Source organism: Sorex fumeus, unplaced genomic scaffold (genome assembly GCF_029834395.1).
Source record: "Sorex fumeus unplaced genomic scaffold, SorFum_2.1 ptg000014l, whole genome shotgun sequence".
Taxonomy (NCBI): Eukaryota; Metazoa; Chordata; class Mammalia; order Eulipotyphla; family Soricidae; genus Sorex; species Sorex fumeus.
The window spans coordinates 6,087,119-6,375,476 of NW_026606071.1; the positions used below are offsets into that span (position 1 = coordinate 6,087,119).

The 288,358-nt window shown below is 35.8% G+C and overlaps 2 protein-coding genes across 2 annotated transcripts; one reads left to right on the plus strand and one right to left on the minus strand.

Moving 5' to 3' along the window:
• The first annotated feature begins 11,895 nt into the window (after positions 1 to 11,895).
• On the plus strand, positions 11,896 to 51,945 carry COL3A1 (collagen type III alpha 1 chain). The gene is made up of 51 exons (XM_056111888.1): positions 11,896 to 12,069; positions 22,458 to 22,660; positions 23,407 to 23,457; positions 23,907 to 24,020; positions 24,745 to 24,819; positions 26,058 to 26,111; positions 26,555 to 26,608; positions 27,296 to 27,349; positions 28,146 to 28,199; positions 28,353 to 28,406; positions 29,003 to 29,056; positions 29,673 to 29,717; positions 29,853 to 29,906; positions 30,485 to 30,529; positions 31,146 to 31,199; positions 31,628 to 31,726; positions 32,274 to 32,318; positions 32,467 to 32,565; positions 32,758 to 32,811; positions 32,940 to 33,047; positions 33,818 to 33,871; positions 34,639 to 34,737; positions 35,035 to 35,088; positions 35,256 to 35,354; positions 35,679 to 35,732; positions 35,844 to 35,897; positions 36,528 to 36,581; positions 37,156 to 37,209; positions 37,513 to 37,557; positions 37,889 to 37,987; positions 38,072 to 38,179; positions 38,387 to 38,440; positions 40,018 to 40,071; positions 40,166 to 40,219; positions 40,881 to 40,934; positions 41,453 to 41,560; positions 41,793 to 41,846; positions 42,336 to 42,389; positions 42,581 to 42,742; positions 42,883 to 42,990; positions 44,230 to 44,337; positions 45,230 to 45,283; positions 45,369 to 45,476; positions 45,761 to 45,814; positions 46,206 to 46,313; positions 46,579 to 46,632; positions 46,742 to 46,849; positions 47,821 to 48,112; positions 49,335 to 49,519; positions 49,852 to 50,094; positions 50,829 to 51,945. Exons 1-51 carry the CDS (start codon positions 11,985 to 11,987, stop codon positions 50,973 to 50,975), a joined length of 4,392 nt encoding a protein of 1,463 aa, XP_055967863.1. The 5' UTR covers positions 11,896 to 11,984; the 3' UTR covers positions 50,976 to 51,945.
• Positions 51,946 to 67,503: 15,558 nt separating this feature from the next.
• On the minus strand, positions 67,504 to 212,827 carry COL5A2 (collagen type V alpha 2 chain). The gene is made up of 55 exons (XM_056111963.1): positions 212,618 to 212,827; positions 212,398 to 212,500; positions 146,430 to 146,654; positions 142,877 to 142,890; positions 140,699 to 140,731; positions 140,157 to 140,189; positions 138,617 to 138,670; positions 130,268 to 130,378; positions 128,686 to 128,763; positions 127,911 to 127,955; positions 126,759 to 126,812; positions 126,306 to 126,359; positions 124,508 to 124,561; positions 122,025 to 122,078; positions 120,574 to 120,627; positions 119,554 to 119,598; positions 118,344 to 118,397; positions 114,868 to 114,912; positions 111,638 to 111,691; positions 109,187 to 109,285; positions 108,881 to 108,925; positions 108,689 to 108,787; positions 106,971 to 107,024; positions 106,247 to 106,354; positions 104,980 to 105,033; positions 104,036 to 104,134; positions 102,707 to 102,760; positions 101,242 to 101,340; positions 101,072 to 101,125; positions 100,919 to 100,972; positions 99,757 to 99,810; positions 98,309 to 98,362; positions 96,399 to 96,443; positions 96,000 to 96,098; positions 94,712 to 94,819; positions 94,307 to 94,360; positions 91,196 to 91,249; positions 90,555 to 90,608; positions 89,777 to 89,830; positions 89,294 to 89,401; positions 88,779 to 88,832; positions 87,640 to 87,693; positions 86,605 to 86,766; positions 85,829 to 85,936; positions 84,695 to 84,802; positions 83,475 to 83,528; positions 80,255 to 80,362; positions 79,661 to 79,714; positions 77,832 to 77,939; positions 77,422 to 77,475; positions 76,943 to 77,050; positions 74,914 to 75,205; positions 72,185 to 72,372; positions 69,949 to 70,188; positions 67,504 to 69,173 (listed from the first exon to the last, which is right to left on the minus strand). The coding sequence occupies exons 1-55, from the start codon at positions 212,825 to 212,827 to the stop codon at positions 69,027 to 69,029; spliced, it is 4,716 nt and encodes a 1,571-aa protein (XP_055967938.1). The 3' UTR covers positions 67,504 to 69,026.
• Positions 212,828 to 288,358: the final 75,531 nt, after the last annotated feature.

The following is a 288,358-nucleotide window of genomic DNA, read 5'->3' on the forward strand; positions in this document are numbered from 1 at the left end:
TTATATTCTTGTTTCTGTCTTTGATTTAGCTTAAGGCTATTGCTAAATATTGGTTTAGATAGTTTAAAAATGTGAGTCTACTTTTAATGGATATACTAAAGGACATATTTTAAATAATATGTGTCAAACAAATACACAACAGTAAATAATAATATAACTAAAAATAATTACCAGAATTTCTTGGTAAAAACCAAAAAATATTTATGTAAGGCTTCTGATCTGCTTAACTATATTAAATTGTAATTAAATTCATCATGTTAAACTATTGTAGCACTGTAGTACTGTCCTCCTGTTGTTCATCGATTTACTCGAGCAGGCACGAGTAACGTCTCTATTGTGAGACTTGTTACTGCTTTTGGCATATCAAATACATCATGGGTAGCTTGCCAGGCTTTTTTGTGTGGGGTGATACTCTCGGTAGCTTGCTGGGCTCTTCAAGAGGGGTGGAGGAATCGAACCCGGGTCAGCCCGGGTCATCTGCATGCAAAGCAAACGCCCTACCCTCTGTGCTATCACTCCAGCCCAAATTAAATTATTAAACATATTAAAAAATAATAAATACTAAATAAAATAGTAAACAAATGAAATTAAACTATTAAATTCAACATAATAAATGAGTGCTAAATAATACTGTCTTTGGAGAAAGTATAGAAGCTAAGGTGATTACTTCACATGCAGCACCCCTAATTAGATCCCTGGTAACATTTGTAGTCCCTGAGTAATATACAAGTTTTCACTTAACACAGAATGAGAAATAACCCCTGAGCACCACCATGTCTTTCCCCCACAAACTTAAGTAAAAATGAAAATATATTTTGGAACTAAACTTTCAATATTTCAATCTTGGTTCTGCCATTTACTGATTATGTGATCTTTAACAACTCCTTTTATACATTTGTAAAGTATAAATTAGTACATTCTCATAAATATGTGTGGAGTATTAAATGAAGCATGCATATAATTATATATCAAATTCATATATATTTAAAAACATTAAATAATGTAATGTAGCTTAAATAATGAGCATATTGACAGCATAGGTTTTACAACATTATATAGCAATAATTTTATTATTGCTATTGTTTTTGATGATTAAAAATATTTTGGGGCTGGAGGATAGCGCAACGGGTAGGGCATTTGCCTTGCACATGGCCAGCCTGGGTTCAGTTTCCAGCATCCCATATGGTCCCCTGAACACCACCAGAAGTAATTCATGAGTGCAAAGTCAGGAGTAACCCCTGTGCATTGCCGAGTGTGATCCAAAAAGAAAAAAAATTTTGATTGCTTTGATGATGGACAGCCATCAGCAACTCTTTTTTCCATAGCAATACATTTGTCCTACTAATAAAATAAAAACATGCAAACATACTTCATAATTTATTTATAATCAAATTTTTACTGAGCAAGTTATGAACTAGGAGTTGCATCAGCCATTAGATATTTATTGTTTTTCAGATTTTATTTTGAGATCATTGAAGATCTCAACATAACATGTTTTTGAAATAAGTGCTTAAATAGCACCAGCAAAAACAATTTCTGAGAATATTTAAATTGCAGGATACTCTCTTCCATTTCCTCACTCAACCCCTTCCTTGCTTTTATCTATGCAAACCAACACTTACAATCCAAGCTTTTTTTAAAATAAGCTTAAAAATATATATCTCCTTGGAAAGAGATCCAAAGTAAACAGTTCAAATAAGATATGCTTTGGGAAAATGTTAATAAACTTGCCTTTGGCAAATTGCGTTTCCTTGTATTTCTTTCACTTGGCAGAAATCTTATTTGGGAGATTGAAAAAAAGAAGAACAAAGAAAATGTCACAATATTTTACAGATGAATACCTTTACTCTAAAACTAAAAAAAATTATTATTTTTTTGTAAAACAGCTCCGCAGGGCTGAGATTTAACTTAGAGTTAAATTAGATAAATTTAATTAGAAAGACAATGTAATATACAGAAAATCTAGGATCATTGATAGAAGATTAAAATTTCAGCATCTGATTATCATCTCCTAACTGGTCTTTAGGGTTGCGTGCTAGATACCAGAGAAACAGATGATCAGAAAAGGCACAGCCCTTTCCCCAGGGGGTTCATAGTTTTGCAGGAAATATGAAATAGCAAAATGGGAATTAAGTTTTCAAGGGAAGTAAATAATGAGCAGAAAATACATTAAATACATTAGGAATATATAGTCATTCAATACATTTTGATCCACTTTTTCAATATTTAGAATGCCTGTGTTTTGAGACTGCTTTACCTTCAAATCTTGATGACTATTCCCCTAAACTGGTGCAAAGGAAATGAAAAATGTTCTTTGTCATTATTTAGTCAATGGCCAATGGTGGGGCTAGGGTAGGAATGAGGGGTGAAGTGAAGTAGGGAGTGTTTGGTGCGGGTGGGGGAAGAAATACTGCAATAGCTCTGGAAAGAGGGAAAGAAAACTACCAATGCTATGGCTATGATGAGGCTCATAGGGACATGGGGGTGTTGATTGACTTTTATTATGCTATTTCCTCTCGTTTACTTGCTACAGTATGCCTTATTAACAACCATGCAGGGTTTTGCTAACTACTGGCGGTAATCATTAAAAATTGGTGAAATTCCAAAATCAACAACATCTAGAAATTTTCCTGGATCACCTACTTGGAGAAACACTGAAAACAACTTAACAACACACTAAATCAGAAAGGTTGGCCTGGAAAACCGTTTATGTAATTTCTCTGCTTTTGTTTCAGGGAATCTTCCAAAAGAATTGCCTAGAGAATCAGATATAATTTTTGAGCAGGGTATGCTAACGTGGCTTCAACAATAATTTTTTTTTTGTAATTTTGCACTCAACATCATTTTTTCCAATGATGTGTCATGCTGTCTCAATTGACAGTCTGGCCATAGTTAGCTGTTGTGTTTGCTAGAGTAAAAGTGTGGATGCATAAAATTACCTTCTCGACTATGCTAATTTCAGTGAAAGTTCCCCAGATTTTCATCTCCGCTATTCTCTAAATCTACATTATTTTAAAGCATCCATCACTCTTAGTTATATTTTGAAGAGAAAGTCTTTGTGATTGCCCATTAATATAAGAAACTTATTTTCATCACTAATTTACCTTTAGCTAATATTGTTCTTCCCTTCCCCAAATAATAAAAGTTTATAGTATCTACTACTTTAAGATTGGAAATGGGGGAGGACAGACTCAGGGAGGACACAGTCCTACCCAGTTTGGTCATATACAGCCTCCAATTACTGATCATCAGCTATTGGCCTACTACTCCCAGTTTTACCATACCTGGAATTTTAGTCCAGTTGATTACGACTCACATTAACCAGCAACCAAAAGTGCAACCTTAATGCAAAGTTTAAATCAATGCAACTGCCTATTTTACAGTTAAACTTGCCCCCACATCAACAATAGAGATTATAATTCCTGCACACACAAATATTCTTGCAAATAACACAACCTAATGTCCATAGATTATTTTGCATGTTCAGGTAAACAAACTGAGTTTTCATTGTATTCCATGGAATTTAAACCAATAAATCAAGCAATATAATGCAAAACTTTAAAAATTGTATAACATTTTATATAAAGGTATACTTATATTTGTGGAAGAAAGGAAAATTTCAGTTTTTTGACTTGCCATTTTATCTTTTTATTTCTTTTTAAAAAATTAAGTAGAAAAAAATTGAATCTAGTGAAGTAAAACAATTCAAATAAAAAGTGTAAGGACTGGGGCTGGAGTGATAGCACAGCAGGTAGGGCGTTTGCCTTGCACACAGCCAAGATGGCCGATACAGGTTCGATTCCCAGCATCCCATATGATCCCCCGAGCACCGCCAGGAGTGATTCCTGAGTGCATGAGCCAGGAGTAACCCCTGAGCATCGCCGGGTGTGACCCAAAAAAAGCAAAAAAAAAAAAAGTGTAAGGACTCCTGTTGAAGCATTTTGTCCTTGTGATACTCATCTGTGTGACATTTTTAATTTCCACCACCAAAATAAAACATTAAAGTAATGATGCACTTCTTGTTCAATTATTTAAATTCATCTTGAAATTAATTTTTGACTTTTCTGTCATTCTCTCCTATAATTCTTGGCAAATCAAGTGTATTTCTTTCTATTTTACAAATTATTTTTTTCTTAGTGGTATTTTATTTATGATACTTGTGGTAAACAGAGTTTTACTGCTTTCAATTTGTTTGCTAAATAGTTCTATTGTTTATTTTTTTCTATTTTAGAAATAAATTCATAACATCTGGAAGTTTTAAACTCCATTGTAAATCCAAAGACTGTGCTGGAAAGAGTGACCTTATTTTATTTTTTTTCTGAATGATGGAAATACTGGGAATAATTAACTTTTTAGAACTCATCTAATTTTCAATAAGAATAAAAGGGAATAAATTCCTTCACATCTACTTTTCTAGATTAAGTGCCTTATTTTTACATTGTATGCCTTTTGATATTGATGAACTGCCTTTCATACAAAGGCCCTATAGTATCTACAAAGGTATAAAATAACAAATTAACCCAAATGGATCCTTGGAGCAGCTTTTGGTCTACTGAGAAACAGAATAAATTATAAAACAAACTAAGAACCATCAGAATGATATGGGATATTATGGGATAAGAGTTAATGATGACGATCGGAGAGATTGTAATCTTTGAGTTGAGTTGTGAAAAATGAGTCGGATTTAAGCATACAGAGATGAGGAAAGATCAGAGACAATGGTGACATATTTCTTGGAAATAAATAGATACCTTGAAAAAAAGGATAAAACTACTTATTAAGTGAATAGTATCTAAATCTGATAAATATCCAAAACATTCTAAAAGAATACTGAATCTCTTCTCAGGGTAAAAGTGAAAACAGTGACTAAACATAAAAATATAGAAATAGGAATTGGAGCCATAGTCCAGCAGTAGGGTGCTTGCCTTGTACATGGCCTTCCCTTTTTGATCTCCGTGCTACTCATCTGCTCACCCCAGCATCTAAGGAGTAATTCCTGAGTGCAGAGACAGGAGTAACCCCCGGCACATAGCTAGGTATACCCCCTAAACAAAACAAACAAACAAAAAAGAAATAAAGTAAAATTATTCTACTGCATGTCATTTGGCACAGCTATAACTTTTCTGGGAGAAGGAATCACAGCTACTGGTCCTCAGAGTTTACTCTTGATTATGTAAAGGATCACTCTTAGCTATGCCTGAGAGTATCATTGGTATCACTGTTCTTCCGTTGTTCCTCGATTTGCTCTAGTGGGCCCAGTAACATTGTGAGACTTGCTACTGTGTTTGGCATTTCAAATACGTCATGGGTAGCTTGCCAGGCTTTGTCGTGCGGGTGAGATACTCTCGGTAGCTTGCCGGGCTCTCCAAGAGGGGTGGCGGAATCAAACTTGGGTGGGCCATGTTGGCTGTGTGCAAGGCAAACTCCCTACCACTGTGCTATCGCTCCAGCCCATGCCTGAGAGTAAATTCATTAACCAAGATCAAATCCCAATCCAAAGTATACTAGGCAAGTACTATTGCACTATATCTTAGTCCCCAAATTTTTATATGGAAAATCTCTAGTTGGAGAGGTTTATTTGCATTTGTCAGACATTTTGACTTAATTGCTTCAAGGAATATATCTAGCATCTGAAAATAAAATAGTGAAATATTGAAACAGAATTCTGGTTTGGGTCCAGAATTTTTTTAATGATTCTATTATTAAATACCTAATTTATTTCTACACTTTTATTGACCAACTTTTTAGTACGTTTGAACCCTTGAGACCTAAATCTCCACTTGTCTAACGCTCCCAATAACCTTGTCAGGAAGATTGTTTAGGTATTTGATATAAAACATGCCACTGAGTCCAGGGGTGTGAGTTGTCATTTTCCAGGTGACTTGGTTCCTGTTTGGTTAACTATGAAAAGTGGCATTGCTCTTTTCTTGACTATGTAAGCATGCCCCCAAAGAGCTCAGTTTTAATTAAGACATGATTATTTTTAAATTTAGTAAGTTCAAGTGCCTCCTCTTATTCAGAGACACCACAAAAGTCAGCAACAAAAACAACAAAAGTCCTAGAACTTCCAGATGTGACTGCATGGAGAAGCCCTGGTCCCAGCAGACTTCCATAGACCCCAGATCACTGAAGGATAATATCTAAGATTTAAGTATTCAATTTCAATCAAGCCATACTTTTAAAATATTTCTTGCTACCTACTGTGTACAGAGAATTGATCTTCCTGCTGTCATCTATTTTCAAGGAAATTAAGGATAAAAATCAGAATGATCTAAAAGCACTAAGGAAAAAAACACTTGCAAAGATACCAAAGGACCCCATTTATCACCTCTCCTTCCTTAGAAAATCTAACAGGGTATTATTCCATAAACCAAAATTTATCTAAATATAAAAAATCCTCAGAAAGCCTATAATGTATAGACAGATATGAGATCTAAGAGAAGGGGTAAATTTTTATTTATTTATTTATTTGGTCCACACCTTGCTTTGCTCAGGGTTTTCTCCTGGATTTGTGCTCAGTGGTCATTCTTGGTAGGACATAAGGGACCATATGGGATGACAGAGATTGAACCGGAGTCAGTCAGATACAAGACAAGTACCCTACCCATTGTACTATCTCTCTTGCCCCCAGGAGAAAATTTTTCACAGAATCAGTAGTGTTGATTGACCTGAACAGGGATTAATTATGTATAGATGTAATAAGCTATGCAGAAACAATCCATATTCATTTCCATCTAAGAAAAGAAAGGCAGTGGGATCTACATAAAATTGTAATGTTTTTAAAAAATATTTGGATTGAAAACACTAAATCTGGACGCCCATTAAATATATGAGTATGAAAAATGTTCATAGGGATTAAAATGGCTCTCATTAGAATCATGCAAATCCAATGTAGTTGGCTTTGGACTATCTTATGCTTCTATCAGAAGATCGTAATTTCAGTCTTCTTTTTATCTTCATACAGAATTGGCTGCATTTGAAAGCTCTTGCAGCTGTGTTGGATACTGCTGAAAAATTCCTAAGTATGAATCAGATGACAAATTATATTTGATAGAGTCTAGAGGGATTTTCAGAATGGACCGTCAATCCTGAGAATGATTAAATTGACTAAATTCCCAAGAGGGACTTCCTGAACTTCTACAAGATGTTGCATGCGCTACCTTCATGGTAATATTTTTAAAGTAGTTGCATTTTTCTGGGAAGAATTGGTAAGTTAGTTAATGAGCTGAGTTCCACTTTTCCTTGAATTTTCAAGTGTAATTATAAGTAAGGTGGTAAACAAACCATTATTGAAACATAAGCACATAACTATAGTATTCAGAATCTTTCACATATCCACCAGCTGGTCATAAGCTTTTCCTTATCTGATGAAAAGTCTGAGAAGCAAATGAAAGTAAAAGATTTAAGTCAACAGGCTTATATGCGCATAAGAGAAAATTAATAGATGGTTTGGGCTGGAGCGATAGCACAGTGGGTAGGGCGTTTGCCTGGCAAGCTACCTGCCAAACACAGTAACAAGTCTCACAATGTTACTGGGCCTGCTAGAGCAAATCGATGAACAGGAGGACAGTGATACAGTGAATAGATGGTTTATTTATTCACTTAGTGAAGAAACTTGGTGTAATAAATACAAGTTAATTTATTTGCACATTAACGCAGTCTTCAGTTTTCTTCCCAAAATGCTTTCAACCTTTAAACATATTTGTGTACATATTTTGTGTGCATGATTATATATTACATTAGTATTATATGAATCACATTAATACATTACCATGACAAAAAATTAATTTTTTAAATGCCCTAAGATCTTAAACTGGAATCCATAGTTCACCATTCATGAGAATTTAAACACACTTTAAAATTTCTAATAAATTATAATTGACAAATCAGCAATGAAAGCATTTTGCTCTTTAAAAATTGGGCATTAACTGTACAATTTTATGCTATCACTTCTTTTAATCCTTTAAGCCCCTATTTAAAACTATGCAAATTTAAAATACCAAATTTGTATTTACTCAGTTCCTAAATTGCATAAAAATATCATTACCACAATCAGTGACTAATTCAAGTGGAAAGTATGGTTAAAAAAAACAGAAAGTGTGCCATTCGATTTCAGTGACTAATTTTGAGAATTATGTAACCTCTTTGAAATTTTTGTTGAATCTTGGTGCAATTTTCAGCTGAAAATATACACATAAAATAGAGCCTCAAATTTAACCACAAATAATACAATAATAACAAAAGAATATACATATTAACTGTAGAGTGAGTATTATAATTCTTTTTAATAAATCTTAAGGAAACATGAGCCTTGTACAAAGAAACAGTTATCAATATAGTCCTGTTGGAGTATGAATAACCCTCTTTTGGAACTAAGAGGAACTTAAGGAAAAGGCTCTTTGAGTGATTACGTGATTAATACTTCAAAAGCTCTTTCTGTCTTGTCTTACTACCAATGCCTACACCTTATTATATGTATCTATGATTATGTATATATATGTGCATATATATTCATGTTTCTGTCATACTATGACATTAGTCTACATGTATATACACACAGACAGTAGTTTTGGGGGCAAACTTTAGTGATGGCCAGTAGTTACTCTCTAATTAGTGCTCAAGAATCATTCTTGGTGGTACTTAGGGTAACATATAGTACTAGGAGAATGGAACACAGGGCTCCACATATGTGAGGCTGTACTCTACAACTGAACCACAACTCTGACCCCTAACAGTCATATTTTCAACAATACTATCAATCCTAGTTTTTGTTCAAATTATCTTTTTTAAAATATATAAATCTCCAATGTTGTTTTCCCTGTGTAAACTAAGTGAACAAATATACTTCACTAGAAACAGCAAAGAAAATGTACACTGTAGTTTATAATTGCATAGTATGTTGTCCTATTTTAGGCTGCAATTATGCTATGGACTCAGTATAAATTTCTTACTTAATTTTGTCATGAATGCACTTTAAAGGTTCAGACAATGATTTGGAAAAATATAGAAAATGTCCATAAATAATACATTCCTTTAGTTTAATAAAGAAAATTCTACATAAAGCAGATCAGCTGAGGAAAAGACTTTACTGCCATGTGTTTTTCATGATGGAGATAATTGATTTTCTTATTGCTATTGTAGAGAACACTGCTGACATTTACTGGCCTACTGAGCTCATCACAGCTGGGTTTATCAATCTCTCTCATGCTCCATTTTCCACTGAAATGGAAAAGATTTGCATTTTTTTACTTGATAATCAGCCACGCCCTTACTTTGCTTCACCTTCCTAGCACTCTCTTTGTTAACCAGAAAGCAAAATGACATGTCTTTGTGAGCTGGTTAATATCAGCTAAATCAGGAATGTTCAAAAAGAAATGTCTTTAGAATACCATGAGGACATCAGTTCTTAGATTGCATAATATAATTTACCAGTGTGTGCATTCCATGCAGAGATGATGCCATTGCCAACTCCTACTCATTTAAAATTGTTCTAAAATTCTAACCTGAAAAAAAAAAAATCTAGGACTCAAAATGCAAAGAATCCTGATACAAGACTGACAAATATTTTTAAAGCAATGAAGAACACTAAGTGAGAAAATGTGCAACATGAGATTGCTGAACTCTGGATCACTTATGGAAATGTTAAAATAGATCATGTTTTTATTGAAAATATAACCACTACCTTTATTTTATTTATTTATTTATTTATTTTGCTTTTTGGGTCACACCTGGTGATGCACAGGGGTTACTGCTTGCTCTGCACTCAGGAGTCACTCCTGGCGGTGCTCAGGGGACCATATGGGATGCTGGGAATTGAACCCGGGTCGGCCACATGCAAGGCAAATGCCCTACCCGCTGTGCTATCTCTCCAGCCCCCCCACTACCTTTTTTAAATGAATGAACCAAGTATGCTGTTTTTCTAATAAGTATAAAACTTAATTGTACTTATAATGTTGAAGTATAAAAATATTTTCTAAATTATGTAGCTAATTTTTCACACTAAAAATTTTTAATGAAGTAAATTAATAAACTACAATTATTTTGATCACCTAAAAGAGAAAGGTAAGTCAATTTAATAAATAGATTTTGGTTGTGTGTGTGTATGTGTGTGTGCATGTGTGTGTATGTGTGTGTGTGTGCGATTGCACACAAGGACTAAAGGCATTAGGAGGAAAAATAATCTTATTTCTGAATTGATTTGAGCACAAGGAAATTTTTATTGAAGCATTTTGATGCTTAGGACAAAGATTATTGGAAGACAGTAAGCTATATATAACATTCTTCTTTCCAAACATCATAATCTTTTTCCTCAACATTTTTCCTACGGTTCAGTAGAAGAGCTTGTACTTGTTGCCATTCAATAAAGTTTTTACCCTCAGTACTCAGAAGATGCACAAATATTGGCTCAACTAGTTCTATTTTCCTTCCATCAGGTGATATCATCTATGCTGGAACATCTTTGTGAACTAATAAGTAGATCTGTAGGGCAGCAAGATGATCATACTTATAGATTACATGTATACCTGAGGATATACATATAGCATAGGTACGATATTAATTGAGTAAAAATTGGGCACCATGAGTTTGGAGAAAGAGAAAAGTGAAAACAAGTGTAAAGAAAGTAATATTTGAGTTGAATCATAGAAAAGTGACTTCAATATACTGGTGTAAGATAGAGAGAAATTTGTGTACATAAGTATGGATCTGGGTATGGTTAAATTAATGTGGAAAAAAATAAACTATATGTAGGTTACCTAAATTAATATCAAAAATTCACTTAAATAATATAAAGAAAAAAATCTATGGGATTATTATAGGGAGTGAAAAATGATCTTGATTACTGTGCACAAATATATTTTTCTTGCAAAAATTTATCAAAGACCTAAAAAATAGTATTATGTCTCCTCTTCAGGTTTGACCTGGAAATAACCCCCTAGTTCCAGAAACATATTGAAAAGTAATCTCGACGTAGTCTAGAAACTGTACATATGAAAGTCTAAATTTAGGAGTGTTTAAACTAGTATTATACCAATTCAGATAAAGTGAGGAGGTCTTCTTGTACTTTTGTGATCATTCATCTGATAAATTCCTTCTCGTCATGTCTCTTGCAAAGTAAAACATAAAAAGTCTAAAATTTTCTCTAGAAAACTCCGTTTCAGCTTTCACAATCAACCAAAGATTGGAAAACTCAGAAGAAATCACTTTGGCTGACTAACTAAATTTGGGTGGAATTAAAACAGTTACAGATAATCATCTAATTTTTAATAAACCATTCAAGAGATAGTTCAGATACTTAGTCTTTTGACATTTGCCTGAAATTGAACTTCCAGAACACAGAGGGGTGGATGAGTGGAAGGAACAAATAGAAACTTTTCTTTCAGTTTATCTTTCGCAGTTCCCTATTTGAATTGAGTTAGGGTGGATTCTGGCAAAATCTCAATATTCAAAAAAAAAAAACACATAGGAAGATAAGGTTTGCAATTTAGCTTTACCCAGGAAAAGTGAACCAAATAATTTTTCAAAATTATACAGTCATTAAGTGTTATAAAAGGGAATTTTAAAAAGACATGCATTTAATTCTTATATTAAAACCCAAGGCAAAATAATTTTGATACATATTCTTAAATTACACAAGCATATATATGACTAAAATATGCACTAAACTTATATATAGACAGATGCACACAAGCTCCAGATGTGCTCTTTTTTTCCCTTTGCTAGTTGCATCTTCTATAAGGGAAAAAGAAATATTAATCATTTCTTTTACTGCTAAGGGGATGGGTGCTGTTCTCATATTTCAGAAAGGGGCTGGAAAGTGAGGGAAGCCAAACTTTTTCCTATTTAAGGCCAAAGCAAAGGAATCTTAGTGGCTGAGTTTTATGACGGGCCCGGTGCTGAAGGGCAGGGAACAACTGATGGTGCTACTTTGAACTGCTTTCCTTTTCTCCTTCTTGCACAAAGAGTCTCATGTCTGATGTTTAGACATGATGAGCTTTGTGCAAAAGGGGACCTGGTTACTTCTTGCTCTGCTTCACCCCACTCTTATTTTGGCACAACAGACCCACGAAGGTGAGTAGGTACTGATTTCAAGAAACTTTATGGGGCTTTTGTCTTAACTTTTCCTTACAAATAGGTATACAGGGAAAATGAGTTTCCTAAAAGATAATTTCTTCCATAAGCTTCCACTTGTGATTCGTAGAATTGACCACAAGCCTGACGGTGCCTGTCACATCTGTTTAAAAACAATATTGTCATTTTTGTATTTCTATTTCTTCCTTTTGTTTAAGATAAAGATGTTCTTGAACTACCTTGTTTTTACATTAACGGCACTGGGAACTTTTAAAATGCCTTTATAAAACTCCTCTCCTGGATTGTTAACATCTTGGAATGTTTCCCTAGGCAGTCTGGAAGTTATTGGTTTCTTGTAATACTTTGAATGTTCTCTTTTTGTACGCAGGAATCTTTGTAAAGATATAATGCTGAATGTTGTTTTCCCAATAAGATCATGCTTTTTAAAATGTTATGCACTGAGAACAGTCTTGGGAAAATACTATACATTATTAGAATTGCAAAACAGAAAGATATTATCTTAAATGTTTTCTACATATGGTCAAAATGTTAAAAACATTTTATAATTTCTGTTTCTGTTGTTTTAAGCACTCACATGGTTGTATAATAAATGTTTTCTAATAACTTAAGTGTTTTTCTTCATGTTTTACAGTTAAAAAGCATTAATAAGAAAATATTTTTAAAATATATTTCCATTAAGAAATTTTTAATTTTCGGTAAACAAGGTAAAGATACTAGCAGTTCCACTTGACTTTAAAAGTTTGGTTAGTTGTATTTTCTAATAAATACAATCATTTTTGTGCTCTAATTTCGCTAAAAACGTTTGTCTCATTATTTGAGTTAAAATATTTAATTCATGTTTCTCATCATCATGAAATAATTGAAAAAGTTAAATGCCAAAATTGAAGATGTTAGAAGTAATTGCATAGTTATCTCTACTTGAACATTAAAAACTGATTACATATAAAGCTATTGCTTGTGTAAAACTGATTATCTGAAAGTAGTTTGGGTTTAAATATCTGTATGATATTATTTGATGTTCTCACAAGTCATATATGGAAGCAGGGGGACATCAGTAAACTTTCTTTAGATATATTCAGCCTGTACCACAAAGGAAAAGAAACACCCAAATTCCTTCTTTCCTCACTCCCCTTCCTCCTCCCACCTCTTCTCTCTTCCTTTCTCTGCTGCCTTATCACTCCGCCCCTTTGGCTTCTCAGGACCTCCTCCTCTGCCTTCTCACACTCACTCATCGCCCCACCCTTTCAGAGGCAAGTCCCTCTCTTTTCATTTCTCTTAACTGATCTCTCCTTCCCTCACCCACAGGAGGCCTCCCCTTGCCTCTAGGACTTTTCTTTCCTGTTTCCTTTGGCCTCCCTCCCTTTCTTTCCCTAGATCTCTAAACCCTCCTTCCTCTCTTATGCCTCTCCTTTTGCTTCCCATCAGTGCCTCCCAGAAGATGTTCCAATTCAGTCCCGGACTTGTCTGCCAAATGATGACCACATCAGTCCCACATCATAAATTCTCCTGATTTCTGAAAAATTACCAGAGTTCCTATTTATCAGAAAGTCTACAAACCTTTGCTTTCAGCTCCAGAGTTGGCAAAATACAAGCAATTGCTCAGTAGTTAGAATTTTTCCAAGTATTGTGGTTATTTTCTTCTCTTTAAGAAAAGCCCATGTTTTGATACTTTTACTGTCTTTCCTTCATATAAGTCTCATTTAATATTGTTTTCATTTTCTGTTTCGCTGTAGAAAAAAATAAATCCTATGAAACTTTTCAGACACATTTTTATGCTCTTAAGTTTAAATAAGCAAAGGGAATTTTTGTTTGACTCTTCTTTATCTAAAAACTTATTTTTATCCCAGAAAAAAACAAGGTTAAGTATTTTAAGACAATATATCTTATTTTTCCTATAAGTTTTGCAAGAAATGTCTGCTGGTAAATTAGTGCTTGGGAGGTAGCTGAGTATATAGAACAATGAGGACAGTAATATATAGTTCTGGGGTACAGTTTCTTTTACCTACCTTGAGAATAACAAAGAGAAATAGTACAACTCTAATGACTAAAGTCAGGTTTACTCCAAAATTTTCCAGAGCAAAAATCATGTTCTCACAAAGAATTCTGGTCATTTTACAAATCTGTAAAAGTTTTATTTTATGCTTGTATTCCATTTCACCAAAGTAGAAATGTGATCTGTTTTATATTTCCTGTATTTATAAACATGCCAAAATTTAAGCACAAAGACTTGCCACCTAGCGTTCAACTGAGAAATGCCAACATAAAAGTTACACAGCTGTACTTCATAGTTCGTAAGTATATATAGAAATATCACATGTGTAGATTTTAAATATTAGGTAATGTTTCCCTAAGAACAGTTTACGCAATTTTCCTAAGCAAATGAGTATATTACTGATAAAATATTGCTAAAGATTCACACACATAGTGATAATGGTAAGTGTTCAGTGATTATAAATAAACTCGAATATTATGGCAGATAAAAAATTCTATGTATCGTTACCTTTAGAAAACTTTTCAATTCTCTGTTATAGACCTATGGTATATATGCTTTTATCACTGAAGATTTAATAGCTATCTTTAATAGCTAACAATTTTACTAATATTGTTTTATGAGAAATGAAAGATAAACTTCATTATAAATAAAAGTATTCTAGTGTTTGAGTTTATACTTTTATACCCAATAATTCCAACATGGTTATGAAATACATACTTTTTGCTATTTTATAATTAGGTAGCTCCAAATGGATTCTGAAAACCAGTTCGTCAAACATGTTATAAGTCTATTTTCCTTTATACTTAAAAAGTCATAACTAATCAAAAAATATTCAAAATTTCTTATTTGTGCTATTCCTCACATTAAACATGAAGAATATAATGAAAAACATGTAGCATGAAAATACTAGTAATGAGTAATTTTTTAGAAGAATATGCATGCTATTCATATATTTTAGTGCTCTTAGTTAAGATCTTATACCTAAGAAATGAGAGCTAAGACTAGAAACAAAATTCTGTCAACCTAGAGAATACAAAGCACACATTAAATCCCAATATCTGAATTTTATTTTTATAGCTCTTTGTACTTGAAAGAGAATAAAAAAATTGGAAGCTATTCTAGGAAGTATATGAGATAACATATATATCAGAAATGAAAAATGATAGACTCAACTTTGAATTGATAAATATTTTTTAAACAAGAGACTCATGTTACCATAAGTTCTGTAATAACATATATTCTAAGTAAAGTATCAATGAAAAATGTGTTTTTCATTCATGATAACTTGCATTTCTTCTGTGTACCTGGAGTATTCAATATCACATGATGTAAGAACATATGTACAAAAGGATATTCTGATTAAATTTGGGGATTAAATAGTACTGTAGAAGAAAAAACAAAGCACAAATAATTCTGGGGAAGAAGAAAAGGAAGTGATTATGTGACATTTAACAAGTGTAGATTTCAGAGTTGTGGTCATGATCTATAGGCTGGTTGGGAGTTTTTTAGGAGTGGAGTTTTGATATAATACCTCAGAAAAGCCCCTTTCACTTTTACTGAAGCACAAATCAGATTTTGAGTTGTCACTCAGAGAGAAGAGTGCCATCTACTGAAGGACCGTGGATCCCACACTGACAGATTTTGGTGTAGACATCCAAAATTTCTGTAGCCCAGTTCTTTCATTTTATAACATCAAATGATATCACCACCTTGAAGTGATTACAGTGGATTTCTTAAAAGCTAACGTTTTAGAGATGAAAGATATTATTGCCTTTGCTGGATATGAAGAACATTACAAAGCGTCCAGATCTACAATAACTTTCTGGAAACGTCTCAGTGAACTGTTTCTTGTAAAACAGTTTGCCCTGGAAAAATAAGGCTTAGCCCTATTGGCTTCCATACTCAAAAAAGAAAGAAAGTAAAGAAAGAAAAGGAAAGAAAGAGAATTAGGAGGGGAGTTGTAGGATATAAAAAATATCTAGCGTTTTCAAAGGGGAAATTTTGCCTGTTTTATGTCAAGATGGCAATGGAAAAAATGAGATAGCTTTTCTTACACAAACCATTTGCTAACTACAATTTGGGACTTATATTAACCACTAAAATTTCTGTCTGTGCTTAATGAAAACACAGCAGAAGTGGATTCCTTTCGGATTAGCTAATAAAACTCTTGTATTTTCCAGGACTGAGGTCAAGAACTGCCATTTAAAGCACAATCTTATTAAATTAAATGAAAAGTTCAAAGTAAGGGACAAAACCTTAGGTGCTTAAAAGATGTAAAAACCAAAGATAAAAGAATCCAAACAGGGATTGTTGATTTGATTGATTTTTAGCTGGGTGGGGGAGGGGAACAATGTGGTTGACCAAATTCTCTGTGCTCAAGGCTAACAGCAGGCTCTGCACTGGAGAATCATTATTGGCCATGCTCAGGGGGCCATATGTGGTCGACCACATGCAAGGCAAGGACCTTAACCTCTGTACTACTTCTTTGACACCTAGAGCACTAACAGTGAATTTTTTAAAAAAAAATTAGCATTGAAATGTATTTATTCAGAGTAATGTCATTTATTTTAATGAAAATTTAGTTTTTGCAGTATTTAGTTTGGAAGATGGCAAACAGGGACTGTATTCCTCAAGCTAATTAAAATTAAAAAAATCTCTTCAGAGATGCAAAATAAGTTCATAATGTCCAAATTTAGAAGGGAAACTTCTAATGAAATAAAAGGAATATTGATCGATTCATTTAGTAATTTAGCAATTTTTTGCAAATAAGTGTGTTACTGAGCTTTTCTAGATAGGTTTTTGTATTAACTACAGAATCCTAAACATTATTTTAATTGTTGCTGTAGTTGTTTGCCCTGCTTCTCTGTATATGGTAAAATATGTACTGGAATTCTTCATTGCACCTTTAATCCTGATGATGGTCTGGATGTCATTTGAGTGGCCTTGAGGCTGTAACTCTTCTCCATAGGGGCAGGAGAAAAGAAACAGCAGGATTCAACTACAGATACTATCTTTCTGTTTTGAAGCCAGTTAGAACTGACATGATAGAGAACAGTTATCCATCCACTCCCATTTAAAAAATATCTGCTTTTCAGGCTGGTTTTAAAATTACAGGGTTTCAAAATCATTCTGGAAAAAAGCTTTGAAGTTGACTTCTTTGAATCTAACCTACTCAGGAGATTGCAGAAAGGGTATAGAATGTAGCATTAAAAGTACTTTATAAATATCAATATCAGAGATAGCTTTGTTAGATTCAAATTTTCACTTCAACTCTTATCACATGAGCTTGGAGAAATTACTTAATGTCTCTGTGTGTCAGATTTCTAATCTGTAAAAATGAGAGTTAGGGCTGTCTTCATGCATAGGACATGTGGTACAACTAAGTCAAACAATGTGAAGCACTCAGAACCACATTTATGATATAGGAGACATACAAATTGTGTCATTATTAGTTCTAATATACTAACAATAAAACTACTGCAATGAATAAATTAGTAATTTAATGATGAGAGTTCATGTGTAAAATTGTCAGATGTAAAAGGTAAAGGTAAAGGCCCTCCCGTTGATCATCGATTTGCTCGAGCGGGCCCAGTAACGTCTCCATTGGAGACTTTGTTGTTACTGTGTCTGGCATATCGAATACTCTCGGTAGCTTGCCGGGCTCTCCAAGAGGGGCGGAGGAATCGAACTCGGGTCGGCCATGTTAACCATAATAAAGATCTCCAATATTACTATAATTTGACACCAATCAGATTACGTTATGTAAAAAAAAGATTATTACATATGCAACAGTTTTAATTTTATAAGTCTCTATAATTATTTTTAGGATGATATATTAATCATAATATTTACCTTTACAGAAACTTCTTATTGGTGACTTAAAAATAATAATAATGATGATTGATAACACTTTCTGGTTCTCATGCTTGGTTTTAGTGGAGAAAGGGGTTAAAAAGAGTCTATCTTGCTCATGAAAAGAGAATTTTTTTAATGAAAATTATCCTTTCATATAGGTTAAAAATTTCCTGCAAAGTCCCCTTTTAAAACTCATGTATCATTATTTTAAAGATATTCTGATAGATATATGATGTGTCATCCTTATACACTAAGGATGACAATTAAGTTACCATCCTTAATCCCCACTAGGGTTAAAACCAGAGCACATTGGGTGTGGCCCCTCAAAAAGATATGTTACATGATAGCTTCATTTTTCTTTATAAGTTAGGTCTTAATAAGGCAACATTTTAGTCTAATGTATTAGAAATAAATAAATAAATATATGTATTTATAAACTTATTTCAGAATTATATTATGAAATAAAGAGAAACAAGTGACATAAGAGACAGAATTGAAAATTAATTAAAAATTAGAGCAGGGAATTTTATTTTAAGCAACAGCAATAAAAATCTGCTGAGTCTATTACTAATCTATTAATAAAATTATATTATTTGCCTTTTATTTAACATTGCAAAAATAATTAATATTTTAATTAAGCTTCTCTAAGTTAATATACAAAGGAATAAAGACTAAAATGAAGTTATTAAATATTTATGAACCAAATTTTCTTTTCTATTTCTAAATGCTTAAACTATCTAAGCATTTTGTAGTAGTTCATCTTATCATGGGGATTTGTTTCAACCCCCTAGTGGAAGCCTGAAATCACACATATCACCGAACCACAGAAGTACTCTATTTAGCACTGTAGACATATCTATGATGATCAATTTTAACAAGACACATTAATATATAAATAATGATGACTTGGCTGGAGATAGTACAGAGAAGGTTGCTTGCCTTGCACATGGCTAACCTGGGTCCGATCCCGAGCATCCCGTATAGTCCCCTAAGCCCACAAGGAGAAATTCCTGAGTGCAGAACCAGAAGTAATTCCTAAGCATCACTTGGTGTGGCACACACACAAAAAAAATTAACAATGACTAATAATAGTTACAAAAATGCACTGTAGTAAAACCTATGAAGATGCACCCTCTCAAAATATCATATTGTACTGTGCTCATCCTTCTCTTATATGAGAATGATACAGTTCATGCAATGAATATATGTTTGCATGTATAGTTTTTGAATTAGTGGTTTTGTTTTTTACTCAATAAAGTTTAAACATGGAACCATTTTTAAGATTTATGTTAATTTTAGCTACATTAAAAACTTAAGAAGAGATTGTATTATAATATGAGATATTTAACTTAGGTTTAACTATTAACTTCATTTGTATATAATATACATAATTCAACAGTTAATTTTTATAACAGATTGTATTTGTTGAAAGCCATTATTTGTTAAAAGAAACACCTATAAAAACAATTATGATAAACCCTTATTATTTTTTCTTATTGTCCATTTTAGTCAAATATAATTAAAACAGTACATAAATAGTGCAACACAATAATTTGACAAATACATTGTAAAATAGTTATAATTTTATCAAAGTTCAAATACGTAATACAATGTTCAAATATGTTAACTACCATGTTGTACACTAATAATATTCTGTGAACACCTGAAAGTCTGAAGTCAGTGTTACTAATGAAAAAATCTTGAGCTAAAACTAATCTTTTGGATTATTTCATATAAAGTAAATTTAAGGTTTTTAGATGATTCATACCAAAACTACAGCACAAAAATAAATTGAATAATTAATTTGAAGAAAAGAAGTCAATGCAAAAATGAAGGACTACATTTCATAAAATTTTATTAAATGATCATCGATCTCTTTAAAACATTCAAACCTATATTTACAATTGGTGAACTTCTTAAATCCAAGATGTAAGTTCCATTTAGAGGACAGAGAGTTTATGCCCAGACCCTTAGGTTATTACTTTTCTTAGTTATAAGAAAAAGATAGTTTATCCACACAAAGTGTACATGCTACCATTTAAATAGGTCCACTTTATTTATATTGGTAAACATTTTGGCACTCAGTTTTCTTGTTCACTAATCATGAAAGAATGTTCCTTTAACGATTCAGGACTGGAGAGATAGTGCAGATATTAAGATACTTGCCTTGCAAGCAGCTGACCCTGGTTCAATCCCTGGTATCATATGTGGTCCTAAGCACCACCAGGAGTGATCCTTCAGTACAGAATCAAAAGTAATCAAATTTAGGTGTGGTCCCAAAACCAAAAAAAAAACCCTAATTAATTAATTATATTTAAGCACTATTTTTCTTCATTTAAATTGAAGTACCATAATTTAAAATAGTATTGAAATCATTATCGTATAGCTTCAGAGTGACATAGACACAGCAGTCTCTCCACCAGAGTTTCAAAATCTCTTCATTTTCTCATGGTCCCATCCCCCATTGCCTTGAGTTCCCTGTTTTATTACAATCAATCTGTCTTTTTAATATTCTTGTAGATCTGTATCAAACATGGTAGAAGAATGTAATAACTTTTGTAAATAAACACATTCTCATGTCCTAACAACTTGAATAATGATACCTTTTTTTATTAGCTATTGATCTTGTTGGGGAATTTTAACACAAAATAAGAATGAGCTTTAGACTTCTTGTCTCATTAATGTTGTTGCACAAGATCACTAAAGTTATCTGCACATGCATAAACAGAAATGAACAAAAGAGGCAATTTCTGTAGAATATAGAAGTTCTGAAATTTTACTTTCTCTGTGATTTTTTCTTTAAACCACTTAACAGCTTAAACCCAAAACATTTAGCATAGACATAAATGATTTTAAATAATTTATGGACAAATATAGTTATGGAATCTTAAAACAGTGATTTCCATTGTGTTTATAGACTCCAGGGAGAGAAAAATCTCAAGATCCACTCAAAGGTCTCTTCACCACAAGCAACAGAAAGGATACTTGTTCACAATTTACCTCCACCCAAGCAGGTCTCTTTCAGAGACATTTTAAAAATCTTGGCTATGAGAAAATTTGCTATTTCACAAAAATAGAAACACTGAACAGTACATTTTTTGTTTTTCGCAAAAATTTCACAGATGCTTAGAAACTTATTTATTTACTTAATCACATGCCAAACTATCTTGAGTAATCCTCAAGAACTATAGTTCTATTTAAACACAAATCATAGCTAGTGCTTTAGCTATGAGTCCCAGTTTTATTTTGAGGAATTATAAATTGATTCATGGTTAATTGTTCCTGAAATTTCAGCACCTAAGATATAACAAAAGCCAAGTTTGATTTTGGTTGAAGCAAATTTTTGACCATTTTAGGCCACAGATACACATGATCATATTTCATGTTTTCCCCCACTTTTTACTTATTTCTTGCCAGTATTTTCTTTTAAATGCCATTACTTTCAGTAAATTGGAAACCTCTTTGCTTCAATATAGGATAGATAATGTAATGTGTCACATATGTGGATCTACTATTGCTCATCCGAGTTAGCACTGATTTTCAATCCACGTAAATTTTGTTAAAGTGTCCCGGTATCTGGAAGAGTTTTATGGTCTCAAGGCTTGCTGAGTTAATTCCTGAATTTCTCAAGTGGGTTAACAATATAGGAAAGTTTTCATTGATAAGGACAAATCCTCTTTCTAGTTGAATGCCCCATCTACTGTTAAATTGAAGATTAACAACATGTCAGAAAAGTGTATTTTGAGGGGCTGGAACAGTGAAGGAGGGACAAAGAGGTTCTAGGTCTGAGGGCCATTCTCTGACATATTTGTCACAGAGGTACACGCCTAACAGTGTCCTTCCTGGGACCACCATGCCTGGCAGAGGCTGGGCTCGGTGTTGGCCTTCAGTAACCAGATCTAACACAGGTATAACGTGGCTGTTTCTTCAAATGCTATCTCCTGCCCAAGAAAGCCTCTTTTATCTACGTAAGCATTTTTGGGATCACAAAAGGCAATGCTCAGGGACTACTCCAGCTCAGTGTTTGGGGTGGGGTGGTGGTTGCTTCTAGTGGTATTAGGAATGCCATGAGTTGCCAGAAATCAAACTTTGACCTTCATATAAAGTATTTGCTTTAGTCTTTGGTGCTAGCCCATTATGCCTCTAGCAATCTCCCTCTCAAAAACTTTTTAAGTGCACAATTAATATTTACCTTAGGTGGTTATATGAGGTTCTTTGGTATTAAATTCATAACCTAGATAAAGTTAGAATATATATTGGCCTTAAGAAAAATTCACTGTAGTGTATAAATATGATGCTAAACAGATCTAGTATTTAAGCAGTTTCTTAATACTCAGCCAATCAGATAATAATATATTCTTTTTCATGATGGATTTTTATTTTAACATGCCTATTAAGACATTCTCACAAATTTGTACAATGGAGAAATGATTCACTTCAAACTGTTTCCACCTTGGTTGTTAGAAAGTATCCTGACATGAACAAAACTCACATTTCAACCCTCTAACTTATTTTCTAGCTATTGACGGAGGATGCTCCCATCTTGGTCAGTCCTATGCGGATAGAGATGTCTGGAAGCCAGAACCATGCCAAATATGTGTCTGTGACTCAGGATCTGTTCTCTGCGATGACATAATATGTGACGATCAAGAACTAGATTGCCCTAACCCAGAAATCCCATTTGGAGAATGTTGTGCAGTATGCCCACAGCCTCCAACAGTTGTAAGTTTAAAGAAAAAGCCATAGTACATCTAGAGTCAGACTAAAGAGCATGAAGAGCTCCTATATCATAGGAGCTTAAAATGATATGAAAGATATATCTATCAAATAATTGTTTTGAATTATAAGTAAAATAATGTACATTCCATTTTGAAACTAGAGAATGGATGCAATTTAAAATAAAAAGTTTGTAACAAAATAGGAAACTAACACCCAAGTATGGCAGAGATTAGTACCAGGAATTTTACTCAATGACCCGGAGGACAACCACACATGTTAGGGGAAGGGGGAGCTCAGAAAGAGAAGGGAACACCAAATAAAGGGTGTTGGGAGGATCCGCCCATGATGGGAGAGCATGCTGAGGGTAGACTGTCGACCAGCATGATTGCCACTCAATGCCTCTTTTGCAGACCATGGCACTCAAAAAGAGAGAGAGGGAAATGCCCTGCCACAGAGGCAGGGTGGGATGGGGGCTGGGGGGGGAGGGGATGCTGGGATCCGTGGTGGTGGGAAATGCGCATTGGTGGAGGGATGGGTGTTTGATCATTGTATAATCGAAACCCAAGCACAAAAATGTGTAAGTCTACAACTGTACCTCATGGTGCCTCACTATTAAAAAATAAATAAATATAATTTAAAAAAATAAAAAATAAAATAAAATAAAAAGTTCATATGCAAATTGAAATACACCTAATGGGAAAATCCATCCTTTTTTTTCTTATTTAATCTCTGTATTTTCCATTCATTAGCCTACTCGAGCTCCTAATGGATATGGACCTCAAGGCCCTAAGGGAGATCCAGTAAGTAAATGTTCTTCAGTGGAAGGAATTAAGGTTAATGATAGTTTCTGGGATAATCTGATTTATAAATTTTTCCTTTTGAAAAACCTTTCATAATTTAACTTTTATCACCCTTAGATTTCCTATAAACCCCCTATATTTAAATGACATAAAAAAATAGAAAACATAGTTAGATATGAAAATATTCTAATTTTAATTTATTTATTACTACTGTCAGGTTGAAGTATATGTAGGTCAATATGCAAAAGAATAAATTATATTGAAATTATTTATAATATTTAAATAGCAAATTTGTGAGTTCCCACAAAAATTATCACTTGTGTTGATTCCTCATAATATAAAGCAGAGAAGCTATAACTTGGTAATAATTAGAGTAATAATAAAGTTTATAACAATAATTATAGTTTATATTGAATAACTGATTCTTTCTGCTTTTTTTAAAATTTTAGGGTCCTCCTGGCATCCCTGGGAGAAATGGTGATCCTGGTGCCCCAGGACAACCCGGATCCCCTGGTTCTCCTGGCCTTCCTGGAATCTGTGAATCATGCCCTACTGGTGGTCAGGTAATGTCCCAAAAATAGAATGAAATTTCTACTTATGAAGGTTTGAAAAATTCTAAAATACACATTCTGAGGTTAAAAAGTGTTTTTCAAATATTAGTTGAACAGGAAGCAAAGGATATCATCAAATAACATTCTTATTGTTGTAACCAAACAGGTCTATTGGTTGGTCTATAATTCATCCAAAGAAATGCAATAGCAATACGTACCTACATCTTTCCATTATTCTGTGATTATTTTCCTTAGGATATTTATTTGGTGATAAATATGTTTGGATATGTTAGCTATAAGTCAGGAGATGAGTTTTTAATTTATTCATTACTCAAAGAATGTGTTGTCCTCTCCAATTTTCTGTTAAAAATCAGAAGGTAAAATTCTATAATATCAAGACTCAGTATCAAAATGTCTGTGATTTATATTTTTAGAGCTGTGAATATTGCTTAAAAATAATAATTTAAGTAAAGGTATATTGGAGTAAAATATTTGGGAGTTAGATGAAAGATTTTCATATTGCAGAAGGAAGTATTTCTGTAGCATATCCAATATCTTAAGCTACAGGTAGATAGCTATGTTACACAAGATAATTAAATAATATATAACACCCTCCGTCTTGTAGAGTTTTTTTTTCTATCAGTGAATAATAGATGTTGCATGCACTATTTCTCAATGTTTTTGTAAAGAATTATCTATTTATAAAAATAATATCTATCATTTTTCTTTGTTATAGAACTACTCTCCCCAGTTTGATTCATATGATGTCAAGGCTGGAGGAGGAGGTGGAGGAGGCTTTCCTGGGCCAGCTGTATGTACAAAAGTTTCTCAGAATTTTAAAACATTGTTTAGCTTACCAGTTTGTTAAGTCTTGAATGTTTATTCTTCTGATAATAGAGTATTATGGAATTGTACAAAAAAGATGAAAGTCTCTTACATCTGGGAAAATAGTCATACTTTCATGATCATTCTCTCCTAATTCATTTATTTCCATATTGCCTTTCATTTTATGTTCTCATTTTATTTATTTTATGCTTTACTTTTCATACAACCAGTGGCTATATGCGGGGTCCACTTACCTTCATGATTAGGCCCCCACACTCATATATTCTGTAATTTTAGTAAAAAGAATATGCTATCTTTCCTATGCATTTTCAAAAATTTTCAAAAATTTTTTATAAATAACCATTGTTGCAGAATCAGGAGGAACAATATTAGGAAAAGTTCTCATTATACTGTCAGTAACAGGTACATAAATATAATTGAAATATTGCACTGGATTCTCTGGGACTATAGAAAATTACTATCCATACCATTGGGTCACATATTTATGACTCCAAAAATCATAAAAGTCAAAATTTTAGTCGACAGATCCAAATGATCAACCTAATTCAGCCACCTAAAATTGGTATAGATAATATAATTTAATAAATTTATAATTTTGGAGGATAGTGTATTGTTGTATCATTCTTTACCAGAAGAAAAACATTAACATTTAATATTATCCATCTACATTCACAAATAACAGTGAAATTTTTGGGATCAGATATAAAAATTTTGATTAATCTAAAAATCAACTATCATTAACATTCCAGAAAAGGGTTTACAAGAAATAATTCAGTCTATTGATTTAAAATTTTAAGATTTGTATTTAAAAATAGAATGGCGCAACACTAAAAGTTTTTTTAGTTTAATCTATATTCTTAATGACAATGAATCCTATTACCATTTAAATATATATTTATTACATGTGTAGTTTTCAAATGCATATGTAAACTTTATGCTAGCATAACTATGTTATACAGTACCTTACACTCCTCTGTACTATGTGGTCCCGAAAATTTCTCTTAGTATAATTTCTTACTGAGATGGTCATTATAGGTCTCAAAAAAGCAAACATTTTCATGAATAGTTATTACATAATTAGATGCAGTTGTCCTTATTTTTAAACATGTCCCTATCATTCCCAAATAAAGACTTCTTTTTAGTGTGAGAATCTGTATTTCAGATTAATTTAATTTATAAAAATCATTCTAATTTATATTCTAGGGTCCTCCTGGTCCTCCCGGTCCCCCTGGTACATCTGGTCATCCTGGATCTCCTGTAAGTATAGTTTGGTAGTATTTTTTATTTATATATTTTTAAGTATACATGTTAGCACATATATTACTGTAATTTTTCTATCCTTGCATGTATTGTTCTTATTTCATATAGAAATCCAACTGAGATTAATTATTCCTTCAAAGATGTTGGAATTTCATATATAATTGCTCCCCACACACAGATATTCATAGTTGAAACCTTGGTGAAAAATTACATTTCTTTATAAGTAATATGGTTAAATGTTTGGAATAGTTCTGTTTCTAAGGAATGAAGTAAAGGAAATAGAATAATCAAACTTCATGGTCATTTGAAAATGGTTTCAATATTAAAAACTGGAATGAAAACTTATTTCATTTACAAGTCAAATTTTTATTGGCTAGCATATAACTAAATCATTTGAAGATTAAATTATAAAAATATTCATGTATTATTCTATTCTTTAGGGTTCTCCAGGATACCAAGGTCCCCCTGGTGAACCTGGGCAAGCTGGTCCTTCAGTAAGTAACAGATATTATCTACATTTAATAAGTTGACATTTCTATATTAAACAATCACATTATAAAGTGTAACCATGGATTCCTACGAAGCACCAATTAAAATTGTGCTATTTAATAGTCTTAAATAGAACTTTTATAACAGACTGATTTTCAAATTCTTTTTTGACTCTTTCAATGATATAGATAACTTACAAGAAATTCCTTGGTTTGTCCATTTTCTACATAAATTCACTTCCTAGTAAATAAATTCACTACAAAATTGTTAATTTTCATTAAATGTTTCTGCTTCCTCGGTTAATCTTCATATCTAATATTCTAATTCATACTTTAGCTTAATTTAGCTTAAATAAAAATAATCTAATAGTCCTTCAAGATAACATGACTGTGTAAAAAAACAAGAAATGTGATATTAAATGAATTGAATTTTTCAAAACACTTATGTTCTTTGGTTGCATAAAAAATGCATAAGTAATATGAAACATAGATGCATAATATTTTAATTTTTTCATCAAGTTAAATTAATAGTAAAATTAAGATATAATTTAGTTTTAATGTTAATTTATTTCTCTTTTAATGAAATTTGAAGATATTTTCTAAAAAGAAGTTCCCCCAGGAATAAAAATAATATATATGACTATATTAAAAGAAAAATTTGTAAACAATTTTTCTTCTATTTCTTTTTTTTAGGGTCCTCCAGGACCTCCTGGTGCTATAGGTCCATCTGGCCCTGCTGGAAAAGATGTAAGTTTTTAAGAATGGAATGAGTGGTGATACAGAAAAAAATTAACAAGACTTTCTAAATAGCATATATTTTCTGTAAGAATTTCAAAGAAGAGTAAGCCTTATTCAAAGAATAGGTTATGTCGCTTTAAAATTATAAAAGTTTTGTTTGCTTAGGGAGTTGGGTTTTTTGTTTGTTGTTGATGTTGTTTTGCCTAAAGGAACTTCTCAGGGGCCCCCAGGACACTCCTGGCATTGCCTTACCTTGCCAGCTGGATGTTGGGAGCTTTAACTGACACAGAGCTGCTAGGACTCTAGATATTGGAGTCAATTGAGCCATACCTGGTGGGGCTTGGGGTGCCATGTGTTGCCAGTAACAGAAATTGGGGCCTTGAGCATGCAAAGCATGTGTTGCAACTTCTGAGTTAATTAACTGGCCCCCAAATAGGTGATACTTTAAGGACATTTTAGGTCATATTAATTGTTGAACCTGCAGAGCTATATATTTTTATTTTGAAATTCAAGCTAGGAAAACCCTCAAATATTGTTTGGACTGTTAAGAAGATTCATTTTACATTAAATCACTTTCTCGTTTAATTTCTTGTGGAATATTTTTATGATATTTTTGTGATGAATCACCTGAGTTATTCAGAGCTTATATCTATGTGGAAGAAAGCCAAGTCTCACAATCATAGTCTTAGTCCAAGAATTTTTATCAATCCTTTGTGAGAAGAATTCAAAGAAATTTGTTCCTTAATTGACTGTCACATATTTTTCCTTCCAAAAGCACATATCTATTCTTATTTTCTTCATTTAGGGGGAATCAGGAAGACCAGGACGACCTGGAGACAGAGGACTCCCTGGACCCCCTGTAAGTCCTAGAATTCAATGCACTTATTGAAATAATCAGAGCCATGAAAATTATTATATAATTCAGTTGAATTACACTAACAAAGACATTTGTCTACCGAATTGTGATCATATTTGCACTTTCTCTAATATCTTTTCAATTTATTGTTTCTAGGGTATCAAAGGCCCTGCTGGTATGCCTGGCTTCCCTGGTATGAAAGGACACAGAGTAAGTCATTTTATAATGGACTTTATCAGGCTTTACTTGTCAATTTTATGACACAATGGAATTTGTGTCAACCTGGTTCATTCTTCAAACTAGTTATATTTTTCTACTAACTTCATTAGTTTTCATAAATTCATTGGCTTTATGGAAAAAAAAACAGAAAATGATCATTTATCTTCTTATCTTCACTACCAGGTAAAAAAAATTGAAAATGTTACTGAGAACCAAGTCCAAAATTTTTCAACTTAATAGAAATAAAAACTACAAACTAATATTTTTTGCTCTCCAGTTACAGCATCTTTCCAAGTGCATAAAACATACATTTCAATTAGGTTGGATAATTTTTACTATAAAATCAATTAAAAAGTTTTTAATATATGTGAAATTGCTTTAAATTGTTTGGATGAATGTTCAACACAGTGTTATGTGCTACCACACATAATACATTGAGTGCCTCTGGGCCCCAACAGTGTTGTAGAGACCCCCATCCTAATAGTGTAATGTGAAAAAGCTAGCTATAAAAAGATTAGTGTAAAGATTTCAATAATTATGGACTATTAGTCAATTTTAGTAACCTATAATTTTTTTATATTTCATAGGGTTTTGATGGACGAAATGGAGAAAAGGGAGAAACTGGTGCTCCTGGATTAAAGGTGAATCAAAAAATCCTAATTACATAAGGAAATTAATTGAAATACTAAATACTAATGCAATGTAAGATTTCTATTTGGAGCTTTGACTTTTTCTAAAATTTGGATTAAATTTTCTATTTCAGAAAGTAATTTTCTATTTCAGAAAGTGACTAATTGTTATACTTTTAATATTAAGGCTTTGATGAAAGTAGCTTGAACTATCTAGATTAGAAATCAATGAGAATCCTTAAATCATTATTTCTGTTTCTTCTTTGATTTCTCAAAACACAGAATTTGGCATTTATGATAAATAAAGAAAGGCTAACAAAAATTTTTATTTTTGTAGAATGTGTATCTTTTCTGTGGGTTCCAGAAATTGCCTTGAAAAACTTTTAAAACTACTAGTTTAGGAGCTGGAGAGATAGCACAGTGGGTAGGGCATTTGCCTTGCACGTGGCCAACACGGGTTCAATTCCCAGCATCCCATATGGTCCCCTGAGCACCGCCAGGAGTAATTCCTGAGTGCAGATCCAAGAGTAACCCCTGTGCATCACCAGGTGTGGTGCAAAAAAAAAAAAAAACCCTACTAGTTTATGCTCTTGTCAGACAAAGTGGTTAATGTGTCATATGTTCCTAGGGTGAAAATGGTCTTCCTGGTGAAAATGGAGCTCCTGGACCTATGGTAATTCTATTTCTACAATGTAATTTTCAGTTTTGCTGTTAATCATCTAGCACAAAGATTGCTTTGTTGCCTCTTCAACTGTTCTTATGCATGTCAAGTTTAAAGTAAAACCATGCCTTTCATCTGTTTCTGTAGGGTCCAAGAGGGTCTCCTGGTGAGAGAGGACGACCAGGACTTCCTGGGGCCGCTGTGAGTATTGTTCCTGACACCATAAATTCTGTTCAGAATTAGAGGGAAGGCATTGGGAACCTTAAGGGAGAGATATGGGCATACTGTGATGGGTATGGTGTTGGACTATGAACAAGAGAAGCCATCATTAACAATATGTAAAAAGCAAAAGAAAAATTCATTTCCTAGAAAATGTCTTTCAAATTTAGCTCCCTAAATTTTTGGCCATGGTTTCAGAGAAATAAATGTCTTAAGAGTTATTATATTTTAGAGGTTTGGTTTGCATGTGTTTTGATAGGTGTTGACTATCATTAGAGTCATTAAAGTCTCATTCATTTTAGTAAAACACAGAATCACGCTCATCTGCAGTACAAAGTTGCTGTATGAATGAGATTTTTTACATTTTGACTCCAGTGTCATATATAATATGACAGACAGTGTTAAGCATATTATATAATATATGTTAGAGCCAAAATATGCTTAAGGAAAAGTCAAATGGATTCAGAATATTAGCCAAATATTATTTTTAGAAGTTATTAATAGTGAACAATATTTCAGAATTAAAAAATATTTAATAAAGATAATTATCTCTTTTTTAGGGAGCTCGAGGTAATGATGGTGCTCGAGGAAGTGATGGACAGCCAGTAAGTCTAAGTTACTTTTTAATCTAACCAGATTTGGTTAGGACAATAGAAAGATTATAGACTGTTAAATATACAGCACATGTATACTAACATATAACATTTATATATAAATATGAAGATATAAGAATATATTATGATCTCCTTAATGTTAACAAAATATTATTCTAATAGACTCCAAATTCAACCTTGTTCATAAGTAACCGATTAAAAATTCCACTAAGTAAACAAAATCACTATTGCACTCCTTATATTTGACCCATTGCTATTACCTGTATGGTGCTTAAAATGTAAGTGAATATCCGGTGTGCCTGTGTAGGCTATGACAACTAACAGATCATTAAAGAAAATAAACTATGTTGCTCTTTTTTATAATGAAAATTCAGAATTAAATCATTTGTAGGAAAAAATGTGTATGTCTAGTAATGGGTAATAAAATGTTTCTAACTTTAGGTTTTATTCTCCTTTTGTTTTGCCACATTTTTCCATATTATATGCATTCATTAGCAATAAATTTTATTGTTATCTGCATATCTGTCCTTGTACTAGCTTATTTACAAGTGTTAGCTATTATTAGTTCCTTGATCAGAAGTTTTGAAATTGTATTTTATTTTGTCAGGGTCCACCTGGTCCCCCTGGAACTGCAGGATTCCCTGGTTCTCCTGGTGCTAAGGTAAACATGTATTTCTGTAATTATAAAATATATTGGAGACAATAGAATAATTGAATTGCTTCATGAAAGCAATTACTTTTTACCATTCAAGTGCATACCTTTTAGTCTATGCAAACAGATTTTTATAGTTCTATTCTTAATTCCAAAAGAGGTATATTGTTCCTGGCATTCAATTAGCCTGATAGCTCTTCTTTATTTTTGTTTTTTTCTTTCTGTTCTCTTTTCAGATGCTAAGTCTCTCTGCAAAATAGAGATAGCTTAGACATATACACAGTGACCTCTTTTCTCCACTTTCATCATCAATGATTCTTTCCTTTAAATACAGTACGCTAATCCAGACATCAGGAATCATGTTTTAAACATTAAAGTAAACAGGATGGTTAGTTATAAGTTACTGAGAAGCTGATCTTTAGGATTCCATCCATTAGGGTGAAGTGGGACCTGCGGGATCTCCTGGTTCGAGTGGTTCTCCAGGGCAAAGAGGTGAACCTGGACCCCAGGGACATGCTGGCTCTCCAGGTCCTCCTGTAAGTAGGAATATAACTGTGAGAAGGTGTTGCTATATTTATTTCATGAAAGTGTATGTTTTAATGTTGTTATAAATTTAAGATCATCTTTTTATTAAAAAAAAGTGCTTGGTGTTCTGCAGTGACTCTACTGTGATAAATACTGGTTTTATTAATATTAAAAATAGTTTTTGAGGTATATACTCTTTCTGAATCTATAATTTTATGTTCACATAACAACAGAGTGAAGCAGAGGATGCATAGTTGAAGTACCTCAAACAAATCATAATAAGAAAAATGAAGAGACAACACAAGAGCTGAAACATATACCTACTATTAATAACTTAGGGCAACTTTCCATTATCTCAATTTATTCAAATAATAATTCTGTATTTATATTTATGTATTATGCTCTAGCTAGAGGCACTGTCTGATCTCTATAAATCATAATATCCATCAACAGTTTTTATAAATATTTACAAATACATAAATAATTTAAACAATTTTGTACAATTTACGTTTTGTTACTATTAACATATTATTACTATTGTTACTCTGTGTCCTCTAGGGTCCTCCTGGGAATAATGGCAGTCCTGGTGGTAAAGGTGAAATGGTAAGATACTCCCACATCTTCTTCTCATCTCAGTTACACACACATCTTTGGTTTCTTTTGCATTTTGCATTACAATATATCTGTAATGTCCAAGCTAATAAGAACATACAGGTTTAGTTAAAGTTCATATTCTTTGGTGCATTTTCAGGGTCCTGCTGGCATTCCTGGAGCTCCTGGACTTTTAGGACCCCGTGGTCCCCCAGGACCACCTGGTACCAATGGCGCTCCTGGACAACGAGGTGGTGCAGTAAGTTATTTTTATTTTATCACCTCAAAAGTGTGATTTAATTCTCATATGAAAAATGTAATAGCAATTATTTCTTCTTGTTTAGTTCATGCCAATTTCATTCTGTTTTTTTTTATAATTTAATTATCTATTACTGGTAGTGGTTTTGTTAGTATATTGATTTTAAATCAATATTATTATTATTTCATCTAGGGTGAACCTGGTAAGAATGGTGCCAAAGGGGAGCCAGGACCACGTGGTGAACGTGTAAGTATGACCCTATCATCTGGGCATTTCTTAGAAAAAATTAAATAAGTAAATATAATAAAATAAAGGGGTAGAAATTCACAGCCAAATCTAGTCATTATTGCTTTATTTTTGATACCATTTCTTAGGGTGAAGCTGGTACTCCGGGTACTCCAGGACCTAAAGGTGAAGATGGCAAAGATGGTTCACCCGGAGAACCTGGTGCTAATGGACTCCCAGGCACTGCAGGAGAACGGGTGTGTTTTCCTTGTGCATTCCAGAAATGCAACACTACTATTACACACATCAAATTTTATTTTCAGGATGTGACAACCACATCTTCCTTGGGTATCCCCTTCCAAGTATTGTTTTTAGATATTCTATAACATGAGAAGATCTCTATTGTCACTGACCAAGTATTAAAAATGAGTCTGCAATGATGGGGCACGTGGGGTCTCATGGGATAGGAGGTGGAATCAGCCCTGCTCCCTGCCATGGCAATACCCCGGGTTGCCACCCTCCAATGCCTCCTCTGGCTTCTGAACAGCCATGATCCCAGAGTCACATAAATCAATCTCAGAACCCAAGGCCTTTTATCAGTAATCCCTCTAGACTTATTACTAAAATATCAGAAATCCAAATTCGCGTGGCCATGCAAATCATATGCTCTTCATAATCAGTAACAGAAAACAAATTATCTAATGATGTCTTTTTGGCAGGTCTGAACGGTGGGGAAAATTCCAAATAATAATGTTGGGTATTTTGTGGTAATATTGAATGTGATCAACATAGAGAGAGAGAGAGAGTAAAGTGGAAATTTGCCACACAGGTGGGGTGTGGATGGGAGGGGACGTATTACTGGTGTTGGTGGTGGAAAATGTGCGCCAGTGAAGGGACGGTGTTTGATCATTACATGACCCACCAAGACTTAATTAAACTGAAAGACTTTGTGACTGTTCTCATGGTGATTAAATAAAAAAAATCATTTAATGCATTAGGCATAAATACTGACTTTCACTATTTCCAGGGTGCACCTGGATTCCGAGGACCTGCTGGACCCAATGGCCTTCCAGGAGAAAAGGTAAATAATTGTAGTTTCTAGTCTCATAAGTGGGCTGGAACGATAGCACAGCAGGTAGGGTGTCTGCCTTGCACGTGGCCGACCCGGGTTAGATTCCTCCGCCACTCTCGGAGAGACTGGCTAGCTACCCGTGACATACTCAATATGTGAAAAACGGTAACAACAGGTCTCACAATTTTTTGTGAGACGTTACTGGTGCTCACTCGAGCAAATCGATGAACAACGCGAGGACAGTGACAGTGAGTCTCATAAGCACTAGTCCTACAGATAGCTAGAATCTTTTCAACAATTTCTTATCAACTAAAACATTGAAAAAAATTGGAATTATAGAAATAGCTCCCAAGGTAAAACAGTGATTCTAATCCAACCTCTATAAACCATTTCCTATCTGTGTAACTAAAACAAGTTCATTCATATCTATGAATTTTGTATCAATTGAAAATTAGCCATACAAATAGATAAACCAAATTCAATACTAATAGATAAACCAAAATACTTACAACTTATTTGAAAATTCTGTGGTATTTTTAAATATTATTTTACATCTTCAAATCTGTTTAATTTAATAAGCTCCGAATATTGGTAAATATTGCTACAATATGCACTAAGTATTTCTTTGCAATATGACAATCTGCACCGATAGATTACTGTGATTCAATACAGTGTGTGAAAAACACACTAAGCAGTTTTCTAGCTGTAACCAAGTGCTATCAATGTCTTGTTCAAAGAAGAATCTTTACATATTGTCAATTTATTTCTTCTCTTAGGGTCCTGCTGGAGAGCGTGGTGGTCCTGGTCCTGCAGGGCCTAGAGGAGTTGCTGGAGAACCTGGTCGAGATGGTCTCCCTGGAGCTCAGGGGATGAGGGTATGAAAAACATTGTTTTAAATGATACTGTCATTGGCTATGAAGAAAGGCAAGTGAAGAATCAAAGAAAACTTAATTCATACTAAACCTGTCATCATTTGAAGACAAAACTACATCCTAGTAAAATGTGAGTTTAGATTGAAGAACATAAAATAGAATACTTAACTAAGACATTTTATAGACAGAAATACAATGTTTACAGCAATGGGACTACATATGTAGTGGAAATTTCAATCATACAATGCATTATTTTAACTACTAGCTTTTCGGTAACTTAAATGTCTGACTTTGATTTAGGGTATGCCCGGAAGCCCAGGAGGACCAGGCAATGATGGGAAACCAGGACCTCCTGTACGTACCTTCTTATGTATCTATTATAATAGTTCAGGAATAATGGAATATGTAATTTGGCCTTTTTTGATATATTTCACAACTTTGATATGTAAACATACATATTGCTTATTTTTGTCAGATTTTTGTCAAACCTCTATTAATGTGTTTTATTTATCTCTCATTAGGGCAATCAAGGAGAAAGTGGTCGACCAGGACCTCCAGGTCCATCTGGTCCCCGAGGGCAGCCCGGTGTCATGGGTTTCCCTGGTCCAAAAGGAAATGATGTGAGTTGACTCATGTATCTCTTTAATATATATTTGACAGAGATTTCTTGTCCAAATGGGTGTGTAGAGATGGACAAATCATGATCTCTACTTCAAAGCACAGAAGAATATTTGATAATAAAATGCTAAGTTAGAAGAGTGCTAATATGCAGATATTTATTTTTAGCATTCTGGGGAAAGGGTGGGAGCATGAAAACATAGTATGTGGACCTAGTCCTAGAAGGTGGTTTTTATTGTGGTTGTAAATATGTGCATGTAATATAAAATTAGAGGGAAATAATATATCACTTTTGAGAATTAATAATTTCCTGGCTATCTCTTTAGGGTGCTCCTGGCAAAAATGGAGAACGAGGTGGGCCTGGTGGGCCTGGACCACAGGTATGGAGAATTTGTTTGTTTCCAGCTTTCTACTGTGAGAAATTTGTCTCTAATGCTATGACTTCTCTATGTCCCTTTTGTTAACTCTGCTTTCCTAACTGCAATTTTTAGGGCCCTGCTGGGAAGAATGGTGAAACTGGACCTCAGGGGCCCCCTGGACCTACTGTAAGTTTATTCCTATAACTTGAAGTTTGAAATGTGTAGAAGTGGAATAGAATTTAGAATTTAGGAATTATAAAATCTCTGGCACTGAATCAGAGTTTGGCATAGCATTGTAAAGTATTGTAAAGCTAATTAATAGCTCAATAAATGATTAACTGAGTTAGATTTATTTTAAATTTTCCATGTCTCTCTTGAGCCATTTCCACAGGTCCAACTATGTCTTCTTAATACCATTAGGATTTAAGTTAAGCCATGAGACTACTAAAGAAACATGAACTCTGCACAAAAAGATGTTTCACAGTGAAAGATTCTCTCTCTCTCTCTCTCTCTCTCTCCTCTATATATATATATATATATATATATATATATATATATTATAGAGCGATAGCACAGCGGTAGGGTGTTTGCCTTGCACACAGCCAACATGGCCGACCCGAGTTCGATTCCTCCGCCCCTCTCGGAGAGCCCGGCAAGCTACCGAGAGTATCTCGCCCGCACGGCAGAGCCTGGCAAGCTCACCGTGACGTATTCGATAGATATGCCAAACACAGTAACAACAAAGTCTCCAATGGAGACGTTACTGGGCCTGCTCGAGTATATGTATATAACATTTATAAAATTTTTTTTGCACAGGGGCCAGCTGGTGACAAAGGAGAATCAGGAGCCCCTGGGCTACCAGGGCCACAAGTAAGAATTTATTATTTAAATGTCATTGGTCCCTTGCTTTTATCAGTACTATTGTTTACTTTATTTTCTTTGACAATATAATTTGTTAACTAACAGTTCAAGTTTTATCTAAGACTCTGGCATATTTCAGAATACAAGTTCAAGTCTGTGACTTTGTCTTCACCCTTGAAAGGCATATTTCCATGCTTTTCCACAATTTGTATAGTATTAAAAATAGTTAAATTGTATAGTTCCATATATTTTAAGTAAACTTATTGTTATGTTATATATAAACTATATATTATGTTACATATGATATGCATATAAATTATGTACTTTATATATTTTTTAAGTTTATATAGCTAAATTCATTATCATAAATTTGCTTTATATACAGCAAAAGTAAATGTAGAAAAAGATAAATATGTTTACAAGATACAGTGATCACCTGTCATTGAATTTTGAAAGCCACAAATTATCTGCCCCTATCAAGAATAATAAAACTGTTTGAACAATTTTCAGAAATGTATGTATGAGAATATTTTTATAGGTAATGTTTGAAATTATCATACAATACAAATATTATTCTTTCTAGGGATTGCCTGGAACCAATGGTCCTCCAGGAGAAAATGGGAAACCTGGTGAACCAGTAAGTTACATACCATCTTTTCAAAAGTAAAAGAACAAATACTAATTATTTTCCAATTATTAACTTATGCATTTTTTCATTTTATGGCATCTTAGTTGCAACATTTAGTCTTCAAATATTGATATAAAAAACTAAGAAAAATTATTGAAATATCACAAATATATGGAAAGTTTGCAGTTTTACCACAAAGGAAGTAGATACCAAAATGAGTAAAAATTATAAATATAATTAATGATGTTTTTGCTTTTATTTATGTAATAGACAATCTGATTGAGATCTAATCAGCTAATGTTAATCGCCTAGGGTCCCAAGGGTGAAGCTGGTGGACCTGGAGTTCCAGGAGGCAAAGTAAATATTGCAAATTATTTTATACTTTCTTCTGCATGTTTTAGAGAAATTTATTAGTAACATATTTCTATTATTTCAAATCAAAATACTAATTTCTAACGGCATTTCAAATGTTCAGTGAATATACTTAGTGCAACTCAAAGTATGTCTTATGTGGGAAAGTGAATTCTGACATGTCCCAGAATTAAGTAGGAGAATTTAATTTCAAAAGAAAAATTCTTTTAGTTCCAAAATATTATATAGAGACCTTTGGGTGGAGTGCAGCAATTGAGACATTTTGTCTATTCTTGGCAGTAGAATTTTTAACAGGGTTGTTGTGTTCCTACACCAGGGTGATGCTGGTTCCCCTGGTGAACGTGGACCTCCTGGAGCAGCTGGTCCTATGGGACCTAGAGGCGCAGCTGGCCCTCCTGGTCCAGAAGGAGGAAAGGTAACTCTACTCCATTCACTTCATTTAGATATTACAAAAATATGTTTCTTTTCTGTGTGTGAGTAATTATGTTTTTCATTCCAGGGCCCTGCTGGTCCCCCTGGAACACCTGGTAATGCTGGCCCTCCTGGTCTGCAAGGGATGCCTGGAGAAAGAGGAGGTCCTGGAGGTCCCGGACCAAAGGGTGACAAGGTACTGACTTTTGTTGACATTGTTAAATACATATAGCACTGGTTAAAGAAGAAACTCATTCACTGTAAAAGTCAATGGTATCACTTTATAGTACTTGATATATCAGAGTACCTTTAATACATAATAATGAACCTTGAAAATTATTATGATTGGGAAATTTTTACTCATAATACTTCTAATTTGATGACATTGATTTTTATTTGACAGGGTGAACCAGGTGGTCCAGGTACTGATGGTGTTCCTGGGAAAGATGGGCCAAGGGTGAGTCCTTACTTGTACTGGAGAGAAACAAGTCTAACATTTATATGATAATAAATACTTAGTCTAGCTGCTCAACTTCTAAATATTTTCCAAATGCTCATTGTGTTCATTTTAGTTTATACTTTGCAATCTACTAGATGTTAGTAAGACTCCAGGGATTTTATTATTAAAATACCTTGTTGGGACCAGAATGATAGTACAGTGGATATTGTACTTGCCTTGCATGCAACAGACCTTGGCACCACATATTGTCCTCTGTCTCCATAATTAATATTGCTTTAGAACGGAGTCAGAGTAAAGCCTGAGTGCTGCCAAGTATGGTCCAAAAGCAAAACAAACAATATTCTAGTTTATACTCATATTAACTGATAATTCTAAGAATAGTTATCTGAGAATTGTAACAATGTGTGGTCAAAATGAGAAGGGAGAGTCATATTAATTCACTAAAATATAAGATAATACTGTTCATAAAAATATTAAATCTAAAAATTGATTAAAAATTTATAATTCTCTGGTGCACTTATGTAACTGAATACTCATTAGCAAGAACACACTATCAAGAGATGAAATATCTTATATAGTCCTTAAGATATCATGAAGAACAAAAAAGGCAAGAATATGAAACATGTGATTCAACTTGAGACTAAAAATTGTTATAGTAGTCTTATATTATTGTATATATGTATTCATTGTGCTGATGGTCATACGAGACTGCTGATAATAAATACAGAGTCACACACAAAACTCAGTGTATGTATAAGTGGTATAATTGAGATAAGTGCTATTGATTGTGCCAATTTTGGCTTTGATGTTATATTATTTTGGTGTTATTATCAACAATAAGAGGGTTTAGGGGAAGTATCAACAGTGTTTCCTTGTATATTTCTTTGAAAGTTTTTGTGAATCTATACCATTTCAACTAAAGGTTTAAAACAAACTAAACAGGAAAATCAAAAGCAATTCTTTTCAATTAGTAAACATCTTATAGATGTGACAATATCAAATAATAGGGTTTAATAGAATCTTATTCTATTACAGGTTTGTACATACATTTAAATGATATTTGCACATATATCATATTCACTAGATTTAATTTAGATATTAATAAGTACTTCAACTTTGAGAGATTAGTGAAACATTATCCTTTTCAAATATAGTTATTTTAATATGAATTATATTAAGCAAAACTTTAATTTTTGAAACTATGAAATTGAAAATATTAATATGAGTAGTGCTACTATGAATAATGGAATGAAGCCTTTTAAATTACAGTCAGCTGAATAAGGCAATGTTCTTTTATTTTAAAAGACATTACTCTAGGATCTTTATAAAACATCTGATTTATCTACAGCAATAGAAAAACAAGTAAACTAATTTCCACTAAATCTTACAGTCTTTAGGGGCCATGTTCATATCATCTTTGCAATATCTACATACTAATTGAGTAGCACATATCTCAAGCCACAAATAATGTCTAATTTGTTAAATGAAAGATAAAACTATATATTATCAGTTTACATTTTTCATAAAAGAGCTATTTATTTTCCAAATTAAAAATGTACTTATATTATCCTTAGGGTCCTACTGGTCCAATTGGCCCTCCTGGCCCAGCTGGCCCGGCTGGAGATAAGGTAATGCTTAATTCTAAAATACTATTTACCACCAAAAATAAATTGCCTTTGACTGTTGGGATGGAGGAAAGTCATTTTCTCTCTCTTTTTTCAGGGTGAAGGTGGTGCCCCTGGACTTCCTGGTGTTGCTGGTCCTCGTGGTGGTCCTGTAAGTATTAAAGACATTTTAAATATGCTTTCTTAAAACCTTATTGAGGCAGCAGTTATTTATGCTTCCTTAGGGAATTTTTTTCCTTGTGGCAATTTTGTGGCATTTTTCGCCACAAGGTCCTTGAGTCTCAATAGTGGGAATTATTTTTTAGAATCATGATATTAAGGGAAGCTGGTGTTCTTAAATCAAATTCACTTGAGACTAATTTTAGTCATACCTTATTTCCTACAGCATGCATATTGAAAAAGTATTAAAATTTTATCAATATATGCTTTTGAATAAATAAACATTTCTAAAATGTACAGGATCTTTACATGAGGTTCCTTGTAGAGTCAAGATCATCTATCTTTAGGTTTACATTGCATAACAAATGTATGGTAATCTCTTCATTCATTTCCCAACTAACTCTTAATAATTTAATGTGCTAATACTTCAACAATTTTAATTATTTTTTCTTGCAAATAAATTGAGAGAGACTGGTATTTAGTAGTAAATTCCTAATATTGTTAAGCTGGAAAGTCTTCAGAGTATGTACTAGAGCTGGGCAGTTTTGCAAACTTCCTGTCTAAAGCATGATTAGGATAAGATGTTGAAAAATGTTTACTATCCATGGAATGATGACTTATCATGACTAATAAGGATTTTACTAATATTTCAGGGGGAGAGAGGTGAACATGGGCCTCCAGGACCAGCTGGCTTCCCTGGTGCTCCAGTAAGTATAAACTTTACAATGTATATGTCTCATCTCCTAGGCTCACTCATTTTCTGAAAAATTACTAAGCAATAGCAGTAGCAACTCCAGATTAAGCCACTGTTTAAACAAGTTGCTTTAGCCACTGTTTTATTCTTTAACCCCATTTTTAATCTTTAAAGATAAATACACAAACATGATTTGCCTTTATGTCTGGCTGATGAGGCTCACATGCTATCTGGAATAATTGGCATTCAGAAAATTGTAAAAGCTCTTCCACTATAAGACCATCCTAAATTAAATGAACTTTAATTTTCTTAGATGAATTTACTGGTGTTCATATTCCAATTCTCAGTCCTTGGACAAATATTTTCTTAATGTGAAGATTCTTGATCATGGCAGGTCGTTAGATGGTCTTCTTTTCTTATCTTATTTCGACATCTGTCCTTCAAAGAATTCTATGTTTTGAAGAAAATTAACAAGTCAAATCAATGCATTGTGAAGGTTTTCTGCTCATACTCTGCTGTGCCTGAATGCAGGGGCAGAATGGTGAGCCTGGTGCTAAAGGAGAACGAGGCGCCCCTGGTGAGAAAGGTGAAGGAGGTCCTCCTGGTGTCGCGGGACCCACTGGTGGTGCTGGGCCAGCTGTAAGTGTTCTTTATTTGTTAAGTCTAGTGAAAAACACATAGGTTTATGAATAATTTGATATTTCATATTGAGAGAACCTGTCAGGATTGGTAGGGCCTTTATATAAACAATCTTCTCAAAACCTCTATGAAGTAACTCAAAAGTCTGTTTGGGGTTTGGGAGATAATGACCCGAATTTTGATTTTGGTGCCATTTTGATAAAAGTACACTTTCGAACTTTATTTCCTATAGGGTCCCCCTGGTCCTCAAGGTGTCAAAGGAGAACGGGGAAGTCCTGGTGGTCCTGTAAGTGCTGAACTTCATAACTTCTAAACTTTATTGAAAAAAAGATTAATTAACATGAAACTATACTAAAAACTCCTCTGCAAGAACAATATCCCAAGAGAGAATAAAATTATGATAGATTACTCATCTCTGAGTTAATGTGAAGAAAAACTAAGCCATGAATAACTCCAATGTGAAATTCATAGCTATCATATTTCTCAGAATATCAACTTGTCTCTTGTCATCCCATTGCTCATCGATTTGCTCAAGTGGGCGCCATTATAGTCTCCATTTGTCCCTGTTGTGTGCTAGTATATATATATATATAAATATATATGTATATATATTTTAAGAAATCTGATAGAATATATATAAATTTCTTGTAATATATATATTCTTTTTTATTCTAAGAAATAAATAGATATTATATTCTAAGAAAAAAATATATATATTGAGTGACCATTTATTTGTTCTACTTTTAAACTTCAAAAATGTTTTTCTGTTTCACAGGGTGCTGCTGGCTTTCCTGGTGCTCGTGGTCTTCCTGGTCCTCCTGGTAGTAATGTAAATATTTTTAAAGTACTTTTTATCTTATACTCCTTGAGGAATAATTCATCTCTGCATCATGATATGAAGATCATTGTCATTATTACTTTATTTTCAATCTCATGTAAAGTTATTTCAATGCATTTGCAATGTGGGAAAGAAGACTTCTACTTAAAAAAATAAAAATTTCAAACACTTTTTTTTTGTAGGGCAACCCAGGCCCCCCTGGCTCTAGTGGTGCTCCAGGCAAGGATGGGCCCCCAGGTCCACCCGGTAGCAGTGGGGCTCCTGGCAACCCTGGTGTGTCAGGACCAAAAGGTGATGCTGGCCCACCAGGAGAGAAGGGATCTCCAGGAAGCCAGGGACCTCCAGTAAGCAGCTTTATTGTTCTATTCATTGATAATATTGTTTCATTCTTAATCTCATGTTCAGTGCAGTAAAATAACCACATAAGAAAGAACTAAAACATCCACATAAGAAAGAACTGAAACATCACTCTGTCTCACAACAGGGAGCTCCAGGCCCACTTGGACTTGCAGGAATTACAGGAGCACGAGGTCTTGCAGGACCACCAGGGATGCCAGGTCCTAGGGGAAGCCCTGGGCCACAGGGTGTCAAGGTGAGTATGAGTAAAAGCATCTTTCCATGGTTTCTTGCTCCCTACCATAGACTGTGGACACTGATGGATTCTTAGAAGAGTAGTATGAACAACTTTCCCTTAATAGAAATAAATGATTAATGCTTTCTGAATTGGAGAACTCTGAATGTTTTTTAAAGGATCCAGAACACAGAAATACAATGCAGATAGTAGGCCAGCCTTGAATGTAAGCAAGTAAATTGATAACACAGAATTGTTTTTTTACCTTCTCATATATTTCTTTTAGGAAATTTGAGAACATTCTTTAGTTTGTTGACTATCAATCAGTCTTTTAGGAGAAAATAAGGAGAGATTTATGAAAGCCATTTATTAATAACAACCTTCCATCGATTCATTCACTTTGTACTTCTGAGTTTCTTTTAGTAATATGATAATATTCTAGTGTTTACTATTCAACTGGACTGGAGCAATAGCACAGCAGGTAGGGTGTTTGCGTTGCAGGCGGCCAACCTTCACCGACCAGAGTTCAGTTCCTCTGCCCCTTCTCATAGAGCCTGGCAAGCTACCAAGAGTATCTTGCCCACACGGCAAAGCCTGGCAATCTACCTGTGACATACACAGTAACAACACAGTTCTATGTGCCAAACACAGTAACAACAAGTCTCATGATGGAGATGTTACTGGGCCTGCTCAAGCAAATTGGTGAACAACAGGAGGACAGTGCAGTGCTACTATTCAACTATCCATTTAGCTAACAGTGCAATGAAGTTGTTTTGTTTTGCTCAGATTTTGACTCCTCGAGCAGTTTTTTAAGCAAAATGTCATATAGTACAATAAAATTAAAATATGGATTTTATATAAATTCAAATGATATGAAATGAAGTATACATGCAATGTTAGGTAAAGTCAAATAGCCAATGTAATCTAATTCTTGTTAGTTTATTATGGCAAATAATTATTTTTTTCTTGCCATACTCTTATACATATATCATATTGGATATATTTTGATAAAGATAATTTAACCATTCAACTCTTTTCTATCAAGAGTCACTTGTCTATATTTCAAAATGATAGAATAAAATAAGTTATCCTAACCTTTGTCTCACTGGTTGGGATGTTGGGATCATTTTCAAAATAAATCAAAATTAAATAATGCAAGGCATTCTCTTAGAAAATAAAGGCACCTGATAACACAATGTTAATTGACATCCAAAGTTAATGCAAGCTGAAAGCTGATGTTTTTCATTCTTTTCTACATAGGGTGAAAGTGGAAAACCAGGACCTAGTGGTCTCAGTGGAGAACGTGGTCCACCTGGTCCGCAAGGTCTTCCTGGTTTGGCCGGTACAGCTGGTGAACCTGGAAGAGATGTAAGTACTGGTTTTTAGGATATATCCAATTATAGTTGCTGACAATTGATTTATGCGATGGTAAGTCAAATTATATCTTAATGTCTAAATGAGTTTGCTAAAAAGTTATTCATTCTCAGACTAGAGTGATAGTATAGGGACTAAAGGCAGAAATTAACTCTTGTTTTATCTCCTGTACTATATGATTCCCCAGCATCATTGGCTATAGTCTTGGAGCTCACTGGGCAGTTTTGGATTGGTAGTGCACACTAGGGCCTAAGCATCAGGAGTTCTCATGACTTAGCCTTGAAGTGCCAATCTAGTTAAGAGTCACAGAAAGGGCGTGGGCCTCCTTGAGAATTATTTGGGAGCAACCCCCCAAAAGAAGGATAATTACTCTCTATTATTAGATATCTTTTCTGCTACAGCTTACAAAAATTTTTATTCATTAAGATCCATTAATGCTTAATCAAAATGAATGATTATTAATGGTTTCTGACTAATAAAGAAACAAACTGGTGTGAGGCGAATTTCCCAATTTGCAACATTCCTTCCTGATGAATATATTCTGGTGCTTCTCTGATTAGTCTTAATTATATATTTTAGTTGTTAGTTTCCGTTAATATTTATCAAGTTCATATCATGCAGGATACGTCTTACACATTGTTTTTCTCCTAATCACATTGCTCTCTCACCCCACTAAATTACAATACTGGATAGATACTCCACGTCTAATTTGGATGTTTTTATCCTATAAAGATTCATTCTCATTGCAATATCTAAGAATTTTTACTCCCAAGGACAAATTTTTTACCTTTTTAGGGTAAGATTTCTCCCAGTGGTAATGCATGCATGTATAGTATCTAAACAGCTGAAAATTACTTGATCTCTTATTTCTCTTTTAAAACCTCAGGGTAACCCTGGATCAGATGGTCTTCCAGGCCGAGATGGTTCTCCTGGTGGCAAGGTATATAGACAAGTACAATAAATCTATATCATTAAAATAAGAGCTACTGCTCATATTTATTTTGGATCTATGAATCTTTCTATAGGGTGATCGTGGTGAAAATGGCTCTCCTGGTGCCCCAGGTGCTCCTGGTCATCCAGGACCCCCTGGTCCTGTTGGTCCCTCTGGGAAGAGTGGTGATAGAGGAGAAACTGTGAGTTTTAGTTTATATCATCTCTCCTGTGTCTATTTTCCTCAATTTCCAAGTGATTAAATAGGGACTTTCTTAGTTTTCTTATTTATATGACCCCTTCTACTGCCCCATGAAGTTATAAATTGGGAATGGATTTAGAAGAAGAAAATAATCCAATCTTTCAAAAATAGTGTGAATGCTATTTATCTATCACAGTGAAATAATTAAATCTTAAATAGACTGAAAGTATACTATTAAATAATTTCTTGTGTGCTTACTATTTTATAAAAAAAATTTCATTTTAGGGCCCAGCTGGTCCTGCTGGAGCTCCAGGTCCTGCTGGCTCCCGTGGTGCTCCTGTAAGTCTTTTTGTTTCTTTTTAACTCACTACAGAATGTAAGAAAATTATATTTTCTGGCACATCCAGGAAAAGGGAATGATTGAACATGTAACTGTGGAAGAAAATTGAAAGTTTTCTTCAAGATACATAAAGAAGTAAATTCAGAATCTAAGATTTTCATAGAAAAGAATAGTAAACAATCAGTTATTGGTATCTCATTCAATTATATCCCTAAATCAAATAACTGCAAAATCAATCTTTATTGCTCATGAATCTCTTTAGTTTTGAGTTTATTATTGGAGATTTATAGCTAATAGATTAGCATAAAATGGACATGAGTCACAAAAGTTGGTTTTTTTTTTCAATGTGAATGTGTGCTTATGACCTTCATTTGAAATGTATTTGTGAAGGGTCCCCAAGGTCCACGCGGTGACAAAGGTGAAACAGGTGAACGCGGATCTAATGGCATCAAAGGACATCGAGGATTCCCTGGTAATCCAGGCTCCCCTGGTGCTCCAGTAAGTGCATTCATTTTGTTGGAACATCCCAGTCAATGTATGTAAACCAGTAATTTAAGAAAATCTCAGTTTGATGGTAGAAAACTTCCTATGTTTAAGAAAACATGCTAAAAAAGGTCAGAAATGGATTTGAGGTTTTAGTTAAATAGTTTAGCACAAGACAATGGAAAGATGAAAGGAAATCATGTCTTAACAAGATGCCCATGTTTCTTGTTCCAAATCTCCTTAAAGTCATTCCTCATACTGGCTTTTCTTTTCCTTTAAGGGCCCTGCTGGCCACCAAGGTGCAGTGGGTAGTCCAGGACCTGCAGGTCCCAGAGTAAGTATCAAAAGAGGACATTGAAAGGTCCATGTTTTTAAATGTGTGCATGTGCACTGCAGAGATTGATATATTCTAGGATTATGATAATATCCTGATCATTTCTTAGGGACCGGTTGGGCCTGGTGGACCTCCTGGCAAAGATGGAACAAGTGGGCATCCAGGTCCTATTGGACCACCTGGGCCTCGGGGTAACAGAGGAGAAAGAGGATCTGAGGTAAGACATCACTTTAGAATATGTATGTTTAATTTGACACCATATTCAGTTTTTCAGAAAATTCAACTTGAATAAGAAAATGAAAAATGACAGTGATTCTCCACACTGGAACTTTGGGCTGGAGCGATAGCACAGCGGGTAGGGCGTTCGCCTTACAAGCAGCCAACATGGCCGACCCGAGTTCGATTCCTCCGCCCCTCTCGGAGAGCCCGACAAGCACAGTAACAACAAAAAGTCTCCAATGGAGACGTTACTGGGCCCGCTCGAGCAAATCGACGATCAACGGGAGGGCCTTTACCTTTCTCGGAGAGCCCGGCAAGCTACCGAGAGTATTCGATATGCCAGACACAGTGCTAACTGAAGAGGGAAAATCCTACTTTCTTGTTTGATCAGAAAAGTCATATCAGAATAATTAGATATGTCCATGAACTCTACCAGTGTTGATATCATGTCAGATATCTTACAATTATGATCCCCATAGTGATTTTCAAGTTTGTAAATAGGTTTTGCTTCTCAAACACCTACTGTTGTCAACAATCCTCATGCCTCTACAGTCCACAACTGTAGTACAAATATGATCAAAACACTTATCCCCACATTGTGACACATTAAGGCACAAGTCAAATGATCAGTACAAAGACACAAATCTAATGACAAATGTGGTATAGTAATTCAGGTTTCCTGCTCTCACCCCTTCGGTCGTGTCTGCATTAGGATTATTTACATAGTTTATATGGAAGGAATCATCTTAGCATAGATTGTTTTGCTCTAACACGGTGATTCTTACACAGTGGAATTGAAAAACATTTTGTGGTAGTGAATGATAGTCACTGTAAGTTATTGTTCTCATTTGGTAACAAAACAAATCTTTATTAAAGTAATTGCAGAGTTATAGCACATTGAATATTTTTGAGGAATCAGTGGACAGCAAACAGGTATAATTCAATGTTGCCTACTCTTACCTTTTTTAGGGTTCTCCAGGTCACCCAGGACTACCTGGCCCTCCTGGACCCCCAGGTGCTCCTGGTCCATGCTGTGGTGGGGCTGCTGCTATCTCTGGTGGTGGAGGTGAAAAAGCTGGTGGGTTTGCTCCATATTATGGAGATGAACCTTTAGAATTAAAAATCAACACGGAAGAGATCATGACCTCACTCAAATCGATCAGTGGACAACTTGAAAACCACATTAGTCCTGATGGTTCTCGTAAACATCCTGCCCGGAACTGCCGAGATCTGAAGTTCTGCCATCCGGAACTCCAGAGTGGTAAGTTGAACATCTTTCATAGTTGCAGAATGGATTGCAGCTTCTATTAAAATCTAGGGGAAATAGCTTACCATTAACAGGGTGTTTTCTAATAGTTCTTAAAGTCAGTTGAATTCTAACTGAGGGAGGACCATGGGCACTTTGAGAGAAGAAGGCTCAATAGCTATATGCCAATACCATAAACTATCAATAAATAAAATATTACTTATTTATGTTGTTTATTCATTAATATGATTTATCAAAAATAAGCTTAAGATATAAATGTTGGGTGCAAAGTTATAAAAGAAATGTAAAACAATGATTCCAAATATTCCAAATGTGGACCAGGAGATAGTTCAAAAGTCTAGGGTACAAACTTTGCAGAGACCCTGGTTCAGTCTCTGGAATTGCCACATGCCCAAACACCACATGGAATGATTTTGAGCACTAAGGCAGGAGTAGCTTCTGAGCACTGCCAGGTATGGCCCAGAACTAAAACATCAATAAATAAGTGTGAAAAAATTAAGAATTTTGTCTTAATAAATTTGAATTATTTATATAAGTCTTTTCTCTGGACAAAATGTATGCAATGTAACAGTTTTCAACTTAAAACAATTTATTGCAATTTATTTCTAATGAAATTTAACTTTGTGATAAATTGAAGCACCAAATTTTAAATTAAAAAGAAAGCAATTGGATAACATTAAAGAATATTGTATGAAATGTAATTAAATATTGCAATAATATAAAGCTTTTTAATATATAGGGATATCTTTATATGAATGAAAAAAATTATTTCAGGTTTTTAGTACCTTGACATGAAACATTGATTTTGTTAAAAATAATTTCTAGAAATTAGAGGATAACTATTAATATGGGGAAGTAGTAGATATATTCTAATCAGGACATTAATCCGATCAGAACATTAGCTTGTATTATTAAGCAAACCCACATTAAACAGTCATCCTTTTAAGAGACCGATTTCAGTAAGTACAATAATCCAATTGAAATGACTTGAATCTATTTTCAAGACACTTCTTGTATATGGCACTTTCCAATTTTTATAGCTATTTTAGCTCAATCATTTCCTATAGTTTTTCTCCATTATGCTATATTACAAAATAAAAGCATATAGACAGTCAACATAATAAACGTATTATCAGGTAAACAAATTTATTCTGGTCCAAAACGCATTTTAGAATATTATAACCAGTTATCATTACTGTTTTTTGTGACTCTTCAGGAGAATATTGGGTTGATCCTAATCAAGGTTGCAAGATGGATGCTATTAAGGTATTCTGTAATATGGAGACTGGAGAAACATGTATAAATGCCAGTCCTTCAAGTGTTCCACGTAAGAACTGGTGGAAAGATTCTGGTGCTAAGAAACATGTTTGGTTTGGAGAAACCATGGATGGTGGATTTCAGGTAAGAAAAAATATACCAATTATTATTTAGCTAAACCTTACCTACTTTTTCCAGCTTTATTTGGATCCATTTTAATAAATAAAGGAGACCAAGTGATTCACTTGATTGATTATAGCTAGACTATATTTGCATGAAACTATCTTTTAGTTCTTAAATTCCTCTCAACTCCAACAGTTTTTTATATATGCAATAATATATTATTAATGTATGAAATATTCATGCATAAAATGTAAGAACAAACTTCATTATGATGACGGTACTACACTGCATTGCTGCCTTACAGACAGTTGTAACTGAAATATTTCATTAGTTTTATTTTTTACCTATCACAGTTTAACTACGGCAATCCTGATCTTCCTGAAGATGTCCTTGATGTCCAGCTGGCTTTCCTCAGACTTCTTTCTAGCCGGGCCTCCCAGAACATCACATATCACTGTAAGAATAGTATTGCCTACATGGATCATGCCAGTGGGAATGTAAAGAAAGCGCTGAAACTAATGGGATCAAATGATGGAGAATTCAAGGCTGAAGGAAACAGTAAATTCACATACACAGTTCTGGAGGACGGTTGCACTGTAAGTAACATTTTAATAAGTGTGGGTCTTAATGAGTTCAGCATTTCCAATTTGATCACACAATTTTGAAAAGAAGAAATAAAAATAATGAAGGTAAATGAAAGCATTTGGTATGACTTATATGGATTCTACTGATTTTTTTCAAGCAATGCTAAATACCACAAATACCACTTTTCTCAACATCCAGGTTAAACCAGTAGATAGAAATTGAAATTTAAATCTGTAAAATAAATTTTAATGATATATTCTAGATAATTACAAGAGTTTGTGTTTGATTGCTTTGCTAGTATATAAACTTTTAATATATAAAATCTATGATTTTTCTTGGAATTTTAGACTTTATCACCAAACCCTTATTATAGTTTATGAAAAGAGTGAAAATTAATTTATCATTTATCAGATTCCATTTTGAGAGATCTGGTTACTTCTTATTTAACTAATTCTGTATCTAAGGAATAACCAAAAACAGACCACCTGAGAATAAACTGTCTACAACAACCTTCCTACTGAGTTTACCCTAAAATATAATGAGACTCTCAGTTGTTAATATAAGATTTAGCTACTTTGAGGATTATAACTTTAAAGTAGAGCAGGTCTCATATAAATGAAAAATAAAAGGACAAGTTGACAACTTTCTTCAAACAAAAATTGTTTCTTTTAAATTTGTTAGTCTAAATATATAATATCTAACTTAGTATTATGATCATTAATTTGTTTTTCTCTTTTATTTGCAGAAACACACTGGGGAATGGGGCAAGACCGTCTTTGAATATAGAACACGCAAGGCTATGAGACTACCTATTATAGATTTTGCACCCTATGATATTGGTGGTCCTGATCAAGAATTTGGTGTGGACATTGGCCCTGTTTGCTTTTTGTAAACCAAACTCTATCTGAAACCCCAGCAAACAATTTCACACTCCATATGTGTTCTTCTTGTTCTAATCTTGTCAACCAGTACAAGTGCCCAACTAAATTGCGGTTATTTATTTCCAAAAGTTTTGGAAACAGTATAATTTGGCCAAGAAAACAAAAAAAAGGGATACTTTGTTTTGCTGTTACAACAAATACAGTTCAAATCCTTTCTGTTCTATTTTTTTACCAATTCCAATTTCAAAATGTCTCAATGGTGCTATAATAAATAAACTTCAACACTCTTACAATAACACGGCGTTACATTCTTTGAATCCTAGCCCATTTGCTAAGCAATGACTTTGCTTACCACTAAAAGATAACCTTTCTTTTTGAAAGAATCAAACATAAAATTAGAAAAGACTTTCCTGTTTCAACTACCTCAACCTGGTCATAAACACATGAATTTTATAAGTCCAGAAGATGAAAAACAAAGTTGTATAAATTGGCAAAATTGGTGACTTTAATTGGTTAATTTGTTTAAATAGTGGCCAAAAATGTAGAGTGTAATGCAAGAATTTAAAGAAATATTTTTAAAGCCACTATTTTAATTCTGAATATCCACTATGTTTAAAGGTGCTTTTTTTCCTTTGTGGGTCATTGCTGGTCAAAATTACCAATATTTGGGAAGGTTTTAAAGACAGATGTTATGGTGCTAACATACTTTAAAAACTAAGATCAGAATTATTTCCTTGCATTCAAAACATAAATAAAATCCATTTGTATGTGTCTCCTGCCAAAAAAGATTTATTGGCTTGTCATTTCAGGGGACTTTCCTCTCCCTTTGTCCTGTAAAAGTCAACAACAACAACAACAAAACAAATTATGAGGCTGCTTTGTCATAATAACACAGAGAATGTGTTGAATTTTAACTTGTAAGCTTGTATGTGGTTGTTGATCTTTTTTTCTTACAGACACCCATAATAAAATATCATGATAAAAACATCCTTGTATTTGTCACTTTTTATAGATGTTGCAAATTCTTGTCTATGCTCAGGAACTCTGGAGAATTTTCTCTAAAAAGCTTATTTTAACTCTAATAATATAATATTAACAAGTATATGTATGTATGTATGCATACATATGGATATAGCATGAATATAGTATATGAACATAACAAATATATCTACATATAATATCAATAATATAACTGATGTTCAAATTAGAAATAAAGCTCACTAGGGGAATCTTCCACATTTATATCATACTTGTAAAAATTTGGAAGCATATTAACAGCTAAAAAGTATTGTATTTGAGTCATTTTCTGGAGATAGTAACAATAAATTAAGGTGTTTCCAAGGTGGAGTAATCAGGAAGAAATATACTGATAATTTATTAGGAAATAAGTAAAGTCTGATGACACTGATATTGCTATTAGGAGTAATGGTAAATTTATTCTCTTATGACACACACATTCCTCTTGAATCAGTCCCTTTTATACTATCATACTTTTACTCTTTCTGTTACCTGAAATGAAAATGATATAATCTTTCACATTTAATTATACAATTTGAAATTTGATCAGTCTCTATTAGCTATAAAAATACTTTCCAAAATATCATCAATTTTTCAAACCATTAGTTCTTTTATTCTCCATACTACAGGCAACCACTGTTAAATTTCTTGGGCACCTTTACAGAAAAATATATTGTGTAAACTCAAAAAAGACAGCAGCGGCGGTGGCTCTGTCTCTCCTGCCACCCTTATTCGGTAGTCTCACACTGCTTCCCCACCCCGGTGAGGTCGATGGTGATGGGCATGAGAAAGAAGGAAACGAGGGCCAGGCTGGTCGGTCTTGGTTGCCCTAAGACCATCCTCTCTCTCCACTCCTGTCTCTGTCCTCTGCCTTCTCTCCTGCTTCTTCCTCCCCCATGTTACTTCATTCTCCTTCTCAATCTCCCTTCATCCTCCTTCTTTGGAGTCTCGATTCTAATTTTGATTCCCCAGCCCACTCTTACAGTACTGTTAAATCCCAAAGCATGAAGGGTTGGGGTAATAATTACTCATAGGTGTGGTCACAATCAATAGGGGTAGAATTCTTTCCCTTGGGGAAAGCTGCTTCTAGGACAGATACTCTCTCAGCAGGACGACCCACCCTGGAGCGGAACCCCTGGGTATGTTCCTCCTCTCTTTGTCCAACAAACATATAGGCATATATAATATAAATCATTTTGTATGGATACAGTAAGAAAGACCTTAAACTTATAGAATTGCCCTCCTAGGGCCATCTCGATCTCAGACTATAGTGCTCAGGCCAGATAGTCTTTCCTACCCCTAGCAGGGTCCTACTCTCATCATTACTTTTGGATAATGACAGCATTTGTCTATGATAAAGCTCTTAAATTATAGTTAAGAATTATGGCACTTTGGCCTGGCCCATTTCGATGCCAGGGTAGCTCACCGCTTGCTCTGGGTCCATTCAGTCCCTCATTGGCACCCTGAGTTTGGGGTGTTAGGAACTAAGGGCAACTGAGGCTTAAGTCGAGAAAGCAGATGTCTGGGAGTGAATAATATTCAAAGCAATTAAATCCTAAGTTACAAAAGCATAATATCAACTGTCTCTCTGTATCTATACAAAAAGGACATTGCAATAAACTATTCAAAAGACATAAGGAGAGGAGAAAGGCAATATTTCACTCATACATATAAAATCATAGATTTCTGAGGAATCTAACCTTACAAGTTAACAGAATCTGGTTAGGTAAAAGCTGATTAACTGGATGGGGAGGAGAGCATAGAGAAGTGGTTACAGATAAACGAAGGAATGGGAGTGATTCGGGAGCACTGTGATGGGTGTAACCTAATAAACCTAAGTTCCTTGTGGAGAAAGGGAGAAAGGACAAAGCAATGTCATGCTACAATATATAATATATAGTATAGATACATCATCCTTTGTGTGCACAAGCAAAATAAAAATTCATTTCTTGACCTTTATTTTAGACACTTCCAAGTCAGAAATATTTGACTAAGTAATTGCATCACTCTGACACTGACTGCCCTACCTCCCTCTTTCATGAATAAGGGCCATTATGATTACTGCACTGGGCTCAGGTGCATAATTCATTACACTCTTCCTAGCTCAAGGATGGTTAATTAAAGAACTTAATTTAAGCTATGATTTTAGTTCTGTCTTACCTTTCCACATAACATAACATATATTTACAGTCTCTATGGGTTAGTATGTGGGCATACTTAGTGGTCCTGGTTCTGCACTAAGGAATTATTACTAGTGTTGCTCAAGGCACAAGGAACCAAATAGGGTTCTGGAGATGAAAACTGAGTAAATCAGTGGTGCACAAAGCAAATGTGCTACTTGTGGTACTATCACTCCATCCCTAATTTTGCCTTTCTTGAGATATTAAGTACCTATAAGAAAAGACCAGCTCTCCTAAACCTCACTCTTTCACAGCTTATTATAACTAGTTTTGTAACTAGAATCAGAGTTGAGAATACTCAGTGAAGGATGAATAATTAAATTATTGATCTCAGAAAGAAAAATAAAGTGAAAGTGCAGATTTAATTAATTTATGTTGCCCAAAATCTAAGCAATCAGTGTGATATTGAATGCTATGTCACTGGTGAACGAGAACTGCTCAGTTCAAGTAAGGAAAAATTTATCAATATATTGTAGAAAGGTTATAATGCTAACATTATTTATTTTGCAAGGTTAGGGATATGGTTGAGTAGTACAGAACCTATCTTATATGTGTGAGTCCATGGGTTTGACTCCCAGCACCAAAAGTACAAAAAACAAAGATCAAACAAACAAAAGAACTATGATCGCTTAACAAAATTAGATCCCACAGAGAGCCCCCCAAAAATGAATTTGAAAAAATTTACCAGCTTTTTGGGAAATGGAGATGGTCTCAAAAAACTTAAGATATAGAAAAGGTCATCATATTTAATACACCATCAAATTTTAAAACTATATTCTCAAGATGAGTCACCAAAGTCTTGAAAAAATACAGTGAGATATTTGTCAACACCTTTTGAAACTTTATATTTTTTTTAATCTGGTGATGAAATGAGACCCCTCAACGTAAAAAAAAAAGCTAAAATAACTTTTTTTTTCTTAGTGTTGCTGTTCCAGGTCAAAGGGCATCTTGATTACCATAAATAAAGTTAGAATAACTGCAACAGAGAGCAAGAATAACAGGGTTTGGCAACAACAACAAAATAATCCTCCCAGAAATGTCTTTAATACTGGCTTGTGGCAAATGTACAGTAGGCCTATCAGATGCCTTCTCAATCCTTTTGGCTTCTTATAAAGAATAATGGTCAAGCATTTTAATACAGGTTTGAAGAGAACTTACCTGAAAATCACATAGACTCTTTGTCTTACAGATTTCAGACTGTTGGTACACAGAGCTAACACTAATCACTCTAACAGATTGCAAATTGGAAGAAATAGAGCAGAAACAAAACTAATGACCATGAAGAAAGCAGTCTGGGCCACTTTAGATATATCAATTAATGCATTGTTACCTTCTTATAAAATATTGTATTTTTATTTTACTAAAAATATATGAAGAATGAGCACGCAAATCTACATAGGTAGGAAAAAGGAAGACTAATATTTTTGCTCTCTAATATTTTTAAGCTAATATTTTAGCTCTTTAACAGCCTCATATTAGGACTAGGGATGTAACTCAGTCATAAGCTAATACCTTACATTCTTGAAGACTAGAGTTCAATCCCTTGTATTTCAGAAGCCAGACAAAACAAAGCAAAACAAAACAAGAAAAAACAAACTAGAAGAAAAAAGAATTAACAACTTTTCTTCTGGGCTGAAGAGATAGTCACGACCACCCTGTTGTTCGTCGATTGCCTCAAGCAGGCCCCAGTAAGGTCTCCTTCGTCCTAGTACTGAGATTTTAAAAAGTGCCATATTCAAGGCTTTTTTCAGGGTTAGGAGAATGAGACCCATAAATGTTACTGGTATTTGGCATATTGGGTACGCCACGGGGAGTTTGCCAGACTCTGCTGTATGGGCAGGTAAAATTTGGTAACCTGCCAGGTTGTCCAAACTAAGAATAAGATGTCCCGCGGCCACATTCGTGGCCTGTGCTTCTGGGAGCTGGATTTTATAGTCTCTGGGTCTTGGCTGTTGATGGGAGCTGGGGGTCAGATGGTGGGTGTGACCCCTGCCTACTGAAAGATAGAGGATCTGGGTTGAGGATGCCTAGCCCAGACCCGAGCAGGCCTGGGGATCTCAGCCCCGGACCCACATGCCTTTGCTCCTCTGCCGGTACCTTCATGCCTGTGGAGAGTGGTCTCAGGATGGTGGTGGCTGGTTCTGGAAGTCTTTGGCTGCAGGAGCTCTGTTCGGGGCGGGGAGGGAAACTCAACCCGCCCCCCTCCAAGGGGCGCCCCCGGCAAGAACAGCCAGGCGCGGGGGCAGATAGTACAGGGATTAAAGCACTGCCTTGCATGCCTTGATCCTAGTTTGATCCCAAGCACTACATAAGCTCTTGAGTATCACCACGGGAGAATCCTGAGACTGACACCAGGAGTAGCAACAACTTCTGGGTGTGGCTCCAAAACACAAAACAAATAAGCAATCTGATGTTAGAGCTAATTCTCTAGACTAGGACAGTAAGCATTCAGTATTTACTATAATTTCTCTAAGAATGAGTCAAAGGTACCATATTAGTGTTTTACTCGTAAAATAAAACTTTATATTTTGTAGGGATTATGAGGAAAAATTATAAATGGTAATAAATTTCTAGGAACTCAGATTATCTAAATGGTAGTTTTGATCATACTTTTAGGATTATTTTGGTTAATTAATACACCAAAATGAAAGCAGGATACATTTATTTAGTAACTCATAATGTCATAAGACGTTTATGGAGTTTTTAATATGCACCAAACACCAGGAATTTAAGTTATTCTGCTAATTTCCTCACTTTTCTGGAAAGTTCCTTTCCTGATGTTTTCCTCTATCCAGTCATTAGAATGGCCTTTGTTATGCTAGTATCTCTAACTGATAATCCCATCTATTTTAGCAACTTCAGTACCATTTTAACTCACAAATTTACATTTACATTTTGTGGAACTTTAGCTTTTTTCCCTCCTTCCCTCCTTTTCTCTCTCCTTTCCTTCCTTCCTCTCTTCCTTCCTTCCTTCCTTCCTTCCTTCCTTCCTTCCTTCCTTCCTTCCTTCCTTCCATTTCTTCTTTCTTTTGTTCTTTCTTCTACTCTTCTTTTTTTCTTTTCCTACACCTGGTGATTCAGGGGGTGCTCAGGACTTACTCCTATTTCAGCATTAGGGAATTACTCCTGATGGGAATTGAGAGACCATATAAAGTCCTGGGGATTGAACCAATTGGTCATGTGCAAGGCAAATGTCTTATACAATGCACTATATTATTCTGACTCTGCTCAAGTATCTTTCTTAAAACAAATATATGAACTTCTAAAAGGTGTCATTTCAGGTAAAGAGAACAGCAAGTGTTTTAAATGAAGGAACACAATATACTCTTGGTATTCTTAATGAATAAAAAAGGTTAGAGTTCACACTTGGGAGAGTGGTAGTTGAGAAGAGCAAATAAATAGAGGCTTCAGATTGCACGGAATAAGAAGGATAACCATAGGTTAGCCTGAGATACCCACAGCCTAGTATATTTTTTTTTGTAATATACATTTAGCATTTTTAAATTTTCAAAGTATTTTGATTAGAGGACATATGATCATCTTCTTATTGTCGATATTATTTGTCCATAGTGAGTTTTTTACCTTTGCTGTGGGTAATTAGAATAAACTACTCAACAGATGCATGACATGTTTCAGTTTACAGCTGTATAGACATGAATCTCTGAAATATATTAGCAGTACATGGTAATTCTATAGGCGATTACAAGAGTGGAAGGAACAAGCTGTAGGTGAATTCTATATCTATCTTCACTACAGAAATAGCAATAAATGCTAGTAGTTCAGTGTGGAAAAAAAGTTTGTTAAAAAGAAATGTAGGAGCGTAAATTCAAAGTTTTGGTGTGAGTCAGTCACAGTCACAGTTCTCCCCTTGTTCATCGATTTGCTCGAGCGGTCCCAGTAACATTGTGAGAGACTTGTTGATCTGAGTAACTGAAAGAATAATAGAATGTCAATAGTTGAGATGAAGAAACCATAAAATAAAAATATCTGGGAACCCAATTTCAAATTGAGCACAATAATATTTATTTTGCTTGGGGGCACACCTGGGGGGTGCTCAGGACTTACTCCTGGTTAGTTTTAGGGGGACATTTATAATGCTTGGGTTAGAACCAGGTCAGCCCCTTCCAAGGAAGGCACTTTACCTGCTATTCTATCACCGCAGTCTGGTCATATTAACATTTTAATGCCGAGTAACCTTGATAGGATGTTTGCATATTGGTATTTCAATAAAAATATACAGGCCATAGAAATCAAATTTAGAGCAATAAATTTAGGCATTTGATCATTGTATGCTTTGGCGTAATAGTTGGATTTTGAGGCCACACCCAGCTATCCTCAGGGCTGACTCCTGGCTTAATGCTCAGAGATCCCTCCTGGAGAAGCTTGTGGGCCCACTTTGGTGTCAGGGACTGAACAAGAGTTGTGCCTGTACAGTGCAATCCAATTTCCTTTACTCCTGTCTTTACGATCACTATCATACACATCATCCTGTATATGGTTTTTAAATCCACTGAAGTTTATCACTGACATAAAAAAGTATAAAAATAATTTTTGCAGTGTTTAGGAAAAGCATAGAGAAAGGTAACTTTTAAAAGCAATGACTCCAAAGTTAGAAATCACATTACATGACCTTACAGTTATCTAGTTTATGTTAAAGTTTTACTTGTCTGGATTCTATCTTAGAGGAATGTGCTTATTTTTCAAAGTGAGTCATACTCTGTGAAAAATATTTTCCTTCCAGACATAACTCTTCATTGAGTCATAACTCACACAGTGAACATGGTACAATAATGTTGAAAAGATTCCATATGACAGAATATACAAAAAAAAGCTTTCTCCAAATCTTCTTCAGATTTTACCACATCTGAGGTTTAACTTGTTGAGTTAATGTCATAAAGATTAAGAAAAAAAGGCCATCAGCCATAGTCAGTAGTTTTCAAACAATGTTCTAGAGGTATTTTATTCTTCCATTTTCTTCTCATTCCTTTAAAGATTGCTTAAAAGTATATTTACTCATAAATTCTAAATACTTTCTCAAAAATTAACAGAATTTTAAAATTCTATATTACATAATTCCTATACACATAAAATTCCGTGTTCTTTAATAAAAATTATATCAAGGGATTCGTATTTTTAACTAAATTATTAGTGATATGGAAGCAGTGATATGCTTCATAGCAATTTTGGAAATGAGACATTTCATAATTAAAAACTTGAGAGAAAAATAAAATGAATTCTGTCTATACTTCACCTAGAAACAGATGCTTAGAGGGGACCTTAGTGCAGATTTCTTGAAAAGTCCCTTGGGATACAGAAAGACCAGTTTGGATAGAAGGAGAATCTGGCCCTTATGCAGTGACACTGAGGTTTTTTTTTAAATTTTTTAATATTTTTTAATTTTTATTAGTAAGACACCATGAGGTACAGTTGTAGACTTACAAATTTTTGTGCTTGGGTTTCAATTATACAATGATGAAATACCCATCCCTCCAACAGTGCCCATTTCCCAACACCACGGATTCCAGTATCCCTCTCACCCCCCATCCCCCCCATCCCCCCCATCCCACACTGCCTCTGTGGCAGGGCATTCCCTTTGGTTCCCTCTCTCCTATTGGGTGTTGTGGTTTGCAAAAGAGGTAATGGGTGGCAATCATTTGGTCTATAGTCTACTTTCAGCATGCTCCTCCAATCCTGGGAGGATCCTCCCAACACCCTTTATTTGGTGCTCCCTTCTCTATCTGAGCTCCCTTTTCCCCTACCATATGTGGCTGACCTCCAAGCCATGGAGTAAAATTCCTGGTACTAATCTCGGCCATTCTTGGGACACTGAGGTTTGAGGAAACTTTTCCTGAAGCTCTGGAACTGAGAAAATTTTGTAGAATTATGGTTCATGTAAGAGGAATGATTCTGTAGATCTCTGACTTAGAATCTCCTTGTCTATGGAATGAGTTTGAAAGGGGTCAGGACTTACCTACATTAAGCCCCATCAATGACTGAGCACTTCTTAACAAGGGATATGGTGGTCAACTCTCACTCACATATATTCTCATTGGATGAAGTACTAGTGATTTATTTTTGAGGAAAGCATATAAGTGAAGCATCATATTACTATAAGCTACTACTGGATTTTCAGAATTTTGCTAAACACTTGAGGTAAATAGAACATGCTACTGTTACACTTTAGAAATAAAGAGAAAAGTTAGACATAACAAATGGTCCCAAAACTTTCAGGGTAACTAATAATTTGTGTTGAGTTAACAACAAGGAATATAGGTAGCATATTATAAAAGAATTGGTATGTGGTGATTATATTGTCAGACCAGTCTTAATGAAGATAAAACATGAGTTGTGCAAAAGAGAAGGAATATTATTTGGGCAAATGGAAAAAAAGAAAACCACTTTAGATTAAGAAACCAAGAATGGAGAACAAAGAAGCAGGAGTGTTTATCCCATGTTTGTGGAACTTTGAAAAATTCAGACTACCTTAAAACATTCTTGTTATTGTTGTTGTTTTTGTTGTTGTTGTTGTTGTTGTTGTTGTTGTATTGGACGGGGGAGCGGGGTGATCTCCAAGCATTAGTAATGGAACCTAAGGATTACTCCCAGAGAGTCTCAACCACCTGGGTGTGCAAAGCATTTGAATACTAGGACCTGAGAATTAGTGCTGCTGCTCAAACTCCAAGTGATGCTGGGAAGTGGGACATGTGCTGCTGGAGACTGAACTAGAAACCCTTGTACTATCTCCTCAGAATCTTAAATCTATTCTTTTTTAAAGTAAGCAACATTGTTAAGTAATTATTAAATACAAATTTCAAAATACAGTGAGCAAGGAGCTTTAATAAGAATGAGGTCAAAATTTAACAAATAAAATATTGCAAAACTTGATGTAGCAAGATGTATTAATGAGATACAAGGTATTGGAAAATCACAAGGAAGAAAAATTCACATCCTCCTCGATGTCATTGAGAACAGTTAGATGGGGAGCATAATAAGTAAAGGTAAAGGTCCTCCTGTTGATCATCGATTTGCTCGAGCGGGCCCAGTAACGTCTCCATTGGAGATTTTGTTGTTACTGTGTTTGGCATTATCGAATACATCACGGGTAGCTTGCCAGGCTCTGCCGTGCGGGCGAGATACTCTCGGTAGCTTGCCAGGCTCTCCGAGAGGGGCGGAGGAATCAAACTCGGGTCGGCCATGTTGACTGCATGCAAGGCAAACACCTTTAAGAACTAAAATATTTTTATGGATAGAGAAAATGCTGTAAGGAAAGAGATGTAGAGTTGTAAGGTATATATGGCATTTTTAATTATTCCAGTTTTGTATGGAGCATTATTACAATTTTATATAGACAAGGTTAGAGTTTGGAGCTGAGAAGTTAGATTGTCGAGATAATTCATTTTTATTTAACCTGCTTTTCAATGGAGAATTACATAATAATTTGAACTAGAAAACTCTTGCTAAGGAAAGTACAAGCTGAAAAAATGTGGAGAGACTGGACTGAATTTACAGGTAATGTCAGAGATAATTATTTCAGAAGACTTTAGGAATAACTCATTTTTGAGAAGAGAACTAGACTAAGAATCTTAACCAGGAATTGGCCCCTTTCTCCCCAGGAGAGAGTAACGATATTCAAAGTGTCCACATCTTTGCTGGGAAAACTGGGTTAAGAGGGGGGAAACAGGGACAGCAAAAGGAGGACATCAACTGTCCGGCAACAGACATTCTTGTTTAAAAAGGAAGGTCTAAGTGGAAAGTTACACAACTCTAGTCTTACTCATAGCTCTCTACGTGGCAGTTGAATAAGACAGTGTTGCATTTGGAAGGGTGGTTGAACATGATAAAATGTGTGGCTGATTGAGAATACTAGGTCAAGGGCAGCTCAGTATATTTGGAAATCATTCTTTTACAGATGGTCGATGAAATCATCTGGCTCCAGAATGAAATCATTAGGGATGAAAACTTCCAAATGAAAGGGGAAAAGGACAACATATGTGTGTGTGGTGGGGAGAGGATGTAGAGAAAGCATCTAGAGTCTGATTTGGCATCCTTTCAGTGGTTTAAGAAAGGGAGGATTTAATTTTGAGGACCAAGGTTGTGATTAATTCAAGAGTTATGAGAACACAGGAAACTGAACAGAAGAAGGTATCATTAGGACTATTGATTAAATGATGTGGGTCTGATTTTCAAATTTCATCTTCAATTGAAACCACCTGGAGACTGTCGACAGCAGAGTCAGCAAGAATACAGATTTGAGGGCGTGGAGGCAAGCATTGCCTGCGAGAGTCCAGGGAGCACAGTATTAGGCAAGAAAAAAGTCAGATGTTTCAGGAAGGGATTTGGACTGCAGAATCTTTCTGAATCTTTGAGGCTTACATTTTGACTGCAGATGTCTTCAATTTGCTTTGCATTTTTCTCATTAAAGTTTTAACAATTGCAATCATTTTGATCTCCAGCTGTCTTTTATTACAAGATCTAGGTCCAACAGCATTGAGTTAGAAAAAGTTGTTCTCAATTATATTGTACTCTTATCTTCCCCCAGTTATTACCACTTAAGTTCGCATTGTCTATTATATACATATATATACATATTATCTGCAGACCAATTTCTCATGAAATTGATGGTATTTAACCTTATTGATTTATATCTATCTTATTTTTTTGGTCTGCAAACCTTACATCATGATGAATCATATTATCTGATAAAAATAAGTTGAGTCTTTGGAACCACATTTTCTAAAATTTTAATTATCTCATGATAATGCATTATTATGAATTAGAAACCATTTGAGATTCTTACTGAAGGCAAAAAGTAAGTGTATCAGGAATTACAAGTAATATTATTCTAAATTACCACAATTTAATCTCGAGGTCATTCCAATGATCACATTCTCAATTGGTACCTTTACCTAGATTGATTTTCAACCAAATTTTTTTTCTTTCTTTATATTACTTCAATTAGTTTCATTAAATTTAGTTATAGACTTGTAAGATGAGAGGGGAAAGCCTCATCATTGCATCAGAGGTGACTTTTAGCTCGTTACCAAAGTTTATGGCTTCCTTTAAAAATCTATGTTGAGATTTCTAAGAGGTATCTGCAAATTCGTCTCTTGCTCCATCCTCAGTGGCATTTATTTTTCATCGCCTGTTTCTTTTTCTCCAACACAGTTCCAACTAATCACTGTTCTCTATCTCATTCACTTTAAAATTTCCTGAAGTTTGAAACATGCCAAGGTTATGTTTCTAATATACAAATCCCATAAATTTCCCTTGTGTAAAATGCTTCAATATTTTTCAGGGAAAGTTTTATTGATGTTTCAGGTGCTTAAGTCTTTGTATTATTGGCTTCCAAGAAATTTTTCAATATCATTGATCCATCCAAATAATGCGTAAAATATTCTCCAATGTTTATGATAATCACAAACACCCCCTCACATATTTCAAAGGTTCCTCTAGAAGGATTTGATTATACTCCTGATAATTGAACACAATTTTGATAAAAGATTCTTTTAAAATATTTATTTATCTCTATCTTTAAATATAAGTTTTATATGATACTACTTCTTTATTCCTTATCCAATTTTTATGTGTAAACTGCAATATCAGTCTACTAGGGGTTTCCCAAATAAGTCATATATTTTGCAAATTCCATATTACTGTTTGTGCCTGGTATGACTCTCTTATTATTCAAGGCATTGTTCTTTAATCCCTCAAAACTCATTAAGAAAAACATATTTCAGAAAGTCTTTCTTGCTTTTCCACTTTTCCAATTCCCAGAATAATTCCTTCCTTCCTTCCATCCTTCCTTCCTTCCTTCCTTCCTTCCTTCCTTCCTTCCTTCCTTCCTTCCTTCCTTCCTCCCTCCCCTTTCTGCCCTCCCTTTCCTTCCTTTCCTTCCTTCTTTTTTTGGTTATTAGGTCAAACCCATTGATGCTTATGGGTTACTTCTGACTTTGCACCCAGGAATTATTCATGGAGGTGCTCAGAGGACCATATGAGATGCTGGAGACAAAACCCTAGTAGGACACTTACAAGGCAAAAACCCTACCTGCTGTGCTACTGCTTTGGCCCCACCTAGTCTAGTTTAAAAGCCTAGGTCCTCTGGTTCCACTGGGTGTACTTTATTAATGTGTTATCGCCACTGTATATTCAATTCAGTCTGTATGAAATTCTGCTTTATTCAGTAAATTGTCAAAACAGCATACATTGACTTCAGTAATAACTACTGGATAATCATCTTATATTCTAAAATAAAATTATTAATGCCATTACCCAAAACACATGCATAAATTATTCTTTCACCATTTTCTGAAAATTTTAAGTTCTATTCTGTTACATATCTACATTTGTCTCTTTTACGAAAGATATTTAAGTTACAGGTCATCAGGTAAAATTAATGGTACTGGAAGACATTCCCATGTATCCTATTTTTTCTCCTACTACAGCTCACTTCTGGTCTCACATCACCTTACATTTACAGAAATTCTGTATAAGCCAATCTGAGGAGATGATGGATTATACTGCCGACATGTAGTGGGAGAAACAGATAAGTACATGTAAATGTTTTCTACATTTTTTCTAACATTTTTTTCTCCAAAACTCATTAGACCTACCATGTTTTTTTTTTTAGAAAAAAAAAATTATCAGTGTCCCTATGCCCCAGATTTCTGCCTTCTTTAAGTAAACCAACAAAAGGCTCTCCTAACACATGGGAGAAAACTTCACTCCCTTAGAAGATGCAGTGGGTGGAATAGAATGGATGGGCGGGAAGGTATGGCCACTTTGGAAAACACTAAACACAATCAGGCATTTTATTTTATTATTTTTAAAATTCTGATAGAATGTAATCATTGTTTGTGCTTCAATGTTTAACTTCTCTGCATCTAAATATCATCCGCATGTTGATAGATGTTTATATTATAGGCTTGGGACATTATCAGCACAGAATTTCCTGTATATTAGATTTTTATTACTAATTTCTAAGAACTTTTGCTTTGCTTTGCTTTGTTTTCATGATACACCCAGTAATGCTCAGAAGTTCATCCTACCTCTGCATTCAGTAATCACTCTTGGTAGTATTGGGGGATCATATGGTATATTGGGTATCTAGTACAAGTTGGCCGCATGTACATGTCGTAACTTTTGTACCATCTCTCTAGCCCCAGTTCTAAGGACATTTTTGCAAATCAAGTATTAAGGAATTTCTGTAATATTTGTTGTTTTCTAGTTTGAACATGTTTTTAAGAACACCTAAGCAGTTTATTTAAAATGCAGTTTAATTCTTTCAATATTTCAGGATTTCTGATTTTCTGAAATTTTCATAATTTTAGGAAAAAAATGAACTTGAAATGATCTTTGTTCTCAGTGGGATAGAGACCTTGATTGATATTCACAATCTTTTTGTTATTTTAGCATATTTATAGCCTTGTTTTCTACCAAATATCAGTTTTTTAAAAATAGAAATATTATTTTATTGATTCTTTTCAATTTAAAAAAAATTATAATGTGTCTGATCACAATTTGATAAGATATGTTTATGAGTTTAGGATTTTCTTATAATTGCATGTGCTTCATTTACTATTATATTCATTTATGTTAATTTGGGGATTTTATATATGCCACCTTTCCTAGATCAAACTTTTCCTTCTTAGAGATTTTGAAACACTAGTAATCTAAGTGCCTATAAAACTAAATTTTCATAAGAAATTTGAAATATTTTGAATAGTCTGAAGTAGCCTTTTATTTGCAATGTACCGGAGTTTCAAATAAAAACTTATATTTTTATTATTGAAAATTGTTAGCATCTTTTTTCTTAAGAGAACTTATTTATATGAATTTAAATAAGCTATATTTAAAGAAGCTTTAATTCAAGCAAAATTCATAGGTCTCTTTTTAAGAATATACTTGGCCAAATGGGATTGTAGTTCAATGCCAGGGCTCAATGTGTCAATGAGATGGTCCTGTTAGATCCTGTGATATTGGGTATAACCATCATGGCCACCTCAGTGGTGCTTTGGGGCTCCAGAATATATATTCAGAATATATGTGTGTGTATATATATATATATATATATATATATATATATATATATATATATTCCCGGGTCCTGTTGAGTCCTGGACCTGGAACAGAGATCCTCTGCCTGCTTCCCCCAGTCTCCAGTGACTCAGGGATCATACTCATAAGCCACACCCTCTCATCGGCCACCTCCAGAACTCACAGATGCTCCTCCATGATGGAATTATAAAATGAGGTTCCCCGAACCACACCACTGGACTCTGCACCAAGCTGTGGGGTGGGTGAGAGCCTTCCCCAGCCCAAGGGACTCAGCCCCGGGAGGCGACCTCCACTACCCAACCACCGCCATGTTTCAGGCCACTTTCTGGACTGGCTGCACGACACATTATAAGACACTTTCTACCCATTTTCCACAATTATAACACCATATCTGATGCAGTTCAGATAATAGGTAACAAATCATAGAGAGAAATGTATAAGTATGTGCCTCTCAGAGAGCCTGGAAAGCTACCAAGAGTATCCCGCATGCATGGGCAGAGCCTGGAAAGGTCTCCGTGGCATATTCGATATGCCAAATACAGTAATGACAACAGGTCTTATTTTCCCTAACCCTGAAAGAGCCTCCAATCATTGGGAAAAGATGAGTAAGAAGAACTGCTAAAATCTCAGGGCTGGGAGGACTAGAGATATTACTGGCACCCACTCGAGTAATTCAACAATCAACAGGATGACAGTGACAATGATATATAATTTGTGATATTACCCTGATATTTATAAGGATATAGATAGTAATGATGGATCCCACTGCCTTTGTGAGTAACACTGCAAGGTGATTTTCTATTTTAAGTCTACATTATAAATGATGGGAAAAAGTATTTGTAGCTTTAATCTTTTCAGGGAGGTGGTATGAGAGCCTCAGAAGAGGGTCTCAAGAGTACTAGAGGTCCTGACTGGTTATTCTCTGCCAACCTGCATGATGGTTCAAAGGGAGGGCACATGGATGTGTAGCTACCCAGGCCCTGTGGTACTGAGGATTACCCAAACAATCCAGGCTGTTCTTGGGGTTTTCAAGGCTGTGCCCAGTGATAGTGCGGGCTCTGTTGTCAGGGATCAAACCTGGATGGGTGGCATATATGTAAGACTTTCACCTTAAACCCTGAACTATCTCTCTGGCCCTAACTTTTAAACAAATATCAAAACAAAACAAAACAAACAAAACAAAGAAACAAACAAACATCTACTTTATATTAGTGGAAATGAAACAGCTCTAATATATATATAAAGGAATTTCACAAAACAAAAACCACTGTCATGCCAAAAAGCGTGCTTTTAATTAGATTCTTTGCAGAGATACATGACTAAAGTTGTGTGCATGATTTGTCCTTTGGGATGGTCCCAGTTGTTTATTCTTAATGAAAAATAAAAATGGAGCAAACAAATGCAATTAAGGGGGGGATTCTTTGAAATACAAAGGGGCCTACATGGTTTGAAAAAACATGTAAGAAACATGCAAGAATTACAAAAGAGTCCAAATACAGTATGACAGATGAACAGTTAAAAGGCACTGGAACAAAGCTCCTTCTTTCAGAAATCGGAAGTCTAACAGTTGTTTTCACAAGTGGTATTGATGAAACCATCACTATTTTTTAAAGAATTTTATAGAAGGAATTTTAGCACCATCATTAAAGGAAAAATAACAATACATTTTAGCTCTGCTTATCTCCAGTCTTGGAATAATAACAGAAGCATAGCACCTTTGAGTATCTAAACTATAAACAAAAATAGTAAGTCCATCCCAGCTTCTAGAGATGAGGTAGCTCATACTATGACATGTTGGGTCATTTTTCCTATAATAGTTCAAAGGCCAAATGGTCTAACTCCATTCATCACATTTCATTAGCTCCACAACCATGAGTGTTTTAGTCTTTTTTCTTCTTTATAGACTTCAGGATGATGGGTTTGTACATGTAAAAGATTCTCAACGTAGTCTTGGACATATGTTAATAAAGTTTTATGTGTGAATTAGTCTGCATTCAATGCCTTCTTAACCAGAAAGTGCAAATGTATATTCACGCAAATTCTAACTACCTTGACAGAGTTTAAAAGGAAAAGAATCTTTCACTTTAAATGAGAAAAAAGTCTAAACTTACTTCACTTTGAAAAAATTCAGAAAGTTGAAGTAATTTCAATTTGTATTCCAGAAATTCCACTGAATATATATTATTTTAAAATTTCAATTGGGACAGTGAAAAACTGATTTGTTTTTCAAGATTTTCTTGAGAGTATCTCTTTGCTATGTCAAGGCATATATGTGGGTTTTAAAGATAAGGTTAAATATTTTTATTTTGCTTTTTAATTATTTGGGAATGAAAGATCATAAAAGGGTACTTCTTTCTATTTTTCAAACTTCAGTTAAGCAAAATAAAACATGTATTATTTTGTGCTGTAGTTCTACATACCCCACTCTTTTAAGCTACCTGCCAGGAAGATTTTTTTTTTTCATAAATACTAAGCAACGTTGTCATTAGATAAAAACAAATTGAAGAACATGGAAATTTATTTATTCAAGAAGTTTACTTTTTTCAGGTGGTCATTGTGACTGATCATCTTAAAACTAGATTGCTGTATTGAAAAATATTTTAAATCAATTAAAACTTGAGGACTGTAAGTAAAATAAATATTCTGAAGGATAAGGAGGCCAGGCACTTAAGACCATATGTACAAAGCTGATGTAGGATCAGCCATTACTTCAAGAGTCTCAGGATCTGCTTCAAACAGTCAAAGTTCTAGTGAATGGTGATGCCATTGGTGGTGGGGGAGATGCTTATTGTCGATGTATCTCAGCTTGCTTTACATAAAACAAACTGGGCCGATTTCAATGCCAAATTCCTGGTCTGGGCTGCCAATATCCACAGGGGCAAGATCTATGATGGGCAAGCGTGCCACATTCTGTGTTCTATATTCAAAGATGGTTTTGCCTACATTTCCATTTCGTTTCTAGAATAAAATGGAACATTGGGTTAATAGAATATAAAAATTTTCCAAAAATATTAAACAACAACTTCAAAGACAATTTTACAATATAAAGCAATTATTTTATAGCACTACTTAAAAGCTAGAGGTACTACTATGCCAGGCAGGCATTACTTTAAAGTTTCAGGATGACTGAATGCCCTTTGTTCTTTTTGCAGTTTCCCAGATGGTTAGTAGCAATTATCAAAGATAAAACATTTTTGGTTTTCACAAACAAAATCATAATTAATCATTTAATATTTCCATTCTTTAAAATCTATATATGCAGTAAGGAAATATAAAAATCAGTGAAACATTTAAAGCATCTCAAGTCAATTATATATGTTAGAGCCAAGGATTCATAGACATGAAAATGAGATTAAAGAAATCTGGAGGAAAATCATAATGAGTTCATAGAAGAAACAGATCAGATACCAATTATCCATTTTAATGTTTTTTCTTTTTTGGTGAAGTCGGGGATTCAGGGATCTACCCCTGATACTTGGGAAGACATATGATTCTGGAATCAAACTGGGGTTGTCTGCGTGTCAGACAAAATTTTTCTGGTTTTTTTTTTTTTTTTTGCAAAAATCTTTACTGCTAGCACACATTAAAATTTACCCTACAGAGCCATGAAAAGCAACCTGTTGATGTACTTATAGATAGGCTAAATTGCTGCCATTTCCAGTATCATGATATTATATTTAACAAAAAAAATTGTCTTTCAACAAGGTCAATAGAGATTAAAAAAAATACTTACGGAGCATGTATCTTGAAGAACTATGTATCTGAATCTAACATTTCCCTCTGCCTTAATTTCCAGGTCATTTGACCCTTTGAGGACTATGGCTTTCTTGAGATTCTTAGTTTGGTCATCCATATACCCCACACTGTTTTTACAGATGTAAGTAATGTTTTGTGAAGCTTCTTTTGATAAAAGGCGCAAGAAGGTCATTTGAGTAATGGCAGCACTAGGGGACTGGTGATCTCCGTAAACAAACTAGAAAAATAAAAGCATATGTTACATGAGTAGTAAAGAGTTTCATAAAGCCATGTGCACTAAATACTACTTCCATCTTTCATATAACAAGTATATATATATATATGTGAAATGCATAAGCAACCTAAAATGTTCTATGAATTTATAAAATCCTCTGTAATAACTACCCAAATTGTAATAATAACAATAATAAAATAATAATAATTATACTTATCTCAGATGGCTAAGCATTTAAAAATATTTAAAATTTTATTTAAAAATTCTTAATTACTTGTAAAAAGTCATATATTTAAACATTGCCTTCATATTTGATTGTGTATCTAAAAAGTCTGATTTTATTTTTATGATAATAATTAGAAATTATTGACATAATTTTTTCATTCTAACGATTACATAATTTAATAGATATGATCACAAATTTTCAAATAACTGCTAAAATATTAAAAATAATTTCTTATTTTTCTACACTTTTTTATTCTTTTCCAACTTTGGAACTCAATGCTTTCATTTGAGGTTTTTACATATTATATTAACTAATAGAATTATAAGAATATTAAAAAATAAATTTCCTGATAATTTAATATAGGCCTATTCTAACATATTCTGGGTACAGGCATATGTTCTCAATCATAATTTTACTCTGAAGATGATTTCTGAGGAGACTAAAAGCATAAGTGAAAGTAAAATTTCAAGGAATCAAGTCTCCATGAGTAGATTCTGATAAAATATTCACATTATAATAAGAATTGGCAAAGCTAGATGTTGTCTACTGGACAATGACAAAAACATAAAAGGATAAACAAAAATATAGAATTCATGTCATATAAAAGTAGCTTCAATTTAAATACTACTATGAAGTTTACAAAATGATTTAATCACTAAATATACAATAGCACAGCAGGTAGGGCGTTTGCCTTGCACACAGCCGACCTAGGTTCAATTCCCAGCATCCCATATGGTCCCCCAAGCACTGCCAAGAGTAATTCCTGAGTGCATGAAACAGGTGTAACTCCTGTGCATCTCCTGGTGTGACCCCTTCCCAAAAAAAGCAAAAAGTTTTGGTGAGAAAGTAGACAAAAAAAGATCTGTATACTTTGATATGAATGTATGTTGGTGCAGTCATGAAAACAACATGGAAATTTCTCAAAAAATAATAAAGAAACAAAAATCTAAAGAATTGGCTAGAGAGGTAATTAGTACAGAGAGCAGGACTCTCTCCTTGCATGTCGCCAACCTAGGTTCTGTCCCCAGCATCCTATATGATAGCCTAAGCACCACCAAGAGTAATTCCTGAGTTAGAGCCAGGAATAATCCCTGAGAATCATCAGTTGTGCCCAAAAAACAAGAGATCAAAAATAAACAAAAACTGAAGATAAGACAACTGGATATGATTCACCTATTTATCTTCTGAGTATTTGCCAAAGATTATAAAAATATTGCTTTGAAGTGATAGATACACTATCTCCATTGCAAAATATTTCAATAGTCACCATACAGAAACAACTTAAATGCCCTGCGACAATGAACTAATATAGTTTGTGCATTTTTAGTATAGAGTATATGTGTATATATGTATATATACATATATATATATATATACATGTGCATAGATGCACCATAATACTAGCTGGTTTTAAAAGAAAGGAAGATGAAATGTTGCCTTTGTGACATATAGGTGGACCAAAGGAAATTTTGCTAAGTGAAATAAATCAGAAATAAAAACCCCACTATGTAATAATTACCCTTTCATATTTATTCCACAACTACTGTCACATGCATTAAAGAAACTATTACTTAAAATAACTATCATATGTATGGAAAAGTAATCATTCAAAGCTTTTGCAAATTTAATTTAAAGTAAAAATATTTTGTAATATAGCAATCATAACTATGATAATATATCACTTCAGAAAATATGGTAAACATAGTTATATGCCCTAAGTAAAATATGAAAATAATTAATAACAATAAGCAGATACAACGCATACTTATTTACCTGAGCTCCTCTGTTCATATCAAGACCATACCAAACAGGCTTATTGTCAGGAGACTTAGTTGCCCACCAGGTTTTACGTGGTACACTTGAAGGGTTTGCTGAAATACATGTTTCTCCTGTTTCCATGTTGCAGAAAACTTTTATTGCATCTTCAACAGAACCCTGGTTTGGATCTATCCAGTATTCACCTATTTTCAAAAATAAAAATATTTGCTAAATAGTGATCAATTCACAGATGATGATATCTCCCAAAAGTTAACAGGTTTAAAAATATGAATTCATTGAGCCTTTTATTATTACTCTTCTATAGGGCTGGAGACATTCAAAGTGACCAAGAATGCACCTTAAATGTATGAGGCTCTAGGTTTCATTCACCTCCAACTATCACTAGTTCCCTACAACAAATAACCACAAAAATCAAACAAGGAATTTTTAAGAGAGTATCTCATAAGACAAACAGAACGAAGCTATTAATTATGCTCTTGTAGCTTTTAGAAAAGCTCCAGATTTTGTCAAGTACATGTACTTAAAACCCAAAACATTCATGTGAAGAAAATGTTATTTTGCCCATTTTATAGAAGAGAAAATTATACCCTGAAGAGATAATCTACAGAGATCATATGGTTTTGCCAAAATGAGTGTGTTCCTATTAATATCACTGTCCCGGTCCTCCCGTTGCTCATCAATTTGCTCAAGCAGGCCCAGTAACATCTCCATTGTGAGACTTGTTGTTACTGTGTTTGGCATATTGAATACACCACCAGTAGCTTGCCAGGCTTTGCCGCGCGGCGAGATACTTTCGGTAGCTTGCTGGGCTCTCCGAGAGCGGAGGAGGAATAGAACCTGGCTCGGCCCAGCCAGCTGCATGCAAGGCAAATGCGTACTCGCTGTGCTATCGCTCCAGCCCATAGGAAATATTAATATTCAATAAATAATCCAAGTACTAATCCAAGTTAGTACTTGGATTATTTATTGAATATTAATATTTCCTATGGGCTGGAGCGATAGCACAGTGGTAGGGCATTCACCTTACATGCGGCCAACATGGCCGACCCGAATTCAATTCCTCCGCCCCTCTTGGAGAGCCCGGCAAGCTACCGAGAGTATTCGATATGCCAAACACAGTAACAACAAAGTCTCCAATGGAGACGTTATTGGGCCTGCTCGAGCAAATCAACGATCAACGGGAGGGCATTTACCTTTTTACCTTACCTTAATAAATAATAGGGTTGTTTCCATTGTATCATAAGTTCAAATTTTATCTCCATGCAGATTTCAATAAAAAAGATATAATTAAAATTTGGGATAAGTTCTTACTCTCAGTTTTGTCCTTTTATTATATTACCATACTAAGATATTAGGACATTTAAAAAAAATAGCTTATAGATTTCCTGAAGAATTACAGTTAATACTGGTGGCTTTCTTGTTCAGTATACAAAATAGAAATCTTTTGTTCTGTCAGAGAGCTCAAAATGTAAGAACCACAACAAGCTCTATGTTCTGCGTTTCTTTTTCCTCTTGGGTGCAGTGAACTCTGTTTCACTAAAATTTTCATTCTCTTTCTCTTCTGTAATGCTGTAGTGATAATACAGTGGGTAGGGCATTTGCCTTGCACGCAGCCGACCCGAGTTTGATTCCCAGCATCCCATACGGTCCCCTGAGCACTGCCAGGAGTAATTCCTGAGTGCAAAGCCAGGAGTAACACTTATGCATCGCCAGGTGTGACCCAAAAAGAAAAAAAAATCCTCATTAGAGTAGGCACAAAGAATTATGTCCCATTAATACATAAAGCTAAAATTTTAAAAAGAAGCTACCGAGAATGCTCCCGGTCCCGAAGAGAGCTGAGATCACCGGGAAGTCCCAGATGAGGTCTGTGCCACATCCCACCTCCTCCAGAGGGAACCTCGGTGACCATAAGCCTCTACAAGCATAGCTAGCTTATGCAGGAACCAGGACTCTCACTGCAAACTGAGCGGCCGCATAAGCGGCCGCGTGACATCTTTTTATATATGAAGTGGTCAATGGAAAGTAAATTCTCCAACGTTTTTCCCTGAAAACCAGGCTTAACTCTTTTACAAACCACAACACCGAATAGGAAAGAGAGAACAAAAGGAAATGCCCTGCCACAGAGGCAGGGTGGGATGGGGATAGAATGGAGGGTGGGAGGGTTACTGGGATCCATGGTGGTGGGAAATGGTTACTGGTGGAGGGATGGGTATTCAAAATAAATAAATTCAATTTAAAAAAATTTAAAAAGAAAAATTAGAGCCCAGAGCTATAATACCATGGACAGGATTTGCCTTGCATGCAGCCAAGTGGGGTTTGATCCCCAGTAACAGTCCCTTCAGGAGTGATCCTGAGTGCAGAACCTGGAATAAGCCCTGAGCCCAGATTCCAATAAAAGAATTTAGAATTTCCAATAATATAATCTATTATTTTCTACATTTATTTATCCACAGGAATTACCTTAAGATTTCTCAATTAAAAGGAAAATACCACCATGAGCTGGGTCATTAATAGAATATGTACTTCTTTATAGTGTTTATCATCTGTCTGTCTAAATTTCATATTATTCACTGTCCCATCACTGAACCATAAACTCTCTGGCATATTTACCATTTTACTTCATCTCAACAGTAGTAGAGATCAGCAACATACTCAATAATGCAACTGAGAATAATACAACCATCGGCAATAGATGTTGCTTCAATGTGCTTCAATATACTTACCACTTTGTTTTGTTGAATGGCACAGCTTTAAGTCGTCACATGTCCTGGCTGGGTTCTTTTTAGAGCCATCAGGGCTGCGCATTGTTTCAATCTGACTGCTGAGTGACTTCAGGGTAGCATGGACTCCAGGGTCAGTTTTGTTCTTATCATCAGGAAATGCCTGATCTTCAGTAAATTCTGGAAGTGGGTCTGACAAGCTATCATCATAATGTCCCATGATGTCCCCAAGAGCAGCTGTAAGGTGACCAGGTGGCCCTGGTGGACCAGGTGGACCAGGCTCCCCAGGAGGACCCTGATTTAAAAAAATGAAGAGGCAGATAACATATTTTTTAGTGCTTCTATGGGACAAAAATGTATTGATGGAACTTGTTGCATAAGTAGTTACAGTGAAACATCCTGTCTTGAAAGTACTAAGAACTCTGACTCATGCATTAGCTCACCAGATGTTTTGTCTTCTCAACCTATTCCAAAGTTGAGACATAATACATGTCTACTTTTGCAAGTGTGCTTATCTTAGACAATAAAGATCACAGCACAAAGTATTTGCTCTGATATTTACTTGGGAAATTAATATATTTTGCTAACAATGACAGATATGGACAGTATCTTCAGGTTATGTATGGTAAGATACAACTAAAATGTTTTCAAAGGATTCGCTGACTTATATTGAATGGGATTGATTATATAGAGGATTTGTGGGTTATCGTTTATAAACCTACACTAATACTAAGGAAATAACCACAAGGAACCACAGGGAAATTTCTTCTCTATTTCAAAATATATTCTTTAGTGTTTAGATCAAAATTCTCTCTAGTGAAAAAATGTTTATAAGTATCTTTTGCATTTTTATTAAGAGGTCTCTTAATCTCATTGCCATACAAGAACTATTAGTGTTAAGAAGATGGGCATAAAAATGTTGCAGAGGCTACAAGTGAATCCTCCCTAGTAAGAGTCCTTCTCCATTTTTCTAAGGAAGAACTCAACAACTTGAATCAATTTGAGAGATAAGTAGCCCAGATTTCATGTGGTGCACAGTCCTTGAATTAAGAAAACTGCAATTTAAATATCAATAGTCACATGTTATGTGACTCTAAAGAAGATGTTTTAACTTCCATTGCCAACATCTCCTCATTTAAAAAGGCTATTCAACTTGTTTATTTTATTTTTTTACTAAGGTCACATAAATATCTCAATAATTCTTTAAGCTAATATTATGGGAAGAGAGTTTAGTTTTCTAAAAAGCAGCAATGAACTATGGAAAAAGTCAACCAAGGGCAACCTAAGTCAAAAGTATTTCAATTCAATAGCTGTTTCCATTCACAGAGAAATAAATGTGATTATTTATTTTTATCAATAAATTAAAAGACTATCTAATCTATAACTAAATAATAAATACTGGTTAAATGCACTGTCAAAAAATGACAGAGATAAAATAAAGAGGGAAAGATGGGACCAAAGAAAAATAAACACCAGAAAGGAAAGCATAAATGCACACATAGGGCATTTATATATATGAAGACTTCCAAATTCCTGAGAAGCAAGACTCTAATTTCATTTATTTACAACTTTATATAATTCTGAAGCATATATTAGATTTTTATGAAAAGTCTTAATTAAAGTCTATCCCAAATGTAATTTTCAATAGAGAAAAATTTTCATTTTATACACTTCACCTACCACCATTTTAATAAATGAATACATCCATCAAGTGTCACAGACATTTTTAATAAGTTTTCATCTAATGTAAAGCTACATAATTTTAACTATATATACAATTTTGGTTGCTGTTTACTCCAATTAGTATCACATACCACATGAAGAAAAAGCTGAAGTAGTTTAGAGTCAAAAAGCTATTTACTCTGAATTGCCTCTATTAAAATATTCCCAAAAGTTACAGATAAAGTCAAGTTCTGGCATAACCTTTAAGTATGTCCTAAATTTCTATCCATCAGGCTAGACAGACATTCCTGGCAGAATCCAGGTTATGGGAATCAAGAGCATCCTTAAATACAAACTCCTGTAACTTTACCTCAGGACCTGCTTCTCCAACACTGCCCCGCACACCAGGAGGTCCAATAGGCCCAAGTGGCCCAGGGTTTCCTTCTTTACCAGAAGGACCAACTGGTCCTGGAGGACCCTGCAAAAAACAAACAGTCCATCAGATTTCATGTACAAACAAGAATAAGCTTTTCTCTAATCAAAGAACTGCTTTTCTTATAGAATGTCGCACAATTCCTCAATTCATTTTCCTTTTGAGTACTGACTGCATCATAAACACATATGCTCTGTCAAGCGTAGGCACTTGATGTAAACCAGTATTCAAAGATTTGATAGAGTAGTCATATAGTTTTATTAGTAGAAGCTGTTTCATCAAATCTCTTGTAAATTTAATTAGAAATTCCATTGAATAGGAGTAAATGAGAGAAACTGGGGAGTTTGATAGAAGTGAAATTTATATATTTAGATCCCAGAACCTAATATTCTAGAAACTTAAATCATGTTACTTACTCTTGGGCCAAATGGTCCAGGAATCCCAGCACTGCCTTGTTCGCCATTTGGACCCTAAGTAAGAATATGTTTCAAAAATATTTACACACTGTATTTCTCAACTTTGAATGTACTATCACCAACATGAACAGCATACACTACTTTAATAAAGTCATAAATTACTACCATGTTTACATGAACTGACCAAAGCTTAAGACAATCATAAGACAAGTATATATAACATTTATTTTTCTCTAAAATGTTAGAGCTAATAAATGGGGTGATTATATTGAGCAATCGTTTGTTGTAGATCAAGATATATTTTGAAATGATAATGAAGTTTTAAAAAACTCACCCACTTTATAAACAAAGATTAAATACTCATGCGTATTTTCACAAAGGGCAAAATAATAGTTAAAAGTGTAACTTACAGGGGGTCCAGGAAGACCCTGAAGTCCGGTAAATCCTCTGTGACCCTTCTGGCCTCGGTCACCTCGGTCTCCATGATCACCTTTGTCACCACGAGGACCTTGAGGTCCCTTGAGATAGAGTCAGGACAATGACATAAAGTATAATTTCACATGTGACAATTGTATATCCTACAGTTTTGACTACTGCATTTTAAATGGGTCAAAAAAATTTAATGGTCTGAAAAAGAATTAGACTGCCTGAAACTCAATCATAAATATCTTTATAACTTTTTTATTCACAGTGATTTAATTAAAATAAAACAAAACAAAAAAGAATTAGAGCTCAGGTTTTTGGTCTATTTTTATCAAGGCATGGCAAAAACTTGTTTGAGCAAATTTAAATAGAGATCTCAGCATTAAAATTACTTTAGTCTTAGAAAACAAACAAAATCTGTTTTTATATCTGTAATATCTGTACTCAAATAAACAATACTGAACCTGAGAAATTAAAAAAGCAATCAGAAAATGTATTGTGATTAAAGAGCAGAGGTGAAAATGGTCTGATCAATCAACTCAGTCTCAGACTGTCTTTTAAGAAGTGGGAAACAAAAATAGCCTCAGGGTGATTCACAGCAAACAGACAAGTGGCATAAGGTCATGATCTCAGGGTCAGCATCTGAAGTCTAAGAGTTTTCTTAAAATCCTCTCAATCTGACTCAGGAGGAGCAGAAATAACATCAAACCAAATGGCTTTCAGGCTAACTTCTGCCTCCTAAATTTTTTATTCTTGCACCCATGACCCAGATTCCTAGTCCCCAGCCTGGCCTCTTGACAGGCAACCTTTAAGTTTGGTTATAAAAGTTTAGTTCTTTCTTAATTTGAATATACTAATTGACAAACTAAATCTTTGCATAATAAAAATAAGACCTCAGTAGCTTTTGTATATTCATATAGCAATAAAAGTTAAATATTAAAACAGTTCAAATATATATGAGAGGTTTATTTTATTTTATATATAGCCCCAAATTTTATAATTAAAACAAAAGGAAACCAAAAAGCACCTATTTAACTAAGGACAATTAATTCATGAAAAAAAAAAACACGTTGTCTTTTGTAGTTGGCTAGAAAATCATTCACTCGACATATTCACTATGTATTTACGAGGCAATCACCAATCAAGTCCTAATCAAATCTGGGAACTGTTTCTAATGATAAACCATGATTTATAGAATATAATTATTCTACACAAATACAGATTTTGATTATGAATCGAACTTAAAGGAACATGACCTTTCACGATGCCCATAATAAGATAATTTATTCATGGTGAGACATTTTATAACAATTACTAACAGTAAAATAATTATTAATAAAAAGATTAGAAAATGAGCAAAGGATTCTGATTTAAAATATAACATATTTAAATAGTATTTTTGAACTGTATAATGAACTACCAAAAATATTTCCTATGTTATTTTTGGATATTTTCTGGGAGGAGGGAGTCATTATTTCTTCTATTTAGTGAAAAAAAAGTAACTCTAAAAATCTTCATTATTATTGAAAGAATTGATAATTTCAAAAGAGTTATCTTAAAAGGATTAAAGTATAAACTACTAAGCATTATTTTAAGTTAATACTTATGTACAAAACTTGAAAAATTTGATAATTTGATAATTATCTGTGAATCTCAAATTGCATTTCTTTTTATTTGTGGTGTCAAGACTGAATCCACTTCTTCTGCATTGCAAGGCATGTGCTATACCACTGAGCTTCATCCTAGCCCCTCTACTTAATTTTTTGTAGGTATATTTTATGTAATAAAGCATTTTAAAAGAAAACAGATAACTTACTGGCAAGCCACGTTTCCCAGCTCGACCAGGTGGTCCCATGGGACCACGAGAGCCCTAAAATAAATATACACAAAAACTGTAAAAATTATATTTATATGCTCATAGTGATAGATATAGATATAGATACAAAACTTGCTTTTCATTGGTGTTTATGTATGTAAATATGCAAAACATGCCAAATATATAGAAATCTATCCATGTATATCATTTTATGGTTATAGCCCTAATGCAAGGATATGATCATTATATGTAACTTCAGTAATACTTGTATGATGAATTTTATTAATTGGTTATATTGAGTGAAGATCACATTAGTAATCATAGTAAAACTGTACTTGTTTAAATTCAGCACAATGCATACTTATTACGTTTTAAACAAATAAAAGTGTTAAATTATTAGGGATAGCAAGAGAATTATTGAATATAGATTCAAATTCAGTATTTTCCTTCAGATTAAAATTAATTCGTAATTAGCTGTTTATCTTTCTTTTAAGTTTTGAAGTTTTCAGAATGACTGCAAGCACACATAAACTCGGTGACATTCTATCACATTGATATTTATAACAGCAAATGAGAAATCAGTTTTCTCCTTACAGGATCTCCTCGTTGTCCAGCATCTCCTGGAGCACCAACAGGTCCTGGGGTTCCAGGGCCCCCCTGAGAACCAGGAAGACCCGCAGGTCCAGGGTCTCCACGATCACCCTAAAGAAAATAACCATTATGTCCCTTTTGAATGTGCTCAAAAGCAACAACATTCTATCTGTTTAAATGATTCATAAGAAAAACTTTTCACAATGCTTATTTTCAGTTATTTTTAACTAGGGTCACACAGTGCCATTGGCTAGCAGAGCCACTTTTGGGGATATTTAGGGGGTCATGCAGTGCCAGGAACAGAATGTGCTAGACGTATATGCTTAACCACTTGAGACATCTCCTCGGACCCTCATTTATGTCATTTATATTTTGCTTAAAATTTTATTTACTAATAGACCAAACTTAAAGAATAAGATTATTTCTTTCCAATGTCAGCTCTCAGCCTTCCCCTCATGTCTGATCCATTATCCCCCACATTAGAATTTACTGGAGAATTCTCAAACCATTCATTTTCAAAATGGACTATTTCATAGAGTTGCAATAAGCAAAACTTTTACAAAAAGAGAGAAATCAGGGAAAACATTGGGGAAGCTACTTGCCAATTTTTTAAACTCCATATGTCTTCTTTCAGGAAATAAAAAAAAGAATTTTTTCACTCTCTGTCCTCTCTTGCTTAGTTTTCACCTTTTCTCATTTTAAGCCAGGGGCAAAGGAAGACGTACAATCTGCAATCTTATTAGTGTACAATGTTCTAAAAAGCAAACATCTCTGGCCAGCAAACTAAGGAAATTTTTTTAAATGTTCACTTCATAATAAAGTAATAAGGGATTTTGAAAGAAAGAAATTGTTTTATGTAGCTGACCCAATTTTGGCAATTCTCCTGAGAATTATTATGGTTTTTGGAGATGACTTTTATATGAACATGTGTTGACATAGTAATTTGTCTTAAAAACTGAAGGCAAGATTTTTATCTGGTAGAGTGATAGCACAATGGGTAGGGCGTTTGCCTTGCAAGCGGCCAACATGGCCGACCCAAGTTCGATTCCTCCACCCCTCTTGGAGAGCCCGGCAAGCTACCGAGAGTATCTTGCACGCATGGCAAGCTACCTGTGACGTATTCAATATGCCAAACACAGTAACAATTGTCACAATGGAGACGTTACTGGGCCCGCTTGAGCAATTGATGAACAACGGGAGGACAGTGACAGTGACAGAAATAATCTTGACTTACTAGTTTGGCAATCAGAATAAATTTTGGGAAGTAGATTAGAGAACAAACAAATAATAATGGATAACAAAAATAATAATTAATTACAAATATTAATTTGGGAAAATATATTGAAATACATTAAGAATTTGTCAAAACTTAACTCCTATGTAACAATTTACTCTTATGAGTAAAATAAAAAGGAACGGCAACTTAAAATATGTATAAAAATACATTACATTTAAAAATTATTTTTGAATGGCCTCACTTTATAATTTTATATTTTTAGTTTTTATTAAGACACCATTATTTGCAAAGTTGTTCACAATAGAGCCATTTCTGGCATACAATGTTCCAACACCAACACCACGATCAATGTCCCCTACCCTCCACCAATGTTCCCAGGTTCCTTCCCACCCCACCCCCAGCCTTCCCCCTTGACAGGAATATAACAAATTAATTTCACATTAATTTAATTTAATGGAAAACTTACTTAATTTAATTTAATTTAAAACTTAAATTAATAGCAAATGGAATTATCAGAAAATAAATCAATAAAAGTCAATGTGTGATGGTTGATTATTATGTGTCTTTAACCATATGTGCCATACTTAGTGCTACATGTTGGGAAGATTTTCAAAATTATATTCAGTGAGCAGTACATCAGCAAAATCCTTTAAAGCAATTATATTAAACAATACATAAGGAAACAAAGAAAGATGCATATGCAAACAAATTGCATTCTCTGATTTTACTGTGAATAGCAATGGATTGGGGAAAAGAATTTATTTCAATATTCTTCTAAACTTTCTTCCCCTTTTTATAGTTTTAAAAACTATAAAACCCAGCTCCCGGAAGCACATTCGTGGCCGCGCAACATTTTATCATCTCATTCCTACTTTGGACAAACTGGCAGGCTACCGAATGTAACCTGCCCACATGGCAGAGTCTGGCAAACTCCCCGTGGTGTACCCAATATGCCAAATACCAGTAACAATGATGGGTCTCATTCTCCTAACTCTGAAAGAGCCTTGAATATGGCACTTTTTTTAAAGGTCTCAGGACTAGGACGAAGGAGACGTTACTGGGGCCTGTTCGAGGCAATTGACGAATAACAGGATGGTTGTGATTGTGATTGTTTCTGCCCCTTGCTTTTAATGTCTACCAGATACCTTAAATATATATATGTATAGATATGTGTGTATATATATATGCATATATACAGTGTGTGTGTGTGTTTGCTTTTTGGGTCACACCCGGTGATGCACAGGAATTTCTTCTGGTTCATGCACTCATGAATTACCCCAGGTGGTGCTCAGGGGACCGTATGGGATGCTGGTATCGAACCTGGGTCAGTTGCATGCAAGGCAAACGCCCGACCCACTGTACTATCGCTCCAGCCCCATTATATATATTTTTAAATACACAAATGACCCACAGTATGAGTTAATTAGTTTTTAAATATTTGAAAACTGAGATTCAGAAATTTTTTAAGATCATATTACCAGATATTTAACAAACCAAAATTTTAATTCAAGTCTGTCAGGTTTCAAAATCCATTCTGTTCCCTGCTCTCAGAATGTTAAGAGATGACTGCCTGATAATAGGTGTTAGTTAGGGCAGGGACTATTCTTGCCATTCATGAAACTAATAAATAGGTTGTTTGAGAAAAAAACAGAGTAACTGCCTAAAGAGACTGGACTTTCAGGGAAAGTCAGACACATTCTCTGTTCAATGCATAGCTACTCTAAAGACACATTTAATTTATGAAATTTATAAAATTACACTTTTCCACGTGTCATTCACTTTAAGGAGTAACAGAAAAATGTTGTCATATTACACAATTTCTTCTTCTCTACCTTTGTAAATGAGTTTAAAATTTAGACCACTTCATGCATATCCTCATCCAAAACCAAATATGCACAAAGTACCATTTTTCACACTTTAGTAGACTAGAGATTTTTATGTAGGTATATAACATCTGAAAATTTCACCAATAAAAAGTGCTCTTACGCGTTCTCCAACAGCACCATCCCGTCCTGGGGTACCATCGTTACCAGCTGGGCCCTATAAAGGATCAAATTTGAAAATTAATAGACTGTGCTAAGAAATAAATCACTGATTGCCAAATTACAGATTTTTTTGTAAACTATAAATTAGCACGTATAAATCTCAGATGAAAGACCTCTGCAATTTTTTTCTATTTAAATTGCTTGTATATTTAACAAGAATATATGTAAACTGTTTTATTTCTAATTTTAAAAAAATCAATTTTTAAATCTTTTGATTTAAGAAACTCACTATTGGTACTTTTTCATTAACAGTGAATTGTTTCTCATTTACTTCTTGAACTCTTCTAAATAATATTTAACATTTTGAAATTAATAATTTAGAGAATACTAAACTTCCTTTAAAATTAATTGTTCTGTCCTATTTTTACTTAGATGGTTTTTAGAATTGTGTTTTTCTCATTTCTCTTTTGTTTGCTTTTTGGGCCACACCTGGTTGTGCTCAGGGCTTATTCCTAGCTCTTTTCTCAGGGATCATATAGGGTGCTGGGGATCAAACCCAGGTCTGTCATATGCAAGGCAAGCACCCTACCCACTGTAGAATCTCTCAATTTTTTATGTTTTTATCATTTTAAAAAAGGTTCTGGGGGTACTAATTTTAAAATATACGACTTCATAACTAATCTGTGACTTGTTACAGTTTTGAACAAAGAGCATTAACCTATAAATCTCAAAGCCCTTTCTTAAACTGATTCCCCCTCAAAAGAGCTTATAACAACATGATTTACTTTATATATGTTTTAATGGCATTGACTTCCTTAGTCCCCTTTTCAAGTTGAAATACTTATATTAATGCTATCCCTATAAAACTTGGAGAATTTAACAAATATTACAAAATAAAGTAGTAACATGAGGAAAGACGAATGGACATGTCCTTTGACCATCATAAAATTTAGCAATAAATGTGAAAGAAAATACTTAGTTCCAGACTAGATAAAGGTCAGTGAAAAAACACCAATCTAGTTACCATTTCTTTTCATTATCATATAGTCAACTTTCTAGAGATGTAAAACATTTTGAACAATAGCAACAAAGAAACTTCCTTCAGGTCAAATGTATAACTAATAGATATCTCAATTTAAAAAACATTGTCCCTCCTGAAAAAAGAAATTGTCTGCAAAGCATTCAGATCAAGAGGGGTGAGTAGTTCACTGTAGTACTCACTTCAGGGCCAGGTTCCCCTACAGGGCCGTTAGAGCCTGGGGGTCCTACAGGTCCAGGAGGACCTTTATCTCCTGTTGCTCCAGTTGGTCCTACTTTTCCTGGTGTGCCCTAAAACGAAAAGTACAAAGGTCAATACTTGCAGTACTCTGGACAAAGTTTAAGAATGTCAGTTCAATAAAAGCTCTAGTTATTCATATGGCACTTTAGCTCCCCATGCGATAGTAGTAATAGCAGCAATGTCACTGCATGAAAACTTAACACAGTCATCCTGATATAGCTAAAGCATCCTATGCCACTAACTCAGTGCTTGTCTAATGTGGTGAAACATGGAACTCTGCTGGATCCTGCTCTGTATCACTAAGATGTCTCTTTAATTCCATCTGTTTTGACTGCTCACTTTTTTTCCCTATGTTCAGGCATTTTATTTTCATTATTGGAGTATTTTGCTTCCAGGTCCTTGTCCACTTCTGATAACAGTTAAGACAGTTAAGTTAATTCCTGCTTTCATATCTCTATCCATATGTGGTTGGGTTTTAAAGTCTCAGCAGCAGATTATTCCATCTAAATCCCATATAAAAAGACCATTTTTTTTCCTGAAGCATGTAAACTTTCAGCTGTAAAATTCACTCTCCAAAGCTAATAAGAAATCAAACTTTCATCTGTGCTCCTGGGAATATGAGATTCTAAAACACACTCCAGGGAACAGGAGATTATTTTCAAAATATTTCCCACTTTCAATCACATCATTCTAGTTTAACCACTCTTTCCCTTTGATAGTTTATGAAAACTTACTCTTTGAACTAAGGAATGCAGATGTTTTTGCTAAGCATCTTATTAAAAAGAGAGCATCCCCCTTTTCTCTAGCTCCATGGACACAAAGAATCTTTGAAGAAATATGTAAGTCATCCAAATCCTTTACTTTCTATGTATACTTTGCTGGCACGAGGACTACATGTATAGACATTTTCAAAGACTTTATAAGGGTGTTTAAAGGAAGAATTTCAATATATTATTAGAAGATTCTTAAGATACTCAAAATTTCTCTCTAAAACTATTCAATGCAGTAAGGAAAAATACCATGATAAATTATATTGCATATAGCCAGACAAAATATAGACCAGTGCAGTAACTCACCGCAGGGCCTGGCAGGCCAGGCATTCCTCGCTCTCCACGCTGCCCAGGCATACCTACAATTCCTCTCTGCCCAGTAGTTCCAGCTGGGCCAGGCGGGCCATCTGGACCCTAATTTTAAGGATAAACTGTGGTTAGAAATGTTCCAGATTAAAACTGTATGAGAGTGATTTATAGTACATGGTAGATATACATGTTTCAGCATAAGAAAATGTTTTCTATTTGTAAAAATGCTCTATAATTATAATTTGTAATCCACATGAAACTTCCAATATTTTAAAAGGTGAAAATAGTTCATTAGTTAGAAAAGAACTCCAAGATTAAAGTGAATATCACCTGGTACAATTATAAGAAATAATTTTCTTCTATTAAAGACAAAGTATTTTTAAAAATAAATAATAGAAATAGTGATATCCCTACACATAGTAATGTTTAAAAGAATTTGGTTATGAACTAACATTATGCAGTAAAAGTAAAGTAAAGTAACATTATGCACTTTAAAATTATTTCTCCATGCAGTGAATGTGTTTAATAAATACTTTTTAAAATTTATGTTTGAATACCGTTCATATTACTGTGATACATTTCACATCTATACACCTTATTTTTTTCACTCTGGCAGAGAATTATAAATTACAAACTAGTAGAGCATAATATACTGAAAGAACTTATGAAAGAACCTTATCTAGATTATAAACAGATGATTTGTTGTGGTGATTATTATGGATTTCTATTTGTATCTCAGTAGAGGTAGCTTGGAACAGAAATGTCAGACTTACAGGTTGTCCATCTTCTCCTGGGTCTCCTTTGTCTCCTGGGCCTCCAGGAGGGCCAGCTGGTCCTCTATCTCCCACTCGTCCATGAGAGCCAGGGTCCCCATGAAGACCTGGAGGTCCCTCCTTCCCAGGTTCGCCTAAAGGGCCTGCTGGTCCTGGAGCTCCCTAGTATGTGCGTGTATATATATATACAAAATTATTTATATAAATAAATACATCTAAAGAAATATATATATATATATATATATATATATATATATATATATAAAGAAACCAGAAGGCAAAAATAGAAGCTGAATCAGAGGACTTGATGTGATGACAAACTTTGCCTGAAAGGCTGATGCCCCCAGGCCTGGCAGATTTAGCTCTTCTGTTAGTAATCATTCAGTAGATATAACAATTCTAAATAAGTCATAGCTTGTTTAGAATTCATTCCTTAAGAGAAAATATAATTTTCCACAAAATAATCTAAGACTGTTTATTTTAAATATGGTGAAAATAACTTATTCTCTGAGTCATAATAATTGGTCCTTGTGATTATATGACATTTAATTTGCTCTTTCCTGATAGTATAATGAAGTAATAAAAATATTAATAGTTTAGAAACTAATTCCCACCTTAATAGAATGTTGGTTAAGATGCAATAATTTTAATAGTTATCAGTCAAATGGGAAAAAAGTCAAGTATTTGCACTAAAAAAGTGCTTGAAATAAACTCTAAGAAACTTTGATTTATCAAAGATGATTAGGCACAAACCACTATACATTATTGGGCTAAAAGTTAACATAGAAAAAAAATTAACATAGAGAGAAGGGTGAATAGTTCACTATGGTACTCACTTCAGGGCCAGGTTCCCCTACAGGGCCATTAGAGCCTGGGGGGGTCCCACAAAACATTACGGGATAAAGTGTAAGGATAAATAATAGCTAAATTAAATGCACACATAGATATATGTAATATTTGTATGCATGTGTTTGTGTATATTTCATGTATGTATATAAATTACTATCAATAATGTGAATAACTGAACTGACTTACAGTAGGGCCTGGAGGTCCAACTCTGCCAGCAGATCCTGGAAATCCTGTAGCACCCTAGAGATAATAATCAATTTAAAAACAGTAATTAGGGGTTAGAGAGATAGTACAGTGGGTTAGGCGCTGGCCTTGAAGGTGGCTAGTTCAATCCCTGGCATCCCATATGGTATCCTAAACACTACCAGGAGTGATCCCTGAGTGCTGAGCCAGAAGTAAGCCCTGAGCAACACTGGGTATGGCCCCCAAAACAAGCAAACAAAAAAATTTTAAAAACCCACAAATACTTGTGCTTTCTTGAACACATATCTCACTTAGCTTATGTCCATGTTTCTTTGCCTATATCCACTCTGGAGAAACCTGTGTTCTCTCTTGAACATGTACTTCCCCCCTTTCTCTCACTGAACATCTTCCTACGTAACTTTCAATAAAAACTTTCTTTCTCAAAACAAATAAATGAAAACATGTATAGTAATTAGATATATTGATATCTGTTTCTTTCAATTCAGTCTTTAAGATTTCTTTCTAAGTTGTAATTAATGCCTATTTCTTAATCTGATGATTTTTAGAATTGACTTGTATTAACTCATAAGAAGGAAATTTTTTTTCTCTCTCTTTTAGTTTCTATTCTTAAAAAAATTGTATTTGGTCACAGTGCAAATACAAAGTTATTTGTGATTTGATGAGGCAAAAAATGTTTCAACAATGATCCCTTTACCAGTGTCCATTTCCCTCACCAATGCATCCCTACACATGGCTATTTGCTTCCAATTCAATAGTCTGGGGAGTTTTTTTCTTTTCACTCCAATTTATCTGGAACATACACAAGTATGTTCAGTCTAGAGCCAAAATCACGCACACACACACACACACACACACACACACACACACACACATACATATACAATATTATATAACATAAATACACAAAGTATCTCCAATTTTTTCATTTATCCTCTAGATAAGTAATGCATTATTCATGTGACATGAGGTAAGTCTCCAAGATCATCTAATTTCAACCTAGATCTCAACATTTTCCACCATGATATAGTTGATACATTTATAAGATTAACTTTAAAATGGTCCAGAAATATTAGAATTCTGTGACTAGCTTGTATAATTCCCACAGTTTCAAATCAACTTACGGGTGGACCTTGAGTACCTCGTCCACCTTTTAATCCAGGAACACCATTAGGACCCTAAAAAAAGAAAGAGACAAAAGATCACTATAGAAAAGTAAAATGAACCCAGCAGCTTTTAAATAGGAGACACAACAGTAGCCTCAGAGGATGACACTGAGTCTCCTAAAGAGACTTACAGAGACTTTCTACAAAAACCTAGCATTATCTTCAGGGACAAATTAGACCATGGTGAACAAACCACTGGACACAAAGCAGATGATATCTCTTTCTTTTTTATTGAATATCCTGCTATCATTTTCTGTGAATGTGGTCAAGTAGAGTTGGGTTGTTGTTATTGGACTATTTTTTCCCTTCGTGGGGTGGAGAAGGACTAAAGATCTAGATATAAGATGTACATACTATTTTTCTTTTATTTTCCAAGGAGAGTTGAACTCTTTTTTATAACAAATGTAAATGGTGGAAAATGGAAAAAAAAACGAGCCGAACAAAATATCTTTATGTACTTTTGTGGAACTTACATGTGGCCCTGGAGATCCTGCTAGACCTTGTGGTCCAGGTGAACCAGCATCTCCCTTCTGTCCTGGTTCTCCTGGTTCACCTTTTACTCCAGGCTGTCCATCAGGACCCTGCATTAATCAAGTAAGGACATGATTATAGACAAGTTATTTCACAGAAAATCATCATTAATACATAATTTAATCACATGTTGAAAAAGTGTTTTTAATTGTATTAAAACACAACAGAAATAAAATGCCCTAATAAAATATTTGATAACAGTCTAAAAAATAAGTTATCTTAGTATATTTTATTATAAAAAACAAGTGGATAACATAAAAAATGGATAACTTCCATTTTTTGTCATAAAAACTACACTGAAAACTGAAAATGCTATTCAGAATTTTAAATCTATCTTTAAAACATATAAAATTACAATTAACTAAATTCATTACAATGAAAAGAGGGTTTTTCATTAATAAATTAGGGATATTTGGAAGTTATACCTGAGGTCCAGCAAAACCAACAGCTCCAGTTGGGCCATTCTCACCACGGGAACCCTAGAATAACAAAGATTATTGTAGTTTTTATACTATTATAAACAGTAATGGTGTTTAAAAGTAAAATTATGTAAACTGTACCGTCAACATGGATAAAGAAACAAACAAGACATACCTCCTAAGAAAACTTAAAAATTATGCTCAAGTCTTATCCATGTTATAATATTCATTTCCATGGCACTGTAGCATTTTATCATAGGAACATCCAACAATATTCATTCTAAATTTTATAAACATATTTTTTATTTAAAAAAATTTATACTTATAGTATTACTATGAACATTGTTTTTTATTTGCCATGTTTACTGAGGTACAGTGGTTTACAGCAGTCTTAATGATAGTTTGATGTTGCCGTATACAAAAATACATTAATGCAAGAATTATTCTAATGTGTGGAATACAGTGTATGTGTGAAAACTCATGAAAAAGTTTCCATTCTAGTGTTCTTTTTTCTTCGGGACATAAATACAATATTGTCTTTAATCATTAACAAAAAGTAAAATGGGGATAAAGGTTAAAGGCCAAATTCTCAGAGTTTTTTTTTTTTAATTTAAAAAGTGAACTGCTTCTTAGACTTAATAGAAATAATTCACTGATAATTTAAGTTTAATGATCAAAGTCAAAGTCAGGAACATATGAATAGCTTAAACCAACACAAAGACAAACGATGTATTGCTTTACCATTAAATCTCATACCAAACAACATCAAAATATTGTCACTTACCGGATTGCCACGAGAGCCAGGTGGACCAACCAATCCACGGGGACCAGGTTCACCCTAGAGAGCAGATTTAATGTGGTAAAACATGTAAACTGAAGGTTGGGTACTGGGTAAAGAGGTACATAATAGAGAAGACACTGTATGGCCAAGGACCCAAGGGAGCACTTCTTGCCCCTCAAAAGTATTCAGAAGAACATGCAATGCTAAGGATCAAACCCAGGGATCCTGTAGGCAAAGAATGTGCTCCAGTCTTTTAAGATATATCCCTGCCCTATATCATCTCAAATATTTATGGAGAATATGAAATAAAGGAGAGTAAAATAAGGTGAATTGATTTCTAAAATCTTTCAGCAAAGCAAACTCCCCTCAATTCCAGATCCCCCTTTCCCACCACAAGCACAATATACCCACCTGTATAACCCACCCACCTCAGAGGCACTTAAACAAATGGATGTTGGAACCAACTTTTTAAAATAACAGTTTCAAGTGGTTCAGTTCTTTTTCCAGAATTTGTCTAGCAGACATTAACAGAAGACATGACCTCTACCAGATTCATGGAAAAGTTTAAGTATAATTAATAAATTAAAAAATAAAAAAAGACCTCACGATTCCAAAAGCACAAAAGAAAATCTTAATGATGTTACCTTTTCTCCAGTGGGACCTGCAGGGCCTGGAGGACCCAACGGCCCTGGAAGACCCTGTCAATTAGCAGAATGGAGACATTTTGAGAAGCATACACAGAAATCTTCCGGACTAAGCATCTAATATTGTACACTTTCTTAATGGTTGTTTTTTCAAACATTATAAAAAATAATATAATCTGTATACAGAAAGTCTTTCAATCTAATCTAAAAAAATTTCACTTAATTTTCTCCAGAAAGTGTTCTAATTACTTTCATCTAAATCAATTCAGGATACGTAATACTGTTTTCAAACACAAGTTCTAAACTAATACTTTTCTTCACAATGTTTCTTTCTTAGACTATTTAAACATGCCAACACGTATTTAAAATTTGAGCATACAGTAAAAGTCTTCATTTATATTCTTAAATGATAGGAGCACTGTAGCATTGTAGTACTGTCCTCCCGTTTGTTCATCAATTTGCTCAAGGGGGCACCGGTAACATCTCCACTGTGGGACTTGTTGTTACTGTTTTTGGCATATCAAATACACCTCGGGGAGCCTGCCAGGCTCTGCCGTGTGGGCAGGATACTCTAGGTAGCTTGCTGGTCTCTCTGAGAGTGACGAAGGAATTGAACCCGGGTCAGCCACGTGCAAGGGAAATGCCCTACCTACTATGCCATTTTTTATTTTATTGTTTTGCTTTTGTGCCACACCCTATGATGCTCAAGAATTACTCCTGGTTTTTCACTCAGAAATTACTCTTGCATTGCTCAGAGGACCATAGAAGATGCTGAGGGTAGAATCTGGGGTTGGATGCATACAAAGCAAACACCTTATCTGCTGTGCTTTCTCATAAGACCAGAACTATCTTAGTTTTAAAGGAGAAATTGTGTTGAAGTTTGTTGACGTTTTTTACATTCTTCTGACATGGAAAAGAGTGTGACAACCCAAAGACACTGAGGTTGATGTCACACTCAGAGGATGGGGAACTATCACATAGGTTGACAAAATTCAATCTTTTGATAGAGACAAACTGGCAGTCTACCGAATGTAGGTTGCCCACATGGCAGAGTCTGGCAAACTCCCCGTGGCGTACCCAATATGCCAAATACCAGTAACAATGATGGGTCTCATTCTCCTAAAGAGCCTTGAATATAATCTCAGGGCTAGGATGAAGGAGACGTTACTGGGGCCTGCTCGAGGCAATCGATGAATAACAGGATGATTTGTGATTTGATTTGTGATCTGATAGAGAGATTTTATAATTCCTGGGCTTTCTTATAGGTCTTTCTAAAATTTATTTTATATGTGACATATGTTCATTGCCTCTTCATTTTCAGTCCATCTCTCCTATTGTCATTTAATTTATGTATCATTGAAGGCAGTTAAAGAATAAAAAAGCATTTTGGTTTTTTATATTTTTGAACATCACATGAGAAAACCATGGTATTCTCTGAATCTACAATGAAACAATATTCTTTCAACAAGTATCCTAACATACTTCCTTAAAGAAGTCAATTAAATACAAGATAATTCTATTAAATTCACATAACAAATTTTTCTACAGATAAAACTTTATTTTTCACCTTTGCCACAAACTTAGCATAGATTCCATCTGGTTCCTCCCTAAAATAATGTATTGCTCTTACTAAAATAAAATCAATCATTTGTTTAAAACCCGATCCTTTTATACTACATTTTCTAAGTATAAAAGGAGCCATAGACAAGTATTTCAGATTTCCATTAAAAAAAATCTTCTAAAGAATAATCACTCCTTTAAAAATTAACAAACCATTCATAACATAAAATGTAAGCAATATACCTACCTAGAACATTTTTATATACCAAATCAAATATTAGATGTAATTAAAAGGCAATCTAATGCTCCAGTTAAGAATTTACTAAACTGTTTAAATGATTTTTTTGCTTTGTTTTGTTTGGTTTGAGAATCACTCCTGACTCACTCCTGACTCTACTCAGGCATTACTTCTGGCCGTGCTCAGAGGACCATGTTTGTGTCAGGGATTGAAATGTGCTGACTGTGTGCAAGGCAAATGCCTTCACCCCTGTGCTAATCTCTCTGGTCCATATTTCACTCTCATTTTTTAGAAAATAAAAAGTATAATTACCATAAAGTGTGGTAATTATTTCTAAAACATAATTTTTTTCAAATTTATATTTCTTAAATAAAACTCCCACATGGCAGAAACTGGCAAGCTACCTGTGGCATATTCGATATGCCAAAAACAGTAACAAGTCTCACAATGGAGACGTTACTGGCGCCCGCTTGAGAAAATTGATGAACAATGGGAGGACAGTGCTACAGTGCTAAATAAAACTAACATAATCATTGTGTTTACTATGGCTTCATGTGCAGAACCGATATAAACATATAAACATATTTTCCAACAAGTATCAGTTTCTGATATTTAGCTAATATCAGGAACTACTCCAGGAAATGTTGAAAGTCAGAAACTATAACTAACTGCTCTTAGATGAGAGAATCATTTATGCCCTCAAAACTTTTTTTAAGTCTAGTTATCTAGTTGTACTTAAAGTTACAAATGCATCCTATATGGGACTTCTAAACCATGATATAAAATGCTCTCGGATAACCATATTTCATTACATTCCACTTATTAGACTTCTTTTTGATGAGAAGATTAATGATCATTCACTATGCAGCAATTTTCTTAACCCTAAAATATGGTTTATTGATATATATTTATGACCATTTTGGCTACTCTATCGCACTTTGCTTGACTACACTAAAATAAGTTCTATAGATACACTTATTACATCAGTTATTTCATGTAAATAAATACCACAAATGAAATAAAAAGATGATAAAGATAATGTGTCCCATTGCTTAAAACACTTACCTCATATGAACAATAAATATGTGCTTTATTTCATTCTCTCAACAGCTACTTTGCTTTTGGTTTGCTCTAATTCAAGGTAAACAAAATAAGTATCTATGGCTAATCAAAATTGAATACCAAATGTCATAGATTCCAAATTGTGACCACAGCAGAAAACTCATAAAGTTTTTTGGAAAGTTCAGACAAATTCACAAGACACAGATAATAATTATTTTTAGCCAAATGAATAAAGAAAGAATTTCACTTACCCTTGCTCCATCATTTCCAGCTGTGCCTTCAGAGCCTTTCTCTCCTAGACCACCCTGGGAAAACACAAAAAATACAATTTTTCACAGAAGTAACTTTCTTCAAATCACATAGACACACCAAGATCTATAACCCCCTGGAGCTATAATGAAATTAGGCTTTCTGTATTTTTCCTCATTAAAGTCATGGGAAAACTGAGTACCTGCTCAAGGAAAAATATAGGCTTGACAGTTTTATTCTTCTTATTTTTCCCACATCATAAGGAATTTAATAAAATTACAGAACATTTGGAGAGTATTTTAAGAAAAAGGCCATAAATAGCATGTCATTTTTAGAAGTGATCATGTATTCAAGAGACTGTTGTTAGTAGAAAGTCCAAATAAACGAAGTGAAAATAGCAGACTTACTCTGTCACCCTTGGGACCAGGAGTCCCTGCAATTCCTCTTTCTCCTGGCATACCTTGAAGACCTGGAGGGCCAGTATCTCCAGGGGTTCCAGTTGGTCCTGGATTGCCCTAAAATGTATCAATAAGTGACTTTACTTGTAAATTAATGTTAAACTACATGTTTTTTTTCTTTTTTCATATGTTACAAATACTGAATCTCAGTTTTTTTGTTTTTGTTGTTCAACTAGTGATTACATATTTGTTGTTTGGAAAAATTATCTCAATTTCATTTTTTTAATGAAAAAAATCAGAACATGCATATTTTGTTATTAGTTTATGTTTCCAACCTTTCTCTGTGAAAATTTAACACCCACTCTAGAAAAAAATTGTAAGTTAGACTGCTTTATTTTCATTATTTTTCCCACATCATAAGGAGTTTAGTAATTAAAATTATAGAACATTTGGAAATTATTTCATTTTCTCTAAGGATATGATAGAAAGCTGATAAATCATGTTCATTCAGTGAATAAACGAAATAGATCTTATATAATCACTCTGGACCTTGGTAAGGGGATAAGGAATATAATGTTATATGCCAAAACATTCAATTTTTGGTACTGAAGTTGACTACATTGTCTTCTATAAATCTTATAATAGCACTGAAGGGAAAACAGTGCAAGTTTTTGATTTATAATATACCATGTTATCAGATTTCAAAAACTACATATTTATATATATTTAACCAGTAGAGCAATTGAAGCTGAGACAAGAAAGATACAGCAAATGATTTTGAAATACCTACTAATAAATCATGTGAGTTTCTGTGTCTTGCCTCTGATTGTTACTGGAAGTCATCAATAAAATTCACATAAATAGATATCAGAGATGGGTTTATATATAAGAATACATCACAGGGCTGGAGCAATAGCACAGCAGGTAGGGCATTTCCCTTGCATGCGACCAAACCAGGTTTGATTCCCAGCATCCCATATGGTCCCCTGAGCACCGTCAGGAGAAATTCCTGAGTGTAGAGCCAGGAGTAACCCCTGTGCATAGCCATGTGTGATTCAAAAAGCAAAAAATATATAACATATATCACTTTATATCCTAGTCCATAAATACCAATGCAGAAGACATTCTTTTCACTGAACTCTAGTGCCAATGAAGAAAATCAATTGGTCCTCAATAAATATTTATTGAAAAAAAATTATATAGTATAATTATCTTGAAAAATACACTCTATTACCATCAAATGTTCTTTAATAAGAAATTTTACATCTGAAAACATAAAGTTCCCTACAATACTTACTTTAGGACCATCAGGACCATGTCCTCCAGCCATTCCCTTCTCACCAGGGAGTCCAGTTATTCCTGGTTCTCCTCTTTCTCCTGGATTTCCTCTTTCTCCCTAGTGTAGTAAAATATTAAATAATCTCAGCATTTTATTTAAAATATGGGTTTAAGATGTTTCTGAAAACTGTAAAATAACTTCTTATCTAAACTAACAAGGAAATGAGCATATATTAAGTTAGCATCTCAAAATGTGCTAGAAAAAAAATACTAGTTTCATTGCACAAAATATCTCTCAAAGATTGAATTTTATCAAGCAGAAGAATTTTAATGCTTAAAGCCCAATTTAGACTTAAAAATGCTTTGTTTTCACTTGAAACTTATGTAAAATGATTTGTATGAAGAAGGAGATACTTACTCTAGGTCCTAATGGGCCAACTGCCCCAGGATCTCCAGGAACCCCCTATAAAATATTTTTAAATAAAAGAAAAAGTTTTGAGTTAAATTTTACTTACTTTATTAAATCATTTATTATAAATATCTCAATATCATAAATTAATCATAATGTACTAGATTGGATAAAATAGTTTTCCCCCCAAATATGATATACCCAAGTGCTTGATTTTTGGCAAAGAGAACGTGAAAAATATTCTCTAATAATGACAGTAAATTACATTCTTTAAAGGCAAGAAACTGTATGCCCAGTGTTTTTTATTTCCTAATAGAAGCACAAATACAGGAGAGTAAAATAAAACCAATAAAAATTGATAAATTAGTAAAACCAGTTCAATTCATCTTAGCAAGTGTTTCAACAACATATTACCCAAAAAGAAATTATGAGTTATAACAAGATCACATTATTCTTTAATAAAAGAAATTTATTCTTTTAAAACTTCTCCATTTGATTAAGATAATAATAACAATATCAAGTAGTCCTGCAGTCTTATTTCTTTGAATTTATTGTCTTTATTGTACCACAATTCTATTAAAAACTAGTACTAATAGTATCACTCTCTTCTAGCTTCCCATTTCTCTAAAAATAAGAATTAGACTGGATAAAATTCACATCATTCACTAATATTTTTCTTCTACAAATTTATACTCCATATTGCTGAATTACCAATCTAGGTGACACTACTTTCATTTTCAGCAAGATTCAATTATCAGCAAGATTTGTGTCTGCTATTTTAGTTCCTGGAATATTTTCTTACTCTCTTTTCTTCTATTTGCCATCATTTGTCCTTCAAATCTCATAAGAGATGTTACTTTGTCCAGGAAAATTTTCCTAAATGTTCAATTCTTAATTAACTATTACATTCTCATACATACAATGTGACACCCACAATAACATTTAAGACATACTATTATTTTAATGGTCTTCCTACACTATTTTCTATTACAAAAGAGCAAAGTCTATTTCTAACTTGATCAAGTAGTTAAGATTAAAGCTTAGTTAAGTTAAGCACTGAGCATTCATCAGTATTCTTTCATAGGAGAGGGAGGAAGATTGGGATTGTTCAGGGCCTTACTACTGGTGTTACTGGGCTACCATAGGCAGTCAGGATTCAAACACAGACCAGCAGTGTTTAATCTGTGTATTATCTCTCCAGTCTCTGAATGGTTAAATTAATAAATAAAATTACTTAGAGAAAATTTATCTAATCAAACCTATATACTAGTAGAATGAGAGAAGTTTAATGAAACATAATATTTATTCACAACTACATAATAAAACCTAGTAAAACTCTATAATTACGGTAAATATGTAAATGATTAAGAATACAAACTTGTGAAGCAATGACCAGGATTCAAATCATATAAGCTATTTGACTTAGGAAAAAATGCCTAACACCTGTATTCCTCACTTTCCTTATCTATAAAAGGCATACTAACAGCACCAAGAACAAAGGGTTGTTATGGGGCTTAAAGCTATATACATATTTATAGATGAATACATATATTTGCTTATTTAAAGATACTGATATCTACATTTATATTACATAGTCTCACTATAACAAGTGATGATATGAATCAGTAACTTTTAATATTGCTATTCTTAATAAATCAATCCCTCTCGGAGAGCCCAGCAAGCTACCGAGAGTATCTCACCTGCAGGGCAGAGCCTGGCAAGCTACCTGTGGCATATTCTATATGTCAAAAACAGTAACAAATGATGGTCCTCATTTCCCTGATCCTGAAAGAGCTCTCAATATGCCATCGGACTACACTAGCACGCAACAGGGATGAATGGAGGTGTTACTGGCACCTGCTCCAGCAAATCGATGAACAACAGGATGACAGTGATACAGTGATTAAATCAAAACTTACTTGATCACCTGGTTTTCCTCCTTCCCCTGGAGGCCCTGGAGGACCAGGAAGTCCCTTCAAACAAAAGTAAGAAAATTAATTTGCATGTAAGTATGTGAAAGGTTAATAGACCACCAGTGTTAACAGTTGACTTTAGATAATTCATGAAGTATCTGTGTCTTTGAAACAGAAGAGGTTTTCTAAAACAAAACAAAACAAACAAAAAAAGAATGTAAAATGAACAACTACCATAACTACTAAACTTGTTGGCTAAGATTTTAATTTTCATAACGTTTAGCAGCAAATATAAAGATACAACTGATTTTTCATAGATACAACAAATTTTTACAACCTAGATTCTTGATATTTCTAATTTTTATGACTGTAAGAGAAATATTTTGGTCTGCTAGAATATTATTGAAAAACAGTCCTCAAAGGCATTTTTGGCCAGATTATGATTATATTGTTAAATAATTTGCCACATAAAATGCTTAATAAATCATAAAATGTGCAACAAAAATATTTAGATAAATGCCAGTAAGACCCTCCCAGGGTGGGAGAAGCATGCTAAAAGTAGTCTATAGACCAAACATGATTGCCACTCAAAGCCTCTCTTGCAAAACACAGTACCCAAAAGAAGAGAGAGAGAACACGGGGGAATACCCTGCCACAGAGGCAGGATGGGACGGGGGGGGGGATGGGGGTTGGGGGGGGATGCTGGGACCGTGGTGATGGATGACAGGCACTGGTGGAGGGATGGGCACTTGATCATTGTATAACTGAAACCCAAGCACAAAATTTGTAAGCCTATAACTGTACCTCATGGTGTTTCACTAATAAAAAAAGAAAAAAAAACTAAACAAGCTTTAAAATAGTTTAACAAATTTTAATAGGATATCAAGAACATATTCTACTCCTTAATTTGTTAATAATGATAGTTTTTGACCAGTGGAGTGAGGCACACACAGTACCCAGTTCCACATTCAGGAGCTATTTCTGTGGACCTGGTAGGCCATGCAGTGTGGCAGTGCGAAACCAGAGGCTCTCAAATGCTGAGCATGCACTACAGCCCTTTGGGCCATGTCTCCAGCCCTGATTAGTATTTTAAGGGAAAGTGTCTTTTCTCTTTGAATAACACCATGTAATTTACCCATGTATCTATCCTCTAAAAATGCTTTTCCAAAATTGAAGTATTTCATATCACTTGACCATATTTTCTAATTAAAAGAATTTTTATTTTGACTTCTGAGCCACACTTGGAGGTGCTCATGGCTTACTTCTGGCTCTGCACTTATAGATCACTCCTGGTAGGACTCTAGAGGATCGCCTCGGGTGTTTGAGATGAAACCCGGGTCAGCCAAAAGCAAGGCAAGCAGCCTATCTAATGCACTAACTCTCCACGCCTTCTATATCTTTTAATGGCATTTTAGTTCATGGAAGAAGAAATGTAAAACAGAATCATTTCATACCTGAAAGCCAGTTGGGCCTGGAGGTCCTTGTTCTCCTCTCTCCCCAGCAAGACCCTAGATCATGAAGGAAAGAAAATCATGTCTAGAAGCTGATCTTTCCATCGACTGTTGTATTATGTGACTCACTAGAATAGTATTCTTTGTATTTCTTACAATTACATATTTTCCTTCATCCAGATTTTTTTTAAAAAAAACTAATATTAAAAGTTATCAAATGATATTGTTTAAAGTTCCTTTCGGTGAGATAATTTTCTAAAGCCAGTGGAGAAACTGATGATGTATGTTTATATTATGATTTCAACCACAGAATTCTAAAGTCAACCATAAAATGATGGCTATGCTGGATAACTTGGACACAGAAAAATTGTTAATTTTTACAGACCTAATCTAAAAGCGATAGCACAGCGGGTAGGGGGTTCGCCTTACAAGCGGCCAACATGGCCGACCCGAGTTCGATTCCTCCGCCCCTCTCGGAGAGCCCGGCAAGCTACCGAGAGTATTTGATATGCCAGACACAGTAACAACAAAGTCTCCAATGGAGACGTTACTGGGCCCGCTCGAGCAAATCGACGATCAACGGGAGGGCCTAATCTAAAAGTATTATTTTTCTCACAGCAATTTAGTTTGTCATAAAAATTGTTAATCAAGTTCCCAAACTAGGAAGAACAGAGATAACATTTTAGAAGGATATTTAAATTCCCATATAACAAAATAAATAACAAATTAAAAAATTCTAATATATACTGATTTAAAAATGCTAATATAGGTAAATGTTATTTATTTGAATCAAAAATACCAGCTTAGACATATTTTTATAGAATACATCATTGGAAGCAAGCATAATTCAGGTTTATATATTAAATATAGTCTAAGGTACTTTACAAACACTATTTCCTTCATTTGACATACTCTTCAAAAATTACACATAAAACTGATGAAGTAGCTCTTGTCATCAACATTTAAAAGAGGTTGAAATTTAAGACCAGCATTCTATTTTTTTTAAAAGAACAGCACAAGAATTAAAAGAAAAAAATACATAACTAAAACTCTTTAATCCTGCACTTTCTTATTTGTTTCCCCTGAAAGGGATTCATAAGTAAAACCCTGAGTAAACATCATGGAAAAATGTGATGTGACATATTCTCCCTAAATTATCACATACCGGGGGACCCACAGGACCAGAGGGACCGACTTCACCATCTTTTCCAGGAGCTCCCTAGAATCACACAGAGATAATTGATGGGATGAGATCATAAGAATTTGGATAAATTCAGATTATTTCTTTTTTATTTTTAAAAGATAATGATATGATTACCCTTTGCCCAGGAACACCAGCATTTCCTGCTTCTCCAGGTTTTCCAGGATCACCCTAAGAAGTAAACAGAAACGAGATAAAAATTTCAATTCTAAGAATGTTCATTCTCCAAGTAAGGATTAAAATAAATTGGAAAATAAGTATAAATAAATTATAAACACTGTACTCACATTGCTGCCTTTGGGGCCTGGAAGACCCATACTACCAGGCTGCCCTCTGATTCCGATGGAGCCTGGAGGACCTGGCCGTCCATCCTCCCCTGGAGCACCCTACAAAATTACAGAATTATAGACACAAAACAAATTTTATGCAAGTTCTCTCAAATCCCTGCATTTGCATAAATTGTTGCTTGTTTTTGCTTCTGATAAAAAGCATATGATTTTCAAATAGTTTCATACTTTTATGTTAGTAAACCAAAATATTTGAGCATTAAAAATACTATCTGGGCATTTCAAGTATTTGGAAGATAGATCATATTTTATATTCAACTCTTATCTTCATGTTCCTCGATGCTCTCATTTTAATAGGGGAAACACTTCTCCCTCCTTTGATTTAGCTTGCTTTGTGTTAATTAAAACTCAATTTTATATTAATAAAATATAAAACTGAGTTTTAATTTTACAGTTTTATATTACAGTTTCAATATAAAATAAAGGTCTAGAATATTTAAGTTGTAAAATTCATACCATTTTTATTCACTTACAATATAAAGTTTAAATCCAGACATAAAAAATAATATTACTAGCAAGCAAATGTTGCCAATTTGGATAGACTACATCATCTCAACTTTTTCACTGTTACAAGGAAAGCAGTTTTCATCTCAATTATTTATTTATTTAATTTTGAATATCCATCCCTCCACCAGTGACCATTTCCCACCACCATGGATCCCAGTATCCCTCCGTGGTGGTGGCAAATGGTCACTGGTGGAAGGATGGGTATTCAAAATAACTAAATAAATAAATAAATTTAAAAAATCAAACATTTAAACTCAATTAAATGTTATTGATATTCGTGAGGGCCTGGAGCGATAGCACAGCCAGAGGGCGTTTGTCTTGTGTGCTGCCGGCCAGGCCTAGCTGGGTTCAATTCCTCTGCCCCTCTCGGAGAGCCCGGCAAGCTACCGAGAGTATGTTGCCCAAACGGCAAAGCCTGCCAAGCTACCTATGGCATATTCGATATGCCAAACATAGTAACCACAAGTCTCACGATGGAGACATTACTGGGCCCGCTCAAGCAAATTGATGAACAACAGGAAGACAGTGACAGTGACAGTGATGGTGAATCTAAAAATAGGAAGATTCTAAAAATTGGCTTCAGGAGATTTTTTTTTCTTTTTGGGTTACAGTCAGTGATGCACAGGGGTTACTCCTGGCTCTGCACTCAGGAATTGCCCCTGGCAGTTCTCAGGGGACAATATGGGATGCTGGAAAACGAACTTGTGTTGGCCATGTTAGCTGCATGCAAGGCAAACGCCCTACCCACTGTACTACTGCTACAGCCCCTTCAGTAGTATTTTTAAAATGTTAATATGATCAGCATCCACATGATCAAAAACATCAACATTTTAAGAAGAATTTATCAATTAGTTGCATACTGATTGAGAAATTTGCAAATTTTATTTAAATAACTTACCAAAGGTCCAAGTTTTCCTTCTGGACCTTGAATACCAGGATTTCCTGTCAGACCCTGAAAATCAAAGGCAACTATCAGTCTGTTCCTGATCTAAAATTGAAGAGTTTTAAAGAGTTAAAAAATAGCATGCATTAAAGAAATCCATTGCAACTTTGCAAAGAACAATCTAAGTGATTTGGCTCCATAGACAGACCCACAGGACCAATATGGGCCTCATCCATCCTGGCATTACATCAGACTAAACAACTGCCACCAAGGAGCATCAAGGGACCCATTTACTGGGGGAAATATCAGCACAGCTACTAAGCAGCAGCCTCTAAGCCTTTCATAATGAACAAGCCACATATGAAAGAAAATGTCTAGTAATATATGAACCACAATAGCTTAGAAACCCTTCAACATCAATACTCCTACTTGCACCTGAGACACACATTCATATGGATATGGATTCCAGCTATTGAAGCTGAATTATTACATATGCAAGTCACTCTAAATTCAGAAAACCCAGAGCTAAGCTTCCCACCATGTTTTCATGCAGGTATGGTTCTCCGAACCCACATGCAGCTTATTTTCTGGGGTCACTTTCACTTTGGGCAATGCCAATTAGTCAAGTAGCTGGAATTTTGCTTTTATCAAATGTCTAAAGAAGTACATCTAGTAAGTTTCTCATGTGGAAGAATGATAATGACAGTCTTTTACTCGTATATTTAATAATGAATCCAAAATAAAGAACCTTCATGGGTATAAAATGTATCTTTCCAGCCAACATTCATTTCATTTCTCTTTAGGAAACAATGTTGACATCAGAATAAGGGTAACTCCACAATTCAAATAAATTTTCAAGGGGCATTTTATTAGAGTGATTTTCAAGGGGCATTTTATTTTATTGTAACGTCTCTCCAACAAAGTCAAACAAGTTATTCACAAATCTAAGAAATTATAAAAACGTATTTCATCTCGATATTATTTGGGAAAATGTATTTATATATATTTCTTTGAGAAAGGGATAGTTGAAGATAGGTGTTTTTCATGTCTGATTAAAATAATAAGTATTTAGAAAATAATGACTGCAGTCAAAATCATAAAAATCCAGATGATCTAAGTTAAGCTAAATTTTAAAAATATATATCCAATGTACATATTTATTTCTCAGTAGAATTTTTTTCTGGACTAATACAGTGTCTAAATCATTGTATTCATATCTTTTAGCAGGGAGCAGTAAGGTGCCAGCCATCAAATACGAGCCAGGATCTCATAAATGCTCTATCATGGTAAATGCTCTGTCATGGAGCACTTCCCTCACCCCAGCTATAAGCACTGTGTTCTTACCCGAGCACCGGGAAGTCCAGGTTCCCCTGGGCGTCCTGGATCACCCTGGCCTCCTTTAGGTCCTGAAGAACCTACAGGACCCCTCTCTCCTTGAGCCCCCTGTTTCAAAGCAAAGTAGAAAATGTCAAAAAGAAAAATATATCTTCTACTGAAAACAAAAACAAGCAAACAGATATAATTTATCTTTTTGTTTTACAAAGGTGTTAGTAGTACTTGAATTATATATGTGTATTTTTTCAAAATAGTTTCCAGGATTCTTTTGCCAAGAATGTCACCATGTTGTCTAGTTAGGATTCCTTGGGAAAAGTGGATTTTCTTCATTAACAAATGAAAGTCACGTCATACCTCTGTAGAACAATTTTGAAAGGGAACAGACAGGGAGGGGAGGGATCAGGAGGGAAGAGAAGGAAAAGGAAGGGAAGGGAGAGGAGAGGAGGGGAGGACAAGGGAAGGGAAGGGAATGGAAAAGGAGGTGAGGGGAGAGGAGGTACTGGGGGGGGGTGAGAGGAGGGGGGAAGGAGAATGAGGGAGGGAGGAAAAGATAGGTGAAGGGAAAGAAAGGAGATATCAGTTTCCAAATAGTAGAAAGGGAAGGAAAAGAGAAAGGAAATGGGCGGGGAAGGGAAGGAAAGGAAAAGAGAAAGGAGAAAAGAATGGGGGAAGGAGAGGGAATGAAAGCAAAGGGAAAGGTCTCTGAACTTTTCTTAGGGATGTCCATAAAGTTTGAAAACAAATTTCATACATATCCAGCCTTTATACTTCTCCCCAAGACTGCTCTCTATATAAACCCATATTGCACAATAGAGACTTGGTTTTAGGTCTGTCATCTATGTTTATCTTTGTTCTAGGCAAGAACCTGTGTGAGCCAGAGCGGACACCATACTGAACAGTGATATCTTTTAGATCACCCCTAAACACTGTGAACATTGATGGGATAATCTCACCTTTGGTCCAGGTAAACCATCTGAACCTGGAAATCCACGATTGCCAGGAGAACCCTAAAAATAACCAAAATGGGAGCTTTAATTATTGTTGAATTTTCAATGATGTATACTTTCAATTTTTCAATCATATGTTTATGATCTGTGATCACATCCATAATGCAATTGATATGTATAAGAAAAATGGACAAGTTGTACAGAAGAAAACTGAAGACTACATTCTAAGACAAACTATTTTTAAAATCAAAACTATGCTAAAAATTCAGTGTAAAGATAAACTGAGAGAAACTGTTATCTATAGAGCAAAAAAAAACCCCTCAATACCATCAACAATGCAGGGGTTAGTGACCTTTTTTTCTGCCAAGGGCCACTTTCTATTTCTATTTCTATCACTTGCAGGCAATAAAATACAGGCACACAGGCAAAAAGGTCACAGATTGTCCAGAAGTATACCTATCTGTTCCATCATTTACCAGGGTCTGGCCACATGAGTTTTCTCAGGCCTTATTTGGCCTGCAAGCCAAACATTATTTACCCCCAATTAAAAGCAACCAAACTATGAACAATGAAGTGCAGAAGCACTAAATTGTGTGTGAACGTACATACCTCTGGTCTTAATGGTGTCTCTTTCACACCAGTTTTATTATTTCCCACCTTTATACATAACCACCTCTTCTGATCTTGAAAATCACCAGTCCCTTACTAGCTTGCTGTCTTCATACTTGCTGTTTACTCTGCTGAAAGTGTTCTTTTTTCCAAGTAATCTTTCTGACTCATCCTCATCTTCAGGACTCATGTAATGTCAAGTTTTTCAAAGAATCCTACTTCCTAGTCACTTAAATGCCATACCACTGTCATATACTCAATTTTTCCACAATAAAATGCTTAATAAGTGAATGTGACATGTGTTAAACTACTTAACTACACATTTATCTGCTGTCCTGATAATTTCTTCACTCCCAAACACAATAAATGGTTGTTTACAAGTCCTCGCATGAAGGTTGGTTTCACAGCATTTCTTGTTTAGAGAGGTATCTCAAACCTCAATGTATCAGACTTGCATCAAGTCAGTGTTTAGTCAATATCAGGTGAAAGAACAAAAGTAGTGTAATTAGAAAACTGGCTCCTTTAATTCACCATTAAGTATACTCAACTGTGCAATGCACCTGTCAGCATTTCTTTTAAAAGTTCTAGTTTTCCTTATTACTCTGAAGATTACTCACATACACACCTACAACCTTAATAACTTATTTTATTATTCAAACTTTACCCGTTCTCCCACTGGGCCTGGAGGGCCAACTGTTCCAGGATCACCACGGGGACCTCTTTTGCCTTCTTCACCAGGTGGGCCTATTGGACCCTGAGTACCATGTGGTCCCTATTGTAAAAAAGAAAATTAGCTTCTAGAAAGAGCTCATTCATAAGTAAATTATAGTAAATAGACATTTAATAAGGACAATTCCAAGTTGGGGTGGGAGTTGGGTCACACCCATTGATTCTAAGGGCTTACCCTTAGCTCTGTGCTCAGGAATCACTCTTGATGTTGCTTGAGGGACCATACATGGTGTTAAAGATCAAATGAGTAGGGTTAACCATGTGCAAAGCAAGTGCTTTCATCCTTATGCAAGTGCTTTAACCCTTGTAATTTCTCTTTGACTTGACAATCACAAATGTTAAGTACTGTTAAATTGTTTCCATTGAAAGGTGCTCAAATTTTCCTTGGTAGTATTTTAAACCATTACATATTTTGACTTAAAACTTTATCTTATGGTAATAATGCTCTCTTATTGTTTCAAAATAAAGGAGTTCAGAGCTATAGTACAGCAGGTAGGTGACTGCCTTGCACATCACTGATATGGATTCAATCCCTTGCACCCCATCTGCGTCCATCCAAGTTCTATCAGAAGTGATCCCTGAGTGCAGAGCCAGGAATAAGCCCTGAGCACAGCCTGGGTTAGCCCCAAAACAAAACAAGAACAAAAGTGAATTCTTACTGGTTCCCCTTTTGGGCCAGCTTCTCCTTTGAAACCTGGAACTCCTGGATCACCCTAAAATAAAAATGTCAATCACTGTAAGAATCAAGACATTTAATCAGTCTAACTTGCTTTAATTAATTACAGTTTGATGAATTCCTACAACTGAAAAGGCTGTATATAATTTGTACTATGTAGCGATGTAGTACTGTCCTCCCTTTGTTCATTGATTTGCTCGAGCGGGCACCAGTATCGTCTCCATTGTGAGACTTGTTGTTACCATTTTGGCATATCAAATATGTCACAGGTAGCTTGCCAGGCTTTGCTGTGTGGATGAAGTACTCTGGAAAGCTTGCCAGGCTCTTCGAGAGAGGCAGAGGAATCGAAACTGGGTCGTCCGCCTTGCCCACTATGCTATCGGTCTGACTCTTATACTATGTATAGAATAATAATACATATTTTAATTTTTTAATAGTTTAGAAAACAAGTATTTTATGAAATAAGTATTTTCATTAGCTTCATGAAATTTATTTTTAGATAAATTTTTTCTTGAATACTAACAAACAAAACACAGCCCTTCTGTTGTTCATCAATTTGCTTGAGCGGGGCCTGTAATGTCTCCATTTTAAGACTTGTTGATACTGTGTTTGGCATATTGCATACGTCACGGGTAGCTTGCCAGGCTTTGTCGTGCAGGCGAGATACTCTCGGTAGCTTGCCAAGCTCTCCGAGAGGGGTGGAGTAATCAAACCAGGCCCGGCCGGGCTGGCTGCGCGCAAGGCAAACGCCCTACCCGCTGTGCTATCGCTCCAGCCCACCTGAATACTAAAATATTTATAATTATTTCAATTTTATTTTAAAATTACAATTAACTGTAACAACTTCTACAAATGAATCTCCAAGGTTAATTTTAGGAAATAGATGAATTTACTTAGGACTAAAATCATTTTATATTGGTTTTATTTTTCAACAAACTAAAATTTAACACATCTTTCTCTATGGAGCAATATAAGATTCTAAGATTTCATGTATGTATCTTTAAATACCAATTATAGTATAAGTTGTGGTAATCACTATATCTAAACTGAGAGCAAAATGAAAACAGATGTGAAATACCAGTAGCACTCATGTTTTACAAATTCTGTCACCATAATTTTAAAGGCCTTATCAGTATAACAAATCAATTTGAAAAATAATTCAATATATCTGTTTCAAGTAGTACTTGGGAAGAAATATTTAATATTTAAATATCAAGCTAAAAGAGTACATCTTTTTTATTTTTGTTTCTTATAGATTCATTATGTTTTTCTATATATTATTTTTATGAAACATGAAACTCTGAAAATGAATAACATGTTGGAATCACTTGATGATTATTTCTAAAGAAATTATTTCTAAAGAACCCACATTAAGTCAAATAATCATTATAAATCCCTATTAAAATTCCACATTTCCCCCAAATATGTTGGAAGGTATTTCCATAATGCTTATCATTCAACTGATCAGAAAATTCTATGAGATAAACTGTATAGCAATGATCTTATTTTAAACTAAAATTCTAATTGTTTAACATGATAATGTCCTACTTTTAAATGTCCAAATTATACATTTGGCTATCTTTACTCACTTTAATCAGGTGAGTAACATTATCTGTGTTCCATGTATCTTGCAACATACTATTTCTGTTGGAAGTCTTATTTACTTTATATTTATGGATGAGTTATTCTATATCATATTACCGGTTGCCCTCGAATTCCTGGAGGTCCAGTACTACCCTGAGGTCCTGGAGATCCAGGAGGTCCTGACAAACCTGGTGGACCAGAGGTACCTGGAGAGCCCTGCCAGACAAAGAGAGTGACATTTGAGCAGAGACCTACATAGCAGTCTATGGTTAATGTTCAACGGATCCATTAATGTAATTAGTTACTCACTGTGGGGCCTTTAGCACCAGGAGTTCCATCAGTTCCCACTGTACCCTAAAACATACGTGAAAAGTTTATGGCACATTAATCTATGTATAAAGTAGTGTAGGATTGAAATAAAAACCCAACTCTCATTAAAATCAGTCTTAGGACTCTTTTCCATAAAATAGATAACACTTAAAGAATAAATGAAATATGAGCAATAACTTAGAGGTAAAGAGACTGTATTAAAATAAGTTTCCTTTGTTCTGATGTTACAAAGCATATCCAAGCATATCCTTCTTTACTTGGTTTCTAAATATGCTCAGAACTTACAGGAAGACCTTGAGAACCAACTGGACCTGGTGGCCCAGTTTCTCCCCTTTGGCCCTGGGGACCTTCAGGGCCTCGTGCTCCAGTAGGACCTGCTTCTCCCTAAAAGAATATAAAGAAGAAGGTTAACTTAAGATAAATCTAAATGCAGTTTGGTTCAGAGTTGGTTGCTTATTTGAAGGTTTGTATATTAGACCCAAACACTTAAATGGGTCAAGAACAACAATGGTTTTATACTCCACAAATGGTGGGGAATGTGCATTGGTGGAGGGATGGGTGTTTGATCATTGTGTGATTGTAATCCAAACATGAAAGCTTGTAACTATATCATGATGATTCAATAAAATTTAAAAAAAAGAACAACAATGGTTTACCACTTCTTTGCTTCTATTCCCAAAACACACAAAAATTAATCTTAAAGAATATATTCATACCTATGCTCACTGCTACAGTTAGTATAATGGTCAAGATACAAAAACGAGTCAAGTGGCCAAATAGAAGTGAAGAAATCAATAAATTGTGACACATACATATACACATGTATATGTACACACATATATACGTATATATACATACATATATATGCGATGGAATACTCTAAGAAATGAATGAAATAATGCAAATTACAGCAACATGGAACTGAAGAACAGCAAGCTGAATGAAGTCAGTTAAAAAGAAAAGGACAGATACAGAATGACCTTTCTCAGATGTGGTAGATAAAGATACAGAGCAAGTTAGCAACAAAGTTGCAAAAGCAACACAATCAGAGAACTGATCAATATAACTGAGTTGGCGGGGGACGTTTTTATTGGGAAGGAGGGCCTTTGGGGCCTTTGGGGGAGGGAGGTAAGTACATTGATGATGGGTGTTGTGTTGTAATTATGTGAGAAATCATTAAAGTATTATAAATCACAGACTCTCAATCAATAAAATTAATTTTTTAAAGAATGTTAAGATACAAAAAAAAGGTATGCTAGCATGCTTAAGAGGGGATTCTCCCCACCGCCACCACCACTACCACCAGTGTCACTTTTTTCAGTAGTATGATGCCCACAACACTAAATAGCCAAGATAACCTGATAACTACTATTAGTTCAACCAGTTAAGTGGCGATAGAATTAGGATTTCAAGCAACAGGTAATTTATAAAGGGAAGCACAAGAGATCTTTCACACTTTACTTCACTCTAAGTTCTCAGAGAAAGAAAGGTGGAGGGTCTGGTGAATTAATTTAGGATATCATTTTGGTAGCCTCACCACTGTGGCAGCTTAAAGACAGCATTAGTGAACCTGAAGAATAATTGCCTAAATGACTCACATTTAAAAAAGTATTTTAAATGTTCATTATAGAACTTAATGTTTTCCTATCGGATTATGTGTTTGTTTGTCTTGAAGTCCAGACCCAAATGAAAATAACATTACTATTTAGGGACAAATCAGGAACTATGATTTATAAAGTTAAATCAGAAAAAAATTATGTAGATTCTATGATTTAATATTCTATGAGAAAAAAAGATTTATATCAAGATAACTTCTCATGACCACAGTCACTTTTTACCAGCAGAGTCTCATGAGCAAATGTTTCAGGTTGAAGAAAAATTTTTTCCAAAGATAAACATTGTATGTGGGAAAATTAAATACACTGATATTTAAAATGGTTACACAATGTATGTGTTGTTTAAAATTTGGAACTAGTGTTCTAAATTTATTAAGTTAAGATAGTTTTTATAACTTCCTACTATAATCCCTGAATTTATTATCTAAAGTATTGGACAAAAAAACAAATTGTGAATCACTATAAAAGCAAATAATCCCAGCAGAATACTTTAATCCATTCCCACATGGCTAGCCAAGTAGCTTTTTTGTCCTCCCTTTAATGGTCATATAATTTGGGGTGGGAGCAAGAATCAGGGCCAAGAATGAAGGCCAGCATTGTGTGAGAAAACAGTCATGTGACATCCTCTGATTTATTTTAACCACCTATTGTTTAGAACATTCTGCTCTTTATTACTGACAGGCACTGAATGAGAATACTGAGTTGCAACATAGATTAAGCTCATATTCCTTGCAGCTGTTATGACTGCATGTTTACAGAGTTTTATTGTAACATATTTTTTGATATTACAACTATTTTAAGTACTATTCACAACTATGTTATGTAATAATTTTATGTATTCATTTTCTTTGTTTTTTTTCTCTAAAGTAAGAGAGAATAAAAATATAGATCCTTTCGTTAGAGAAACTTCTAAAATTAGTTTTCCTTTGACATTCATTGTACTTTTCTATAAAATTTTAGTAGATCATTGTACCATATGAAAAATGGAGTTAAGGTATAGAAGTAAGTGAAATATACATAAGTAAAACCCGTCTTTTCAGTTAAAAAATATTAGCCATATATTTAATTATGTAATAAGCAGAGTTGTGCATACATATGTGTGTATGTATTAACATTTTACCTTCATCCCAGGATTTCCTGGAAAGCCAGCAGAGCCAGGTATACCGAGAGGCCCCTATTAAAAGAAACCAGCAAAATTGTCAGACCTGTGCTTAATTATATCTAACTAAGCAACCCCTTGTCTTTAATAAAACTGTGTATTTTGTACAATTATAAAATGTACAGTAAGTCACCACTTACCTCAAAAAATCACAAAATAATGGTACAAATTTACTATAAAAACCTTTCAACATAGTGATAAAAGGTATGTACTTTTGTGTAAAACATGAAGTTTTTTTGTTGAAACATAATATTTAGTCAATTACATCCACAATTTCTTGAAACAACTCTTTCTTTAGTGATATACTTTTTTGTGTGTTAGCCAAGCTATAAAGAATAAAATCTGAATAATACAAAGCAATTTTTCAGCCTTACAAAAACTGAATATTCACAACTGTGTTCACAACAACCAATAAAAATAACATTCTATTCAATAACAAACATAAAGAAAAAGTGGTAAACACAGACACACACAATGAAAGAACACTAAGCTAACAAGAAAGAGAAAGTCTTGATTTGGGGGGGCCAGAGCATTAATATATTTAGTAGAGTGCTTGCCTTACATGGCCAGCCAAGTTCTTTCTCCAGCACCCCTTAGTGTCCCTAGAGACCTGCTAGGAATGACCTCATGAGCACAGAGCTAGAAGTAAGCTTTAAGCACTGCAAGACTTGATATTAAAACAAAACATGGAAAAATAGAGACATATGAGTGTCTCTTACTGGGGTTATACAGAGTAAAATGAATCAAGAGAAAGACAAGAGTATATGATTCCACTATGTTATAGATATAAAAACAAATTGATTAACAAACAAATCAAAAATAAACCCTCTTAGACAGAATAACAGATGGCGGTCACCAGAGATGATGGAGTAGGTCGAGGAGCCACAGTGGACTGTTTGGTAATGGATGGTGATCCTGCATTTAGTGAGGCATATGGTGTGATAGGTGGCAGTTGGTGAGGTGAGAACTATCACCTGGTATTTATATAGCATTGTAAACAAAGTTTATCTTAAGTTTACAAATGGGTATTTGCTACTATCCTAAATTTTATTCATAGAATATGAATGCATAGAATGTAAAACACAAATTTTAAGGAAATAAGTGTAAGAATTCCATTCTATATTAGCTTGTTTGTTATATGAAGAGTAAATTATCCCATGACTTTGGCATTAATTGAATCCCTCTCAAAATTTACTTTCTTTTCCCTAAATTTTACTCTTTTTTAATGAGTAAAAATGTAGACAAAAATCTGTGGGTAAATAAATTGAATCACTATCACTGTATTCTAGTTTGGGCATTTAAAAGAACTGAAAAAAATTACACACAAGTCACATGTATATTGCATGTTGGCTATGGATATGACTCTATATAAAACTTTCTTTATGCAGCTGATGAGATATTACAGGGTTTAAGGGCTTAGTGTGTGTGGCCAATCCAGTTCTATGCCCAGAACCACATGAGTCCTCAAGTATTGTAAGGGACAGATCTGGAAGTCCCCATGAACTGTTGTTTTGGCATGGGAAATTTTCAGCTTTGTCTGAGGAACCTATGTAGCATCTCATCCTCTGGCTTTAGCATTAAATCCCTAGTATGACTAGCTCTGACTCATCATGGATGGCCCCCAGGACCCCTGGACACTGCTTGGGGAGATACCCCCACCAAAGAAAAGATTTTCTCTACTTGATGCTGTATTATTATCATTTGTCTTGTGAAGCCTTATCAAACTTCTGTTTAGAAGGTTACACAGCTCCATCAACTTTTTAGTTAATATCTACACTAACAGTTTTGTGCTCAATTATTAAATTTTCTTATAAAAATATGACTATAAAGGATGACCAGAGCAATAGTACGGCAATAGGGCATATCCGTTACATGCAGTTGACCCAGGTTTGATTCCCATCACCCCATATGGTTCACCAAGCACCATAAGGACTAATTTCTGAGTGCAAAGCCAGGAGTGACCCCTGAGCAGAGCTGCATGTGACCCAAAAACAAAACAAACAAAAAAACAGACATGGTTATGGAAAATACTCACAAAAACATTTACCTTGTAAACCCTGCTATTTTATTTTGTACAATAGTTAACAAACTTGGTGTCCAATGAGCCATAAGGAGAATTTTAAAAAATAGTGATTTCTGAGTAATCTGGTGATTATGTTTAATTGGTCTGGACATTAATAGTTTTCAAAGAGCCCCAGGAGCAATCAAAAATAAGAATCACTCAGCCCTTTTGGAAAACACCATGAACGATTCTCAAAAAATTAGAAATTGAGCTCCTACTTGATCCAGCAATACCACTCCTGGGAATATATCCTGGAGAGGCAAAAAAGTATAGTAGAAATGATATTTTCAATTGTATGTTCATCGCTGCACTGTTTACAATAGCCAAAATCTGGAAAAAAACCTGAGCGTCCAAGAACAGACTACTGGTTAAAGAAACTTTGGTACATCTACACAATGGAATACTATGCAGCAGTTGAAAAGATGAAGTCATGAAATTTGCATATAAGTGGATTAACATGGAAAGTATCATGTTAAGTGAAATGAGTCAGAAAGAGAGGGACAGGCATAGAAAGATTGCACTCATCTATGGAATATAAAGTAACAAAATGGGAGATTAACACCCAAGAGTAGAAAAGATAAGAACCAGGAGGTCTGCTCCACAGCTTGGAAATAGGCCTTATATGCTGACTGAAAAGGCAGTTTAGATAGAGAAGGGAACACCAAGTAAAGGATATTGGGAGGACCCATTCGGGTTGAAAGATTTGTGCTGAAAGTAGACTATAGACCGGACATGATGACTGCTCAATATTTCTATTGCAAACCACAACACCCAAAAGGAAAGAGAATAAAAGGAAATGCACTGCTGCTGAGACGGGGTAGGGTGGTGGGGGATGAGGTGGGGTGGTGGGAGGGATTCTGGGAATATTGGTGGGGGAGAATGAGCACTAGTGGAGGGATGGGTAAATGATCATTGTATGACTTTAATGCAAACATGAAAGTTAGTAAGTCTAGAACTGTAGCCCACGGTGATTCACTAATAAAAAAAATGATAAGAACCATTGTCTTAATGAGTAACAACAGTTCATTACTATTGAATATACTATTATGAATAGTCATGAATACATAAATAGAGAATAAGTGGAGAATAAGTACATAAATGAATATGGATGAATATCCAATATACTCACCATTGGCCCAGGTTTTCCAGGCATACCATGTGCACCTCGTTGTCCCTAATCAGGAGAAAAAGGGACAAGATAGGATAGAAATTCATTAACTATGGTTGGTTATAATGTATTTTCTTTATTAAAAATTTCAGGCCAAAAATTAAAGAGTAAATATTAAGGTGAACTGACAACACTCATAACAAGGTTATCAGTCATATACTCATATATTATATCAACAAAAAATAAAAATAAATTATTCTTTTTTTCTTTAATGTAATACATGCTACCATATAAGACAAAACAGATTTGGCAAATAGTACTAATAGTCAACTTTACTCAGTGTAAGGGGCTAGAGCGATAGCACAGCGGTAGGGCGGTTGCCTTGCACGCAGCCAACATGGCCGATCCAAGTTCGATTCCTCCACCCCTCTCGGTGAGCCCAGCAAGCTACTGAGAGTATCTCGCCTGCATGGCAGAGCCTGGCAAACTACCCGTGATGTATTCAATATGCCAAACACAGTAACAACAAAGTCTCCAATGGAGACGTTACTGGGCCCGCTCTAGCAAAATCGATGAACAACGGGAGGACAGGACTCAGCGTAAGATGGCCTTACTCATAAGTAAAATAAAAAAATAATTCATATATACACATTTAAATTATAGTGGATGATATGGCTGTCACCCTGATGCCCTCAATCTTCTGGTGACAAAAGTAGAGCAAGGTGAAAACTCCGCTGAGACCTGTTCCACAAACTTCCCTCAGTTAGATGAAGTTAACTCTCCCATGTTTATGTCCATTCTGTGGCCAATGCAATAGGACAAAAAGTTAATCCCATTTCAAGTTAAGTCTGAAGAATCAGCAGAACTCGATAGAACCCATGGAATTGAGCAAGGTACCCACTGCAATTAAACATATTTTAATTTATGCCTCTGATAAATCCTGTTTCTTTTATTCATTTTTTCATAAGCATAGTTTTAAAAATCACTCCCAATAAATCTCTTGAACACAAACTTGGCTTTGATGTGTTTCCTAGAAAAACTGACCTAAGATCATACTACCCTTTGTGCCAGAAGTAGTAATATAAGTAGCATTTAAAATAAAATTTTTGGCACATACTCCCTTTGGAGATCCAACCACATCTCAACCTGAGATGTACAACTCCTTTCTTTTACTTTATGGTTCATTTACTGTCTTGGTTTTTCACCCCCATTTCCACCTGAAATGTATGCTCCCCACTTTTCCTCTGCTAGAACACTTTTCCTCTGCTCTCACTCCTTATCAATTTTATATATAAAGTATAGATATTCAAATACTTTACCTAAAAAAAACTACTTTACTTCAAAAAAAAAGAACGCAATATTTTTCTTATTTGGCCTTATTTGAGTCACGCCCAGTGATTCTCAGGAGTTACTCCTGGCTCTGCACTCAGGAATCACTCCTGACTGTATTCAAGGGGCCATATGGAATGCCAGGAATCAAACTCAGGTTGACCAGATGCAAAGCAACGGCCCTCCCCACTGGACTATCACTCCAGCCCCAAGAATGGAATTGTTAAGGTGGAGTCCTCTCTTAGTAGAAAAAGTATATTGTAAGTCATTTCTTCCATGCTCTAGCAGTGTAACAGTAAATATGGTCTTCTGTGTTGAACTGAGATACAACAAGAATATAAGTGAATGGGCTATAGATGTAACAGACCAGACAGTAAGAGATTTGGGAAGATACAATATAATGTTGAATTTAATTGCATGGGCCTTGTATTAATACATTAAAAAGATAGTATTATCACTCTATAAGCAGAAGGAAGAAAATGCTAAAGTGTTGGGGTCTCTGTAGCCTGCCTGAGACTTTGACCAAATCCCCTGCCCCTGAAAGAAAGAGCCGGCCCTGTTTACAGGGGTCCAGGGGCTTGCTTCAGCACTCCACACACATAGGCACTTTGGTTGAGGATGAGTGATGCAATAGTAACCATCTGCCAGAGCTAATACACCTGGCCCTGAGAGCAGGAGACATAAATCATTAACTAACATCTGTACTGAACCTGATGAGGTAAATGTGATACACATGGATTGCCCCTAAAATAGATGTATAAGACCCCCTGGGTGAAAACTAATAAAGGGATTGCTGATTGACCACCGACTTTCCCCCTTCCGCATGGTTCTTTCTCGGTGGTGGTGGGAGTCTGCGAGAGCTCGGAGATCCAGGGCAGAGGCTTCTCCCCATCCCACTCCCTCTCCTATAGGGAGTAAATGTGGCAACCGGGGGATAGTACTCCAGTGTAATGGGGTTGACTGGCCAGGATCCCGACACTAAAGATATGACTTAAAACATAAAGATTAAGATTCAAGAGTTTCTGGGAAAGTTAATATGTTAAAACCTGAAAAGTCTCTCATGCCATGGGAAGTACTCTATATGAAGGAACAGGAGTTTGAAATTCACATGAAAACATCTGGGCTGATAAACATGATAGCTTAAAAGGAAACAAAAAACTTTGAAGTATCTAATTTGAATTCTAGAGAGTTTAATAAACTCCCCAATCTAACTGAGATTTAAAATAAGCAACAATTTTATAAAAGAATTTGAAGGTTTGAAAAACTTTCAATTCTTTAATCTCAGGTTACCTGAAACCTATGGGTCTATAGAAATGGTCCATTCTGACAAGTAGTCAAGAGAGAAGAATCAGCAAGTATTAGAAAAAATGTAAAAAGAAAGGAAATGGTTGTAATAAATATAGTTATTGTACCCATGATATAAAGTAGCGTGAATATTCCTCAAAATATTAAAAATAAGATTTTATATGATCTACTTATCCCACTTCTGTAAAAATATAAAAATCCTAAACTGAAGAGATATATGCATCCCCATATTTGTTGCTTTTTTTTATAATAGCCAAGAACTGAAAATAACTTAAAGCCGATGAATTAACCAATGGATCAAAATATGTGATTTATATATATGAAGAAATATCAACTATTTTTTTATAAAAGATGAAATCCTGTAATTTGAGTGAATAAATGTTTTAACTATGATACTTGGGGAAATATGCCAGATAAAGACAGCACTGTACATACATGTGATATATAAAGAAAACAAGCAGATAAACAAAACTCAACAAATATGAAGTTTTAGATTAGAATAGCAATTAGTGGTTACCAGAAGGGGAGAAGGAAGGAGAATGAGAAAATTTGGACCAAAAGGTTATGTCCAGTATGTTACATGACAGACCTGGACTTTTAGTAATGAGTTTAGTCTTGTATATACATACTTTGTTCAATTTCTTATTGAAGTTAGTAGGCAACTAAGTTGCTGTGTTTATGTAAACTGTTAGCATTAATAGAAGGCAGGTGAAGGGTACAAAGATAACTCTATATAAATCTAAATTTATTTCAAAAGAAAAAATTTTAAAAAATGTAAACCTTAGGTGAACCAGTCCTGATATTCTCATTTAAAGTCCATTAAACTGCACAGTGAATATAAGAGTTGAAATACACATACTTACAGGAGCTCCCTGTGGACCAAGTCTCCCTCTCTCTCCAGGCATTCCCCTTGGGCCCTAAATAAGAAAAGAAAGAAAAAGATAAACCATATTTTGAAGCCATGTCTTTGAATTCTATGATAGTTTGACAAACTATTCAATTCAACTGAGACTCAATATATTTGGTCACCAAGCATTAGTCCTTCAAAAGGCTGGGCTAGAAAAGGAAAGAAAAAGGAAGGAAGGAAGGAAGGAAGGAAGGAAGGAAGGAAGGAAGGAAGGAAGGAAGGGAGGGAGGGAGAGAAAGAGAAAGAGAGAGAAAGGGAGAGAAAGAGAGAGAGAGAAAGAGAGAAAGAAAAGGAAAGAAAGAAAGAAAGAAAGAAAGAAAGAAAGAAAGAAAGAAAGAAAGAAAGAAAGAAAACTTTTTGCACTGTAGCACTGTAGCACTGTCCTCCCGTTGTTCATCAATTTGCTCAAGTGGGCACCAGTAGCGCCTCCATTGTGAGACTTGTTACTGTTTTTAGCATATCAAATATGCCATGGGAGCTTGCCAGGCTCTGCCATCTGGGCAGGATACTCTCGGTACTTTGCCGGGCTCTCCGAGAGGGACGAGGGACGGAGGAATCCAACCTGGATCGGTCTCGTGCAAGGCAAACGCCCTACCTGCTGTTCTATCGCTCCAGCCCACAGAAGGATAGAGTAATGTGACTGAAATGGGAGTCGAATCTCATTAGTTATTCTGAAAAGACTCTTAATAAAAAGTGGTGAATTTGGGGCTGGAGCAATAGCACAATGGGTAGGGTGTTTGCCTTGCATGTGGCCAACTCGGGTTCGATTCCCAATATCCCATATGGCTCCCAGAGCACCATAAGGAGTATTTCCTGAGTGCATGAACCAGGAGTAACCCTGACCTAAATAGATTTAACCAAGCCTAACCTTAGAGACTGGATCTACAATATTGGATTGAACACTGGATATAGAAATGCAATAAAGAAAAACAGTCAATGGGCCAAGGAGCTGTGCACTATTTAGGCATCCCTCAAAAAATGCAGAAAGCCTTTTCCATTTGAGGAATGGACTCTTCTTTGTATGTTTATCTGTAAACTGGTGATTTACATTATTCTATCAGCTAACTCCATCTCCATGAATTAAAAGAAAATAAATTAAACAGTCTCTAATGTAAGTTAAAAAGCAAAGAAATAACGAAAAAGAAATTTATGTACTTAATACTTACCATTGGACCCATTGCACCCATTGGACCAGTAGGGCCAGCTTCACCCTAAAGCAAAATTGAGATAACATTCCAGTCTGAGACACAACTCATATTCACTTTGTTCTATGTGTATATTATTTTCAAAGCACATCTTAAAACTAGGCATTTGGAAATCACACTTGTAATGAAATCTCTCAAAAATATGCTACATTATCTTTTCTCAAAGTGTAATTTATCTTTCATATATATGAAACAAAAATAAAAATTATAACAAAATTGATGTAATTATACAGTTTTTTGGCACTGTCTGCACTGTCCTCCAATTGTTCATTGATTTGCTCGAGTGGGCCCAGTAACGTTTCCATTGTGAGACTTGTTACTGTGTTTGGCATATCAAATACACCACAGGTAGATTGCCAGGTTTTGCTGTGTGGGTGAGATACTCTCGGTAGCTTGCCCGGCTCTCCGAGGGTTTTTCGAATTAGTGTAAAATTAGAAATTAAATGTCTGTGATTGGTAATATTTTAGCTCAAGTAAAACAAGCAAAGCAAAATTTATTGCAATACTAAAAATATATGACATGAAGGTTAGGGAAAATGTATAAATACTGGTGTTTCCAACAAAAAGCCCTCTTCATTTTCTTTAAAAATCATAAATTTGTAGAAATGATGGCCCGAAAGCAATGGAATCAAAATGGTTTTAATGGTAGGGCTAAGGAAGTCTCTCACTTAAACCTCTACAAGATTTTGTAAGAAAAAAATTAAACTGCCTTTAGACAATAGATTCATTGCAGCATCTTAATATAAAGACAACATGCATCTTAAACTTCAGAAATACTTAGCCTTGATGGCAATGTTAGAGGATCTCTTGTTTTGTAGTAAGTTTATTATCATTTTTCTATGAAAATTACATTTACCTAATTATTCCATTTTGATAGTATACACTTCAGAATTTTTTGACATGATTCTAAAACACCAGTAGGCATTTGAAGAACTGTAATGCTACAGTGAGTTTATAATGAGATAATAAGTAATTACTTACCTTGGAACCAGTTGCTCCAACTTCACCTTTAGGGCCTTCGAGACCTTTAGTTCCCTGTGATGAAAAATACAAATTTTCATTTTGCTGCTTTCCTGGTCTCAAAAAATTTGTATCTCAAATTTAAACTACTCAGAATGTTTTAAATCTTTATGTAAAGCCTAGTTAATGAAAAGTAAAGTAATTAAATTTTTAACTTGCAAAGTTCTCACCATTCAAGTTTTTTAACTTCACCAAATTATAATGTTTAGTTATAAATTTAAAAATTATATAAAAATATATTTTATATAATTATAGATGATAGATTGTATTCATATGTGATATTAAGAACAATAACTAAACTATCCCGATCAAAAGCTCAATAATTCAAAACAGAGGCCATTGTAAAGTATACTGATTAAAACCACACATTCAGATAGATTCTATGTTTATATGTGTACATAGAATACAAAATATAATATTTTGAGTTATAAAGAGAGATCCATTCAATGCTTTTCTAAGTTTGGGTTGACAGGGCTTGTGATTTACTTCACTTTCTAATGCTATGTCACTTATTCCACAAACTTCTAATTTTATGTTTTCTCAATTGTATTCCTACTCAGCTACAAGCTAAAGGTCATGAATGTTTCCTGTTGATAATAATGTCTTGTTTGAACATAATATTGAGGATATAGTGAGAAATCAAAATATATCTTTAAAGGGGCTGGAGCAATAGCACAACGGATAGGGTGTTTGCCTTGCACGCGGCCAACCCGGGTTCGATTTCCAGCATCCCATATGGTCCCCTGAGCACCACCAGGGGTAATTCCTGAGCGTAGAGCCAGGAGGAACCTCTGTGCATTGCTGGGTGTGACCCAAAAAGAATCAAGTCAAGTTCAAAGAAAATGTATGTAAAGGAGCATTATTATTTTTATGAATAATGCAACTCCAGTCACATAAGACAGATGGTGAATTGAAAATATTTTTGTCTTTAATAATTGGCATTATTATTGTATTTGAGGTAGTGTCTTTACAATAGTGTTAATATTTCTGGTATTGATATAGAGTTTCTATACCTTATCACCACCAAAGTGCCCAAGACCCTCCACCAATGTCCCTATGTTATTTCTAGTCTATCTCTTCTTCTCTCTCCCTCCCCTTTCCATCTCCCCACTTGGAATTTTAGTTTTAGAGTTCAGGGGCAAAGGTTGGTCATCAGTCTTTACTATCTACTCACTTCTTTTGTTGCTTTTCATACCAAAGATGAATGAAATCATCAGGTATTTAAACTTTTCCCTCTACCTTATTTCACTTAACATGATATCCTCCAGTTCTCTCCACCTTGCAATGAACTGAAATTTTTCATCCTGTTTTTACAATTGCTTAGTTTTCCATTGTGTATATACAGAAGATTGCATTCCACAGCCTTTCTCAATAAAGCACTATATCTGAAAGTATTAATCACTTGAACTTACTCGGTGACCCTTCAGGCCCGGAAGACCAGGAGCTCCAGGAAATCCTCGAGCTCCCTGTGGAGGAAAAAGCAAAATTTATTTTAGTCACCAATAAAAATAGGAAATTGACTCATATATTCTACCACTCCTTTCCCACACCCCAAATTTTCCCCCAACATACCAAAAAAGAGAAAGAATAGCATATATATATATGTGTGTGTGTGTGTGTGTGTGTGTGTGTGTGTGTGTGTGTGCCTGTATAGTATATACATATTCTAGGTGATCAAAAATTACCAAGAATGTCACAATTATTAAAAATAGAAATATGTGTTGGAGAGATTATATAGCGGGTAGGACATTTTCCTTGCACATGACCAACTCAACCATTCAATTCCCTGCACCCTATATGGTTCCCTGAGCACCACTAGGAATAATCTCTGAGCATCTCCAGATGTGGTTCATTTATTTCCACTGACTACATTAACCTGGTTTTGATATATTATTACTGTTACAGGTAAAATGAGCATCTCAGTAGCATAAATTCATATTATCAGTCATTATTATTCATCAGATTATTTTTGTTTAAAAGTAATTCTTGTTTTACCTAATCTGACTCCTGTTTAGTGGGCATTTAATGAAAAGACACTGAGTTAAAAATTAATGAAGTAACTTAACATTTTTAAACTCTTAATACTTTGGCTAAACATTTCTTTAGGAACTTCTTTTGTGCTAATACATTCTTAGCCAGATGAAAAAATCCCTCTGTTCTGTATTATCTTAGCTTTCACTGTTACCGAAATAAATGGCAAAGCAATTCAATAAATGGACTTCACATGACAGAGGCAAAGCAATTATTCTCAATGATTCTTATAACAGTATATAGGGGAGAGATTTATATAGTGTTGGGAGCAAGGTAATTACTATAGTATAAGAAGTCTAAACAAATAAAGTTCCATTAATTCTTTTTACACCACTCTGCTGAGGAATTCATTACTTGAAAAATTCCCTTTAAGTTTTTCCACTGGACTGTTCCCCATCACATTCTTATCAGGAAACTCAGTACATAACTATCTAAATATTTTGAGGAATTACTGTGCTGTGCTGTTTCAAAAAAAATGGTTATCTTTAATTTTTTTTTTGTAGTCTGCAAGGGAATTCTCACTTTATTACATCTCTCAATATAATAACAAAATGAACCAGATGTACTAATGCTTATAAAATTCTCAATCTGCTGACCCCAGGCTGTCATCACACCCCCATCACACATGATTGCAGTGTACTTGCAGAGTGCATCTGGGACTTGTTGGCAGGCACATTTCCTCCCTGTGGAGGGTCCATGCTGTGAATATGTGCTCAAGTGCAACAGGACAGGAGGTTCAATGCTGGACTCACTGACATGCACATCTGTGCTGATGACTAAACCTCATGCCTTGTCTGCATTTGGCTTCCCAGGTTGACCAGAGAGGAAGGGAAAGAGAGAAAGCAAAGTGCTGTGGGACTGGTTTTATATTTCCAACTAAATAATCCTTGGAGTCTGGTAAATTTCCATATTAGATCAGCATTCCTTTATTCTAAAAAAAAAAGCCTTAGCATTGAATCTCAATTTTCAGAACATAAATGGTGAGTATTTTAGTGAAGCTGGATAAATGGTAGAAACATTATGAAACTGTCTGAAACATAATATAGAAGTCCAAGTTAGCTTAGGAGATGCTAGACTAGGAGAAATTTTAACAGCAAGAATGTCAGAGCTGATTTTGTTCTTGCTCAATTCTCTAACTTTCCCCATTGCGTGGGTAGTACATCCTAGGACCTGGCCTATCGAAGTGATGTTAATGAGGACAGAGAAGTACGTTAAGAGTACAGCCAAGTATCCTACATTTTGAATTCTGGCTATGTGGATTGTCAAGGGCCTATTCCCGCAAAGCATCGATGAGGGAGAAGACAGCTGTGTTAGGAGCTCTGGTTACCTGTATATTTTTATGAGGTTTTTTAGGGCTCAGAACACAAATCAGAAATTTCAGCCAACATTAGAGTTTGGGGAGAAGCCAAAGAAGCAACCTATCCACAATTTATTATTTCTAACATACAAAAAAAAAAAGTCAATAAACTCTCAACCTGCTATATGTGAAAAATGCAAAAGTAAGATTTTAAAACTTTTTTAGAGGATAAGAGGTGTGGGGTCTTATAAAATGTAAATTGATCAGGCTGTTAAGTTATCTGAAAATTAGGTTACTCAGTGTGGAAAAATTCACATTAGGATAGGATATAATTCTCTCACTCTAAGTGGGTCATCCATGTAGTACCAATGCAAAGCAGGTAATTGAAATTAGCTGTTATTCTGGCAAAATGTTCCATTTTAACAATGACAGAATGGAACATATTTTGATGACTGCATCTCATGTGCATAGATCTAATGTACATAGATACTATCACTTTGATTTCACTTGAATATTCTTTATATTTTTATGTTCCTGTTTAGTCATTTCATTACAATATATACTTACCGGTGATCCTGCAAAGCCCACTTCACCAGGATTTCCATTTCTACCGGGTTCACCCTATGTGGGGGAAACAAAAAAAAAGGTAAGATTGGGAAACAAGTAAAAGTAAAGTAAAGGCCCTCCCGTTGATCATCGATTTGCTCGAGTGGACCCAGTAACGTCTTCATTGGAGACTGTGTTGTTACTGTGTTTGGCATATCGAATACAGCACGGGGAGCTTGCCAGGCTCTGCCGTGCGGGCGAGATACTCTCAGTAGCTTGCCGGGCTCTCCGAGAGAGGCGGAGGAATCGAACTCGGGTCGGCCATGTTGGCTGCGTGCAAGGCAAACGCCCTACCGCTGTGCTATGTGATTAAATACTCCCTGGTAAAACCGGATGACAAATCAACTGTCCATAACAAGTCTCCTCTAGGAAACTCATGCTCAATGCTATTAACAATAAAATAATAAACAAACAAACCAACAAACAAAAAACACCCACTAAACTCAGAGGTAGCAATTAGGGGGGGACTGGATTAAAAGTAAAGGGAAAGACAATTGCATTGCAAACGGCAAGCCCAGTCTCAGTTCCAAGCACCCCATATGAATCCCTGAGTAATCCCCGAGGACAGAGCCAGGAATAAGCCCTGAGCACTATCAGGTTTAGCCCAAATTTAAGATGACAATTAATTCTAGCAAGTCAATTTGTGGAGGTTTTTTAAAATTAACTTTAGCCAGATAAAGAAATATATATAAATTAAGACTGCCCGAAGGTTGGTGCTGAATTCAAAGTGCTTCTTAAAATGCTTCTTTTCAATTCTTTTCCTGTGATTTAAAAAAATTAATAATTATCAGAGCCATCTTCATTAGGGCTGGAGAAATAGCACAGCGTGTAAGGTGTTTGCCTTGCACGCAGCCGACCCAGGTTTGATTCCTCCACCCCTCTCAGAGAGCTACCAAGAGTATCCTGCCCACATGGCAGAACCTGGCAAGCTCCCCGTGATGTATTCGATATGCAAAAAAAAAAAAAAAAAAACAGTAACAACAAGTCTCACAAGTCTCACAATGGAGACGTTACTGGTGTCCACTCCAGCAAATCCATGAACAACGGGAGGACAGTGCTACAGTGCATCTTCATTAGGGCATAATTTAATAAACTATAGTTAAATAAGTCTGACACACAAAGAAAAAATATTTACAAGTTTTAGTATCAAAAGAAATAATCTACTTATGATTTTATTAATCTTCAATGTTGGGATGACTAAGAAAATAATCGAGAAAATATATCTATTGATGCATTTTATGTTACAATCACAGATTTTTACTGTTAAACTCTGAGGCTGGATGCAAATTTTAATAAAAAAAATCTAAGTGAATGAATGACGTTTTAACATTGGAGAGCAATACTTGAACCAATCTATAAACACACCTAGAAAATTCCATTTTAAATCTTCTACTGAGAAAGATCTCATAAAGACCTTTATATACTAGAGCAATATATCTTTTCTTTAGAATTACTTCAGAGTTACCACCAACAAAACTGCTAGTCGTTTTGGTAACTCTATTATCACATGGAGTAATTATAATGGGAGACTTAGAACAGCAGGGAAAGATGTAGTACCAAGCAATAAACTACCATGGAAATTAAAGCATGTATAGGTTGTGTAAAATGCCATTTTGTGTCTCCAGTTTCAGCCAAATTTATGGATGTAAAATGTGAAGGAAGTAAGATGGAAACCAATGAACGATATTTATATTAACATTTCAGGGCCATCTTAGCCTCCTTCAAACTTTCACAGCACAATGAACAAAACGTAGCTTACATCTTCGCCAGGCTTTCCAGGAGGTCCCTCGGGTCCACGAGCACCAATAGGACCCTAATAACAAAACAAAAGTAAAGAAAAATGTCTCTTTGGCCACAGTCCTTAATATTATAATGCAAATATTGTTAAGTATTGTTAAGACAAATAAGAATATTAGATAAAAATAGCTTTTGTAATATCAGCATTTTGTTATATTTTTTATATTGTATGTTCACTAGGGGAAGAACTTTTAGTTTCATAATTACAAATGTTAGCGATGCACGCATATTATGTTCAAAGCCTTGGAATATTTATATATTTTGCCAGAAGAAAAGCATATGGCTTAAGCATAGAGAGTCTGAACGCTTTTATAATTTTTGGCTACTCTACAAAGAAGCTAGTAAAATAATTCATGCCATCATTTTAGTGGTGGGCCCATATGTACTAGGGTCGACAAGCTTACATGACATTTACCATGGGTCCAGGTTCACCAGGCTCTCCAGGAGGTCCTGTAGGGCCTGCACCACCCTAAAATTGAGAAAAAATATGCAGTAAAATTATAATATACAAAACAAAGGAAATAATACTAGATTCTATATTATATGCACTATAGTAAAGGTGTTTAAATTGATGATCCCATCACTTTCTAGCTATGAGGTTTTGGGTGAGTTACTCACTATACTTCAGCTCCTTAAGCTTTAAAATGAGAGCAACATGGTACCCATTTCATTTGGCTGTCGTAGCTCTTGCACAGCTAATGTACATTAAGAACCCAGAATCATGCTGGAACAGGTAACTATTCAATCAATGACACTTATTGTTGAGTATTACCACATTATCATCAACATCTACATTTTCTATTTACCAGTGGCAATAGTATAAAATAACTCAAAAAAGAACTCCACACACATGATATAGTATAGTGTCTTTGAGATAAAAATTGTTTTTTAAAGAAAATATTTTGAGGAGCTAGAGAGATAGAACAGCAGGTTAGGGCACTATTCTTGCACACAACCGACCTAAGTTTGATTCCCAACGCCCCGTATGGGCCCATCCCCACCAGGAATGCTCCATTAGTGGAGAGCCAGGAGTAAGCCCCGAGAAATAGTAGTTTGCCCCCACCAAAAAGAATTGCTTCAAAAAAATTATTCCACTTACAGAAAAATTGTACAAAATTTTAAAATATCTCAAACTCACTGATTTTCTAGCTTCTAGGAATTATATTATTTTTAAAGATTCCATGTTGTGAATACCTTGACTCCCTTTTTCCAGTATGTTACGTTATTAGGTAATTTACCTTCTCTGATCTGATTTCACAATATTAGAGTTTGCACAAAACCAAGTGGAGTTTTCATCACGGTGTGAGAAAATTATCTCATTTCAGGAACAAAGGTGTACTTCATATTAGAAGTCACTCACATAAAGAACCAAGATGATAAACTTTTTCCCGATGAAGAAAATTCATTTAAAAGACATACTTCACACATTTCTTAGTGAAAATTGAATACAACCCATTGATAGTATTAATAATATGCAGTTTAGTGTCCAGTCTAAAGCAGTCACATCATAGATAGTTATTACTTTATTTTTCACATTGTAGTAACTTAATAACTAGAAAAGACTTACTTGCTGTCCTTGCAAACCCTGAGGTCCTCTTGGACCAATAGGACCCTGAAAATAAATAAGAAAAGTTGTAGATTATTTGTGTAAAATATTTCAAGGATGTTGAATCCATTACAGAATATGAAATAGTGGAGTTTGGACAATGAAAGATGTTGGCATTCTTCATCTACATGCTTCTGGAATACAGTTATATTCAAGACAAGCAAATCTTAAACAACACTTGGGAAGATTTTATGCAATACAAAGTCTCAAAAGTAAATAAAAAACATGTCTTGTACACACCCAATGTCTTTGTGATGAGAACACTAGCATGCTTAAGGGGGTTGCTCTGTTACCAGAATATCTAAGAAGAAAATCTTGGCAGGCATGGAAGACCTATTAGCCTATTTAATTCTTCAGCTTTACAATAAAGAATAGTTACAATTTAAAGAGAATGTTGTACCAAAGGCTTATGAAACAATCAATAATAACAATCATATTATTTTAAATATTTTAAGAAATTACCTCGGGAAAATTTTCTGAGTTATTTCTTTCTTTTATGAAATATATTTTAAGTATTTATAGATACTCCTCCAATTTAATTGTGATATGATTACACTGAGAGATAGCAAAAAGAAAGAAAAGAAAAATTCAAATTTTAAAAATAGACTACTATGTGTATATACTTTTTTAAATGCATGTAAGGAACATTTGTTATTTCTTTAATACCTAACTCAGATCTCTCTTCTTATAATGGTTTTTCCACAAGTAATTCAATATCTATAAAATTTACACTTACCACAGAGCCAGGCATCAGTCCGACTTGACTCCCAAGTCCAGATTTATCATCCAGACCAGCCATCTGAGCTGAAAATGGCTATAAAACAACGTATTTCCATCATTCCCACAGTAAAACAGTGATGTCAACATATTTTCTTTAAATTGAGAGGTGATCGTTCTCTGAAATTCTTTTTTCAGAGAATGGCTTTTCTGAAGATCATTGTAAACTTCTGACTTTAAATCAAGGAGAAATATTTTAGTTGTTTTTCATTGTGTGTATTTTAGTTAAATAAACCTCATCATGTATTTAACAGCTATTTTGCTTTAGGTTAACCACTGCAAAGTCTATGACTTGAAGCGTAGATCGTTCATATCGTACTTCAGCAGTCTAGTAGATTTCAGATCTAAATCTTTATTTTATCTGATTATCTCCCATGGTTAGAATATGTCAAACATCTGAGGAAATCTTAAGAGATGCTTTTAAAAGTTTGTCCTGTAGATCCCAGATTCCATTTTGATTTACTTTGCTTACATGACATTCTTTCTTTGTTTATAACAGTAAACTTTAAATTGCTTTATATAAGCTGATAAACATTTGAAAATCTTTGAATGAATCCTTGAATGTTCTAAGAATAACTCACAGTTTTATCTACTTATTTTGTCATCAGAAAGATTCTGGTAACCAAATTAAAAACATAAAACCAAAAACTGCTCATCATAGTTCTGTTAATTACCAGATCTTAATTAGAAGAAAATGTATATACCATTTTAAAATAATGAATTGACAATTCCTTTTATACTAAAGTGAGAAAAAAATATGAACTCTTGCAAAAATTTTGTATTTTGGAATTCTGTATATTCCCTTTTCATGCTACTCAAACTACTTATACTCCCTCTACTTATAATCCACTTAGAGTTTAAATATCAAAGGGCAATTTGTTTTACCTTACTTTTGAAAGAAAACTAAAATTTGAGAAATAACCACCATGTAGCATTTATAATGTCAACACTGCGGTCCCTTCAATGAATCATTACAAACAGATCTTCCTCCCCATAGGACAGGTTTCATCAGCATAAACAGGTAGAGAACGGCAAAGGACGGATGCGTATCCCCACATATTCCTTTTCAGTTCATAGAAAGAGCAATGTTTTTGGTTCATTATTATCAATAATAAAAGATGGGGAAATGTTCATCGAGTTCAGAATTGAAATTGATAAATGCAAGTAATTAGGAGTAGTGCCTTTTTAAAAAGCTACATTAAGGGACTGGTGGGATAATATAGTGGGTAAGATGTTTGCCTTTCATGTGCCCAGCAGGTTCAATCCCCAGCATCCCAGAAGGTTCCCAAACCCCAGTAGAAGTAACTCCTGAGCACAGAGACAGGATTCATCCTCAAATACATCCAGGTGTGGCCCAAAAGAAAATCCAAAAATGCTTGATTCAACTTTCCAACAATTCCCTGAATGTTTCTTAGTTTTATCACTAAGCATAGCAGCACTGCAGTCACTCGACTCTTTCAGTCAGGAGGAAACATCTGAGCTAGTACATGTATAATGTCAGCAATATCTTAATGTTATATCAAACAATCCATACAACTCACCCTGCTCATGCCATCAGGTCCTACATGAGAAGGGTGTCCCGGAGGCCCTGGGGCACCAGGTTGACCAGGAACACCTGGCTCTCCGTCAATTCCCTGAGGACCACGGGGACCCTAAAAAATAAGTCAATGGAAACAAGAACACACTGTTTAAAATGTGCTAAGTAGAAAGTTAAAAGCACAAACCCCTTGATGGAGATGAATCATTAGTAAAGTAAGGCCCTCCCGTTGATCATCGATTTGCTCGAGCTGGCCCAGTAATGTCTCCATTGGAGACTTTGTTGTTACTGTGTCTGGCATATCGAATACTCTCTGTAGCTTGCCGGGCTCTTAATGTCAATATTTCATGATTCCAATTGTGTAACATTCTGGAAAAGGCAAACTGTGGAGACAAAAGACCATTGCCAGATCTTGGAGATGACAAAATGAAGAGGTTGAACACAGATTTGGGGAGCAGTGAAGATATTCTGTAAGAGACTATAATGATTGGCAAAAGTTATATACATTTCCAAACCCATGGAATGCATAGCAAGAAGAGGGAAACTTAAGGTAAGCTCTTTATCCTGATTTTGGAAGTCTATTTATGTATGTGGAAGGACTTAATAGGAAGTTGCTTTACCTTCACCTTATTTTGTTGGGAACATAAAATGTACCTGAAAAATTAAATCTTTTAAAAAAATGTAATCTATCCACTACAACATTTTTATCACCTTGGCTGAAACTGCCATTGTCAGCAATCGTCATATTCTCTATCATTGCAACATGAAAAACTCGGTAAGAATTTAACTCTTCATATGTCAAATCTTCAATATTTTTTTGTAATAATTGTAAACTTCTATTTAGTTTATCAGTAAAGGTAAAGGTAAAGGTAAAGGCCCTCCCGTTGATCAACGATTTGCTTGAGCGGGCCCAGTAACGTCTCCATTGGAGACTTTGTTGTTACTGTGTTTGGCATATCGAATACGTCACGAGGAGCTTGCCAGGCTCTGCCGTGCAGGCCAGATACTCTCAGTAGCTTGCCGGGCTCTCCAAGAGGGGTGGAGGAATCGAACTCGGGTCGGCCATGTTGGTTGCATGCAAGGCAAACACCCTACCGCTGTGCTATCGAGTACTTTAGAATAATCTTCCTTATATGGTTGAGTTTTACTGTTCGAAGCTATCTAATTAGCAATTTCTAAATGTGCTTGTCTATATCATAATTAACTATATATACAATTAATGTATATATTTCTAACTACATATCTATACGTGTTTACTTTGCTTGACCTCCCATCTCCACCAAAAACTTGCACAAGTCTCTATGTTTTTTTTTTCAAATTTCTAATTTTCGTGGAGTAAATATAGCCTCTTCACCAAATAATATTGGAAAACTGGATAATCACATGTAAAAAAAGTAAAGCTATGTATATATCTCATATCCTTTAATGAAAGTCAATTCAAAATGGATCAGACCTTGAGATCAGAACAGAATCCATAGAATACACTGAGGAAAATATAGTCAGAACACTCCAAGACTTGGACCTCAAAGTTGCTTCCAATGATGTCATATCACCAAATCACCATTGGCAAAGGCAACAGAAACCAAGATAAGGATTTGGAACTATCAAATTAAAGAGAACTTGCCTGGCAAAAGAGACAGGCTAAAACTAAAAGTCACCCAATTAAATGGGAGAGAACATTCACACTCAGCACATTGGGTAAAGGATTCATAGCCATGACACACAAAACACAAAGATCAACAACAATAAAAATTCCAAAATCTTACATAAATGAGGAGAAGAAATGAACAGGTACTTTTCTGAAGACAGATGAATAGCCAGTATTTATATGAAAAAGCTTTCATCACGAGGCTGGAGAGATAGCACAGCGGGTAGGGCGTTTGCCTTGCACGCAGCCGACCCGGGTTCAATTTCCAGCATCCCATATGGCCAACTCCTGAACACCGCCAGGAGTAACTTCTGAGTGCAGAGCCAGGAGTAACCCCTGTGCATTGCCAGGTGTGACCCAAAAAGCAAAAAAAAAAAAAAAAAAAAAAAAACAAGCTTTCATCATTACTTATTATCAGAGAAATGCAAATCAAGTCAATAATGAGATATTATCTTACACCAGAAAGAATGGTGCTTACCAAAAAAGCTAGGAATAGGAACCAGAAAAATAGTACAGCAGGAAGGGTATTGCCTTGAATGCAGATGACTAACGTTCAATCCCTGGCAGCCCCCTATGGTCCTCTGTCTGAGCACTACCCTGAATGTAGAAGCAGGAGCAACTACTGAATACCCCTAGGTGTGGCCCCCAAACAGAACAAAACAGTAAGTGGGAACAATCTATGTTAGCAGGGATGTGGCAAAAAACAAAATTCTCATCCACTACTGGTAGAAATGTAGTCTGGTTCAACCCCTATGAAAAATAATATGGAAAATATTCATCAAAGTAAAAATACAGTTGCCATATGAACCAGAAATACTTCTGTGTATCTTTCCCCAAGAAGCAAAAATATTCATGCAAAATGACACATGCACACCATTATTGATTGTAGCACTTAACATAATAGGTAGGATATGGATTCACACGATTGTCCAAAGACAGATGATTGGATAATGAAAACGTGGTATATAGATACATGAAGTACTATGCAACTGCAACAAGTGAACAAAATCATACAATTCACAGCAACTGAGAAGGAACTGAAGGAAATCATATTTCAATCCAAAAAAGAGGGACAAACGCTGAATGATTTCACTCATCTGTGGTATATAGAGTAACAGGATGAGAGAATGAAAGTTATCATAGGGGGTAATACCTATATTACCCTGGTCCCAAGATTATAGAAAGGAGGACAGAGAAGAAAAGAAACTTAAAAGGGAAATAAGGAGCAACAAACAGGAGAACAGAGGGGCAAAGATGAGGTGTGTGTGTGTGTGTTTGTGTGTGTATATATGTGTGTGTATATATATATACATATATACACACGAATATGTATATATGCTTATAGATGTATGTGTGTATAACATTTATGTATGTATAAACCACAGAGCCACCAATACTGCATGCATGAGACCCAAACTCAATAACTAAACTTAAAAATGTAACTGCCAAGGAGGCAGTCTGGGGGTGTGTGAAGAATCTAGAGATATTGGTAGAGGGAAGTTCACACTAATGATTGGATTTGTGATAAGACTTTCTGTGTCTGAAGTTATTAGGAACAACTTTGTAAATCGTGGTGACATAAATTTAAAAAGAAATTTAATTTCTTAATGCTTTGCATAGTGCTTGACATAATAAACACTTATTATGCTTATTCCATTTTCACATTTCAGTCCTCTTAATTATACAACTTGAAGTTTGATATACTTTATTTTTCTTACCACTCCCAAAGATAGACCAGTCCAATGAGAACTAGAGAAAAAGGCAAAGTGACCCAGTCACTTTTTCTTCTCAGAAAAATGAGCAATGATTTCTAACTGCCAAATTCCACCCTCCTCCTAACCCACATTCTGAAGACAGCTTGGGGAATAGCCACGTCCTCAGTTCTGGAAATGCTTCCTCCCTTAACCTCAGCAGTCCCCTAAGTCTTGTTAAGCACGTATTAGCTTTTTAACCCTTAAAGAGTCTTAACAGATTTTAAAAGGAAAGGAAGGGCTGAAGAACCCAAAGATCAATGTAATATTTTTTTTCTGATTAAAAGTAGGAACAAAGGATAATTCATAGTAAATGAACTGGAGTTTAACAGTAAAAGAATTTCTTATGATTAAACTGGAGTTTAATAGCAAAGGAATTTCTTATGATAAATCTTCTGGCTCACAATAAACTGAAATCTAAGTTAATGAAGCAGAGTAACCAAATCCGGAAGAGCTGAAGTGGAAATGGAGGCAGGTTACACATGATGGTTTGGTGGGAAACTGGGCATAAGAGCTATTCAGATATTTAAGTGATAGTCAGAGTTGTACATATGTATTTACCTCCTAGAAGAAAATCAATCTGTTCCACTAGAAGTAGATAGCTAGATCTGAAAAACTCACATTTTAAAAACACATTTTTTTCAGAAAATTACACTCATCCCATAAAGATAAAGACTTTTCTTCCTAAAACACTGTCAATATACTGTGCACTTCATGATGTATAATGAAGGCTGGTTTTAATTGTTATTTTATTATAACCCATGAATAATTTTTCATGATATTAAAAAATTAAAACTTTAAAATCTATTTTTTGTATCTCCAAATGAGAGAAATTCTCTAAATTGTATAAAATGTTGGCAATATAAACTAGAAATGGTAATACAAACAAAGTATTAGTCTAATTTACTCAGAGATCTTCAGTGGAAATCTTACTTTGTTTTTGAAACTGAAAGTGCTCATTGATAAGGAAACATAAATCAAAAAATGAACTGAGCAAAAAATTATCTTTGTTCTCAGATATTTCTAAAATTTCAAAGTGTAGATTTAATGTAAATGGGAATAGAGAGGTCTGGATAATATTAATATCCAAATTAATGACATTAATGATGTCTTTTCCCCACCTTCTGTTATCAGTAATATTGTTTCAAAGCTCAAGGCCCACTCTAGAAAAAATCCACTTTTTCTTTTTTCCTTTCTTTTCATTTTTTCTTCTTTTCTTTTCTTTCTTTCGTTTTTTGTGGTGGGGAGGGGTAAGGATGTTGGGGCCACATCTATTATGTTCAGAACTTATTCCTGACTCAGTTCTCAGGAGTCACTTCTGGTTGTGCTTGGGGGAACATATATAGAGATTCAACTAGGGTTAGCAGCATGCAAGGCAAGTGTCCTAACCCCTGTGCTATCTTTCTGTCCACTGAGACAAACAGTCCATCTTTTTTGCAAATGGCTGTCCCCAGTAGTGCTCAGGGTCCACCAAAGCTACAGAAGGTGGAACTCAGGGATATCCAAAGTTTTAATTTACTTCACAATGCGTTTGGTGTCACTATGGCATCTCCTCAAAATACCTTACACAGTTACTTCCTCACAAACTCAGTTGAAAATTTAAATGGCAAAGTCCAAAATCGCAAAATCCAAAAGTCCCTGAACAAACGGTTTGATGTTCTTTGTGTTCCTGGAGCAAGCAGGCACCATTGGGCTACACTAGCATGCTACAGGGACGAGTGGAGACGTTACTGGCGCCCGCTCAAGCAAATCTGGTGAGCAATGATACAAGTGATATCCGCTAAAATGAATTTATCACTAAAGTGAATCAGCAATGTAATAAGGAAAATAATTATAATCCATGAATAATTTTTCTCAAAATGTTAAAAACAAAAATTTAAACTCTATAATCTGTTTTTTTTATTTCCAACTAAGAGAAATTCCCTAAATTCTATGAGACAAATGCTCCCTTTCCCCTGGATACTCTATTAGGAGTACTTCTATATAACCACTAGGTGGCGACTTTTAAACACCCACCAGTGGGAATAGTGACCAAGACTTGAGTAATTTAATTCATAGCTCGTTAGTAACATCACACTCAGACAAAAATTATAAAAAATATTATATTTTATAACAACTGATACAATTAACATTTTAAATATGTAGAAAGAACCTAAATAAAGTTATATTCCTGCTTATTTAAGAAAAACCAGGAAAAACTGCTAATTTTTTTTCATAAATCAGTTATTAAAAACCAACACAGCACTGCTTACAAAGGTTCAGAGAGGAACATCTCCTAACTGGAAACCTGGTAGTACTGCCTCACTATTTCCTCATAAATAACTACTTCATAATGAGAGAAAGAGAGACAATATAAAAATATTGTCTAACTCCAATCAAGATAGGAAATGAAGGACATAACACACTAATTTGAGAAGAAAACAAGGGGTTGGAAGAGAGTAGGAAGAAGAGGAGAAGAGAGAGGAGAGGAGAGAGGGAAGGGAAAAGGAAGACGAGATTTCACTGATTCCTAATGAGGAATTTTACAATTTTTATTACTTTGGTTAGGGAAGAATATTTCAATGGTGTCAAAGGATCTTCTATTAATGTACAAAGTTCCAGCACCCCAGCAACAGCAAAGGGCCCTTGACCCACCACAGTGTCCCCACATGTCCCCACGTGTCCCCTCTTATCCAGTTGCCATTCCCTGCCCTGCTCCTCTCCCAGTGCTTGGTAATAAGTTTTGTTATCCAAAGCTAAGGATTTGTCATTGTCCAACATTGTCCTTTCCCCTGTTTTTTCTCACCTTAGGAATTCTGACCAATATTTTCAAAACAGTTTCTTCCATAAATTAAGTACTCAATGATAATAATGCAATAAATCATTCTGGACACAAGTATATTGCTATATATAAATATCACTGTGTATGACTTCCTACCCTCCACCAACTGAAACTATCCTCCATCTCCCTGTCATTCCAGGATTGAACAAGAATATAGAATGTTATTAACAGCATTTAAGCTATTGACACTGGGAAGCCCACAACTCAGTAGAACACTGAAGAATGCTGCATAAGGTCATTGAAACCTAGTCTTGCTACCCACTATTATCACTATACCCCACTTCCTTAAGATTTGCTGGCAATTTATTGCCTTTACTGGCAATAAAATTTCATGGATGCTCATAAATATCATCCAACTTTTCAACCCAAGTTTGAAAAAATATTTGGTAAAATTCACAGAAGCACAATATACTGTTAAAGATTAAATCAGCAACAAAAGTTCCTAGTAACATGCTCTAAAATATTTCCCTCCTTTTCATATCAAATAACTGTTGCTTCTTAATTCTTTTATATCTCCCATTTAGGTAGAGCAAAGATAAATTTTATAAGAATTTATAGGCTGTAGAGTAGTAAGAGATTCACTAAGAGAAAATTAAACAACTCATAACTTTCTGACTGAATCATGAAGTAATAATAGCAATGGTCACGGTCCTCCCGTTGTTCATCGATTTGCTTGAGCGGGCCCAGTAACGTCTCCATCATGAGACTTGTTGTTACTGTGTTTGGCATATCGAATATGTCACGGGTAGCTTTCCAGGCTCTGCCAGGCAGGCAAGATACTCTCGGTAGCTTGCCGGGCTCTCTGAGAGGGGCGGAGGAATCGAACTCGGATTGGCCATGTTGGCCACTTGTAAGGCAAACGCACTACCGCTGTGCTATCGTTCCAGCCCTAATAACAGCAATATACAAATGAATTCAGTGATTTAAAATATGAAGAATACTGTATACTGAGAAAGATATGAATTCAGAGAACTGCAACCCAGAACTTGTGAACAACATGCATTCTGGGGGATAGATAAGAAAAAAAAGATTTGGCATAAGTTATATAATATCCTCATGCTTTCAGAAAGAGAGGGACTGGCATAGAAAGACTGCACTCATCTGGGGAATATAAAGTAACAGAATGGAGATGAACACCCAAGAATAGTTGAGGTAAGTACCAGGAGGTCTGCTCCACAGCTTGAAAGCCGGCAGCACATGCTGGGAGAAAACACAACTCAGATAGAGAAGGGAACACCAAGTAAAGGGTGTTTGGAGGACTTGCTGGGGATGCAAACGCGTGCTGAAAGTAGACTATAGACACAACACGGTGGTTACTCAATACCTTATTGCAAACCACAACATCCTAAAGAAAAGAGAGTAAAAGGGAATGCCCTGCCATATACGTGGGGTGGGGTGGGGGGGATGGAGGGGAGGGCAACTGGGTTTATTGGTGGTGGAGAATGGGCACTGGTGGAGGGATGGGTACTTGATCATTGTATAACAGAAACCCAAACATGAAAGTTTATAAGTCTAAAAAAAGACTAAAAATTTATAACATTATTATAAAAAATCCTCATGTTTTAATTCAAAGTTAACAGAAATAGTTATTTAAATTTAATGTATCCCTTTAGCTCTGCTAGTAAATTTGTTGATATTTTTAATCACTCCTTTGATAGCTTTGTAGCAGCTGCTAAGTCGGAAAGATGAATTGTTAATTGGAAAATAAATTATTAGGCAATCACTTGAAAGAAAAGGTTATCTAATAATTTCTTTTTCCTTTATCCAATTTGGTTATTCCTGTAGTAACCAGAGATTACAGAACATGAACGTTTTATCTCAACAGTACATTCCTGGCATTATTTGCACATGAGTTACAACTTTTGAAAACAACATAAGGAATTCATTAGAAGTTTCGCTAGATTCTACTTTAACTTTACCTCTTAAGAGGGAAATATAATTTTGTCTAAAAAATAATAAGTAATTATCAAATTACTCCTTTCCTCTGAATAGACCTTGAATTATGTATCACGTTTAACAAAAGTGAGAGATTAAGAAGACCCCTAGGCCTTTACTGCATCAGAAGAACATGGTAAAGACTAACTGACTTAGAACCTTTACACATTCAAAGAGGGAACTTCACTATCAACTTACAGGTCTTCCTTTGGGGCCTCTCTCTCCTCTTGGTCCTTGTGAACCTGGAGGTCCCTAGAACATAAAAAAGGTGTTTATAACTGCAAAAACATGAATAGTTCAGATATAAACAAAACATTATTAACAGCATTCAAGCTACTGACGCTGGGGAGCCCACAGCTCAGAAGAACAATGAAGAAGGTTTTTATTTAAAAATTTTTTGTTTTAAATTTTTGTTATGCTTGCTATAGGAAAGTTGTGAAATGGTAAACATCACATTTTTCAGTTCTCTCTGGTTAAAAAGTTTATATATATACATATATACACACATATGTATGTAAATGCTCTGAAAAAATAGAAAAACTGTTGTAGTAATGACACTTGAAGGACTATAAAGAATTAAATGTTACATTATAGTATCATGAAACCCAAATGATTTAATGTATTAGCTTGAACAGTAATTGGAAACTTGTAGGGTTCACTTTAACTGTCTTTTCCTGGACAATTCTTTCCCATTAAATTATGGGCATAAAAGATTACAGATAAGATCTTGAGAATGCAAACTCCAATTTACCACTTATCTGAGGGAATGCATGACAGTACATGATAGCTCAAATTATTCATCCTTGTTGAAATTGTCAAATTGATGAAAACAGTGTGAGGGTGGTGGGGAGAGGCCTGTTATTCTATTATTCCTAAATGTTTAATTTACTTGATTTAAAATATTGCATCATATCCATTGTATACCTAAATTCAACTTAAAATTCCAAACAGCACTAGTTATTTCCTCTTAAAATAATGGAATCATTATAATTCCAAAGCAGTACTATTGTGTTGATATCTTCATTTTCTTTACTGAGAAAACAGGGAATTGCCTTAAGAATTTCATTTCTATTCAAAAAAAAATTTCAATTAACTTAGCAAAATCAGATCATGCATTTACTCAAAAAAAATACAGTTTTATTTAAAACAAATGATTCAGTACTAGAACAGATATTTAAAGCATATTAGTGTTTTACTTATATTGATTTAATGTCTTAAAATTTATAGAAATTGTATGTCTGTGCATATTAGCATTCAATTTATTTATAAGTGCTACTGTTATTCTAAATATTTTAAAGTAAAGCAGATATGTGCATTCTCATGTATAACTTCTCAAATCCTACTGTGGTATAGGATATAAAATCAATAGCAGCTGAAATTAAATGTTTGTTACATCAAGCAGATAATAATATATTCATAATCATTATTAAATGGTGATGTCCCAGTTTCAATGAGTAAAGCTGCTAATTTACAATTAATAGTGTAATCATAGATTGTTTTGCCTTTCAGATAACTTATTCTAATATTGACATATGTAAACTAATGTGGTTAATTAATTTCAGAATATAATTGATATCTATCTGTGAGTCATTGCTGCAAAGCAATCTTTAAACTTTTAGACATTTCAAGACCAAATGTTTTGAGAAATCAAGCATCACTGTTTTATATTCCATTGTTTTTTTATGTACATAAAGTTTCTAAAGAGTTTCATTATCTCTTGAATTTTGAAGTAACTTACGGAAGGGCCTGGACGACCACGTATGCCTGTTACCTAAAAGATAAATAAAGTAATATTATTAGGTAAAGTTTTATTGAGTTTTAGAAAAGTCAGTACTCAAATAACATTAGCAGCAAAATCTTCAATGAATTACTATATTTTAGCTACATATTCAGTAGTACATTGATTCTTTTGTTAGCATTAAATGGTTTTTGTATTTTGAGGGCAAGCGGATCCACTCCTAGCAGTGCTTAGGGTTTACTCCTGCCTCTGCATTGAAGGATAACTCCTGGTGGGGCCTGGGAAACTATTACATGGTACCAGGAATGGAATCCAGGTCAGCAGCAAGCAAGGCAAATAGTATAGCTGCTGTATTATCAATCTGGCCAATAATCTCTCCATATTATCAATCCATTTCATTAAATAATCTATTTTGATATGCTTGTTTGATACTACAACATAATATAATTAATTTCCTTTCTTTGAAGGTATATATGGAATAATATGTAAATATAGTTATGTGTATTAAAGAAACATTAAAATATATATTTATTAATACTTACTACAGGCACTAGTCCTGGTTCTCCTTTTTGTCCCTATGAAGTTAAAAAAGAAAGTTTCATTGGTAATATACAATGCGTTGTTGAGCATGAATATATTCCATATAAACAATAAAAAATTTTATGAAATGTAAAAAGAAAAAGAGAGAATAAAATCAAAATTTCAGAGCATTTAAGCAGACATTGTTCATCACAAGAATTACTACTCATCTGAAGGATAAGAAAAGAAAATCAACTAGTGTGTGAAATGTGCAAACTTGTTTCACTCAGTTTTCACTGTGATCAAAATCCAGAGTGTACAAAGCCAAAAAATGTTTATTAAGTTAAAGAAGAAAAATTGTAACATAGTAGAAAAAATTATCCAAGACATAAAAAGCACAAAAGAAAATTCAAAAATCTGTATTTATTTGAATTTTAATTTTAATATCATAAGTCACAAACTTTTTAATAATTTAGATGTCATTCCAGAAACATTTGTCATATGATTTTTAAAGCTCATGAAAGAATGTTAGAAATAGTATGAAAGAAGCATGTTCATTTTTTATAATAGTAACATTGAAAAAAATATAAAATAATATATTCAGATAATTATCAAAATCTGAGGAAGCTCTTGATAAGATAGCTAAATTGGAAAATTGAAAAAAAAACACAAGTAACTATTGTAACTATTAATACTTAATGTCAGACAATTTAATTGTACCAAATATGCCAAATACAACACATGTAGTTGCAGCCTTTTGATTCCTAAAATTCAGAATTATTCAAAACTGTACTCTCAATTTTTCAAGTATCTCAAGTATATGGATTAAATAATATTGGATAGATTGTGCCTACACGTACTCTATTTTATTATTATTACCACAGCTAGTGTAAGGTAAAGGTAAAGGCTCTCCCGTTGTTCGTCGATTTGCTCGAGTGGGCCCAGTAACGTCTCCATTGGAGACTTTGTTGTTACTGTGTTTGGCATATCGAATGTATCACGGGTAGCTTGCCAGGCTCTGCCGTGCGGGTGAGATACTCTCGGTAGCTTGCCAGGCTCTCCAAGAGGGGCGGAGGAATCGAACTCGGGTCTGCCATGTTGGCTGCGTGTAAGGCAAACGCCCTACCACTGTGCTATCACTCCAGCCCACAGCTAGTGTATTCAGGACTTATGTCTGGCTCTGTGTTCAGGAGTCATGCCTGGCTGTACTCAAGGTACAGATTGAGTACTAGACTGAACCAAAGTTGGCTGTGAACAATGCAAGCACCTTAACCTCTGGACTTACAATGTGAACAATGCAAGCACCTTAACCTCTGGCCTCCACCTCAATTTTGTTTATTTACTAGCTTTACTTATGTCAGGACTTTCTTTCTAAAGCATTATTTCCTTCTCTAGGTTATTTTCATGAATGTAAACACTGTCAATATATTCTTCTTGGGTATCTTAATTACTATTAACATATTTTGAAATCCCTTGACCCAAGGTACAGTTTTGGGGGACCACTATGGGCACTGCAGTGATGTTTGGAGGTTACTTGGGGTCTGGAAGTGCTAGGAGTAGGACAAAGGGTGGGGCACTGCAATCAGTATCTCAGATATTGTCTCACACTGAAATCAGTGTCACACATGCAAGGCATGTGCTATATCACTTGAGCTATTTCCCAATTTGTAGCTAATTTCTTTATTTTTAAAATCATTTATTTCTTTATTTGGGTTGCAGTGCTCAGGGCCTACTGCCGGCTCTGTGCTCAGAGATCATTCCTGGCCTGCTTAGGGGACTGAATGGGCTGCTGAGAATCAAACCTAAACAGGCCACATTCAAGGCGAACACCCTCGCTACTGAACTATGGCTCTGGTCCCCAGTAATTAATTTCTTTAAATGTTCTGTAGTATTCAGCCAATAAAAGAGAAATCAAAACTCCTACAAAAGAACACTCAGCTTCTTTCCCTCTTTTTTCCCCTCCCTCCCTTCTTTCTTTCTTTACATCACTTAAACATTAATTGCACTTCTAATATGTCTATGGCATGTACATGTATGCATATGTATGTATTATGTTTATATGTAATAAATGTAAGAAATACCAGGACAACATGACACAGTGTCAAACCCTAAGAGATTCACAGTGATCTGAAAGAAATCGCTATGAACAAAGATAAACGAGGCAGATTTCATAAAGTAAAACTATTCAAAGTAAAACTTACCTTTCTTCCTCTACCTACAAAGAGAAAAAAATATATATTATTTCATACAAAAATAATGATCAAAAATCATCTAAGTATCTTCAGTAATACATATTTGTGGAATCAGAACTTAATAAACACATTTCTATAGTACCTAAAGGCAGAATACAAAATTATTTTGAAACAATATTTCTATAGGACAAAATCATACATCATTTTGGAAGAGTTTAACATTCTTTGAATATTCTTTGCCTTATTCATGCAATATCCAAAATTCATTAAATTTTAAATATGAAATAAATTTTCTTCAGTTTTTTAATATTTTCTCTATACTTTTAAAATATGCTACATTTTGTATGCTTAGGAAACTGAGATATACTAAAGTACATGTAGAAACACAGTAAAGTCTTGTTTTTGTCTTTTGAACTAGTCCTAGTGGTGCTCAGGGCTTCCCCTTGGTTCTGTCCTTAGCTCCTGGTGGGGTTCAGAGTGCAAAGGACTGAATCTGGGTCAGCTGCCTAAAATGAAGCAGCTTACCTGCTGTGCTGTTTCTCTGGTCCCACAGTAGATATTTCTCTACCACTTCCCCCACTTCCTTCTGCCACAGAACATTAAATTTCATTGATTTTTCTATTAGTAGTCTTCCTTAAGAAAACATTATAGGGCAATCTATATTTTAAATTAACACTTGAATTAGTAATGTTTTAAAATTTTCTTTTCATAAATCTTGTTTGCTTTATATTAATTTAGCATAAGTAACTTTTTCTCACATGTTACTACTATAAATGAGGTGTTTTCCCCATTATTAGGCCAACAAATAAATGTCTATTTGTAGCAAACAGATTTTTATATTTGTTAATTTTATGCTGCATTGCCTTAATAAAATATTATTTTAGAGGGGATTGTTTTGCTTCTTTATAATTTCAAATATCTATCTCTTCTTTTACAATGTCTAAATCTCTAAATTTGGGGGCAGTATGATAATGCACAGGATAGGGCATTTGCCTTGAATGTAGTCAACCTGGATCCAATCCCTAGCACCACATACGGTCCCCCCAGCCCTGCCAGGAGTGATACCTAAGATGGGAGGAAAAACCCTAAGCACCACGGGTGTGCCTCCCTAAAATAATAAACAATAAAATATACAAAAATGTAAATAAATCTCTAAATTCCTTTTTATCTCCTATAAAAGAGATAGGTGTAGGTATACTCAATGATTTTAAATTGTAGTCATCAGAATCAATCTTCTTAGTTTAATACTGACTTAAGAGGGAAATTTCTAGAAATAAAACTAATGGAGATTTCAAGTTTAGATATAAATGTTATGTTATATTAATACAATTACTTAATAACCAAGCCTATTTATCAAGTGTAGATATATACATATATTGACCATTGCCAAATATCCTTATGAGAAAAAAGTATAATAAAGATCTTCACAAGTTGATTAAAATTTTTTTTATTTATACAATGATAAATTCTATTCAAATTTATAACATTAAAAGTTTTACTGTGGAATGAACCCTACATTTAATTACTATTATTTGAATGTGCTAATATATTTTTCTTTTAAATTTTCAAACAAAAATTTGATTACAGATTTTATGTATATGTTTACTAATTGTCAGTTTACATCAAAGATACTTCTTTAAGAGCAAGACATTGAAAGTTTGCTTTCCCTTTGAAATTTCTAGGACTGCTTAAAACGCATAACAATTACTTGCTTTTCATGGTTTTGCACAACTATGAAACTGCTTATTTTAAGATTCTACTCATTATATAATTTTTTTCTGTTCCTCAAGAAAAATTTGTTTGCTGTTTTTCTTCTAACAGAGCTAATTTCATTAAATTATCCTAGAAAATTATGAGTTTCATATGGTTTTTCAAACTTATCAGCAACCATACTGTGCAAAACAGGCTTCTCTGATTCTTTAATGTCCTATTACTTTCATTAGGTGATCTTACTCATCACTTATGGCTTTATCTTATTGCTTTGCTGCATAAACTTTTTCATTTGGTCCGTACCTCTCATAGAGCCCAGCGAACTACTGAGAGTATCTCACCCGCAAGGCAAAGCCTGGCAAGCTACCCGTGACGTATTCGATATGCCAAACACAGTAACAATTGTCACAATAGAGACAATACTGGGCCCACTGGAGCAAACTGATGAACAATGGGAGGACAGTGACAGTGACAGGTGGGGGAGGGAGCAGGCACCCAGGGATGTTCAGGACTGACTGTGCACAGAGATCGCTCCTTGCATTGCTCAGGGACCATGCAGTGCTGGGATTGAACCAGGCTGACCAGTAACAAACAAGACAAGATTTCAACCCACTGTATTTTCTTCCCGCCCGATATAAACTCTATAAATTCTTCTAGTAAATTATCCTCTTCTCTTATAGTATATTCATATCAATATCATTTTCAATTAAGTTTTTATTATTATTCATCTAAGAATGAATTGTTTTCCAAAATATGTATTTTCAGAATATTGTAATGTTGTTTTAATATATAGTTAACATCATGGTTTCAGTGTACTATTCACTTGCATCCACAGATTTACTTTTATGTCATTCTTGAAGATACTTTGCAGCTTGTATTTGCTTCAGGTAGCCCTTGAATATATTCTTTTACATTCTTCTTGTTAAAATTTGAGATTAGGTATTTAGTTGAGACACATTTTTTTCTGTTGCCTAATATCTAAGAGGAGAATTAAGAAAGTACTGCCTAGTGTTTTCAAGACTATAAAATTGAATAATTCTTTTTTATATTTTGTTATTTGCAATGAAACTCTTAGAAAAAAATATAGCTTTAACATTTTTTGATAATGATCAGATAAATCCCACTCTTAATGTCTTAGATTATTAATCTTAATACTACCATAAGCCTATTAATATTAATCTAAATGCTTCAATATTAAGTAAAATACATACTAACTTATTTCTCATGTAAATATCTTTAACGTACATTAAACTGTGCTATAAACTATGCTAAAGTATATAAACTAAGTCTTTGTAAAACACACACTTTTCTCCCAAAGTCTTTTAAGAAACAGTTATTTATATCATTTTTGTCCAGTAAATCCTTTGCATAATCTTGTTTTTCTTAGCTAAAATTTAGAGAAATCTGTATTGATGAGTCCATGTAACAAACATTGCTCTAGCAGTGAATTTCATTAGTTATTCCAGTTCCAAAAGCAAAGTTGATACCTGGAAAGATTAATAGATTTTTTAGATCTCCTCTTAAACATTATAGGTTTTGTAGTAAACCAGAAAATATCTTGGAGGCATCTAACATGGATAGAATAAAATGTGACCATCTGAAGTGGACTGAGGAATTTTCAAGTTAGATATAACCACTTAAAATTCAGCCAAAAATCATTGCATTTTTTAGAAGACAGGAAATTACTCTTGTCTCAATAATGCTAAAATGGGTAAATAGAATCATTAACCTCAAAGGTCACTGAATAGTAGTTAAATTATTCTCTTGGATCACTGGACTCTGAGAGCAAAAATCATTGTAACTAAAGAGATTAATCACTGGATCTATCTGAGTCAACTCTACATATTCTTACCAAAACTGGTGCCACCACCTCCAGTTGAATGTGGACAAACAGGACAGCATTCCCCAGCGGGTGTTATTGGGTCTGCACATTCAAGCACTTCCTGGCACTGTATCTTGTCACAAAGAATGGCTCCATTGTCACAGACACAGATCTGGCAAGGGGCAGGTTTCCAAATATCCCTGTTTAAATACATCTGTCCATTCTGGGTACAAGCTATTTCTTCACCATATCCTTCTGAAATAGAACAGAAAATGTCATTAGTAATTTTCTGGAAATTTGGAATCTGGGAAATATTTAAGAAAGTGAAACGTCTCATTGCTTCTCATCTTGTTGGTTCTAAATATTCTGGTCTAAGCAGTAAACCTATCCTCCAAATTCTCTCTGACTACAATATGTAAATTGAGATTGCTTTTCTCAATTGATAATGCTTCACAGCACTCTAAAGAAATTCATTCATCAATCCATCTATCCATTCATCTATTCACCTACACATTGTGTCGCATTATGCAAAGTAACTAAAATTACTAAAATGGGAACAAATAGGTGAAATAAAGATATAAAAATGAAAATAAATAGGTAAAACAGATATGTGTTGCAATTAATATTAACTAATTCACTGAGTTTACTAATTTTATCTCTTTCACTAGACAGTAAACATCAATGATGTTAAGATTAGGTTGTCTTGTTCATCACAGTATTTCTACAACTTGACCATGTTTTACACAGGATCAAGTTTCAACAAATATTTTTTCATGAAGAGATACGAACGGCTGAATGAATCTGAACCACAGTCTACTCACTTGATTTCACTAGCATTGAATATGTGCATTTCAACAATAAAACAAAATTTCTAAATATGCATTTGCAATTAGTTTATGAAGAACTACTTTTTTTGAAAGAGCTTGTCATTTGACATATAAACATACCAGGCGATGATTAAGAACTCACATAAAAATGATATTGTTTTTGAATTTTAAAAATTATGTCAAGTGCATATCTGGCAAGCTCCCCATGGCGTATTCTATATACCAAAAACAGTAACAAGAAGTCTCACAATGGAGACATTACTGGTGCCCACTCGAGCAAATCGATGAACAACAGGACAGTGCTTCGGTGCTACACATCTTCCTAGCTTTAGAAAAATTTTCTTGCATAACATTCTTTTCATTACTCTGTGGAATGCTTTGTGTCACATATTTAATCTTTCATCACAAATACTTGGCAAATAAATAACTGCTTTCAGAACAACAGAGCACATCCTGACTTCTGTGATGTTCAAAAGAAGAGCATGAAGTTTCAATCTCTTTTATCTTCATTAAAAGAAGTCTATCACATAAAAGTTTACCGAAAGAAGTCTGTTACATATCATATAGATAATCAAAAAGCCAACATTTTCCTGTATAATGTAAACATTATATCTAGACAATGTAAACAACAGAATAAATATGATCTTTTGTTTTAATTTGCTTTTTATGCGTGATTATTTTGTAAAAATCCTATACCTCAAATAAGGTGTTACTTTAATCTAAAAAAAAACACTAAAATAATGGGTTTACAGTTATAGTCCACTTCCATCAAGTCCATCAAATACACAAATTAAGAATAACTTTGTTCTCAGCAATCACACCCATAAGCCACCTCTGGCTGGCGCCAGGTAATCACATCATAGGCCACCATCCAGAGTTGAATGCCCTTCTGTTCCAGAAGGGAACATAACACGCCACTCACCACAACCACGCCGCCGGATCCGCGCCAGGCTATTTCACTCGGGGTCCTCCGAAAGCTGATAGGTGAGATCCCTCCCAGCCCTAAGGGACCCAGCCCCAGCAGTCGAAAACCTCCAGAACTCAACCACCACCATGTTCATGGCCACTCTTCACATGCTCAGGTAGAGCCTCACACATAAGTGAACCTATTCCTAGGCTGTGCGACACTTCATACCACACACCCTTCCCATACTCCAAGAGTACCACACCACATTTGATGGTGTGAGAGAGCAAAATGTGAGAGAGCCCTTTTAAGAGTAATTTATCTAGAGCTCTAAGGCTCCTTTAGAATTTACCATTGGGATTCAAAGAAAGAGGCAACCAATCTTAGAGGGAAATTTGAAGGCACAACCTTTAACAACATGTTAGTGATCTCTTTTAGAAGGGCTTAATGGCTCCTGGGTGAAATACAACAATCTTCATGCTCTTTCCCTTAAGGAAACATTTTTTGTAGCATTTTCAAGCAGTTTTTCATAACCAACAATACAAAATAGATTATTTTGGTTCTGCTTTGGAGCAGGGGTTGGGGCCTGAGATGGAAACATCTGAAATATGGTGGTGGGAAGGTGTAACAGTGGTGGGATTGGTGTTTGAATATTTAAATATAAACAAATATTGTGTACTATTTTATAAAACTTAAAAAATTTAAAAAAGAAGAATAACTTTGTTCATTAATTTTTATGATTGAGAGATATTCAATCACAAGAACTAAATACCAATGGCAAAAATGAGATAAACTGTAAGTGTAATTACTTTGCTTCTCTTTTCCCATACTACCAAGATATGAAAATGTTTCACATCCATTGTGAAAGTTAAGTGGTTTGTAATGCATGTGGGTAACTAGCATATGAATATCAAAAATACAATTTTTCAAGTTTAAATGTTAAAATTATGTTTTCTTGGGCTGGAGCAATAGCACAGTGGGTAGGGCGGTTGCCTTGCATGTGGCTGACCTGGTGGACCCGAGTTAGATTCCTCTGTCCCTCTGGGAGAGCCTGGCAAGCTACCGAGAGTATCTAACCCAAATGGCAAAGCCTGGCAAGATACCCATGATGTATTCGATAAGCCAAACACAGTAACAACAAGTTTCACAATGTTACTGGGCCCGCTCAAGCAAATCGATGAACAACTGGAGGACAGTGACAGTGACAGTAATGTTTTCTTTACATAAATATATATTATCATTGTGAAGTAGATTTTTATTCATTGATGAAACAATTTGACATGCATAAAAGACAATAAAAAAGCAAACAAGATGCTATGCTATAGTACTGATTTAACATAATTAAAATGTGAGAGGTCCTTTTCAAGAGTTATTTATCCTAGTGTTCTAGGGCTCTATTAGAATTCACCATAGAAAGACACAATGTCTTAGGTCTGTTAACTCTTTAGGGAAGATCAATTTCTTCATCAAAGTCTAAAACAGCCTGACCTCAACACTAGGCTAAAAGAAGGTGGTTACTGTATTACTTTCTTTAAATAAAATTAAAAGTTATCTTTATATTCTGTGTCATCCCTGTTTCTTTTCCAGGAGAATTTAAAATTAAGTCTAAGATGCAGTAGAAAGTTAGTATGTATACTTTAAAATCTCAAGAAGATGAAAAATCATGTATGTTGCTAAACCATGCCTTATCCTCCCCAATATAGGAATCTATGAATGTCACAGAGAGCACAAAACTTCCAGGAATTCTCATTGTTTATGTTTGAATGAAGAACACACACAAAGAAATACTGGGCAGAAAATACAGAGGTCTTTCACTTTGGGGTTTTTCACATGGTAGTTGTATGCCTTATGATTATGCTGGCCCTTATGCTCTTTTTTTAACAAAAATATTTACTTAAATGAAAAGAAAATTGAAAACAAATGTAATTTTCAGTAAAGTTGTTATGCTATTATTTTTTAATGAATCACTGTCACTGTCCTCCCATTGTTCATCGATTTGCTCAAATGGGCCCAGTAACAACTCCATCATGAGATTTGTTGTTACTGTGTTTGGCATATTGAATACATCACTGGTAGCTTGCCAGGCGTTGCCATGCGAGTGAGATACTCTCGGTAGCTTGCAGGGCTCTCTTAGAGGGGTGGAGGAATCGAATCTGGGTCGACCGGGCCAGCTGTGCGCAAGGCAAACCCTACCACTCTGCTATCACTACAGACTATTTAATGAATAATTTTATTAAAATAATAAATATTTTAATAGGAGAGTTTGAAAAATTCAATAATTTCCTCCTGCCGCCTCTTATCTAAATAATGTAATTCATGAAAGATGACACTAAGCTTAAACTTAAGCCTAGAAATGAAAATGAAATACCAATCTTAAAGGACATGGGCAAACAATTATTTTTAGTATAAAATATGACAATATCTCTAAACCCACAATACTGTGACACCAATATTTTTATTCTTCACGTTTCTTTAACTTACCTAAAATTGAAGAAAAATGACAAGTATCTACTAGTATTGCTGTTATTCTATAATCTCCCACCGTGCTTTAACTTCTAAAAATATTCCTTCTGAGTTACAGAATTCTTTAATCCTTACCAAATGTTCTAGAAAATTAAACCAATGCATTATGAAGTCATCACCACAAACATTCTTACAATGATAGCTTAAAGAGATGTATTTTATTTGACCACGTTTTATTTTGCAGCTAAATTTTCCTCTGTTTCTTATATATTTGCATAGATTTGTCCACTCAAAATTTTCATCTACATTTGTGGGTCCAGTACATTTCCTCTGAGATACTCTGTTGCCTTAATTTTATCTACATTTAAACTTAGTTGTAAAAATTAAGTTCTTAATCACTAGATGGCAGACCAAGTCTATCATCTGATGTTAGTTAGGTGGAAACTCAGTCACCAGAACTGTCTTGACAACTATGGGACACACCCTAGTTTTACATTCTTTAGTGCAAATTTAGTGCATACTTGAGAAAAAAAATCCTGAATCAAAATGACTATGTTTGAAATCTTGGTCTGTTAAGAACAGATGTGATCTTATTTGTATATTAAATTATTGATATCATCTACTTAAAAAAATATGTCCCAGTGATTCTACTTCTTGTATCTACTCCCAAAACACAAACACATTACTTAGAAAAGATATATTTAATTAAGCACTTAGTACAATAGCCATGATATGAAATCAATCCAAATGTTCAATTACAGAGAAATGCATGAAGAAGATATATGGATCATAGTGATAGTACAGCAGGGAGGGCATTTGCCTTGCATGCAAACTTGGGTTAGATTCCCAACATCCTATATGGTCCACCGAACTCACTAAGAGTGATTCCTGAGCACAGAGCCAGGAGGAAGCCCCAAGCATCTCCAGGTGTGACAGAAAACCCAAAGGGGGAAAAAATAGTTGTGGTATATATACACAATGGAATACTATGCAGATACAAGAAAAAATGAAAGCATGGAGTTCTCTGCAACGTGAATGAAAATAGGGAGTACATATTAAGCAAAATAAGTTAGAAAGATAATTACCAAATTATCTCACTCATTCATGGAATAGAGAGAGACAAAAAATAGGAAGTGTTGAATAATAACAAACCTTTGGCATTGGAATACAAAACCAACAACCAAGAAATGGAGAATGGGAGGAGGTGGAAGGAAGAGAAGTGGTGAAGTCTGGAGGTACTTTGAGGAGAGTGAGGTATAGTAATTTTTATATCAATATCACAAATGTCAACACTATTGTGACTTCCTAAACTATAATAAAAACATGAATTTTAAATTACATGTGAAATAAAATTCCCGCAATCTGTGCTGGACACTTCTTAACTTAAATCATTAAAGTTTTTCTTGCAGAAATAATGGAAAATCTTACCTAAAGAAACAAAAAAATTCTAAGTCTCTTACTAAGCCTTTTGTCAGATCATTTCTTCCCATGAATTATGAGCTGTCTGGGTACTAGAACTGCACTCACCTCAGTAACCTTCACATCCAATGCCATATAATTAGTACTTCAGAAATCTATTAACTGCATGCATTGGTGAACTATGAATAAACAAATGAAGGTAGAAAACAGTTGCTGATATAATTACTTTTTTTAAAGTGACACATGAGGGAACCAACGAGATAGTACAGTAGGTCAGGCACTTGTCTTGTGCATGGCTGACTCGGGTTCTATCCCACGCATTCCATTTAGTCCCATAAACCCACCAGGAGTGATCCCTGAGCATAGAGCCAAGAGTAAGCCCTGAGAACTCCCAGGGGTGGCCCCTAAACAAACAAAAATACAAACAAACAAGAAACATATGCAATGTTCTTCCATCTCAACTTCAGTGTGGCCTAAAAGGAACATTGTGTCAGTAACAGCAACTCATACTTTGGAAAACTTTTTAGAAAGTTATAGCAAGTCTTTCTGACCCAGCTGGCCTCAGTCCCTTCTGGGGCTGTGAATTTCTGTGCTAACATTACTGTAAGTTTCTCTGACTGCAAAAGTCTTTGAAACATCAGAAACATGGCACTGTCAGCTGGAGTTCTCATTAAGTGGGCAGAAAATAGACTGTATGACAAAAGAGGCAGCCATAGAGTAGCCCAACATGTCCCTCTGAACCAAACCACAAGGCAGTGCCTTTCCCAATGCACGGCCTAGGCCACTTGCTGGATTGTGTTCCAGAAATTCTTTCAAGGATTGTCCTCCCTCCCATCTGCTCTCTAGCACTATTTACCTTCCTAAAGGAGTGAGAAGGAGGTCAGAAATCTTCTCTTAAAACCTTCTTAGTAAAATGCCAGAAATTTTTCTTTCTCTATATTTTTTCCTTGACTAATTCATAATGTTAAAAAAATAGATAAATATGAAGTCACCAAGAATAGATATAGGGATCTGTTGTAGACTTTCACAATATTTTACCACCTCAGCCTTATAATCTGTAAGTGGATGAACGGGGAGCTAAGTATGAAGAACGACTGTGGGAGTTTACATCCTTTTCACCTTCGATCTACCAACAACTTCACTTTCAAGTAAAATAACTTCACTCTTAACTTTGGATCCCCAAATTCAAACCCCTTTGTAGGACAACTCCTCAAATTATTACTATTTTTTGTGTGTATGTTCCCTTCATTCTTCTGTTTTAAGCCAGAGTGGGCATTCAAGTATTATTTGAGAGGAGTGAAAAATTCCACTCCAATGTTGTTTTATTTTCTAAGGCAACATAATAATTTATAATAAGAAATTATCATGAAATGTGAAAAAATAAAATAAAGACAATTTATAGAAGTCTAGTAAAGTATATAAAATAACACAAGCTAGCTAAATTTGCCTACAGTCTGATTAATTTCTTCGACACAGTCATTAAACACACCTGAATTTTGTTTCAATCTCACATGCAAGGACTTTCCAGTTTACTAGTAAGGCTGATGTTTCTACTTTTCTTAAAATGGAAAAAACAAAAAGGAAAATCTTTCATTTTAGGTACTAAAGTTTTTTTCCATGTATCATTAGGAAATCTAAAAGACTGGCCAAAATATGAACAGAAATTGAATACAATCCTCATGTAATGCTCATCTAAAATTCTGTCTGGAAGACCCATTTTTAGGTCTGCTAATTCATTTGACATAGATTTATTTTTCTCCAAATATATAGTTCAAACTGTTGAATAGTTGTAAAAACACCACAAAGAGAACTAAGCCTGTCTTATACTTCATGCATTAGAAGTCTTAGTAGTAATTTCTATAGCAAATGCTAGTGTTATTCTCAAATGTTAACCTCAGCTAATAAACTAAGGGCCATCCACAATATATCTAATGTCCCTGCCTACCAAATACATGCACACTTTCCAATTGTTTTGAATTATGTGTGTCTACTTAATCTTTCCCTGGTACAAGAGTGCTTATGAGGAGATTATAAAATCTTCTCAGATCTAACTCAAGAATACAAAACATGAATTTACAAAGATATATCCATACCAATGTTCATTAGAAGAAAATACAACCGCAGTTGAATGGGTAAAGAAACTTTGCTATATGTTTACTCTCAGCTATAAGAAGAAATGTATGCATTTTTTAAAAAGTTCATTTATTCAGCAAATATTTATTACCTATTACCCAGTGCCAAACACTGAGAATATAAATGACAAATAATAAACTCCTCCTCACCTTATGGAACTAAAGAGGTAGACCTTTAAATAGATGACTAATACTATGCAGTTTTTTAGCATCAAATAGAAGCAAATATGGTACAGGAAGGACTGTACAGCAGATACTGTGTTTGCCTTGCATAAGGATGACTCAAGATCAATCCCTGGCACATACATCATATGTTACCCCGAGCACTGCCAGGAATAATTCCTGAGTTCAGAGTCAGGAGTAAACCCTGAGCACTGCTAAGTTTGACACAATACCCTTACCCCACCAAATTAAAGAAAAAAAAAACAGAAATAGAAGCAAATGATGTTGTATAAATACTTAAGAATGGCTCTACACATAGTTAGGTGATGAGGGAAATTAGAAGAGTTCTGATAGTCAAGTTCTTTAATTTCCTATTTATTTTCCTTAATTTCATAACTTAAAGGTTTTCTTTAATTTGTGTATTAGAAAAGCAAAATTCAAAGTGTTTTCTTTTGAAACTTCATTTCTAAGCTGAATATACTGTCATTCCTGACTCACTGCTAGCGGTTGGCAACGAACTCCTTCTCTCAGCCAACTGGCCAAGACGAATCTAAAGAAGCATGGGTACTTCCTCTCAATTATTACTTCCTATTTTCCTTTTATAATCATCACTTTCCTGGTCTGAGGGTAATATCAAGACGCTATTGTTTTCACATCTCCTTATTCCTCTAGGTAGTTCCTGGAGGAGAGGTGGGGCTCACCAGACCAGTGGTGCAGAAGCCAGAACACAGGCACAGGGAGGAGTAAGATGCCCCTAATGACTAAGTCTGGCAACTCTGTGATGAACTATTAATGCATTTATCCAGGTCCAATTCCACAGCCACTTGGAAATTCAGCAAAGCAAATATAAATACCATTTTTCAAATTAAGATTCCGAATTCTGAATTATACTACCTTGACACTTTGGGAAGTAAAAAATAGTTACATAATAGCTATTTTGAAGGACACTGAGTTTTACCCATGGGTTCTGGTTTATAATTAACAAGGTAGAGTCAATATATATTTAAAGTGTGTATTAAACATTAACTTATTTTATACTTTGCAAATCCATTCACACTCATTTTTGAAGTTTACTTTAGTATTGATCAAGTCTTTGTGTTGGTCCAAATTATATACCAGAGAAAAACAAAAGTGAAAGACATGTAAGAATTTTCAGTTGAAAAAAATAAAGAACTAAATATTCTTAGCAAACATATAGTAAGTTTTCTCTAAAATATCTTATATTAAGTCATTTTTCCAATTACATTGTTGGTCTAAATAAAAAATTTAAACAATTTAATTAAGTAAACTAATTAAACAATTTAAGATACCAGCTTTGAGGGATGCTGTGCAAGATATCTGAAAAGATTGAATCATCAGAAACTGTACCTGAGGAGGTGTGAGTGAACAGAATTGGGATTTAAAATAGTTAAAAAAAATGGAAGGTATTGCAGGAAGTGGAAGGCAGAAAGACTCTGCCTGGGGAATACCACATAAAGGCAGCATAGGAAAGGTGCAAACCTTGCAGATATTAAGGATAGGAGGGTAAAAATCATTCAACATCTTTCTGTACCTTAAATGTTGAGCAATAGTATCTGACACAAAGAAGTCTAATAAATATCTACTGAATAAATGAATAGGATGAATGGGTATATGGCTAACATAAATTAAGTATCTAAAATCAAAAGTGAAGATGCAATGGAAAAAGAAAATACCTCAAAGATATTAACAAAGTTAGGAGAAATCATTGATGTTGGATAGAATGCAAGAAAATGGGAAAATCCATTAGACCCCACATAAATAATATCGAGTTCTATTAACTATGAGTGAGATGACACATTAAAATAGAAAAAGTAATATTTATTATATGCAGTTATGAATTCAATTTTGTCTTCTCAAAAACATAGTGACATTCTAACCTCTAGTATATATTACCATCTTGTTCTTGCTTTTGTTTTGGGGCCACACACAGAAGTGCAGAGGGATTATTCCTGGATCTGTGCTCAGGGATTACTCCTGCATCTGTGCTCAGAGATCACTCTGGTAGTGTTTAGGAGACAACATGCAGTGCCAGGGATTGAATCCCTGGTTGTCTGCAGGCAAAACAAGTACCTTAACCCCTGTGGTGTCCCTCTGGCTGTATGGCCTTGTTTGGAAATAAAACCCATTGAAGATGTATTTAAGATGCAATCAGACCAGAGTACACCCTTAATCCAATATGAGTGTCATCATAAGAAAGGTGTACCTGGGGGTCCAAAAGCACAAAACAGAAACACAATCTGCAATTCAAGGATATTGATGGGGAGAAACCATTATCCTGATACAAATAAGCCTTCAGGCACTTTAATGAGTATGGAGAGTAAATGATTATATACCAACTATTATTTAGTTCTCTTGTAGATTTGTTTATAGTGCTAAGGAAAAAAATGTTCCCCAGAAAAATTAAGCTTAAACATTGTATTAATATGACATCCTGCATTGTGAAAAAATATGTTTTTCTTTATTTGATGTAGACAGTTAATATTACAAAAAGACCTTGTGAAAATTTTAATAAAATTTAACATTGGAAAAATAGTATTTAAATATTCTGTTTTCAAAATTAGATCATATTAATGATTTTATTTCCTCTCTTTTTCCTGAAGTCTAAGCTAATATTTTTCCCCAAATATTTTATTTTTATGTGGGGCTTGGACATACCCAGTGATAGTAGTATGCAGGGGACTATGAGATGCTGAGCACTGAATCTAGCCTCCTCTGTATTAGAGCATGAGCTCCAGCCTGTTGAGCTTCCTGGCCCCTTTACAAAACCTCTTTACTGATTTTTTAAATATTAGTTGCTGTTAAACATCTTGAAAACAAATTTCAAAGGAACAAAATGCAATTTTAATTGATCCTGGATCCTGTTTAATAATTTTCAGTTTAGTCATAACTGAGATAGGCAATAATGATTAGAAATGAATGAAATATATATAATGAAATTTGATTGCTTATTTTGTTTTACAATAATAAAAAAGAGCCTGTGCAATACTACCGAAAGCATTGTATAAATTCAATGCAATCCCTATAAGGATACCCATGACATTCTTCAAAGAAATGGAGCAAACACTCCTGAAATTTATATGGAACAATAAGCCCCCACGATTAGCTAAAGCAATTCTTGGGAAAACGAAAATGGGAGGAATCAACCTCCCGAACTTCAAACTGTACTACAAAGCAGTAATAATTAAAACAGCATGGTACTGGAACAAAGGCAGAACTGCAGACCAATGGAACAGGGTTGAATACACTGACATCTCCCCTCAATCATATGATCATCTAATCTTTGATAAAGGTGCAAGAAATGTGAGGTAGAGTAAAGAAAGCCTCTTTAACAAATTGTGCTGGCATCACTGGATGGCTACATGCAAAAAAATGGGCTCAGAACTCTGCCTAACACCATGTACAAAAGTAAGATCGAAATGGATTAAAGACCTCAACATCAGACCAGAAACCATAAGGTACATTGAAGACAAAGTTGGCAAAACCCTCCATGACATTGAAGCTAATGGTATCTTCAAAGATGCCACACCACTGGCCAAGCAAGTGAAAACAGAGATAGATAAATGGGACTATCTTAAACTAAGAAGCTTCTGCACCTCCAAAGAAACAGTGACCAAAATACAAAGACAGTCTACAGAATGGAAAAGGATATTCGCCGAATACACATGTGACAAGGGGTTGATATCAAGGATATACAAAATACTGGTTGAACTCCACAAGAAGAAAACATCCAATTCCATCAAGAAATGGGGCAATGAAATGAACAGAAACTTTCTCAAAGAAGAAATCCGAATGGCAAAAAAGCACATGAGAAAATGCTCTACATCATTAATCATCAGGGAGATGCAGATCAAGACCACAATGAGATACCATCTCACGCCTCAGAGACTGGCCCACATTCAAAAGAACAAAAGCAACCATTGCTGGCGTGGATGTGGCGAGAAAGGGACACTCCTTCACTGTTGGTGGGAATGTCGACTGGTTCAGCCCTTCTGGAAAACAGTATGGACGATTTTCAAAAAGTTAGAAATTGAGCTCCCATTTGACCCAACAATACCACTCTTGGGAATATATCCCAGAGAGGCAAAAATGTATAGTCGAAGTGACATCTGCACTAGTTTGTTCATTGCAGCACTCTTTACAATAGCCAGAAACTGGAAGAAACCTGAGTGCCCAAGAACAGATGACTGGTTAAAGAAACTTTGGTACATCTACACAATGGAGTACTATGTAGCTGTTAGAAAAGATGAAGTTATGAAATTTACATACAAGTGGTGCTAAGCATAATGAGTCAGAAAGAGAGGGATAGACATAGAAATATTGCATTCATCTGGGGGATATAAAGTAACAAAATAGGAGATTAATACCCAAGAATAGCTGAGATCAGCGCCAGGAGGATTACTCCATAGCTTAGAGGCCAGCCGGGCATTCTAGGGGAAAGGGCAGCTCAGATTGAGAAGGGAGCACCAAATAAAGGGTGTTTGGAGGATCACTATTCAGGTCTCCCAAAGAAGAATAGAAAGAGCTATGCTTGGAATATCACGTTTCACTCAAATGAGAGAAAGAATCCAGAGTTCTGACATCCGTCGACAATCAAGAATCAGGGACGCTGTCTGATTTGCCAAGGTGTTGAAAATCAGATGGGCTGGTCACGTAATGAGATTTAAAGACGACTGCTGGACTAGAGCTGTTACCGACTGGATTCCACGGGATGTTAAAAGACCGCGTGGCCGCCCACCTACCAGATGGTCAGACTTCTTCGTCAAGATCATGAACGATCGGTTTGAGGCCCTTCATGTTCCCGGAGCGAACAGATGCCATTGGGCTACACTAGCACGCGACAGGGACAAATGGAGACGTTACTGGCGCCCGCTCGAGCAAATCGACGACTAACGGGAAGTTAAGTGATTAAGTGATTAAGTGGAAGATCCTCCCAGGAGGGGAGATGCATGTTGAAAGTAGACTACGGACTGAACATGTTTTCCACTCAATGCCTCTTTTGCAGACCACAACACCCAAAAGGAGAGAGAGAACAAAAGGGAATGCCCTGCCACAGAGGCAGGGTGGGATGGGGGAAATGGGGGAGGGAGGGATATTATCCATGGTGGTAGAAAATGGGCACTGGTGGAGGGATGGGTATTTGATCATTAGGTATTTGTATAATCGAAACCCAAGCACAAAAAATTGTAAATCTACAACTGTACCTCATGATGTTTCACTAATAAAAATTTAAAAAAAAATTAAAACACACACACACACAAAAGAGCCGGTGGCATAATAAAAACAAACCCAAACCTGATTGATTTGTATATTGATTTAAATATGGTAACTATTATGTCACTAGCAGTGATTGACAAGACATTATTTAATAAAATTTTATTGGTTAAATAACCAAGCTTTTTATATATCATCTTGTGCAAACAAAGGAAGATAATGTGGATATATATATGTATATATATATATATATATATGTAAAACTTAAACTGTATCTTCACCAAAGAAAGCTCTCTAAAGTTGTAGAGATTTAACCATACAGAAATAAGGTCATTCACAACAAACAAATTCCAAAACAGAAAAGCAAATTTATAGGCCTTCTCTTGTGTCCATTTATGTTTTTCCAGTGACTTCTCTGAGAGTCACACATAGACAAACATCATTCTCTATGTAGAGACACATATATGCATTCATATGTCCCTGTATGTATATTTGTACATTCAATGTTATTCAGGGCTGGAGTGATAGCACAGCGGTAGGGCGTTTGCCTTACAAGCGGCCAACATGGCCGACCCGAGTTCGATTCCTCCGCCCCTCTCGGAGAGCCTGGCAAGCTACCGAGAGTATTCGATATGCCAAACACAGTAACAACAAAGTCTCCAATGGAGACGTTACTGGGCCCGCTCGAGCAAATCGACGATCAACGGGAGGGCCTTTACCTTTACCTTACCTTTACCAATGTTATTCTACTTCTCATAAAATGAGAGGTGTTTTGTAGCTAGAGAGATAGTATAGGGGTTAAGTGTTTTCCTTACATAAGATCAACCTCAGTTTGATCCCAAGTAGTGGACATGGTCCCCTGAGAATTGCCAGAAGTAATCTGTGAGCACAGAGCCAGGAGAAAGTTCTAACCATTGGTAGGTGTGGCCTAAAATTGAGAGGCATTTTATCATATACACAGTCAGAACTATGCTTCACATCCCTTTAAATTTACATTGAACATGTATAAGGCTTACCCAGAATAATTGATAACTCTCTCCCAGCCAAGCTTACACCAACCCAAGTAGAAAGAATTATAACCTCCACTATTTGATTGTTCTAAAGTAGCAAGAAACTTAAATTTTTATTCGGAAATATTATTTTTATTAGGTTATGCATTAAATTATTTGGAATTAACTTTATTTAATATTTACTTTCTCAGACTTAAAAGTTAAACAGGGACAGAGAGATAGTACAGTGGGTTGTCTTGTATATGGCCAACTGGGTTCAATCCCAGGACCACATATAATCCCAAAGTCCCATCAAGAATGATCTAGTGCAGGGGCTGGAGCGATAGCACAGTGGGTAGGGCATTTGCCTTGCATGTGGCTGACCTGGGTTCATGACTATATGAAGATTCTATACAATAGTAATAGTTTGTGTGATGGCAAATACTATGGAAAATTTCTCTCAGCTAAGATTTCTCACACAAAATTAATTTAAAAAATACTGTTATTGTTAGCAAATATACAGTCAATGAAAGCATTGCTATCTCATTTAGTTAAAAAGTATTCACATATTTTTTTCTGCTAAATTGTAGATTTCAAGAAGGGTGGAAGCACTTAGAATTCATCAAGGTGGAACACTCTAAAAAATTTCTTAAAGAGGAAATAACCTCTGGCAGTTAAACTAAAATATTTTTAAAACCCCATGTGAAAGAAGTTGTTTATTAGGAAAGCATATAAATAAAATAAAACAAAATAATTTCTTTTTCAAAAGAAATATTGAAATAAAAATATCTTTTAAAAAAGGACCTTAACAAAAGCAATAGCAGAAATGATCAAAAATTTTAAGAATAAAATATGTACTACCCAGTGTGTTATATCCAGTACCTTAAAAATACCTTAGCCAGATGAAATAATGAAGTAGAGTCTAGAAAGGAATATCTGAATAAATACACCAAGGACTGCTAAGGAGTGATGATAAGATCTTTATCAATAAATACTGACAAGGAGAAGAGAAAAAAGACTGGGAAAGATAAGCAGTGATAGTGAAGAAAGGGAGGGAAGAAATGACAGTATCAGGTATCTGGAACACAGATTTTTATCTCTTTCAGGCCTCTTAACTCCACTTCCAGAGTAAGCAGGACTCTACTAATACAAATCAAGGCAATGAGGAATATAGATGAGAGAGAAACTTGCACTTCTTGCTGATAAATCTTTGGGAAAAACTTTGAATGTTAATCTGCTCATTAGAACATCAAAAGGCAAAGCAAAGTAGGAAGAATGGAACTTGAAGCATGAATAAACCTAAGGGTTTTTTTTTTCCTTTTCCCCAGTACTGAAAGTTAGTTATTACCTAATGTTTGTCAAATGACAACTTTTTGATCTCCAGTTGTTTTCACCTAAAAAAACAAGGTACTGTAGCCAAGAGTTAATACAGCAGTTAGGACTCAACACAAGTTTGATTTCACTGCCAAACAGCCTCCTGACCACTGTGGGCTGGAACCCTGAAACCCACAGAGCACAACCAGGTAGGCCTGTGGGTCCTCAGTAAAGTACGAGTAGCACTGCATCTTTGGGCCCAGCTCTGAACTACTCTACCAGGCTGATATCAACAGGAGGGAGGAGTGGCCTCTGGACCTCTAGGCTTCTTGGCCAGCAGTCTCTCTCCCATCCCAACACACACACATACACACAGACAGAGAGAGAGAGAGAGAGAAAGAGAGAGAGAGGGAGAGGGAGAGAGAGAGTGAGAGAGAGAGGAGGAGGAAGAGAGAGAGGGGGGAGAGAGAGAGTGAGAGAGAGAAATAGTACCATATTCTTTCTATTCAAGGCTGTTGGGCCAATCAAACTAATGAAAAGATGCTGTAAATAATAATATATATACATATATTACTAAAATGCACCAATTATAATGGCACAGGTGTTTCTAGTCTCCCTCAGTCCTATTTACACATACATTGAAGACCAATTTATGTTCGCCTCTCATTCTTGAGACCCATCAGAATTTGGAGTAAGGCTAGGTAAGAGAAAGAAAACACCTCTGTATTATTGAGGCAGAAATTCATTTATATAGGTTTATAAGCTCAGCAGATAAATCCTGTTTCTTCCACACAAACACACTGAGATGAAGTTTTGAGCGTAATTATCTAAGATGAATTGGAGTGTGGGGAGACTTGGGATCCCCTCACCCAAGCAGGTGTCATTCCTGGCTCTCAACTCAGAAGTGACACCTGACAGTGCTCAAGGGACCATATTTGGTGCTGAAAATTCAAACTGGAATTCGCCATATGTGTGGCAAGCCCCTCAATCCCTGTACTATCTCTCTGACCCTTATATAGTACTTTTTAGTCATTGCAGAATATTTTGTATTTCAGTCAATGTAACCCACATCTTGTGAAGTGGGTTCTTAAATAGTAGGGGACATCAAGTCAACAGCACTGAGATAGAACTCTTATATTTCAGAGTCATTTAAATTTTCAGGATACTTTTATAACATTTTTTGATGCTTCAGTTCTTTGTGTAATTATTTTACTGCAAATTAGTCAAATTAAATTATGAATTTTGCATCTTTTAATACTATGTATCCCTACATGTAAGAATTTAAGTTAGTTTTTGATTTTCAGCTTTTACTATAAGTTGATGCTTTTTAAATTTGCTTTCACATCAAAGCAGTTTTCTTTAAAAAATAGTAAACCATGACCTCAACCTCTTATGGTTCTAATTTCACTTGAAATTGTAATTCTATACTTTTAAAGTTTCTGGCATTTTGGTGCCAGATTTGGTAATAATATTGTAATTATCACAGTAAACATTGCCAACAATAATGATAATACATTGCTTTCTTTAAATGGAAGAAACAATGAGAAAACTGTTACTTCTTAGTAAGGTTGTGCCTATCTGGGAATTTTACTTGTTTTCACTTAATTGTTAGACAACATTTTCTGTTCCTTCCTTAGTTAAAAACTACATGGCACCACCACCTTGGGAAAATATTGTACTGAGAACTACCATAAGGGGCTAGGGAGAGAGCTAAAAGTACTGCAGCACATGCCTGGCATGCACTAAGCCCAGAGTTCTCTCCCCAGAACCATCAAGCCTTCTGAGCACCATGAAATGTGGCCTTAAAGGTCCCCAGAACCCTGGGGCCCAATCAGCACTGCAGTGCTGACCCAAGTGTTAAATCACCCAGCCTGTCTATGCAGTCTGCACACCATCAAGGAACAGTCCCTGGGTGCCCTAAACACTGCTCCAGAGACAAGCCCCCACCCCAGGGAAGAATAAACCTAAAATCTCACTAAACAATCATCATTGTAAAGGTCTAAACACTCTTAAATTGAAATAACTTTAAACATTATGAACACTTGGTATTTTAATAGTAAATCTCCCTGCAAAGGAGTCCAATTTAGACCAGAACAGTGAGAGATTCTGATGAGAATATAAAAGTTAAAACTCCCCTAGAATGCATTTGTGCCTTTATAGTTCATTAGTGAGTTGTTTGAAATCACAGACCAAAAAGGGTCTCAAGGAAAACCTTTCATAGGGCGAATTTAATAAGAAAAACAACAACTACCTTATAGAAAACAGATGGGTGGCTTTAGGAGGGCTGGAAAGCTCTAAGCTGTGCTCCTCAGCTGGTTTTCTGGACTTTTCTAATTGGCAGAAAAGATCCCTTAAATTCTATCAAGAGGAGTCACGTACATTAGAGAAAGTGGTGTAACAAAACAGTTTTATGTCAAATATGATTTTTTTCATATTTTAAAATCTCCTTTCTCTTTTATAAGAAAAACAACTAGATGATATTTACTTTTGCAAACCACCTATTTGATCTCAAAAAGAACCAATTATAGTCCTGGGCCTAAGAAATATTTTCAGGTTAGGAACCAAAGAGTAACATCTATATCATGTATGTTCACTTAAATTTAGTTTATAAGAAAATTTAGGGGGGAAGAGAGTCAGCAAAAACGTGTTGGCAAGGGCCACTGTCACTGTCACTGTCCTCCCAATGTTCATCAATTTGCTCTAGCAGGTCCAGTAACGTCTCCATTTTGAGACCTATTGTTACTGTGTTTGGCATATCCAATACGTCACGGGTAGCTTGCCAGGCTTTGCCATGAGGGCAAGATACTCCCAGTAACTTGCTTGGCTAGAAAAACAAAAATTTAATTTCTTCTATTAAGTAAAATATTATGCAACTACATCATATAGAGTGATGGCAGGTTTCAAATAACACAAAGTTCACGTGACCTGACTATTTCACGTTAAAAGTTATTTTAAAACTGTGTTTTTAAAAATCAGGCTAAAATAAAAAGACAGCTACCCACTCCCCTCCCCGCACTGACTGGGAGAGTACATAAGACTTCAGATAAGGAACCAAAACCCCAAATCTTTTTTGAGTATAAATCATCCATAAAGATTGTTTTGTGATGACCAATAAGCATATGAAAATGTGCTAATTATCACTTAACATCAGAGACAAAAACAAATAAAAATGACAGTGGAGTATCACCTCACACCTCTGAAAATGACATATATGTAAAACAGCAAAAACATGATGGCAAGGGTAGAACAACAAAAAAAGAACCCTCATTCACTGCTGGAACTGTCACCTGGATTGGTCTCCATGGAAACAACATGGAGATTTCACAAAAGAAAAGAAAAGAAAAGAAAAGAAAAGAAAAGAAAAGAAAAGAAAAGAAAATGGGAGCTCCCTTATGACTCAGATGATTTCATTCATCTGTGGTAGACAGAGAAACAAATCAAAGGTATAAGCAATATCAATCAGTGCTGAACCTTGGATACTAGGTCACAGACCTGAGTGTTTCAGGTTTGGGCTAAGGGTGTGAGGGAACAAATAAGTTGGCTGAAAGCAACACAGAAATATAGGTGGAGGCATTTTCAAGCACACGAATGGTGATATAAGAGGTACCATTGGACATCAAACCCATAAATGTCAATCAACAAATAACAGGATAAAGAGGTGGAAAAGAAGGAATGTACATATGGATATTACAAAGAAAGAGGGAGTGGGGCTTGGGAGGTCATGGGCACTTTGGTAGTGGAATAATTTTGCGCATCAAGCACATAAACTTGAATACTGTCACCTAAAATGATAATCAAAAAAAATAAAATATAAATTAATTATGTTCTTTTAGGAACTTGGGAGATAGTATAATGAAATAAGAGAATAAAGGAGAGATTATATGAGTTAAACTAAAATTACATATAAGTAATATCTGAATATCTTGAAATAAACTATTCTTAATTTTATGGATAAAATAAATATGAATTCTAAATTTTGAGTTAATTCATATGACAGCAAGTTTGATTATAAGGAACCTATTCATCTATTGAGTCTCGTTTTTGCATTGCCATGGATTAAAATACCTGCTACTTGAAAAATTTCATCACTGAGATATACGAACATGTGATTAAACATGCTCGTGGCAAGGTCCTCTGGCCTCAAAAGACCAGAGCCACGTTTTATATCTATTTTTATGATATGTAATCATGGACTACTTTTTAGAGACTTAAGTAGAAGTTTCCTACCACATCAACATTCCAAAATAACAGCATCATTCTAGTACAGACAACTTAAGAAAATCAGAGAAAAAGGAGAGCTTGTTTTAAGAAAAACTACACATCTGGCTACATATTTTGGGGAAAAAAATGTTAAACTTTTGTTAATCACATATTAAAATGTTGTGTTCTTATGAGATCTACATAAATATTTTTATTAACCCTGGATTTAAATATTAAGTAAAAAATACCTTTTCTGTTGTTGGTAATGCTGAGCCCTAAAATCTAACTGAACTTCTGAATAATTTTGCTGTACTTTGATTTAAATAAAATATCATGAATAACTTTTATAAAAAATATAATAGAATTAATGAAGTTCAAATAACTAAATCACAATGGGTAGAAATAAAAGTACAACTCTCTCATTATAATGGATTCATCTAACTCATTATTACAAATCAGTGAAAAATATTGGATGTTTACTGCCTAAAAAATACCTAGCAGGGGGCTTTGGAAATATCAACTAAGGAGACACTTAAGCAATTCTCGGAGATACAGATGAGATGGGTTTAAAAGCATCCTAGGGTTTATTTTGATTTACATTGAGCCTTCTATCTAGTGAATAAGTGGAAGAAATTCCAGGATGAATCACTAGTCTCCAGTGGAAAACATCATAAATCCCAATGAAGTGTGTTGTATTTAAGGTAGTATTTATGGTGATGCATTAGCATTGAAGTTTATTCCTTCACAGAGCATCAAAATGGAAAGAAAAAGGGGGGTAGGAAGATGATGATGATGATGATGATGTTGATGATGATGATGATGATGATGATGATGATGATACCTTCAGAAATTGTGAGTCCACTGGGAGAATCAAAAAGATAGCATGCAGCAAAACAGGTAGGTGGTCCTTACTTTGTGCCCAAGGAGGGTTCCCACTATGGATCAAGAGGAAACAAAAGAAAGCAGCCGGAGAGGCCAGGAGAAGTCAAAGGTTGGCTAGAGATCAGAATTCAGAACTTACATTTCCTCCAAGATAAAGATTCTTTGAAGCATTCTCTCTTTCCCTGAAGAGTGAAAAATCTCTATCTTTTGGTTTTCTTTCAGCTGCTCCTGAGCAAAGGACTGGGAAGATACACAGAAATTCATGACTCAGCTCAACAGGCCTCACATTGTACTTAGGACACAGGCATGAAGAATCACTCCACTATTCCTGGTAGCTCTTCTTCCACAAATAAAATAGAAATACTGAAAACTATATGCTTATGAGTATTCTTTGGTATCAAGAGAGATTCCTATATCTAGCATCTTTATACCATTTTCGCGCAGAGTTATTAGAATATCTCAGCCACTGTTCTGTTCTAAAGTCATCCAGTTAGTTACTTCCCCCAGCACCAGCCAAGCAGTCTTTTCAGAGTTGATCACAACTATAACCTGAATCTGAAAGTTACGCTATCAAGACGAATAAAACAAAAGCATTGCAATCTCTTGGCTGTTTGCTAGATAATGTTGGGGTACATCATTTCAAAAACTTGTTTATAAAAAGCAAATTCAAAATCCATCAAACTGGTGATTTAAAAAAAACTACATATGAAATTGAGTTACCAAACACAAAGATAAAAGGGAAATTAAATGGGAAAATACAATTTAGTATATAATAAATGGCACTGCAAATAAAAGATCCATTTTTATCTTTTAAAGCCAGGCAAAAAGCGGGAGGTGAAGTGGAGAGCCAATCTGCAGACTTATGAAACAAAATATTCTAGTTCCAATTAATCATTAATGAAAACACTAGCTCCTCCATTCCTCATTAACTACATGAAATTAATACAGTCTGAGAATTTTTTAAATAAAATATAGAAGGGGTTACTGTAGGATAACACTGTTCTGTCCTTCCTGCACAACCTCAGGAATAGTTGATAGTTTATTGGACTGAGGAAAAGAGAAAAACACCTTAAGAGGTATCTTGCCCTTGAGCAGTCAGGAAGGGCTTTCTTATGTTGATTTGGCGACCTGACTGGGTGGAGTGTCAGCCCAGACTAGAAGGGAGCTGGAGAATGAAAGAGCAGGGCTGAAAGGTGGACTACCAAGAGACTAGCAAGGAGAACTTGTGCTTGAGAGAATCTAGGCCCTCCATAACATAAATTTCTTCTATGGGATAAACTTCCTTGTAATAAACTGCTACAAAGATCAACCAATCTGGCCCTCATCTCTTCCTTCATCTGCCCTTGGCCAACAGCCATCCCGATGCAGGCCACACACAGCGGCTCTAGGGCACGGAACGCGGGAGGTGAGATAGAGCCGTCCAGAGAGCCCAAGAACACACAACCTTCAGCGTGCATAGTTTTTTACAGGTTACAACAATGGTGCTCGGGAGATACTTCAACTCAGTGCTCAGGGGTTGTTCCTGGCAGTGCTTGAGGAACCATACAGTGCCAGAATTTGAACCTCGGCCTCATTCCATTGTACATCTCTCCCACCATATAGTTCGAGAACTAAAAATTTTAAATTCATAAACCAAGAGGCATTAGCATAAGATCAGTATCATTTTATCCAGCAGTACAATTTAGGGTTAGCTGGAAACATATTTCATGTATATCAAATTTAGGGTTAGCTGGAACATATTTCATGTAAATCTCCAGCTTAGGAAATAGTTTTTCCTTCTATTCTTTCATTTTTCACTTCAGGTAACATCTATGCTTTAAGTCAAATAATAAAGCACTGCCTCCACTTAAAAACAGGTAACATCTTATTGAAACCGGTAAAACTCAAAATAAAATCTGTCACAGATGGCCAGGATTTCCAGACCAAGCTGAAAGCAGTGCTTGAGCACGATAGGGTATAGCTCAAAAAACAAATCAAAAGACTCCCATTCTTTAGCGTCATAAATATTGGTTATGAACAATGAGCTAGAAATAAAAATGCATTCCATTTGTCAGTTTATTATTAATTATAACCTACAGACTAAAATGTTTTAATTATTTTAACATCACACAAACACTGTGACCATTCCTACATATTTAGAAAATTCCCAGATTGATGATGAAAGGCAAGTGAACCAGCATTTGTATGTTGGTCTTGGAAAAAAAAATGTTATAAAGGTTACTGAGTATAAGTCAGTTATTAAGTTCATAGCAAGTTATAGTTGTTAATAATAGTAACATGTGTATTCAATATATATTATGTGTGAAATAGTGCTCAAGTTCTTTAAATGCTTGATCTCAATAAATCCTTAATAATGTATCATCCCACAGGGTAACTGCCATGTAGCAGATAATTTGTCAAGGGGTCAAGATTCCCACATGACAGAAGAGATAGGCAAGATTCCCACATGACAGAAGAGATAGGCTTTGAATCTGAAACAGGATCACTTACAGATATAAGATTTTTGAATAGTATTAAAGATCAGCAGCAGAGTAACAAGTTTTAGTTAATCATATAAGAATAACATTCAGTCCCAGGACAGGCTGTGACCAAGTCCATGTTAGAAACAAACAATTGACAGCAGACTTGATTCAACCTCTGGTTCATCAGCACTGAAAGTCCTGAAGCTTAAGCCATACGTATCAGATTTATTCTTTTAAATACTAATTGGATTTTTTCATAAGAAATTTATTTGTATAAGTAAAAGTAATATATTGTTCCGCTGAAAAGAAGGTTCTATTAAATTATCAGCATCTTCTAACAGAAATATTAGTTATATGTACTTATATATAAATATTTATTTGGTGAAAACCATGTAAGCTTGTGAAATAGAGTTTCATATGTGTGTTTCATATTGTGGATGCATATTTTCTGTTAAGTAAATAGTTGTAGACATTAATACCAGGCACCTATAGATTTTTTTCCTGTAATTTTTTAAGTACATCTATGTACAAAAATATATATGTTACTCCAAGCTCCACCAGGAGTGATTAAAAAAACTAACCAAGGAATTCTATAAGACATTTTTTAAGTGAATCATTTTTTTTATTTAAAGAGATTTTCTTACGAAATGTGAGTGGATAAAGAGAGAGACAGAAAAGGGGATGGGGGTCAGAGAGAAACACAGATTTTTAGTGTGAAAAAGACAACAATGTTTCATATTTGTCAAAAAGCAAAAATGAAAATGAGTATCAAATCCTTTAAAAAAATTATACTACCATATAAAACTAAATTTAACATACACCCATACCCCCTGCACTATCGAACAGAAGCAAAGAACAAAATGAAAAATTCACAGCACATTAAAACATAAAGACGATGCTAAGACTTTAAAGACAAAGATAAGTGCTCAGGACACTGTCCCTCTGATTGCCCCTCCAGAGCTCTTTCCTGAGGGGCAAATTGCCTTCTTCCTCTAACCAGCTTTTAAACAGATTAGAGAACTATTCTGAACATCAATACTTTTTAAACCTAGAGGCACATTCGGCACTTGGCACTTTATTATAAAACAAAGAAATGTAGATAGAAGAGATAGACAACAAGATATCAATGCACTTAAGGAAGATAATGAAAAGTATGCAAAAATTTAGGTGTGTGTGTGAATATGTACACATATAATTAAGGTAGTGAATGAAGTTTATCTTTGCTAAAAATGTATAACGTATATAGTATAGCTTCAAATCTCCATATTTCTTTCCTTTTATGGAATTATCTTTACTCCTCCCCCCATATTTTGATTCTTATTCTCATTTTCATTTCTGTTAAACAAGTCCTTAGACCCTGATAAAAGAACTGGAATAACTAAAGTTACCCTTTGGGGAGAAGGTGCTGTAGGAGGAGGAGGATCTGACAAAGAATCTAGAACAGCAGAGCAGGGATATTGGCACTTTGGTAGTGGCTATGGTACAATAATACTGTATCTCTAAAGCATAAATATTAACACTACTGTAAACCATGCTACTGTAATAATAATGAAAATAATGAATAAAGTTTTAATTTCTTCTTGTAGCTTAAGTTATATTAGTTTTTGGCATCAGAAGTCCCAGCAACTGTAATTAATTACTAACAGGGATATTGTTTAACCTTGAATACTGTCACTGTCCTCCCGTGGTTCATCGATTTTCTCGAGCGGGCCCAGTAATGTCTCCATAGGAGACTTTGTTGTTACTGTGTTTGGCATATCGAATATATCACGGGTAGCTTGCCAGGCTCTGCCGTGCAGGCGAGATACTCTCGGTAGCTTGCTGGGCTATCTGAGAGGGACAGAGGAATCGAACTCGGGTCAGCCATGTTGGCTGTGTGCGAGGCAAACGCCCTACCGCTGTGCTATCGCTCGAGCCCCTGCATACATTGAATACATTAGTTATTTTATCCTCCCTCCCTCCCTTCCATCCTCCCTCCCTCCCTCTCTCCCTTTTTCCTTCCTTCCTTCCTTCCTTCCTTCCTTCCTTCCTTCCTTCCTTCCTGCCTGCCTGCCTGCCTGCCTGCCTTCCTTCCTTCCTTCCTTCCTTCCTTCCTTTATTCTTTCCTTTCCATTTACTCAGCATCAAACTCAAAGCCTTACACATCAAGACATGATCTATGTATCACATTAAGTTACATTCCCAGCCAAGTTATTTATTTTTCTAAGTCTCAGTTTTTATAATTTTAAAATAGGTTTATTAATTATAACCTCAAATACAATGAGATAATTTGTATAAAAACATTTTTCTGAGTTTGTGGTCATACTGACTCTACTCAGTTTACTCCTGACTCTGTGCTCAGGGATAAATCATGGTAGTGTTTAGGGGACTATAAGGGTGCTGAGAATCTAAACCTGAATGCTACATGCAAGGCAAATGCCTTATCCACTGAATTATTTTTCTGGAACCCAGCATAAAAACATTTTAAACCATTAAGCATTAACTACTGAACAAATATACTTGCTAAGTGATTAAAAATCCTAGTATTCTGTTTCAAAATATATTTTTTAAATCACATCTTGTATACATGTTACTTTAAAAACATTTTCAATAATGAATCATTTTTTAACTAAAAAAACCATATTCATATGCAATCCCTTTAATAGAAAAGTATGCCTACAAAAATGTTAGATAGTCTGGGGATTAAACAAGCAGAGATGGGAGTTGAGTAACATGAGCTAAGAATTTCAGATGTTTTTGTCTGAAAGCCAAGTTGGACATAAAATGGAAATATAGCATGCAATAGATTGATGAGGACATTTGATTAATTAATGTGTTAAAGGTCAGCAGTAACAATAAGAGCCATTTAGAAGTATTTAGTTCCTACAAAGCATAATTTAGATTTTATCTGGTAAATACCTTATGACTATTTAAGGTAAGAATAATTTACCTGTTTTCCCCATTTTATATATAAAAAGACTGAGTCTAACAAAACTTATTTTGTCAAAGTAGTTGAGGTCATAGTTTTCAAAACCGTATCTATGATAACAGAAGGTATGTTCTTTCTATTATGTTAGCTAATAATTGTCATTGATATACAGCAGAGTACCCCTAAGACTTGAATGATTTATTTGTGGCTCTGGTTAAAGACCACCTCTCACCCAATAAATAAAACAAGTAAAAATAAATTAACATAGTCACATGGGTCACATGGTTAAGGCAACCTTTAAAGTTAACATGTTGTCATCTCCTAACATTCCATGAATACTTGAAATTAGCCAGTGCTACAAAAAGAAGAGAGAAATGCCTACTAAATTCCCTCTGCATTCTTAACGGTATATTCTGACCTCTAAATAAACTAAACTGGCCAGTTAATTGGATCAAGGAGATTATAGAGTTAAGTAGTAAAACGATTTTCTTAAAATCAACATATCCAGTAGTCCAATCTGTTTCTCTGGTTTAATTTCATTATGAAGTCAAAGATTAAAGACCAAGAATATAGCTTCATCATTTTAAGGGGGTATAGAGGGGGTGGGGAAGAGACAAATTATGAACACTCATCTTTTAAATACTTCAAAACTCTTCTGGACTTTTAAGTCTGTGTTTAGAGATAGAAAATTTTATGTAATTAGAAGTTGGGACTTTTGATGTAGTTTCAAAGTAATTTTTTAGCTTATTTAAAATAGCAGTTTTCTCTGCTATGAAATTATTTCAAACTACACTTAAAAATCTATAATTCTATCAAATTCCTTTTGTTTTACTTTTGAAATATGTTTAAAATTTATATTATTAGAGTTCAAGTGAACATTTCCCATATGCCTTTAACTTACTGACCATAGTTATAAATTTTGTACATTTGTATATATCTCATACCATTATTTATATGTATTTTAACTAAAATTTATCCTAGGTTAATGTTTCCATTTCCTCAACTTTCAAACTTAGTTCTAGACAAACTTTACTTTGAGAACTATAGCTTTCCTCATATGCAAATACATATAAAACTTAAAGGATATCAATTGTTGTGTGTTCTATTCTCAATACATAAATAGAACTGTATGATGAATTTCAGTTTATATTATTAAAAAATCACATAGTTTATAAATTAAGAAATCCTAATGATCCAATAAGTAAAAAAAAAACCTTAAGCCTATAATGCAGAGATTACATTTTTGAATGCCATTTTAATGCAATATATTTACTTTATTTATAGGAACACACTATGATTTAATAATTGAGTGTACATATTGGAAACTGAATAGCTTATGGCCTTGATGGTTAGAGAGAGACTGTGGGGTGTAAAATGCTTGCCTTGCTTCCACTCTACCTGCATTACCCATAGAGCCTCATGTTTTCCCAGTATCACATTGTCAGGAGTAATCAATCCCAACACTTAGAGACAGGAGTAAGCCCTGTACACATCCAGATATGACCCAAAATCCCATAAATAAATAAATAGTGCTCTCAAAAACAATCATTAATAATAATAATCATTCATTAAAGGATAAATTAAATCATTCACTGTATCACTGTCATCCTGTTGTTCGTCAAATTACTCGAGCGGGTGCCAGTAATGTCTCTATTCCTCCCAGCCCTGAGATTTTTGCAGCCTCTTCTTACTCATCTTTTCCCAATGACTAGAGGCTCTTTCAGGGTCAGGGGAATGAGACCTGTTGTTGTTACTGGTTTTGGCATATTGAATACACCACAGGGAGCTTGCCAGGCTCTCCCGTGCTGACGGGATATTCTCCATAGCTTGCAAGGCTCTCCGAGAGACACATATTTACATATTTCTCCCTATGATTTGTTGCCTACTGTCTGAACCCCACCAAATATGGTATGGTAAGTATGGAAAATGGGTAGGAAGTGTCTCACATTCGTCTGGAAAGCGGCCTGGAGCGTGACGGCAGTTGGGTATTAAATCATTATCAATTCTATATATTCCATAGAACTTAATTTTAACAATCAGAATCCTCATATTTTTGCACCTACAGTTAATCAAGTTTCTATCAATACTTAATCATTTTCCTTTCTTATACTTTAAATCAGGTCGGCCATGTTGGCTGATTCCCTCTCGGAGAGCCCGGCAAGCTACCGAGAGTATTCGATATGCCAGACACAGTAACAACAAAGTCTCCAATGGAGACGTTACTGGGCCCGCTCGAGCAAATCAACGATCAACGGGAGGGCCTTTACCTTTACCTTTTATACTTTAAATCGCCCGTCACAGAGAGCCTGGCAAGCTACCAAGAGTATCTCGCCTGCGTGGTAAAGCCTGGCAAGCTACCTGTGGCATATTCAGTATGCCAAACACAGTAACAAGTTTCACAGTGGAGATGTTACTGGGCTCACTCGAGCAAATTGATGAACAATGGGAGGACAGTGAGAGTGACAATGATACTTTAAATATCACGGACATTATATAGACTTACTTATAATATTTCTACCCTGAAATCTATTTCAAAAAACTGTCTTCTTAAATCACACTTCAACCAGGTGAAGGTTCAACTTTCCTCAAATCTCACCAGTTGTCTTCAGTTATGCTCTGTTCCATAAAAAAGCAGTCCACACCTTCACAAGTCAGTGAGTTTCTTCACTCTGACCACTGCTCACATCGTACAAACTTCATTTATGTCTCACCTACCTAACCAGTCCCTTGCCTACTAAGTCTCTTTAAAATTCTAGATTCTTAAACCATTTTCCACATCCACTACAAAATTTCATCTTTATCTAAGCATATCAAATGCAAAAAAAAAAAAAACCAGCTTCCTGGCCTCATCTTGATGCCACACAGAACATGCCAAACAAAATAGGTATTTCTTCTATCTCCAAGGTTTCATTTCTTGCACGCATTCTCTATATTGGAGAACTTCTTATCATTTGCACATGTTCACAAAGGCTCCAAATGAGAGAAGCAATGGAGTTGACATTCACCCTAGCTTGAAGATGGCATCTACTGGAGGAATGGTCCTTAAAGAAATAGTTACTTAAAGAAACTGTCCACCTGCTTATGGTCATCTAGAGGTGATGCCTTCTCTAGCTTACACAAATTTAGCTAAAAATTTTCCTCCCAGAATTTTTTTAGTTTATCCCAACACATTTAGGTTTAATATTTCCCATAATAGAACTTGTTGGTAACTTCATCCCAGTCTAACAAAGTCTCTCCTACATTTTGTATTAGAATGAAGCTTTTCCAATGGTAGTTTTTATCCAACAACCAGGTTTTGGATAATAACTATATTCCTTAAATTGAGACATATTTTAAAGTTATATTGAAAAATAATATTTTTATCAATTTATACCCTGGGGAACCAAAGAATATATGCAACGTTTTCTTTCCTTTTTTTTGGTCCATACGCAGCTGTGCTCAGGGCTTACTTCTTGCTCTGTGCTCAAGGATCACTCCTGGTGTACAATAGGCGGTTATATTGGGTGCCAAGAATTGAACCCAGATCAGTTACTTGCAAGGCAAGTACTTTACCCAATGTACTATGTTTCCAGACCTCCATGTGAAGTATATAAACCAACAAACACCTTGAGGTGGCATGAAGTCAAGTTTTCTGTACAAGAAAAGATGGGTGTATTAGGATTATATAAACTAGGAAAGAAGTTACTGAAGCTGCAGGTCTTAAACGAAGCTGAAAAAGGAGTATACTGTGGTTAGATTATAAAAAAAAAAAGAATGAAGACATTATAGCACCATGAAAAATGTCCAATAAGTGGAATGTCATAGGTACTGTGTGTTCAGTCTCAAAAAAAATATAGAACTGGAAAATTGAATTCCTGAAGAATTTGACATGGTAATGAAGATTAATCTAGTAAGAATCAGCAGGGTAGAATTTTAGGTTCAATCTGTTTCCTAGATTCTTAGGGGGGGAAAAAGAAACCCAGTGCTTGAATTTATCATCTGCAAACCAGATGGTTATGGAAAGGGGTGTGGGTTCTCAAAGGCATTCCTCTCTGCAAAAAAAAAAAAAAATGTTGCTGTGATGTAAGACTCTTCAGTCTCTAAACAGGATGAATGCAGAAATACTTGAGGGTTTTCTGAACAATTCAAGAAGTCAACAGAGAAGTTAAAGTAATAATATAAATGTGCAATTAGACACACAGTAAGACTATGGATCTCATTTTTCAAAGAGCAAGTACATAGTTAGAAATTTGATTAGTTTTACCTAGCTAGGTGAGAAAAAACATTATTTTTGAGCTATTGTTTTCCCAAAATAGAGAAAGTAAAATAGGCAATCAATGCTCATTTGTTATAAATGTTAATGTAGAAACTGCATATTATATATACATACACCTTTAGCTTCATAGCGACTCAGCAGGCTGCAAATTCCTTACTGTAGTCATACAGTGCTGAATGACATGCCAAGAGAAATGAATATATATATACAATAGATGATATATGATGTTTTAATTTTTTTAATATGTACATTTCATCATGTTTTGGGGAGTTGTAAATTGTGGACACAGTAGAGTCTTCTAATTCCAACAAATAAAGAAAAGCACTGAAATGTGATAACTTGTCTGAGTCAAATACCTGAGCACAAAGTGCAACTTGGGAAATGAGCGGTGCTCAGTTGGTGATATGAATGAAAAATTCTCCATTTGGGTCTGAGCAGGAACAGATGCCTACTTTATTTTAGAAAGGAAATTACTTTCTACAGAAAAGGAACTAAGCATTGCCAAATTAATAAGATAAGAGATTTCACCAACTCCTGGAAGACATTAGCACACAATTTTCTTTTTATTACACTGCTTTGTGCTGAACTAGTTCTTTAAGTTTGTAGACTCATGGAAAGCAAAACTAGCCTGTCTAAAACCAGCATTGACTCAGAAGATTGTATAGAAACAATATTGCAACTCTCTATGTTACACAACAATAAAAGGAATTGGGTGTTTTACATGTTCTCATAAAAAAGTTACTTATACAAATTTCAATAAATGATATATGAAAAAGAAAATTATTCTTACATCTAGAAAGGGTTGAAAATATTAATCTAATAGATTTATAGGATTCTGTCATCCTATAGAATTTATAGGAACTATTCATTGAATAGAAATCTTTTATTTTTGGGGGGCTGGAGCGATAGCACAGTGGGTAGAGCGTTTGCCTTGCACACAGCCAACCCAGGTTCGATTCCCAGCATCCCATATGGTCCCCCGAGCACCACCAGGAGTGATTCCTGAGTGCAAAGCCAGAAGTAACCCCTGAGCATCACCGGGTGTGACCCAAAAAGCAAAAAAAAAAAAAATCTTTTATTTTTTATTTTTATCTTTAATGAATCACTGTGAGGTACAGATACAGACCTACATACTTTCATGATTACATTCCAGTCATACAATGATTGAGTACCCATCTTAGAAATCACATTCAGTTAGAATTAAGAATATCAATATTTGGGTACTTTTCCTTATTTAATATTTTATATAAATTTGAAGCCATATTTATTGAATTTCCTACTAAAGAGTAAAAAATACAGTAATGCAAGCTGGAGTGATAGTACAGCAGGTATCATGCTTGCCTCTCATGCAGCCACCTGGGTTCAATGCCCAGAATTCCATATAGTCCCCTGAGCTCTACCAGGAATGAACCCTGAGCAGAAACAGTAAATCCTGAGCATCGCTCCTGGAACACACAAAAAAGAAGACAAAGCAATAAAATATCCTATGATTTATATTTTTTATTTGTTTGTTTGGGACCACATCAGACTGTGAGTAGTCTTACTCCCGGCTCTGAACTCAAGATCACTCCTGGCCATGCTCAGAGGACCATGTGTGGTGTTGAGGACTGAACCTGGGTTGACCACATATAAGGTAAGTGTCCTACCAGCTCTACTACCTCTACTACATTTATAATTTACTTAATGCACTGAGTGTAAACTATAAAGGGTTGATTCACACAACTCCAAATATTGACTGAATACCCACTATCAGTATACAGTGTCTAAAATTATACTTAATTCCAAAAACACAAATATCATATCCCTTTCAAGAATGTACTGACCAAGAAAGAAGACCAATTCATGGAAATAGATGTCTATACTGGATGGTACGATAGCTGTAGGTATACCATCCGATTCAAACAGAGGATCAAAATAAAAAAAAACTTTTAGTTACACTTTAAAATTTGAATCACATTCTAAATTATAAACCGTGAAGGCAAAACTAATTTTTGCGCTTTCACCAGTACTTAATAAATGTCCATTACATTGACTAGATCATTGTGGGAGTTTTGAAAATCACTGGTAGATAATGAGCTAAAGAAAATTTTATTCAGGGCCCACCACCCACCTCTGTCACCATGTCAGCTCACTCACATGCCCTACTCCATGAAATTCTGACTAAATTTCCCAGGAGATGCACACAAAGCAGCTAAACCTTATGGAATTACTGGCCTCCGCTGATTTTGAAAGCCTCGGGGCACCATGGGGAGGCATGTGGACTGAATACCCAGCAAAGGCTCCAGCAGCAGTGCCCACACCCCACCACTACAGCCACGTCACACAAATATTCTCTACAGAGACACCAATCTCTGAATATTTTAAGGTACTGGCAGTCAGACTGGGAACTCTGGGGTTTTGTTCCTAGTGAGGATGGCAAGCCTTTCCCCCTTCCTCATACTTTGGGACACTCCAGAAGCCCATCACCCACATCTGCGACCTTCTCAATTCTTTGGCTAAGACCATAGATCTGGAAGTTCTAGTCCACAGAACAGCTTCTGAAGCAACAATAAAGCTTAATAAATTCTTGCAAAAGGGCTACCAATCCTCCAATTAGAAATAACAAAATTCACATAAATTATTTTCTAGATCTATTGATTTTAATACTGCAATTTTGTTAACTAATCAGTTTTTAATCCTAGAATTGTATCAACAGTTACCACTTTTTCCTACCTATTTTTTTTTTTTGCTTTTGGGTCATCAGGGGGTTACTCCTGGCTCTGCACTGAGAAATCACTCCTGGCGGTGCTCAGGGGACCATATGGGATGCTGGGAATCGAACCTGGGTCGGCTGTGTGCAAGGCAAATGCCCTACCCGCTGTGCTATCTCTCCAGCCCCCCCCTACCTAATTTTTTTTAAAAAAGGTTTATTCAGTAGAAATTGTATTAGGAAAGCACAATATTTTAAATGAAAGAATGTTTAAATGAAAGCATGGGGAAAATTCATAGTAAATGTGAGATCAGGCTATGCAATATATGAGATAAAGAAAGATTATTTTTTCTCTGAGAAGTGAGGAATGGAAGAAAAGGATTTGAAAGAGGAGTGAGGAAAGATGCAGAATTAATTAAGGTCTTAGTCCTTACTAATATGATTCATCTTTAAAATAATACATACTCAATTTATTAATTTTTCAAGGATTCAACATATATTACCTTTATTATATACGTACATGAAGTGCAGATTTATATAAGACTCAAACACAAGGAAGACAACAAAATGATACATTAAGGAACTTTTGTACATGATAAAATTTGAAAGTGACTTACAAGTTAACATTTTTATTACAGTTAAAACACCTCTGTTATATGCTAATACAGAAGCAGTGCTAATGATAGCAAAGGTATTCCAAAAACTATCTAAGAGAAGGTACAAAGTTGTTAAACTATGCAATTTAGAAAGTACTGTATTGGCTGTATTGGAAAGGAAAAAAAGCCATGTGGGAACTAAATAAAGATAAAATAACTAGGAATCAAATTATAAAAGGCCTTGATTGCTAAACTAAAAAATAATAAGTTTATTCTCAATGAAAAACATTCTTATTATAATAATCAAAATAGTTTGTACAGTAAAAATAAGAATATTTTATCAATTAATAATAATGTTCATTTATGTTACTATAGGCAGATATAATGCACATTAGAATGCAAGAATACTGGCAATTATAAACATCTGTTTCTAAAACTGAATTTTCTAAGTCTAGACAGATTTAAGCAGAAATTGATTCAGGCCATAACACGGGTGCCCATTTCTGTCTATTCATTATTTACAACAATTAAGCTTAGCATTTGAGCAAAAGAAGGAATTCCATACAAAATAATTTAATTTTAGTAAAGAGAACTTAGGATGATGTGGCTAATATTGTTTTAAAATAAGAAGGAACAGTTCAAAATAAAATAAACCACAGAAAGTCTGGAGACTATTTTAAAATACACCATTAGCTCAAGATGAATTTTCCTTATAAATAATAAAGACAAGTCAAATTGAGAAAAAAATGCTTTCAAAGCAAACTGTTACAATTAAAGCTGACTCCACTGAGAGTGATAAGCATAAAATGTAAAGATTTCAAATTTAGGGGGAAAAAAGAAGGCCCCCAAAATATGGCAGATCAGATACAAGTAGAAATTAGACAGACCAGAAAAATACTTGTGAAATTATATTACACGGAACTTCAAAGTCATTGCTGAGAAATACATTTAAAAATGTAGAGCTTAGTTAGGAGATAGTGCAAGATCTGACTGAGCACATGCTGTGCATTCCTGTACCATATGGTCCACAGTTCACTAATACGAGTAACCCTGAGCACAGAATCATTAATAGCCCTGAGTACTAGCTGCCAAAAATATAGACCCTATCGACTCTCTTTCACTGCTGGTGGGAATGCCGACTGGTTCAGCCCTTTTGGGAAACAGTATGGATGATTCTCAAAAAATTAGAAATTGAGCTCCCATTTGACCCAGCAATACCAATCCTGGGAATATATCCCAGAGAGGCAAAAAAGTATAGTCAAAATGACATCTGCATTTCTATGTTTATTGCTTCACTGTTCACAATAGCAAATATCTGGAAAAAAAACCTGAGTTCCCGAGAAGAGAATACTGGTTAAAGAAATTTTGGTACATCTACACAATGGAGTACTATGCAACTGTTAGAAAAGATGAAGTCATGAAATTTACATACAAGTGGTACTTCGTAAAAAGTATCATGCTAAGTGAAATGAGTCAGAAAGAGAAGTACAGACATATAAAGATTTCATTCATCTGGGGAATATAAACTAACAAAATAGGAGACTAACATCCATGAATAGTCAAGATAAGTACCAGGAGGTTCACTCCATGGCTTGAAAGTCAGCCGCACATGCTAGGAGAAAAGGCAGCTCAGATAGAGAAGGGAACACCAAGTAAAAGATGCTGGGAAGGGAGATGCATGCTGAAAGTTGACTATAGACCGAACATGATTGCCACTCAATGCCTCTTTTGCAAACCTTAGCACCCAAAAGGAGAGAAGAGAACAAAAGGGAATTCCCTGCCACAGAGGCAGGATGGGATGGGGGTATGCAGGGATGTGAGGGATATTGGGATCATTGGTGGTGAAGACTGGGCACTGATGGTGGGATGGGTACTCGATCATTGTATAACTGAAACCCAAGTACAAAAATTTATAAGTCTGTAGCTGTACCTCATGGTATTTCACTAATAAAAATTTTCAAAAATACATATATATAAATATAAACATATATATATATATATATATATGTGGGCTGGAGCGATAGCACAGCGGGTAGGGCGTTTGTCTTGCACACAGACAACATGGCCGACCCGAGTTCGATTCCTCCACCCCTCTTGAAGAGCCTGGCAAGCTACCGAGAGTATCTTGCCCGCATGGCAAAGCCTGGCAAGCTCCCCGTGATGTATTCGATATGCCAAACACAGTAACAAGTCTCACCATGGAGACATTACTGCATTACTGGGCCCGCTCGAGAAAATCAATGAACAACGGGAGGACAGTGACATATATATATATATATATATATATATAGAGAGAGAGAGAGAGAGAGAGAGAGAGAGAGAGAGAGAGGCCCTGAGCACCAACAGGATCAAAAAAAATTAATCAGAGAAAATTCAATCATAGAATTCACAGGAATCAAATACAAGTGGTATATTGGTGGGAATATTCAAAGAAAGACATTATTTTTTGTTTTGGTGTATTTTTTAAACAATACTTAAACTGCATCTTATAGTAAACATGGCAGATTAAATTGCCAAAATTACCCAGTTTCATTCATTACAAATTCTGCCATGAATAAATACTATGATACTATCACATCTATATAAAAATTATAAAAGGACTGAAGAGGAAATGCACAAGTGAACCAAGAACTTGTCATTAACAAACTATGGGCCAGACAGATAGTACAGAGGTCAGGGCCCTTATCTTGCAAGAGGCTGACCCAAGTTCAACTCCCAGTAATCCATATGGTTCCTCAATCACCACCAGAAGTGATCCATCATCAAAGAGCCACGATTAAACCCTGAGCACCGCAGGGTGTGACCCCAAAACAAACAGAAAAAAAAATCAAACTATCATGACAGAAAAAGCAAATACATTTCTCCCAATTCATAAACAATAGATCCACCAAGAATTCTAGAAATCTAAGGCTCATTTCTAGCCAATAAATCTTACAAAACTTATTAATGGCCCTGGAAAAAGGGAAATGATATTTGACTCAACTACTTGCGTTGTCAAATAAGCATTTGGACATGAGAGACAGTATATATCACTCATTTACATTCAAATCAAAAGGTTAGATTTTCAAAGCCTTCTAACAAGGTTCATACCTAATCTACTTGAACATCGAGTCACCATAGTATTCTGGTAGGTGTTTTGACATGCACATGGAGACAGCTAACAGTTACCAAGTGTGGCCAGGTAAGCATTTTGTTAAGTAGGGAAGTTCAAATTCCCTAACTTTCAAGAATGGCAAAGCTTTAATTTTCTAAGGCAATTCATGCTCACATAGCTTTGTTACTTCATAGATAATATCAGATTGATGTGTAGTCTTTGCAACTATCTACAAGCTTCTGCAGTATTCCAACACTCTGCAAATATCCCTAGGCAGATTAATAAGACAGAAGAAAAAAAAACACAGAGCAGGTTCATTTCTGAACCTGATGCCCCCTGGACCTCTACCAAGTAAGCTGGTGGGAATTTCTTGAATATTTTATCATATATTATTTTATTTATTGTTTTATCATTCATTATTTTATTCATATTAGTACTTTAGAATTTATTCTTTTAGCATTTACTTAATCTTATTACTAAATGATCCTATACATTTCTAGATATTAGAAAAGAAAATTGTAATTAATTATCATAAAAAATTCTCGTAGCAGCTATATTAAAGATTAATAAACTTCAAAAGAGAAAATATATTTACAGAAAAATGTGTTTTTAAAATTTTCTTCTATTTACATTCTACGTATATTGGGGGAGACAGAGAGAGAGAAAGAGATTTCCCTTTGACAAAATGTTACATTATAATGAAAAGACTCAGAAAAACAATCTCAGAGTTTTTATGTTTTTTTCCTGAACATAATTCTGTAAAAGGTTAGTACAGATGTCAACATATTTATGAAGAGAAAAAATTGCATAAATAAAACAGTATCTGATATTTAAAACAAAGACATTATATAGATGAGCTTAGTATGTCATGTGATTTAGGTTGACACATCAAAGTTAAAATAGGGGTGAGTAGATGGCAAAAACAATAGCATGAGAGGTAAGTACTCTCTAAAAACAGACAGAATACACAGTGCTTTTAGGTTGAGAAAATGAAGCAAAGAGAGTGAGAGGCTGGTAAATTCTTGTTAGTCTTAGAAGATTTGAATTGAGATTTAAGAGATTTAAATATTATAAAGTTGATAAGATGTATATATAAAATCAATATTGCCATTTAATATGGCATAATGAAATTACAAAGTACATCAGTAATCGAGATAAGGCTAAACCTAGGAATGCTAGGTAAGAGTCAAAGATAATGGGAAGTAGCTTTAGATCTTTTATTCCCCATATTCTATAATCATACATTTAGTTTTAATTTTTCCTCAGAAAAATCACTCTTTCTGATACCATATACAGATTACTAAAATCAGGCCATGCCCTTAAGCAAAGATAGAGTTCCTAAAATATCTGAAGAATAATTAAATTCATTTTAATTGTGACATGGTCCTTCAATTAAGAAATACTGATAAAAGTTTGAAAAATAATATGTCATGCCTAACCATAGCCATTCCACCATATTCTTTTCAAAGTAACTCTTTTCTGGGTAAATAACACCCAGCTGTGCTCAGAGCTTACTGCTGGCTTTGTGCTCAAGTACCATTCCTGGAGGTGCTCCAGTATCCTTATGTGATGCCAGAGATAAAACCCCCATTGGCTGGGGGTTTTAAGATGCTTTCCTATATGCTATCTCATTGATTTGCCAAATTAATCTTGATACATAAATTTTAGGTGACTATTTTGCCACTATTACATCATATGTACTATTCTAGATACTATTGGAAAAGGGAACTAGAGTTATATTTCTATGTAGCACCTGTCAATTAATAACCTTGGAACAGTAATATTAATTACTAAAACTGAATTTTCACATTCAATTTATCTTTAACTTTAAATGTGAATTATGCTTAATCTGAGAGTCTACAACTTTTTAATAGAAACAATTTGATTTTATTTGCAGAGGTCTAACAATGAAAATAATGCAATACTTTACATTAACAAACAATAATCAAACAAGCTACAATAAAAGTTATAAATGATAAAGTTTTAACTATAAACTTTAGTGGGCTAAATAGCAACATATCTTGCAAACATTTTTAATGTGTAAGTGATCTATAATGTAAGTAAAAATAAACTATACTGAATTATATGGGGCAGGAGCGATAGCACAGTGGGTAGGGCATTTGCCTTGCAAGCGGCCAACATGGCCGATCTGAGTTCGATTCCTCCGCCCCCTTCGGAGAGCTCAGCAAGCTACTGAGAGTATCTCACCCATATCTCACCTGCACAGCAAAGCCTAGCAAGCTACTGACGTATTCGATATGCCAAACACAGTAACGAGTCTCGCAATGGAGACGTTACTGGGCCCACTCAAGCAAATCGATGAACAATGGGAGGACAGTGACAGTGACAGTGACTGAATTATATGAAATAGGCTTATCTTTTCAATATTTAGGATATAAATTCTACTTTCTTTTTTATTGTTTTTGTATTTAGGGTTTTAGTATTTAGGGTTTTAGAAGCCTAGCATTGTACATTTCTATCATCAAGTCATTTATTCCAGAATAAAATGTGGTCTTCTATATTGACATTCCTCTTTTGTAGCCAAATGTTTCTAAAGAAAAGCTTCATGATGACACTTATTAAAACACAGCCTTTTATTTAGTTTCTTTGTAAAGTCATAGCAGAAACTTAAACATACATTTTCAGAAATGATATATGGCCCACATTACTATGTAATTTCAAACTTAGTGCAACGCAAAGGCTTTAAAATTCCTCTGTGAAGTATACTTTACATACACCCTCAGTTGTTATGGTTTTCTTTAATTTATGTACTTATGTATGAGGTCAATATGGAAAACTAGCCCTCACTCATTACTGGCAAACATTCCTGAACAATGTGTATGCCTTCAGGAATCAAACCAACAGGCCACAGTCCATAACAAAGTCAAATAAAAGAAACCAATTGTTCAGCCACAAAAACAGTTGTGATTGTTTCCTATATTATGACTGTACTTTGCAGATGGCTTAATAGAGAATAAATTATACCCAAAATGCTTTCAGATGAGCAATAGCATCAAAAATGAATGAGTTTGTGCTATCATGTTTTTTGTAGCACAATCACAAACCCCAGTCTCTCATGGTAGTATTAAATTCTTTGAGATACAAAACACAGAAGATATTTCTATTTGAATTTCAGCTAACTAGAACTGTTCGAGACACAAATATTTCAAAGATGTAAGTTTCAAAGCTTTTTAAGGATTAGTAGAGATTAAAATATTAGCTTAAAATGTTTGTGTCTTTGTGGTATACTATTATTATGTATCCCATAAAAATAAGTGTAAATTAGATTTGGATTTTATCACCTTCATTAAAAAAATTCTTGAAGGATAGTTTTCAAATACAATAAATCTTTTCTAATAGTTACCTAAACCCCCATTTACAGATATTTTGCTCTGAGGTTAAGAAATTGTCTTTGGTTCTTCAAACAAAACTCATTAACACAGAGCATCAGAAAAATCAGGACACTCTTTAGTCTAATCTCTAGGGAAGACCTCCCAGAGCATGATCCATCTGTAAGTGACTAGACAGACTCTGTTTCAAGCAAAAAAAGAATTTACCAACTTAAAGGGGCCTCATTCTATATTCAGTCAGGTCAAATCACTAAAAATGTCTTCTATTGGGAAACTTACAGCACATTTTAGAGAGTATTTCTATGTCATTTGTGGAATGGAGCAGTCTTCAATGTAGTTAAGCAAACATACCATAGGTAAAGTCAAAAATGATAGAACTATCCTTTCTATCATTAGCCTAGTAAATTTAGAAAAAAATTAATGTAATTGCACTTCAGTAAAAATGATCTCTTAAAAATTGTACAGCACGCTAACAAAGCATCACCTGTTATCTCTCTTCTTTCTTCTCTGATATGAACTAAATCACTCATTCTTTATGTTATTATAGAATTAGCATACTTTTCCCCAGGAATATTTACAAATGTATTTTCTTTAAGATAAAATAAACTGTATAGCAAATAAATGGTAGTGTAGTTTATCTCAAAATATTTTATATTTAACAAATATAAAAAATAAATATTTATTCTACAGAGAATATATTTAACAAAAATAAGTGAGAAAGTAATATGAATGAAGATAATCATGGGTAACATGCTCTCATGAAAGTTTTAGTAAATATCAATAAGAATTGATTATTTTCTTTCCTATTGTATCTATGACTGAAGACATAATTGTATAGGAAAGGCTTAAGAAGTATGTAGGGCAAAGAAAAACTCATTTAGGGCAACTTAAAATTTTTAAAACTGAGGAATTTTGTAAGTTTAATTCATATGACACATTGTATTAAATGCTGACATGGCATTTTTATTTGGCAAATTAAATAAGTTGAAAAAGACTCTGATCTATTTTAGAGATAAAATGTACAGATAAAATGTACAGACACATTTTACAGAGAGGCTTTACGAGGTTAACTGTCATTCTCAAATTCATACAGAAAAAGGTAGCCTGAGGTTTGGATATGTTTCAGCATGACTTCAGAAGTTCCACAAATAAGAATGTTTACATACCTTCCTAGATCAAACAAGTACCATATATTGGGGGTGAAATAAGTACACAGAAATAAAAATTATCTCTATCCTTCAATCACTAAGGCATGGACATCAAATAACTACAAAGTGATGTGAGTAGAATTATTTAGAATCTCAAATAAAAACTAAAAAGGGAGCTACAAACTCTCCTTTCAGCATACTGACACAAAAGATCTCATATAACTCTCATATACCAAGAGGTACGAATAAAATATTTTCTCTACATTGTATAGAGGTAGAAACTGTGACTTACATGTGCAATTTAAAATATAAGATCGTGCAATGAGAAGATAGGGTAAAGTAGGATTTGAAGCTGATGGTTTTAAATGGGTGAGTCTATGACTTCCAGGTCAAACAAGACATGATACAAAAAAATTTATAACTCTACCTCTATGATGTTTCTTCAGGGAAATTAGGATGGCAAGGGCCGCAGTTTGCTAATGCGGTAAGTTGAAGTAGTAGAAAAACCAACACTCTTTAGCTCAACTCAAAATCTAAACTTCAAAGTTTCCCCAGTATATTCATAATGGAATTCAGCCAAATACCCAGGTGTAGAAAGAACTAATTCCCCACAAGAATTCCTCCTTCTTACCCTAGCTCCCTTTAGTCTATCCTTTGGGAAAATAGTTGGAGCCTGAATTAGGCTTCTTAGGTTCCAACTTCTGCATATACTAGTCTTTTGGAAGAGCCTGATGTTTTCTGGCCCAGGACCAGGTTTAACACAAAGATTGGGGTGGGGCTTGGGGGAAATGTGGAGTATCAGTATTGTAGAAAAGACCAGGACAGAATGCTACAGGAGGAAAAGATATAAAAATAATTTATAAAAAAATTCAAAAGATCTCTTAAAATGGAGGCGCAAAATTTACTTAGTTTGAACTGCTGAATATCCAAACCAAAGAGTCAACACTGAAATAATAAGACCCAAAATTTAATAACCAAAATTTAAAAGGTGGCAAGCTTGAGGAACAGGGGTAAGGAGAGGTAAACTGGGAACACTGGAGGGAATTTGACACTGATGGCAGAATGAGTGATGAAATACTGTGTGTCTAAAACCCAACTTTGAATGACTGTGTGAATCATGCTTTAATAAAATATAATTTGTAAAAAAGAAAATTTGTTGGGGGCTGGAACAATAGCAGAGCTGGAAGAGCATTTGCCTTGCACCCAGGGGACCAGGGTTCGATTCCCAGCATCCCATACGGTCCCCCGAGCACCACCAGGATTGATTCCTAAGTGAAGAGCCAGGAAGAATAACCCCTGTGCGTTGCCAGGTGTGACCCAAAAAGCAAAAAAAAAAAAAAAAATTGTTGGAGTCAAAGATTTACTATGTATTCTCAGTGCGTATATGACATATACAATGAAGGATGGGTCTTTATTATTAATTTTCATTTTCTTTACCTTTTCAGACACGAACCCAAAAAGATGATTGGGATATAGATAGAATGCCTAGTTGCCCAAGTGATTCCATTCTAAGTGTTCACAAATGTATTGTCCTGAATTGTCCTCCCGTTGTTCATCGATTTGCTCGAGCGGGCCCAGTAACGTCTCCATTGGAGACTTTTGTTGTTACTGTGTTTGACATATCGAATACATCACAGGTAGCTTGCCTGCCGTGCAGGCGAGATACTCTCGTAGCTTGCCGGGCTCTCCAAGAGAGGCAGAGGAATCGAACTCGGCTAGGCCATGTTGGCTGCGGGCAAGGCAAACGCCCTACCGCTGTGCTATCGCTCCACAAATGTATATCTGTCTAAGAATGTCTAATCTGTAAGTCTATCAACAGTATAGTCAATAAAAATGCAAATTTCTAATTAGTAAAAAATGTTAATTCCGAATATTAAGTCTGAAAGTTAGTTGGGAGGAAAAGTGTATTTATCCATACACTTCACATACTTTATTTCATTTGATCTCACAATAGGCCCTTGCAAAGACATTATACCCTCCAATCTACGGGTGAAGAATGTAAACCAGAAATGAAGCAATTCAGCCAACTACAACTCCTTAACTGGTTACTACTAAACTGGTAATAAAAAAAAGAACCCAGAATTTCTAGACAAATTTGCTTGTCTCCTTATAAGCATGATATTTTACTCACCCCATAACATCCATAGTCCTGATAAACACTTGACATTAGTGGTTACAAGAGAGCTAATAAAAGTATAGAAGGAAATAACTTGAGGTACGTAGAAATGATAATTTTGCGTGTGTGCCCCACTCCAAAAGCAAATATATATCTCATGCAACTAATAAGACGCCAAATGTTGCTTTCTTGGCATAACTATCCTCCCTGGGTCTATACTCTCTGGACTCTGTTTGCCTTGTTTCCATGTGCCTGATTCCTTACATCAATGCTTCACATCCCTTCTGGTTGTTCTGGCAAGACATGTTTCAGTTTTCTACAGCAGTTGCCAAAACAAGCATTTCAACATCTGGAAATCATCCTCCATCACTTTCACCAATGTGATACATTTGCCTTAAAAGGTAGTTCCCATATAGACCCCCTGAGATTCCACATTACCTTTGAATAAGAGCTTTCCAATATTCCTTAGCTATGGAAAATTGCAGCCTACTGACTGCAAACTCAGGAATTTTCTATTATGTTAATAATGACATAATTTATGAGTCAAGGTTACTGAATCCTGAAATAAAATATTTTAAAAGTAAAATTAAAACAAATGGTCAAGCTAACAAAAAAGCCCATATTATGTAGGGTCAGAGAGATACTGGAGCAGTTAGGGTGTTTGCCTTAAAAGCAGCTGACCCAACTTTAATCCTCAGCACTTCATTTGATCCCCAGAGGCCACCAGAAGTGATCTGTTAGATCAGAGCCAGAAGTAAGCCCTGCACAAAGCCAGGTGTGACCCACTATTCAAAACAAACAAACAAAACCCCACATTCTGTATATGTGTACATGTGTGTGCATGCACATACAATCAAAAAAGCCTTTGGGTCACTTAAAGGAGAAAGTCATACCAAAAATTATTTTTTATATTCTATAAGAAAATATAGTTGAAAGATATTTTCAATATTAATATGAATATATTAATATAAACTTCAAAATAACAATTAAATTAATAAATATCAACAACAACAACAAAAATACACCACGGGAATAACGTTTCCATTCAATACTTACTGGCAGAAAGACTTACAAAGGTTTATTAAAGATGTAAGTCTTATTTGCTAATGGGGTCACAAAGATGAGCCCTATTACTTCTACTTATATGATTTGTTGAATGATAAATTAATGCATGGATAATGCTTTACAGGTTTAAAATGTACTCATGTCTTTAAAACACACTGAAAGCCTTTTTAACATTTTATACTACATTTTTTTCTTGTAGTACTACTTTTATGCACTAAAATATTGCTCTACATTTCGTTTCTTCTGCTTAGAATGCTCTTTCCATGGCCTTCTGTGCTCCTGATTCCTTCTTCTCACTGAAATAGTCGAGAAAACAGAATCCGCTGTATGTAAAATAGTGCCCTCCATAGAATGTAACTGTCCAAGAGAACTTTCTATGATGATGCAAATGTTGTAGTCTTGATAATGTCCAAAAACAGTAGCCATATGAGTAGCACTTATATTTTGCGGGTAGGGCGTTCGCCTTACAAGCAGCCAACATGTCCGACCCGAGTTCGATTCCTCCACCCCTCTCGGAGAGCCTGGCAAGCTACCGAGAGTATCTCGCCCACACGGCAGAGCCTGGCAAGCTCCCCGTGAGGTATTCGATATGCCAGACACAGTAACAACAAAGTCTCCAATGGAGACGTTACTGGGCCCGCTCGAGCAAATCGACGATCAACGGGAGGGCCTTTACCTTTACCTTTACCTTAAGCTCAATTTAAATTTTAAAAGATATAAGTGGTTAGTGAATATTATACTGATGCTCACGGTTCCAAAATCATATTCTGTTTCTTTTGAGCTACCTATCAGAAATCATCCCTTTTTCAAAATAAAAGTCTTGTTCATATATATATTGTCTTACCATGTTGTTGTCAGTTTTAAATTGCTGCTAAGTTCAATAACAAACTATCACAGACAGCAGTTTTGAAACCGCATCAGCTGTTTGCAATTGTAAAAGCTAGGGAGATCCCTGCTAGGCTAACAAAATCAGATTTGATCTTCCCCTGTAGCCCCACAATAATATGATTTGATAACCCCCCTCTAAAAAAATCCACCATTATATTATCTTCAATTTTGGAATCAGAAATCCGAACCAGCTAAAATCAAGGAGTCTCCATTGTTTCTAACGGCTCCGCTAGAGAACTCATCCATTGCCTTCCTCTCACACTGCCCTCTGATTCTTGGTCCTTTAAGTTCCTATTTTCACTTTCACACTATTATATTGACTTTTAATTATCAACTTAACACAAATTCACTGACTTAACAATACAAATTATTAGCCCACAGTTTTTTTTCTCAGGATAAAATTCTAAAATGAAATTCACTGGAGATATAATCAATGTGTAGACAGCACTGCATTCCCTCTGGAAGACAATTCATTTCTTTGCCATTTCATGGAGTGTTTTCCTTGACACTGGGCCTTCTCCTCAATTTTATATTGTATTTGTTATTTTAGGCACCATGCTTTACAATACAGTTAATGATGAATGTAAACATTCCAGCATCACACCCTCTATCAATGTCTACTTTCCTCCACCCATCTCAATGTCCTCCCCATCTACATCCTATTGCCCAACCTCCCATACCTTGTGGTAAGCATCCTACTGCAAACAAGTTGCTGGTTTATGTTGACTTTAAGCTTTTATCATCCTCCTACTACATTATTTTGACTTGTTGTTGTTGTTGTTGTTATATCACATATGAGTGATATCATTCTGTGTCTATCCATCTCCTTCTAACTAGCTTCACTCAATATGATATCCTCCAAATCTATTTACCTAGCAACAAATTGGATGAATTCATCTTTTCTTATAGCTGAGTAATATTCCACCATGTATATGAATGTAATTTATTCATGTGGCTATCTGTTCTATCTATATGTGGGTTGTTTCCAGATTTTGGTTATTGTGAATAATTCTGCAATGAACATAGAAGTACAAATGTTATTTCTGAATAGAGTTTTGGGCCCTTGGAGTAGATGAAAAAGTGGTATTTCTAGACCATATGGAAGATCTTCCTCAATTTTTTTCATTTGTTTTTGTGCTCACTCTTGGAGATGCTTAGGGGTTAATCCTGGCTCTGTACTCCTTAATTACTCCTGGCTGTGTTCAGAGAGCCATATAGGATGTTGGGGATTGAACCTAGGTCAGTCGTGTGCAAAGCAAGCTAGCTGACCTCTGTACTACCACTCTGGAACCCACTTCCTCAATTTTTTAACCAGTAGAATGTCATCTTCAAAACTGTCTTTCCCTCTACATTCTCTGATGTATCTCTTGCTTCTGGAAGTTTAGAGTAATAATCATTTGTAATAAATCAGTCATCTAGTAATAACATGTATTTTCTAAGTTCTGAGAACCATTGGCAAAAATCACTGAAAATGAAGGAAGAAGTTCCTGGGAGCCTCTAATTAACTGGCAGTTCATCAGAAGCACAAGCCTCTACTGGGCTTTCCACTGATATCTGAAGGTAAGAAGAGCAGTTTTCTGGGACTACGCCTTTGACTTGTGGAATCTGATACTGAATCTGAATAGTGTTAAAATTGAGTTGAACTCTTGAATACCCTATTGCTACTCAGGAATTGCTACACCTCACACTGTAACTAGCCCAAAATCCTATTAACACATGTGGAAGGTTAAGCCCCTCAAAAGGAAAAACTGAAAGAGTGGTACAAAAATATTTTAAATATTCACTGAGTTAACAGGACATGCTAAACGCATTTAAATAAGAATATCCAAAAAGAACAAGAATTTAATTTTAGCACTGAGCTTAAATTATAATCACAGACACTTTATTCTGTTATCTCTTGTTGCTATTTTTCAAACTTGGCTGGTAAAGGCAGACAACACAGAATCCCAATTCAGACTATTGTCTACTTCAAAGAATCTTTCACGCATACCAGTAATAGCAAGTTTGGAATGTAATGTGCTTTGGATAACAAAAATAAAATGTGTGCTAATTCTTCAGTGGAACTAAATGTTTTGTGGTATTCCTGCTTGAAGTGTCACTTTGCCAAGAGTTTGGTCAAAATGTCTTACAACACTTGGTATGTTCTGGTTTGAAGAAATAATATTTTTATCATCAATAAAACACCAAAATAATAGACTATTTTATCTGATGAGTTATAAATATATTATTTTTATTCATATAAGTAATAAAAATTGTCCCATCTGTGAGAAACTTTTTATACATTTCCATTTTATATCATTGGGTTCCACCCCCTTTCCCCCCTTTCTTTGTAGATGGCTGTTTTGGGTACAAGTAAGAATTCTGTCTTACAACAGTGGTATCCCTACAGCCTCAAATAAAACACAGCATGTGTTCAATAAATGATTACTGTATTTTAATTAGAAAACTAAATATTTTAAGTAATCATGTCAGTAATTAATATGAGAGTTCTTAAGATCAGCACAGGAACAGTTAAATTTATGTGAAGTGATGTATTCCATAGCAATGATTTTGTTGAATAATGTATGAAATTTTGTGCTTTTTCAAAACTACTATTATCAAATAGTAAATATTTTCAAGTCAAAGAGGATCTTAAGCAATTATCTACTGACTATATAATTCTCTGTCCTCTACTTTTATACAGTATGCAGTACTGCAAGCATTTGGAGAACTAAAAATATTGACATAGTCTGAAGCATCAATATTGGCACTATTGTAAGTTATAGTACCTCAATAAATAAATAAAAATATTAATAGGGTGGAAAATAAACCTTAGACATAATTTGATTGATAATATGCAATAGTTCCTTAGGAATAGGAAACATTATACACTAAATTAAATGAGGAGTTTTGTTAAATATACAATTTAAATGGTAACCATATGAGATCAGAAATCAATATATTTGAATATTAAGAAGTTTGACGTCTAGAAATTTTGTTTTAGCCCTTTTTTGTATATATTTTAGGTAACATGTAGACACTAGTATTAATGTTTATAATCTTTATGTACACAGTTACTACACCCCACCACCAGCAATATGCTTAAGATTCTGTATCTAATCTTTGAAACTACCCCAAATTTATTACTCAAAAAAATTATTTTGTGCAATGTTCATATAATCTTTGGTTTTCTTTTGGTTTTTTTTTTGGCCCCCTCAGTGGTGCTAAGGACTTATTCCTAGCTCTGTATTCAGGGATAACTCCTGGAGGGGGTTAGTGGACCATATGTGCTACTGGGGATCGAACCCAATCAGCCACATGCAAGGCAAGCTCCCTACACACTGTACTATTTCTCCAGCCCCTATTACCTATTTTTAGTTCAATTATTTTAAGTGTTTACTTTATAACTAATTTGAAAACTTCCCAATGTCAGGAGTCAAGGATTCTACCTTAGAATAGATTGCCTGTATGCTAACACCTTAGTTTGGCACATGGAAGTCAAAGTAATATGTTTCCAGATATATTTTCAATCAGCAGATTGACTTCCAATGAGCATTATTCATAAGGTAACGGTAAAGGTAAAGGCCCTCCCGTTGATCGTCAATTTGCTTGAGCGGGCCCAGTAACGTCTCCATTGGAGGCTTTTTTGTTGTTACTGTGTCTGACATATCGAATACGTCACGGGGAGCTTGCCAGGCCCTGCCGTGTGGGCGAGATACTCTCGGTAGCTTGCCGGGCTCTCCGAGAGGGGCAGAGGAATCGAACTCGGGTCGGCCATGTTGGCCGCTTGTAAGGCGAACGCCCTACTACTGTGCTATTCATATGTATTAAAAAAGCTTTTCTTCAGATGATGAAAATATTGACTGATTTGTAAAAACCTTTGTGAGAATTAAAACAAATCTTTTTTTAAATGTCACCATAGAGAGAACTCACAGCTGCTTTTCCCAGAAGGGAGCATAAAATGAGGTCCCCATAACCATGCCACCACATTCTGCGCCAGGCTGTTTTCACTTGGGGCGCCCCAGAGGAGGATGGGTGAGAGCCCTCCCCGCCCCAAGGAACCCAGTCCTGGCAGCCAAACTCCATAACCCACGCCACCACGCTCCAGGGCTCTTTCCACATGCTTGAACTGAGCCTCATGCATTAGTAAAGTGAGCATATTCCTGGACTGAGTGGCCACGAAAGACACATCACAAGACACTCTACCCAATTTCCTTAATTACTAAACCATATTTGATGGGGTTCAGGCAGTAAGCAATAAATCATAGAGGGAAATATATATATATATGCATATATACATATTTTCAGAAATATATACCAAAACTCACGTCACCCAAACTTTAACAACATGTTAGTGATATCCTATAGAATGCCTTACGGCTCCTGCCAAAATAGAACAATCTTCACACTGTTTTCTATATGAATACTTTTTTGTAAGCATGTTTAGCAGTTCTTCATAACAGACAATACAAAATATATTCTTTCATTTGTGTTTTGGGACAGGGATTGGGGCTTTGGATGGAAACATCCGAATTTGGTGGTGGGAAGGTGTAATGGTGATGGGATTGGTGTTTGAATATTATATGTAATCTAATATTGTGAAGTAACTTATAAAATAAAAAAATTTAAAAAATTAATAAATAAATGTCACTATAGGAGATATTATAAGAAATTAAATGCAGAGGTTCAGACACTTGCCTTGTACTTAGCCAACACTGATTCAAATCCTCAGAATTACATATCATCTCTGACCACTACCAAGGGTCATTCCTGAACACAGTCCAGGAATAGATCCTGAGGACCACAGAGACACACACACAACACAAAACAAAAAATACCAACTACAGAAAGCAGAAGATAATTTATTAGCAAATAAATATTTGGTGTAGATAGTTCGGTCACAACTGGCAGTGTTCATACATACTCTTGGCTTTGTGCACAAGAGTCACTTCTGGCAGTGCTCAAAGAAACGTTTTCATTGGAGGTACTCCCACTTAAAACATTTGTCTCATATGTCTGTCTTATAATTTTTAACTAACATATAGACAATCTCACAGTTAGAAATGCATAGCATTACTTATATATCTCTTTACCAAAATTCATAGTCTCATCTCTCATATTTGAATGATTTATTATTTCTTCCACTGTCAAAATATTACATAAACTTCAATTATAGGGGACATATTTAATGAATATTTCACCACTGTTTGTCTCATTCATTTTATAATCAGCGTAGTGAATAAAAAGAGAACAAAAAGCCTGTCATTTCACTATCATTCTCCAATGTATGATTAACTGTATGATTATTCTCCACTGCATGATTAATCATAATTGTTTTTCTTTTCAAAACTCACTTTTTATTCTTTCTACAATGTAACCAGTGATTGCATTTGCTTTCATCTCTGTGAAAACTCAAATTCAAGAGATTTTTCTATTTTACCTCAAATATAAAATATCTTCCGGGTAAATTAAAAGTTGTATTGTGTCATTTCCTCAGATATTAATGTTAATCACTAACTCCCATGCATGAAAACAATAAAAAGTTCTATAACAATTATTTATATTTTTCCTTATAATTTCCTATCACAGATTTGGTCCCTGGTCTCTAAGTATATATTAACCAATGCTGGAGATCACAACCAGGTAGGATGTGGGGCAAGGCAAACTTCCTACCCAATACATTATCTTTCCAGTCCCATTATTCAAATTTTGGATATGTTTCCACCAGAAATCCAATACTTACTTTCACAGGCATGTAGGTAACTCCAACATTCTTTTAAATCATATTAATTGATCATTTTATTTCATAATTTAGTATTCTTAAGCTGCTTATTAAACAGGATAGTATGTAAATCAACTTTGTATCCTTATAACCTGATTAAAGTCACTATAAATTAAACAGGTAATTTTTAAAAAAGCAGATAAGATAAAAAATAAAAGCTGATTCTATATTGTGGAGGAGCTCTTAAAAAATACTCAGAGGACCCTGAGACAATTTCCGATGATTCTAGGCCAGGCTGTGTTATTCCAAAGGTAGTTTTCAGGCCTAGAAATATGGTGCTACTTGGACCCAGCAGTATTTCTCACGGGCTATTTACCACATAGGGCTGGAGCGATAGCACAGTGGTAGGGCGTTTGCCTTGCATGCAGCCAACATGGCCGACCCGAGTTCAATTCCTCTGCCCCTCTCGGAGAGCCCGGCAAGCTACTGAGAGTATCTCGCCCTCACGGCAGAGCCTGGCAAGCTCCCCGTGATGTATTCGATATGCCAAACACAGTAACAACAAAGTCTCCAATGGAGATGTTACTGGGCCTGCTCGAGCAAATCAATGAACAACGGGAAGACAGTGACAGTGATTTACCACACAACACTGATTTCATTTTTGGCTGGACCAATGATAATACAGCAAGTAGGGCATTTGCCTTGCATGCAGCCGACCGGGTTTGATTCCTCTGTCCCTCTCAGAGAGCCTGGCAAGCTACTGAGAGTATCCTGCCTGCACGGCAGAGCCTGGCAAGCTACCTGTGGCGTGTTCAATATGCCAAAAACAGTAACAACAAGTCTCACAATGGAGACGTTACTGGTGCCCGCTCGAGCAAAACCAATAAACAAAGGGAGGACAGAGTTACAGTGCCATGACTATATATAAAAACCTAAGACATATCAAGAGTTATAATTAGGGAATAATATGATGATTAATGAAGAGAAGTCACTTGATTTTGAAACCTCAAAGATTAAATTTTGCTGGAATTATTGACCACAAACAAACATATATCGAGTGCCTACTATATGTATAACTCTGTACCTATATCTGCATTTATGAGTATAAGAAGTGCTCTTTATTCTCAAAGAGCACATGATTTAACAAAGATATCAATAGAAAATGCAAATAAGTGAGATGAAAAAAAAACTTAGCTTGCAGGAAAGGCCTTACTAATATCTTATAGAAAGGAGAAGTGTAGTGTAGATAAAAAGAGAAAAAGATGTAAAGGGAAAGTAAAAAATATTTGGAAGTGACTTCACATCAGATTATTATGATATCAAGGATTTTGGTGTATTAAGGCAATGATGGTAGCACTGTAGCACTGTCCTCCCCATTGTTCATCAAGTTGTTCAAGAGGGCCCAGTAACATCTCCATTGTGAGACTTGTTGTTACTGTGTTTGGCATATCGAATACGTCATGGGGAGCTTGCCAGGCTTTACCATGCGTGCGAGGTACTCTCCGTAGCTTGCTGGGCCCTGATGGTGCACAGGTAAAAATAACTAAAGGAACACATGCAGGAAGTAAACTCTATTTAGCTGTTTCCCCACTTCAGTCCTTTCCTGACCTCCCTCCCCTATCTTCTACCCTCAGGTAGTATGGGCGGAGATGCCTTCAAGTGCCTGCCATGCATCCTCAGACTACTTGTCACAATATGAACCACAAGGACCAACTATATGGTTTGGTCCTAGATTTTATTTTTCCCTGTCAGATGATTAGATGGTACTTTAACGAACCATATGCAATGCCAACAATTGAAACTGAGTTTGCTGCATTGCAAGGAAAATGTCTTAGCACTTGCACTTTTCCCAGATCCAATTAAAGCTTTTAACAATGGCATTAAGCTACATCAATGGAAGTTCAGAGATATATTAAACAAGTAAGGCACTAGCTTTGCACATATGGGTAACCTGGGTACAATTTCCAGCATGTTAATACAGTTCTTCAAGCACCACTGGAAATCGTCCCTAAGCACAGATACAGAATAAGTCTGAGCACTGAAAGGTGAGGCAAAAAAAAACACAAATAAGAAAGAAATACCAATGGAATATCTTGATCCTTTCAAATATTCAGACTGAACACATATGTATCTCCCAAACATTGCTGCAGAGAAACAGAAAGTCTCAGGACAAAAATCAAAACACCAAAGACATGGATAATAATCCTAAAATCTCAGTAGGTAAAAGCTACTTATTTTCTTTCCCTTTTTTTTTACTTCCCCATCATTCTGTGCCTCCTTTTCTTCTCCCTTCTCCTTCCTTCCTGACACCTTCCCTTTTGCCAGTAAGGTTTAAAAGACTAGCAGTAGTTTAACAGGTCAATGGGACAAAGAAGCAGTATTTCCACTACAAAAACAAATCAATCAGCTATAAGGGGAGATTCTAGGAAGGCATGTTGCTCAATCTGGCAAAGCCCCAATCCTCCAAAATATTCAGAGCACACTGAGTCTGCTGCCTGTAATAGTGCAAGGACATATTCTACATATTTTTCTAACTATAAAATTAAAAATTAATCTGAAATCTTTCAAATTTTGTGGCAAGATTAATTTTTAAAATAATATTCTTTTCATAGCAGCAACAAAAATAGAGTAAAATTACTTAATATGGGTTGTTTTTTAGGGGGGAGTGTTGGTTTGTAACACTAAATAGAAAAAAAGAGCTTTATTTTCATGAAAGCAACATTTAAAAGAAAGAATGTGCATCAGTACAGACTAGAGAACAAGCTTCAAAGAATGGAGGGAGAACTAGTTTTTATGATATAACAAATGATCACATTCCAGTTATTTTTCAGGAAACTCATTAATCTGCCCAAGGAGTGAAAGTGAACTTGCATACTTGAGAAGCATGCAATGAACATATATTACCTCTACAGAAAATGGCAGAGAGACATCATCAGTATGTGTTTTAGTATGGAACTGAAGGAAAATGTGAGTAGATATGGAGAAAATCTCCACAGTACAATATCCACTGACTGGTACTGTCAAGAGAGGGCCTGAGGGCTGTAATTTAAGATTCTGTCTTTGATGCAATCAGAGCCAAGAGTATGCTATGGTCTTGGCTTGGAGGGAAAGGTCATCACACTCTACAAACTATAGGCCACAAGAAAACATATTTTACCTTTCTGATCCAAAGTATCTTTCTAAGTTTCCAAAGAATCCTTCAAAGTTTTCTGTGGAAGGAGAATGGTTGGGGGCGGGAAGGGGAGGAGGGGGAGAGTTGGAGGGTAGGGGGAGAAAAGGAATAAAGTTGCAAAAAACTTTGACAGATGAATCAGATGAAGGCCAGATTATTTTATAGTTAGAAATTAGGAACTGTGTTTATTAAATAAGCCACAGTTAGGGAAATTAACTAGAAGCCCAGATCAAAACTTCAAATCTTAATATTAAATTATAACATATTATACACATAGATTATGTATACCTAAGTCTTAAATTATACATAATGGTATCCAGAGTATTTGTTTACAAACCAAGTCCATGTGATATAATGTATGTATTCTATAGCCATATACTTTCAGAAGGGCTGGAGCAATAGCACAGAGGTAGGGCATTTGCCTTGCATGTGGCTGGCCAGGCCAAAACCGGGTTTGATTCCTCCGTCCCTCTTGGAGAGCCCGGCAAGCTACCGAGAGTATCTTGCCTACACGGCAAACCCTGGCAAGCTACCCGTGATGTATTCAATATGCCAAACACAGTAAAACAAGTCTCAAAATGGAGACCTTACTGGGCCCCCTCAAGCAAATTGATGAACAACGGGAAGACAGTGTGTGTGTTTATACTTTCAGAACAAAAAGAGAAAGAATAAAATAAAAATGGCCCTAGATAAGATATCACAGGTTTCATGAAAGAAACTGAGGTCTACAACACTTAAGTCACTTCCACAAAATCACCAAGTCTGTTCATGATAGAACTGCAATTAGAGTACAGATTTCCTGTGTCCTGGTCAGTTTTAATTTAGAAGCTTTTCTTTAAAATTATTTCAACAATTCATTCACAAAAGAAACAGTCTATTTAGTTGAGGCCTTCATCTATTTAACTGCATGTTTCCTTCTGCACAAGTACAGAGTCTTAAAATACACCAAAAAACAACAGGCCAGAGGGATGATGGAACCTTGGTCTAAACATTTGACTCAGATTGCTGTGGATATTTGTCACCAGTTGAAACTTCTAGCTCAAAGTCACCTTCTGACCGAGGGAAATGGAATAACCATTACAAACAGGCCCTTAGAGATTAACTTTGATTTTGAAACATGCTTCCTGAGGAGAAATGAGTAGGGGGAAGGTAATAATAGTAGATTCCATCCTTTGCCAGTAAGCTACATTTTTACTTGGAGTGAGACTACAGTCCAGTAATATTAGAAAAATCATGCTTTGTTTTAACATCCATTGTGTTTATCCTTAAGTCAAAGCGTCTATTCTTGTGTTTTCCTAGTTGAGGGCTTTGATAGGTTTCTAGGTACTTACATAGGCAGAGTATTTGCCTTTCTAATGTTAAGGTCTCAAACATTAGAAAAAGTACAGACTTTGCTTACTTCCGATTCAATGAAGTCTTAGATTCTTCCATATTATTAACTTTATCATTAACCTAATAGAAAACATCCATTCTGTATTTATGTAATTGGTCATTATAATGTATGCTAAAATAACAACACTACCCATATTTATGCCTTAATAACTAACCCAGAACTACCCATAGGTATTATGATGCTTATTTTGAATCTATGAAATAGTAAAGTAATATGCATTTTTTTATATTTCACAAGTGAATACATGAAGACTCCACCACAAGATAAGGAATTTGAGGGGAGAATCGGGACCTTATTCATCAATTGACTCATTGCCAGTTGTTCTTTGTCCCTGTTCCCTTCTTGAGTTAATAGAGACTGAGTCAGCTTTTTATTCTTCATTAACCACTCACGTGGAGTTGTATGCAATCTCTCAAATACACCCATCCTGACATTAGAAAACATTCATAAAGTAAAAGATGCTTTATAAGTTGAGAACCATTTCACTCCTTTAACAGCTCCACCTAAACCCAAAATGAAAACAAGTGCAAAATTTTTGTATTAAAATGAAATTATAAAATTAAATGAATAAATGAATCACTAAATTCAATTAAAAGTATCCTAATATTAAAGAAGTTTGATTTGCAGGGGAGTTTCTAGTTCTTATTTTTCTAAGCAGATTTGTGATTAATCATGATTTAAACACAGGTCTAGCTCAAAGGGAAATTATGAGATACATGAAAAACCTTTTTGCCATTTCAAACACTGTGATTTTGTCTCAGCTGTCTAGTAGTCATTGCTTCTCCCCTTCTTTCTCCCATTTAAGACATCATTTTGTTTATTTTTTTAAAACTAAAAATGAAAGTGCAATAAAGTAAAGTAACAGTATGTAAGAATCACGTGCAGTACCAGTTTCTGCTTCGTGGAGTCAAACACACACACACATACACACACACACACACACACACACACACACACACACACACACACACCCCTCTGGAAGTAAACAAACCAGGAGTCTCTGGAAAATGAAGATACAGCTGGAAAGTCTGAGAAAAGATGGTCACTCCCTCTGGTGTATTCAAGCACTTCTGAGAGTTGCCTTGTAAATCTTTGTGCAGTGAAGCAAGTCTTCTACTTCCAAATGCAACACAGAACAAGGCAGTTTAGAAAATTAAGCTTACAATTTTTAATAGAGATTTTTATCACTATCATATTTTCAGAAAAATAAACTCGGGGACAGTCTGGGTTAGTAGGTAAGCAAGAGGTAACACTGAGGCATGAAATAGATTGTGCTTCACTTGCTCACATTAAGAATAAATAATATGTTTGGGGTAAAAAACAGGACAGGAGCAAAATTGCTTCAAGTCACTTGTTCATTATAAAGCCTTCAACAGAGAGAGCTGTGTTTTCACTTTCTTTTTTTTCCAAAGTGAAACTATAAACTGAAAAATCAATAATTTCTTGTATTTGAAGAATAAAAATTTCCTAAATGCTCTTAAAGAACTTATTAAAGGCATATATATATAAATGTAGTGTAAAATAAATAATAGAATAGTAGTTAAAATTTGAATTTTAGTTTGTATATTGGACTTTCTTATCTTTGAGAGAGAAAACGTTGATTAAATACTTCCTAACAATTAGCATTTTATTATAATCATTCAATAATCATTTATTTTGCCAATTATTAACTAATAGTGTAATAATATATGGTATCGTTTGATTGTTCCAAACATTTGCTGAGAGCCATACTATCATTTAGTATTTTATATACATGACAGCCATAATAGTACTTTTCAAATAACATATTATTCTGATTTTATAGATAAATCTAATGTCAATAAGCCACAAAGCTACCTCCAGACCCTGCACCAGGCTGAACCTCATATTCAGAGCCCAAAGAGGGGGGGGGTGAGTCACCCCACCCCACCCCTAACAGAGTCCTGACTGCTGAAAACTTCCAGAATCCTATTGTTTCCACGCTCACTGCTGATCTCCACAGGCTTAGATGAGCTTCATCCATAAAATGAATCTGCTGAAAAACTCAGGTTGTGGGTTTTGTGACCAAAATCTCCAGGCTAACAAGGAGTCAGGGATAGTCAACTTCCCCCAACTCTTTGTTCTTCTGGGAGTCTGGCAGTCACTCACTCCCACAAACTGCCTCTGGTGCTATATAAGCTCATTAACCGGCCATGATCTAGAGACTCACAAATAAATCTCAGAAAATATCAACAAGCTGCAGAAATGCTTCTGACCCCAAAGTCACCACCACCTAGTTAAAAATTTAAGTACAGCTATATCACCTTATTTAAAATTTTAGGATTTCTGGAGTGACATCTTATACTCTGTACCACTGATATACCAAGAGTAGCACACATTGGATAGAATATAAGGTTGAAAGCAACAAATCTCAATTTTAAAAAATTAACACACAAGGCTCAACCTATAAAAACATGTTAGTCATCTCTTATACAAGTGCTCAATGGCTCCAGGGTGAGATACACAATCTTCACACACTTCTAAGTGATCACTCTTTTGATCACTTTTTAGAGAATTATTTATAACAAGCAATACAAAATGAATTATTTAGGGTCTCCTATTGGGGAAACTTGGGTGATAGTTGGAATAATTTGAAATAATGGTTGTGGGTAAGGTGTAACGGTAGTGGGATTGGTGTTGTAATATTGACTGTAATAAATTATTAAAAACAACCTTATAAAAATTAAATTTAAAAAATTTAAATATGCAAGCATATGTTTCAAAATCTGAACCTGAATTCGATTCCTTCATACATGAAGAACATATTGCTCATATTTTCAAATATAACACTCAATTGGCATATACACATAAAATAACTTATTGCATGCCACAGTAACTGTTATGTATTTCATACATAACTTCATGGTATGGAATTGAATCTACAAAGTAGCACTGCACTGTCCTCCCATTGTAGAAATCAAAAAAAGGAAGAGTGGTGCATTTTATTCTGAATTAAATACCTGCACAATGCTTGAGGTGTATAATTTCTTTCTTTTTATATAGAATGGTTCTTTTGTCTCTCTCATTTGTATTTACAAATAAAACTATTTTAGTTCATAAAAGAAGATAAGTGTATATGTAAATTTATGCATGCTTGGTAGGAAGCACGTTGCTTCATACTTTCTGGTATAGAATAACTAAGACTAAGTTAATGTGACTAAAACTTTAGAAATATGCCAGATCATGGAATGTCTTATATGTCAAGCCATGAATACTGAACATTATTATTTCTTCAAATAATGAAAATCCCTAGAAATTTTAATGAAGGCAATAACATAGTCATATTTTAATTTCATGTCACAGATACACTAGAGGGAACCCATATACATGAGGTATGAAGTGGCCACAGGGAAGCAGTGAAAGAAATTTAGACATCATTGTCATAATCTGAGAATTTATAACTCTCAGGCATTTGTATGGAAAAAAGGGATATTTAAGAAATATTTAGCAGACAAATAGCAAAGAAAACAGTGATTAGAATTTTTCAAGAATGACAAGGTAGGATGCTATTGCTATTAATCCATATAAAGATTACATAAAAAAGATAATCCAGTCTTGAAATGAAGATAATGAGCATAGTTTAAGATTCATTAAATATTAAATATTATTGAGTAACCAATGGGCAGTTGGATAAATATATCTGTAATTCATATAGTAAGTCAAGACTGGAGAAAGAAATTTGATCATTGAAGGTTTTAGTTATTAAGAAAACCCTGGATATAAGATGTTTAATTGATCTAGGAAAAGAATATCCAGAGAGAACAAATAAACTAAATGGTGAGAAAACAAATCACTAAAGGGATCCAAAGGTGACGCTAACAAGGAAAGGTCAGTAAGTAGAGGGACTAACTCCAGAGAGTAGCTATTCATCTGAATTACTTAATGGTGTCACAAACAATAGGCAGCATAGAACATTTGAAAGGGTTGCACTGGACATCACACATTTCAGTTCTCAGTCTACTGGACTATTGTAAGTGGAGTAGAAGGAACAAAAGTCTGAGTGAAGTGGGCTGAATGAGAGCAGGAAACAGTCACAGAAAACTCTACTGCTCTTTAAGTCAGTTGAGCTAAAATAAAAAGACATGGGGGAGAACAGAACTTGTTTATAGGGTAAAAGAGAAGATGTTCATAGAAAGAGAGTATTTGAATTTGCTGGGGGGTTGGGAAGGGGGAAGGCAGAGGCATGATTGATGGGAGCAATTTCCCCTAGAAGAAAGGGAACAAACAATACAGATGAATAAATCCAGAAGATTCTTCCAAACTAATTAAAAAACTTAAACACAAAAATATATAATTAAGGGTTGTTTCTGTGAAGAATAAAATCAGACTATAATATACTTTTCAAAATGTTTCATTTAAGTGAATTAACTTGATCTAAAATTACCAAATAATACTTCTAAGAAAATTCACCATATTAATAGAGTGATAATTTTCCAAGATTAAAGAAGACCAAAGTCTTGGTGAGGACAGAGGATTCCTGACATGTTTTAACACCCCTCAATAGCAAAGTAAGAACCAAAATCTAAGTATTCTCCCAGTGATGGAATCAACTAGGGCTTACCTTGCCTTTTAAAGTCTAAAGGCCATAGTACCTATATTGCTTATACTACACCGTATATTTTCATTGAAATAGTTGTTTCTGTGTTTGCTATCAGCTTGAAAGTGAATTTAAAATTCTGGTTAAAGATTCCAAAAGAAAAAAAAAGTGGAAACCCTCTTTCCCATATTCAAATTTTTTTAAAGCATAGAAATATTTTACAAATTTGTACATTATACCAGAAAATGATAGGAACAAAATTTTATTAATTAATTAATAGTAAATTACCATCCTCTATAGAAGACAATATATAGGAAGAAAAAAAATTGCTTTACCCTGACTTTCCTGACAGTTTCCCTTAGAGAATATATTTATAAAGTGTACAATCACTTTTATTTTGAAGAGCTAGATTTTAAGCATATCAGTAAAATATAATTAAAATAAAAATACTTTGGCAGCCAATATGACCTCCATAAATAGGGTAGTCTAGATCCTGTAAAATTTTCAAGTATAAAGATATTATTTTATCTGTTAGGTATAGCAACTTCAGATTTACATGAACCTTGGATTTTAAAACTATTAAATTTACATGACAAATTTTATAAGAAAAGTGAATTGTTAGTATATTTTCTGAAAATTCTATTCTGTTTTAAATAAACTTGAACACTATCCCAAATTTACCAATCATTAAAAATTAATTAATATACTTAAAAATTTTTTCAAACATTTTGGAGATAGCACAGTGGATAAAACACTTGCACACAATCAACTCAGGTTCAATTTCCAGCATTGCTTACGGTCCTTCCAACACTGCCAGGAGTGATCCCTGAGCACAGAGTCAAGAATAAGCTCTGACCACCAGCATGTGTGCCCTACCACACAGACACCAAAAAAAGAGTTTTCAAATATTTCAAATGTGGTTTCACAACAAAAAACAAGTAAAAATTAACTAAGTATTTTATGAATACCACACAAATCCAAATAACTACATGTGAATTAGCCTTCAGAAACAAACCATTCAAATTTTAAAAATTGTAGATTTCATTCTATGGGCACAAATAAGCATGACTCCAATTTTCTGTACTTTAGATCCTCAAAACAAAGATTTCTCTTTCCATTTTTGCCTCATATCTGGCATTATACGCATTCCTACAATGATCATCACAATAATTTAAGTCTACTGTGGTAGTTGTTAAATTCTGAAGAACATGGAATAAAAGAAAGTATATATATATATATATATGTGTGTGTGTGTGTGTGTGTTATGTGTATATATATGTATATACATCAATATAGAAATATATCTGAATACTATATACCCTTTAATCCAAATCCACAAAAGAGGTTTAGGTTTTAGGTTATATTTTTCAGAAATGATGAACCTGCAATGGTTTATCTATAGACTTTAATTAAGCAACCAAAAAAGTGAAAGTAATAGTTAGAATAACGAGTAATTACCTAGGTCACAGTGTGTAGTTTTGAAGAGAAGCCAACTGTTCCACATTAAGATCAAAAGAATGTTAGGGAGAAGCTAATACAATAGTTCACAGGAGGAATTAGGATCACATAAATTGGAATCAACCCCACCCAAACCTAGCACATCAAGATATTTGAAAAGAGGTGTCTCTTGGCAACAAGTTCTGCAGGTGATTATGCAGCTAGCTCAACACTGATCTGTGTTGATCTGTGGATGACTCATCAACTAACCTCAAGTCTCATCATCAGTATAGACCTTTTTTGTCAAGATAAAGAACTCACTATTATATGACCATTTAACAACTTACATATAGAAATAGAAATAGATTTCAAAATAAAATCTCATTTAATGTGAATAAAAATTACAGTAACTTCTAATTTAGCTGAAGAATATAAGAAAGCAAAGGAATTGAAAACTGAGTTCCATTTAGTGTGCTTGGCATCTTCATCTCTTCAGAAGCCAGCAAGAACCAGGGTGATCTGACCATTCACCTATATTCTATCTTTGTATCAGGAAGATCTATTCCACTGAAAGTGATTTTTTGTGATCACTGTGTTAAGACTACAGTCGCTTTCTAAAACTCATTTCCCCATTTATATCCTTCACAATAGAACTCCATTTAAAGAGTAAATTGCCAGTATCACCCAGAAAAAGATTTTCTAGAATCCTTTATATTTGTGACCATATGACTACAAGTAAATGGAAATGATCTGAAGGCTCAATAAAAAGGCCCTCCCGTTGATCGTCGATTTGCTCGAGCGGGCCCAGTAACGTCTCCATTGGAGACTTTGTTGTTACTGTGTTTGGCATATCGAATACTCTCGGTAGCTTGCCGGGCTCTCCGAGAGGGGCGGAGGAATCAAACTCGGGTCGGCCATGTTGTCCGCTTGTAAGGCAAACGCCCTACCCGCTGTGCTTTACCTTCCATTCTCTCCAGATGCTTGGAAACTGTATGTAATGGTTGGGATTACAGCAGGCATATTAGACTACAATGTCAAAGAGTACAAACAATGTCATATACCCTATGGTATGAAAGTAGAGATATAGAAAAAGATAGCATCTCTGATGACCTTCTGATGACCTTATAGAATCCATTTACAAGTCTTTCACTACTTATCTAAATAAGTTAAATAAGTAAATAAAACATCTTTTGGTGTATAAACTATATACTGTTCTATGCTACAAAGGCTAGAAAATATCCATTTTAAAAGATAACTTGTATATCTTACATGATCTGCAGTATCTATTTTAATTGGAATGAATCAAAATAATTTATTATTTAGATGAACAAGTACCTTATGTTATGTATCCCCATTCTCTATCTCCTTTAGAAGATTCCATCCAAGCACTACCCACTGCTGACATACTTTTTTATGTTTCTATTTTAAATGATAAGAAAATGCAGATAGAATATAATTAAAATGCAAAAGAGAATGACAGAGAAAAAGACTATGACCTCATTTTTGAGTAATCGGAAGTTGGCACAGGTCCAGGATATCAGCATAGAGGTATAAAAAGATTTCAATGTATATATAGCACATGAGCCAAATTTGAAACACAAATATATTGAATTTGCTTATATGATGTTTTCTGGAAAAAAAGTTAATTTTAAATGTCTTAAAGCAGATACACATCTTCAGTTCTCCACAGACTCATCACCCATCTTCTATTGATGAATAAGTGCTTTATTCTCTTATATTATCTTCCTGGTCTCTGAAAAGTATTGCCAAAAGTCTCTGGAAATAAAAAGATACATTTCTGCACCTTTTTTTTTTCTCTCCATTAGTCTATGGTTGCTGAAACCAATAGCTCATATGAAAGTTTATTTTTAAAGTTTCATTTAATGTGGAAGTTTGATTCCAATGACAAGAATTTATGTAGACCTTTATTTAAGAATGTATATGTGACCGTAAATGCAATAGTATTTTCTCTGAGGAAAAGAACAGAATGAACTTTTCAAAGCATTTTCCACCAAAAAAACACCAGAAAAACTCATAAAGAACTGATTTTGTGATCTTAATACTAATTTTTATTTTGAAATAGTGTCTATTAAAATTAGAACAATTCCAATACCTTATTTCAGTTTTTAGAAATTTTTTAAAGTGAATTCCATTCTTAAAATTTGATTTGAAGTAGTTATTATTTGGTTACAGAAGCTCTAGTTTTACTTTTATGCTTTTATCTCATTTGTGTTTCTATCAAGCAAGCACCAAGTTTATGTTTGATATTTCCAATAATAACATTCAAAATAAAATATAACTTGAAGACTTTTAAAAAATATGCATATATGTACTCACAAGTAAGTACAGTTTTCTACGTTTACAAGGTGATATATTTGTGTACAAAGTCCATATATTACTCCAAAAATTACTTATAGCTAAGACTGAAAAAAATACTTGTTTTACAAGATATTAGATACTAGATATTTCTTTAGTTTTAACATTTACCTAAGGTCTTCCCTAAAGAAAAAAATCACATGGCATTTCAAAAGCCTGATAGTTTTACTAAGCTTCTAAAGAGTCTCCACAGGGAAAATAAAATATTTCCAAGCACATGTGCAATACAATGCAAGTAAAAATATGTATATTACAAATTACAAATGTCTTAATAAAGTAGATTTTGTAATTCTCTCCTATATTTTTAAATAAGATCTTTCATTACTGTATTTTTGTTGTATCTATTCTCTAAGATTGAGTAACGACAGAGAAATTTTCTTTTTACAGTGTGTGTACAATGTGTACAGCTCCTTTTCTATTATATCTGATGTTTATAATTCTGATTTCTGGGATGTTACTTTGGGTTTGGGGAGGTGGAGAGGATTTAGTAAGTAACTGTGGGATTTTTGTACTAAGCATCATATTCCTGACATAAAATTAGTACTAAGAAATATTAAAACCTGTTTTTTTCTAGAAACACATGCAGAAAATCTATAAGTATTTAGAAAAGTATTTTAATATATAATCCATTCTACAAATCTTATGAAACATACATTTCTTTAGGCATATGTTATTCCTATGTTTATAAAAATTATTTAAAATTATATTGAAAGATAAAATTGTATTATATTTTAAAGTTGTTGGGCTCTCTTGATAGTGGAAGAGAATCAATTGTTCCTTTTATTATACATTTCCATCTCAATTTTAATATTTGTTTTCTGATTTTTACTTCTATTTCAATTATCTCCTCTACCCTTCAAAAATGTATGCTTTTTACAATCTTATAAATAAATTTTTACATTTTAAAAAACAATTACCAATTAAAAAGTAACATTAAAAATTCCAAGATTTTAGAAAGTGCCCCCTCTATGGGACTATGGTCGGATTGTTGGATATTTATCCCAGACTCTCATTTTCACTCTCTAGAAGTGTTTCAGGACTTAGGTCTCTAGATTAACTTTACAAACATCTTTAGAGCAAGAATAAGCAGATGTAGGTACTGAAATACATGTGTGTGCACTGTTTTCACGTATATACAATACATACAAAAATACAGTAACAGAAAAGTTTAATAACATGCTTTTTTAGAAGTATGAGCTCGATGCTGAATTTTTATCAAAATCTTTAATGGTCTTTTGTAAAAGAATATGTGGTAGTATTTAAAATTTCAGCCCTGAAGAGTAAAGAGTTACTCATTAGTGGAATCCAATTAAATATCTTATATCTATGGGATTCAGGCATTTTTTGCTTCATTTTTCCATATAATTCAACCCTAACAGGCAGATTGAATAGGAGAAATTTTCAGTACCAGGCAAAATGGATCTGAGTGTGTGTGTGTGTGTGTGTGTGTGTGTGTGTGTGTGAGAGAGAGAGAGAGAGAGAGAGAGAGAGAGAGAGAGTTGTTTTTAAAGGATAATACCCATAGAAACACTCCATGATAAAATAAATTATATAAGGCATGCCGATTTCCAGCCTTCCACCGTCCAACTGAGAACTGCTGCTGTCCTAATAATCAAGTCAGTAGGGTGGGAAAATATCACTGTTTCAGAAATCTGGCTTGTATCAGCCTCTCATGGAGAAACAAACGAGACTGTCTCTCTCTCAGTAAGCAAAGTGATTTTCGAATCACAAATGAAAACCGGAAAGAAGTAAAAAGCCTTGAAGGAGAAAGAATAAGAAGCTGAAGACAAAGAAAAATCAGTGAACAGAATGGCTGCAGAGGTTTTTCTAAACAAAGAATTTTATGAAGCAGCAAAGTTCAGTACAAAAAAGACTCCACCCTAGCCAGCTTCTGCTGCGACTTTTCCCTACTCTGAAAACTCCAGCCCACAGAAGAGAACTCCTCTAACTGAAAGTCTCTTTATTGCTCTGTTACAAGTACTCTTCTTTACTTTTAAACCTCCCACTCTCTTCATGCAGGCAAAAAGACTTAGCCTAGAACTTTCTCAGAAACATTCAGTGGTATTCTCTCTCCAACAGCAAGATAGAAGCTCCGGATTTACCAACAGCCCCGATTGTCTTCCAAGCCATTTCCCAGGTGCAAATCTGTCAGCCTCTTTCTTAACTTCAAACCAGAACCTCCTTTTCATGCTATTGCTGAGGCTTAACATTCCGCCTATTTCCCAAACCGTGCAATAAACACCACAAGCAAAGCAAACGGCAAACTCACCGTCCTCGCCTTCTTCCTGGGCTTTTATTGAGACAAATTGCCCTAATAAAACAGTAAGAATGAGGAGAGGTCCTGCTTCTACCCAGTTTGCCATTATGTCTAAATATTAGACATGTGGGTCCTCCAGGGAGTGAGAAGTAGATTCTAAGGGAATTGTAGCACCATGAAGTCAGCTGCGGGCTCTTCTTTCAGCACCAGCCCTAGGGCAGCCTCTGCAAACCCCTTTTTCAGCACCAGCTCCAGCACACTCTGTGAAAACTTTTTTCAAGCCATGCAGCTTTAAATAGGAAGAATGCTGCCTCCACTTCTTTTCCTGCCCCTTTTCAGCTTGTTCGGGCTCATAACCATCCAGTGTCTGCCAAGCAACCGTCTGATTGATGGTAAACAACCAAATCAGAACACGAGGCTCTGTGCCTTGAACTGTCCCCATTTCGTCTGTGTTTTAAACATAAATGAGGCTTAATCACAGAAACAAACGCTTATTTCTCTTTCCTTTTTATTTTTAAGAAAGCATGAGAGAAGAGTCTTGTTCTCCCTCCCCTTGTCTTCTCCCTCCCCCAGACACACACACACACACACACACACACACACACACACACACACACTTCTTAACTTTTTCCCTATAAGCTGAAAAAAAAAAGTTAGGGAGGAAATGAAGCCTTTTAGCCTAGTTTTTGGCATTTAGAGAATTTAGGGCTCTCTTGTCTATCTCATGCTTTCAAAGGATCACTTTTAACCCTTTGTTTTCACAAAAGAAGAAATATTATCTCCATCCCATATCTTGCTTCTTTTACTAGACCTTGGAAAGAGACTACTAAAATTGTGATCAGGTATAATCTAACTAAAGAAATGGTTTTAGACAAATACATTTGTGATGCTTCATGGTTAAGAATATAAATGCTCTTATCTCTGTCTCTTGTTTAGGAGTTCACAACTGCAGACCCCTCTTGACCCAAGGGGTTTTATGTTGTAGAAAAAGTCTAGTAAACAAATATAAAGAATGGGATGGCATCTGGATGCAAAAGGTTAAAACATCAACTCTGCCACTCATCAATTTTGTAAACACCAAGTCTCTGTGCACTCCAATTTTCTTATTTCAGAAAAGGGCTTTGCCCTGTCCCATGTACAGGGTTTAGAGACACTAAAATGAGCAATATATTATTAACTAGGTTAGAAATTGCAAAGAGCTACATAAAAGTAAATGATGAGTGTTATTATCTCCAAACCAGCTTTTCAGACAATGTGATGGTCCCCAGTGCACTGCCACTTAAGAATAATATCTATGAGGAGAAAGAAAAGATGGTAGAGAAGGCACTTGCCTTGCACATGGCTGACTCCAGTTCAGTCCCCAGCACTCCTTACAGCCCTTACAGACCCCTGAGTTCCTGAGCACAGAGCCAGGAGTGAGTACTGGTGTTACTAGGTATGACTCACACACACACACACACACACACACACACACACACACACACACACACGAGAATGTGGACAAGGTCTATTAATTTTGTGCCACTCATTCTTGCCAAGATCTGAATGGCCTCGGAGTGTTCTACATAATCTCCTTGAAAACTGTGTAATTTGATAATTTGATACCACAAGTGTCAGGGGTGGGGAAGTGGAGAGTAGTTAAGATACTGGAGGGTCCAGTGTGACAACAATAGTTGAAAATTATCACTCTGGACAAGAACTGAGTGTTAAAATAGGTAAGAGGATATACATGATAATCTTTCAGCATCTACATTGAAAGCCATAGTTCCTAAAATGAGAGAGGGTGGAGAAGGAGAGAGAGAGAACAGAGGTGCCTATCATAGAGGCAGGTGGGGAGGCAGTGGGGGGTGATTCGGAGGGGGAAGAGAAACTGAGGACATTGAATTGATGCTGGGAAATTACACTAGTGGAGGGATGGTTATTTAAACATTGTATGACTAAAACCAATCATGGACAGCTTTGTAATGTTCGATCTCATGGTGATTCAATAAAATTTTTTTTAAAAAACTACATGATTTGAAATCTATAGAAATTTAGATCAACATAAGCTACAGAATTTTCTACTTTACCTAGAATCAGAACGGCTGTTCGGTTCAGTACAGTTGAACCAGGTATTTGTTATTATTGAGCAGTGATCAGGTATCCCGCAATACGTTGAAGGAAGAGATGGCAAAAAAGAACTGAAGGGCAAGCCGTTGCTTTCAAAGAACCAGATGCAGAATCTTAGCATTTATATGAAACAAGAAATAAAAGCTGGAAGGAACAAGAAGAATATATAATGTAGTAAGCCCAGTAGAAATTCAAAGAGAAGAGATATATAGCAGGAGATTAGCACTGCACTGTAGCACTGTCCTCCTGTTGTTCATTCATTTGCTTGAGCAGGCACCAGTAATATCTCCATTGTGAGACTTGCTGTTACTGTTTTTTGGCATATCGAATATGCCACAGGGAGCTTTCCAGGCTCTGCCATGCAGGTGGGATACTCTTGATAGCTTGCAGGACTCTCCAAGAAGGACAGAGGAATTGAACCTGGATCGTCCAAGTGCAAGGCAAATGCCCTACCCACTGTGCTATTGCTCCATATTTTTTATTTAATATCATATTTATTTATATTATTAAATTAATAGAGAAAAATCGTATAGGATGTGATCACATTATTCTTGTGCAAGTAAATATATTAAATATTGAAGGAATCTGTTTTTTTAAATTTTTTTATTAGTGAAACACCATGAGGTACAGTTATAGACTTATAAATTTTTGTGCTTGGGTTTCATTTATACAATGATCAAGTACCCATCCCTCCACCAGTGCCCATCCTCCACCACCATGGGTCCCAGCATCCGTCCCACCCCCCATCTCCCCCCCCCCGTCCCACCCTGCCTCTGTGGCAGGGCATTCCCCCTAGTTCTCTCTTTCTTCCTTTGGGTACTGTGTTTTGCAAGAGAGGCTTTGAGTGGCAATCATGTTTGGTCTATAGACTATTTTTAGCATGCTTCTCCCACCCTAGGAGGGTGCTCTCTTCTCTATCTGAGCTTCCTTTTCACCTAGCACGTGTGGCTGGCCTTCAAGTCATTATTGCTCCATATTTTAGAAATGTACTACCACATTCCTTCAGAGAAAATATCCATGACCCTTTGAATTTTCTATTTGAAAATAAAATCTTTGGAGAAGTTTCCAGATATCAACTTCTCAAGCAGCTCTATCCCACTTTCCTTCAGAATGATTTTGATCATTTCTGTTTTATATATATGTATATGTATATATATATGTATATATATACACATACATATCACTGTCACTGTCCTCCCATTGTTCATTGATTTGCTTGAGCGGGCCCAGCAACATTGTTACTGTGTTTGGCATATCGATACGTCATGTATAGTTTGTCAGGCTTGGCCGCGCAGGCGAGATACTCTCGGTAGCTTGCCGGGCTCTCCAAGAGGAGCAGAGGAATTGAACTCAGGTCGGCCATGTTGGCTGCATGCAAGGCAAAAGCCCTACCCGCTGTGCTATCACTCCAGACCACATATATATAATAGATATATATTTTATATATATATGCTTGTAAGTTCTTTTATACTTTAAGAACATTTTGAAAACCATCACACCAAAATGGTGGTATAATTTTCAGGCCAACTTGTGTGGAACAGAGACAAAAATTATTTCTGGAGAATCTACAAGTCTCAGAAATTTTTCTAGGAGTATAAAGACTGATAAAATCATAGAATTTGTAGTTGAGTAAGCATACATAATATGCAGTGCTTGTTCAGACCAGAATCTTAATTATTAAAAAGTTATTCAATACAGGGACTGGAAAGATAATACAGGGAGTTAAGGAACAGACTCTGATTCAATCCCAAACACCACATGGTTTCTCAAATCCCCTCTGAGTAGGCTTGGAGGCTCATAAACAATACCTGAAGGGTCCCTGAGTACAATCAAGGTGGTCCAGGTAATTTTCAGAACCAAAGGACCAGAGCAGCACCATATTCTCTGGCTGTCACATTGAACCTGTGGACCAAGAATTTCCGTGAGGCCCCCTGGGGCCTCCTGAGCCCTGCTAGAAAGTGCCCTGGGCCCTCCCCCAACCTTTTTATGTTACTCATCGAAACCACTGTTTAAAATTTAACTGGAAATACAGCTTTTCTGATAAAGTTAAAGACAATGCAATCTCTCATAGTTCTATCCAGTTGTAGCCTCCTCTTATCATCATGCCAAAAACAAATAGTATGATAGAGGTAGAACTAATATATTTGTAAGAACTGAGATAAATTAGCTTCTCTCTGGTCCTTAAGAGTTTTGCAATGGACATTTTCTTTGTTTTGCTTTAGAATCCTGTTACGATTTGGGGGAAGGGAGAAATAAAGTAGAACTGTCATTGGTGTTAACCAGCTTCTCTGGCTAATGTGGTTAAATTAAGAAAAGAAATGCCAATCATTTTTAGTCATTGGAAAATTGACTCAAGACCTCAGGATTTGATTCTAGAATGCGGGGTTCAGAAATCAGTCAGAATTTCAGTGGAATTCATCTTAGTAATGAATATATGTGTTCTGGTCTGATGATGTTTTTGATTATCATCTCAGTTTTTCATAAAAACCTTGAAAGTTATTCATTGTTATCCATATGAAAACTGCTTTAAAGACACTTAACCTGCTCAACTTTGCTTAGTTAAGAGTGGCAGATTTAGGGTTCTATTTTTGTGCTATGAATGAACAAAATGTTCAGGAATATCTGACATCAGTTCAAGTCTCAAAGAAAATGCTTCTCTGTGGCTTTATTGTACTCTATCCCATCCTTTACATTTCCATACTACTCCCTCTTTACTCAAGAAAAAATAAACAAAAATATAAAATAAAGGTTTTTCTTAAATTTTTCCATGTGTTCTGTTGTTTTTTCCTCTCACTCCTTTACCTCCCAGCCATATACTACCGTAATATCAAGATTATCATTATCCTCAACTGATATTTCATTGCAACAGATATCAACATTTCTTCGTTGATAAACCCAAACATTATTCTTCTTTCCTTTCTACGGTGTTTGATACTTTACTATTTAACTGAAACTCTTTCCTACACGGTTTCCTGGCCCTACGCTTTACTCTCACACTACTTGAGATCAACTGCTCAAACATCCTACCCTAATTCCTCTCAGAAAATTAGTTTATTTCCAGAATTAGCTTTTTTTCTTTCCTTACCCTTGGTTGTGGGCTATCTTAATGATAAGATTCCTTGATTTTGTTTTTATTTTCATGCTAGCAATTTCCAGTCTAGGCCTCTCTCCTGAGCTGCTATTTCTAAGTAACTATCAAACATTTCCCTCTGGATAACTGCATAAAACACGGAATCCAAAATAAAACCATTGCCTCACATTCCTCTTTTTTAAAATTTACAGTAACACTGGTTTATAAGGTTGTTGGATTTTATATTTACAGTCATAAGAATCAACATCTTTATGTATAAACCATGTTCAGTATTAGAAGCCTATTTTCTGTGCATTAGTACAAAATTAGTATCTTTTACTCAATTTGGCCACCCCATTTATCCACTTCCCTTCTGTTAATCACCATTTTGTTCTTGTAATATAAGTATTTTTTTCTTTTATTTATCTACCACATAACGACTAGACTCATATGATTACTTTCCTTCTTACTTGTTCAACTCCACCTAGGTCCATCCATTGCAAAAAATATTCATTTTTTTCTAGTGAGTAGTATTAATTGGAATGCATACAACTCTTAGAAATAGAGTGAATAGTGTGCTTTTATTTCTTGAATAAATACCTAAAATTGTGGTAAGTAGACCACAGACACCATTATTTATACCAAATAGCATTACCCTTTTCCTATTTTTAAAGGTCATAAGCATAAGACAACATTCTCCCAACTCTCTGAACATAAATCCAAGTGATCTCAAGTCCTGTTAGTTTTGTTATGTATTTTGTTACTCAACCACTTCCTCTGTGTAAAAATAAAATTTAAAAGCATGCCTAGTACTAAGAAGACATACTTTTTTGGTTATTGGCTTTAAATTATTTTCTTGGTTGAGATTCTAATATGATGCACAAATGGAAGCTTGGCACAAGTAGAAGAGTGGTGGGGGTGGGGGGAGGGCAGTTAGGACAGAGAAAGGACCTAACTGACAATGATAGTTGGAAATGATCACTCTGGACCAGAACTGAATGCTGAAAGTAGGTAAAGGGATACACATAATATTCATGATAACCTCTCAGTACCTGTATTGCAAACCATAATTCCCAGAAGGAGAGAGTGAGTGAGTGAGTGTGTGTGTGTGTGTGTGTGTGTGTGTGAGAGAGAGAGAGAGAGAGAGAGAGAGAGAGAGAGAGAGAGAGAGAGAGAGAGAGAAGAGAAGAAATGTGTCTGCCATGGAGACAGGAGGTTGGGTGAAGGAGCAGGTTGGGATGATGGCAGGAAGGCAACTGGGGACATTGGTGATAGAAAATGTACACTGAGTTCTTGTATATCAAAGGGATGGGTATTCAAACATTTTATGACTGAAACCCAATCATGAACAACTTTGTAACTGCATATCTCACAGTGGTTAAATTAAAATAAAAAGAACAAAAATAGTGAGAAGTGAGAAGAGGAAGATAAAGTGAAGAAGGATGAAGAAGCAAAAGAGGGAGCAGATAATGAAGAAGTAGAAAAATGCCCAGTTAAGAGGTTATATCTCTCGAACTCCATTGCCTTTCTTTTTTGGCTTCAATCATTGGAAACATAATTTTTCCCATGGAAAATAAGCAGTTTCACACCTCAGAATTTTTCTCAGAGTCTGACTTTTGCCTGAAATAACCACCTCATGGTCTAATTCACTGCCTCATTCAGCAAATATTTTTGAGTGTCTATTATTTGGCAGATTCTGCTGCTGAAAGAACCAAGGATATCATGACAAAGCACACTTTGAAGGACTTTGAGGCTACAGAATTTACGAACTTGCATGGGAAATAGAAATAAATAAGTGAGCAAATATGCAAAAAAGGTAATAATAGAACCTCTATAGTAATGTGCTATGCAATAAATAAATGGTGTATAAATACTGAATTACTCAAGTGTTAGTGAAAGATACTACAGATAGGGCAATTAAGGTAAGCCCAATTTAAGAAGATTACAGTGAATCTGAGTCCTAAAATCTGAATTGAATTTATCCTGTGATACATGCTAAGTACAGAGAGCAACATGCATTTGTAGTATGCAATGCTGTATTGATTTTCTATGACTGCCATAAAATTAGCAAAATATTAGGATCTTAAAGTAACAAAACTCTGTTGCATCACAGGTCTATCAGAAGTCTGAGTCTAAGGAGACTAAAGATATATGGTTAAGCAGAAATGAATTGTTTTTTAGGTATGTGATAGATCATTATTTTCTTGCCTTTTTACGCTTCTAGAGATCACTTGCATGTTTATGGTCTCTTCTCCATCTTAAAAGTCAGAAATCTAATATCATTCTGACACTACTTTCTGTGATTACATCACTTTTCCGAATACAACTAGGAAAAGTTACATGTATTACTGTTCAGGTTCCATCTATAAAATCCAGAATTTCCCATCTCAAGATCTTCAGTCACATCTACAAAGAAGTTCTTGACATGTACAATAACCTATTCACAGGTTCTGAAGAACAGGACATAGAAAGGGAGGCCTTTATTCCTTCCAGCAATGAGAAGAAGCTTTGAATACGCAAGAATGGAAAGAGAGCCGTGACAGTTAGGCTGATTTTTTTTAAAAGAGGTTGTAGACAAGATCAGTCATGAAGTGTTACAGGTCATGAAGAGGAGCTTGGACTTATGCAGTAAGAATCTCATGAGGAGTGGCTGGAGCAATAGCACAACGGGTAGGGCGTTTGCCTTGCATGCGGCCGACCCAAATTCGATTCCCAGCATCCCATATGGTACCCCGAGCACCACCAGGAGTGATTCCTGAGTGCAAAGCCAGGAGTAACCCCTGAGCATTGCCGGTGTGACCCAGAAAGAAAAAAAAAGAACCTAATGAGGAATTTTACATAGAGTATTCAGAGCGCAGAGCCAGGAGTCAGCCCTAAGCACCACTGAATGTGGGACATCCCCCCCCCCCCAAAAAAAAGAATTTACTGTAGAGAAATGGCATATTCTAATTTCCTGACTTGTAAAAATTCTGAACAGCTAGTGAGAAACATATTATAGTAAGATAATGATGGAAGCAGGGACACCAGTTAGGAAAAACTCTTAGAGCAAATGAGACTTGGTAGTGACTAGGAGTGGGAAGCAAAGTAAAAATAAAAAAATAAATACATTTATTTTGGAAGTAAAATTCCTGGTGAATAATGAAAATTCAAATAAAGGATAAAACAAATGCCATCACTTCTGACAACTCATTAGCAGTTGATACTGTTTGCAAAAATCAGCCACTATTCAACAAAAAAGCAGCCTGTTTCTTCATATTTGGAAGAAAATATGAAGAAACAGGAAAAGTGATGTGACCACAGAAAATAGTGTCAGAAAGAAATTATCTTATAATAGCTGAGATCAGCACCAGGAGGATTACTCCATAACTTAGAGGCCAGCCGGGTATCCTAGAGGAAAGGGCTGTTCAGATAGAGAAGGGAGCACCAAATAAAGGATGTTTGGAGGATCCTCCCAGGAGGGGAGATGCATGTCGAAAGTAGACTATGGACTGAACATGTTTGCCACTCAATGCCTCTTTTGCAGACCACAACACCCAAAAGGAGAGAGAGAACACAGGGGATTGCCCTGCCACAGAGACAGGGGGGATGGGGGGATGGGGGTGGGAGGGATATTATCCATGGTGGTGGAAAATGGGCACTGGTGGAGGGATGGGTATCTGATCATTGTATAATTGAAACCAAAGCACAAAAAATTGTAAATCTACAACTTTAAAAAAAATAAAATAAAATAAAGGGAAAAAAAAAAGAAATTATCTTATGTTTGTTTACTTAGCTTAAAGTCAAATAAATGTACATATACACTTCAGTCCTGCATGACTCTAACAACACAGTCTTATTTACTTTGTTTCCCCTCTAAAACTGAAAGTTCTGTAAGATAATTTTTCTATTTATTCCTCATGATTTAACAAATATTAAATAAATCTTGATTAAGTAACCAATACAGAAGTATTAATGAGAGGCCAGAGTATACTACAGTCATTTGACTAGGATGATACACACTAGGATTTGATAATTTGAGTCCACCAGGATTAATTCCTGGGTGCATAGCCAAAAGTAAACCCCTGAGTACTGCAATGTGGCCCCAAAACAAATTTAAAAATAAAAAATGTAGTAGTGAGTATAAATAAACTGAATCTAAGTTTTTAACCATAGGAGACTAGAAAAATTACAGTCCAAAATAAAGAAATACCTAAGCAGTAGACTAAATTACTAAAGCAGTAGAAAGCATATAATTGATCAGATGCAACTCTGCACATATATGACATAAAACACCAAAATCATAATATCAAACACAAAACTACTGCATATTACAAATATGCTCCCTTCCTAGCTGAAGGTATCTATGAAACAATGATGATAGTGGCAATAACAATAATGATTGGAATGTATTAAGTTAGTTAAATGTTTTAAATTTTATAATAAATATTTCATAAGTACTTATTAACCCTAAAATCATGCTATCAAATCCAATTATTTTCCATATTTCACAGACGAAGGAAAGATACTGAGACACATAGAGCCAAATAACTTGTGTTAACATATACATCAGGAAAAGTCTAGCTCCAGGTTTGGAATTCTGGATTCACACCATTTTTTCTAACACGAAATTGAAGTAGAAAGAAATTATTTTATGTTTGTTTATGTAGCTAAAAGTCAAGTGAATGTACCTATACATTTCAGTTACCCTATCTGTCTATATCCCTTTACTGTTCTTTTAATCTAGATATTTATATTATAGTACATCATATTTGAGAAAGTTTTCAAGTTTACTTTTAAAATGTTGTCTTATATTCCAAAATTATAATCTCATTTAAGTTACAGAATATCTTATGAATCAAAATCACAAACCATTTCATTAGTACTATTGGCTCATACAACACCTTACTCTTTACATACGGTTTGAGCATATTTATATTCTTTGATTTTCAAAATAACCCAGAGAAATAATATGAGCAAGAAGATGGCTCGAATTTGCTATTGGGATTTAGAAAAATTAAGTGATTTCTCGGAAATTACATAAACATGATCTCAAATCCAACTTCTAGTATTCCACCTCATGATAATTAAACTATCTTCAAATTTTATTCACTATGAAGGTAGCAACAAATAGAGTCTGCAGACTGGGGACTATAAAGCACAGCATCAGTGACAACACTTAATAATATGTTGTAAGCTTGAAATTTTCTGAGAATATGTCTTGAGAGTTCTCAACACATATTAAAAAAAAGAATAGTAAGTTAGGTGATGAATTTAAATACTTTATTCATTACAGTTATTATTCACATAAATATATATCAAATCACATTGTTCACCTTAAATATATACAATTATTTTGATAATTACTACTGAATAGAGCTGTGTAATACTATATTAACAATAAAAGCTGCAGAATTGTAGTTATTATGAGCATAAACTGAAGGCAGGCAAGCATTCACATGAATGAAACTATGGGTTCTCTCCCTAGTACCAAAACTAAAAACAGATTGAAAGGACCCAAGTATGTTCCCTTCACTTACCATCTGGTAATCACTGAAAAGTTTAATGCCTCTTCTGCACAACCCAGTTCCTTACCTGCACAATAATAATGATCATATTGCCTATCTTATTGGGTAGTGAAAACACTGAAATGAATTGATGTTTTCAAAACTCAGACAATAGCTGGCATAATACAAAGTACATATTATAATTCACTGTGTTAATATTTCAAAATATATGGAACTTTGTCATCTGTTTGAAAACTGACTATTTAAATTAACTTAAATATCAAAGTCCAAGATAACCAAAATAAGATTCAATTACCTCAGGTGTGTACTCAACTTCCTCTCTCTTCTTTCTTCTATATAATGTTTATTATAGAATGGTTCAAATAGAGCAAAATGATTTTGGGTACTAAGTTCTCTGAGTTTTCACAAATGTATGAAATTATCTATTCATTTGTATACAAGTGTGACTATCATCACAATCTAGAGGATGTTTTCATCCCATCACCACTGCTTTCCTTTGGAGTCAGTCATGTCAGCCCCTGACAGTGCTACACTGACTCCTGTTCCTGTAGCCTTGTCTTCCAAACATTATGCAAAATAAATTTCTGGTTTTAAAATTCATCCATGCAGTTTATCCATCAATATTTGAAACCGGGATTTGGCTTTCCCTGTGCACACACCCCAGGCATCCTCTAGGACCCTGGAATGCCCAGCATCCCTGAGCCTCTTCCTGTTAGTCCCCAACGCTGTGCCCGTCTTCTCTTCCCAACCGCCCAAGGTCAGTTTATCTGTCAGTATTCAAACCTAGGACTTGGCTTTCTCCACACACTAGCCCCAGGCATCCTCTAGGACTCTGGGACACCCAGCATCCCTGAGCCTCTTCCTGTTCATCCCCAACACTGTGCTGTCTTCTTCCTCCCAGGTTGTACCCCCCTACACACACCAGGTACCCGTGGGGCCGTGGCATCTGAAGAAGTGGGCGTGACCTCTGTAGAAGTGGGCATGGTCTAATTTGGGGCAGGCAGACACTCTTACAGCCGCAGGTAGTTTACTCATACTCAGAAATATTGTGTAACATCTCAGTCCCCATACCTACACACCAACATGAAGAAACAACGCAAATCCCTACCACGTGGGGAGGATGATGAAAAGAGTCCAGAAGCCTCAGTAGGTGCTACTCGCCTAAGGGACCTCTCTGATAAAGAACTCAGATATGAAGTAATTAAGATGTTCATTGAACTCAATGAAACAATGAGACAGATATCCAGTAAATTAAAAGAGGACATGAGAGAAACAATTGAGAAATTATGGGAAGAAATGAGAGGAGAAATTGGAAAGCTATGCACAGAAATGTCACAAATTAAAGATTCTGTAGATGAAATAAAAAACTCAGTCTGTGCCCTCAACAGTAGAATGACCACAGCTGAAGACAAAATCAGTGAGCTGGGAGATCAACTGCAGCAAGCCAACAGGCAACAACAATGACAAGAGACCTCAAAATAGCTCCAGAGCGATTCAGTCTCTTAGGAAATCATTCCAAGAGGAGCAATATTAGAATCATTGGAGTACCAGAAGCTCAGGGAAACGATCCCAATAAAAGAAAACCCTGGTTAAACAAATCATTGCTGAAAAATTCCTAGAGCTGGACAATGCAGCCATTCAGATTCAAGGAGCCTGAATGGTGCCAGCTAAAAGAGACCCTAACAAAAACACTACAAAACATATCATAGTTAGAATCATGGATGCTTCAGATAGAGATACAATTCTGCAAGCAACAAGGCAAAGAAGAAAATCACATACAAAGGAGCACCCCTTAGATTCACAGCAGACCTATCAGAGGAAACCCTCCAAGCCCGAAGGCAATGGTGGGATATAGTGAAAAATCTTAATGAAATGAACAATTCACCAAGAATACTTGATCGGGCTAAACTCTCACTCAAACTCGAAGGAATGGTACACTATTCTGTGGATAAACAGCAGTTCAAGGGCTTCATAGACTCAAAACCAAATGTAAAAGAAGGGCTAAAGTGGCTACTATAAGACAAGACAAACCCTACAAGCACAACAACAGACCCCTACAGAAAGATGACACAAAACCCTTAACAATAATCTTTCTCAAAGTCAACTGTCTAAATTCACCAATTAATAGACACAGAGTGGCAAAATGGATTCAGAGACAGGACCCAACATTCTGCTGCCTACAAGAAACTCATCTCAACAGTCAGAGCAAACACAGACTCAAAGTTAAAGGATGGAAAACAATACTGCAAGCAAACAGCTCCCTCAAAAATGCTGCGGTGGCCATACTAGTATCTGATAACATCAATTTCAGGTTGAAAAAGATTACAAGGGACAGTGAAGATCATTTTCTATTCATCAAGGGATACATACAAGAGGAAGAAATCACAAACTAATATGTATACTCACCTAATGAGGGAAAAACCAAATATTTAAAACAACTGCTAACAGATTTTAAGGAGGACATTGCTAGCAACACAATAGTAGCCGGAGACTTCAACATTGCCTTATCACCTCTGGATAGATCAACAAGAACAAAACTCAGCAAGGAAACATAAGCTCTGAAGGAAGAAATAGAAGAGAGAGGGTTTATAGACCTTTACAGGGCTTTACACCCCAAAAAGAAAGCATACACATTCTTCTAAAATGTACATGGAACATTTTCCAAAATAGATCATAAGCTAAGACACAAAACATATCTCAGTAGAATCAGGAAGATAGAAATAGTATCAATAATCTTTCAGAAACGATGCACTGAGAACAGAAGTGAATCACAAACAGACACAGAGAACCAAATCAAACACCTGGAAATTAAACAATTCAATGTTGAACAACGAGTGGGTCAGGAAAGAAGTCAAGGACTAAACCAAACGATACCTGGAAACAAATGAGAATGAAAACACGAGCTACCAGAACCTAAGAAATGCAGCTAAAGCCATCTTAAGGAAAAATTTAAGCTCTGCAAGTCTTTCTCAGGAAGGAAGAAAGGGCCCACATGAAAACTTGGCTTCACAGCTCATGATCTTATATGAGGATCAACAAAAGGAACCCAAATCGGGCAGAGGGGAAGAGGTCATAAAACTTAGAGCAAAAATAAATGACATGGAAACCAAAAAACAATCTGAAAGATCAATGAAACCAAGAGCTAGTTCTTTGAGAAAATAAACAAGATAGATAAACCACTAGAAAGACTCACAAAAAAAGAGAGATAGAAAACCCTAATAAACCGAATCAGAAATGAGAAGGGGGATATCACAACAGAAACCAAAGAAATTCAAAAGATCATCAGAGACTACTTTGAAAGTCTGTATGCCACAAAACAAGACTACCTAGAAGAAATGGATATATTCCTGGATTCCTATAATCTCCCAAGGCAGAATCAAGAAGATCTAGAGTACCTGAATAGACCTATTAACATCAAGGAAATTGAAATTGTAATCAAAAGTCTTCCCCAAAATAAAAGCCCAGGTCAAGATGGATTCACTAGCGAATTTTTCCAAAAATTTGAAGAGCACCTATTGCCAGCTCTTCTCAAGATTTTCAGGAAACTGAAGAAACAGAAACTCTCCCAAAGAATTATTATGAAGCCCATATCTCTCTAATACCAAAAGGACACAAAGACACCACAAGAAAAGAAAACTACAGGCCGATATCCCTGATGAACACAGATGCAAAGATTCTCAACAAAATACTAGCAAATAGAATTCAACAACTCATCAAAAAGATCAAACACCATGACCAAGTGGGCTTCATCCCAGGGATGCAAGGATGGTTTGACATTCAGAAATCAATCAACATAATCTATCATATCAACAAAAGAAAAGATAAAAACCATATGATCATATCAATAGATGTAGAGAAAGCATTTGACGAGATCTGCACCTGTTTATGATGAAAACCCTAGCCAAAATGGGGATAGAAGGGACTTTCCTCAATATAGTTAAAACCATCTACCACAGGCATAAAGCAAGCATCATCTTCAGTGGGGAAAAAATGAAAGCCTTCCCTCTAAGATCAGGGATGAGACAAGGATGCCCACTCTCTCCACTGCTGTTCAGTATATTACTGGAAGTACTTGCAATAGTGGTTAGGCAAGAAAAAGATATTAAGGGCATCCAGGTAGGAAAGGAATAAATCAAGTTCTCACTATTCGCAGATGATATGATACTATACTTAGAGAATCCTAAAACCTCTACCAAGAAACTTCTAGGAAGAATAGGCTTGTATAGAAAAGTTGCAGGCTATAAAATCAATACCCAAAAGTCCATGGCTTTCCTATATGCAAATAGTGAGAGAGAAGAAAGTGACATGAAAAGAAAATCCCGTTCACAACTGTGCTAGAGAAAATCAAGTACATAGGAATCAGCTTACTAAGGAAGTAAAGATCCTGTACAAAGAAAACTACAAAATGCTACTTCAGGAAATAAAAGAAGACATGAGGAAATGGAAAGATGTTCCCTGCTCATGGATTGAGAGAATTATCATTGTCAAAATGGCAATACTTCCCAAAGCATTGTACAAATTCAATGCAATCCCTATAATGATACCCATGACATTTTTCAAAGAAATAGAGCTAAGACTCCTGAAATTAATATGGAACAATAAGCCCCCACAAATAGCTAAAGCAATTCTTGGGAAAAAGAAAAATGGGAGGAGTCAAACTCCCTAACTTCAAATTCTACTCCAAAGCAGTAATAATTAAAGCAGCATGGTACTGGAACAAAGGCAGAGCTGCAGACCAATGGAACAGAGTTGAATATACTGACATCTCCTCCCAAACATATGATCATCTAATCTTTGATAAGGGAGCAAGAAATGTGAAGTGGAGCAAGGAAACCTCTTTAACAAATTGTGCTGGCAAAACTGCATGGCTACATGCAAAAAAAAATGGGCTCAGATCTCTGCCTAACACCATGTACAAAAGTAAGATCAAAATGGATTAAAGACCTCAACATCAGACCGGAATACATAAGGTACATTAAAGACAAGGTTGGCAAAACCCTCCACAACATTGAAGCTAACGGTCTCTTTAAAGATGTTACACTACTGGCCAAGCAATTGAAAACAGAGATAGAAAAATGGGACTATCTCAAACTAAGCAACTTCTGCACCTCAAAAGAAACAGTGACCAAAATACAAAGACAGTCTACAGAATGAGAAAGGATATTCGCACAATACCCATCCTACAAGGGGTTAATATCAAGGATATACAAAGGACTGGTTGAACTCCACAAGAACAAAACATCCAAACCCATCAAAAAATGGGGCAATGGGATGAACAGAAACTTTCTCAAAGAAGAAATCTGAATGGCAAAAAGGCATATGAGAAAATGCTTTACATCATTAATCATCATGGAGATACTGATCAAAACAACAATGAGATATCATCTCACACCACAGAGACTGGCCCACATTCAAAAGAACAAAAGGCATAGAAAGATTGCATTCATCTGGGGAACATAAAGAAATAAAATAGGAAACTAACACCCAAGAATAGCTGAGAGAAGTACCAGGAGGTTCATTCCATGGCTTCTCGGCCAGTCGCACATGCTAGGGGAAAAGGCAGCTCAGACAGAAAAGGGAGCACCAAATAAAGGGTGGTGGGAGGATCCTCCCAGGATGGGATATGCATGCTGAAAGTAGACTATAGACTGAACATGATTTCCACTCAATGCCTCTTTTGCAAACCACAACACCCAAAAGGAGAGAGAGAACAAAAGGGAAAGCCCTGCCAAAGAGGCAGGGTGGGATGGGGGAGCTGGGGGTGGGAGGAATACTGGGATCCGTGATGGTAGAGAATGGGCACTGGTGGAGGAATGGGTACTCGATCATTGTATAACTGAATCCCAAGGACAAAAGTTTGTATGTCTACAACTGTACCTCATGGTGTTTCACTAATAAAAATTAAAAAAATAAATAAAATTCATCCATGCTACCATCTATAGTTTATTGATTTTTTTTAAAAAGTCCATATTTACATTTTTAAAAATCATTGTCTCATTTTAACCATTCACTTACTATTTTTGAATTAGTAAATCCTGAAACATAGTGGATGTACATATGGGAACAGACAATTCTCTGTAGCTAAAATTGAGCATCCTTTAGTCAGGGCTTCCCCCAAAGAAAAAGTTTAAGATGGCAAGACTAGGTACAGTCTACAAAGGGGAAGTTGTCCAAAAACTCAATGGCACCAATGGCTATTTATAGCTTGTTATATTCCACATACTGCATTAAAAAATTAAGGGTTATGGCTCAAGTTCTTTTTCAACAAAATAAAATAGTGAGTAAAGACTCATCGTTTTTCAGCCCAATGACTCAGAGTTCATACATTGTTCAATTGACAATTATGTGGCAACTAGAGATCTGGAAAAAGTGCCACTCTGCATATTATAACTATATAGTAGTTGACTGACTATATTATTTAGAAATCTAGAGTATCCTGTGTATCTAACTCCTATTTCCCTAATTATTATTTAAAACAAATAGGTGCCTGTACACATAAACATGCACACATACAAAAATAATTGGTAAAATAATTCATAAGGTATATTTTGACTATGTTTTTAGGTTGTTACATCCTCATTTAATCCAAAGGAGTAGAAAAACAAGGCCTCTTGTGATCACTTATTACAAAAACATAAGTTATTAATCCTGACACGTAGGTTTCACCTACCAGTTGAAAAGTGTATTATTTTAAAGTTTCATCCGAGAATGTGAGTGATATCATCATACGGTTTAGAGAAACATATGGACCTTATTATGTTCTTTAACAGAGATAGTTGTTTTCTATGGAATAACTGCAATCATAAAATACTATTGTATGAGTGAGATTTTATAAAATGGTCCTTGTCTCCTTTTTCAGTATCATATCAACTTCCATAATTCTGTAATGGAAGAAATCTGGAAAATTATTTCTTGAACATCTGCATTCTCTCTTCCAACAAATATAATACATAGTTCAAACAATCAAAAGACTCAGGAAGTTTGGCAATTTCTCCCTCAGTTAATCTAAAATTGAGTTTTATTTATTCATTTACAAGGGCTGGAGCGATAGCATAGCGGTAGGGCATTTGCCTTGCACGCAGCCAACATGACTGACCCGAGTTCGATTCCTCCTCCCCTCTCGGAGAGCCCGGCAAGCTACCAAGAGTATCTCGCCCGCACGGCAGAGCCTGGCAAGCTCCCCGTGCTGTATTCGATATGCTAAGCACAGTAACAACAAAGTCTCCAATGGAGACGTTACTGGGCCCGCTCGAGCAAATCGATGAACAATGGGAGGGCCTTTACCTCGAGCATTTACAAAAAGAATAGTGTATTCCCATGCTACAGTCACTCTCTCAGGTCTATCATTGGACTATAGAGTGGGAAGCATTCAGTATACTTAATTTACTAAATTTATACTAAAATCTGTTCAATTTTTATGAATAAGTTAAAAGTTCTCTAAAATACTTCAATTATTTGGTACATGGTAACAATCAGTAACAGTAAAATTCAAGAAGTTACTGTACTCCTGAGATAAGAGCAATAGCTACCACTTTTTCATTTCAAATATGCCTTTATCATCCTAATATGCCATTCTACCTTCTTAAAAAGAAAAGTAATCTGCTTTGAAAAGACACCTGGGATTTGGTGGGAGCAATAGCTCCTTACAAGGTAAAGCACCTACCTTGTACACACTGATCTGGGTTCAATTCCCAGCGTCCTATATGGTCCTCTGAGCCTACCAGAAGTCATTCTTGAGTGCAAAGCCAGGAATAACCCCTGAGCATTGCCGGGTGTGGCCCCCACAACCCCTCACTTGCCCAAAAAAACCCAATGTGATTCAAGAGGTTGGAGAGATAAGGCAGCATTTGCCTTACATGCGGCTGACCTGAGTTCAACACCCAGCACTATATATAATACCCCAAGCAACTCCAGGAGACATTCCTGAATACAGAGCCAAGAATACATCCTGAGCACCACAAACTGGCCCAATTACCTATCTTTCCTTTTAAAAATCTGCAATTCTAACTAATATGTATTTATTGAAAATTACCTTGAAGATGCAAATACACTGAGGGCAGACTACTGACCCACCCAGGGCTCATCTGGCTTGTGATAATTGACTCAAGCACTATTATTCTATAATCTACACAATACTGGAATGATGTCTATTATAACAGTACATAGAACATTATAAGAATGGGGTAGGATTAAAAAGATTTACACAAGTAAATAATCCAAAAGGGGCTTATACATGTGGAAACAGTTTCAAAGAATAGTAGAGCTCCCAACATGAAGTGAAAAAATAAAAATGCAATATTTTCAAGTATCTTATTAATATTTAAAAATATATCAAGTAAAATTTAATATTTTAAGAGCATAAAGCATTTAATATGAATGAATTTAGAAAGGGAGGCCAAGAAATATAAGAGAATCTCGCTTCAAGAAATTTCAACTTTATCAATACCTCCATCTTTTAATCGTCTAGTTAGTATCTCAGGATAATATTTAACTTAAATATTATATTTCAGGAAATATTTTATAATTTCACTAAACTACAGGACTTGATTCTCCATAGCATTCCATCAATAGAAAAGCAACAAAAGAGAACATTATCTTTACTAATGTGGCAAAATTTTAAAATTTATTTTTTAACATTCCTCCTGGTTTGATTTCTTATACAACCACACCCATACCTCTGCTTCCAAATGAAAACACTGCTCAATAAAACATGAGTGTGAATCAATAACTATACATAAATTTGAATTGATTTTTACATATCAACCTCATATCTAAGTTTTCCCAAAGAAATTTGTTAGCAGTCTGACTGTACAGAGCAAGTGTAGTGGAAAATATATCTATAGGTCCTCCTCATGTCAAAAAGCTGTTATTAAATCTGTAAAGCATAGAGTACAATTCTAGTTACCAATTATAATAAAGGAATAAATAACTGGAGTTATTAAAGTAGTTTTGGATTTGAAAAAAAAAGAAATGAACTTAAAACATCATGTGTTATTAAAAAATAGGCCAGATGTGCAATATCTCTCAAAGGACAGTTCTACAGCATATCACACCACAATAGTATGTCATGGGGACAAGTCCTGGGATAGCTTCTCACTTGACCTGAGTAAGGCCTCACACATCATTAGAGCCCAATTCTTCGCTTGAAAAGGAGATGATTAAGCCCCTTCAAAATTCTAAAAATTGATACAGATTAGACTAGAGTGATAGTACAAAGTAGAGCATTTGCCTTGCACTTGGTTGATATGCACTTGATCCCCAGTACACCATACAGTCCCCTAAAGCCCACCAGGAGTGACCCCTGAGCACAAAATCAGAAGTCCTGAGCACCATCAGATGTGGACCAAAAAAAATTTTAAATAAAAATTGTTGCAGAAACAATTTATTAACATGTTTTATAAATTTTAGACATTAATAAAAACAATCAAGGTATCATTCTTCATTTTACTAGTATGTTTTAAGTGATTAAAATCTATAAATCTATTGGCTGTTAAAAGAAAATCCTGATCTTTGAAGCGTTCAGCCTCAGGACCACATGGAGGGTGCGGGAAACACAGATCCCGGAGGGAAAAAAAAAAAAATAAACAGGTTCCAAAAAGAGCCGAGATCACCGGCAAGTTCCAGATGGAGTAGGTGCCGCATCCCGCCTCCCCCAGATGGAACCCCGGTGACCAGAAGCCTCTACAAACACAGCTCGAGTATGCGGGAACAAGGACTTTTTCTCAAATCTGCCGGACTACACCTCCCAGGTAACCTCTGATTCCGGAAGTCACGCCCACAGCCCGCCCCCCAGCGCCATCTTTGAAGCGTTCAGTCTAAGAGAAGGACCACATGGAGGGTGCGGGAACCACAGATCCCGGAGGAAAAAAAAAAAAAAAACAGGTTCCAAAAAGAGCCGAGATCACCGGCAAGTTCCAGATGGAGTAGGTGCCGCATCCCTCCTCCCCCAGATGGAACCCCGGTGACCAGAAGCCTCTACAAACACAGCTCGAGTATGCGGGAACAAGGACTTTTTCTCAAATCTGCCGGACTACACCTCCCAGGTAACCTCTGATTCCGGAAGTCACGCCCACAGCCCGCCCCCCAGCGCCATCTTTGAAGCGTTCAGTCTAAGAGAAGGACCACATGGAGGGTGCGGGAACCACAGATCCCGGAGGAAAAAAAAAAAAAAAACAGGTTCCAAAAAGAGCCGAGATCACCGGCAAGTTCCAGATGGAGTAGGTGCCGCATCCCTCCTCCCCCAGATGGAACCCCGGTGACCAGAAGCCTCTACAAACACAGCTCGAGTATGCGGGAACTAGGACTTTTCCTCAAAACCACGCGGCTGCGTAAGCGACATCTCTCTATATACAAAGTGATCAATGAGAAGTAAACCACCCAATCTTTCTCCTTGAAAATCAGAGTTAAGTTTGGAGCACGGCCACAGCCCCAGAAACACAAGGACTTAATGCAGAACCCAGCAGCTTAGAGCAGAAAAGTGAACGGACGATGCGTTAACCCAGGCCATCATTTCTGCCCAGAGGGGAAAGGGTGTTGCCCCATTCGCCCTCTCTTCTCTGGAAAGAAGGATGGTGGCCGCATGGGAGCCTTGTGGACAGCAGGTATGAGCCGGGGGTGTGGGGGCGACTAAAACCTCACGAGAAGGGTGGCGTTCCGGTCCGTCCTTCACGCCCTACCGAGGTCAACAGTTGCCCCCCACGAGCGGCTCCCCAGCACGGCCACAGTCCCAGAAGCACAAGGACTTAATGCAGAACCCGGCAGCTTGGAGCAGAAAAGTGAAAGGACTATGCGTTAATCCAGGCAATCATTTCTGCCCAGAGGGGAAAGGGTGTTGCTCCCTTCCGCCCTCCTCCCTCTGGAAAGAAAGATGGCGGCCACATGGGAGCCTTGTGGACAGCAGGTATGAGCCGGGGGAGTGGGGGCAACTAAAACCTCATGGGAAGGGGGGCGTTCCGGTCCGTCCTTCACGCCCTACCGAGGTCACCAGTCGACCCCCGCGAGCGGCTCTCCAGCACGGCCATGGCCCCAGAAGCACAAGGACTTAATGCAGAACCCAGCAGCTTGGAGCAGAAAAGTGAATGGACTATGCGTTGATCCAGGCCATCAAGTCTGCCGGAGGGGAAAGGGTGTTGCCCCATTCGCCCTCTCCTCTCTGGAAAGAAAGATGGCGGCCACATGGGAGCCTTGTGGACAGCAGGTGTGGGCCGGGAGTGTGGGGACGACTAAAACCTCATGGGAAGGGGGGCGTTTCGCTCCGCCCTTCACGCCCTACCGAGGCCACCGGTCCCCCCGCGAGCGGCTCTCCAGCACGGCCACGACTCCAGAACACAGAAACCAATTTCTTAACTATCTGACTTTCAGTAGAAATACTTCCAGGGTCAATAGGTAAAATAGCAGAAATCCAAAACCAACATTTAATTCTTGAACCCAGCTGTAGAAAGCAAATCACTTCACAATGCTTTTTCAGCATGTCTGATTTGGGGGGGGGGGTAAACTCTAAATAATAGTGGTGAATCTTTTATTGAAACAATGAATCTAATCAAAGCAGATAGAATGTTAACTAGAATTCATCTGCCTCACAGGGACGGGGAGGGGTGGGGGGTGGGGTTTTATTGGGGTTCTTCATGGTAAAAAATAAGTATTGGTAAAGGGAAATGTGTTTGATATTTGCATGACTGAGACATAAACCTGAAAGCTTTGTAACCTTTCCCACAGTGATTCAATAAATAAATAAAAAAAAAAAGTTGGTAAGATTAAAAAAAAAAAAAGAAAATCCTATCCAGTTTTTAAAGAACAATAGATCCTAATTTTTTTAAGCCATTAAAATCATTTCTAATAGTAAACAGAGAACGAGGTGATATGCAGTGTTTCTTAGTTTGGCAGTATTTCCTTCAGACTGCCTAAATACAGAAAGAAATCTCAAGCTGAGCACTGATCAACTGGGTAAACCAATACAAAGTAATATTTTAGAGGAAAAAGATGAGAAGGAAAAATAAAGGAGATATTAAACCTCCTCTTGGAAAAAAATAGACTTTCCATATACTTAAAAGTAGCATACATAATTAAATTTCTATTCTCTATTAATCATGGAAGTAAAACTTCAAATATAGCTACAAGAGAAAAAAACCTTTTTTAATTAGAGCAAAAATGCTACATTGTATCCCTAGTATGAACCAGAAAAGATTTTGAAACAACATCCTACAACAATTTTCCCAACTGAATGGTAGAATGCAAATCTCACTTTTTAGATAATTAAGATAAAGTTTAAACAACTTCAAAAATACACGACAAGTAAGTAAATCACTCAGAACCCAAATTCGGATCTGACTCCAGCTCCTCCTCAGTTTTGGAGAGATGTCTAAGCATTCCTGGGTGTTCCCAAAAACTTTGTTACTGAGGAATGAGTTTGAATCTGTGAGGTTTTTCCTTTTCCCAGTACATATATGCATGAGTTCTAATCTTTTTCATACACTTGAATCATAGCCACATATGGCAACAAATTAGAATCATATGCAAATATAAGAAGCCTGCTCTTTGTCAGACATTCAGTGACCGCAAAAAGGTGAAATAAAACTCTTCTCATTGCTTATTTTTTTTCTTTTTTGCTTTATGGGTCACATCCGGTGATGCTCAGGGGTTACTCCTGGCTTTGGACTCAGGAATTACTACTGCCAATACTCAGGGGACCATATTGGATGCTGGGAATGGAACCCGGGTTGGCTTTGTGCAAGCAAATGCCCTACCTGCTGTGCTATCATTCCAGCCCTTTCACAATAATTACTTTTTGTTTTGGTAAATAGAGCTATTTTCAGAAAAAAATACATTCAGAAAAATACATGTTAATACAAACAAACATATTACTGTAATTTTATTTTTTTTATTTTTCCTAAAATTTTTATTAGTGAAACACTATGAGGTACAGTTGTAGACTTACAAATTTTTGCGCTTGGGTTTCAGTTATACAATGATCTATTACCCATCCCTCCACCAGTGCCCATTCTACACCACCAATGATCCCGGTATCCCTACAACCTCCCCACCCTCATCCCACTGCGCCTCTGTGGCAGGGCATTCCTTTTGTTCTCTCTCTCCTTTTGGGTGCTGTGGTTTGCAAAAGAGGCATTGAGTGGCAATCATGATCGGTCTATAGTCTACTTTCAGCGTGCATCTCCCATCCTGGGAGGATCCTCCTAACACCCTTTATTTGGTGCTTCCTTCTCTATCTGAGCTGCCTTTTCCCCTATTGTGTGCAGCTGGTCTTCAAGCCATGGAGTGACCCTCTTGGTACTTATCTTGGGTGTTCATCTCCTATTTTGTTACTTTATATTCCACAGTTGAATGCAATCTTTCTATGTCTATCCCTCTTTCTGGCTCATTTCACTTAGCATGATACTGTCCATGTAGTACCACTTGTATATAAATTTCATGACTTCGTCTTTTCTAACAGCTACATAGTACTCCATTGTGTAGATGTACCAAAGTTTCTTTAACCGGTCATATGTTCTCAGGCACTCAGGTTTTTTCCTGATTCTGGCTATTGTAAACAGTGCTGCAATGAACAAACAAGTGCAGAAGTCACTTCGACTGTACTTTTTTGCCTCTCTGGGATATATTCCCAGGAGTGGTGTTGCTGGGTCAAATGGGAGCTCAATTTCTAAATTTTTTGAGAATCATCCGTACTGTTTTCCAAAAGAACCAGTCTGCATTCCCACCAGGGGTGAAGTTAGAGTCCCTTTCTCATCACATCAGCACCAACACACGTTGCTTTTGTTCTTTTGAATGTGGGCCAGTCTCTGTGGTGTGCGATGATATCTCATTGATGTTTTGATCTGCATCTCCCTGATGATTAGTGATGTGGAGCATTCTCTCATGTGCCTTTTAGCCATTCATACTTCTTCTTGGAGAAAGTTTTTTTTCATTTCGTCACCCCATTTTTTTGATAGGGTTGGATGTTTAGTTCTTGTGGAGTTCAACCAATGCTTTTTATATCCTTGATATCAACCCCTTATCAGGTGGGTATTGGGTGAATATCCTTTCCCATTCTGTAGATTGTCTTTGTATTTTGGTGACTATCTTTTGAGGTGCAGAAGCTTCTTAATTTAAGATAGTCCCATTTGTTTATCTCTGTTTCCACTTGGTTGGTCAGTGGAGTGTTGTCTTTGAAGATACCATTGGCCTCAATATTGTGGAGGCTTTTGCCAACCTTGTCTTCAATGTACCTTATGGATTTTGGCCTGATGTTGAGATCTTTAATTCATTTTGATCTAACTTTTGTGCATGGTGTTAGGTTGAGGTCTAAGCCCATTTTTTTGCATGTGGTTGTCCAGTTATGCCAGCACCATTTGTTGAAGAGGCTTTCTCTTCTATTTCTCCTTTCAAAGCCCATGTTTCCTTGCTGAGTTTTGTTCTCGTTCATCTATCCAGAAATTATAAGGCAATGTTGAAGTCTCCTACTACTATTGTGTTGATAACAATGTCCTCCTTAAAATCTGTTAGCAGTTGTTTTATGTATTTAGCTGGTCCCTCATTAGATGTGTAAACGTTTAAGAGTGTGATTTTTCCTATTGGACGTATCCCTTGATAAATAGAAAATGGCGTTTGCTGTCCCTTCTAATCCTTTTCAACCTGAAATTTATGTTGTCTGATACTAGTATGGCCACCCCAGGTTTTCTTGAGGGAGCTGTTTGCTTGCAGAATCGTTTTCCATCGTTTAACTTTGAGTTTGTGTTTGCTCTGACTGTTTAGATGAGTTTCTTATAAGGAGCAGAATGTTGGTTTCAGTTTCTGGATCCATTTTGCCACTCTGTATCTCTTGATTGGTGCATTTAGAACATTGACATTGAGAGAGATTTTTGTCATGGGGTTTTGTGCCATCTTTCTGTAGGGGTTGGTTGTGCTTATAAGTGTTTTCCTTATTATATTACAGGAGCCCCTTTAATCCTTCTTTTAGGTTTGGTTTTGAGTCTATGAAGTCCCTTAGCTGTTGTTTATCTATAAAATGGTGTATTATTCCATCAAGTTTGAGTGAGTATTTAGCTGGATAAAGCATTCAGTTCATTGAGTTCTGTCACTATATCCCGCCATTGTATTCGGGCTTGGAGGGTTTCCTCTGATAGGTCTGCTGTAAATCTAAGGGGTGCTCCTTTGTATGTGATTTCCTTCTTTGACCTTGCTGCTTGCAGTACTGTGTCTCTGTACATGGCATCCGTCATTCTGACTATGATATGCCTTGGAGTGTTTTTATTAGGGTCTCTTTTAGCTGGCACCCTTCTGGCTCCTTGGATCTGAATGTCTGCATTCTTTAACTCGTAACTTTTCAATAATGATTTCTTTCACTGTGACTTTTTCACTGGGGTTGCCTCCCTGTCCTTCTGGTATTCAGATGATTCTAATGGGTCTCTAATTTGCCTTAAAGTTATTTTGAGGTCTTTTTCCATTGTTTGTTTGTTCTCTATACAATTCCTATTGCTCATCTTCAAGCTCACTGATCCTATCTTAGGCTCTAGTAATTCAACTGGTGAGGTCACGCACTGAGTTTTTAATTTTATCTACCAAATCCTTTATTTGTGACACTTCTTTTTGTAGTTTTTTTTATTTCCACTCTCAGTCTTCCTGTATGTTCTCGACTATTTGTTCTACTGCTTATTTCATGTCTTTCTTTAATTTTCTGGATGTCTACTCCGTTGATTTGTTGAGTAGTTCCTTTAACATCCTTAGCATTTCATCTTGGAATTCTTTAGCAGAGAGAACATATTTGTGGTTAACCACTGTTGAGGATTCAGGATTTTTCTCTTCGTCCTCTCTTCAAAGTGGAGATTTGCGCTGTTTCTTCATGCTGTTGTGATTGTCTAGAGGTAAAAACTTGAAATTCACTAGCACTGTTCTCTCTTATTGCGGGAGAGGGTTCTGAATAAGGTTGGTCAATGGTGGTCACCCTTCTTCCCTTCAGGAATATGTCCTTTCTCTCAGACATTATTCTGTGGCTTATGACAGGCATCTAGTGAAGCATTGGAGGAGGTGCTCTTTTATATTGGGCTTGTACAGCTTCTTCCGTACTGGTCTTTTGTTGGAATTGGAGTAGGCCAGTGGATTATTGTTGTATTGTGGCTGAGGCGACCAGGACTTTTTGCACAGAATTAGGTGATAAACGCTGGGATGTGAGTCGAGAGTGCTGGGAGTGGGAAAGATAACTGTGGCCGCCACGCCCACTTTTGAGGAGGCCACGCCCCTACAGTGGAGGCCACACCCCCAGCCAGTCCCTGGGATGCACTGACCTAGGAACTTGCAGAGGAGGGGGGCACCTATCCAAGGTGGGTGGGTCCTCCAGCAGAACTTGGGCAGATGTTCCCCAAAGTCTCCTCCGACTGCCCAGCAGTGGGGCACAGCATGGGGGAAAGGATGCGCAAGTGGGGTGTGGGACAGGGACACGCTCTCTGGCTCCCCGACAATTTTTTTAAAGAAAAAGGTGGGGAAGTGGATGCTGTGAACTTCAGAACGGGGTGGCCATCAGCCTCGTGGATCTGTGAAGACTTTTCTTGGTACAGTATTTGTCCTTAGATAAACTCTTCCCTAGACTGGCAGCAAGTCTATCATTTTCTCCAACTTATTCCCAATCTGGCATTTTAAAAATATAATTCCAATCTGAGTGGGTGCCCACTTAGGACCTGTCAGGCCTTTGCCGTTAAATTAACATTTGAGATCAGACCCCACCCATCTCTCTATTACTTTAATTTTAGTTAAATAAATTAAGTTTCTAAAATCATGAGTTTGGAAATGGTCCACCTCCTGGTCTGATCTCAGAGAGATGCCAACCCATGAGGGTCCCATTAGCCACCACTCGGCCTGCTAAGGCCATGACTTTAGTGAAGCCATTAATAGATATATGTTGTAAATAAGCAATATAAAGTAAATTAATTAGTGCCTGCTAAGGGAGCAAACTTGGGAGATGGATTGGTAAAATGTGAACATTGAGGGTGGAACTGGTATTAGAATATGGGATACCTGGAACAACTATACTGCAAACAACTTTATACGCCATGGTGTTTAAATAAAGTTTTAAAAACATTTTGTAAAATAGTATTTCATATTAAGTCTGTGAGACTTGTACAGGCTTTTCCTCTTACCTATAAAAAAAGTGTGGAGGATAAGCAGAAAGAATGTCATTTCACAAATACGCCCCAATGTTAACATTTAAATTTCTCATTAAAAAGTTTTTTTTATGGGATGGGGGGTGGAACTGGCAAGTGCTTCATGCCCTACCGAGGCCACAAGTTCCCCCCATGAGCTGTTCTCCAGCATGGCCATGGCCCCAGAGGCACACAAACCAATCTCATAATTATCCGGCTCTAGGCAGAAATCCTTTTAGACTTAATTAGTAAAATATCAGAAATCCAAAATTATATGGTCTTCATAACCAGCAATAGAAAAAAGATTATTTCACAATACCTTTTCAGCAGTTCTGATTGTTGGGGGGAAATTCCAAATAATAATGGTGCATCTTTTGTCAAAATAATGAATGTAATCAAAGTTAAGAGAGAGTTAAGTAGAAATCATCTACCTCACAGGCATCAGGAGGGGTGGGAAGGGGGGTACGCTTGTGAAGGGATGGGTGTTTGATCACTGTGTGACCGAGATTTAAACCTGAAAGCTTTGTAACTTTTCTCATGGTGATTCAATAAGTAAATTTAACAAAATAACTAAATGAATAAATAATCCACTCAGTGTTTTTTCTTTGAAATAAATATAAGTTTTTCTTGGGCTGGAAAGATAGGACAAGGGTTAAGGTGCTTCTTGTACATGGCCAATCCCAGTTAAATTCAGTCCCTGGCACCACATATGGTCCTTTCCCTTCACCAGTACTCATTTTTCACCACAAAGAACCCCTATATACCCCCCTCCCACCCCTCTCAATGCCTGTGTGGCAGATGATTTCTACTTAACTTTTCTCTACATTGATTAAATTCATTATTTTGACAAAAGATGCACCATAATTGTTTAGAATTTCCCCCAAAAATCAGAATTGCTGAAAAGGCATTGTGAAATACTTTGTTTTCTATAGCTGGTTATGAGAATCATATAATGATTTTGGATTTCTGCAAAGAGCCAGATAATTATAAGATTGCTTTCTGTGCATTTCGTGTTATGGCTGTGCCGGAGAGCCACTTGTCGGAAACAACTCGTGACTTCAGTAGGGTGTGAAGGATGAGCCGGTACCACCCCCCTACCTATGAGACTGCAGTTGCCCCGTCACCACTGGCTCATACCTGGCTTTCCTATAAGCTCTGAGGCGGCGGCCACTTTGCTACCGGGGGGGGGGGGGGGGTGAGAGCGGGAGGCAGAAGGGAGCAACACCCTTTCCCTCCCGGGGAGGCATGGCACCATAGTTTAACACATGGTCCATTCACTTGTCTGCCGTAAGCTACTGGGCTCTGAATTAAGTCCTTTTGCCTCTGCAGCCATAGCCGTGCCAGAGAGCCGCTTGTGGGGGGCAACTCGTGACCTCAGTAGGATGTGAAGGATGAGCCAGTACCGCCCCTCTTCCCAAGAGACTGCAATTTCCCCATCACTGCCGGCTCATACATGGCTTTCCTATAAGCTCTGAGGCAGCGGCCACCTTGTATGTGTTCCAGATGCATTTCTGCCAAAAGCTGCTGGGTTTAAGGTTTGTTTCTGAGTCTCTGGGATTATGGCCATTAATTGGCTTGATCAGGAGCCAGAGAGGCTGTTTGTAGGCAGCGACTTGGGGTCTCATTGGGATGGGGAGGAAAGGGCCGGTTCCACCTCCATCAGGTGAGGCACCGCATGTCTCATCACTGCAGGCCCAAACCTGACTGTCCAGTGGCCTCTGGAGGATGGCAGTCACCAGGCCGCCAGGGGGAACAGGCCAAGGCACAAAACCTATTCCCACCTGGAGTGGCCCAACGTCAGTAACCTACTGCAGGAAGAGGACGCATTTCTGCCAAAAGCCTTTGTGTTCCAACATTCGTTTCTGAGTCTCTAGGATCATGGTCATTAAGCAGTTCGATCAGGAACCAGAGAGGCCATGATTCCAATTATATAGCTTAGCCGAAGGTGGTTTGTGGGTGTGTCTACTACATACCTAACTTTTGGCCGTTTACTTTCTTGGTAAACTTGGCCCCAAGATTTTGGGGTCTGGCCAAAGGCATAGCAGCAATTTTGGGGTATCTGAAAGTCTTGACGGTGCCATCAGGCTGCTGATACACTCTCCTCACAGGTACAGAATGACCTGCTGGCAGCACCATACTGCCGTCAAAATAGTTTTAAAATGTCATATGTGTATTTTCATATGATCAGGAAATATAAACTTAATTATATGGTCTATATCAGAAAATCTGTGGTTAAAGGAGAGGAAAACAGGAAGGGGAGCTTTACTATAAATGTGACTATCAGTCATATCAATCTCACGGCCAGTGAAAACAGGGGGAATATGTAAACACTGATGGCACGCACAAGGAAATGAACCCAAATCAAAGTCACAGGTATTTCAGTTATTTTATCTTCTACCCATGCCCTGCACTTTATTTTTCAGGATATTTCGATCTTCATTACTAGCTAGCATGATAGCAAAAAAAGAAATAGAAAAATATAAGGAGAAAATACAGAGGCAAAAAATATGACAATACAAAGGAAAACAAAGAAATAATTTAAATAGAGTTCTCCAGACTCATTAGAAATAGCATATAATATTTCTATTAACAAACTAACACAAAGAGTAAATCATAAGACTGCAAACATTATACTTATAATGTATAGAGATGGACAACATGTTCGTCAGGCCCAAAAATTAAATGGAAAATAAATGCAGAAATATGTGAAAATAAATGGAATAAATTTGTTGACAACAAAGACACAATGAACAGGTTAGAAACGCACAAAAATTAAAAGATACTGCAGCTACAAATATATACATAAAGGCAATTACATCAAAAATTTAGGAAATCAAAGATTTACTATGTACATAATATTTCTTGATTAAATATAAAATATATAGAACAAAAAGCATACAAACATTTATGAGAAATGAATTTTAGTAAAGACAAAATCTAATATATGTATATATATAAAGTAGGCATATGTATTAACAAGACTTATTACAGGACAGTGAACACCAGGTCCTATCTTGTTAGTTTTGCTAATTTCAATAATTCATAAAAAAGTAATATGAAGACTGACACTGATCAAAGAAAAAAATTCATTACAATCAATGAGACCTACAATGTGTTCCACGTGGTACAGTTATGCCTTACATGTGCAAGATCCTGGTTTGATCTCCAGTATAGTATGTGTACTCTTCCCCAGAAACAACAGAAGTGCTCTACTGGTTACTGAGCTTCATCAGATATGGTTATCTGATTACTTTATTACATTCCCATAAAAATTTCTTACCAAAACATAGCAAGACAGAGAAAAATTGACCATGATTTTTACTTAGTGAAGAAAAGATGTTATTTAAAAACAATGGCCTCGTGAAAACACCTTTCAAAACAACAACAAAAAAAGTCCTCTTCTTGACAAATAGTAATAGATTGTTCAATCTGAAGGAAATGAATTGTAAGATACACTAAAGAAAATTCTTCATACACCAATATGTGACAATTTTGGTCAAAACAATTAAGATTTCTGGAAAAGTTAAAATCAAAGTAAATGGAAAATATTTTTATTATTCTTTCTCTAAAATATAACTGAATATGCAAATCAACAAGTAACAATTATGGCCTGAGAAAAAGTAAGCTATGATTTTTTTAAAGTAGCATCACTTGATCAATTGACTTCCCGTTAGTCGTCGATTTGCTCGAGCAGGCACCAGTAACGTCTCCATTTGTCCCTGTCGCTTGCTATTGTAGCCGAATGGCGTCTGTTCATTCTAGGAACACAAAGAGCCTCAAACCGATCCTTCAGGATCTTGATGAAGAAGTCTGACCATCTGGTAGGTGGGTGGCCACGCAGTCTTTTGACATCCCGTGGAATCCAGTCGGTAACGGCTCTAGTCCAGCCGGTCGTCTCCAAATCTCATTACATGTCCAGCTCATCTGATTTTCAACAACTTGGCAAACGAGACAGCGTCCCTGATTCTTGTTTGTTGATGGAGGTCGGAACTCCAGATTCTTTCTCTTATTTGAGTGAAACGTGATACTCCAAGCACAGTTCTTTCAATTCCTCTTTGGGAGACCCAAACAGCATTCTCATCCTGTTTGCTTAGGGCCCAGGTCTCTGAGGCATATGTTAATACATATGCCCAGGTCTCTGAGGCATATGTTAATACAGTGGAATCAAAGAGATGTGCCTAAAGCTGGAGGTTCTTTGTCCTCTTAGCTATTTCTTCCACGCTTAAAGGTGTTTCAAGCCGCTCTCTTCCTCCTGCGCAACTCAGGTGCCAAGTCATTTATCATGTTGACTTCTTGACCTAGGTACACGTAACTATTACATTCGGAGATGGTCATTCCATTGAGACCGAATACAGCATCAGGAACAAAGCTGTTTCTCATAAACATTGTCTTTTTAAGATTCAGCTGTAGTCCAACCTTTCCACACACACGGTCGATGTTGGCCAGCATTTGTGCTGCTTGGCTAATGTTTGGTGTTATTAGAACAATGTCATCAGCAAAGCGGAGGTGGTGTAGTTGCCGACCATCTATCTTCACTCCGTTCCTTCCCATTCCAGTCGTAGCATGATGTTCTCAAGGGTGGCACTGAAGAGTTTTGGTGAAATGGTATCACCCTGCCAAACCCCTCTCTTGACATCAATGATCACTTCTTTGTAGAATGGTGAGATCCTAGTAGTGAATATGTAATACAGCTCACGGAGGATCTTGATGTATTGAGTTTTAATGCCCTGATTGGCTAGGGCTTCAATGACTGCTTCCATCTCAACAGAATCAAAGGCCTTCTTTAAATCAATGAACGTTAGACAAAGCGGCATCTTGAAAAGGTTTCAAGATAACCAATGAGCTTGGTTATCGTGTGGATATGGTCGATGGTGCTGAATCCTTTGTGGAACCCGGTTTGCTTGCATGGTTGTCCTTCATCTAATGTTCTGCCAATCCTGTTCAGGATGACTCGAGTGAACAGCTTGTAGATGACAGACAATAGATTGATTGGGCTATAGTTACCAATGTCGTGAATGTCTCCCTTCTTGTACAGTAGTACAGGCCTGCTGGTTTTCCATTGGGACGGAACCTTGCATTCAGGCTGGTAGTGTGTGAAGAGCCGAGCCAGCGTATTGATGAGTACTGACAGCAGGTTCTTCAGGTGTTCAGGTCTGACCTTGTCTGGGCCAGGTGCTGTTTATTTCTTTATCGACAAAATGGCGTGCCAGATTTCAGAAGGGAGAATATTGGGAATGACATATCCATCCTTTGGAATTTGGTATGTCGGCAGGTGGACATGGCTATCGAAGAGATCTGAGTAGAAGTCATGGATAATCTTCTCCATTGCCCTTCTGGAACATGTGATAAATCCATCAGGACATCGGAGGGCAGTCATCTTGGTCTTGTAGTTGGCGAAAGACAGGCGTGCATTACAAATACTTTTCTGGCTTCTGCCGCATCTACCAACACTTCTGCTCTTCTCTTTGAGGTCTTCCTTGATCGCATCTCTGTACTGCTTTTTCCTCCACTACCTCCACTACCCAGCTGCCACTACACTCCAGGACGCTTTTATAAGACACTTAATACCCATCTTCCAGAATTGCCATACCATATTTGATAGGGTTCAAATATGGTTTGAACCATGGGAACACCTACAAGGGCAATTAGAGGCCGCCCCAAAAGCCTCTATCCCTCTCGGAGAGCCTGGCAAGTTACCAAGAGTATACCGCCTGCACGGCAGAGCCTTGCAAGCTATCCATTGTGCATTTGATATGCCAAAACCAGTAATTACAATGGGTCTCATTAAAGTAGCATAAAGGATAGAAAGAGGAATTTAAATTATATAGATGCAAAGCTTGATGGTGTGAAGTTTGACACTGAACTTAAAAATGTATATTATAAGCCCTAGAATAACCACTAACAAATTATTCTAAAGATCTATTAATATGTTCATAGGGAACAGTAGATAGCTTAACTAGTAGAGTACATGCCCCATACGGCATGTGAGGCCCTGAATTTCATTCCCAACTTTGTTTTAACTCCCTAAGTGTTTTCAGTTGCAACCATTAGATTGCAAGTATCATTGAAAGTGGCCTACAAGAAAAATAATTCTATAATATCAGCAAGATAGAATCAATCAAACAAAACATGCAAAGGACTAGAAATAGCTGAAGAGTAAACTGGAACTGGAACATGAAGTTTAGGAAAATACTCAGGCAATTTTAAAATCAATTTCAAAAGAAATATGAAAGACTCATTAAGAGATTTAGAAAGTAGAACAAGTTCTAAAATCATCTATTTAGAATCCCAAGAGTAATACATCAAGAAAGTAGGAAAACATATTAGAAAAGATAGTAACTGATGATTTTTAAAATTTATTCTCAACTTTAGAAAATGTAAACCTGCCAAACAGAATAAAGCTATTATAGGAATCTATGAATAAAAAAGGGCTGGAGTGATAGCACAATGGGTACGGATTTTCCTTGCACGTGGCCAACCTGGGTTCGATTCCTCCATCCCTTTGGAGAGCTTGGCAAGTTACCAAGAGTATCCCGCCTGCACGGCAGAGCCTGGCAGAGCCTGGCAAGCTCCCTGTGTCTCATTCAATATGCCAAAAACAGTAACAAGTCTCACAATGGAGACGTTACTGGTGCCCACTTGAGTAAATCAATGAACAAAGGGAGGACAGTGCTACAGTGCAGTGTTACATGAATAGAAAGAAATACAACTAAGCACATTGCATTAAAATTACATCCATCAATGACAAATATTATAAAGAGCAGTACAAAAGATTAATAAAATAATTGGATCATCCTGAAAAAAAATGGCATAGACAAAGGGTGCAGTGCCTGAAAATACTTGACTTATAATCATATAGCCAGAGGTTCCCAAACTTACTTGACCTACCATTCCCTTTTCAGAAGATAACTCACTCAGCTCCTCCTTGGGAATCTAGTTTCTTTAAGCAAATGAACGAAAAAGGATTCCCAATTACATCCAGGGCTACTACCATTCCACAACACCACTAAGGGTTTTTGGAGGTGGTATCACCTATTCAGGAAACGCTGATGAACTATAAACTGAAGGAGCTAGGTTAGAGACAGGGCGTGTCACTCAAGTGATAGACCATTCCTATAAAATGCACAATGCCCTGACTCTGATCCCCCATGAGTCCCTGGGTGTGGTCCATTTGGGGGTGGGAATGGCAGGTGGGGGTGGGGTGAAATTCCATAATAAACGAGCAAGATGATACATCTCCAGTGGGTATAATGAAAATCAGGCTTATCAATTTGAATCACTAAATTTGAATCACTAAATTTATTCTTCTGTTATTTGGCCAGAAATTATGAATGAAGTTTTTAAAAAAATGGAATCACAGACATAATGCTCATTCATTAATCATTTCAAGAATAATTTCATACATATTTCACTATTTGCAACAGCTAAATTCACAAATGTTTAAACAAAACTATTTGTTCTTTTGAAAATATTTTGCTTCATATACAGTTGCTTCCAGAAAAAATATTATTACTGATTACTGCTATATTCCAAGTTTCTTCTCTGCTAAATATTTTCTCTTTTGTAATATGAAAATACATTGAAGTTATAAAAATGACATTCAAGTTAAGGAACATCTACTGTACAAAGAAAGAATAAATCTGAAATAAAGTATTTTAATTTATATTTTGAAAACAATAGAAATGATAAGTATTTTAACATACATACAAGTAAAGAAAATATGAGAATATATTATGATCATGAATAACTATCCTGCTTTATTTCTTTTCACCATCCCAAATCTAAAAGTGGCATTGCTTTCAAGTTCTAACCAAGAAAACATAGAATGAACTTAAGTACAATGTAGTCAAGAACCAAACACCAGAACTTGAACTTAAAATCAACACACCCATCCCATAAATACAGCAGGAACTCTGGTGGCATAGTAGAATTATAGGGAGTGAACCAGTATTTGCTTTGGCAGATGTGAAGTCTATGCAAATAGGAACACAGCTGTATGCTGAGTATTTGATGTTTCTAAAATTACTGAATCAGACATAGAAAAAAAATCTAAATTTTCAATGTATCAGCAGTTTTTAGAGAGCAGGGTAATATTCTGAGTATTTCAAAATTTCTAAGTGAACTGCATTAGGCATTTTTGGTCAATTATAACATCATAATTCTGGCTTCATCATCAAGGGTTACATTTTACATGACTACAGTTTGCATTCCAATTTAGATACTTTGCTATTTTCTACAAATGTAGAAGAAAAAAATTCCAGACAAGTTAGTGATCCTTGAACTGAAAAGAGACTTAACGGCATATAAAATTAGTTACATATGTGTGAAATTCCAATAAAAGCAAAAAAAAATTGAAAAGTCTAGAAAAGTATTGAGGATAAAACATGATAGACCCAGAGAGATAGTACAGCAAGTAGGGTGCTTGCCTTGCATGCACTCGACCTAGGTTTGATCCCCAGTATCCCATATGGACCCCCATGTGCTGCCAGGAGTGCAGAATCAGAAATAAAACCTGAGCATTACGGGGTGTGACCCAAAATCAAATTAAATAAATAAATAAATGGAGATTCATGGGACGATGAATTTATATGGTCTAAAACAGTGGCATTTTCACATAAAGATTTTTAATTTTTCCAATTTAGTAAACTATGCTTTTATTTTTCCTTCCTTTGATTTTGAGTCCACATCACAGTATTCAGGGCTTACTCTTGTCTTTGTCCTTAGGGATAACTCCTGCAAGGCAAGTGCTTTACCCACTGTACAATATTTCTTGCCCCTGAACTATGTTCTTTAATGAAGAAATTTAGGCCTCGTTTTAGTTTTAAAATTAACTTGAAAAAGAAAGAAACTTTTTTTTTTTACCAGCCAAGGTTTTGCCTAAAGGTATTTGCTGATAATAACTGGAATGCCTCTATAGTGTCATACTTGAAGATTGGGTAGAGCTTCTATTGTGGCTCTTGGAGATTTGGACACTTATTTTTGGATGACTTTATCACAATCAACTACGACTTACCTTTTCCTGAATTATGTGCACATAAGTGCCTAACTTCTATAATAATTCAGAGTTTCATATTCATCTGCCTTTCAGTAATTGTGGTTAACAGACTTATTTTCAAAGTATCAAGTCCATTTATAAACACTTATTTCAGAATATTATTACATTTCACTACTTTAATTGATTTTTACATTTTATTCTCCTAAACTATTTTAAAAAACAATGAAAGTCTACAAATACAACAGATTATATCCTGTGGGCAAAGTCCTGATTAATTCATGGTGCTTACCTGGAGCATTTCACTAGGAAGAGCTTTGGGAAAGAGTTCTAGATTGAATAAGGAAAATACATGGCCTTAGATTAATTATGTCTTCCATGGACCTAGAATTATAAGCTTAAAGGTGATAAAATCCTTGCCATTTATTTGTAAATCTGAATCTTAGGATTGGAAGATCTGAAGATCTTCACAGAACTGCAGACTTCTCTATTCTCTATAGTTGTTCATCCCTTGAAAAAACAAAAGAAAACTAACACTATTATCCTAACATTGTACCAAATCTTGCTACATTGAAAGTTTTTGATAGTCATCCTCTTCCACCCATTTTCCTGTTGAGACACCTATAAAAAGCAAAGAAATTCAATTTCTTCTAGAGCACAGGCTTCTTGAGAACCCTGACTTAGACATATCCTGTCTAAGTTTCCTGGCTCCTGTTTCGTTAATCTAAAATGAAAAAAAATTACCAAAAATGGCCACAATATCTGAATTTCATGAAAGAATATTTTGAGTTATGATATAGTAGTACCTATTGCTAACTGTTCTACATGGATTATCTCATTTAGCACAGACATTACCAGAAGAAAAGATTTATCATCATCACCATCAACACCCATAACTTAAAATGACAACTTACTCTTGAGGATGTTATGTAAAGTTCTAAAGAGTCTTGAGACATAATTAATCTAAGGCCATGTATTTCTCTTATTCAATCTAGATCTCTTTCCCAAAGCTCTTCCCAAGTGAAATGCTCTGGTAAGCACCATGAATTAATTGGGACTTTGCCCACAGGATAAAATCTGTTGTCTTTGTAGTCTTTTCATTGCTTTTTAAAACAGCGCTGGGAGAAGAAATAAAATGGGGTTGTGAGTAATAAGAAAGAAACATGAACTTGGGAAATTGTTTATAACTTGCATGCAGAAGGGTGTGTGTTTGCAGGCTCTCTGGGGGCAGCCAGGGGAGGCCCTGACTGCTCTCATCCTCACCACCCAGGTTGGGGGTGGGGTGGGCTGCTACCTCAGCCGGGGAGGCTGGGGCCATGGGGTAGATGGAGGAGGAAATGAAGGCAAAGCCTGTTGATTGATCAGCTGTCATTAATTCCATTCCCCCATGTGCCTGTTCCAGTCTCTCTGAGACCCCCATTCCAGTCTTACACTGGCCCTCATTCCTGTCTCCTCCTGTCTCTCCCACTCATCTCTCCTCGCTCCATCTCGCAGCCTGGGCTTTCTCTCTCCATGTGCCTGCTCCTGTATTCTTGTACATTCTTCTCCCTCTGTACCCCTTGCTAGTCTCTCCACAATCCATCTTGCCACCCTGCACTCTCCAACTCTCTCATCTCTCTTCCTTCCTAGTCCTTTATTCCTCAATCCGAGCTCTCCAGATTCTCCTTCTCCCCAACTCCAGGATACACCCAGTCTGGTAGCAAAATCAACATAAGAAAGCCCTTCCTGAGGGCCCACCAGGTTCAAAGGAAACACCATCTAAAGTGTTATTCCAAAGCCCTTGCTGACTGCCCTACAGCAAAATACCTCTTAAGGTGTTTTTTTCCTTTCCTCAGTCCAAAAACTCAATCAACATTTTGATCACTTAATCACTTGATCACTCGGCATCCCTTTACTCACCGATTTGCTCTAGTGGGCACCAGTAACATCTCCATTCATCCCTGTAGCTTGCTAGTGTAGCACAATGGCATCTGCTAGCTCCAGGAACACGAAGAGCCTCAAACCAATCGTTCATGGTCTTGACAAAGAAGTCTGACCATCTTGTAGGTGGGCAGCCATGAGATCTTTTGATGTCCCATGGAATCCAATCAGTAACTGCTCTAGTTCAGCGGTAGTCTCCAAATTGCATTACATCGAAAATCTGATTTTCAATGCATTGCAAATGAGACAGCATCCCTGATTTTCGATCATCAGCAGAGGTCAGAACTCCTGATTCCTTCTCTCACTTGAGTGAAGCGTGATACTCCAAGCGTAGCTATTTTGATTCCTCTTTGGAAGACCCAAATAATATTCTTATCATGTTTTCATAGGGCCCAGGTCTCTGAAGCATATGTTAATTGAGAAAGAACAATGGAATCGAAAAGATGTGCCCAGAGCCGGGGATTCCTCATCCTCTTAGCTATTTCTTCTACGCTCTTGAAGGCATTCCAAGCCACTCTCTTCCTCCTGCGCAACTCAGGTGCCAGGTTATTCATCATGTTGACTTCTCGACCTAGGTACACGTAACTGCTGCATTCAGAGATGTTTGTTCCATTGAGAGTGAATGGAACGTCAGGAACGAGTCCATTTCTCATGAACATTGTCTTGGTGAGATTCAGCTGCAGTCCAACCTTTCCACAGTCATGGTTGAAGTTGGCCAGCATTTGTGCCACTTGGCGAATGTTTGGTGTTATTAGAATGATGTCATCAGTGAAGCAGAGGTGGTGTAGTTGTCGACTGTGTATCTTCACTCCCATTCCTTCCCATTCCAGTCATTGCATGACTTTCTAGAGGGTGGCACTGAAGAGTTTTGGTGAAATGGTATCAGCCTGCTGAACCCCTCTCTTGACATGGAAGATCACTTCCTTGTAGAATGGTGAGATCCTAGTAGTGAATCCATAATACAGCTCACAAAGGATCCTGATGTATTGAGTTTGAATGCCCTGATTGGCTAGGGCTTCGATGACCACTTCAGTTTCAACAGAATCAAAGACCTTCTTGAAATCAATGAACGTTAGACAGAGTGGCATCTTGAACTCCCAAGAAACCTCAATGAGCTTGGTTACCATGTGGATATAGTCGATCACGCTGATTCCTTTTTGGAACCTGGCATGCTCACATGGTTGTCCTTCATTTAGTGTTCTGCCAATCCTATTCAGGATGACTGAGTGAACAGCTTGTAGATGACAGAAAACAGGCAGATCAGGGGATAGTTGCCAATGTCATGGATGATTCACTTTTTGTACAGTAGAATGGTCCTGCTGGTGTTCCACAGGGACAGATCCTTGAATTCAGACAGGTAGAGTGTGGAGAGCCGAGCCAGTGTATTGATGAGTACTGATGGCATATTCTTCAGGTGTTCGGGTCTGACCTTTTCTTGGCCAGGTGCTGTTCACTTCTTTACTGACGAAATCGCGTGTTGGATTTCGGAAGGGAGAACATTGGGAACAACATATCAACAATCAACATCTTAATACTAGTTATTTTTGTATGGACACAATAAGAGATACATTGAGGCTTCCAGGGCAGCTCTTTTGGGTGGTGGCTTAAATAAGTGAAGGGACTCAAAAGCTCTAAGTCTGAGATAATGCACAGGATAATGATTATGTATTTTTTAAAAAATTTTTATTGTGAAACACCATGAGGTATAGTTATAGACTTAAAAACTTTCATGCTTGTGTTTCAGTCATACAATGCCTGAGTACCCATCGCTCCACCAGTGCCCATTCTTCACCACTGATGATCCCAGTATCCCTTCCACCCCCCATCCTGACCCCCCACCCTACCCCCCCACCCCATCCTGCCTCTGTGGCAGGGATATTTCCTTTTGTTCCCTCTCTCTCCTTTTGGGTGTTGTGGTTTGCAATAGAGGTATTGAGTGGCCATCGTGCTCTATCTATAGTCTACTTCCAGCGTGCAGCTCCCATCCCAAGTGGGTCCTCCAACCACACTTTACCTGGTGTTCCCTTCTCTATCTGAGCTGCCTCTTCCTCCAGCATGTGAGGTCAGCTTCCAAGCCATGGATCAAACCTCCTGGTACTTATCTCTACTATTTTTGGTTGCTAGTTTCCTGTTCTGTTACTTCATATTCCACAGATGAGTGCAATCTTTTATGTCTATTTCTCACTTTTTGACTAATTTCACTTAGCATGAACTTTCCAAGTTGATCCACTTATATGCAAAGTACAGAACTTCATCTTTTCTAACAGCTGTATAGAATTCATTGTGTAGATTTACCAAAGTTTCTTTAACCCAGTCATCTGTCCTTGGGCACTCAGGTTTTTTCCCGATTCTGCCTATTGTAAAGTGCTGCAATGAACTTACGAGCACAGATGTCATTTCGACTATATTTTTTGCCTCTCCGGGATATATTCCCAGGAGTGGTATTGCTGGGTCAAATGGGAGCTCAGTTTCTAATTTTTTGAGAATCGTCCATACGGTTTTCCAAAAGGGCTGAACCAGTCGGCATTCCCTTTCTCCCCATATCCACACCAACACTGGTTGCTTTTGTTCCTTTGGATGTGTGCCAGTCTCTGTGGTGTGAGGTGGTATCTCATAGTTGTTTTGATCTGCATCTCCCTGATAATTAGTGATGAAGAGAATTTTTTCATGTGCCTTTTTGCCATTTCTATTTCTTTCTTGAGAAAGTTTCTGTTCATTTCATCACCCCATTTTTTGATGGGGTTGGATGTTTTCCTCTTCTGGAGTTCAACCAGTGTCTTGTAAATCCTTAATATCAACCCCTTATCAGATGGGTATTGGGTGAATATTCTTTCCCATTCTGTAGACTGTCTTTGTATTTTGTTCACTGTATCTTTTGTGATGCAGAAGCTTCTTAATTTAAGATAGTCCCATTTGTTTGTCTCTGTTTCCACTTGGTTGGTCAGTGGCATGTCATCTTTGAAGATACCATTAGCCTCAATATCGTGGAGGGTTTTGCCGACGTTGTCTTCAATGAACCTTATGTAATCTGGTGTGATATTGAGGTCGTTAATACATTTTAATCTTACTTTAGTGCATGGTGTTAGGTTGAGGTCTAAGCCTATTTTTTTGCATGTGGTTATCCAGTTCATTCCAGCACCATTTGTTAAAGAGGCTTTCCTTGCTCCACTTCACATTTCTTGCTCCCTTATCAAAGATTAGATGTTCATATATTTGGGATTGTTGTAGGGATATTCTACCCTGTTCATTGGTTTGCAGTTCTGCCTTTGTTCCAGTACCATGCTGTTTCAATTATTACCGCTTTGTAGTACAGTTTAAGGTTGGAGAGGGTGACGCCACCCATCATCTCTTTTTCCCAAGAATTGCTTTAGCTATTCATGGGCATTTGTTGTTATATATAAATTTCAGGAATGCTTGATCCATTTCTTTGAAGGATTTCAAGGATATCCTTATAGGGATCGCATTGAATCTGTATAGTGCTTTGGGGAATATTGCCATTTTGACAGTGTTAATTAACACTGTCCTATCCATGAGCAGGGGATATGTTTCCATTTCCTCATGATGATGACTGTTTAATTTAAAATTGTTATGGGAGGAGGGCACACACAGTGGGCACAGAGGCTCTACCTGGCTTTGAACTCGTAATTAATTAATCTGGCAGTGCTCAGCCAGCATATGTAGTGCTGGAGATTGAGTCAAGATCACAGCTGTAGCCATACACAATGCAAGTGCCTAACCTCCAGCACTATATATCTGGCCCCATATTATATCGGCATTCTTTTCGTTTTGTATAATTTGCGAGTCACACCCAACAGTGCTCAGGGATCACTTTTGGCAGGGTTCAGGTGACCAAAAGGGGTGCCAGGGATCGAATGTAGATTAGCTACATGAAAGGCAAGCACCCTGACACTATATTATCACTCTGGCCCCTGTCTTGGTCTATATTTGTGGCCCCTGTCTGGGTCTATATTTGAAAAATGTTAAGGAAATTTTAAAGTTCTCCTTACAATTTACCAAAATGTGCAACTAGTTGGTATTAACTCTTCTCATAGTGTTGATTACTTTGTACTATATACAAATACTGAGCCATTTATATTGCACACCTGAGACAAATATAAAGTTTGATGCCAATTTTAATTCATTTTTAAAAACATGCAGAATTATAGTCATGCCTCGATAATCACTGAGTAGAAGGAAAAATCTATCATTCTTTATGTCACTTAAATTTTAATATATTACACAAAGAGTAATATATTACTCTAGAAAATATATTACACAAAGAGTAGCTTGGGGAATGTGATTTGGGATCATTAAAATCTGAAAGGCAGTTAAGTGGAGAGAGCCACTGAGGGGCTCAGGGTTGCAAAAACTGACAATGGTATATTAGATGACAATGTTACATACCTGAAACTTCTGTGCAGAGTCAAGTGCAAGATCTCTGTAATTTTTCTCGGTTGTACTGTAAATAGCAATTCAATGAGAACAGCAAGATAATATGAAACTCAGAAACCTAAAGTAAAATTCCTTGACTTTTCTTAAATATTGCAAAAAGGTTTATGTATACTTTTAAACTTAAATGCATACTTTTAAAAATATCAAAAATGATGTTGTAAACTTAACCTTGTATTTTAGGCACATTAAAGAATAAAAAATAGAGATGCCTGCTCCTACAAGATTAATGAATGTTTACTGCTCAGGAAATTACAAATTAAATAAAATGTTGAATGAGAATGCAACAAGAGTACACATAGGGCTTTTCTAATTGAAAAAAGAGTGAGATTGAAGCTGTGAAGTTATACTGTGGTATTTTCAGAAACTGGCTGTATTTTCTAATTGGTTCTTCGAAACCAACTTTTAAGTTGCAAAAAATAATGTTTTATCTTTCCAATTAGGCCAAAAATAACTCCCAAGGAAAAAAAAGTTTATCTTTCCCTGAATTGGACCCAATCCACAAAGAATTCATTCTGTGCATATGAAGGTTTGCATTCCCTTCAAAATTCATATGTTGAAACTCTAAAACTCAGAGGCAAGATATTAAGAACATACTTAAGACATAAAGATGCAAATAATCAGGGATTAGCACTCATAAACAAGAGGTTTCATAGGTCCTTATCCCCTTCTGCCATTTAGGGAAAGGTCTGTGACCCAGGGATGGCTATATTGAGCTCAGACTTGAGCCTCCAAAACTGTGACGAATAAGTCGCTGTTGTTATAAAGTACCTATTCTGTGGTATCTTGCACATCAACCCAAATGGACTAAGACGGTTATTTTAGTTTCAATTAATCTGTTTTAATAGACTTCATTGCTCATAATTCTTTTATAGAGCATTCAGTGGGTAACAATTTCTGGGTTGTTTTGGTAGGGGGAATTGGAGGACACCCGGTAGACTTGGAGGGGTTACTCTTGGTACAGAACCAGGAAATGAACCATGGGCCCCATCCTCCAGGCCTTTTTGCCATCTCTGGCCATCTGATTTGTTTCAGGTGTTAAGGCTACAAATATTAATAAGCTGCTGCACAAACACATTCTTTTACTGGTTAAAAATACTGTAAATAACTTTAACAAGGATGTTATGTCCTTGTTACTTCTCTTTCCAGCCAAATTTCTCAGACCAGTGCCCTGCACTCTACCTATGTGGGAGGACCCTCACTCTACTAAAAAGAATACTCCTTTTCTTTAAATAAATTTTTTAATGAAAAACCGAAAGACACAGTTTCATGATTGCATTTCAGTCATACAATGATCAAATACCAATCCTTCCACCAATGCCCATTCTTCACCACCAATGTTCCCAGTATCCCTCCCAAGAATCCTCTTATGGCCATCTGCAACATGACTAATTCCATAGTAATAATCTGAATTCCTCCTACTAAACCTCAGCAGCAGACCCCACTGTTTCTTTTTGAATTTTTTCCTCTACTGTCTCTGTTTGTAATTAATCCTGTCCCTTGGAACCCTCATTCTCTTCTCAGGTCAGCCTCACTAATGCACTCTTCAATCAGGTCAGCCTCATCAATGCACTCTTCAATCAGGTCAGCCTCACCAATGCACTCTTCAATCACTGAAGTTATTAAAAACTTGTCTGTAATCTTTAATCTCTTCTAATCCAGGACTTTAATAGAATGTGTATACCACTGTGAGTCAATGGACTTTTCCACTAGGTCTTTTCTTTTGAGCTACATCCTTTTAAACAACAGTCCTCACAATTCTTCTCTTGAAAAGTGTGAGGAATATCAAATTCAAGTTGTCCAAGCTGACAAATTAAGTTTATTACTCTTTTCTTCCAACTTACTCTACTTACTTCCAATTCCACTTCTAAAGTCACTTCCTCAGAAAACTCCACGTAGCAAAGACCAAGGATGTTTGGCTAACCACTGCATAGCACAAGGATTCTCTCATTACCATGACTTAATAAGAGAAGTTTCTCTCCATGAATGAATAAACGCACTCTTCCAGCAGGGAAAAATGTGTCACTAATTTTTTCTGGAACTCACTTTAATGAAAAGGTTAACAAGGATGAATAGAAGTTGTCACAATATAAAAGGAGGAGAAAAGGAGCAACAGAAGCAAGACAGGAGAATATTAAATGTTTTAGGAGAAAGGGTCAAGTATTTTGGAACCAAAGGCAGAATGGAACACAAATGGAAATTTTAAAATTAGGATGAAGCCAGTAATAAGAGAGGAAATGGAAGACTGAGGAAAGAGCTAAAAATTATATTTTGACTCTGGAGTATGATGAATCTGAACTCGATTCTGAAATAAATGAGGAGCACTGAATGTTTGTGACTTGAGAAAGAGAGATAATGTGTGATTCAGACAATACATTGCATGGCTTATTAAGCTATTGATGCCTCTCTACCATTTTATAGCCTCCATAGCCTCCTCTGGGAGACCAGTGTTGAGATGGCAAATCACTCTTCCGTTAGCTTGTTCTTTGTTAGATTCTGCAAATAGAGGACTAAAAGGAAAACTGGAAGACTGAGGAAAAGTAAAAATGACTTTCTCTTTCATGCTTGCTTCCTCTACCAAAACTTGAGCTTCTTTTAGCCTCCGACAGCCAATGTCAATAGGTTCCTCAGAGGACAGTTTCCAGGGGGTCTCTTCCATGGAGTGTAATTCTCCCTTCCAGGACCTTTCCTCTAAACTTCTAGTTTCAAAAAAAAATAACTCTTATGATTATTTCCTTAATGCAGGAGTGACAGAACCTACTCCAGGTATTTCTGTTTCTTTCTTTTTTTCTTCCTCGGTTTTCTAATAGTTGATAATTTACTTGCTTGGTCAACTCTCCATGCTGAAATAAGTGGTGTGGCTTCTTCTGTTCCAATTGGATGCTGACTGATACAGTACACATTGCTCTGAATTAGAAACATGGAGTGGAAAGAACTATATAGTTCTTTCAAAATTTATTCAAAACCATTCAAAATTTAGAACAAGAAATAGTCAGTGAAGCTATAAAATGACAATAATGAAAATAATAGAAGCTAACAATCACATACTAATATTATTCTATAATATTACCAAGTACTAATAATACCAAGTACGGTTTTGGGTCCATGATCCCTGTGACACAGATACTATATTTATTTCAATTTTATACGCAATGAAACTGAGGTTCAGAGGGATTTTAAATAGAAGCTCCTAGATCATGCCAATAGTAGTGCAGGAGACTATATAAATCAGTCTTCAAACTACAAATTCCTTCCTTTTACCAATTAAAAGAGGTACTGAATTCTTGAATTATTTGAATTTTTTGTTTGTTTGTTTTTTAAAGCAATAGTACTTGTACAAGCTTTCAACAGATAGGCTCATTGGAAGGGAGGAAACCAATCTAAACATGGAAACCTGGGTTTGATGACTGGATAAAAGATAAAGCAACTAACTATAGTAGGGGGAAAAATTACTATCAAGTTTGGGTGCCCAGCAAAAGTGATCCATTTCATCCAGGTTTTGATACTCTAAGGTACTTGTAGGTTATCTGAGAAATGTCAGTTGGAGTTGAATTTCAAATAAGTCCTTTAAAATGGTTGACAAGACAACAAAGATTTCAGAATCCTCAGACTACAGATGAGATTGTAGTGCTGTTCATAATACCCAAATTAGAAAAGTAACCCAAATGCCCAGCAACAGATGATCAGATAAAATGTGGCATGTATAGGCAGAGGAATACTACTCCACCAAAAGAAATGATGAAACCTTACCTTTTACAGCAATATAGATGGAACTGGAGCGAGTCATGCTAAGTGAAATAAATCAGAAGGAGAAAGACAAATGTCAGATGATCTCATTCCTATGAGGGATATAGAGAAGCAAAGTAAGGAAACAGACAAAAACCAAAGGAAAACAAATTCTGAGACTCTGACCACAGAACTGATGCTCGCCAAAGTGGGGTGATGTGGGGGAATTAAAAAAGGCAGGGGGTTGGTGGGTTGTGGTGAAGTCATTTCGTTACTTTCGCAATGGGCATAGTAATATTTTGGAGAGAAGTAAAATTGTACTCAGAAATATATATAGTTTTGTACATCACCACTACTTCAATAAAAAAGCAAAATGTTTAAAGAGAGTTTTAAAAACACAAAATAAAACATGAGAGCAAATGGTAATGCTCTCACAAAAAGGAGGGCTAGGGGAAAAAAAATGTGAGCTTTCAAGTTGTTAAGTACAACATTTATGGCCTTTTTTCTTTGCATAAAGAAATAGCAAACTATCTTCAGAAGAAATATATTAAGCAGTGAAATAGAGACATGGGGGATGAAAGGAAATGTATGTGGTATGACACATGGGAAAAGCATGAAACTATTCAAGATTTTTTCCCCCTAAAAGAAACATAAAGGAGAAGGGAAAGGGAGATAAAGAGAGTTTAGAACCAAATGTTTTTAGTTTCTACACTGAAATGCAGGATCCTCTAGATTGATTAAATGCCTTAGAATTATTTGGCCACAGAAACTGGTATGACATCAGCAGACCAATCCCTAACTGAGGAGAATGAGTCACATTTTCGTCTGTTTTCACTTGATTAAAATATTTTACATTTGTTGGGCTTGAAAAAAAAAAGACAGAGGAAGCTATTGAAAGTGGAAAATTGAGAGTCCAAATAAGGTTTGTTTCTGACTCACCAGAAATGCAGCATCAGAGGAACTAATAATTTTGAGTTACAAACACATTTTTCAAAATTTCTACTCAAGAAATAATCCCCCAAATCACATAAAGTGATTTTGGACTTTCTTAAACTTTTAAATTATTATCAAACAGAAAACAACCCTAAAAAATGGTGATTGTCTATTATATTTAAAGAAATATAAAGTTCTTGTCAGCTGTAGAAAAAACAGATAAAACTTGAAAATCATCTGGTCTTTATAACTTACTTTGTTCAAATTAGTATAAACAGCTGGTTTTGATGGTCCAAATGTATCTAAACATTTGCTCCTTTGGAACAGAAAAAGGCAGGAAAGCAGTGTAAAGGGGTGGGGATAGAAGATTTGCTTCTTTAAAAGGATCCATGCCAAGTAATCTGCAAACAATCCATTTCCTGGCAAATCTCTGCAAACTGGTGTGTTCATGATTTTTTTCCAACTGTAATTGCTAATACTGGCCTTCAAGTCACTTTACAAGCATGATTTATAATTGATGCAGAAATCACTTGGAAAATAATATCTATAGCTGCTGACTTTAGACAGTGATTTTCCTGAACATGTGAATTTTTATGAAGATCAAATTATGTAAATGAGATGTCCTTGAACTATGAGGCACAGCATAAATCTATAATTACTTAACAGGCCAGAACATAAAGAAATCTTCAACAAATGGGAGCAATACTATTTCACATCATTTCAAATTAAGTAATGTGCTGCTTTTATTGTTTTTATCTTGCAGTGAAATTAATTAAATACCATTTGTTACTAAAAACAAATCTTTAAAATCAGTTGCTGGCTCTTTCTAAATATAGCAAAAAATATAAATATACTCCAAAAATAAAAAAATTACTTTTTTAGTTAAAATTATTAAAATTAAATGACAAATGCCCCATCACAGTGTTCAAAAATAATTGACAAAAAGTGAAGCCTTATATTTAAGAATAGTTCTTACATATCATTAAGAAACAGGCAAAGATTCCAGTGGAAATACTGGCAAAAGTAGCAATAGGTGATATAATAAAGAAAGTACAAATGACAGATAGCAAAATAAACAATAAAATAATCATAATAGCACTGTAGCACTGTCCTCCTGTTGTTCATCGAGTTGCTCGAGCGGGCCCAGTAACATCTCCATTGTGAGACTTGTTGTTACTGTGACTGGCATATTGAATACGTCATGGGTAGTTTGCCAGGCTTTGCCTTGCGGGCAAAATACTCGCCCTCGGTAGCTTGCTTATTGAAAATCAAGTTATATAAATTTTAAAACATTGAGATCCTATTTCTACATTTCATACTGAGAATGACTAAAAATTAAAATACCCGGGGAATCCTGAGAGTATGATGTAGTAGGAACTATATTATATTTTAGTTCTTTCAGAAAATTTACCTAAAACCAATAGAGAAATTTGATATTAAAACCAAAAACCTATGAACAATATTTACAATAAAACTAGAAAACAAAATTCACTTGATCACTTGATCCCCCGTTATTCATTGATTTACTTGAGCAGGTGCCAGTAATGTCTCCATTCATCCCTGTTGCATGCTAGCGTAGCCCAATGGCATCTGTTCGTTCTAGGAACATGCAGAGCCTCAAACCGATCATTCAGGGTCTTGACGAAGAAGTCTGACCATCTTGTAGGTGGGCGTCCACGCAATCTTTTGATGCCCCATGGAATCCAGTCAGTAATGGCTCTAGTCCAGCAGTTGTCTGTAAACCTCATTACGTGTCCAGCCCATCTGATTTTTGATGCCTTGGCAAATGAGACAGCGTCCCTGATTCTTGAGTGTTGACGGAGATCAGAACTCCGGATTCTATCTCTCATTTGAGTGAAGCGTGATATTCCAAGCATAGCTCTTTCGATTCCTCTTTGAGAGACCCGAATAGCATTCTCATCCTGTTTTCTAGGGCCCAGGTCTCTGAGGCATATGTTAATTGAGAAAGAACAATGGAATCAAAGAGATGTGCTTATAGCTGGAGGTTCTTTGTCCTCTTAGTTATTTCTTAAAAGCTCTTGAAGGCATTCCAAGCCACTTTCTTCCTCCTGCGCAACTCAGGTGCAAGGTCATTCATCATGTTGATTTCTCGACCTAGGTATATATAACTGTTGCATTCGGAGATGGTGGTTCCATTGAGAGTGAATGGAGTGTCAGGAACGAGGCTGTTTCTCATAAACATTATCTTCTTAAGATTCAGCTGTAGTCCGACCTTTCCACACTCACGGTCAAAGTTGGTCAGCATTTGTGCTGCTTGGCTGATGTTTGGTGTTATTAGAACGATGTCATCAACAAAACGGAGGTGGTGTAGTTGCCGACCATCTATCTTCACTCCCATTTCTTCCCATTCCAGTAGTCGCATGATGTTCTCGAGGGTGGCACTGAAAAGTTTTGGTGAAATGGTAAAATGAAGTTTGAAGACAAAATTCAAGTGAGTAAAATCACACTCAAATCTGCATGAGAAGTGAAATTGTCAAGGAACCTAATGGACATGAAATATAAAAGAGTTGCCAGTTGTAGTCACTAAAAAATCCAGTAGTCTGAATCTTGATCAGTTGTTGGGGGCAAAAGGAGTTGGAAAAACAGGAGAATGAGAGTGAGGAGGATTATTATTTAGAGCTGCCAGTGGAAGATAACAGAAAGCAGGCTAACATTTAGTAGTTCATTTTTTTCTTAATTCTCCATAGTCAATATGTCCTCTTCTTGGCATTAATTTGGGTAAACTGGTTCTGTTTCCATCACTTCTAAGCATGATAAGCTACTGCAGTTGTTGGTACTAGGAGAGGTTTTGTTAAATCCATCACAATAAAAAGTCCAGTTCATGAGATGGATTGGGACAGTCTAGCTCTTAGGAAATAATGGAACAAGGCTCTTTCCCAGCAGAGAGACTCCCCACCCTCAATGGAGGCAACAGTGCAAGGAGTGGAATAAAAGGAATAAGAATTGAACAATATTTGAACAATAGAGAGACATAAAAGAGAAGACATGTGTAACTTGCATTTATAACACACATTACATCTCCATTGAATAGTGCTATTCTAGAAATACATATATACTGAAGGCACATTTGAAGTATTTTGGGTAAAGTCTAAATTAAAACTACTTTATAAATTTCTAATTCCCTAAAAATAACCTCACCTAGGTTTAATTCCACCTCCCCTTGTTCCTTCTTATTCTAAATTGACTCTACTGAAGAGCCATGCACAACTCTAGGGTGATGCTCTCTTTTGCTTGCATCAAACGCGTAGTTTGTATTCAAATGTGACTTCATGAACACTCGCATAGCAGATACTTGAGAGTAAGTCTTTTTTTCTTTCCTCAATTCACTTTATGACTTAATAACTCAGATAGCTCCCCAAGGCAGAAATGAAATGAATTTGCTACTGATCTTTGAGATGCTCTCATTTTCCCCATAAAATCCAGAACAGTGAAATTTAGAGATCATTCAAAGGACTAAAGTACAAGCACGGGGCCTCTGGTCTGATCATAGCAAACCTGACTTCTCCGACCAGCATGATACCCCAGGATATCCCACTCTCAAGAATACATGCTAGTGGTTTTTAAGTGTTTTGAAATCCTGGAACAAACTCCTTTTTGGTCATATTTTTAGTCAGTTGAGAAAGTATATCAAATTAATTTTACTATTTTCAATATAGTAATTTGCAAAATGAACATATCCAACTTTCTTCTCATGGCTGGTACTAACCAGCCGCAGAGCCTTTTAGGATAATTCGAAGGATAAAAGTGATGTCTCAAGGTTCTGTCTTACCCCAAATACTATTTTTATATGACATTGTTATTTATTCCTATTCTATACATTTATCCCTTTAGATGAGTCTCTGCTAATTTTTACTGACTGTTGATTAAGTCATTCAATAATTCACAAATTTTTTCCAAGGAACTAGGGATGAGAACTGAAAGCTGAAAAATGGAATACTTGCTACATTGGGATTCCACAAACTAACAGAAAATGCTATAATGTGATTAGTGTTACAGTAGCGGTTATACACATCACTAGGGCAAATTATTCATGACAAATGACATAAAAAAACAAAAATGGTAACACCAGAACCTGGGCAAAAACCAAATAGAGTGGTTAGGTGGGTTAGAGTCAAGCACAGACATCTCCAGCTGCCCTGACATGCTAGGGTATATCCAGATGCCAGAAGAGAAATTCAACTGATCACCACTTAACAATCTTTCTATTGATGTACCAGCTGAAAAGCTCATTTTCATAAAACTGACCTCCTGAGTGTGAAACAGCCCACAGTTTTTGTGTATTTTCTAGAAGCAACTGGTTAAACAACTCAAGTGCCTTGGGTTTATTTCTTTCCATCTATGAAAGTCCCATGAGGGCCTTTCCTTAGTTTCATCTCATCTAGACTTCAGTTTCTTGTTTATACAACAGATTAAATAACAATCACATAGAAAGTGAATGGTAGGTTTCTTAAAAAGCAATAATACAAAGGTTAAATCACAAACTGAAGAGTTAAGCAACTCTACAATTATTATTTATTTAACATAAATTTAAACTATCTAGAATTAGTCTCCTGGAAATAAGATAAACACTAATATTGCCTGAAAGTGTATCTGACCCATAATTTTTAAAAACCATGATCTACAAAACTGCTCATGATAGGGCTTCATATATATAAAACGTTTGAACCTCATATCCTCATTGGCGTGTTTCCTTCCCTCCACCACTGTTCCAGGGTCCCTACTAAAATCTCACCTTCCCTCATAATATTTTTAAATGTGCATTTTTATTCTTGTAAAATGGATGTAATGAAATCTAAATTTGTTAGAGGCAGATACAGGAGGATCTTATTGAGCAATGAGAACATGAAGAAATTATAAAATTCAATAAATTTTACATAGAAAGTGTTTCAGGGGGAAATGATCTCTGTGTGACAATAATGCTTGAATCTGCCTGATTTAATAAAAGAATTCTTTTTTGGAAAGTGAATGTAACTCACTAAATAATTCACTGTAGTGTAGAGTCATTCACTACAAGTAATGAAAAAGAGAGTCTTCACATTTTTTTTATTTCCCGAAGAAATAATGTATCAACATCTTTTTGTAGAGAATAAAAAAAAGCAATACAGGAAGTCAAAAATTCCTTAGGAGACCATGTCAATAATCAGTGCAAGATTTGCCTCTCAGAACTCTGAACTATGACCACAAATGTATACACATAATCATATTTTTGTAAAGTCTGCAAAAATAAGATATTTTAGCTGTAATCAATTAAGGTACCTTCTCACTTCAACTTTCTTCACTCTCTCACACTTTTTCCTCATGGTCTTGCAATGCTGGAGCCACCACAGGCATTTGGTGAATCCAACTAAATTTCTGAGTTGAAAATACACTTATTTTTTCATTCAGTGGAATCTTTTTATATTGTTCACAATCCATTCCATATATTGAAAAGATACTGCCAACAGGCTCAGTATAGGAGTAGTTTCCTGAAACACTACTACCCAAGTACTTACAAATTCAGCATCTTAGAACAAAGTCTCGGGGCATCAACTTATATATGACAACAAAAACATTTCCTGGTATCTTTCAAAATATATATATATATGTAGTGGAGGTCAGGGAGTCAAGATTTGAAATGCATGACAAGAAACCACTCTGTGGGAAATTCTTCCAGTCATTATCTCTGTAAAAATAATCTGAAAATTTAGTTTCCCATTAATGCCTAGTCAAAATCTAAGTTCACTCTTGTCAGCAATACCTTTGATAATTTAATGCCCACAACTATAAATTCTACCATGCATTCTTTTTGTGACCCAGTGTTAACCACACAAAATAGAATTATCAGTTGCCTTTACTCATAGGAAGTAACCCTGCATAGCAATAAAATCAGGATATACATTAAAGTATGAAAAAATATTTTTAGCATGTCAGGGTATAGATATTAGTACATTTATTTTAACAGTCTCACAGGCTAGTGCTATTTGGGGGGGAGGCAAAATTTCAATTATGCAGCAAAATTGCATTGAAAAAAGTCATTTCCTACAACTGCATACATAAGCATCTGTCAACATATATACTGCAATTGCACAGTTCAACATGATATAGCAGTCATTTAAGAATCCACTCTGGGACCAGGGACATATTCAAAGGGTTAAAGTACAAGGGGTGAGAGTTATTGTTTAGAGAGAACAAGGAAAAAACTATGTATTTGAAAAAAAATAAAAAATATCGTAAATAAAAAGGTTTTTGTGTTTTTAACTTAATGGATTTTTTCTGCCTTTACTAATATTTTTCCCCCTGTTATACTTGTATTTTAGTATAATCAACAATTGTGAAAAGTGTACAGAATTGAACTATACTAAAACCACAGTAAGAACAATGACTTGCAAGCTACAGGTCTGATTTTCATCCCTGAAACTACATGGCCAACTTAGCACCGGTGGATACGTCCTGGAGTGTCCTGCCCCCATCACCTCTGGATGTAATCCTGTATCCCTAGGTATGGCTATGCCAAAGCATTCAGTTTTTCAAGTGGCTTCTGGGTTCCAGGAGCATTGCCTGGGATGCACACACAAATGCATATGCATTTTAAATTGCTCTTCCTCTGTTTTTGGTATAGTTCAATTCTGTATACTTTTCACAATTGTTGATTATACCAAAATACAAGTATATTAGGGGAAAAAGTATCTTAATAATAGGCAAAAATATTCATTTAGTTAAAATTAAAAAAACTTCTTATTTACAGCATTTTTCAGGGCTTTTTTTTTAATGCATATATATTTTTTCCTTGTTCTCTCTAAACAATAACTCTCATGCCAAATTTGTACTTACAATTTTGTAAGCTCCTTAGAGAATTTTTTTCAAATTCAATACCTTTCAGAAACTACAAAATCTGAAATCAATCCTGGGTAAGAACACAAAATAAAATGGTTGAAGAAAATGATTAAAATCACAATGATGCAAGTGGACAGAAAGGCTAATCCTATGAAATATTTGAATATAACTTAGAGAAAACAGTAAAAGACACCGGAGCCGTTTGAATCATGGCGTTTAGAGTTGCAAGTTTAAAATTTTGTAGCTTAAGTTTATTATACCAGAAAAAAAATCCTTAACATTTTAAAAGTAAATGACTTGCGACTGAGGCCCAGCTCTGGGCAACAAAGCTGAACGGCTCCTATTCCAACCAGGTACAGCCCACCCCCAAGGACCTGGGACCCTCTCTGGGCATGCGCAGCTACCCCCATCTCCTAGAAAGCCGGTTTTCTCCCCTGATCTGCGCGGGATGGGCACGGAGGCCCAGCTCTGGGTAACAAAGCTGAACGGCTCCTATTCCAACCAGGTACAGCCCGCCCCCAAGGGCCTGGGACCCTCTCTGGGCATGCGCAGCTAGCCCCATCTCCTAGAAAGCCGGTTTTCTCACCTGATCTGCACGGGATGGGCACGGAGGCCCAGCTCTGGGCAACAAAGCTGAACTGGTCCTCATTCCAACCAGGAGACGTTCCCAACTCCTCGCCCAGTCCCAGGGACTCTTTCTGGAGCCGCAGCCGCTAACGCGGCCACAAAATATTTTCCCACTACATATGCCATAGGAATCATAAGCTACCTTCTTAGATGGAAACTTCTCCAGTTTAGCTCAGCCACTAGAACACACAGTAGCCAATAACTCATAAGCCTATCTTAACTCACACTGCATATCAAGCAGAATAGTAACAGTGAACGTGAAGGACTAAACCACACTTGTCACAATGGTAAAGCAACGCAAAAGTCCACCAAAATTTCTTATTGAAGAGTCTAACCCAGATGACACCAACAGTAATGTAGTGTTAGACAACCTCTCTGACAAGGAATTCTGAAGGGAGCTACTTAGGATGCTTAGGGAACTAAAAGAAATAATGGAAATCAATGCCAATGAAAGACAAGAGGACTTGAAGGCAGAAATGAGGAAAATGCAATTGGAAATGTCAGACCTGAAAAACCTGGTAGGCAAATTGAAAAACTCAGTGGAAGGCCTCAGCAGCAGAGTAAGAGCTGCTGAGAACAGAATCAGTGAGCTCGAAGATGAAGTTCAGAGACTCTCCAGAAAAGAGCAGAAAATGGAAAAGAGACTCACAATTCAGGAACAGATGGCAAGAGAAGATCGTGATGAAGCCAAGAGGGGTAACAGAATTATTGGAGTCCCAGAGGTATAGGAAGAAAACCTTGATGAAGAAGAAACTGTCAAAGACATCATTGCTACAACGTTTCCAGAGCTGAAGAAAACTTGTGACCACATTCAGGAGGCCCGAAGGGTACCAGCTAGAAGAAATCCGAATAAAAATACCCCAAGACACATTCTGATCAAAATGACCAAAACCTTAGACAGAGACAAAATTCTGAAAGCAGCAAGATCGAAGAAAGAAATCTCTTACAAAGGAGCATCCTTAAAATTCACAGCTGATTTTTCTGATGAAACCCTCATGGCCCGAAAACAGTGGTGGGATATAGTGAAAAAACTCAATGAAATAAATGCCTCCCCAAAAATACTTTACCCAGCGAGACTCTCACACAGTTTCACAGACAAACAAGAGCTCAGGAACTTCATAGACTCAAAACCATGGTTACAAGAACAACTAAATGGGCTACTTTAAGGCAAGACAGGCCCCTTAAATACACCAAATTTCAACAGAACAATGGGACAAAATCCCATAACAATAATCTCTCTCAATGTCAATGGGCTAAACGCACCAATTAAAAGACATAGAGTGGCAGGATGGATTAGAAAATTGAACCCAACATTCTGCTGCCTGCAAGAAACACATCTCAATAGTCAAAGCAAACACAGACTCAGAGTCAAAGGCTGGAAAACAGCTTTTGACTACAGGCAAACAGCTCCCATAAAAAAGCTGGGGTAGCTATCCTAATATCAGACCACATCGATTTCAGAGTGAAGAAGGTCATAAGAGACAGTGAAGGCCATTTCTTATTGATCAAAGGATCTGTACAACAGGAAGAACTTACAATAATAAATGTATATGCACCTAATGAGAGACCAGCAAAATACTTAAAACAACTACTCATAGATTTGGAAAAAGACATCAATAGCAACACAATACTAGTGGGAGATTTCAGCACCGCTTTGTCACCTCTTGATAGATCAACCAGACTCAAGCTTAGCAAGGACATACTTCATCTGAGGGAAACAATGGAAGAAAGGGACTTAGTAGATATATACAGGACACTTCATCCACAAAAAGCTGAATACACATTCTTCTCAAGCGTACATGGAACATTCTCCAAGATAGACCACATGCTGAGCCACAAAACATGCCTCCATAAAATTAAGAAGATAGAGATTGTATCAACAATCTTCTCAGACAATAATGTGCTGAAATTAGAAGTAAATCACACAGAAAAACAGAAAACTAACTCAAACACCTGGAAATTAAACAGTGTGCTATTGAACAACGAGTGGATTAGACAGGAAATCAAAGAGGAAATCAAAAGATTCCTAGAAACGAATGAAAATGAGAACACGAGTTACCAAAACTTATGGGACACAGCAAAAGCTGTGTTAAGAGGAAAGTTTATAGCTCTACAAGCATTCCTCAGGAAGGAGGAGCAAGCATACATAAGTGACCTAACCTCACAGCTTAAGAGCTTGGTGAAGGACCAAAAAAAGGAGCACAACCCGAACAGGAGAAAGGAAATAATAAAACTCAGAGCAGAGATTAACGAGATCGAAACCCAAAAAACAATCCGAAAGATCAATGAAACCAAGAGCTGGTTCTTCGAGAAAATTTACAAGATTGATAAGCCTCTAGCAAAACTCACAAAGAAAGGGAGAGAGAAAACCCTAATAAACCGAATCAGAAATGAAAAGGGGGTCATTACAACAGAAACTACAGAAATTCAAAGGAACCTCAGGGAGTACTTTGAGAAGCTTTATGCCACGGAACATCAAAACCTCTAGGAAATGGATAAATTCCTAGACTCCTACAGACTCGCAAGGCTGAACCAAGAAGACCTGGAATACCTGAACAGACCTATCACCATCAAGGAAATTGAAATGGTAATAAATAGTCTCCACAAGCACAAAAGTCCTGGCCCAGATGGATTCACTAGTGAATTTTTCCAAATCTTTAAAGAGGACTTACTCCCAATCCTCTTTAAGCTTTTCCACAAAATTGAAATATCAAAAACACTTCCGAACAGTTTCTATGAAGCAAATATCACACTGATACCAAAAGCAGACAGAGATACCACAAAGAAAGAGAATTACAGACCGATATTCCTGATGAACACAGATGCAAAGATCCTCAACAAACTACTAGCAAATAGAATCCAAATATTCATCAAAAAGATCATACACCATGACCAAGTAGGATTCATCCCAGGGATACAAGGATGGTTTAACATTCGGAAATCAATAAACATAATCCATCATATCAACAAAAGAAAAGATAAAAAGCATGATTTTATCAATTTCATTTCATTTTCATTTCATCATCCTGTTATTCGTCGATTGCCTCGAGCAGGCCCCAGTAACGTCTCTTTCATCCTAGCCCTGAGATTATATTCAAGGCTATTTAGGAGAGTGAGACCCATCATTGTTACTGGTATTTGGCATATTTGGTACGCCACGGGGAGTTTGCCAGACTCTGCCCTGTGGGCAGGCTACATTCGATAGCCTGCAAGTTTGTCCAAAGTAGAAATAAGACAATAAGATGTCATAAAAAAAGGTTCTGTTAAGATGTCAAGATTTTATCAATAGATGCAGAGAAAGCATTTGACAAGATCCAACACCCCTTTATGATGAAAACTCTAGCCAAAATGGGTATAGAGAGGACCTTCCTCAACATAATTAAAGCCATCTACCACAAGCCTACAGCAAGCATCATCCTCAATGCGGAAAAACTGGGAGCCTTCCCTCTAAGATCAAGGATGAGACAAGGATGCCCACTATCTCCACTGCTGTTCAATATAGTACTGGAAGTACTTGCAATAGCAATTAGGCAAGAAAACGATATTAAGTGCATTCAGGTAGGAAAGGAAGAAATCAAGCTCTCACTATTCGCAGATGATATGATACTATACTTAGAGAACCCAATAACCTCCACCAAAAAACTCCTAGAAACAATAGACTCGTATAGTAAAGTTGCAGGCTATAAAATCAATACGCAAAAGTCCATGGCTTTCCTATACGCAAACAGTGAGAGAGAAAAAAGGAACATGAAAAAACAATCCCGTTCACAATTGTGCCCCAGAAAAATCAAGTACCTAGGAATCAGCTTAACTAAGGAAGTAAAGGACCTGTACAAAGAAAACTACAAAACGCTACTTCAGGAAATAAAAGAGGACATGAGGAAATGGAAAGATATCCCCTGCTCATGGGTCGGGAGACTTAACATTGTCAAAATGGCAATACTACCGAAAACATTGTATAAATTCAATGCAATCCCTATAAAGATACCCAAGAAATTCTTCAAAGACATGGAGCAAACACCCCTGAAATTTATATGGAACAATAAGCCCCCACGAATAGCTAAAGCAATTCTTGGGAAAAAGAAAATGGGAGGAATCAACCTCCCGAACTTCAAACTCTACTACAAAGCAGTAATAATTAAATCAGCATGGTACTGGAACAAAGGCAGAACTGCAGACCAATGGAACAGGGTTGAATACACTGACATCTCCCCTCAATCATATGATCATCTAATCTTTGATAAAGGTGCAAGTAATGTGAAGTGGAGTAAGGAAAGCCTCTTTAACAAATTGTGCTGGCATCACTGGACGGCTACATGCAAAAAAATGGGCTCAGAACTCTGCCTAACACCATGTACAAAAGTAAGATCAAAATGGATTAAAGACCTCAACATCAGACTAGAAACCATAAGGTACATTGAAGACAAAGTTGGCAAAACCCTCCATGACATTGAAGCTAATGATATCTTCAAAGATGCCACGCCACTGGCCGAGCAAGTGAAAACAGAGATAGATAAATGGGACTATCTTAAACTAAGAAGCTTCTGCACCTCCAAAGAAACAGTGACCAAAATACAAAGACAGTCTACAGAATGGGAAAGGATATTCGCCGAATACACATCTGACAAGGGGTTGATATCAAGGATATACAAAATACTGGTTAAACTCCACAAGAAGAAAACATCCAACCCCATCCAAAAATGGGGCAATGAAATGAACAGAAACTTTCTCAAAGAAGAAATCCGAATGGCAAAAAAGCACATAAGAAAATGCTCTACATCATTAATCATCAGGGAGATGCAGATCAAAACCACAATGAGATACCATCTCACACCTCAGAGACTGGCCCACATTCAAAAGAACAAAAGCAACCGATGCTGGCGTGGATGTGGCGAGAAAGGGACACTCCTTCACTGTTGGTGGGAATGTCGACTGGTTCAGCCCTTCTGGAAAACAGTATGGACGATTCTCAAAACATTAGAAATTGAGCTCCCATTTGACCCAGCGATACCACTCCTGGGAATATATCCCAGAGAGGCAAAGATGTATAGTCGAAGTGACATCTGCACTTGTTTGTTCATTGCAGCACTCTTTACAATAGCCAGAAACTGGAAGAAACCTGAATGCCCAAGAACAGATGACTGGTTAAAGAAACTTTGGTACATCTACACAATGGAGTACTATGTAGCTCTTAGAAAAGATGAAGTCATGAAATTTACATACAAGTGGAACAACATGGAAAGTATTATGCTAAGCGAAATGAGTCAGAAAGAGAGGGATAGACATAGAAAGATTGCATTCATCTGGGGGATATAAAGTAACAAAATATGAGATTAATACCCAAGAATAGATGAGATCAGCACCAGGAGGATTACTCCATAGCTTAGTGGCCAGCCGGGCATTCTAGAGGAAAGGGCAGCTCAGACAGAGAAGGGAGCACCAAATAAAGGGTGTTTGGAGGATCCTCCCAGGAGGGGAGATGCATGTCGAAAGTAGAATATGGACTGAACATGTTTGCCACTCAATGCCTCTTTTGCAGACCACAACACCCAAAAGAAGAGAGAGAACACAGGGGATTGCCCTGTCACAGAGGCAGGGGGGGATGGGGGAATGGGGGTGGGGGGGATAAAAAAAAAAGGAAATGACTTGCTTGGTGTCTCATATTGGCCACACAACACAGACGAGAATGTGACATGAGCCAGACAATGTACTGGTGCAATGCTGAGAATACTGAAGAGCCAGACACTAGCTTTGTGGGCTTGCAAATTGGGCACGCACAGGACAGCCCACTCTCAAGTGCACCCAATACCTGGCTTATACTGCTGGCACTGATGAATTTTATGTACCTTCTAAATATTTTTTATTTTGTAAGAGTAATAATAACCTCATCACACAGTAGTAAACAAGGAATTTTTCATTTTAAAGTATAGTCCTCCCATGAATTCCCTACATTAAAGAAAAAGGCAGTAATTTTCTTCAGGGTTTTTAATATGCTAATACCTCCCATATTAATAAAAAGAATATTTGTTCTGTTTTTTAACCAAATTTAACATAGCTATAAACTCCAAATAGGCTACTTCAGGGATTCAAAATTAATAAGACTAAGGACTTGTTGCACATTTTAAGAAACAGTGAAATATGGTTAGGGAGATAACTCAAAGAATGGGAGCACATACATCGTTTGCAGGTGAGTGTCGTGGTTCCAATCTCTTGGTACCATATGGTTCTCTAAGTACTGCAGGGAAAGACCCCTAAGCACCACATTTTGTAGTTACAAAGCACCAATGGGTATGGTGTCAGATGCAGGGTTAGAAACACCACTCTGAAGGACAGAAAAGGAATACTTAATGGCTAAAACTGTAACCAGAACACAAAGTCTGTGAAAAATATATGGTGACAACCAGAGAGAAGAATATGGGGGTAGACAAGAAAGTATAGAGAAACCATCTGGTAATGGAAAGGGCACAAGAAATGCTGGTTGTGATGAGTCTTGCACACATAGGTACTCCAGGAATTATAATCCTGACATTCACATGAGACTGCAACCCACTGATAACACAATTTTGATTTTTTAAAATGTGGTTTTCCATAAAATACTTTTCAATACTTCCAGGTCAATGAACAATATTAGGTTCCTCCTACTAGTTGTATTCTTCTATCCAGAAAAAGTGCCCGTTCATGGTTCTACTACAGAATAGAAAAAAAAAAGCTACATAATAGTAAATGCCAGAAAAAAATGGTAATTTCCTTCTTAGGCTACCAGCTAGACTGATTCTCAGACAATTTAGACTGGGCACTTGGAGAAAAAGCACTTAAGGGCTTGACTCCTGGCCATTGGACATTGGCCAAACCTGCCTGCTTTCCTCCTTAGAAGAAGCAATTGTGTTTGTAGTTTAGGAAAGGAAATCACCGATGCCCAGTAAAAAAACTGTTCAAAATTCCAGCAGTACAGCTCTGCTGTAGGCCGAATGCAGAACATCCCTGAGCATATGAAAAATAGATCTCAAGGGCAGAGTAAGACAGCATTGGCCCTGTAAGCTATTTCGCATAAGATCAGTCTACTCTCCTATGCTGAGAAATTCTTATTCATTCAACACAAGTATTGTAAGGATATATATCAGAGTAAGTCAAGGATAATATTCAGGCCTGTAAGAAAATAAATTTCAAATTTCACCTTAGAAAGAATATATACAACTGGGCTTTGTCTGAGTGCCACTAAAAACATGTCTCTCTATAAATTAGTTCTACATTAAAATATCTTTAGTATCTTGTGTTCATTAGGCAATAAATTTCTTCAAACGACTTAGCACAAGAAAAAAATTTAATATATTGGAATAATAATAATTTAATAAAAACAACTTGGAAAACACATTTTTTCTCATAAAAATTTTAATTTTTTTTCATTCTTTCACATGAAAGATGCAATACAACTGTCTGTTTCTGAATAGTATACCCATATAGTTTATCCATGTAACTAGTATGACAACACTTCATGATCCATAATGCTTTCTGATTTTACAAACTCAGGATATTCTTTTCAGTCTTTCAGTCTTTGGGACTCTAAATATTAGTCTAAACTAAGGAGTTACAAAGCAGAAAATAAACCAGGAATTCTTACAAAAAGCTAATCAGGTTGTAAGAAATATTTGAGTATTCATGAAAAATGTGTATGAAAATATTCATGGCAAACCTGATCCTAGTAATAACTGCCTAAACTTTTATCCACAAAAGAATGAATAAACAACTTCATGGTTATAATCGTACAGCACTGAAAATGAAAGAACTATAATTATATACAATATTCAAATATCTTTTAAACATTTTGCTAAATAATCAAAATATTGTTGGTATATTTCTATTTACATAAAGCTTAACTCAGGGAAAAAAGTGATCTATGGTATTATAAACCATGTAATGGTTAACTTGAGAGAGGAGGAAGATGACACTGATTGACTGAAGGTACTGGGAAACTTTCTGGACAGCTCAGAAGAGTCATTTTATCTGTTCTAACAAAATGAATCTGTCCACTTTGAGAAAATGTATTATGTGTTGTACACTAAAGATAAGAATACTTTTGTATGTGTATAATACTTAAGTTATAAGTTCTTTTAAAATGTTAGCACATTAAGATAACACTAAGGAAAATGAATTGAAAATAGATTAAAGATGATAGATGAGAGCAGAGAAATGTGGTTAATGGTACCGGAGAAACTTAAGAGAATAAAAAAAAACACCAATATGGAAGAAATATCCCATAAAATGACTGCCAGTCTCAAGAAAGAGGACTGGGGGTAGAGGTGGGGGTGGAGGGGAAGCTGCAGATTAAACCTAAACCAAATGTTTAGCAGACATCAAATATTCTTTTTTTAATGACTTATCTCCCAATGTCAAAATTTATACCCCCCAAATCAAATACAACCAAAAGAAACATACAGTTTTGGAGTCTCGTATTCATCTTTTAAAATATTAAGGTAGCCTCTTTCTCACACCATGAAATCTCCCCATAAATGAGTTGCCATTCCATATAGGTGAGGTAAAGGAATTATAACAGAGACATAAAGATAAAAAAAACATCAATTTTTGAATCTAGAAAATATAACTTTGAAGTTTGAGCTTCTAAGCATAGTATCATAGTATATTTTTTATCTTAAAAAATCATAAAACCTCTAGGCATTTAAAACAAAAAACATAAACTCAGAACTTCAAATAGGAAGTTAAGAGTATAGGGATGTGACTCTGTGATAGGGTGCATAATCTGCATGAGTGATGTCTTGGACTTGATCCCCAACACCACCAAAAAGTAAAAAATAAAATAGAGAAGATATGTATTTGGAAGAAAAAAATTAATAATGTACTTGATTTGTAAAGAATACTTATAAACCTGGGGCTGGAGTGATAGCACAGTGGGTAGGGCGTTTGCCTTGCACATGGCCAACTCGGGTTCAATTTCCAGCATCCCATATGGTTCCCCTGAGCACCACCAGGGATAATTACTGAGTACATGAGCCAGGAGTAACCCCTGTGCATCACTGGGTGTGACCCAAAAAGCAAAGAAAAAAAAAAAGAAATAAGACTTATAAACCAATAAAACTGTTTTAACAAAAAAACAAAGGACACAAATATGGATATCACAAAAAAAGAGCTATGGATAAATAAAAAATCAACTTCAATCAAAACAATTAAAATATTCCATAATTTAAAATTAATAATTTTTATAAATATTAAAAGCTAGTACTGGTATAATAAGAGGAAATAGTGGAACTATAAATTCTAAAACCATCTTAAAGAATAATTAGTTATGCTGAATCAAAATTCTATATACTGCACATCCCATAGTGACTCAATTTTGACCCTCATCATCTTCATAAATAATCAGAAATATAGACCTGGTTTGAGTGAATATGTCTCACATGAGAGGGCCAGGTTTAATCCTCAGCACCACACAGTTCCTATATCACCAAGAATGATTCCCAAGCACTGATTCTAGAGAAGTCCCCAGCTCTTCAGAGTATAAACCCTACCTATCCTCCAAAAGAAAACAGAATATAAAGAGGTGGCTGTATGTGACAAGTAGTATAAATAATAACAAATAATCTGGGGTGCAAGTGCCAATCTTCTCAGAACCTTTGGTTCCACAGCAGTCTGTCCACAATGAGATAAAAATGATGGAAAATATTCACACCCAACTGGCCAAGAAGGACTAGATGCAAAATGATGAAAACCCCTCTTATTGTAAAAATAGTGTCTTTATATTATTTTAACCTAAAAATAACTCTACCACATTTAAATTATTACAGATTCAGGAAAAACCTCTGTAATCAAATTTTGTAAAACAACTCATGTGCTTCCTTTGCATCATTTGCTACAAGATAAAACGTCTGTGGGTAAAATACAACAAGTGTTTTGATACAAATTTCTTCTAAACACACAAAAATAGACTTTTCCAGTATGAAAATAGTAAGCTGTTAATAAACAAAACCACTGCAACAATCAAAACAAACAAAAGGAATTCTTCACGCAGGAAACTAACCACAATGGAATCTTCAATGATGACCACAGTGGCAAAGACAGCAAAAAATAAACAAATGTTGCTACATCAAATTGAAAAGCTTTCACATAGCAAAAAAAAAAAAGTCAAGCAATAATAAAAGAATACCTTACTGAATGGGAGAAAATACACATAATCCATAAGATATTTATCTTTATCCAAGATCTCTATAGCATCCACAAAACTCAGCAACAAAAAAATTCCAATGACCCCGTCCACAAATGGCATGAAGAGCTGAACAGGCACTGGCCAAGAAAAAAAAAAGTGTTCACTGTCACTCAAGATTAGGAAAGTGCAGTTCAGAACAACTTTGAGATATTATCTCACATTTTTTCTCATTAAAACTGGGTAAAATAACACATCTACAATATTTTCTGAAAATTAATATCACTGAGCAAACACAAAAGTTAGTTGCAATAAAGCAATCCTGCTTAAAAAGTAGTGCCTGTCATATGTAAACATATATGCATATATTGTAGCACTGTAGCACTGTCCTCCCGTTGTTCATTGATTTGCTCGAGCTGGCCCAGTAACGTCTCCATTGCAAGACTTGTTGTTACTGTGTTTGGCGTATGTCATGGATAGCTTGCCAAGCTTTGCTGTGAGGGCAAGATACTCTTGGTAGCTTTCCAGGCTCTCCGAGAGGAGCGGAGGAATCAAACCCGGCTCGGCCGTGCAGGCTGCATGCAAGGCAAATGTCCTACCGCTGTGCTATCGCTCCATATAGTTATTTATATGCAGACATATGTATATAAATTGTGATACAGATAAAATTTACAGAACATGATTTATTTTCAAAATCTCAAATTTTAAAAGCTGACATAAATAATGTGAATTAGCACACAATAGAGAAATGACAGAGGAGAGGCAGCTGCAAGTTGGTGAAAGAGTGCCTCAGACTCTTCTTCCTCCCATAGAAACACTTATTCAATAACACGAGTCAACTTGATTGAAGGGAAACTCGGGTCCAATTAAAAGTATCCTAGAAGCACCCCGAGAAACATACATGAAACTGGCACACTGCAGTCAGGAAGAAAACTTATGGCACTCCCTCTCCCAGGCCTAGCACTGCACAATTATCTCAACATTGTGCTGAGTGGTGAAATATTGAAAAATTTTCTTCTATAACTAGAAACAAATAAGGGTAGTCACTCTCCACTTGAATTCAAAATTGTACTGAGTTCTAACTGGAGCAGTAGACAAGAAAAAGAAATTTAAAAGTATCCAAATCATCCAAATTAAAGCAGATGAAATAAAAATGTTCCTGTATGCCAATAAAACCTTTAGAACTATAAATAAATTTGGTAAAGAAAGCATACAAGTGAATATGCAAAAAGTCCACTAAAATTCTATACAGTAAAACGGAATCATAAAATAGGAGAATTAAATCTCCTTATAACAGTATCAAAAAAGTATGAAATATTTAGTAATAAACCCAGAGACAAAAGACATCCAATGAAAGGTATAAAATGTTGCTGAGTTTATTGGAAAGCCAGGTATGAGCCGGCAGTGATGGGGCAACTGTAGCCTCACAGGAAGGGGGTAGTACGACTCATCCTTCATGCCTTATCGAGGTCACGATTTCTCCCCCCCCGCACCCCCCACGAGCGGCTCTCTGGCATGGCTATGGCTCCAGAGGCACAGAAACCAATCTTGTAATTATCTGGCTCTTGGCAGAAATCCCTTCAGACTTAATAAGTAAAATATCAGAAATCCAAAATCGCGCGATCACTATCTTGTCTGTGCAACATCATATGGTTCTCTTAACCAGCTATAGAAAACAAATTATTTTACAATGCCTTTTCAGCAGATCTGATTGGTGGGTGGAAACTCTAAACAATAATGGTGCATCTTTTGTCGAAATAATGAATGTAATCAAAATAGAGAGAGAGTTAAGTAGAAATCATGTGCCTCATAGGCATTGGGAGGGGTAGACGGTATATTGGGGTTCTTGGTGGTGAAAAATAAGTACTGGTAAGGGAAAGTTGTTTGATCATTGTATGACTGAGACTTAAACCTGAAAGCTTTGTAACTTTTCCCACAGTGATTCAACAAATATAACAAAAAAAAAAGTTGCTGAAAGGAATTAGGATGTAAACAAATGGTAATACATATGCATTCCTAGATATGAAACCTCGATATTTTATCACAAAGCATCTAATTCCCCATATAATGAAATGTCCTCAAAGTTGTGAGATAGTCTTATGATAAAATGTTTGTTATATATCTGCAGCTCAAATTTTTTTTTCGTATTTATTAGATCAGTTTTTTTCTTTTTTTTTCTTTTTTTTTTTTTATTAGTGAAGCACCATGAGGTACAGTTGTAAATTTACAAACCTTTGTGCTTGGGTTTCGGTCATACAATGATCAAATACCCATCCCTCCACCAGTGCCCATTTTCCACCACCATGGATAATATCCCCCCCACCCCCCCTCCCACCCTACCTCTGTGGCAGGCCATTCCCCTTTGTTCTCTCTCTCCTTTTGGGTGTTGTGGTCTGTGAAAGAGGCATTGAGTGGCAAACATGTTCAGTCCATAGTCTACTTTCAACATGCATTTCCCCTCCTGGGAGGATCCTCCAAACACCCTTTATTTGGTGCTCCCTTCTCTATCTGAACTGCCCTTTCCCCTAGAATACCCGGCTGGCCTCTAAGCTATGGAGTAATCCTCCTGGTGTTGATCTCAGCTATTCTTAGGTATTAATCTCATATTTTGTTGCTTTATATCCCCCAGATGAATGCAATCTTTCTATGTCTATCCTTCTCTTTCTGACTCGTTTCGCTTAACATGATACTTTCCATATTGTACCACTTGTATGTAAATTTCATGACTTCATCTTTTCTAAGAGCTACATAGTACTTCATTGTGTAGATGTACCAAAGTTTCTTTAACCAGTCATCTGTTCTTGGGCATTCAGGTTTCTTCCAGTTTCTGGCTATTGTAAACAGTGCTGCAATGAACAAACAAGTGCAGATGTCACTTCGACTATACATCTTTGCCTCTCTGGGATATATTCTCAGGAGTGGTATTGCTGGGTGAAATGGGAGCTCAATTTCTAATTTTTTGAGAATCGTCCATACTGTTTTCCAGAAGGGCTGAACCAGTCGACATTCCCACCAACAGTGAAGGAGTGTCCCTTTCTCGCCACATCCACGCCAGCATCGGTTGCTTTTGTTCTTTTGAATGTGGGCCAGTCTCTGAGGTGTGAGATGGTATCTCATTGTGGTTTTGATCTGCATCTCTCTGATGATTAATGATGTAGAGCATTTTCTCATGTGCTTTATTGCCATTCGGATTTCTTCTTTGAGAAAGTTTCTGTTCATTTCATTGCCCCATTTTTGGATGGGGTCGGATGTTTTCTTCCTGTGGAGTTCAACCAGTACTTTGTATATCCTTGATATCAACCCCTTGTCAGATGTGTATTCGGTGAATATCCTTTCCCATTCTGTAGACTGTCTTTGTACTTTGGTCACTGTTTCTTTGGAGGTGCAGAAGCATCTTAGTTTAAGATAGTCCCATTTATCTATCTCTGTTTTTATTTGCTTGGCCAGTGGCGTGTGCAGCTCAAATTTTATCTGGAAATCCTAATGAAGAATCCCTTTGAGAATGTGATGGCATGTAATTGAAGAGTGAGTTAAGTGACAGAAGTTTTGTTCATAGATATGGCCATTGATGATAATTCTGATTTCATGTGTTGTCTAACATACTAACATGCCATTCAGATAATGGGATGTTAGTATGTCAGACTTTAACGTGCACCTTAAAAAGGCAGAGATGCAATAAAAAAATAAGTTAATGCCGAGGAAGCCAAAGAACTGTAAGTTATTATAAAGCATTGAAAATGTAAGGCTTTGGAGGCACTGGTGCTAACAGATTTGACAGTAATGGGTGACAGAGCCAGCCAGAGTCTTTGCTAGTAGTAAAAGAAGGAATGGTTCAAATACCAGACACCACCCAACAACAACAACACCAGTAGCACAGTCCTTGATGTAGCTGTAAATACTCAACTCCAGTAAACAACTCCACTTGTTTCACATACACCCACAATATCATCTTGCGTGGAAAGAAAGAACACATTACCACAATTAAGTAAATAAGACAAAAGACCAGCTGATACCTTGCCACTTATACAAGGATATGTGCCTGAAGAAGATGGAGAGAAACCTGCTAAGCAAGTAGTACATGGTAAAAGAGAGCTGACATTCTTAAAGTGGAAAGGATCACGGGCGAGAAAAATGCTTTCTATTGTGCAACTATGATTAAGGCCTAGTTTATGCCCTAAGGCTGCTCTGGCCTAGAAACACTAACATACCACTAAAAATTAGAAAATTAAAAAGCTGTATTCTAACATGTTGAGTTTTCTACCTCAGAATTTTCTCAAAAAAGATTAATAACACTTTAGTCTGAAGAAAACATAAAGTAACAATGGTCTTCATGTCAGACATGCATATAGTTATTATACTAAGCATACAAATGATTGTTTTCCTGTTGGTATATGTGTCCTTACTCTGACTGCCTTCATTTTGCTTCCAGATAATTGGAGGCTAACATCCGGGAAAGATAAACAGTCTTTAAATGCTTCCATTTAAGAATAAAGTTATTATTGCATTCTAAAGCAAAACAACACGTAGCTACAAGTTAAAGATAATTAAGAATGAGACATTGACACTTCTAATTCATCCACACTATGCCTCGGGGTATAAAGATATTTTAAAAGTCAACAGACTTGAGACTGTAAGTACTACTCAAGCAGTTACAACAGCTTTTTTTTGCTATTTGAAAAATAAAGTAATAACATGTATGTCTATTTTATAAGATCAGATTCCTTCATCTACCATTCATAAAAAAGATTATGAAGACTTTTCTTCAAGACACAAATGATACAGTATTTCTGGCTACGAAGATGGAAAAGGGTGGCACAAGAAGAAAGTGCAGATGCTCTCTGAAGCTGCTGAAGACATGGAAAGTGATGGTGCTTCATCCAGAGCCTCCAGAGGGAATACGTCTTCCATACATATGCTCTATGATAGCCAAAGAAGACCCAATTCAGACTCCTAATATCCAGAAGTATAAAATAATAGGTTAGTTCTGCTTTGACCCACTAATTCGTGGTATATTGATACTGCAGTGTTATGAAACTAATGCAGTATTTTTAAATTCTAAAACAAGCTGTGTTAATCATATCAAAAGACCACAGCTAAATTTAGGTCATAAATTTGGTGCTTTTAAATAGATATTAATGGCAATCTTATCATTATGAGAGTAACATTTAAAATATTCACCAGCTAACATCTCTTTCTTGCACAGTGCAGGACTGTACATTGTTAGGGCATTGTTGGGGTTTAACTTTCCATGCTTCTTTCTGAATTTGTCTAGACTATTCACATCCTATTGTGGTAGGTTTGGCAGGTGCCAGTTTTATTCCAATCCTAGAGGAATAAAAGAATCAAGGAATCATCAAATATCTTTAATATAATTTAACATGTCTTTGAACAATTAATTTTTTTCTTCATCCTTAATATGGTACTCAGAGTACATCATATTTTATTGTCAGTTTCTTGGATGAAGCTTTAAGAAAACTTTCAAGCATATTCAAAAACTGAAAAATTAATATTAGTAACAATGGAGGATTAATACACAACCAATTACTTGGAAATATTGAGAGAAAAACAGAAAACACAAAAATATGCTCACAAATATACACCTTGAACAGAACCAGATCATAATATTTAGCCTCTATACCCATTGGTGGGCTGGAGCGATAACATGATAGCACAGCGGTAGGGCATTTGCCTTGCGCGCAGCCAGCCCGGCCGAGCTAGGTTCAATTCCTCCGCCCCTCTTGGAGAGTCCGGCAAACTACTGAGAGTATCTCACCAACACGGCAAAGCCTGGAAAGCTACCCATGATGTATTCAATATGCCAAAAACAGTAACAGGTCTCAAAATAGAGACGTTACAGGGCCTGCTCGAGCAAATTGATGAACAACGGGAGGACAGTGCTGCAGTGCAGTACATATCCATTGGTATTTGTTTATTTAAACAGAATTTCAAATTTCCAAATCAAATTGCAACATATTCTATCATTGGAACCAAGTAGTTTGTCATTAAGGCACGAATTATGACTCCTCCATTATATGTCACTAAGGCTAATGTCATATCAGCTTTATTATTCAGTTTTATGTTTGAAATCACTCAGTTTTCTTCTACATCAAATGTAATCATCAACTAACTTCACAATGTAGGATTATTACTCTCCAATGCACAAAACAACTCTTTAAAGTTCTACTTATGATGATACATTTCCTTGCCAAGGCTAAGCAGATAGTAATCAGCAAAGTCAGGTTTCAAGTACAATTTTAATAAGCAATTATTTTATAATAATAACAATAATAATATAATATTATTTTATAAGATAATATATAATTGTATTATAATATTATTTATATATTGTATAATTATATTATAATAATCCTTTTCACACTATATACTATGCATCACATACAAGCATAATGTATTAGTTCTTAAATCACTGAATTGATTCTTGCCTAAAACTCCTCTTTTCACCTTTACCTATTCTTCAAGATGCATCTCAAATTTTTCTGCCATCCATCCAGAAATAATTGTTTTTGTTAGTGAAAACATTTACTATAACTTTAGGAATTATTAAATTGAAATATAATATTAACTTTAAATTTGGTTCTAGAGGTAGCTCTGACCACATACTTTGGACGCAGAGACCAAATTTCAGTCCCTGGCACCACATGGTCTCCAAACCACAGAGCCAGAGCACTCCAGTTCACCATTTAATGTGGCCCCCAAACAAAATAATAATAAAATATTTTTTAAATTTTCTTATTGTATTTGCTCGAGCGGGCCCAGTAACGTCTCCATTGGAGACTTTGTTGTTACTGTGTCTGGCATATCCAATACGTCACAGGGAGCTTGCCACGCTCTGCCATGTGGGCGAGATACTCTTGGTAGCTTGCCGGGCTCTCCGAGAGGGGCGAAGGAATCGAACTCGGGTTGACCATGTTGGCTGCATGCAAGGCAAACGTCCTACCGCTATGCTATCATATAAAGTAGTTCACAATATTTGATTATATTTAATATTCAAAAAACAATCCCACCACCATTACACCTTCCTACCACCATATTTTGGGTTGTCTCCATCCCAAATCCTATTCCTTGCCTCAAAGCAGAACCGAAATAATATATTTCCCTCTGAGGTTGGTTGTCTCCTACTTTGAATCCCATCACATGTGGTGCAGTACACTTAGAGAATGGGTAGGATGTGTTTTGCAGCTGCATGGTCCAGAAAAGGTTCACTCCTGGGTGAGGCGTGGCTGGTCCAAGCATGTGGAGAACAGCTGTGAGCATGGTGGTGGTTGGGTTTTTCTGGAGGTTTTTGGTTGCTGGTACTAGGTCCCTTGGGGCGAAGAGGGAACCCCCCCCCCCTCCCAGCACTTCAAGTGAAACAGCCTGGTGCAGGGTCTGGCAGCACTGTTATGGTGAGTGTCATGTTATGCTCCCTTCCAGGAGAGGACATGTGATCTGGATGGTGGCCAATGATGAGATTATCTAGCATCAGCCAGGAGTAGTTTATGGATGTGATTGCTGAATTACTAGAGAAATGGGGATATGGGCAGGGGATCCCTGTTTCTGGTCCCACTGAACCCAGAGTTCTCAGTCACAAAGTCCTGCATACCTGGGGGTTCACTGGTGGGTGAGGCTTAGCCAAACCATGTGGAGAGAAGCCTAAAATAAAATGTTTTCAGACAAAATATCACTTGATCACTTGATGACTTGACATCCCATTACTCATCAATTTGCTCGAGCTGGTGCCAGTAATGTATTCATTAGTCCCAGTCACATGCTAGTGTAGCCCAATGGCGTCTGCTCACTCCAGGAACACGAAGAGCTTCAAATTGTTCATTCTGGGTCTTGACGAAGAAGTCTGACTGTCTCGTAGATGGGAAGCCACACAATCTTTTGACATCCTGTGGAATCCAGTTGGTAATGGCTCTAGTCCAGCACTCATCTCCAAATTGCATTATGTGTCCAGTCCATCTGATTTTCGGCACATTGGCAGACGAGGCAGCATTCCTGATTCTCCATCGTCAACAGAGAGCAGAACTCCAAATTCCTTCTCTCACTTGAGTGAAGCATGATACTCCAAGCATAGCTCTTTCAATATCTCTTTGGGAAACCCAAATAGCATTCTCATCCTGTTTTTGTAGGGCTCAGGTCTCTGAGGCGTATGTTAGTGCAGGAAGAACAATGGAGTTGAAGAGATGTGCCTGGAGCTGGAGGTTCCTCATCTCCTTAGCTATTTCTTTGACGCTCTTGAAGGCGTTCCAAGCCTCTCTCTTCCTCCTACGCAACTCAGGTGCAAGTTGTTCATCATGTTAAGTTCTCGACCTAGGTACACATAACTGCTGCATGCGGATATGCTCGTTCCTTTGAGAGAGAATGAAATGAGTCTGTTTCCCATGAACATTGTCTTGGTGAGATTCAGCTGCAGTAGACCTTTCCACACTCACAGTCGAGTCGGCCAGCATTTGTGCCGCTTGGCTAATGTTTGGTGTTATTAGAATGATATCATCAGCAAAGTGGATGTGGTATAGCTGCCGACTGTGTATCTTCACTCCCATTTCTTCCCATTCCAGTTGTCACATGACGTTCTCGAGGGTGGCACTGAAGAGTTTTGATGAAATGGTATCACCCTGCCAAACCCCTCTCTTTACATCAATAATCACTTCCTTGTAGACCATCCATGGTAACTCACATTCCAGAAGGCCAAATCTAAACGTTAGACATGGGAGTCTCCTGGTGAACAGTTCCACAAAAAAATTGACCACATCATATTCAATAAACAGTTTCGCCTGACTGATGTTGATGTTGTCCCAAAATTCCAAATGGGATCAGACCACCGTCTCCTTCATGTAAAATTCTACTTCAAGGATCAGGGAGAAAGGGCTGCAAAGTTTAAGAAGAGAACTCCCAGAACAATCACCAACTGGGAGCTCTTTGGCACTATTGCGGCAACATGGGAAGATGCCGTCCTTGACAACATTGATAAAGAATACGATTGACTGGTTCAGCGCTCCCATGATTGTGCAAGGAACGCTGAGTGAGAGAAAGACACAAAAAGGCTCCTATCTTCAAAAACTCTCAAGCTCTTTCACCAACGTGACTGGGCGCGAGCCTCGGGCAACCACAAGCTAATGTCTGAGCTCGCAAAGCAGGGCAGAGAAGCAATAAAGGAAGACCTTAAAGAGAGAAGAGCAGCAGCACTGATCGATGCGGCAGAAGCCAAGAAAAGCATTCAAAACACCCGACTGTCCTTCACCAACTACAAGACCAAAATGACTGCCCTCTGATGTCCTGATGGATCTATCACATCTTCCAGAAGGGCAATGTCTCCATGACTTCTACTCTGATCTCTTCAATAGCACGTCCAAATTCTGCAGGATGGAGATGTTATTCCCAACGACCTCCTGTCTAAAATTGGAAATGCCATTTCGTTGGTAAAGAAGTGAACAGCACCCGGCCCAAACAAGGTCAGACCCGAATACCTGAAGAATCTGCCATCAGTACTCATCAATACACTGGCTCAGATCTTCACACACTGCCTGTCTGAATGCAAGGTTCCATCCCAATGGAAAACCAGCAGGACGGTTCTACTGTACAAAAAGGGAGACATTCGAGACATTGGAAACTATCGCCCCATCTGCCTGTTGTCTGTCATCTACAAGTTGTGCACTCGAGTCATCCTGAATAGGATTGGCAGAACATTAGATGAATGACAACCATGCGAGCAAACCAGGTTCTGCAAAGGATTCAGCATGATCAACCATATCCACATGTTAACCAAGCTCATTGAGGTTTCTTGGGAGTTCAAGATGCCACTCTGTCTAACATTCATTGATTTAAAGAAGGCCTTTGATTCTGTTGAGACTGACTCAGTCATTGAAGCCTTCGCCAAACAGGGCATTCAAACTCAATACATCAGTATCCTCCATGAGCTGTATTATGGATTCACTACCAGGATCTCACCATTCAGACAAAATATAAAGTGAAAATTTTGGTTTCTCAATGAGACAAAATGAACTTGATGGTGAAAAGAATAAATAATGGATAAAGAAAGGGTTATAGAGAGAAACATTCCAAAGGATCTCAGAGATGCTGAGGAAGTAGAGGGAAAGTAGTATAGAAACTTCTGAGTTCATAGAAACTTCAATATAAAAATGATGGTGCAGCTTGGTTATCCCAAGTTTTTCCAACCTAATCAAAATTCATGATGTCAAGGCACCAAAGGAAGACACCAAAATGATTGTTAAAAAGAAAAATCACTCATGCAAGAGCCTTCCTGGTTTTAATGGAATGAATGGAGAGAATTTAATAATAATAGGAAAGCAGTGCACCCACAAATAAATTATGGAAGTGCCACCACTCAGGTACAAAAAAGAGAAAATCTAAGAATGCAATGACCAAGCTTTTTCTATTTAATAAAAAGAAGGGAGAACAGAAAATTGCCAATTTAGAGATAAGTTCAGAGAATTATATGATAGATTATATTTATCTTCATTCAGAAGCAGAAAACAGAGGAAGAGAAGGAGAAAGGGAAGGAGA

Coding starts and splice junctions, on each gene's coding strand:
- COL3A1 (XM_056111888.1), top strand. CDS start 11,985: ATGATGAGCTTTGTGCAAAAGGGGACCTGGTTACTTCTTGCTCTGCTT. Junction 33,048..33,817: donor CAGGCACTGCAGGAGAACGG/GTGTGTTTTCCT, acceptor CACTATTTCCAG/GGTGCACCTGGATTCCGAGG. Junction 35,733..35,843: donor CTGGTGGGCCTGGACCACAG/GTATGGAGAATT, acceptor TGCAATTTTTAG/GGCCCTGCTGGGAAGAATGG.
- COL5A2 (XM_056111963.1), bottom strand. CDS start 212,827: ATGGGGACAGTTCAAGGCACAGAGCCTCGTGTTCTGATTTGGTTGTTT. Junction 77,476..77,831: donor AGGGTCTTCCTGGACCCCCT/GTAAGTTACACT, acceptor ATTCTTACTTAG/GGTCCAAATGGCGAACAAGG. Junction 70,189..72,184: donor ATATGAACAGAGGAGCTCAG/GTAAATAAGTAT, acceptor TTATTTTTCTAG/TTTGTTTACGGAGATCACCA.